General features: G+C 37.7%; 8 protein-coding genes across 22 annotated transcripts; 5 read left to right on the forward strand and 3 right to left on the reverse strand.

The window, feature by feature from the left end:
* Window positions 1–17,280: 17,280 nt before the first annotated feature.
* On the reverse strand, window positions 17,281–98,985 carry LOC134753688 (plectin-like). Of its 5 annotated transcripts, none has more exons than XM_063689642.1 (21): window positions 98,685–98,985; window positions 55,284–55,433; window positions 54,509–54,620; window positions 52,489–52,544; window positions 51,038–51,301; window positions 49,741–49,908; window positions 47,912–48,058; window positions 43,447–44,192; window positions 38,724–38,934; window positions 38,153–38,305; window positions 29,963–30,151; window positions 29,319–29,458; window positions 27,049–29,209; window positions 25,217–25,483; window positions 24,739–24,944; window positions 24,373–24,436; window positions 22,470–23,144; window positions 21,970–22,130; window positions 20,773–20,920; window positions 19,724–19,846; window positions 17,281–17,502 (listed from the first exon to the last, which is right to left on the reverse strand). In XM_063689642.1, exons 1-21 carry the CDS (start codon window positions 98,805–98,807, stop codon window positions 17,473–17,475), a joined length of 6,294 nt encoding a protein of 2,097 aa, XP_063545712.1. In that variant the 5' UTR covers window positions 98,808–98,985; the 3' UTR covers window positions 17,281–17,472. The 5 variants fall into 5 exon arrangements, with proteins under 5 accessions (XP_063545712.1, XP_063545719.1, XP_063545696.1 ...); XM_063689649.1 differs by having other exon boundaries at window positions 19,736–19,846; window positions 54,524–54,620; window positions 98,685–98,956; XM_063689626.1 differs by having other exon boundaries at window positions 29,328–29,458; window positions 98,685–98,956.
* On the forward strand, window positions 34,019–34,725 carry LOC134748967 (high mobility group protein D-like). Its single transcript, XM_063683836.1, has 2 exons — window positions 34,019–34,205; window positions 34,600–34,725. The coding sequence occupies exons 1-2, from the start codon at window positions 34,032–34,034 to the stop codon at window positions 34,723–34,725; spliced, it is 300 nt and encodes a 99-aa protein (XP_063539906.1). The 5' UTR covers window positions 34,019–34,031.
* An 8,186-nt stretch (window positions 98,986–107,171) lies between the features above and the next one.
* On the forward strand, window positions 107,172–108,569 carry LOC134755489 (small ribosomal subunit protein bS16m). Its single transcript, XM_063692044.1, has 3 exons — window positions 107,172–107,364; window positions 107,534–107,693; window positions 108,401–108,569. Exons 1-3 carry the CDS (start codon window positions 107,248–107,250, stop codon window positions 108,523–108,525), a joined length of 402 nt encoding a protein of 133 aa, XP_063548114.1. The 5' UTR covers window positions 107,172–107,247; the 3' UTR covers window positions 108,526–108,569.
* Window positions 108,570–109,359: 790 nt separating this feature from the next.
* On the reverse strand, window positions 109,360–122,298 carry LOC134754342 (receptor expression-enhancing protein 6). Of its 5 annotated transcripts, XR_010128884.1 has the most exons (6): window positions 122,086–122,298; window positions 121,784–122,016; window positions 117,177–117,300; window positions 116,345–116,432; window positions 113,156–113,197; window positions 109,360–110,510 (listed from the first exon to the last, which is right to left on the reverse strand). XR_010128884.1 is itself a non-coding variant. In XM_063690632.1 (5 exons), the coding sequence occupies exons 1-4, from the start codon at window positions 122,213–122,215 to the stop codon at window positions 116,353–116,355; spliced, it is 567 nt and encodes a 188-aa protein (XP_063546702.1). In that variant the 5' UTR covers window positions 122,216–122,298; the 3' UTR covers window positions 109,360–110,510; window positions 116,345–116,352. The 5 variants fall into 5 exon arrangements, 4 of the variants coding, with proteins under 4 accessions (XP_063546702.1, XP_063546724.1, XP_063546716.1 ...); XM_063690632.1 differs by lacking the exon at window positions 113,156–113,197; XM_063690654.1 differs by lacking the exon at window positions 116,345–116,432 and having other exon boundaries at window positions 122,086–122,296.
* Window positions 122,299–122,557: 259 nt separating this feature from the next.
* LOC134753679 (uncharacterized) lies at window positions 122,558–127,525 on the forward strand. The gene is made up of 2 exons (XM_063689621.1): window positions 122,558–122,790; window positions 124,165–127,525. Exons 1-2 carry the CDS (start codon window positions 122,652–122,654, stop codon window positions 124,740–124,742), a joined length of 717 nt encoding a protein of 238 aa, XP_063545691.1. The 5' UTR covers window positions 122,558–122,651; the 3' UTR covers window positions 124,743–127,525.
* A 680-nt stretch (window positions 127,526–128,205) lies between these two features.
* On the reverse strand, window positions 128,206–220,695 carry LOC134753752 (multiple C2 and transmembrane domain-containing protein). 7 transcript variants are annotated; one of them, XM_063689695.1, is made up of 20 exons: window positions 220,586–220,695; window positions 206,520–206,680; window positions 191,856–192,009; window positions 159,709–159,809; window positions 158,161–158,272; window positions 156,239–156,381; window positions 153,699–153,890; window positions 143,328–143,479; window positions 139,195–139,353; window positions 137,927–138,113; window positions 136,511–136,707; window positions 135,809–136,022; window positions 135,062–135,207; window positions 134,244–134,389; window positions 133,949–134,005; window positions 133,238–133,314; window positions 132,791–132,897; window positions 132,386–132,495; window positions 131,665–131,762; window positions 128,206–131,374 (listed from the first exon to the last, which is right to left on the reverse strand). In XM_063689695.1, exons 1-20 carry the CDS (start codon window positions 220,614–220,616, stop codon window positions 131,297–131,299), a joined length of 2,622 nt encoding a protein of 873 aa, XP_063545765.1. In that variant the 5' UTR covers window positions 220,617–220,695; the 3' UTR covers window positions 128,206–131,296. The 7 variants fall into 7 exon arrangements, with proteins under 7 accessions (XP_063545765.1, XP_063545762.1, XP_063545768.1 ...); XM_063689692.1 differs by having other exon boundaries at window positions 156,239–156,393; XM_063689698.1 differs by lacking the exon at window positions 133,949–134,005 and having other exon boundaries at window positions 156,239–156,393.
* On the forward strand, window positions 198,462–200,052 carry LOC134755490 (glucose 1-dehydrogenase 3-like). Its single transcript, XM_063692045.1, has 2 exons — window positions 198,462–198,887; window positions 199,809–200,052. Exons 1-2 carry the CDS (start codon window positions 198,488–198,490, stop codon window positions 200,012–200,014), a joined length of 606 nt encoding a protein of 201 aa, XP_063548115.1. The 5' UTR covers window positions 198,462–198,487; the 3' UTR covers window positions 200,015–200,052.
* On the forward strand, window positions 201,709–204,944 carry LOC134755491 (3-oxoacyl-[acyl-carrier-protein] reductase FabG-like). Its single transcript, XM_063692046.1, has 3 exons — window positions 201,709–202,141; window positions 204,072–204,266; window positions 204,771–204,944. Exons 1-3 carry the CDS (start codon window positions 201,742–201,744, stop codon window positions 204,926–204,928), a joined length of 753 nt encoding a protein of 250 aa, XP_063548116.1. The 5' UTR covers window positions 201,709–201,741; the 3' UTR covers window positions 204,929–204,944.
* Window positions 220,696–250,451: the final 29,756 nt, after the last annotated feature.

The raw sequence follows: 250,451 nt of genomic DNA on the forward strand, positions 1-250,451 counted from the left end.
TATCTGGTCAAATAGATAATACATATACCCAGTTTATACATACATATAATGAAACAGCTAAAAATCGGCAAACTACCATAGGAAAGTGGAAACTTAGAATTCCATGAAAAGACATCAAATTCTCAACATCTTAAGTGTTAACTAATAGGTAACCACAAGATTCTAAGAACAAATTAAATTACTTATGAAAATATTTTAATTTGTGTTTTTTTATAAGTAGAGTAGTCACACTACTATTTAAACTATAAACGAAATAAATATTATATACAAAGGAAAAAACTAAGAAATTTAAATTGTAGAACATCGTAGAATCTATAAGAAACAAATATCACAAATATGTAGGTACTTTTATTTTACGACCAAAATAGTAATGTCATTGATTTTCCTTACATTTGTTTGTTTTTCCTTGCCTTTGACGTTTAAAGCTGCTCCTAACGACATCTGATTTGTGACAATAAAAACGGACTGGCTTGACACTTGACGTCTTGACACCAAGAAAAAAAAAGATTTCTGTTAACATGTTAAACGCCACTTGCACCATCCCACGTACAATTTGACACTGGGTTAACGGTTTAACCGGTTAACCCCGGGTTAGTGGAATGGTGCAAGTGGCGCTTAGTAGGTAGTTTGAGTATTAGTATTAGGTACTCAGAGAGGTATTTCACCAGTCGAATTTCTTGGCCCAATGTGAATTTGCATCTCACATTTTGCTTAATGAGAGAGTGAGACGCAAAGCACAATTGACATCCTAACCTACCTAAATAAAGTCAAATAAAGACTTGTAAAAATATTAAAAATAACTTCTACCACTTATTGGTCTAAAGTTCTTGTTTTCTGCTGGTCATATTATTGATATATCTATAGCTATGGGTATATTTTATTTTATATTTCTCTATTTAGTTGAAACGTCTCTTTTATGCTTTTACCATCCACATTTCCCGGTACTGTCCCATCACTTTTACCTTTTTGACGCGAAATTTCACTTGCGTCTCTATTAACGGCATGCAATTCTTAGAAAAACCTTATGCCCGCGACATTGCGTCATTCAATTTTAAACTTTGTTTCTTATTGGTACAAGGTCGCTTTTTAGATTTATTAGACAGATTATTATTGAAGAAATACATACCTGTGTCGTAACAGTTGCTACCTTCTTCAACTTGATCGATGAATCGAATAAAAAACACAGTGAAGTTTTTGTAATATTTTCTTTCAAAAATAAACCCTATTTTATGGGACTTACGATATAAATTCAAATGAAATAACGTTCGTTCGAAAAAATGTGTATATGGTGAAGTACATCAAATACTACGTGAGCAGTATTTTTTTAATTCGCCGAATTTATTATAGGTACTTAACGTAAACTTTTGAATTCATCAAGAAGAAGTCATCAATATTTGACATCAATGAAGGTTTGAAGACTTTGAAGTTGTATTTTCTCAGTGAATCTTTGTATTGTAGTATGATTGACTGGATTGTTGTATGAATGAATAGTGTTGAATAGGTACTGTGCCCCTGGCAATCAATGCACAGTCGGAGCGGCCGAGGTGCTCAAAGATATCTGAACACGCACTCTGGCGCCCTGAGTCCCTGACAATAGAGGCGTGTTCAGATATTTGTGAGCACCTCGGCCGCTCCCATATATCTGATGGCGACTGTGCACTTTAATAATAAAAAAACCGAGTCGGACTCGCGCACGAAGGGTTCCGTACCATTACGGAAAAAAAACAGCAAAAAAATCACGTTTGTTGTATGGGAGCCCCATTTAAATATTTATATTATTCTGTTTTTAGTATTTGTTGTTATAGCGGCAACAGAAATACATCATCTGAAAATTTCAACTGTCTAGCTATCACGGTTCATGAGATACAGCCTGGTGACAGACGGACGGACAGACGGACAGCGGAGTCTTAGTAATAGGGTCCCGTTTTTACCCTTTGGGTACGGAACCCTAAACATGTAGTTTTACTGTTATACCCACACACACACACACATTAACACAGAGAGAAAAATAAAAATTGTCTTTTCTGTAGGTAAATATCTTTATTCTGAAATCTGTAATAAATTAATACTAAAGCCCAAAAACCTGAGGGCCTACTACCGAAGTTCGCAAATTGTGGGCATTTTTCTCTTTTACTCTAATTACGCCTTAATTGGAGTAAAAGCGAAAGGTGCCGCAATTTGCGAACTTCGGTGTTCGCGGTAGGCCCTCTCTCCCTCACTTTGTTCTGTTCAAATCGGTGCAAAGTTAGCTTAGACGCACTCTAGTTCCATCACCTACAAGTACCCGTACATACATATCGAAAGTTAATAAAATCTCGTAGGTATGTTTTTGACATGAATGCATAAAATTTAATTTTTAATTTAATTTAAAATTTGAAAGACATTTTTTTGATTTGTATCTATTAATTTATTAAATAATGTTATGTAAATATCTAGTCAATGACGATCATAATATAAATTCATGTAGATTAGTCTAGCATAATTTATAATGTAATTTCATTTTATGAGAATAAATATCTAATCTAATCTAATTTATGGGCAGACCTCCAATTTTAAAAGTCACAGGTAACAGCAACAGTCTTAACTGTCCATCGGTGGACCTTATGGTTTACGAACTGTCAGTTAACAGTAACAGTGTGCGATATGTACTACGTATGAACCACACGACTATAATAGTTATAAATTTACGATACAAGTGCGAAAAATAGGAAATTCGCAATGAGTGGCGAATATCGACACGAGTTGCAAATTACCTATTCGCACGTGTATCGTACAGTTTTAAAGTACATATGGCCCGAACATATATTTTCGACGTAGTTACGTAATGTGCTTATTATAGCACCGTGTCGTAATGTAGCACCAGATGTACTGTAAAGTTATGTATTAACCAAGCGATAGAAAGCGTCCATATAATACAGGCATGTAATTTACATGTCTATCAACCCTATGTGTTGTGTAGTATATGTTGTTAGTGTGTGTATGTACTTGTATATGAAGTATATGCGTGTCGCGCGTGCGTAGCGCTCCGAAGCCTCCCTTAATGAAACCGTTTTGATACTTGTATTTGAATTTATTAATATGTTAAGAAAAGTGGCGGTAGAAGCCGTTCTTCCGACGCCGGTTCTTTTTTATCCTATACAAAAAATACATATATTTCTATCCTATAGGTTCAGTTCAGTTAGGGGGTTCTAACAAACAATCGAAACTATTATCAAGAGAAGAGAACTTTGTCAACAATGTTCCCGATGTAATAAGCCATTCTTTTCTTCTTTTTTTTGTAGTAAATTGATTTAATTGAAACTTTATATAAGCCAATTTAATTTATTACAATTTGGCCAGTGAGGTCCTAACTACTAACTAAGCTTATTAAGGAACTATCCAAAAAGATAGCAGACGTCACCGGCGATCGCAGAGCTGGCACTGGCAGAATTAGGCAGTGTGTCACCGCTGCACCGCGCGGAACGGCGGAGGCGCTAGGCGCGGCGTGAAATTTTGTATGACCTGAAGGTTTACCTGGAGTACAATTTGACACTGGGTTAACGGTTTAACCGCTTAACCCCGGGTTAGTGCTCCTAGTGGCGCTTAGTGTCAGACCGAAACCGGACTTTTTGCCGACACCGAAGATTCGGTTTTGCTATGGCAATATACAGTCCCCGGTATATTAGTCAGTGCCCGGTGTAGGTCCGACCGGTACCTAGTCACCGTGATTGTAGGTAATCCGCCTACACCGCGGGCACTGACTATACCGAGGACTTAACCCAGTGTCAAATTGTACTGGAAACCATGGTAACTCCAGGTTTATCCGCCTAACCCCGAGTTAGTGCATCGCAATAGCCCAGGGTTAAGCGGTTAAACCGTTAACCCAGTGTCAAATTATACTGGTAACCATGGTAACTCCCGGTACCGGTTAACCCCGGGATAGTGAAATGGTGCAAGTCCTCGCACCATTTCACTTCATTTCATTGTAAGTGGGCCAAAAGTCATTACATTTGCAGCAAAAGTGCAACTAACTACATAATATCTTCAGAATCAGAATGTGTTTATTCTTGAACAACTTAGCTAGCTTATTAAGCTGATGACGAAGTACTTTTTAACAGCAAGTATCAAGATGACTATAGTGGGTCCCGGTCAACTCTTCACCATTTTACTAGCCTGCACACGTAGCTATAGCACATATTATATCTATATACATACAACGTTATATCAGATGCATTTGCGTACCTACTTACCCATATGAGTGATGCAATTCGCCGTAGAGGTGGGAGTTGGGTTTGTTCCCGAATGTTGCAGGATGACTCACTCACTCTAGAAACTCACGGTCCACACCAAAAAGTTTACTGCGAACATCGAAAATCTTAATTTTGTTAGGTATTTGCTGTTAGAATTTGAATATAGGTACCTGTGTAGGGTCGGCAACGCGCGTAAGGTCGGCAACGCGCGTAGGGTCGGCAACGCGCGTGTAATATCTCCGGTGTTGCAGGCGTCCATAGGCTACGGTAACTGCTTACCATCAGGCGGGCCGTATGCTTGATTGCCACCGACGAATTAAACGACAAATTGCACGGCAAGCACCTTACACGGCTGTCCCGAGACGAGTGATATTGGGACCATTCGTTCCTAGAAGTGTCCGATCGAAACTGGATTTTTTGACAAAACTGAAACCGAAAGTTCGATTTTGATCTAGTTTCGACCAAAACGTGATTTTTATCGCAAAACCTGCCGCAACCTAAACCGAAATTTCGGCCGGACACTACCGAAAATACAATTTTTTGGCCGAAACCAAACCTTCGAACCTTATGCCAAAACCTATCGGAAGTATCGGAACTGATAATCGCATTCGATTTGCTATACATTACGGCATTTGATCGATCGACTGAATTCGTTGCTCCTACTAAGCCGGCAATTGTCTTAAATCGCATGCCATTAGTTGTAAGGCTAGGATTACACTTGTAAGTTTTACTTACGTAAGTAGGGACAAAGCTATTTGCTAGAATGAGAACGATATTCATATCTCATTCTGTAGTATAGCTGTGTCCCTACTTATGTAAGTAAAACTTACAAGTGTAATCCTGGCCGAAGGTCTGTAGAAGCCTTGTAGGATGAATCTGGTTCGTGTGTTATTGGAAAAACCAGCGCGGCAATTTCCAAAGGGCTTGATTACTTTTCCAATTTACTTATACCTACTTGCTTACGCAAATGTGGAAATACTGACCGCGAGAAAAAGTCCTTCTGAGAAGAGTCTTTCTGAGAATTCCTAATCATAAATAACAGCATTCGCACTATATTCTTGATTTCATATTGATTTTGATATTAGGTTCTCGCCAGTGGCGTAGCTAGGAGTGGGCGAATGGGGCCTTCGCCCACGGCCTCGCACTTAGGGGGGCCTCGCAGCCAACCTTTTTATTAACTTGGGAAAACACATTGAAAATTGCCTCGCAGATGTGGTTTTCGCCCACGGCTAAATTGGTTCATGCTACGCGCACTGGTACCACTGGTGGCGGTATGTTTACTTGATAGTAAACATATAGGTATTACCGCGCAACTGATGTGCAAGCTTTCTGTGCAAAGACTTGCAGTGACACAGAGTGTGGTGGAACAAAGAATATCAGCGGAAGTTCTAACATACTTATGAATTAAAGTATGACGTTCAAGGCGACACTTCCCTTGGTCTCTGCAAAGCCAGTGCAGGAAGAGGAAAGGAAAACACACAATAGTATACATTACGATACAAAAGCGAAAAATAGGAAATTGATAATGTTTTAAATCGACACGAGTTGCGAATTACCTATTCGCACATGTAATCGTACAACGTTTTAAATACAATAGATTTTATATGGCCCTTTAAATTTTTGACATACATAGTTACGTATTGTGCTAATTATCGCACTAGTGCGGTAAGTTAGTAGTTTACGTAAACGTAATTTAATTTTCATCACACTCGCTCAGTAAATGTGGAATTGCACGCAGGCTTAGCGGGAACTATAGAATAAGCGGTTTCCCTAGGGAGTTATGTAGTTTCTAGTACTATAATTAACAGTTTTTGGTTTTTATACTTCATTTTTGTATCGCAAGTGTGATGAAAAACATTGTGTGTAACTCGGGGCGTAATAATATTGCAAACTCGAGTCTATAAATCGCTCCGGCAAGCCGTCGCGATTTAACTATATACTCTCGTTTGCAATATTTAACTAACGCACAATGAATGAAAAAATAAAATGTACTATTTGCACAATGTACTTACTATTAAACAACGCATTTTATTTAAAAGGAAAGAACAAAGATATCGGACACTACGGTCCAGTCTATGTACATAGTACCAGGCGCCCAGAATCGTAAAGGAGCGCGCACTGCCGGACCCACTGGACTCGTTGCCGTAATATAAGTATATTATCGTAGGTATAGTTTGATAGCAGTAGTGAGACGAAGTAGGGTGCGGAATGCTTCACCAAAGTATAGTAAAGCTACGAGTAATATCAGTGAGCCTAGCCAATATGACAATCGTTGATAGGAAACGCCAATCGAAATTTAAGTCGTGCGTGGTCAATGTCACGTGACTTTTCGGAACATTTATCATCGATACATTTTTAGGGTTCCGTACCCAAAGGGTTAAAAAACGGGACCCTATTACTAAGCCTCCATTGTCAGTTTATCCGTTTGTCTGTCACCAGCCAGCCATCATGAACCGTGATAGCTAGACAGTTGAAATTTTCACAGGTGTTGTATTTCTGTTGCCGCTATAACAACAAATACTAAAAAAGTACGGAACCCGCGATGGGCGAGTCCGACTCCCACTTGTCCGGTTTTTATTTCTGTTCGTTTGGTGTTTGTCGATGTACGATTGTTATCTTGGCTGCCTAGCAAGCCTTTGTGATCTTGGGCTAGTAGAGTGAAAAAAGTTCACCTGATTTTAGACCGACTACACTTCGCTTGACTAAAACGTTTATTGCAGTACCTACCAACATTTGAAGGGAGTGAAATTTTTCTACCAAGGGGAGGCTTGCTTTACAACAAAATCATTCTGAATTAAGTAACAATTAGTAAAAAAAAAGTTTATCAGTTATCCATGTTTTAACATAAGTATGTAAATATATTAGTAAAACACAGTACGAATGTTAAGCCTTTAAGGACCATATATCGCGTCCTCGTGTCGGTCCATCTACAGATTCTACATCGTCCCCGTACCTCACCCCGCCGATAAATTAACACAATGCATCTTGCTCCATACAAAATGTGGAATTTAGCGGCCATGATACTTACCTGTCGCTTCTACTCCCCCGCCCATCTACAGACTACATCGTCCCTCTGTACGTCACCCCGCCGATAAAATTAACACAATGCATCTTGCTCCATACAAAATGTGGAATTTAGCGGCCATGATACTTACCTGTTACTTCTACTCCTCCGCCCATCTACAGACTACATCGTCACTCTGTATGAAACGATGTCTCTGATGTGCTAAAACACATCAGAGACATCGTCAACAGCACTAGTGGCCAATGGAAAAATTGCTGCAGGCATGTTGTAGAGATTGAAAAGAAAATGAAACGAGATTATGGGCACCCCTCTGTCATAATGAATGTGACAGAAGATTCCGAAGATGAAGAAACTAGTTAAAAAAAAGTAGTCGTGATTTTTGTTATTTATTAATTGAATATATCTACATCTTTATTTATATTGTACCAATGCATGTTTATTTATATTTTTAGTTAGTAATTTATATTGTATGTATGTATAACTCATTACTGTTTGGCTGGTTGTTTATTATTTACATTGTATAAAAAAACGTTATTTTAGTTTATTAAAAATTTGTCTGTAATACCTATATATTGTAAAAAAGCCGATATTGTTTAAAAAGGGCATATATGTATTCATTTTGTTAAATATAGTTTTAGTTTTTAGTCTGTAACATTAGAGAGGAATATTTTAATAGTTGATTATTTGTAAAACGGATTATTATCTAATGTTATTATTTAACTGATTAGTAAAAAAATGTTATTATTGTTTGTTTTAAATATGTAAATACATACTTGTCATGAATCCATCAAAATGTTTTAATCGCAATCCGACCTGGTTACCTGGTTCGTGCATCGTGGCGAGCGCGGGCTAGTCCAACGCTAAAAAAACCAGTGTAAGTGCGCTCTCCGATAACGCGCCTTTGTTACGCATATCGATGACACATTTTAGACTGGTTCTTTAGCGTTCGACTTGCCGGCACTCAGTAACCGCAAAGACCACACAGCTAAGGAATATGTTTTCCCATTAGTTCATTTTAAACCTTATTGCAATCTCCATAGAGTGGTAATTGAATAACCGGTTAAAACGGCCATACCATTTTTTTATGCTAGTAAGTAGCACGTGCGGTTTCATTTAACAATAGACAAAGGATAAGCCGAAAGGGGACTGTTTGAAAACTACGAACTATACCTCACCACGCCGATAAAATTAACACAATGCATCTTGCTCCACACAAAATGTGGAATTTAGCGGCCATGATACTTACCTGTCGCCGCTTCTACTCCTCCGCCTATCTACAGACTACATCGTCCCTCTGTACGTCACCCCGCCGATAAAATTAACACAATGCATCTCGCTCGATATAATATGATTAAAATGCGCTATGTGGACGGTGACCTAAATTCATGGTAAAGTATTTTTTTATTCAAGCAAGTATGCACGTCTGCAAGTGATAGATACTACACATTCTTAAACTTGTGACCTTAAACTTAAAATTAAACCACCAATTTTTAAATGAAAGGAGAAATGGAAAAGTTAGGCCGGTGTTCCAAAAGGTCACAAGTTTAAAAATGTCTAGTATTTATCACTTGTAGACGTACATACCTGCTTGATTAAAAAAATAGTTTATCATGATTTCTGTCGATATGATTCATCAATGTCAGTCATAATGTAGAGTGCAGGGGTCTCTATTGTTTCCCATATAGTTCTAAGTTATAATGTATTGTTTGTCCACATTTTCGTTAGTCATAATTTGGTTTTTCTCAGAAACTCTTCAGGATTGCCATTAAACAAACCTAACCTAACCTATCTATAGGATAACCTGAGGAAAATCCTGAAAAGTTAACGGTTTCTGAATTATCACTAATGATAATATGACAATCATTACATTATGACTTTCAATAGTTATGTCAAATAAAGGGACCCCAGAGTGCAGTCGACAGAATAATAGATAATAGGTACTAGGTGCAGTATAAGCAATTACGAAATACTTCAAATTTCAAATTGTCGGGTAATTCCGAAAATGGATTTTAATATAATATAATTATAGTTGATTTTTTAGCTGCCCGATATTCTGAAGTAAGTATTCGAAATTAAGTACTCAATAAACCCAGGAAAGGTTCTTGTTCAGTAAAGTTGCTTTCCGCAATGGGTAGGGCTCTTAGGGCTTCACTAGGGCTGCATCAGTGAATTGTGCCGCTGCCTTAGGTAATGCAACTTTTTGGCGGCAGACGTGACAGCCAAAGAGTCTTGATCTATCAATGAGACCATCAGATATAGATCGTCCCAGATTGAGACGGCTATTCTAGCTTTGCGTAAAAGTTAACGAATAGGTATCATTTCCACCGCTTCACTGTAGCATACTGTAGGTAGGTGTAGGTAGTTAGCTAACTTAGGTGCAAGGCTTTTGACACCTGATTACAAATTATAGGTTTCATAAGTCTTTTGACACCAGCGGGCTTAGCACGGTAGCATTTTTATCGCCTGTCACCATGCCTGTCACGTTCTAACAAGTAGGTAAGTGCGAAAGTGACAGGCTGCTGATTATATACAAATTATAGGTTTCTCGTCAACCGTACCTATGCGCCCTCCAGATGTTATTACAGATCACACCGTCGCCGCATCCTTCCGTCAGTATGATAACCGCCTAAATCAGCTTTAATGAAAAGCTTGACTGGCGACCCTGCAGTTGGTACTGGTCGCTCGTCCGGTCCGACGCTGCGCTGGCGCAACGGAAGCGGAAGCAGGTGCGCGCATGCGCGAACGGTATACCATCGGCTCTCTTTGCTCTCCTATTTTAAACCTTGTCGCAATGACTTAAGGTCGGATATTGGCTATGTTAGCCTAAGTTCGAACGCCGCTGTACCAAATCCATCGACTCCTTTTATTTACCTATTTAAAACCTTATCCCCTTGATATAAGATCGAGTACCTGTGTTGTCAATCCTGCATTATCGAATAGTAAGTAACCTTATTCTTTATCTTACTGCTTTAAGGTAAGGTTGTATTTAGATCAAATTATAGGACATCTTTGATTTTCAAGAAACTGTCACGGTGACGAAAATTCACTTCTCGATCATCTATTAACCATGTAGTTGCATGTAAGTAAACTAAGTAACCATGATACCTTGATATAGACTATAGAGCACCAATGAGTTATGTGATATGTCCGTCCGACCGAAACCAGATTTTTTCGGCAATAATCTGGTTTCGGTCGGACAGACATATCACATAACTCAAACATGAGTTGTATGCCAAAACCTGAAATCTGTTGTGTTCTATTGAAAATAAACTTATTTCATCTTTGAACAAGTTTGGGTTGGGTCTATTACAGTTTTTTTTAATTCATTTTTATTAAAACAATGCCTAGTTACCTACCAATAGTATCAGTACCTATTGAAGAAATGTATTAAAGAAAAATTAAAATATTATTTGGTGTAAAACAGCACATTTGTATTAAGTGATTTAATATAATTAGCTATGTACTTAACAAAAACTGTAAAATTTGGCAGTGCTGCCATCTAGTATCGAGTAGACCACTGAATACAGAGCACAGCTGCTTTCTTAATTAATGCTATTGCATATTAATAGTTCCGCTACTACTCAATAGATGGCGCTTTTAACATAATATAGATAAATGTTCTTTGACGCATTTAAATCTAGATGGGTAGTCTAAGGAAAAAACGTGCCTCGAAAATCAAGAAAATTTGATTCTCGATCAGATGGCGCCACTACCTTTGGCCTACTTTCGGATAGATGGCGTTGACGGTTTCTTTTGTTATTTAACAATTTAACGCATATCAGTGAATGATCATGGGTCAAAATACTCTTAATCATATAAAAATAATTTATGCAAATAAAAAAAAAACATTTATCCATATATAAACACATTTTATCGTATTTTTACAAATCTTCATTTTTAGTTTTAAAGTGTGTCGATAGATGGCAGTGAATTTTCTTTGGTTACAAAATTTATTATTTATTTATTTCATGTTATCAATTTTTGTTTTGTACAATAAAGTGATTTACTACTACTACTACTACTAATTTACTATGACAACCGCTCTATCCTATTATATCCTCTTTGTTTCAATATCAATCAGCTAAATTTATGGTAGAAAATCGTCTAAAATCGGTAAGAATTTTTCAAACTTTTATATCTCCTGTACGAGTACAACGCGGCATCGCGAACACAATAGCATGGAGACTATATAAAGGAGCCAAATCTCTATGTATAAAAAGTGTCCATCAAAAAACAGTAATTAGGCGGCGCCACCATACACCGAAATACTACCAAAAACAACCTACGTAATTTGGTCGGGTTATTTGTTGGTTCATGTCCCAGAGCCTAACTAGCGCCACCGGAGAGATTAGGAACTATTATTTAAAGCTGAAAGCGGTCACTTTTGCAACAATTCTGCCATAAGAGGTTGGCATCCTTTCTATACCATCCATACACCATAGGCAGTCGATCTAAGTATCACGTGACAGTGTCCAGCGTTGCAGTAACTTTTTTACAGCTTTTTTAGTCGCCGATCATTTTGTCCGGGGTACGAAAAGAGGTTGTATGTAGAGGATTCTTTTATATTATTTTGTAAATAGAAGCGGCTTACAATATGTTTGCCATACGATTAAATAAATATAGTGTGGAATTAAACGCCATCTCCCATCTGCTTTATCTGTAAATGTCGTGAACGGGAAGGAAATAGAAAAAAAACAAACAGTACCGTTCCGTATATGAAGATATTATATTTTCAAAGAACATGTATTTAATATTTTTCCCAGCAAATGTTCGGTCAATACAACGTGTGAAACAATACCATTATTTATACCATTATAATCATGTAACAAGTAACTAATATAATTTAATTATTCTGACTCCTCAGAGTCCAAACTACACACTTGATTGATATAAAATATTAGATCACTCAAGCTGCAAAATTGCGTAGAATTTTTAAAATAGAATCTTAAAATAACAATAACATCTGTCTTAAAATCAACTTGCCAGAATTGCGACTAGTTTATATTAAGACACATCTTTGCGTATTGTCTTAAAACATTTGAATCCTTTCCAACGAAACTTTGCAGCCACTATACATCCCACCTACCATACGATACGCACTACTCAGCGACTGTGTATAAAAAGCCAATATGTTGCAACACTATAGATAATAGATCTGTGATTTTAAATTAACAATATAGTGTATACTCAGGTTTAGGGAAGAATACGACAGCCTAATCTTGAAACAATCTTGGACCCAGTAAATTAAAATGGTTACAATCGGAAAAATAGGTACTGCTCTTTTCTGTCATAAGGCATTTTAATACGAGCAATTTTATAATAAGATTAGTCGGCAAAAAAAATTAAAGTCAGATTATAATGGAAGTTAATTTTACATTCATGTAAACACAGGGTTCAACAATAATTGTTTGTCAAATTTACAAAAAGTTTATTGGGTGCGTGACCCCAGTAAACTTTTGCACTCTTAAAACATAATTATTATCATAAATGAGTTAAGTTTCACCCGATACCATACCTATTATCAGTAAAAACAATAATTTGGGAAAAGAGCTGCCATTTAAATTAGACCGTCAAAGTTTTAATATTTTGGGCGCATTAATATTTTACCGACTTTTTAAGAGATTTTTTCAATGACAATTTTTATTTCCAATTATGACGTTTCTATTAAAGTAACAAGGATATAAACATCACTTCTTTTATTTTATTTCAAGGCGCGTTGCGTGTGATGTAAATTGACAGTTAGGTATGTATGTATTATTTTAGGTAATTTTTAATTTAATGCTTAAAATTTCGATGTTTCAACTGGTTTCCGATATTCCAATGTATGAAGTCATAAAAACAATTGCTTAAAACAGCAATAAGCTCAATATAGCAACATTTTAGCTGCAAAGTTATATTTGCAGATAGTACAAAGTGAAACATCACCTGAACAACTTCTTTTTGGTTTTTGACCACCTGCAAAAACAACTTTGTCTCGCGACATCAATTGATATAAGATATAATAATTAAACATTAATAAAAACAATTCACAAATTTGTTATCGTGTTCTGGTTTTTATATCACAAATACAATACTGTAAAGATATTATAAAAGCTCATAATAATTAATATTATAGGTAATTTAGGGTCCTTGGTGCGGTTTTGATGAAGGGAGCAGAAAGTGCGTTTTTCCAAGTAGTTGAAGTGGTGAGAAAAGCTGACTTGTTCCCCTAACAATGTAATTTGCAGGATATTTTTTTTCAACAACATGTTTATAACTACGAGTACCTGCATAACTGCATATGGAATCGTCGTGTTAGGCCAAGTTTTAAACGCGTTATGCATAATTTTGCTGAACTACGCGTATTTATCTTGATCGGTAGAAACGGCATAGTCTCACAGACTTTGTGACCAGAGAACAAAGGACCATATTTCACCAAGTTGACTTATAATTAAACTGTATTTGGTTTATTAGCTGCCGTAAATATTTCCTGCGATTTTAGCCCGAGTGCTCTCAAATCTATGACGATCATTAAGCAATATCTGAAATTGTAAATCTTTATCAGGAATAAAGCCATACGATATAATAATAATAATATGAATGTTACTGTCTGTCACGCCTGCAATCATGATTCTTGACTTTCCAGGTTGGAGGCTACATCATGAAATGTTAAATTTCAGGCGTATTAATAAGTATATTAAATGGTTTAACACCTTGTTAAGCACCCTCAAATAATACATAGTTTTAATCTTTATCATAAAAAAGTAAATTATACGCGCTTCCTCGAGATATCGAACATTGTTGGCCGTTATCATGTGTTGGCCTAAACCTAAACGTTAATGCAATTAAACATTAACCAGTCCAAATTGAACCGTAAACTGTAACCGTCCGTTAAGGTTTACGGTTCAATTTGTACTGGTTAATGGTTAATTGCAAATAACGTTAAGCCAACACTGCCCGTTATTAGCTTTTTGTCATTTTCGACATCTGCTCCCAACTCTCCTTTTCTAGCAGCGTCGGTACAATTTATGTGGACGTTTGCTTCACATCACTATCGTGTATTTAAAGTTTTAAACACGACTGCCCAAAAAAGGAGTGTATTGTTTTCAGGGTTCATGTTTGTATGTGAGTTTCTTTATTCCACCATAACTTCCGAATGCCTTGACTGATTTAGATGTGTAACATACGGTTAGAATCCTAACGTTAATCCAAGTGACATGGGCTATGTGACGTCATAATAAAAACAACATGGCGGACTTTTAACACGATAATGCGCGACCTTTAGAATTAAAAACTTGCAAACCTATCGAGAGGGGTATCAAAATGAAGAGCTTTGAAAGACAATTAAAAATATATATGTTTTTAGCTTTTCAGTTCACATCCAACTGCAGTCGTGTTTTTTAATTTGTAATTGTGTACTAGTTGGAGTTTGGAGTCGACGTTATTATAGAAGGGGTTTTCATAATTTACCACCAATATTCAAAAATGTGTCCACGAAAGTGAAATGATCCAAACTGTTCAGTACACTGACCAAACTTGTATTTTAGGCGATTCATAGGCCAAACTTAGTATAGTATTAAGGACGCTAAGCACGAACAATTTCATACATTTACCTACCTGTTGCTATCTCTATCGCACGCGCATAATACAATCAAACAGATAAAGTAGAATTGAATAAACGAGAAACCTCAATTAGCGATAGTAATTATAAGGTCCCGCCATTTTTGTCATAGATTACCTCTATTAGCGAAAGATACAAACCTCTTTAAGAGAGAGTCGTTTCTCCCGTTCGAACCTCTGTATGTGCTCTGTATCAGAGAGTACCTCTCCGTTGGCCTCTATAAGCGAGAGTCCAGTGTGTAATTATTAACCGTTATTTTTGATACTAATTTTCGTGGAACTGACGCACATTTAACAAGTTTTTTTTATCGTTTATAAAAAAGCGTTTGTCTCATTGTTTTTTGTCCTTTTGAGAAAACCAAATGTGTATTTTCGATCAAACTCGCCAGTTCCTACGTATTGATTGTGTAGAATTGAACACATTATCTTCTTCCTCGGTCCCTCATTGCTGAGGATCGCGACCATGTATGCTCCGTCTCCATAGTGTGCGGTCATAAGCCACATGAGTCACGCACTGCATGTTGCCGCCAACCACCCTCTTCACACCATCAGACCATCTCGTGGGTGCTTTTCCTCGCCCGCGCTTGCCATCCATTTGACCCAAGATAATCTGCCTTTCTAGGTCATGCTTCTTAGACCGCATGATATAGGACACAGAACACATTATAGGAATGTCTAAACAAAAATTAAGTGTTATTATATTAAAAATGGCGAACCCTTTCGAGAACGGGAAATCACAATGCCAAAATTCACAGTGAATTTGGTTTCCATAAATATTAGCTAAATCGAATAATTAATTTTAGTAATGCCACTTATTTTTACTTTTTTTTTTATAAGCGTGAAATCTCCGACCCCTTACCTCTACTAGTGAGAACTAAGAACCTTGGATTAGAGAGAAACCTCTATGAGCGAGAAAAATGTTCGGCCCCTTGAGCTCTCGCTTATTCAGGTTTGACTGTATTGGCTGTCGCGCCGATGAAGCCAATGCCTCTATGCGAGCGAGACAGCGATATAATTATGCGCATGCGATAGAAATAGGAAATGGCGAGTCAGTGTGGAACATTATTCGTAGCGTCCTTACTACTGAAGGAAGAAACCTTAAATATCCATACCATACTTGCGTCTTGCTCGCTCTTCTGCGAATCAAATTGGCGTGAACAGGGCAGTGTCATTTATTGCTTGTCTCGCTTAACGAAAAACATTTCTATACTTAGAATAAGGCAGTGCTTTGATTGACTTATAAGCGTGTGGCGATAGCATGCTAGTCGTCTCCCTCGCGTTAATTACAAACGTATGTGGGTGAGAGAGATGGTCAGCTAGCGTGCTACCGTCTCTGGTTTCACAAAAATAGTTTCAACATTCTCCCTAAGAGATTACATAATAGTAAGAAGCTACGATCCTCTGTTAACGCAAATGTCAAAGATAACAATTATGGTTGTCAATAATGGTTGCCAGCCAATGATGCCACTAAAACATTCTTGATGTCTATACTATGCTAGGTATTTAGAATACCTAACTATTAAGCCCGAATATATTTTTCCCGAAGTAAAGTATCTTATGATAGACCATTGAGCAATTCAGTCCTCTTTCTTACGCTAGCAACATTACTAGGTCAGGTAGCATAGTGACGTCAGCGACGTCATAATGACGTATTTATGGCGTCATAATGACGTCGCTGGCGTCATAATGTAGTATAAATGCTGTTAGGGTATGAAGAAAGAGAATGGAGGTATGTTTTCATGTAGGTTCGCTGCTACTGGCACCGTTGGCTAGACACACAGAATTTCGAAAAAAAATTATACGTAAAATTCTTTGACATCTCCGAAAACTTTTTTGGATAGTCTAATTTTGTATATTTCCGTAATGATATGCAGACTGTCAGCATTTTGTCTTCAAATTGTGCATGATAATTGATATGTTATTTTATTTGTAAACCATATTATATTAAACCAAATCGTTGTTTAATTTTATTGCAATATTAATAACATAAATACTTCGGCAACATCGCACTGTCGTTAATAATTATACACAATTTCGCTATAATTAAATAAAACCAGTTATTAACTACCCTAAGTTTTGAAAGTCTTCGATTCGCCTACATTATGCATTTAAATAGGTAAATAATTTGAACTATTATATTTGGAAACAATCGTGTACTTAATAAATACTATGGAGACAGTAAAAACGGTAATATATTTTACTAATTAATAGGATAAAAATAGACACCGAGTGTGAAAATTTTACTAGAATAGGTACTGGTAAGATTTAAAATTATTGCTCTAAAGGTATACAATTCGTTAACAAGTGCATTAGGTAATTAATTATATAATTATAAAATGACTTGGTTCGATTTATTAAAAAAATATCGTATATTTACTTTGAGACGTTGTGAAAGAAATCACTTCAGACAATAAATAAAAAAAAACAAACATTAAAAACTTATTTATTTACACAAAAAAAAACAGTTGGTCGGTTCGAAATTTTAATTTCGTAACGCGTTCGGAGCAAGCGTTTTTGGGGCGTTTTTCAGGCTGAAGTGAAAAGCATGGTAAGGTAGCGGATGAGATGGGTGCGTGTGACTACGTTTGAAAACGTCTTTGAAAACTTAGCTTTGTGGCGTCACAGCACAGTCGCCGGGATGTCCTCCCCCTGAAACACACCGTGACAATTAATGGAATCAAACAGTTATTTATTGTGATAGAGAGAGGTGCCTTAGTTTGGCATTGGCAGTCGAAACTGACGGCACTAAATAGGGAATATTACGCATTGGATGCAAAACTCTGCGTAGAGGGCGTCACTAGAACAAACACAGGGCCTCTTCATGCTATCACTCTTGCATATTCGATCGATAGCGAGGCAGATAGAGTTAGACCAAGAAAAGTCTGGAGCGATTTTGATAGCATACGCAGTCCAAGTGTTATTTTAAACGTCAAACGTCTATGAAATTATAACGTATAAATAACACTCGCACTGCGTGTGTTATCAAAATCGCTGCAGGCTTTTCTTAGTCTTACTCTTACGAAATTTCGATTTTCGCGTTTCGCAGTAGGCCACCTCCCTAACAGCATTTATACGTCATTATAACGCCATAATTACGTCATTATGACGTCGCTGACGTCACTTTGCTACCTAGGCTGTAAACAAACCGCCTTGCTGCATCAATGTCATAGTGAAAACTTGTCAAAAAACTGTTTAAGGAAAAAAAGTATAAAAGTAGGGTAGGGGTAGTAGGTATAAAAGTTACTCTATGGTTTAGGATGTGCACTAGTGCTGCACTCTGGCGGCAGAACATTGCAGTAATACTCCCTATTGTGTTGTTTTTATATGGGAGTAATTTTTGTATGCCATATGGATGCTAAACCAAGTTTTAAAATACAACACACAGTAGGTCGTAATGACTAATGACTAGGTATTGCGGTAGAAGCGTGTTTAAATACTTTAAATACATTTTTAAACTTTTTTTGGCGTTTAGTATTATTATGATGATAATGAAAACCTAACGATGATAACTCATGTGCTGTTGGAAAGTTCACAAAACTACGACTACTCATCCATTTCGAAAATAAAAGTTTCTTTCATTTCCTGTGAAATTTTCCGAGCTTTTACCAACGTTTTGAAAACTTTCCTCAACTTGTACATCTGTAACTGCAACACACGCACAAACACACAAACTCATTAGTCAGAAAAAATCAAAAGTAACACTTCAACTTGTCGTTTTATTGTAGCACTTACCTTCGTAACGTCATTTATTAGGTAACGATGGACGGACAGACAAAAATATGTATAAATATAAATTACTGTCTGACGTTTTCCTGAGCTTTTCTGCCTGTCACTCCTAAACAAGTGCGAAAAATCACATAGCATTTCTTCTCAAATGGTTTGAATCCGTTCAATATTTTAAATACTGATGAAAAATGTAATGTTTCGAGCCTCAACCGTTCTGATCAAAATTCTAACTTTGGAAAGTGTCAAAACCTAATAGTAACTAGACATAATTGTTTGACGGAAGCTTGGTAAACTAGCAAAGGCTTGAAACAGATTGAACATGTATCCATATTCCACGGACGCAGTGGCGATGGGCATAAACCGTACAATTGAAAGAATACATGTCCATTGTAGCATTAAAGTTATGGTCACATATTCCGTGGTCAGTCCCTAACCCCTGCCCATGGCGGCGCTTAAGATGGACAGCATATGGGCCCCTAAAAGCCGATGGATGTTTCCGCACTATACGGCGATAGGGGAGGATGTTTGTGGGTTGGAATGAAGGTCTTTCTGCAGCAGTAAGGAAGGCTGATTCAAAACCACCAGGAAAGCTCAAATAGTTCTCTATGTCGTGGAGCTAGTACCCAAAGTATTACATTGTTCACGACAATAAGCTCGTAGGCTGCTAGGTCTGGGGCATTAAAGTCAAGATCAAGGATAGATAAACGCTTTGCATAGCGACTCCTAACAAGGTAGGCAGAAGGTGGAATTCCTTCCACCACATCTTCCGATTGTCTTTGTTTCCTAGTAGAAGGATTACGAGTAAATAGATTGTTGTGATAAATACAAACTAGTCTCACTCGGCAAGCCCAAACCGTTCTCTGTATCGTGGAGCTAGTACCCAAAGTATTACATTGTCCACGGCAATGAGCTCGTAGGCTGCTAGGTCTGGGGCATTAAAGTCAAGACCAAGGATAGAGAAACGCTGTTAATAGCGACTACTAACAAGGTAGGCAGACGGTGGAATTCCTTCCACCACATCTACCGATTGTCTTTGTTTCACAGTAGAAGGATTACGAGTAAATAGAAGCTTGCTGTGATAAATACAAGCTAGTGAAACCCACTCGGCAAGCCCAAACCGTTCTCTATATCGTGGAGCTAGTACCCAAAGTATTACATTGTCCACGGCGATGAGCTCGTCGGCGAGCGCGAGGTCCGGCAGCGCGCTCTCTTCGGCGGGTATGGACGCCTGGTACAACGAGCGCTGCACCTCCACTATATGTTCGTTCTGAAATTTGAAATAAGATTAGGGTACTTAGGGTACACTGTATTTTATAGTTATTTACGATACAAGTGCGGAAAAGAGGACGAGTGGCGATAAATTAAAACACGACCACAGGGAGTGTTTTAAATGGACACGAGTTACGAATTACCTATTCGCACGTGTATCGTACAACGTTTTACAGTACATATTATGGCCCTTTAAACTTTCAACATATGCACAAAAAGTGCACTTTACGCACTAGTGCGAGAAAGTAGCACCATATGTACTGTAAAATAAATTATTTCACACCATGCATGAAATAAAGCACCAGATAATTATTAGAAAAACATTGATAGCAGTTACTTTTAAACACAATTTCTGTTTAATCAATCGGATTGAACTGTTGAAGTATAAAAAGTAGGCGAGTTGACCGTGACGTCATTGTGTAATGTTATGTTTCATATTAATTCCATATCAGCAAATCGTTTTGACAGTTCTAAAAAAGAAACTGATTTGACTAGTAGGAGAATACCCTATTATGACGCCAATAAGATTCTAAATTTAAAAAAGTGGAATGCTAAGCGTTGCGAGGGTTTCATTAAAAGTCGATTCCACAGCCAACCTCATGTTAAACAACTAAAAATCTACGAGTTGGTGTGGTAAAAAATAAATGTGGTATTTTCTATAAAAAGGGACCTTATTGTCGATGGCGCTTACGCCATTATAAACGATGCTCCGATATAAATACAATGCCGCGCGACGCTGTGCGGCATAAGCGCCATCGACAATAAGGTCCCTTTTCATAGAAAATGCCCCAAATTATCTGTCCATTAGGAAGGATTAAGTTCTAAAATGAGACCGTAATTTCGATTGTATGGGAGCGGCTTTTTAGTGGAGTGGTCATGAGTTAGGAATAAACTAAAGAATTTACATTATATAAACGTCATTACCTCAATCTTCAGCCTTTCTAGCAGCCTGTCTCGCTCGCTCTTGAGTACGTGGCATCTCTCCGTCTCGACCTCGCTCAGCACCCCTTTCACCTCCAGCTCGGCAATTTGTGAGTCTTTCTCGCTTACTGTTCCTTTCAAGATGTCTTGGCTAAGAAGAAAAAACGTTCGTCAATGTGGAGAAGATCGTCTATAAGTGAAAACTTTCTACAAGCTTTTTCGTCGCTTTTAACTCTTGCATTTGTACACATACTCCACTCTCCACTTACAGAAGGTCGGTATAGAGCAGAGGGCCTACCGTGAGCCACGTTCGACGTGTTGCCTCCCTGTCACACTTAAGTACGAATTTACAAGTGCGACAGAGAGGCAACACGTCGAACGTGGTTCACGGTAGGCCCTCAGAAGTAAAGCTCTTCTCTCTGACTGTGCCTGAGCGACGAACGTATTAATAAAAAACCGGCCAAGTGCGAATCGGACTCGCGCCCCTTCGGGGCTCCGTACTTTTTTTGTATTTGTTGTTATAGCGGCAACAGAAATACATCATCTGTGAAAATTTCAACTGTCTAGCTATCACGGTTCATGAGATACAGCCTGGTGACAGACAGACGGACAGACGGACAGACGGACAGACGGACAGACGGCCAGACGGACAGACGGACAGCGGAGTCTTAGTAATAGGGTCCCGTTTTTACCCTTTGGGTACGGAACCCTAAAAACGAGAGTTATTGCCCTATGACGGTCTGCCCTAAAATATTTTTTATATGGTCATATATTCATATTCGTATATTCATAATAATTCATATTACATGTCGTTTTTTATAATTACATAAAAAAAAAACAAAAAAAAAATATATTAAAATTAGCATTATAAATACAATAATTACATTAAAAATAAATAAATAAAAACTCTCAATTAAATTACAATTAGCGTTATCAACATGTCAAATAAAAGTATACCTACAAAAACATTAATAGATATGATAATTACTTATTTAATAAAATCTGCAAAACTGTAGAAAGTGTTCGTTAAGCGTTTTAGCCTGTATTTAAAACTGTTTAGTGACGGCGCTTCCTGTGACGCTGTGACTTCTGTATGCTGGTCTTACGCACATTAACTTTATTACATTTAATTATAACTGTTGTTGTGTTTAATTATGATTATGAATATCCTATTAAAAGTTCAACAAATAGTTCACTTACATGATATGCGCTAATTCGCCGACCGCCGCGTCCCGCCTCCTCTCACAGTGTCCCAGGGAGTCCTCCGATTGTTTTAACCTCCTCAGTACAGAGGAGCAAGTGCCACAGTTCATGACTGACGCGTTCTGGAGAGAGAGGATACGCTGTTCCATCTTTCTCATCTGGAATGATAGAAATTTTGGGTCAGTTGAGGAATGGAAGTTTCCGTAAAATTTCGTAGTTACAGAGGTAAATGTCTATCTCTTTAGTAATTCAAGTTGTGTATTGTGTGCTAGGTTTCATGGCACGACCCCAGTACCATCAAACATCTGAGTAAAAAGAACCTAACACAAAATTATCCTCTAGCTATGTTTGAGCCTCCGGCTCCTTGTGGCAATGAATATACTGAAAAGAGAATCCTAATATTAAAACAATCACAATGATAAAATAATAAAACGCGAAAAGACTTTTTTCATCGTCATGGATATAAAAACTATAATAATAAATATTTCTATAATTACCTTGTGTAAAGTTGCTATTCTCCTTTGTTCTTCCTCGTAGAAAACCTTCTCTCTTTCCGCTGCTATTGTAAAAGATTCCTTCAAAGCGTCTTCTAACTCCAATATTCTCTTAGCTTTGAAATCAGCCGTCATTGTGCCCGACTTCTTATTTATAATCTGTTCTAGCTCAGTTATTCTTTCATCTTTGCTTCTCACTACGGCGAGTAGCTGTTCAAATTCAGCTATATTATTATTTTCACGGAGTGCTTCTTCTAGTATAGATATGCAACGTTGCTGTTCAATAATCTTCGAATTCTTTACCGCGATCTCTTTCGACAGGCTGCTGATCTTCCTGGCCAGCTTGGGCATACTCGGCTTCTCGCTCTTCTCATCGTGAAGTATGTTCAAATCATTAAAACTCCTACTAAATCTTCCCTTGTCTAGCCTATCCACTACCTTACCACTTTTCTGGAGCTCGAAAAAGCTTTTGCTCTTTTTTATTTGTGTTAGCTCCTGGCTATCTGATATTTTGAGTACCTCGGACAGAATAAGCGACGACTCGTTAAGCTCGATCTCTAGGTCGATTATTTTCATTTTGCCCTCTTCTAGCTTAGAGCGCAGTTCGTCGGTGTGAGCGAGCGCGTGCGCGAGTTCGCTCATGGCCGCCAACTCGCTCTGCTTCGACCGGCTCAGTTCCTACCGTGTTTGGGGAAACGACAGATGAAAAAAACAAAAAGAAATCAATAAACAGCCCGTTTTTACTTCAACAACAAAATTCAACAATATAAACTCAAAAATAACTCGAGAAAAGTCAACATAGTTTTTTTTATTTAAAGTTATTGATATTCCGCATAACAAGATTGAAAGCTGGGTAACATCGACTAGTGGACAACTTACTCGATCTATCTAAATACATGATTACTTAACAGTTTTACAATTGTTTTTTATCAATTACTTAAAAAATAATTCCCGCTGAACACGATTATTAGATTTTCTTTAAACATCACTTAAAAATTATCGCTAAACTAATAATTATCTTATTATTTGTGTGCTGTTACAAGCCGCGTCGAGGGTACGGACTCGACGTCGACCACGAGAGAGGAATATTATTATCTGAACACTTCATTATATTCTCAATACCGATATCGATAACATTACTTAACACGAAATTGCGAGTGTAAAGCTTACTTGTGTTACTCGTTACCGAAAGACGTGGGTCGCTAACGGAACCGTCGGCGTCAAACAAATGTAAACGAAAGAGCAAATAAATGAATGACAGTCTTGGTGCGAAGGACTAACTTAGAAAAAGCTTTTGAGGAAGCCAGCGGGTCCAGCCTGCATGAAACAAATTAGTCGGGTTAGTGGTTAGACTGGTTAGCACAACGTTTGAGGCTGAGGCGGCATTCGAACTTGATCTTGATATGATGCACTGCGAGTGATACGAGTAACTCGCAGTGGATCTCGCTTGTACCAACATATGAGTTTGAATTCAGCTCCTTGCATAGAGCCGTTTCACATTGATACCATAATTATTATTTGCAATATAGATAAAAAAAAACAGGTGGTATCGAACAATGCCATACTTTGTGGTATCGGATATAATAATGTGAAAGGGCTTTCTTTACAAGAGTTCCTAATAGTTAACGTTGGAAAAAATAAAATTTGAAATTTGTGTAAAGTTAGGACTGATTATATTACATTTTTAGTAAGTGTGTGTAATCAGGTATAATCAATATGAGGACATTTTTGTTAGCAAACAACAAGTTAGGTACTTCGTTTAACATCTCCTCTTCTAAAATGAAATTTATGAAAAGTAAAAAGTGTAAACAGTTAATATGTTGATTTGTAAATTAGTCAAGATTATATTAAGGAAATTGTACTCGTAGCAATTGGAAGTAAGAGTAAAAATTAAAAGAAAACCTACCTCTTCTCTTTGTGCTTGCGCTTGTTGCTGACTTTTCAGTTTGGCTTGGAGGTTCCTTATAGACCTGGAATTTGAAGATTAATAAATATTATTTTCACTTCACCACCCCAGCTGGTAAAGGTTCTCTTGATTGTTCAAGAACTAAATCTCGTTATCGAGTCTCGAATTTCGTTATCTACCAATATACCACATATGATATTTTAACCTCTAGTCGCCCAGAAGCCTAAAAAACCTGGCATTCTATTTTGAATAGATTTTCAGACAAGCCAAACCTTAATTTGTCTTGATAGGGGAATTGTTGTTTCATCTTCGTTATCTACTTCGCATTTTGCACTGACCGTATATTTCTGCATCTACAAGACTTACTGTTGCATCTCCATCATCTGCTTCTCCTTCTGCGCCTGCTCCTCCTGCGACATCTGCACGAGTTGCAACAGGCGCTCCGTCTCGGTGGAGAGACGGGCCGCCTCCTCCTTGCTCTGTTCGAGCTGCTGTTTCATCGTCTCCGCTTCCTTCTGCGTGTCTGTCAGCTTACGGTTTAAGTCTGTCACCGCTGCCGTGCTTCCGCCAGCCTGAAATATTGTTTTAAATTTTTTCAATTAAAGTCTATAATATATTTTTACAGAAACAGGTTAAAAGGAGGGTGGAAGATTTCAGTCTATAAAAGCAAATGAGTAAAAACCTGTCAGTGACAAACAAAAACAATATCAAAAGAGAGAAGTTCGAAAAATTGGCGCAGTTACAAGATGTTAACAATTTTGCCAGCCTTTTTTAAGTGACGTGCCTACCCGAAGTAAATATGCAAAAATGTTAGTAAATGTTTGTGTAATTATTTTTAGCTTACCTTCCTCAAAGATGCTTCCATTTGGTCCATTTGCTCTTTCCTCTTCTTTAACTGCCGATCCAGTTCCGCCAGCGACTTTTCTTTCTCTTCCACGTCTTTCCTCTTCGCTTCGACCGCTTTCCTGTGTTCTTCAAACTGCCTTCTCGCGTCTTCCAGCTTCTTGAATTCTTCTTGGAGCTGCCTTTTAGCTTGGGTTGTATCTTCCCCAGCTTTGGCGTTCTGTGCGCCAGCCGCCTGTAGCTTCTTGTTGGCTTCGTGGAGATCGAGCTGGAAATCGGAATTTTAGGTGATTTTATGATTAACATTAAGCGCAAACTAAACGAGTGTTTGAACACTTTTGAACGTTAACAGCTTTGAATGCGTAATAATTACATTAATAGCTGGGTAGGAAGTTGTTTATGTAAAAGTATACTCATTTAGTTTGTCTAATAAAATAATCAACATCACAACACGAATTGCTTTTACCACTGATACAATACATTTGATACTGCGTAGCAAATTTCGCCACTTACAAAAGCTTTAACAAATGTTTAAAAATACAATTGTAAATTTAAAGCCACACCTACAAGCAAAATGTTTTACACATAATTGCAAAATATAAATTGTTCGCAGCAACAAAGTCAATGATAAAAATTAATTTGTAAAAATATCTTTAATTTGCAATGATGAACAATGATCGCATTTACACAAGACAGTAGCGAATGCTGAAAAAGAGAAAGATAACAATTTAATTGTACACAAAGCTTTTGCGAATTGCTTGCACCCAACGTAACAGGATTTTGTAGTATTAACTCAAACTCAAACCATGGAACTCAAACTTAATGTTGCATATAATTGTTGAGTTGGGAGAATATTTACACAAGTTTGTCATGATGTATCATTCTAAATTTCTAATTGTAATGATGATCCTAAAACGCTCAAATAGATTCAGTTGAGTGTTTTGAACCATGAGAGTAGTGTTGAATGAATATTCTTTTTAATTACAAAGGTTTGTGCAAAAATACAAGACAAAATGTAAGGTGCAACAATTTGCCAAACATTCACGATGTATCACCAACACTGCATGATATATCTAATAAAACATAAGTATGAGGAACATATAATGAGGAATGTTGGAGGATCCCAGCGGGCTGGGGCATGCTACTATATATACACATGACCGGCGATGATGATTTTAAAACAAAAATATGAAATCTACTTAAACTCCGGTGCAATGAAGCGACAACGCGACGCGAAAAGGTTCAATCGAGTTTCTACCATTCTAAAGTACAGTAAATAAGTAAGTCCATGAAATGCTACAAGATATCCTTCAATTATGCTTAGATTAAACGTCCAAATATTCGTAGTATTTTTTCTTCTTTAAAAAAGGCATCAATAATTGAACACGGACAGAATTGACATAAATGGCTAAGCTGTTGATGTAACATAAAGTGTCCATGTGTTTGTTTGTAAATCGTTATCTTTGTCAAACCTTTAAGATGGTATATTAAGAGAAATAGAATGGAAATTAAGAAAACTTACGTGAAGAAAATACTCAAATTAGAAAAAAAATTACCAATTTTTCAATTTCATAAATCTCATCAATTCTGTTAAATACTGATATTGTAATGATCAATGTTTTTACAAAGTGGATAACTCTACGATAGGTATGTGTATATAATTATCTTTCTAAAATCTGACGATTGCTCGTATGTAAACAGTTCACGGACTATATATATATACCGTTATAACTAGACTATACAAGGTCAAATAAATTCTTCTGACACCTTGCAAAACTCGATTCAACCAGATGCCGTAACAGCCGCTCGTCGCCAGGCGATCCTCCAACTGACCTGTGTCTTCTCGAGCTCTTGGACCAGCATTTCAAGCTGCGCCTGACAGCGCTCGCGCTCCACGGCCACGGCGCGCGCTTCCGCCTGCGACGCCTCCAGCTGCGCGCGAACGTCTCCGCCGCCGGCGCGCTGCAGCTGCGCGAGTTGCTGCTGCTGCGTCTGGAACTGTTTTTCTATCGACTGTAAACGCTGTTGACATTCCGCTAAAGCCCTTTCCGCCGCGATAGCCTTGGTCTTCTCCTGCTCGACGGCAGCTCTCCACTTATCGACTTCTCCGGCCTTCTGAGCTTGCTTCTCGGCCCCTTCGGCTCGCTGTCTGATCGCATCCCTCTCTTTACTGACAGTCTGGACTTGCTGCTGTAGTTTAGCGATCTCACGCTCTCTGCCCTCTAGGACGGATTTGGTACCGCGCTCTTGGTCCTGCGCCATCTTCCTCTGCTCCTCCTTCAGTCTGCGGACTTCTTCGCGTTGCTTTTGTAGCTCCGCTTCCGAAGCGTTCAGCTCGCGTTGGAAGTTCACGAGCATGTCTTGAGACTTTTCTAATTGGGCTACTAGTTGGTCGCGCTCGATGGTCAACTGCTTCGTATCCGCTTCTAACTTGACTATCTGCTTTTCAATAGCATCCGCCTGTTTATCTCTCTGCTCTAATATAGAGGCCATCTTTTCTCTATCCCGGACAGATTGCGCCAATTCTTGCTGAAGTTTTACTAGGGTTTCTTGCGTTCGGTGATCCAGGGTTCGCTGTTGCTGTTCAATGTTTCGCCTCGTGTTCTGGATCTCGGCTCGCAGCGCATCCCTCTCTTGTTCAATCTGCCTCATCTCCAAGATCGTTCGTTCGAGGCGTTCATGCATGCGGCCTAACTCATTTGTCATCCTCTCGTATTCAACTCGCGTAGACTCATTCGTTTCCTGATATTTTGCGAGATGTATCTGCGACTTTTCTAGTTCCTTCGCTAGACGACCGGCCTCCATTTCTGTGGAATCTCTTGCCTGGATGGCTTTTTCAAGTTTGTCTCGGAGACGTTCAATCTCCAGTCGGTCCTCAGTCCTAGCCTTGTCTCCGGCTACGGCCTGGAGCTTCATCCTTTCGATCTGCTGCAGTTCACCTTTGAGTCGCTCGTTGTCTTTGTCGAGCTGATCCGATCGTAGCTTAAGCTTCTCACATCTATCCCGGAACTTTTCGCACTCAATATGAGCACGTTCAAGTTCTGCCCTTTGCTTCTCTAACGCTGCACTTAGCTTCGTCACTTCAGTCTTGGATAGCTCTAGTTGTATATTTGACTCGTGTAACTTAGTCTCTGCTTGCTCCTTTTCGGCTTGTATACGCTGGATTTCAACTTGCGCCGCGTCGAAGCGTTCGCGTTGCTTGTCCAACTCAGCTTGCACTCGCGTTAACTCGTTGGTCCACTTGTCCTGTTCGAATTGGTATTTACCTCGCATGCCTTCGGTGCGTTCGAGCTCCGAGCGCAGCCGGGTGACTTCCTCCTCGGCCTTGCGGGCGCGCTCCAGGTCTAGCGTGGTCTTCTCTAACCGCACGCGAAGCCGCTCCAGCTCCATCTTAGTTCTCTCATGTTCTTCCTTCGTGTCATGGTATTTCCCGTATCGTGCCGCGTACCGCTCGGCCTCTTCTTTCGCGCCCGATGCGTCCTGTTTGACTTTGTCTAGTTCAGCCTGTACTCTTCTAAGTTCCGCGGACACTTTGTCGTGCTTGTCGTACATCTTTTCGAGTTCTATTTGCACTCTTGCCATTTCTTCCTGTGTTTTTTCGTTGGAAGCCTGCGCCTTGCCGCACTGAGTCATAGCGCGGTCGTATTCGAATTGCAAACGTTCACTATCACCGACAAGCTTCTCCTTTTCCGCTTGGAGTCTTCGGAGCTCTATCTGCGATTTCTCGTACCGCTCTCGTACCATTTCTATATCGACACTCAGCCTGTCCATGTCTTCCTTTGCCTTTTCTTCCTGTTCTTTGGTCCTACCCAGTTGTAAAGACGCTCGGTCGTACATTTCCTGCAATCTTGACAGCTCGTCTTGCAGCTTTCTCTGATCATCCCTCGATTTGGTGGACATGTGTAAGTGTTTCTCCAGTTCGAGTTCCAATCGGTCTTTGTCCGCTTCGAGAATGTCTATTTTATTCTGGAGTCTGTAGATTTCATTCTGTGATCTGAAATAGAATGGATGACATTATAACCTGGTAGTTAATGTGTGTTTTGTTAGCACGGTCACAGGACAGACATCGCCACCAACACAAGACGACATTGAACAGATTGTACCTATCATACTTTTCTAGCATTTTCTCGTACTCCTTGTGGGCGGTCTCCTTCTCCTCGATGGTCTTCTGCGTGGAGTAGAGCGCCTTGTCGAGCTTCTCCTTGAGGATCTCGGTCTCCGTGAGGGCGTCGTCGCGCTCCATCTGGAACCGACCAAGTCCACATTTTAAACCAATCACAACACAAATGCGCGCACATGTTACAGCTAAATCATTGTGAAATTTTATGGAGAAGTATATCCAAATAAATCCATGATTTATCAAAAAAACTTTTAATGTTAGGATAAAAGAATGATTTCAGGATAAGCATTTCGGATTGCTGTTGCATTATTTTCTTCCATCTATAATCACGACGTGCCCTTAGGCAGTAAATATAACTTCTCTGTTTTGCGCACGTATAGACCCCATATTTTCTTCTACCTCTTTATTATATCCTGCGGTAGCATCATAGTTGCACTTTTATCGCTTGTCACTATGCTTGTCACTTTCGCACTTTACATACTTGTTAGATTAGAACGTGACAGGCATGGAGGCAGAAGATAGAAATGCGACCGTGCTGCGACCGCTGCACTTTTGCACTATGTAAACTATGTCGTGCCGTGCCTCCTAGCACCACGTATGTTGACCCATGTCAAAGTAATTCCTTACCGTAAGTTTTTGGTGCTGCTGATGCGCCTTCTCCCATCTCTCTCTAAGCACATCCAGCTCGGTGGCCGCGCTGTCTCTGTCTCGCGCGGCGCGATTGGCTGCGGCCGCGGCGGCCTCGGCGCGCTCTCGGCCGCTCGCCGCTTCCGCTAGCGCGGCGTCTCGCTCTTTCTGGATGCGGGCTACTAGGGCCTGAAAGAGATGAAGATGTGTTGAAAATTATGCGGCAAAAAATTGTGTAGTGTTCAAAGTAGATCTAAATACTCTAAATTATCGAACCTTAGTAAGTAATATATATGAAAAGTATGATAATACAGTGGAACCTCGATAGCATGAATCTCAAGGGAAACGCTAAAAAGTTCGTGATAAACGAGGTTACGTCTTATAGAGGGTATGAGGGTATGGATATGTATAAATATTTAAGTGGGCTCCCATACAACAGACGTGATTTTTTTGCCGTTATTTGCATAATGGTACGGAAATATTCGTGCGGGAGTCAGACTCGCACTTGGCCGATTTAAATATATACTTATACTTACAAGAATTGCTGGTTTAAAGTTGAAAGATACCAGTACTCGTACAGTACAACACCAGTTAAATTTCATTAAAGCTTATAATATGTACGAAGGCTGGCGTTTTGTGGCAATTAGCTCCATGCATGAATTTATTTTTATTTTTGGATTCATAATTTATATCGTTGGAACACCGGAAATGATAAAAATACTTTTGTAAACCTTAACATTATTTTATTAAAAAATATTTAAAATGTTGAAAATTTTTGAGCGGTTGAAACGCTCATAATTTTTGGCGCGAATTCGACAGAGCGTGATGAAGTCACACGTTGGGCGGCCCAACTGACGTTTGCTACTAATGACACTAATCTGTCGAACGCGTGACGTCACGTGGCGTTTCGAGCGTTTCGCTCACTAGCTTATCGCGGGCAAATTTTTGTACTTTTTATTTATAATTTTAAGTAATTAAATGGTAATTTAAAAACGGAAATGCATTTGTAACATGATATAACGGTAACAAACATCCGAATAAAACATATTTCGTTCAAATATAAACTTCATGCATAAGGCTTATTACCGAAAAATATAATATCGTCGTCGGGGTGTCGTAGGAAATTTAACCAAGGAAAACTAAAGCCACATCAAGGCGTTTGGCAGCCAGCCACGGTATTTGGGCGAAATCAATGAAATACTCGTATTTATTGTCCAATGCCCAAGTATTTGGTTGCCGGGGCATATTGCACTGTCTAACTTTAAACTCTAAATTAGAACTAGAACTTGTAGCTCTACAACCTTACTGGGGACCTAGAAGTCAAGCTAGAACTTTAAAAGTAGGACAATACATAGGGGACAACGCCGTCCTCGAAACGTCGGAGGTAAATTTAAAACTAGTTTACGCGATTAAGTCCCGTGGAGATAAATAATAATGAGTAAAAATCGTGAAAGTTTAAATCAGTGTAATACATAGGCTCCTTTTCATTGTACTTGGCAGAGAACTTGCTATACATTTACAATCGCTGGTACAGTCGCCATCAGATATATCGGAGATATATACACGCCTTTATTGTCAAGGCGCTAGATGCGTGTTCAGATATTTTTGAGCACCACGGCCGCTCCGATATATCTGATGGCGACTGTACTGGGCTATACCAAAACGAAAATTCCTTTATTCGGAGTTCATCTGTCTCCATTTCCTTGGCTGTTGTAATTAAGACCTCCCCGAAAAGCCGAATTTCACCTTCCCAATCTTCGCATACAAACAGAGTTTCGTTCTTAGAAACTTTGCACATACAATGATATGAGGTATATCTACGTCTGTATTCTATAATTAGTTTATATGGCTCTAGTATATAAAACAAACGAAATAGAGTAAAAACAAGTTTTGTATGAACAGCTTAAATTCGCTGTGTTTTTAACTATGGAATCTGAAGCTACATAGACTAATTACAGACCTAGATATATCTTATCTCATTGTAAGTACAAAGTTTCAGAGCAGTCGTTTTAAAATGAGAGAGTAACTACGTTTGTATGGAGAACCGAGCTTGCCGGGGACCGGGGGCTCTTAAGTAAAATAAACATTAAACTATGAAATAAAACTATGAAAACGGATTATATCGCGTATATTGAATTTATAATTTATAAATTCAATATACGCGATATAATCCGTTTTCATAGTTTTATTTCATGAGTAACTATCGCGGTAACCGAAGACAATAAAACATTAAACTAATTGTACGGTTTCACTCACTCACTCACGGTTACTGTGTCACTGTTAATCTGTTAGTGCTTGAAAATGGAGACTTAGGCTCTCCGAAACATGTCGCGTGAGTCAAAGTTTAATGTTAGTCTGACTCACAACACAACAGTTTAAATTCGAACTAAAATAAATTGTATTAGGTGTGATGTAGAGCATTATTTACCGCCGCTTAAAAGTCAATTTTGAGATATGTCAGTTTACATTGACTCTTCTTTCTGTATAGATTATATTATTCTTTTTGCAACGTAGTACATTTTATTAATTTGGCCTGTGATTATTTAATTACCATCATAGAGTAACTTATACTAGAGCGGTACTGTCATAGTAAATTTTGTAACCCCAGTAAATTCACTGCCATCTGTCGACACACTAAAACTAAAAATGAAGATTTATAAAAATACGATAGAATGTATTTAAATATAGATAAATGATTTTTTTTATTTGCATTAATGATTTTTATGATTTTGACCCATGTTCTTTCACTGATATGCGTTAAAATTGTTAAATAACAAACGAAACCGTCAACGCCATCTATACGAATGTAGGCCAAAACTAGTAGCGCCCTCTGAACGAGAATCAAATTTTCTTGATTTTCGAGGCACGTTTTTTCCTTAGACTGTATCCATCTATTACGGAGTTATATCTATCTTTGGTGTGATGTAGAGCATTATTTACCGCCGCTTAAAAGTCAATTTTGAGATATGTCAGTTTACATTGACTCTTCTCTTTGTCTTTCTGTATAGATTATGTATAGATTATTATTTTCTTTGCAACGTAGTACATTTTATTAATTTGGTTTGTGATTATTTAATTACCATATAATGCAAATGAAGGGAATATTACGCGAAACTCTGCGTAGGTGGCGCCAGGGCGCCACTACCACAATCCGAGGGTCTATCATGAAACAAGAAAATTTATCTATCTAACATCTCTGTCACTCTTGCATATTCGAGCGATAAAGAGTGGCAGATAGCGAATTGTCGGATTCGCGTTTCCCGGTAGGTCCTCTGTAAGCAAACCGCCTTGATGCATCAATGTCATATTTTATTATCTCGAGTATGGATGGTATAGAAAGGATCGCAATCTCTTATGGCAGAATTGTTGTAAAAGTGACCGCGTTAAGCTTTAAATAATAGTTCCTAATCTCTCCGGTGGCGCTAGTTAGGCTCTGGGACATGAGTATAACATGAACCATATAAGGCAACAAATAACCCGACCAAATTACGTAGGTTGTTTTTGGCAGTATTTCGGTGCATGGTGGCGCCGCCTAATTACTGTTTTTTGATGGACACTTTTCATACATAGAGATTTGGCTCCTTTATACAGTCTCCATGCCATCCATAATTTCGAGATTATCTCTGAAAAATTGTCAAAAACCAGTTAAAGGTATGTATAAGTTACTCTATGATTTACTAAAAAGGCTAGTCCTGCACTCTGGTGGCAGAACATTGCAGTAATATCCCCTATTATAATGGTACATTAAGTTTTACGATACTGTAGGTATTATAATATATTCTTTGGTTTTGTCTTACTAGAATTGCGTTCGTGTATACATTTTACACAGCAAATTGTCCATCCCATGCCTATACTACCATACTAAAACATACAAACTTTTTATAGTGACTGGTCACATACTAGAAGTTCACTTAAAAAAATAAAATACATTTAAAAGTAAGCTGTCACTTGCATGTTTATAGTTCTAAAAATTGGTTTGTATAATATTTTTGTGTAAAAAATAGATAAATTCTCTTCTAGTTGCTATCTATATCTATCAGTTTTTTTTTCAGCAAACTAAAGTGTGAAAATGTCAGAAAGACCAAAACGGCCTATGTCAGCGTATTTCCTTTGGCTGAACAGTGTCAGAGAGGAGATCAAAGCCGAGAACCCTGGCATCAAAGTCACGGAGATCGCCAAGTTGGCAGGGCAAATGTGGCAAAAGATGGACGACAAGAGTGTATGGCAAGAGCAAGCTGCAAAAGTTGGTATTTGCTGTACATACTTGTACAGATGTAGTGCATAATTATTTTCCATCGTATCTTGTTATTTCAATCAGTCTCGATACAAAAATTACTGACATTGACTGAACTAGCATGACAAATACGATCGTTTCTGAGAAAATACGATAGAAAACAATTTTATTATGCACTACATCTGTACTAAACTAACCTAAGTTTGCAGTTTACCATTTGTATTAAGCTTTTAATCACCTTGACCAGTCAGTCAGTAGATAAGTATCAAACTATTGAGTTATTGTCTTCGCCCATGACAAGCTACCAGACTGCCGACTTTGGTCGACATTGACACAACGACGGATAAGTAGACGGATACCATTCGTTTTGTACATTTAGTGTATTTTGATGTTTCTTTTATAGTTGAAGTTGAAGTACTTGAAAGATATAGAAGAATATAACTCAAAGAACGGCAGCGGCGAGGGCCAAGTTAAACGATCTTCGCGATTCTCGTCATCTTCGTCTGATGACGATGAGGACACCGAATGAGCAAGTAAGGGGTTATGCGTTACTCGCAAAATTGTCCGCCCGTTATGTTATGTTAATTTAATAGTAAAAATTAGTTTTAAAATGTATTTTGTTTAATTATTTTCGAGATTTGGCTAATATAGGGAGCTACGGAATATCTTAGGTGTTGTCAGCAATGTATAGAAAGAATATGAGAATGATAAGATATATTTTAGGTCAAGAAGGTAGGTCGTAGAAGGAAGGTAGGTAGGTAGGTAGGTCATATTTGTGTGAGAATGCGAGGCGCTTATCATAAATACCTAATATACTTATTGAGATTAAATATACCCAGGTAGCAAAATGACGTAAAATGACGTCAGCGACGTCATAATGACGGCATTATTACGTCATTACGACGTCGCTGACGTCATTTGACGTCATTTTGCTACCTGGGATATATTAGTGTAGCAGAAGCATTACAATAAGGTAAAAATTATGAAATATTATCGCGTTAGACTCGTTTAAATCACTAAATAAGAGGAGCATTAGCAGGACCGATGTTTTTTAAAGGAACCTATTATTAAAATAGAAATAAAAATAAAAATTTCAAAATATACACAGGCTTACAGATAATTAATAATCAAAACAAAAATATTACTTTGCTAATCTGCGTAATAACGTGCTAATCCATCAGGGCTCGTTATACTTACTTGCGTAGTTTTCGCATGCAATTAATGTTAGCACCCTCCCACAGTGAAATTATTTATTTATTTATTTTAAACTGTAATAGATGTCATATATTAAAGAAAAAGTTACGAAGCCCTCCAGTGGTGAAGGCCGGATTCGAACTAGCGTCTTTAGCTATCGCGGCTAACGCCATGAACCTCTAGGCCACCTCGCCACGGCGGTACCCGTCTCAATTTCTCGACTATATGCAATCTTAGTAAGACCAGTACCTAGACAGTAGACTGGAGGGCTTCGTCATTTTTTCTATGACATCTATTACAGTTTATAATTTATATATAGTAGAGTAAAAAAACACAAATCAAAATATAAAAAAAAATAATTTGATTTGTTTCCAAAACTTGTTTATTTATTTTAATTTAATTTATTTTTATATTTCTAAACATTTTGAACACTGGCTTACTACTGAGGCTTGGTAAAGGTAAAAGCTAAAATGAATCTCATTCGTATTAATAATCTAGCAGGGTGAAGGAAGGTTTCTGAACCAGAAACGTAACTACCTATCTGGCTACAAATCAAAAATAGCCGCAGCTATTCGGGCTCGTTTAATATTTACGTGGATCAATGACCTAGATCGGTCTAACTTCGGTCTAGACCGCGCTGCTCTGAATTTTACATCATCGTATTTGTAGTTACGAAATTATCCTTTTATCTTTGACTATCAGTCTGTCGGACGATATCGGCCTGTCAGTTGTTTGGAACTGTCAAATTTTTGTTCTAACTGATCCATGTTATACATTAGGTCTAGCAACAATTGCCAGCAGACAGCCAGGCGCCGCCGTCTCAATACTTAAACGGCCATTGTACTTTACAACGGTTGTGTAGTTACATACGGTCTTTTGGCTTTAGAGGCTGTGTTTATGACGTCCTAAATACAACGAAGTAGGTCTCAAGTCTCGAATTTGGCAGAAGGAATGACGTTGTTAATGTTCAAAAAGAGAATTTATCATGGAGTAGTTTCCGGCTATTTTGGATTAGTTTTTTTTTAACATAGATAAAATAGTTTTAGGATTCCTTTAAGTAGGTAACTAAAGGTACCTGGGAACTTAAGTTTCCCATTCCCATGTTACACACTGTAAATCTAATTTTTCGCCCTTATTTATTTAATAAAAATAAGAATAATGCCTTAAGGAAGCGGTTGCAACCTAGCAAAAAACCGGCCAAGTGCGAGTCGGACTCGCGCACGAAGGGTTTCGTACCATTACGCAAAAAACGGCAAAAAAAAACACGTTTGTTGTGCCCTACTTACATATTTATTTTATTTTGTTTTTAGTAGGTATTTGTTGTTATAGCGGCAACAGAAATACATCATCTGTGAAAATTTCAACTGTTATCAGCTATCACGGTTCATGAGACACGGACAGACGGAAAGACGGACAGTGGAGTCTTAGTAATAAGGGTCCCGTTTTTATTCTTTGGGTACGGAACCCTAAAAACCACGGAATCTTCAATTTGTTTTTCGCATCACCTATTCGAAAAGGGGCTTTTTCTTTCCCGCTAGGAGGGATCAATGTGGCACTTTTCTTCCCTGCTAGGGGGGATCAAAGTAGCACTTTTCTGTTCTAGGACATGTTTTTTTTTTCTTTTTTGCATACAATATTTTTAGGTTAAATAATATTTTGGAACATAACAATTTCCTCATAGTTGATGTGAAAAACAGTATGTGTCACATGGTAGCAAAATTATTTCCACCTTGGGCGTTAACACTTGTACGCGCTCGCCGTAAATAAGAATAAGAATAAGAATAAATTTATTGAGAATAATTAGAAAGTGGCATGCACAAAAGGGTGTCCGGTAAGCCCCAAACTAGGCTGTCAAATATGTCATTTTGCTCCCTTGTGACACAATCTACTATTAAACTAACAGATTTCTTAGTCGTAACTAGTGTGAGCGTGACACATTGCCGGCGCGTCCATTCTGGCTTTTTAAAGGCAGTCGCCTCTATGCTTTTAGTGCTTTTAGCGACGTGGTTATGACTGTGACACCGAAATTAATTTAAAGTGGGGCACGGGTTTAAAATGTTACCTAACTAGGTTCTACTTTAGTTAAAATAGGGAGGAAAATACTTAAGTAGGGAGATGGGAAAAGTTCGCAAATACAAATACATACCTACATCGTATCTAAAACTAAAACATATAACCAAAACTATTTATTTTGACGAAAAGAAGATAAATGCGGATTCCATTTAATGTAAATCACATCATTTACCTAATGTTGACCTTCACTGTGTACGCGTTCCTCCAACCAGTCCAACCATTTCCGCATATTCCGAAATGAATGCAAAAGTTATGCCTTGCGGTACCAAATTTAAAAGCCTTTGGTTAATTAAATACGATACAACCCGGGCAACAGCATACGCACGCTTCTACTGGCTGCTGGAGATCCATTGTCAGATTGTCAATAATATTAATCCGCATCACTCACGAGTACTACACACCCACACCGCGTCTCTCTCGCACTTCACTTTCGAAAATGATTTGAATTTGAAATCGGAAATCTGCCGTGCCGCTGGAGAACCTGTAGCTGTGAGATAGAGACAGAAGTACTTACTTGTGCCTTGTCGTTCTTGTTCCTGTAGCGGTCGCAGTCTAATAAGGTGTATCTTTCCTTCTGCAGCCGCGCGGCCTGGCCAAGAGCCTTGTTGAGCTGGTATTGTAGGGATTCGAAGTCGTACGATTGCTAGTCTCTCTACTTGAAGCTGTAAGATAGAGACAGAACTACTTACTTGTGCCTTGTCGTTCTTGTCCCTGAAGCGGTCGCAGTCTAGTTGTGCGGTGTCTCTTTCCTTCTGCATCCGCGCGGCCTGGCCCAGAGCCTTGTCGAGCTGGGATTGTAGGGATTCAAAGTCGTACGATTGCTTCTCTCTGTCCACTTGTAGCTGCAAGAGGAGGATGGATTTAGATCTTGGTACGTAAAGTTACTATCTGTAACTTAACCTTTGGTATGCTTTAAATTAGCACTGATCAGTGCATCCCTATACATTCAACTTAAGCATGTCAATATTAAGTTCACATTTTGAACATTACATTCGAGAGCCTCTACTAAAACTCAATTCATTCATTTATTATATAAGTTATCGACTTCTAACTTTGTTAGTTAGCAGCTGAATGTACCTACGTAGAATGTTATAATAAAGATCAATAAAAAAAAAACTTAAAAGCGTCCGAATGGTGCCTATCTTCCCCTAAATTACACAACAAGTAGCATTCTGGTTTGCAAACAGAATTTTTTGTAAGACTGAGGTCGTAAGAACTATTATATAATCATTGACTGAGGGACGATCTTTTTTTTTTTACCTTTCTGACTTCGGTAGCAGCCTTGTCCAGCTTCTCCTGCAGCTTGTCGATCTCCGAGTGCGCGTTGTCCAGCGAGGCCTGCAGCTTGTCCTGTTGCAGCTGCGCCTTGCCGAGTGTCGCCTGGGTCCGTTCCAGCTCTTCCCGGGCTTTGTCCAGCTCCGCGGTGGCCTTGTCTCTCTCGGAGTGGAGGCGGCTGATGCTGGATTGGACGCTGGATGAAACAAGACGGGTTACGAGACGAGTAGTATTTTTACCCTAAATTAGAATTCTATATTAACATTCTTTTTTATGTATGCCTATATTTTACGTCACTCTTGGCGATGATTTACGGACTTTTCTTGGGACAGCTCAAGTTAGCCGCGGATCTTTTTGTAGTAAACCTACAATCTTAACTTGACTATCAGTTGTCAGTTCTGACACTTCTGACGATTACCAAGAGTGATTTAAATGTTGTGCTTAGTAGAACCGCTGTGTTTTAAATGAAAAATTAACTACTTATAAAAAGGAAATAGTTTTATATCTATTACATTACATATTTACACACTGGTCAGCCAAACGCAGTAGAAAGGCAGAGAGCCCTTTAATTTTACCGATGTTAACAAAAATTTCTAAACACAGCACAGTCATTTGAAATAATATCCTTCACAACTCATTTATTGAGCTATGAGATCGTTTCATATTTTTTGCGCTTCGATGTTCGTTGTACAGTAAGATATTATTTTAGATGACATACTTCCAGTTTAAAATTAAACTCATATATTATCGTTAATTACTGCCATTTTAAGTGTTGCTAATTTTAGCTAACCAGACTATATCACTATCATACTGAATACCTACAGATGGTTTTACACTATTTTCGCATGATGACGTGTTAAAGCTGAATGACACTACACAATGTTGTGTATGAGAAGTGTTTATTTCTCTACCTACTATGTTGAAAGCAATAGGTATTAAATCAATTTCTCATAAGACTGGATAAAACAAACACTACCAAATACTACCAAATTGTTTGTGTCACGAACTATCTATTACGATACGACGACGAGTTGTCTTCGCGTCAATCGGTTTCTCAATATATTTATATACTTAGTAATTTATCTTTTCCATTTTTGTTGAATACCATAAAATTTAAGTTTATGACAAAAATTACATTTTTGGTACAAGCTTTTATCGCTCAACGAGACAATTCTAAAAACCCGAAACACGATTAAGTTGTGTTGTTTTATCACAGTGTTCCTATGGCGACCTCCTGTCTCCATCATCAGATCAGCTCAATGGTACCATAATATTTCATTATCATCCCATTTACATATGTAAGTTTGCAAATTTTCAGCTTCATTGTAAGTCGGGGAGTGAGTCAAATTAAACTTGCAAGACCAACCCGTACAAACATAGTTAAATAAAATACATACTTACATTGCAAGTTAAATAAAAGCTTGTAACAAATACTCTTTAAATATTGCACACTTCAATAAATATGTATCTGGTGTGAATTGGTCTTAATCAAGCAAGCCTTCTTTCTGTTTAACTTTTGGCTTTCTTGCCGCAAGAACGCCAAAAGTTGTCGCGAATAGCATATAATAGCGTAGCGTTGAAAGGGTTAAAACCTACTTACTGATAGCTGATAATATATGGATATATGTATACTGAACGCGTAGACATACTCGTAGTATTAATACTCGGGAATACTCATTTTAAATGTAAAGAATAACAGTTTCCGCTTTTGTATTCAAAGTTTCAAAAATCATTGATGAGCTACAGAGAGTTATATTCTGAGTCTCATCTAAGTAGGTGTGGGTATATACGTGTATACAGTACAATCTCACTAATCCGGCAGTAATGCTGACACAAGAGAGCCGGATTAATGGAAAATTCGGATTACTGGAAGATTAGTCGGATTAGGTTTTTAGTATGCCGTAGAAATACATTTTCCTAAAATTCAAAGAAAATCTTATTACTGTTATCTGGAACTTAATAGCCATTTATTTAGATTGAAGTGCGATAATGTAAGCGCACATGGTAAATTAGGACATATAATGATCATTTGTACCCCAATTGTAGTGCCGGATTACTAGGTACACCGGACCATCGAAGTGCCGGATTATTGAGATTTCACTGTAAAACACTTTGGTTACATAAACGGAACATCAACGATTTGGTATATGTAGGGATCGGACTTTTATACTTAAGAGGATAGTGTAATGTGGAGTCTCCATTATGATTCAAATGCAAATCCGTTTTAGCATACTCTGTTTTTTAAATGTTTTTTGTTCTAAATGTTGACGTCACACTGCACTAACGTCATAATATAATTTCTGATTTGGCTGTAAGGAATCAGTACGAGTACGACATTAAGTACTGCTACCTGATTGACGCGGATGTGGGATGCGGCCCGCTCTTGCACCTCCTCCGCGCCAATCCACAAGTTCGGATCGTAATGCTATGAAAAATCCGAACCCATGCATAAGCAAAAAATAATTAAGGCTTTGGCGGAGACTAGTATTCGCTGTCGAGTGCTGGCTTAAACGGAGTGGTCCCACTACGATCAAATGCATTGTTATAACATTGAGCATAACCCTCTAGGGATTTATGAACTCGAACCTCGGTGCTACGTATCTAGTTAACTCTTGGAACGCCAAGAATCCTATGATTACCAATACCCAATCCACCAAGAACGCTTATGAATATTATGGCCTACATTGTCAAGATAATCTTCATCATACTTTATATGATGGCGTGTAAGTGTGCGTGAAGTTTTTGGGTAGGGTGCATGGCGATCTAAGGGTAAACCTAAGTAGTTGAATTAGCATATCGCTGGCCCAATATTACATGGTTCTATGTAACATTTTCAAGATAGTTGAAATTCAACTTAATGTCACTATGATGTTCAAATTTCAGTTCGAGAAAAGTGAAACATATAACCCTGTAATATTGGGCCAGCGATATGTAACAAGTGTTTTCACATGTAATTGTAGGTATGTACCAAATATATCTTTAAAAATGGAAATCGCTAGTTTAACTACAACTTTGTAATTGTCTTATTGATTAGTAATGTGGTCAAATAACTTTCCCTAAACCTATAAAATTTGTACGCTAACAAAGGAAGAAATAGCAAAAAAAGGAGTTAATATTTGTATATTTTATCGAAAGATTAGGTCAAGCTTTTGTAGGTCTATTTAATTGACTACCTGCTACTCAGTATCGTTTACTACTAATTGTACTCTGAAAAGTCTTTAAAACGTTTAAAACGTCGTGAGTTCTCGTATACGCGTATTTTAAACGTTCGATAATAGGACTAATGGAATTAGCAGCAAAATTCCTATTCTGCATATTGCTAATACATAGGTAATGTATTGCTATTAGCGCCACTTGCACCATCACACTAACCCGGAGTTAACCGGTTAAACCTGGAGTTACCATGGTTTCCAGTACAATTTGACACTGGGTTAACGGTTTAACGGATTAACCCCGGGTTAGTGGGATGGTGCAAGTGGCCCTTACTAACATTATTATAGTTTAACCTAATTATTAATGAAAATCTAAATATGGGAAAAATGCACATATTTGTGAGCAAATCATTGACGTAGTTTAAAAAACGAATCATCTTCCTCGCGTTGTCCAGGCATTTTTGCCACGGCTCATGGGAGCCTGATGGGGTCCGCTTGGCGACTTATCTCAAGAATTGGCGTAGGTACTAGTTTTTACGAAAGCGACTGCCATCTGACCTTCCAACCCAGAGGGAAAACTATTAGGTCTTATCGGGATTAATCCGGTTTCCTCACGATGTTTTTCTTCACCGAAAAGCGACTGGTAAATAGGTATCAAATGATATTTCGTACATTAGTTCCGAAAAACTCATTGGTACGAGCCAGGGTTTGAACCCGCGACCTCCGGAATGAAACTATTGAAAGTCGCACCGTGCGACTCGCACGCCCTTACCGCTAGGCCAACAGCGCTTAGTTTTAAAAACAAATGTGAACCCGAAATGAAACAAAAGTTTCCAATAAAGGTAAAAGCTTGACGGGGCGCAGTTTGCACTCCATTACTCACTGGTGCTGTAGGCGACATGAATTCCGGTTTTCCCACCGGCTATTAGTCACGAAACCCTACACGATACGACGCTACTATTTGACGACTTATTTAGAAATATATAGTCAGGTTGTGTTTAGTTAAACAACATTTTCAACACTGCAAACTACGTTGCGTTTGATTGTGGCATAAGCTTTAAATAAAGTTTTAAAGTTCCATTATATCCATAGACTACTGTAAGAGTTTTGAATGATTCACGGTTAATTTCACTAGACATATTGACCGGGATATAGGGAGCTCACAAACAATACAAAAGGTAATCACGGTGTATATCCCGGTCAATATAAGCATAGACTACTCTGTGTTTAAAAAAGCGACTAACTAGTTTTTTCCGTTAGTTAAAAAAAACAATATTACATTTGACCGAACTTCTAACGTTTTATACACTCATGTTTTATCTTAAACTTCCATAATGTCGTAATTACTGCCCATCTATCTTAATAATATATGTTACTATTTTATATTTAGAAAATGAACACATTTGCTGAAATGAGCTCCCGCAAAACCGCCCATTTTCTCTACATATACGAGCTAAATATTTATGCCGATCTACGCATAAAATAAGATGTGAAACGTTTAACGTAATAGCCTATTATAAAACGGCACGCAAAATTAAAACACAAATATAACTTACCGGTCATATTCCTCTTTCAGGCTGTCCTGTTCCGTTTGTGCATTTTCCAGCTTGGCTTTAAGGCGGTACACCTCACCCTGACTCTTCTCGAGCTTGTCTTGCAGCCCAGAGGCTTCGGAATGCGCTCTCTCAGCATCTGCTTGAGTCACCCTCAGCTCTGCAAGAGTACGCCTCAATTCTGTGGCGTTTTTATCCGCTTTCTCTTGCACTCTGTCCAGCTCCTGGGACGTTGTCAAAGTGCTTCTGCCGAATGTGGTCTGCGAGCGTTCGAGTTCGTGTTTAAGTCGTTCGTTTTCAAGTTCAAGTCTAGCTAGACGTTGTTTTGCTGCTTCCCAGTCAGCCCCGGACCGTCCCACCTCACTGGCCGCTTTGTCAAGCTCCGCTTTAGACTTTCCTAGTTCTGACTGAGAGCTTTCTAATTTAGCTTCGAGTCTGTCCTTCTCGGCTTGGGCTCTCTCGAGTCTTGCTCCTAACTTTTCGACCTCACTTTCAAGAGCGTGGAGTTTCATCTTGTAATCTGCTATCTCTCTCTCGTGGAGCTCTCGCTCCTCGTTCTTCTCGTGTTCCGCCCTATCTCGCTGTTCGCGGAGCTGTTGAATTTGTTTCTCTTTGTCTCCTATGACTTCTTCGAGCGACGAGAGGGCGCCTTCAGAGGAGCAGTGATGAGCTTGCATGGCGTTGAGTCTAGCTCTAGCCATGTCTACTTGATTATCTTTTTCTTTCAGCAGGTCTTCAAGGTTTTCGATCTGAAAACATGTGGTATATGAAATTGGTGTCAATATTTGATGTTCAACGTAAATAGCCAATAAGTATAAGCACTTGTTCGGCCTTTGATGTGCCTGTTACTAAAAATATCTTAATCCTATATGAATAACGATGTATTGATTTCATTGGAAAACGGAAATACACAGAAAACAAAAATAAAATAAAATAACATACCTTTAAATAAAAGCAAGCACAGGACTTCACAGGATACAAAACTAAAAAGTCAACGTAAAAAGGAACTCTAGCGAAAAATAAAGATAAAAGTTTACTTAGTAACGGAAATATCTTGAGAGAGATAAGCTTTATGAGAAAACTTTAAAAAGCTAGTACTATCGTAATTTGTAGGATTAGAATTGGTAAAAGACTCCTCGAGGTTGGTATTGTTTTATCGAAATAAAAAAAAACCCTTTTTATAACGTAAAGTTTTTTGAATATTATAAAATAGTTATACTATTCCGGCGACGATGTTAAAATCACTATTTCGTTCAATATGTTTGCACAATATAGCTTTGGAAAGATATTAAGAATTTTTAATTTTTACTTACATATAAACGTGTTTTGGATTCTGTCCATTTGAGAACTTTTCTAAATATTATTTTTCTCTTCTTTACGTATCTTCATCTTCTATAATGTCTTTTACATTATGATATTGCGTTAATACGCTTGGAGTAAATTCGACAATACTACATATTTGGCTTTGAAAATTGATTCTAGATATTATGTTTTGTACTTATTGCTAATGAGGCAGTGTTACGGGGCCCACTGACTATCAGTCCGCCGGACGATATCGGCCTGTCAGTTAGAACAAAAATTTGACAGTTTCGAACAACTGACAGGCCGATATCGTCCGGCGAACTGATAGTCAGTGGGCCCCTTTATATCGCGCGGGTAAACACCGTGAAAGTTGGCGTGTAAGTCTCCAGGGTTCGTGATGTATCGATAACGCATTGCGGCACTGAGTGAGACGCTATATCATAGGGCTCTGTGGGCCTATTGTGGCTGTGTTTATCGGTTATCGCTGTGGATAAGATACTCGCGCATATTCAAAAGTTAGATGCAGCGTAAACCAGGCCATTTTTGTAGTTTACATGTATCTGGCTATGGGATATTCTTTATTACATTGGATCTTCTCAACTATGGGATATAGTTAAAGGTTTAAAATCGATAATGGTGCTAGCTAATTACCTAATATCGTAGGTATCCTTCTAAAACATGATAACTAACTGAAACATAGTTTCGAGAAAACCCGAATAAAATTTGAACAAAACTGTATATACAACTAATTTTTGACCATTTTGTCAGTATCATGATTAGGAAGTATACCGACGATATATAGAAAAAAACCAACATGATGTTTATTTGACCATTTTCTAAAAAGTTTCCTTAAAAACTATATAACCTTTTTAGGGCTCCGTACCCAAAGAGTATAAACGTGACCCTATTACTAAGACTTCTCTGTCCGTCAGTCTGTCTGTCCGTCCGTCTGTCTGTCTGTCACCAGGCTTGTATCTCATGAACCGTGATAGCTAGAGAGTTGAAATTTTCATAAATTATGTATTTCGTGGTTGCCGCTATAACAAAAAATACTAGAAACTAGAAAGTACGGAACCCTCCGCTCCGTGGGTGAGTACGACTCGCACTTGTACGGTTTTAGTTATGCCACGTTATGCTTATCTCCCAGGTAGCAAAATGACGTAAAATGACGTCAGCGACGTCATAATGACGGCATTATTACGTCATTACGACGTTGCTGACGTCATTTGACGTCATTTTGCTACCTGGGCTTATACGGTATGGGTTACTATAATATCTATTAAAGGATTTCAATTGAAATACAACTTGGTTTGTGAGCGCTCTCATCCCGTGGCCCTTTAGAGGGGGGAAACTGCCCTAATGAAACATATTAATCAAGGTCCGTTGACTGCGGCCGTACATTGCATTGCATAACCATAATGCATATATTATCGTTACTGCAACATCGTTTGATGTCACCCACCCGACACGGAGCATATGCATATGGCGTCAGACAGGCGGCGACTAGTGATTAGCGATAATAGTTTTTTTTTATCGCTGGTGAGTTTTCTAATGCTTGTGAATGGTCAAGTAATCAGCAATTTTACTAAATATATACATCTCTTTTATTCACATGGGGTCTAGATCTACACGTACGTTTTTTGCGTAATAGGTAGCTTTATGGTGTCTAGAATGTATCCATATGTTCAAATAATTCAATAGGCTTAATGACTGATGACAATTTTTTATTATTAATAGTATCAGTCGATCAGGTTTGTTTTTTAGGATCAAATGTCTATATGGGACCCATTGCATTAAAATTAAAGCGATACAAAAGTCAGAAATGATAGTCAAAGTCCGACAGTGGTACAGCTTCACTCATAAAATGTTCCTAACAAAACGATAAGTGATGATGACGTCAACGTCGAACAGAACCCATCTTAGTATGGAAAACAAGAAAATTGCGATTTTGTCGGTTAAATATTGCGTTTATGTATAGTTTATGTTTATGTAAACTTAGCATGCGGCGGATTCTTCTAAGGCGGATTCGGCACTCGTTGGTCGTTTTAGACGGTAGTCCTTTGGTTAATCCGTCATCCCCCCTGGTTCTCCCGGACCAGGTGGCATGCGTAAACGCATTTCCCTAACGTAAAAAAAAGTATGGAAAACAAGAAGATTGCGATTTTGTCGGTGAAATATTGCGCTTATGTATATTTTACAGTTGTCATACAATCTTATTTTTGATAAAATGTAAAGAATCGAATGGTATCATTACTTTTTAGCTTTTTGAAAGTTTAAAAAAACTAAAATTTTGACTTCCAAGTGTATTTGTTTATCATTTCCGTATATTATTTCAATATCTACATTATTGTGATACATCGCTCATTAAATTTGCATTATCTACTTTACTAGATTTTGTTACAAAATTCAACATGTTGCATCATCCCTGTTGTTTTATCTATTATTTAAAATTCTATTTTCTCTTTGGTTTTATCATCGTAGTTTATCGTGGTTTATTATGGTACCGGAATAACACTAATATAAAAGTAATGTAAAGTAATGTACTTAAAGTAATGTAATATAAAATAATGTTTATTCAATGTGTTCAAGCATTAATTAAGGAAAAAAAATATGTTTTTAAAACCTAAATATACGGTAAAAAATAACAAATAATTGTAAGAGGTGAGGGTATACAAAAATACATATGACATCTTTATTTCATTCCTGATATTCAACCTAACTAACACAAACCAAACACCAACTTCCATCCTTCCAAACACCAATCACTTCAGTTACAGTCATTGCTGGCTAGGTTTATATATTATGTAGGTACTTAGATTTAAATTTGGATGCGAATCCAAAATAAATACTTATGAGCTCAAAATGTTAACGACTGGCAGGCTCACATCGCATGAATAAATCTAGGACAAGATTGGCAATAAAATCCCCCAGTATTTACTTTGTGCGCAAAGATATATTGCCCGATATAATTAGCTCACTCTTATCAAAGTTCTTTCATTTTCACAAGTCTCAAAACATCCGCATTCCACAATTAGTCTTCACATTGATCACTTTTATTTACTTTACTTAATTTACTACTTAGAGATAATTGAGATCCTTCATCACATTACTTCACCACACCATCATCTTTTCCATTTGCACCCTTATTACCACAGCAGGAAAGTACCTTTCGCTGCAGCACGTTGATCTTCCTATCCTTGATCTCGGAGTGGTCTCGTAGTTCTGCCAACTCGTGCGCAGCGCCCAAAGCTGCTGCGGTCTTCTTTTCCACCAGGCGGCTCTTCTCGTCTAGGCGCGCCTTTAGCTCTTCCACCTGAGAACACATTAATGGTTAGAACATTAGAAAATAATGGTAGTAGATCCCCAGGCCAAAGGTATGGAAAAACTACTGAACATGAACGTATGGAATCCATCCTTTCATTATCTAGCTTTAGCCTTTTCGCCACCATGATTGCATATAAAGTCAGTACATTAAGCGCTCCACATGCCATGACTTCATATCAAGTCTAGGCTTTAGTCAGGTTTATTTACGTGGAATTTGTTGTTTGGCGTTGATGATATTACTACATTGACATGGCGGCGAAAAGGTTAAACGTTTGAGCTTATTCGCCGAGGCTAAATGATTTCTCTTATTTCGACAACAAAGTAAAAGTTTATTAGTGCAAAAAACAAGCATCCTTTCAAACCAGCAGTTTTAAAGGATGTTCGTTTTTTGCCATACTTTCGGCCTAGGTTGTTTATTGAGGACAGGACGGAACGCGTGGTGATCTGGCACTTTGCAAGTGTACTCGTAGCTTACGTGGTGCCAGACTATAAATATGGAGAGTTATGTTGATTGATCTAAATCTAATAGTTATCAAGGAACATTCGCGTATCTTTTTTATTTATTTATCAAAAAGCCTCTAGGCAAAGCAAATGCATACATGATAATTCTTTTAATCATGTTAGAAAATTTGATCTTTTTTGTCGATCGATCACCCATGTATGTAAAACTTGTGGCAGATAAGTGCACAAGCGGATGGACGGATTGCACAAGGAATTTTCAAGGCTATTGTGACCGATATCACATGAGTTCATTATGTTTACATGAACTACAAAGTCCGTCCAACATTATGTTAATACAGCAAACATCAAGGCTTGGCTAAATTACAAATTACATTCACATTTTATTACATTTCTCCAAATTTCTTACGCCTCCACTATTCTGCAAGGCGTGACCTAACCTAACTTGACCTAATCTTTATAAAACTAAATTCTTGTAGGGACTTCATTATATACTTAAACTACACAACTAATACTATTTGAGCGAAATACTTCATTCATGCAAATATCCTTCTTTTTAGGACAGATTACTTTAAAGTCTGAATAAATTTAATATATGTTCTTATCTATTGACACTGCAACACATCAGTTGCTTAGGAACAATTTGCGGTGCGGGTCGACTTTTGCCTTCTACCTACCACATTAAAACTCGGACGAAGCTTTGAAGGAAAAAGCTTGGAAAAAGAGATTCGGGCCCGTTTGAATAAAAGTTTCTCGCTCATGTCTTACGACTTGGCCGTGACACATTTGGTACACATTTGCAGTGCTTGTTACTTAACAAGGAGATGAACTAATAGAAAAACTGACTGTAAACTCGTTTCGACAGGTAACTTTTTCGCTTCATATTGTTTAAAACGGAAATGCTTAGTGTAGTAATAATTGTTTCGAAGCGTAGATCTTTGACGCCAGCCGGCCTAGCCAAGGTGACAATCGCTATCGCTTCGACAACGAAACGCTTTGTGTCTCTCTATATTACTCTTCCATATGAGTGCGACAGTGACAGTTGCGTTTCGATCGCTACGGAGCGTTAGCGATTGGCATGTTGGCTACGGAGCCAGTTGTGTTAGCCCTTCTGAATTAAATCAATTTTGAATAGTTGTTTCGTGTCTTTAATCCAAAAGTAAAGTGGCAGTAGTGTAGGCCTCGCCGTAAGCTAAAGTTCAACATTCTCACGTCAGTCTGCAACATGCTGTAGTGCTCCTCCTTGGCGCACAACGACTCCTTGAGGACGGCGATGTGGCGCTGGTAGTCCTGGTGCTGCTCCTCCAGCGCCTTCATCTTCGCCGCCATCGCCAGGATCTCCTGGTCTCGCCGCTGGATCTCCAGCCGGAACTCATCCAACTAGTTGATCATCCACCCCAAATTCGTCATAGAATCCGTCAACAACATTAGTACAAACGACAAAGAATAAAAAGTTCTATCTACTGAGGCAAAAGTGATGGCAGAAATGATACTGATGTTTAATCTACTAATACTGATTCAGAAACGGTTAGTGATGTTAGATCGATGGTAAGCGGCGCAAGCTTCACGCGCGCGTGGAAGACTCGGATTAATATTAAGTACCTCATACGCTCGTATCGACATGCATTACACTTTAACTCTAAGACTGTAAATTAAAAATCGCACCGGTCACTCGATTAGGAAGTAGGACGGCTGGAAAACTTTCTATTCTAAAGTACAAATGGAATCGCATGACGGTAGAAAGCTTTCCAGGTCCACAGGCACAGGCCTGGAGGTAGATGCTCGGGCGCCTACGTTGTGATACATTTATCTACCGTGAGACACGATGACATGATCTACATGAGATGTTAGGTCGTGAGAGGTTCTATGCTATGAGAGGTGGCTGGGACCAAGCGACGATGAGGCTCCAACACCGAAAGCACAACATGATCAAATGATAATCTCAGGGATCGCACAGAACATTTACTCGAAGGTCTCATTCGATGCATTCGACCACAACAGTCTTTATTAAGTATTAATAACAGTCTTTCACTAAATTGCCAAATTTGGTGTCAACGTAATCGATCTCACATTTCGCCTAACCATACATTACGTACATCTATAATATCAATATCGCATCTAAGGCCCTAGTCTTAACAAAAATAATTTTAATCGATTAGATTTTATTCAAGAATATAATTCGTCTTATTTTAATAAAAATAGCTTTAACAACGAACAAGTCTTTACATAAAAATATAATGGTTCAACACAGTCGTCGGCGGCGACTCGGCTAAGTTCGTTAAAGCGAGAAATTGACACGTTTCGATCGCAGTCACAGCGTAGTGGCGCTATAGTAGGGCGAACGGCGCGCGAACGCCGACGCCGAGGAGACGGCGCCACCGAGGCGCGCGCCCAGGCCGCCCAGCGCCGGCGTCGGCGCCAGGCGAAGGCGCGACGCCGGCACGGACGTGGGCGGCGCGCTCGTGCGCCCGTCCTTCATCACGCGCACGTCGTTCAGCAGAAAACTTACTTGGCGCTTGAACGGAGGCTCGACTTTATCGTACAGCGAGGCGTGCGAGGGCGCGAGCGAGGGCGGCGGCGGCGAGCCGAGCGCGGCCAGCTCGCTCTCGAGCAGCGCGACCTGCCGCTCGAGGGTGGCGATGCGCGCCTCTTTGGTCTCGAGCACGGCGGTGAGCGTGGCGCCGGCGCTGCCGCCGGGCAGCCCGGCCGCCGCCAGCGCGCGCTCCAGCTGCACCTGCAGCGCCCGCAGCGTGTCCGCCGTCGCCTTGAGCTCCTGCCGGCAGCCGTAGACGGTCAGCCGCCGCCGCCGCGCTGCAAGGCTCCGCGGCCCGGTGGGGCTGCGCCGACCCGCCCGCACGATCCTCGACGCAGCCCCAACGGTAGGCGGCTCGGACACATTTTATCGCTTCTAATAATGATTGCTCAAACTGAATGCCCAATCAAAATTACACGAGACGGTCCTCTAAGGTTCATGTGGCGGGAACAATGAGCTGCTAAACATGCAATGTCGTGGTTCAGTTGTGTTCGTGTCGCTTTCTTTTGTGTTATGGCCGAATTCATAGGTAATTTTTCAGATTTTGAAAACTGTTTTGTATCGTCGAGGTGTCTGGACGGGGTCGTGTGCACGGGGACAAGCTGGACAGTGTCACAGAAAGGCTTTGAAACGTGGAGAGTGAAGAGAAAGCAAAGATTGAATGAAGCCACGGAGTGGACGAACTGAAAGGCGTCGCGACACATTGGCGAGTCAAAATGAATGAAATGAAACTATCAAGAGCAATTCTAACAGAAACTGTGACGTTGATAAAGGTATCACAAAATAAAACGCCCATGTGATTCAAAAATACTAACGTACACAAATAAGAAAGCAGAGTGACGTGCATAATATACTTGGTAACTGACATACGGTATAGATTCTTAAAGTTAAAGAGCAAGCTTCCCAAGGTACTGAATAATATGGAAGAGGAACCAACTAAGGAACTGTATTCTCGGCATCCATCCAATGATTGAAAAAAAAAAATGTGATTTAGAATTGTGATTTATTTATAACTTATCACTAATTTGTTTTCTTTTTCGACCTTTGGAGCACGCATTCCTACCGCTCGGCCAGGACTTAACGCGAGAAGGCGGCAGCAACAGCGGTTACGCCTTACTTTCCCATCGACGCGACGCTGTTATAAAGCGTCACGCTCTACATATAGAAATGTTGCTATACATAGTGACGCTATACTCTTAGCACACAATGTTAGCGGAAGATTAATGACCGTGGTATTTTGTCATATGTGTAAGCGACTATTTTTACTGACCAACCCAGTCGTTAGCCACAACACCCTCGTTGAAGCGTCGTCACTGACGCCATCTTGCGAAGTCCATGCCGAACGTACTCCTAGCATGAGATTTCCCGGACATTGGCATTGGAAAGCTTACGAAGGCATGCTACATTCAGAATGCTCGGATAATTACCTGCTTCTGTGCCATGGCCTGCATCTGTTGGAACATCTGCCGCTCTTCCTCTTTACCTGAAAGTTGGAAGCGGGTTATATGCAGCTCTGGAAAACAGACTAAGGCGAAAAGCAAGAAACGCGATAGATAACTGCGTTCTTTTGAGCCATTTGGCTACCTAGTTAGTACTTTACATCAAAATTTAAGTAAGTGAAAGCTAAGTACGTTGGTATCATCAGCCACAAAAGTGCATGGCAACTGTATCAATGAGTTTATTCATAATTTTTCAATGCAATTTCGCAGCTCACTGTACATTATACATTATGTTTGTGCTTATTTAGTTACAGTATTGAAGGACATTCGAATCGGTTAAACATCTACTAAAGTGCTTTGTATGCGATTCCGGATTCCGTATGTAATATTTGCATCCCATAATATTCACCCCTGCCTCCTTAGCATTATAGGAACAAGTCCAACGGTTTTACCTCCCGTGCCAACAATTATATTATTATATTACTTATTTTCTTTTCTTGGGGTTGTTCATTCGGGGAATCTTTCATCATGACTTTGTTCGGGTCTGTATATAAAACGACTACATACTAGTGTTTGTAAATGCTACAACAAGCAAGTGTGTGTTCTGTGTATTATGTGCGTTGACCAATCCAGTGACATATCAAATAAAAACTGCTGGGGAACTAGCTCGTCAAACAATGAACTAGAACAACCCAAATTGGGTGTCGGGAAGAGATGGGAATAGTTTAATTCTCATCTGTCCCCGCTGGGAACAAATGGGAAGGATCCATGCCCATCTGTGACTGGAGGGGACAAATGGGAATGAATCCTTCCGATCTGTGACCGCCTTGGTTTCTTTCTGTCTTAGTTATTATACAAATGTCGATATTGATAGTTTCTATATTGAACAGTTAAAATTCCAATTCGTGAACGAAGTCCCCGACGGGAACAGATGGGAATACACTCTCAGATTGTCGTACTTTCTCTACAAGTGTACGAAGGTACGTGTATAATGTCAGGTTGGCCGTGTCGAAGATTTAAATATAGGGGATTCATCCTGGATTTTATTGTGACTTTCTCAAACAAAGTACAATAATGTAATATTTAGAACTGATGCATGTGAAATAAATATATATATTGATAATGGTGTGGTGTCACTCAAAATTATTATTTTACCCGTGTATACTGTTTGGGTTATTAGGATTATGTTTAAATTTAATTTTCAGAGACCATTGCTACTATACCAGTGTTTTGCTTCTTAAATTCATGATACATTTGTGTATAAACACCAAAAACTAAGTATAGCGTCTACACATAAATATCTAAGGCCCATAAATAATGCTTACAAATACTAGTTCAGAACTTTGTGCGTTTTGTAAGTGTTTAAATCTAGTCCAGATTTTCATGGGAGTTCTAATATCTTATAACAGAATTATGCGTTGCCATTAAGGCACGTGCAACACTTAAGCACAGACTGACAGAATGACAACTTCATACTAACAGTCAGATTCCCCTAATAAATGCGCGTGGCATTTGCATGGCGACCCTGCCACGTATTAGAGTCATTTTATTCAGTTGTACACGACACTATTCTCAAATTTGGGATTTATTTTATTTTATTTCTACTCAAAATCACAAGCTATTTCAATCCTAATACGAGAAAAAAAAGTGTGCTAAAATTACAATACAGTTTTCGTTACTTCTATTCCATTACCGACATACAAAGTCTAACAAAAATAGTAACGGTATGGAAATAAAAATCGACACAATTTTTGCCTCCCATATGGATCGAATGAGCTCGTGATTCTGACTAGAAAAAACATAAAAATTCCCATCTCAGAAAAAAGTAAAGTGTACAAATATAAACAAAATATCCCGTCTACAGGATATGGGTTAACATCGCACGTAACGTAGTTGTGAGATTCAGGACAGTTTTATGAAGCTGTCCTTCTCTATTCAGTCCCCGTGACACAAGGCTCTACAGCCCGTGCTATGTGCTACTCATTCTTTAGTAAAGAAGGGCGTGTACCGTGTAAGAACGTACCCATCCCCTTGTTCTGCAGCATTTCTAGAAGCTTCTTGATGCTTTCGTCTCGCGCTTGCAACGTCTGCTTCTGCGTTTCGATCCTTAGCTCGAGTTCCTGTTAAATAATACATTTAATAGTACATTGTGATACTAAGGGTCGGTTGCACCAAACTGTTTGTCAGCGTTAAAGAGTTCGCTAAATTGTATGGTATGGAAAGTTTCATAGTAAACCGCTGCGGCGCGCCGGGTGACGTTGATCAGCCTGTCAAGTCCGGATGATGCAATTGGCACTAAGTGTGCTACGTTGGTCATTACACACAAGGCGCTGGCGAGCGCGCAATAACAAACAGTATTCTAAACGTGCTGGAGCAGCGCTGGGATTCGCCTTTCTGCGCGCGCTGGGTTCAGCTGCACGCACCGCCGCAAGCCGCACCACGCCGCATTTAAATTAAGTAGCTTAATATGTTTGTTTTGTTTGTTTTTATTTTATTTTTATCACTAACATAGATTTATAAGTTTTGCTGTGCCTTGTACTAACAATAATATGGATTTTTTATTCGAAATAAAAATATTGAATTGAATTGAATTGAATAAGAAAGCCGATGTGTGTAATGACCAATGCACAAGCGTTTCATACGACGTTATTCAACACACTTGCGAGGAAAAAAAGGAAACATTCATATTAATCATAGTATACTGTTTTGCATCTGTCATACTGCCTGCCGCTGTTGTTGTAGTAGCGTAGTCGAAGCTGTAAAACACTAGTTGTCTCGCTCACCTTAATGGTATCCCTCAATATCGCAATCTCCCTCTGCAGGTGCTCGTTCTCAGCGAACAGCGCTTCCAGCTGTTGTTGTAGTTCAGGCGCGGGCTGACGCATGCGAAGTCGAAGTTCCTCTTCTAGTTGGCGGACTAGCATGGCTTGTTTCTGGAAAATAATACACAGTTTAATACATAGAACGACAAAGCAACAATAGGTATTAACTTATAACCCGTTGCTTAAGGGCATTTTCACAAGTGTACCATTTACTTTTTTTTGAAAATCCATCTTTCGGGTTATTTCTACTCAGAATCACGAGGACTATAGATTTAAAAAAATAAATAGTCCCCAAAAAAGTGACAGTTTTGTAACGCATTTTCACATACATTTTGTATGGACCGTTACAAAACTTACACCCAAAATTTGTATGAAACACTGGAGATACTTTTTTTCTTTGTCTCATTCAAAATGGTACTAGTGATTCCGTCTAAATAACCCAAAAGTTGATGGTTCGAAAAAAAGTTTAATGTTACCATTTTTTTCTGAAAACACCCTTAAGTCCGCTACCTAGCGCGGTTGCACGGAGCACGAAGGGGTTAGCGAAAAATAGAATGAGCGTTGCTAACTGGCGCGGACGCGTGCGACGGATTTCACCTACAATGGCACCCGAGTGCGTGCGCCCGCTCCGTGCACCCGCGCCAGCTAGCGGACCCCCTAAATCTTGGGACCAAGTTATTTCAATTTCATCTCAAAACAACAATTTCTATGCAGCGGTAAATACTAGAATATTGAATTGGTGGCCAAAACTAGATCTGGTGACGCTTTTCGGATAGGTATGCAAATTGAATATAACTGCCAATACCGATATTAACCGTTGAAACAGTTTTGATACGGTTTTATAGTGTTGTCTAGATTTTTCATAAATCATATCAATTTAAATTTTACATGTAGGTAACGCAAAAGTAAACACTAATATCAGAAAACAGTAATTCATATATATGAATATATAAATAACCATTTGGGTGAAACTAACTGTGCTAAAACTAAAACACACACGAAAACCTCTATTTTTGTAACCATAATTATCGTATACCAGTATTACTTATTGAAAAACTTACTTAAAAATTTTGAACCTCAAGTCAAATGTCTTCCAAGTCTGCATAAAATGCAATAACACCGATATGACTTTCTCTTTAAGAAACCTAATATTCTGAAACAACATCGATAGGGCAAAAGATTGATGTCCACCATTAGCCAGAAGCCGCATTCGAACTTTCTAAAATTGTAACGTGATTTGATATTGATTTTCACATTACTCTCAGCGCATCTCACTCGAAATTATGGAACTGAGTAATATCACACTAGATAATTCTAGAACTACGAACAGAATTTTCACTGTCTAGCAGAACCGTTCTAAGTATACGAATCATGTTGTCTAAAAACATGGCCCCGATGACGCGTACGCGTCCGTCTGTCCGTTTGTTTGTCCATCTGTCCGTCTGTTCATCTGTCTGTCTGTTACCAGGCTGTATCTCATGAACCGTGATAGGTAGACAGTTGAAATTTTCACAGATGATGTATTTCTGTTGCCGCTATAACAACAAATACTAAAAAGTACGGAACCCTCGGTAGGCGAGTCCGACTCGCACTTGTCCGGTTTTTTGAGACCGTTGCCCTGCCTGGTTGACTGCTCGGAGCAGTCATGAGCAATTGAAATACCACTAATAATATCAAATCAAGTTGCATCTTTTAAAGTTCTAATGCCCCTGGAGGGATAGTGCCATTTGTATCGCATTAGGCCCGGAGTCGGAGCAATACACCTATTGGAATAAGAATAAGAATAATTTTCATTTATTCATGGCAAACTACATTTCATACAAACGTATTACAAAAAAGTGGGGTCCCTTTGTTTGACATAATTATTGAAAATCATAATGTCATATTATTATTCGTTATTAGTCATAATTCTGAAACCGTTAACTTTTTAGGATTTTTCTCAGCCTATCCTATAGATAGGTTAGGTTAGGTTAGGTTAGGTTTGTTTTATGGCAATCCTGAAAAGTTACGCGTTTCTGAGAAAAACCAAATTATGACTAAAAAATGTGGCCAAACAATACATTATGACGTAAAACTATATGGGAAACAATAGAGACCCCAAAAAAGTATATGTATTTAAAACATAAAGTTATACCACGAAATGGTCCCGCCTCAGCATAATACTAACCCTAAAGTCAGCGCTGGTCCTCAAAGTATCAAGTATCAATCGGAGGTGATGACTAAAAAAAAATGCTTTTTTGTACATGTTCACGTGACCAGCTCACGAACTTTCCACCGCGATACAACCGGCTGACTATTTTTTAATTCATAATAGCACCTAAACTACAATGTGACGAAGTATCAACCGGTAGGCGGTGACTGACGAAATTTTCGCCTGATCTGCTGTCTATAGGCTTTTTCACGATCTAATTTATAAAAGAAAATAAATTTCATTATTTGCCCGTACTTTTCTATTTTTTCTCTGAAACCATCCAAACAACATTAAAAGATAATCGATTAATCCGAAACCAAGTCTATTGTTCCAACATAAAACCCAAAGCCCATTGCTCTCACCTTTTGTTCCAAGAATGCTTCAAAAATACAAAAAAGAGGGCAAATACAAAAGATTGCTCAACTCATATTCCTATACCCGTTTATAACAGGGAGAATATATATCCCATAATAACTTTAAACTCTATTTCTAAGTGATAGAGTTCAATTTTGCGTAATTGTGAGACTTTTATGCCGGTTAAAGGATACCTTAATTTTAAAAACCATCGCAAGTTGAACCCTGCAAGACATAATAACTATTGGTGATCAGAGTTCAGACTTGGAAGGGTAGTCTTTGGTAGTCGGAATAAGGGTGCCTACAGAACTTTTAAAGGTGGAGGTGACTTGAGATTGTACTTTGCGCAGACTGTTGAAAAAAAAAGTTTTTGAAAAATGGTTTTGATTTGATTGGCGGTTTTCTAGTAAAGAGAACTGTTTTAGTGGAGGAAAGCATAATGTAAAAAAACAGGTAGGTATATACTTATGTACTTACCTAAAGTACTTAAACAAAGACACTTTCCTTATACTGTGCCTAAACTTAATCATTGCGACGTTTTTAATAAAAAAAAACTCCATTATATCGCCAAAAAATAAGAACCTATTTTGCGAAGCTATTGACAATTGTCACAAGAAACACGACAATTGTCACGAAATTTCGACACGGAACTCATTTCCTGTCTAGAATTACCGAAAATTCTTTTAAATCTGTGACAATTGTCATCATCATCATCATAAACTTACCAGTTTTTTGCCGATATAATAAAGTTTTTTAAAATAATACAGTGTACAGATTTTTACATTGTCGGTTGTTGATAAGGTTGATTTCTAATTGAAGCTATATGGAAATAGCGCCTTACTGACAAGAGTGACAAGCGACAATAAGTACCCTTTTGGCTAAAAATGGCACCATTTTTTACATAGCACTGGTCAAAGTACATATATGTAGGTAAATATATGAATTCAACGAGTAATCCATCAAAATACACATTTGTAACCGTTAAACTTTAAACTGTTAGTTTGTTTTAATGAAAACCCACCACTCACTAAATTCGTAATTGGAATCTTTTATTTGTATCTCACTGGTTTCAATTTATATTATAAAATAATTGTTCTTTTTCACTAATTAGTCTTTTCATAATCTATTCCTAAATACGTAATGACTGTGCCTATAACCACTAACTATAGTAACCACTGTCATCTCGACTATAACAACTTCAAGATGATGACTGACCCGTTGACAAATAGCTTGTACCTAATACATTGTTTTATTTAGACAAAAGTAATACGATCTCTTAGACAGGCATTAAATGAGACCTTGAACTAAAAGAAAATAAATAGCTTGCATTCTGACATCACCGGGATAGTACAGACGAGCGAAAAAGTGGTAAATAAAAACTTTTATCGGGTTTGCGCTGCTTCACCTACACAAGAACAAAAAACTCGTCACTCGTAAAAATTTAATAGTTTCTACACCAAATTCTGGGCTTAAGTAGCCAAGCAAACCACGGCACGGGCTTTACGTGTATTTTATATTTATTTATTTAACCACATGCAAGTACACAGTGCTGAACCAAAACACTTACACTTTAATTACATTTAAAAATTAAATATCTAAATTATTTTTGGGTCAGGAAGTGGCATTATTACACGAAAAATAAAAAATAGCCTAAAAGCGGCAGGCAACAATGCATAATATAGTGATAACTACACGTGCATAAACGTTTTACTCTTAACTCTTTTCATCACTCTCTTCTTCGTTTCTTTTCTTTGCCTTTTATCTTTGTAATTTTAGTTTACTGTAGTTTGCAACTGTACAGCCACGCACCGCCACAATCTGCAGATGAGGTCATGCAAATAAACATCTCAATGCTGAGCTGTGTGACTTTTCTTAAACCTTATGCCAACTGAATAAAGTCTACAACAGTTTAAGTGTATTGTAACTAATACAAGTGTGATATATCAATTACGTTATCGCGTACAAGTGGTTGTTTATTGCCGATCCAGTTTCATTCTTAAAAAGAAGTGGGTTGAGGCACATTTTATTTTATTAGGTATGCAAAGTGTACGATTATATTCGAGCATTCCACGAAATTGTCTACCGTTTTCCCGCGAAACCGTTTAATGCGAATTTTCTTAAGATTCTCCCGCGGACGCTTCGGCTGTGGAACGAGCTCCCTGCTGAGGTTTTCCCAAGGGGCTACAGTATATAATACGGTTCTTCAAAAAAGGGATGTACAGATTTTTAAAGGGTCGGCAACGCGCATGTAATATATCTGGTGTTGCAGGCGTCCATAGGCTACGGTGACTGCTTACCATCAGGCTCAAAAGATATAAAACCTGCGCAGTGACTAGAATATTGACTGGACACTGTAAGTTGAACAAACACATGTTCCGAATTGGGAAGAAACAGGATGCGACATGCAGGTTCTGCCAGGAGTCAGAGGAGACTGCAATGCACATTCTCTGTTCCTGTGGACCACTAATGTCAAAAAGTATCCACTTAGGGCGGCACATACTGCAACCCTATGAGGTACAGAACATTACGGCCCAAAGAATCTGGAATTTTCTGGACTCAACGGGCATTAGTAACGAACTTTAAAGGGCCGTCACAATAGATCACTGCTTGGTCGACGTGACACTCACAGGCCCAACACCCCAACAATAATAATACCATCAGGCGGGCCGTATGTTTATTTGCCACCGACGTGGTATAAAACAATTTTGCAGGTATAGGAGTTTTCTCTCTGTCACAATGGATGTAATATACCTTAAAATGGCCAGTAAAATAATCATCGAGTTGAAGCGTTAAAAAATATAGGAACTTACAACAAACGCTCTAAGATAAGGTTTAAGTTTCGATAAATTCATTGTATTCGAATTTATAAATTTTAACTGAAACAATCCTATGTATACTTAAGGATGACTCACGTTAGACCGGGCCGTGTCCGGGCCGGAGCTTCAGGCGCTTCGTTTTCTATGGAAAGCACCACGTGATCACCTGTCATGTCAAAGAAAAGTACGTAGTCCTTAAAGGATGACTCACGTTAGACCGGGCCGTGTCCGGACCGGAGCTTCCGGCGCTTACTTTTCTATGACATGACAGGTGATCACGTGGTGCTTTCCATAGAAAACGAAGCGCCGGAAGCTCCGGCCCGGACACGGCCCGGTCTAACGTGAGTCATCCTTAAGTATAAATAGGATTGTTTCAGTTAAAATTTATAAATTCGAATACAATGAATTTATCGAAACTTAAACCTTATCTAAGAGCGTTTGTTGTAAGTTACTCGTATTATAATTTTAATTCAATTGTTTTCTGTTAGGTATGGTTTTCCCTCTTCAATATTATACTAAGACTTAGAAACACTCAACATTCTGAAAAACTCTATAATTATATCTAACAATAAGTATGTTAAATAGTAAACGCCGACAATCCGCAAGTTCCGCAACCCCATTGTGTTGGGCTAATGCTATAATCCCTCATGTCAGTCGCTTTGTTTATCGGGTACCCTTTTGGACGCTTTCGGTTTAGCGTGTCAGATGAATCCCAGTCATATTAAAGCTAAGTATGTATATGTTCGCGTACTTATATTATAGTCTGGCAAACAGAACTTATCAGATAGTAAAAGCCATGAAAATTATACTCATCCCTTTCTGTTGGGTAGTACTAGCGTAAGACAAAGAGATGATTCTCTCTGTCTATGCTTGAAATTAGACTGTCCTGATAGTAACTTTATACAAAAAGGTTTACCAAATATCACGCTAGATGGCGTTGAACTGGACGCGATCACGCTAACAAAATTCTTATCGGGGTTGTATACATATACATGGGTCGGGAATTTGTTTTAATGTAATGGCTATATTTGTGAATGTCAACGTTTGTTTCATTCCTTTTCATTTAAAGGACGCCCTTATAAAACGAATAGAAGAATATGATACTGATCTGTCAGTGTCAAAAGTCACATTTCGCCGCTATACTTACTCAACCTCGTATCTGCAACAGTCATTTGATGACAAAAACACCCGTATTCCGAATGAAAGAAAAGCGACATTTCCATTAAATGATTGTTGCAGATATGAGGTTGAGTAAGTATAGCGACGATTTTTTCAGTCAAAAACGTCAAAAGATCAGTATCATATCGGACACGCTGACAACACCGATTTTCGTATGTGTGGCGAAGAGGAAGAGACAGTAGAACACCTGATGTGTGAATGTCACGCCCTCGCCAGACAAAGAATAAAAGACTTTGGAACAGGGTATATGGAACCAAAGGAATTCAAAACGCTACCCATGAGCTCCATCATCCGGCATAATTATGGAGATGGTGGGAAAAGCTCTTGAGTAGCGGACGGGTAACTGCACAAAAGATCCCTATGGGTCGAAATGTATCCGCAAGGGCCCCCAAAACCATAAGATAAGATCATATCGGAAACAGATCGAAAAACTAAAATTCGAATACGCCTGTACACGTATTTACATCATGAAGTTATACCCTAAACAGGAGCGAGCTGTCACTTTTTTTGCCATACTAAATTGAACCTTATCACCGAGCCAGAAAGGTGTTCGTACCAGACTAGAGAAAACGGTCCACATGAGATAGCAAAAGTGGGTCGCGGTGTCCCACTCGCACATGTTGCCAATGATAAAAAAATACCATTTTGGTAGTATTTATATCAATAAATACTAAAATTAAATACCTTTTTATATTATTTAAGTGCTATATTCAGAGTGCGGTTCTGATATCTTTTACGTAATTTGTAAATAGTTATAATGTCAATATTATTAACTGATTTAACCAAGCATGTGCACAACAAAAAATACATTAATTTTAATATGGTAGACATTGTAGTAACTTTGAATATTAATTGGTATCCCCAACTTGATAAAGTAATTTTCAAAATACATGAATGGCGGCGCTCAAGATTTATTTGCGAAATAAAGTATAAAATGGGTAAAACATGTTGTGTGAAAGGTTGCAGAAGTGAAAGTTTTGTTGATTGTGGTATATCTTTTCACAGGTAAGCCTCAACTATTAAAGTTTACGATAAAAATACAAGAAAACATTGTCAAACTCATTAGGGTGACTATGATGTCGGCACGATGTGAATCGGCCTTACAGAGTTCTTATTACCTACGTACTTACTTAATGTAAAAATAAGTTTACCTAAATAAGTATATCTTTATTTCGGCATGTTTAATTATTTGGTTGATAGATAGATAGATAAATGATTTATTTGTGCACGTAATGAGAGCTATATAATTGCCAAAATTTAAATCCAAAATCCTTAAATATTACAGACACATTTATACATAATATTCTATATAGGTTGAACACACATTTCCGTCAGTACACAAAGGCGGCAAATAAAAAAAAAATGATGCAATTAAGTACGATGACGCTTAAAGAATAGCTGAAGTGTGCAAAAGAGAAGCCATTACGTATATAAACATACCATGAGTGCGAAAAGGCAGACTACAAATGAAAAAACGTGACCATTTTTAGGGTTCCGTACCCAAAGGGTAAAAACGGGACCCTCTAAGACTCCGCTGCCCGTCTGTCAGTCTGTCTGTCATCAGTAACAGCTTTTACCTATATAACGACTAAATTAAGTAAGGTTTTGTGAAGCGTTTTACAAGCGTTAAGGAGAAAAAAAACTATATCCATTCTCTCTGACTTCCTATGCATGAATGAAAAAAGATCTTGGCCAAACTATACATTCCAACTTATCCTAATATCCCACATACATATGACTTATGGTCACCCTAATTAGAAAGAGATGTAACCGCCCACTTTGACTTCTCATGTGGACACACTTTTTGGCCCGTGTACTCCATCCGGTTTATTAAAATCTAAATCCGTGATTTACATATGATGATCCTGAACTAAATATAGTTCAGTACCTACTAATTGTCTATGTACTAAATATAGCACGTCCTTCGCTCCGCGAAGCAGTAAGGTCGAGGACGTGAATTCCCGGCGGCGTGTAAACAGGCCGGAGGAATTCCTACAATGCGGAGCTCTCGCTTTATTACACGGCAAAGAATGAGACACACGTATTATTTTATGGGTTATTAATGTTATTATATTAGTATGACCAAAGATAGATATAACTCCGCAATAGATAGATACAGTCTAAGGAAAAAACGTGCCTCGAAAATCAAGAAAATTTGATTCTCGTTCAGAGGGCGCTACTAGTTTTGGCCTACAGTCGTATAGATGGCGTTGACGGTTTCGTTTGTTATTTAACAATTTTAACGCATATCAGTGAAAGAACGGGTCAAAATCATAAAAATAATTAATGCAAATAAAAAAAAACATTTATCTATATTTAAATACATTCTGTCTAGTCGTATTTTTATAAATCTTCATTTTTAGTTTTAAAGTGTGTCGACAGATGGCAGTGAATTTACTGGGGTTACAAAATTTACTATGACAGTACCGCTCTAGTATAAGTTACTCTATGGTATGACACTAATATCCCGCGTATTAGGTATAGTACTAATATCACTGAGGTATAGTGAGAATCAAAAGTAGCGTATGAAACAACGCGCCAAAAGTATCTGCCACTCTGGAATACTTATCCAAATAGAATGCTTGTGCCGCACCGCACCGCACAGCGCCGCACACTGGTAGAAAGTGGTAATAACAACATTAAATGAAATGGCTCGTATATTGCATGTCTATGACAATTGATAGATTATATCAAAACTAGCGTTAGCCTGTACCGTACCGACTATTTAGAATTATTACTGGTAATTGCCTGTGAACTAATTAACTAATTATAGTCGAGTAGGAAATGCAATCTCGCACCAAGATTGGTGATTCGAGATCTCGCACGATAAATATGAATCGAAATTGGGTGTTTCGAGATCTCGACCGTCAGACTTTCGAGGTCGAGATAAATCTCGACGAGGTCGAGATTCGACAAAGTAATTAAAAATGTGTTATTTTGATGAAAAATCTCTAATAATTCCGTATATACTTAATTAGGGTACGTCGTGTTATATTTTGAAAATGAAAACAACGAATTAAATCAACATTTAACTAAAAAAATACTTTAACAAAAAAAAAGGAAAATAGCTCAAATTTGCATGTCCCTAAGTAAGAAACGGTAGATAAGTGAGAAAAAGTGGTAATAATTATTTTTAATTGTGGCCATTGTTGGTACACTAAGTCGTACGATTCTTCTGCACAGAGCGCGCCACAGTGCTTTTATATTCCGCTCGGTCGCTTATAGTCGGCAACACAAAATATCACTGCCTGAACAACATGAATCTAAGGTCAAAAAGACTACTCAAAACAAAGTAATTCACGTTCAATCTCGTTCGAGATCTCGAAAATATTAATCGAGATCTTGACCGAGATTGCCAAAATAGAGATTTCCTGTCAACGAGATTGAATCTCGAAATTGCGAGATCGAGATTGCATTCCCTATTGAGTACTAATTGTTTATGTACTAGATATAGCACATCCTTTGCTTTGCGAATCAGAAAGTTCGTGGAGTGGACGGACGTGAATTCCCGGTAATAGTTACTTTATATTGTATGAGAATATTTTTTAATATTTTATGTACCGTTGCATAATTACAAATTCTTTGAAAACTTCCCCATAAATTATGGTGGGGTTATTATTAAAACAGTAAATTGCTACCTAATACTCCTCATAGGTGTTTAGCACACTGGATCCGATTCGCACGTCGGTCGGTCGCGCATAGCGTTGTCTCGCTCAAACATCGGAGCGACGTGCGAAACGGATCCGGTGTGCTAAGCGCCGTAGCAGGTGCTACGGCATGCCTACGGCGTAGCCGCGTAGCGCGTTATCGAACGTCGAGCCAAAACATTGCGTGTTTTTTGTCTCCTACGGTAATAAGATAGTTTTGTAGTTAGGTACCTACTAAATACACCTAAATGCAAAAAAGGGGACTTTAAATATATTGTTTATATACAAAATGACCCATTTTAATCGTGACCATGTGTAAACGTCCTTCACGAATAGCCAATTACCATTACCATGATGCCTAATTGCCTACATTATTTATAAATCACAGTCCAATTTTCTTTTACATCGACTCGCTAATGCCACATGCAATTTAATAATCGATGGGAGCGCGATCAAGCTGCGCGTTTACTGAATTTAATATGCATTACAAATTAGTCTGTGTAAGTTGAAGGATATGGAAATGGTGTAATGAGGACGCTACCCCGGCAAGCTCGATTCTCCATACAAACGTAGTTTGCTCTCATTTTAAAACGACTAACTAGATTACTCTGAAACTTTGTACTTACTATATAAAAAAGTACAGCGAATACAAAACAGCATTGTTTTTCATACAAACTTGTTTTTGCTCTATTTCGTTTGTTTTATAACTAGAGCTATATGAACTAATTACAGGACTAGATATACCTCATTGTCATTTTATGTGCAAAGTCTCATTACAATCCAACACGTAGTTTTAAAATGAGAACGAAACTCCGTTTGTATGGAAAGGTGTAAATCGGCCGTAACCTTATGAAAGTTCAGTTAGACTGTCTCCATAAGCTACTTTTTTATATAAACATTACACGTTTAATGAATTTAAAATACATCCCGACGTTTCGAACCCTTAATTTCCGCTCTATTAGCAATCGATATAGCAATTGAGATTTATTTCATGAATAACTATCGCGGTAATCTAATACAATATTTTTTTTTAAACAAGTAACTATTTATCGTCGAATAAACGCTCAACATGTTTAGATCCCTTTTTACGGTTCCGTACCGAAAATGTACAAAAGGAACCCTTATGGTGCAACTCTCCGTCCGTCCGTCTGTCTCTCTGTAATTACATCGCTAAATATCTCGAGAATTACTTAAGCTATCGGTTTGAAATTTGGAATAGTCATGAACAAGGGAAACCCAGACACACTGAAAGAATTTTTATTTCTTATTTGCTATGGAAAATGCCCAATATGAAGAGGGAGCAATATCTCATTATACTAAGTGGGGTATCATTTGAAAGAGCTCAAATTGCACATTTCAAAACATTTTTTTTCATAGTTTATGAAAGAAAATGTGAAAAACAATATACCATTTCATACGTTCTTGATAAAAACTTTAGTTACCTACTATAACAAGTTGATTACAGATATTCCAAACATGACATAAATGCTAATTTTTTTTGACTATATGTACTTATCATTATCACTGTAGGTACTTTAAACACACGCTGACAAGAGCTTAGTACAGTACAGCAGAGAAAAGTCAGACCCGTTAATGACATTAATTAAACAGAGAGAAGGTACCACCCCCGCATACAAAGTCACTAAAGTCAGACCCGTTAATGACATTAATTAAACAGAGAGAAGGTACCACCCCCGCATACAAAGTCACTAAAGTCAGACCCGTTAATGACATTAATTAAGAGGAGACCACCCCCGCATACAAAGTCACTAAAGTCAGACCCGTTAATGACATTAATTAAACAGAGAGAAGGTACCACCCCCGATTACAAAGTCACTAAAGTCAGACCCGTTAATGACATTAATTAAACAGAGAGAAGGTACCATCCCTGCATACAAACTTCTATGCATACAAACTTTCGAACGGATTTTTATATTCTTTCACAGTTGGAACTTTGCAATATCCAAGGACAAAATAGGTTATATGAAAAAGTTGAGGAAGATTTCCGCATTTTTTCACGTTCAAGTTTTTAGTAATTTTAGTACCGTAAAATGGGGTGATTAGCAGGTTTCTTCGAACTGTTCGTATAAGTTTAAGATTAATAAAGATTACTATCAATTTACCTATCATATGTACAACCAAAAATCTGGCATAAATAAATATATTTTTTTTTTGTATTATGTCTTAAAACGGAAATTTCAAAGTCGCCTCTTCGAAGCCATCCTGTTATACGGTACTACCTACTTAAATTATTTATTTTGTGTGAATGCCGTAATTTTTGTATTAAAAATATTTACTTTATTTAAATACGTACTTAAGTCTTTATACGTAAAGACCAGCGCAGCTGAGGTTCGTAATTCGCATTATAAATGCATATGCTATTTCAGTAGGCCGAGCACATGATTGACGCGACAGTATCTCGCCGCGAGATAGACTACCCGTCTTTTACTAACTGTATGAATTAAAGGGGGACGGGTAGTCTTTGTCGCGGCGAGATACTCTCGCGCCAATCATGTGCTAGCCCGGCTGTGTTCCGGGCGTTCTGGCCCATCCGAAACTCCCGGGCGGTTTAAGTTACCTACTAAAACGTTCAACTCTACAAAATTTAAATTCCAAACGTTATACGGCAAGTACACAGATTACTTAGGCTCCATTCTCACGGGAGCTTAAAAAGCGTTGCGTGTTTGACGTACCTATAAGTAAGAGCGAGAAAGAGATATCACTTTCTCGCTCTTACTTATGGGTGCGTCGCACACGCAACGCTTTTTAAGCTCTCGTGCTAATGGGACCTTACTGTGCCAACTAAACTATGCGCATGCATGAGCGGGGCGTGTAGCAGTGCGTGCTGCGTGCGGTGCGGCGTCCATGTTAAGAGTCACACGAACCTAGCCGCCGCCATACAATCAAAGCAACGCTAACGCTCTTATTTTAATTTGACATGAACATTCAATTAAAATATATCTTTGTCTGTTATATATTTCGTTGCTAGAAATAATAATACAAAGAAATTAGACCGAGAAGAAGTTTTACATACAAAAGATCTACTAGCTCTATTGTATTTGTATATCAATTTTTAGCAACGGAAACTAGTGCCAGACAGAGTAGGTATATTTATATGTGGTACGTAAATGTTCATGTCAAGTTACTTCGATCGTATGGGAGCGGCCTTTTGGCGGCGCGCGGCGGGTTCGTGTGACTCTTAAACAAACGCAAAGGTGTGCGAGCGGCCTCAGTGCACGCTTTACAAAACAATTGGATGCTTGAGGCGACGCTGCACACCACGCCGAACGCTCGTCCGCTCCCCTGAACGCTCTCCGCTCCGCTGCACGCTCCGCTCGCCACTGAGCCTGTTCATGTACCACAGGGCGGCATACATCAAAAATCACTTGCGTTTCTATGTGTGAACGGCACGTCTGTACACGCGTCATAGTGTGAATAAAGTTGCTTAAAAATAGTACTGATAGTACGCCAGAAGTCCGCCAGATTTCTGTCGCGGGGCGAGGTAATCCGAGTCGGGGCGGGGCGGTGCGTGGCCGTTCTGTATGATAATACTATTACTTATTCTGTGCCTGTACTCAGGGAGTAGTCTACGCGGTTCTGGACACTGGAGGCTTTGGGCATTTTTTTCCTTCCTATATGACGTTTATTCCTGTTTATAGTTTAAATAGTAGTGTGTCTACTTGAAAAAACACAAATTAAAATATGTTCATAGAAAGTAAAATAATTTGTTCTTAGAATAAGTAACTATTTGATCGTAAACAGCTGCCTTAGTATGAACAGCTGCACTAGATGCTACTATTGGATCAGTTATGCACCTAACTGTAACTCAATCTCTCAGATAGTGATTATTAATTTCAGATCATCCTTTTCCTTTATTCATTTACATGATGCCGACCCTTAATTTAAGCGGCGAAACCTAAAATCCGCCCCTAATTTCAACTGCTAATACCTGAATTGAAACCACATGCACTGTAATTAATTACTAAATACAAACTCTAACATAACGCAGCCTTATCTAACGTAACGTAATTGTAAGCACTAAACTGACAGCTGATTACCCCCACCCACCCTAGTAGCCGAGATAGTATCGATTTTACTAGCTCTCGTACAACTTAACCGACAAACGAAACTAAACCCTATCACCTCAAAAACAGAGTCTAAATTCAAAGTTCACATTACTCCGAGATAAAATTGTTAGACTGAGTAATGGAATTGATACCGTCGGTAAGTGGATTAAGGTTGATATTTGATTGAGGGTGGCTTAGGGTTTAAATTTAGTGGCCAGGTTAACTGATCTGTGATACTTTATTTTCACGGCGGCATAAATAAGGGAAATTGAGTTGGGTTAGGTTTAAGCGCGGATTCTTGGTTTTTTTCATACGGCTGGCGGTATCGAGTTTAAGCGTACCTACCTACAAAACAAGTGGCAATGACGATTTTATTTAAGTACAAGATCCATATCGTATCTAGACCTAATATTAAAGTTCGAATCGTGATAAATATCCATTTCGCGTGAGTGTCGTTCTATCATCAACCTGTAGTATTTTGACGTACACATACACAGAAATACGTTTTATCACTCGATTCATTCATGTCAATGTTGGCGAACTGACGCGAATAACTTTATTTATCATCCATTTGCTGAATTTGCTCGAATGCGGAAGAGTGATAGAGAGGCACATAGACGATTTTCGAGTCCCCTAGCTATGCTCAACACGCATTGCGTCGCCCCGTTAGTCGCTTAGTTAGGACAAGGACTAAGTAACCTCAATGTTTGACCCATTTTGTCGAGGCATCGTAGTTTTTTTTTTAAAGTTTGACTTCGAGCGATTTGGCCGGGTGCCGGGGCGAGAATAAACGGAGATTGTACAATTGAACTAACTAAAGTCTGTTGTTCTAGTGTAAATACTTACAATTAAGTTTTTGTGTTGACCTACTTTGTTGTTTGTTGCTAGATTAATGGTTTAATCTAACCGCATCCTATCTTCCCAAGGAAAAACCACGAGTCTCTTTGGTCCTTATCCGTCATTTTGACATTTATATTTGTTAGAAAGAGACAAAAATGGAGGTTTGTAAGAGATTGCAAGGTTTTATGAATAAGGGGGTATGTGGCGTGGCTAGGCTGTCTTAGTGTTACACCTTGTAAGCTCCCTCTACCTGTTAGCCTTTTAAAGGGATCTTTGATTTTGGATGTGCAGCGAGATGCAAAAGTGCATACCTACTTTAAGGATGAATTCCATTACTAACGTGGTTATGCATTTTGCAGCTGGATGTAGGTACAAATCACATGATGAATCAAGATTAAACTTCAATAGCAAGAATTAATCAACGGATGTAGGCACATGAGATGATGACTCATTGTAGGTAAAAATCTAATTTATGAATGTAAGCTAAAGTATATGGCAAAGCTCACTTTAGGGTTTTTTTTTTCATACAATGAATAACATTGAGAATTAATAAAAACTCCACCTAACGCCATTACTGAAAAAGATGCGTAGGTAGCTTATATTTGTGTACAATACAATACAAATCCTCTTTATTGCACAACCTCAGAATAAATGTAATGTGTATTTATAGGTTTTCTATAGAAAAGGAAATTTGTAAGGTTACTGCGTCTCTTTTATATTCAAATATTATTATCTCGCTCTTTCATATTTTACTGGTTTTTGAATCACTAAGGTAACTCGAAAACATGATGCTATTTTTATTATACATTTAGAAAAGTCCAAATAAGAAGGAAAATCATTTTTCGTAATTTTTTCCATACTTCCTATCTGTTTTTGTTAGAAAAAAGCAGGGAAAGTTAGATTTGGCGCAATAAGAATCTAAGAAGCTAGATTTAATCAGTGTCATTTATTACTCGTACGAATGCTATCACTTAATATTTTTTAGACCGTTAGGAACCTGAGTTATGTATTTGAAGCAAACCCTGTTATCAATGTTTCATTTCATTGAAAAAAAGGGAACGTGGTTTGATTTTAAGCCAAGCCACGTCAGACCAAAAGTTCTCTTTCCGGCATTTTAAGGAGCATCAATTCATAAGCAGTTGGTAAAATTCTCCGAAATAGATTACTTACAACCTCGCGCCGTTTTTTCTTTAGTACACCCGCGATCCAGACACGAGCAATGAACGGCATACATCACAACCCGATCCAAACACGAGCAATGAACGGCATACATCACAACCCGATCCAGACACGAGCAATGAACGGCATACATCACAAACCGATCCAGACACGAGCAATGAACGGCATACATCACAACCCGATCCAGACACGAGCAATGAACGGCATACATCACAACCCGCAAAAGGTCGACAGAACCGATGTGATCTATCCTAAACTAAAAAGCTATATCAAACTATACTTTCTACCAAGACCCTTTTGATGCCGGATGGTATTTCGACATTCCTACGCGAGTTATCTAATAAAATAGAGCGCGTTTTCCGAGAATTTGTTTTACACAACCTTATAGTTGTATTTGTAGTTCACGCACGCAAGTAAACACTTAGTATTCGCGTATTCGGATTAAAGCTGTGTTTAAAGTAAAGTTTTACGAACGGATTTTATATAAAAAAATAAAAATAAAAAGCTTTTATTTCAGGCTGTTACCCATATTGCAGTCAGTCAGGTTCATAAGTATACCTATATTTATGGGTCAATTGATAACTCAAGTTCAAATAGATGCTCTCCTATAAAACTTTTTATCTCAAGGAACAGCGGCTATTAAACTGGGCCCGCCAGTTTGAATCTTTGACAGTTTGATCCTATTTGAGTATTCGGGGCACATTAAAACTTTGAGAACGACTGCTCTGTTTGCAAAAGGATGATTATTAGAATTCTTATTCTTTACCACTTGAGCAAAATGGACAGGCAGACTTACTAAAGAAAAGATGAAATGTGCGAGAAATTTCGTACATTAACCCACCTATTCCTATCTCTATTGCACGCGCATTATTATATTGCTGTCGCGTTCGCAGTGTCATTGACCGCTGGCTTCATTGGCGGAACAGCAATATACTAATTACGCGCGTGCGATAGAGATATGAATAAACGAAATACCTACTGACCAGAGGGCCTACCGCGAACCTCGTTCGACGTGTTGCCTCCCTGTCACACTTACATACGAATTTACAAGTGCGACAGAGAGGCAACACGCCGAACGTGGTTCGCGGTAGGTCATCTGTATACGAAATTCCTCGCACTAAGCGTCCTTTATTTAAGAACAGCGCAATAATTTACGCTTTTTAAAATACTACCACAACAACCACCAAAACCATCCCTTCTCTTTGATTAGTTTGATCATATTTTTTATTGTTAAAACTCCTTATAACTTTAAGAGGGCCTAAAGCCAGGAAACTAGAAACAAGCCAGTGAGATTGCTTTCAACTCGTACTTTTTGTCGTTATCTCGCAAAATATTAAAATTACTGCCGTTTAAGGTATTGGACGATTTGCTCCCAAGCAAAGAGCCGCTGGAAGTCATTTCATTAAAAGTTCAAACATTACAATTCTGAGTGAATATTCTTCGGGTTAGCGTTTGCTCGTTTGCTCGCATTACTTTTTTCTATCATCTAATTATACTGTTTAAAAATACTATTAGGTACAAACTTTTCAAGTGATTCAACAAGTAAATACGAGTAAGTGTAACTACGGGGTAAATGTAACTGGTCTTTAGGGCATGTTTACTCATTGATTTGTTTATTGCGAGTTCATACATTTGCTACCTGCATTTTGTTTCATACCTACCTATGTACTAACTCCCACTAAACACTACCTATGGGTAGACACGCCCTAATGTGAAGGCCAGCCGCAATTATCCTGTAGCCACACTTATCGGTATTGACCTTACTCGAATAACGTTTTTTTTAATCCGTCCTCAAACGAATGCTCATATTAGTCGCTGAATCAGGACAAGGGTTGTTTGGTTCAGCTACCCGCCGCCGGATGGCGTTAGGGGTCCCTCATTGATCCGCTCCGCCGAAAATAACGTGAACGTAATTTACGTAATAACTGATGGTTACGCAACAAATCGACGTTTTTAACTTGACTGTTTTGGTTTTATAGTGACCGAGATGATTAAAATAATGAAAGGGGGTTAATTGATTGCCAACGCGTCGTTTTATGTATGTACTATCAAAGATAGATATAACTCCGTAATAGATGGATACAGTCTAAGGAAAAAACGTGCCTCGAAAATCAAGAAAATTTGACTCTCGATAAGAGGGTGCTACTAGCTTTGGCCTACTGTCGTATAGATGGCGTTGACGGTTTCGTTTGTTATTCAACAATTTTTACGCATATCAGTGAAAGAACATGGGTCAAAATCATAAAAATAATTAATGCAAATAAAAAAAATCATTTATCCATATTTAAATACATTTTATCGTATTTTTATAAATCTTCATTTTTAGTTTTAAAGTGTGTCGATAGATGGCAGTGAATTTACTGTGGTTACAAAATTTTCTATGACAGTACCGCTCTAGTATAAGTTACTCTATGGTAGTATTAATACATTAAATATTTGTCTCTGATGGAAAGGGGTGTAAGTTTCTTGCAGCGCATGTGAAAATGGGTACGTGCCATATAACTTGTCTGAAAATCAAAACATGAAAAGGGGGGTGTCTCATAATTTTCAGAAGTATTAGAAGAATTACATTTTGTAAGCGACATTCACGAAGTTTTGTATGTAACACTCATATTCGCTCTAATTTATTTGTATTACAATTTCTAGCAACGAAAACTAGTACATAGATTTATGTTATGTTACTTGAATGTTCGTGACGGTCAGAATGTCGGTTTAAAGTGTGAGTGTATTGTTACGGCTACGGCCAGACGATAATAACCTCATAATTCGCTTATTAGGCACGGTGCTTATTTTACCGCGCAAGGATTAAAGTCAAATGGCGTTCTAAAAGTTTTAATCCTGTGTCGAAAGATGGCAGTAAAACTGTGACTACAAAATCTTCTTTGACAATACGCCTCTATTCTAAATTCTCTATGATAATACTGTTTGCGTCACAATTTTTTTTACTGATGCGTAATAGTTATTTGTTATACAAGGGTGCAAAGTTGTATTTTACCCGCGAGTGTTTCAACACACGAGAAGTAAAATACATTTGCACCCGTGTGTAACACAAAACTTTTCACCTCACTATAGCGAGGAAAGTGCAACATCCACAGGCGTTAGATCATCTTCATCACTGAAATCACTCATTTTTTTACGATATTATAACAAAAAACTGGAAATTCTGTATTTTTACGTGAGAAGTTTTTAAGTAAAAATTTTGTTGACAATGTTGACATTTCTGACGTATGAAATGTCAATGATGCGTTTTGAAATTGCATTGACTCAACTTGTGCGTTCAGAATTATATTTAACATCATTATTAAAAAACAAACGTTTCTTATGGAACTTTAAAGTTTATGACATAAAATCATTAAATAAAGCTAAATTTGGTATTTTTTATTAGATGCTCAAACCATTTGTTTAATGATAATTAATATCAAACGAATCATTATTATGAGCGTTTTACGTTTTGTTATCTGTCAAGCTACCTAAACACGCTCCATCCAAGGTCAAATTACTTTCCCCACTAGTGGATAAAATGCGTTTTTCCCCGCTTGTTTTAAAGGATAAAAGACAACTTTCCGAGCTAGTGAGGGGAAAATTATTTTTTACCACACCAGCTCGGAAAGGCTCTCTTTGTACTTCAAAAACTGATAAGAAAGTTGCATTTTGTCTACATGTGAGACAAATTAATCTGATGCGTTTTGAGTTGTTTGCTCATGTTGGCTGATAGAATTGACTTTTAAATAATGGTTTTGAATGATAAATATTTAATAACTTCATTTGGATTTGATTTGGTTTCATTTTGTCTGATGTTTTACCGTTGGTATTTTCCCCGCGTTGGTGTGGTGAAATTTTTTGTCCACATGCCTTAAACCCTTGCAACGCTGAAGATTCCGCTTTTCGAACCACTTGCTACGCTCGTGGTTCAATTTTTGAATCTTTCGCTTGCTCGGGTATCAATATTATTACGAGCGGTTAAACAACTACTTTGTCCCCTTGTAAAACATAACTATTGTTCACAGGGATCGTAGACGAGTACCGGTATAAATAAAAATCTTAATGTTGTATTTCTCAAAATTTCTGTGATGTTTGGTATTTAGGTAAGGGCAGTGAACTACCTATCTGTTTAGTTAATTAAAATGTACATAATACGTATATTAACAATCGAACTTGACACTGAACTTGAATACCGATTAATTTCTATTGTATGAAAATAAGTACCGTAAAATCAGGTAACTATAGTCCTTAAGTCCAGCTATGGTCCAGTTTTTAACGCTGATTCTTAACAAGCCTATGATTTGTACTCGTTACATTTATTTTAGAGCTTAGATACACTATTGCTCTTTATATATTATATACTCAACATAATTTGAAAAATACTTATTATATGTATACAGTACGACTGGACAAAAAGAATTTTGAAAAAATGAATGAATCATATTGGAATGAGATCTAATAACTAAAACTAGAATTGGCCTGTCATTGTTCTACATACATACCTACATATTTTACTGGTTGTACCATAGTTGCAAGTTGTGGACTAAAGTTACCTGATTTTACGGTATTCGATTCCTAATTTCGAAAGCTAGAGCTGATATTATTATTATAAACGTGTTCTATTAAATAAACTAACAGCATTATTAACTTACCATTTTTAGGTCTTATATCGGTGCAATAAAGTTCACTAATGCTCAGGTATTTATGGAGCAAACTCGAGTCGCATAACCGATATGGGGCATTAAGTATACCTAATGGTTTTGTATCGATCGGAAGTAAAAAGTAATTGTTATCATTACGTAATCAATTTAACTGCGTTCGTGTCAGTTTGAATATCGTTAATGTTTCCTTTAATTGTTTAATTGGTAAGCTAATTCTATAAATACAGTGCGGACATAGACAAACGCAGTTGCAGTTTGTGATGAATAAAAAATAAAACTTATATGCCTCTATTGGCCGCCAATGTCTTTAAACGTTTAAAGCTAATATAAGTAATATGTTATGTCAATGTTTAAAACATTCATATAAGTGCTCGCTATAAGCAATACGCTCGCTTTTAGCCCCCTTCCCCTTTTTAGGGTTCCGTACCAAAAAGGTACAAAAGGAACCCTTATTTACCTTAGATTGTCCCAAACAGTACAACCACATTCCATACGGCCATGATTCGGTCGTTATGTTCTAATGTATGGGGTATGCCTTAGGAAAGTTTCCAAAATGTATGGGGATCGACATTTTCCAACTTATCAAATTGAAACTTCCCTTATTTCTGAAATAAGGAAATATTTGCATTAATTATTTATTTCTGAAATAAGGGAAGTTTCTATTTGAGAAGTTGGAAAATGTCGATCCCCATACATTTTGGAAACTTTCCTAAAGCACATCTAAACCTAGCCAGCCGGCCTAGCCAAAACGACCATCGTACGTAAACGACATCGACAAAAGCCAAACAAAAATGAAATATGTATTAGGATGACAGATGCTACGAAAAGTCACGTGTTGTGTTCCAATTTCGGACACTTCGTAGGTAACCTATTTAGGTATTTAAACTACACGTAAATAGACTATCCTTGCATATTTGACACATTTTTTCATAGACTGACGAAGATCACCGATCGTTGATTTTCCATTTCTTAAGTACTCGAATTCTCTATTTCCGTCGTTATATTATAACGCCTGCCGTTTTAAAGATAAATGCGGGCCATTTCTGGAAGCCGAAATTAATTTGAGCACGTCGCTTAGCGGGTGAAATATTTGAAATAGCTCGAATTTCTAACAGGTCGTGATACTTTATCCGTTCAAATCACGACAAGGTATTTATTTATATAAACTATTTGCAGCATTAACGTCTGAATTTCCGACAGTCTGAGATTGCTATTTACTGAATTGTATAGTCAAATAAAAAGACGTCAATCATCAAGAACATATCCCGATGACGAAGGATTTTTTATTTTATAAATTGTAGTATCAAAGATTTAATAAATGTAACCATGGTAAACATTGACCACCATGCTAAACTTTGCCTGGCTTAAAAAAACAAGTTTTTGTTTCGATGCAAATTAAAATTACTGAGGTCTGGACAAAAAGCTAACAGAATTTGATTAATGACAGGATGGAAAAAACGTGAAATTTATCCACCAAATGTTGATGATTAAGGTAATTTTCCAATTTTGATTGTTACCTATCGCAACCTCATGATCGCAACCTCGCTACATTTGTCATATTTTCATTTGACAGAACGCGTTTTTATTCATAAGCCGTCAGTTTTTCAGAGGAGTCACAAATCAGAATTTGTAGAAAATTAATGAAGACGCCACTTCCTACGTAACTGTCACATTTTTGACGTAAAATTTTAAATTTAGTAAGGATTTTTTTTAGTTCAATTTTATTTAATTTCTACTATAGTTTGTCATTTCAAACATAGACAGGAGAATCATACTATCTTTGTCTTACACAAGTACACGCGCCCAAAAGAAAAGGATAAGTATAGTTTTTTTGTTCTTATTTAGGTACTGCCAATTTGGTTTGACCAACTATACCTCTATGTCGCACATAATGGCTTCTATGTGTCTGTGAAATTGTTTTCTATTGTCAATAAAAATTGTTCTTATTCTTATTCTTATGTTTTTTTTTCTCAAGTGTCATTCAATTTCGGTAAAATAAAATTTGGCTAATGAAACACAAAGAAAAATACTTTCCGAGGTTGCGGTAGGATTCAGACTTTTTGCATGGTTTGTGTCCTAGTGTGTGCAAAATACCTAAACTTCTTTACACTACAATGTAAGTTACCAGTAAAATTCATTGCACCCGTGAACAGGCCATAAAACTTTGATAGTCCGTAAAACAATAAAACTTATACGATATCATAGACATAGTATATGTATACAAGTAGTTATAGATGCGCCACAGAGCGACCGGGGGTAAGAGAAAGAACATTCATATAAAATTTTGGCAGCATAGGATTTTTTCTCTTTCACTCTTATAAATTTCGGTATTTTGCCATCGCCTCCTACCTATGATGCCACCCGGTCGGTAATAAGGACAAAGCATGGCACTATTTTCTCTTTCCTCTTATAGGAATCGCAATCTATCTTTCTCTATCAAAGTGTCAGGCCCTTGTACGATATGAATCACATTATTCACTGCTTTAAAATCCACTTGGCCAACCAAACATTTGGATTAGGAGTTGTAGAGAGAACAACTTCGGTATATAGGTAAGTAAGCACCTAAAAATTCGACAATAATAATTTAAGAGTTCATAAATTATACGGTTTGCAATTTTTTGGTATTTTTAGTGTTCCGTGCAAAACTTTGTTTTGACAAACCGAAACACTTATGGGATCACTTCGGTCTTGCAAATCAGTTATTATTTGTAAAGCTTTTAAAGCAATTTTTAAGTAAACCACAATTAACTTACATTATTAAATATCTGATTTATCTGATTCTCAAAACTTCCTTCCTTCATATGACCAAAGAGGATATATATAATAGGATAGAGCGGTACTGTCATAGTTAATTTTGTAGCCACAGTAAATTCACTGCCATCTATCGACACACGATTAAAACTAAAAATACCAAAGAATGTATGGATAAATGTTTTTTTTTATTTGCAACATTTGCATTAATTATTTTTATATTATTTTGACGCATGTCCTTTCACCGATATGCGTTAAAATTGTTAAATAACAAACGAAACCGTCGACGCCATCTATCCGAGAGTAGGCCAAAGGTAGTGGCGCCATCTGATCGAGAATCAAATTTTCTTGATTTTCGAGGCACGTTTTTTTCCTTAGACTGTATCCATCTATTACGGAGTTATATCTTTCTTTGATATGACTTATTTTTGAGGCACTTTGAAGCTAACGTGTGCTCTCCTATTACTTAGTCCTTATCCCGTTTATTCAGTTGCACAATGGAATTGTGAAATTCTTTAGAAATATAAAACACGTGTTCTGTCAAAAAGTAAGTTTCGTAATTAAATACTTACTATAATTAGAACCCACAAGTCCGCATAATGTTTTCCGACTCAGTTGTGGGAATAAAGGGCTAAAGGGTAAATGGGTCACATACTATACAAAATAACCCGTTTGGCTACGTTTTTTAAATAGCAAATAAAACGAAAGCTTGTAAACGCTTAAAAAATTCATAAATAGCTACGCAGCTGCAACGACCATCATAACCCGCTTCCCATACCACTATATCTGTCACCGTTCTTTGTAGTTCTGCCATGCTCGTATGTCGTATATATGCGTCCAGGTTTCATCACAACAGGTGGCCGCATCCGCTACTTAAAACTACTATTACTACTACCTAAATATAAATATACAGCATGCATTTTTGATTCCGATTCCTTATATTATTTTTTGGTTGTTATAATAATCAAAAAAGTAATCGCTGAGTTCCCTCATTCAAGCATTAATATTGCAAATTTTTAGAATTTTATTTTAGCCGACTTATGTGTCCCAGTGCCGGGCAAAGGCCTCCCTTTCCAATCCTCCCTTTCAGTTCAGTTTAGTTTATTTATTGGTAAAAATAATTTTACAGGTCACACAGGTACTTTTGAAATACGACAGTTATATACAATTAAATATGATTGATAAAATACATTGGTCAAAGTTTTCAATTTCTTAAATAATCATCGTGCAATAGTTGTGAATACAATAATATTTTAAATAATCTCTTTCATAAAATCATCAATAGAGTAACATGCTTGGTCAAGCAGTAGACATTTAAGTTTTTTATTAAATATTGAATCGCTTTCTGTAAATTTAATGTCATTTGGAATTTTGTTGTATATTTTTGGCCCGATAACACTGAGAGACTTTCGGGCCTTCGCGAGTCGTTGAGTAGGAGCGATTAGCATGGGCATTCTGCGGCTGTCTGCGTCGCGGGTACAGGTTTTTTTATATGCATCTAGGTTTGCTCTAATGTATTTGCATGCTTCTAATATATAAACGGCTGGCAGTGTTAATATCTTATGGGTCTTGCTGAGCAAGATCCCGCCTATCCCGCTGAAACACATCCGAATCGTCCCGCCATCTTTTTCTCGGTCTGCCTCTGCCACGACTACTCTGGGGATGCAGGCTAGTGAGTGGTAGCAGTTTTTAGAAATATTTTAGTTTTTAGTTTTAGTACAAAATTATAATTTTTATAGTGCATTTTAGACCTATGTTCGTGATTTTTTTTATATCGAGCGAAAGTCAAAAACTCAGGATTCGAATCGCTGGTCCCTAGAGAAAGCCTTCAATTGCTAATCAAATTTTTGGCAGCTGTATTGTGATCTAAAAAAGCGCTATGACTTTTCAAAAACTCCGTTCTCTAAGCCTAGCATCTTATATGGCTCTAACCCGATAAATGAGTATGTGTGCGTGCGAAATTGGTTTGTCATGTCATATTTTTGTATAAGCAACCTACCTCTGCCTATCTATCAACTCTGTGGTTTAAATCATCTTTATTACTAAAATTTCGCAAAATCGCTTCGAGTGCGAGTCCAGCAGTTGTCGCTGCGCATCGCGGCTTCAATTAGGCAGAAGTGTCAGTCGGAGTGGACACTCCAACGCGAACATTTTAATTGTGACTTTTATTTTACAAGCCGAATGCCAGACGAGTGATAGATACTCAATAAGTCGCAAAATGCCGCACGTGTTTAATACATTGTTTTCGTAGAACATGATGTGCAGTTACGTCATTTCATTACATATTAATCAGAATCACATAACAGACATCACAGAAATTGTCTACGAGCCGAGCAAATCTCATTTCTAGATTCCATTGGCATTATAATCAAGCTTTAGGCGATTCACTCATTGACTACGCGATCAGCCGCAGTGAGCGAAGGGACAAATTTAGCGATTATGCTAATAATTAATACAATACATCAGTTTGTTAATAAATGTTAGTACATCTCAGTCTGTGAATCACCTTAGTTCTCATCAGCTATAACGTAGGTACCAAAGAAAAAAAGAAACATTCTTAATATTTTCCAAGCATTCTTATTTTTAAAGTTAATTAACTCAATGCAAATTACCTTTACTCATACTACATTAAATACTTCTAAATCGGACGGCTGTACCCCAAATGGAACATTGCAAAACAATGTTCGTAACATTCATAGTCTTCCGTAAAATAAAACTGAGTGAACTGAAAGAGCTTTTCGTAATATCTTATCTCCTAGATACCACTCCCGCTAATATTAGATCTCTATGAATATCTCGAACGTGCTGGTATAAAATGGGATTTGGCCCCGTTTAGAAATTTATTTTCCGTATGCGGCTTTCGGAACAGCGTTTGTTCCAAATTATCTGCATATTGCATTGTCGAAGTAAAAATAGATATAAGGTAAACAGTCTATGAGTATGATATGAATAATTATTATTGTCTTGGTTTGCTTGTGCATGTAATTATATTAAGCCATCTCATCTGCCGTGCAACTGTCATATTGATTACCTACCGCCTACCGCACTACCTACATTTAATTATTTTCTGACAAGTTTCTGACCCGGGTATGTCCTTAAATTACGTCCAAAAGAGAGGTATGGGCACTGTGAATGACATCTCGCTTTGTGTGGTAGGGCACAGGACAGCGGATGTCATTCCAGATCTAGAGCAGAGCCCAAGTGGGGAGGTACCTCCACCTTACAGAAAACCGCAGACAAATAACACTAGACCCTACTAATAGTGTTGTGTTCCTGCCGGTGAGTAAGGTTGCCAGAGCTCGAGGGAGAGGAGTGTTAAGGTCGGCAACGCGCATGTAACTCCTCTGGAGTTGCAGGCGTACATAGGCTACGGAGACTGCTTAACATCAGGCGGGCCGTATGCTTGTTTGCCACCGACGTAGTATAAAAAAAAAGTTTTGCCTAAAAATCGACCACACCACGGCGTTACAATTTGACTATAATGCACATTTCGCTTTGTAGTCAATGTGTTTTAAACTCCAAAGTACTCAATACCTAAGTACATTATCTAAAAGATGTAGGGTATAAGTACGGCCTCGATGGATGAGCGTCCAGCGGAGCGCTTAGCGGGTTGTGTAGAGTAGCGTCAAGCGTCCGAGGGATTCAGCAGCGTGCACAGAGGCCGCAGGCCGCCCACATACAGTCTGATAAGAAATTGTAGAAATTAATAAAACCGGCTAAGTGCGAGTCGGGCTCGCGCACGAAGGGTTCCGTGACATTACGCAAAATAACGGCAAAAAAATCACGTTTGTTGTATGGGAGCCCCACTTAAATATTTATTTTATTCTGTTTTTAGTATTTGTTGTTATAGCGGCAACAGAAATACATTATCTGTGAAAATTTCAACCGTCTAGCCATCACGGTTCGGCCTGGAGATAGACGGACAGACAGACAGACAGCGGAATCTTAGTAATAGGGTCCCGGTTTTACCCTTTGGGTACGGAACCCTAAAAGTAGCAATACTGTACAATAGTGTCGTCCCGTTTTGTTAGATTGATTTGAAAGGGATAACACTACGGTATTGCCACTTTTTAATTTCTACAATTTCTTGTCGGACTATATACGTTTACGTTTGTCTAAATGTGATATTGCACCTTTCCAATATTTGATCAAATGTGCATTGCGTCTCACTCTCTCATTAAGCAAAATGGTAGACGCAAATACAACTTTTGATCAAATATTGGAATACTACCCAAACATGGATGCCGCGCTGCACGCTCAGCCACGCTCCGCTCGAGCGTCCTCTCAGTTTGGCCGCTTGCGCATCTTATTTTTTCCATAGAGTAACTTATACTAGAGCGGTACTGTCATAGTAAATTTTGTAACCCCATTAAATTCACTGCCATCTGTCGACACACTTTAAAACTAAAAATGAAGATTTATAAAAATACGATAAAATGTATTTGAATATGGATAAATGATTTTTTTTATTTGCATTAATTATTTTTATGATTTTGACCCATGTTTTTTCACTGATATGCGTTAAAATTGTTAAATAACAAACGAAACCGTCAACGCCATCTATACGACAGTAGGCCAAAACTAGTAGCGCCCTCTGAACGAGAATCAAATTTTCTTGATTTTCGAGGCACGTTTAATCCTTAGACTGTATCCATCTATTACGGAGTTATATCTATCTTTGTTTTTTCTTAACCCATTCAGCGCTAATCACGACGCGTTTTCGTTTTTCCTCTACGAAGCATTTTCGCTACATACCGGGAAACCCACGACGTAGCGCTACGGCCGTAGCTCAGCGATGAATGTGTTAAAACAACTGTAATTTTACAACATAAACTCCAGAATGCGAACTAATCCGCTACCCGGATAAAAACTGGTCACGTTTTAATCTTGTGTTTCCCCGTAATTGCCTGTAGTGTCACCGGTTTCAATTTCAACAGGGGCCCATTTTATTGAATTACACGTACACTTTGTTGGCCGGGTCCGCCCGGGGGATCCCGACCTTTTCTAACGTCACATTTTTTCCGCAATGTTGGCAGTTGCTATCCTTGGGTGTTAGTCCAGTCAATTACATAGTTGAATGCTTGAAAAAACCAGCATAACATAGTTTTCAAAGTTTAGTGAAAGTTAAAGCTATAAACTATAGAGAATTAGTTATTTACCATAAGTTTGGAATTTTCTTTAACACAAACAAGCTTTGTCAAAAAGGACGCACTAAGCCAGGCCCAGAAACAAAAGTGGAGATGGGCTGGCCATGTTGCCAGATTCCAAGACAAGGACTTTTCACACAACGGCCTGGAAAGGTCCAGACGGAAAGAGGAAGAGAAGACGGCCATTGGCACGATGGTCGGACGACATAATTAAAACAGTGGGGGCCAACTGGATATGGGAGGCCCAAGACCGAAAAAATTGCAGAATCTGGAAGAGGCCTCTCTGGGGTCTGGAATAGAGCTTTTCTCATCCCGTTCTTTCGCTCCTTCACTCAAATTACAAGTACTATTTCTACGGGCAAATATGTTGTTATGAAAATATTTTAAATATTGATTTTCGTGTGCGTAGGCGGCGGGCTAAATTTAATATATTTTGGCGTAGAGACGCGCCCTAATTCTTGTCAAAACTAAGTAACCTAGAGTCAAACCAAGTTGCAATGACGAAATGTGGCATTGTTATCATTAATAAGGTGAGTAAGGTTGCCAGAGCTCGAGGGAGAGGAGTGTTAGGGTCGGCAACGCGCATGTAACTCCTCTGGAGTTGCAGGCGTACATAGGCTATGGAGACTGCTTAACATCAGGCGGGCCGTATGCTTGTTTGCCACCGACGTAGTATAAAATAAAAATAAGCTTAAATTTCTATGATAATATTATGAAGTATATAATGACACTCCCTCACTTTGTTCTGTTCATATCGGTGCAAGCTTAGTTTAGACGGAATGTAAACACTCTACTTTCTGCTCTTGGTAAGCAAAGAGAATATGGCCGGACGCCAATACAACTTCTTGCATTATAAACCTCGCTCCGGAACGTAGATAAGGGAACAAAATAATGGACACGCGTCGCATTTCCGAATCTGGTTTATGAGTATGACATGTTTTGGCTGTGTAGGTACACTCACCGGCAATAAAGGCCGCAAAAATATTTGACACGCTCTTATGGCTCTACAAATAAGATTGTGTCCGATATTTTTGCGGCCTTCGTTGTGTAACATATTATTGCAGGTGACTGTACTATACAGTGTGTTAATTCAATAAGGGCGAATATTTAAACGGTGGTTAGCATATTAGATTATTTTAAAACGGGTCACTCACGTATTATTAAGACGAATAGCTCGACATGTTTCGGTCTAATTTACGAGGACCGTCTTCACGGAGTAGCGTCGCAGCATGTCGAGCTATTCGACTTAATAATACGTGAGTGACCCGTTGTAAAATAATCTAATATGTTTGAGTCTCACGGGAGTTTTATAGGTGGTTAGCATAGGTTGCTCTTGATTGTAGAATACCGTTTAAGAGCAATCGAACTGAGAGCAAACTAAACGAGATCATTTAACTCAACCAATTCTCATCAATATCAATGAATTGAATGAATTAGATCTCAAGTACTTACAGCAACACATTTAACTGCCCATTGATATATCTTAGCCCGTTGCGCTATAGTTTACGAAAGGATAGTTGATGTCGATTACATTAGTGTTAGTTACCTATAATTATCTGCTCGTAAACACCATGTCGAAGATTAATATAAATAGGAAGATGATTAAGCGTACATTCCAGCACACAGATTACAACCTATTAGATGGAGCATGGAGTACATACAATAATACAAGCTTTAGCTTTGGTGCTTTCTCCCATGATATTGTGAGACCGCGGCCGCACTACTAATGGCTCCTCTACAAGATGGCCCAACGCAACACAAGAGAGTTTTAATGCCTATAATAATTATATATACACTGTTTTACCTGCACACATATTATGAGCTCTCTGTGATATATTATGTTCGCGGTAATAGCATTAAATACGTTCCCGCAACATCAGTTTACTCTATCTAATTATGGACACTATGATTCCAGCAGTTTATAAATAGCGTAGAATAAGTGGACGCATAATTAGGACGGGCGGAGACAAGACGGTAAATTATAGTCATGGCGTAATGTTTACAATTCGGACAGGTGGGACACGACTCACACGACAACGGACGTTTGGTGAAAAACTATAGTGATCTAGGATTTATTGTGGGGATTTTCGTTGAACTTCAAAACGAAAAAGTCGTCTCGAGATTTTTTGTTGTTTTTTGCCTTTGAGTATTTAGGCTAAGTAGGTACTCAAAGTTTTTTGCACATTAATGTTGTTTAAATTGTTAAAAGTGTGGATACCTAATATTGATAGCTTTTCTGTGAACTACCGTGGAAGAGTGCAGCTAATGGAGAATTAGTCTTTAAACGCGTTTATTTATTCTTAAGTCAGCACCCGGCAATCCATCGCCGTGGCTATTTTGTAAAGTACATCATCTATCACTTTACTAAAAGCAACTACCGAAGGACGTCTTGCTCTTACACTGGCAAAATCACCATATTTTTTTAAAAAGATGAGATTTTTATGAATACATTTATCCAATTTTGAGATCAATATACGCACGCAATTACACGCATGTGTATACCTCAAACATTTTAATATGCGGTCAAGAGTACAAATCTAACAAATCTCTTCGAACATTGTGTCCAATATTTTTTACTGTAGGTACGGAACCTTATTTATAAACGTGAGAACCTCTCACCTGCTCTAATTGAGTGGGAGTTGGCACGGGGAGCCCCGCCGGAACCATTATGGGCCGGCGCTCAATTGTGCTCAATTAAAACCAAGATGTTGGCCCGGGCTTTATTTAAAATACGATAGTGTTGCACTATGTCAAGTTTGCCCGGGCGTTATTTAAAATATGATCGTTGCACTAAGATTTTGGAGCTTGCATTGTGAACACTACGCATTTAATACTTTTGGAAATATTCTACCACGCCGTAGTGTCAGAAAATCTCGGTTTCCTAGCACACTCAGAAAAATCATAAGTAGCATCTAAGTATAATATTCCAGCACTCGCTTATGAACACTACAACTGAGATCTTTCTGAATCAGAAATTCAGATACTAACAATGTCAACAGTGTTAATAATGTATGTGAAGCCATTGAATAATTACTACCTACCATCAGACCAATAAAACAGCATTTCTGTATGGTGAGAACCTGTAATTGGCTTTTTGTATTATATTTATAAAACCTACAGACATGTTAACAGCTGTTGGATCTCCGAATAATAATAAATAATAATAAATAAATAAATAAATAGTAGCGGCTTGCGTGCGAGCGAGGTGTGCTGCGAGTAATAACATATAGTTTGGCCCAGGACTGTCTTTTTTCAAACATAGACAAAGAGAATCACACTGTCTTTGTCTTACGCTCGAATTAGCACCCAAAAGAAAGTTACGTGTATGAGTATAATTTTCCTAGTTCTTACCCCCTGACAAGTTATGTTTGCCAGAGTATAGATATCAGGCATTCCATGACACGAAAATGCCTCTTACGAAATGCCTTTTCCTTGTACTTATGGCAGCTACCTCAATCAAATGCGTAAAGCTCGACTATATACTGCCAATTAATTAATCAAGCCATGAAAATATTACTATACCAAATATCACTTTGTCGGCATTTTCTCGTGGAATGCCCCAATAACAAAATTGTATAGTTAGCTTCACCGATCGCTGTTTTATTTCACCTGCCAAAACCAAACGCCAAATGCCAACGCCACTGCCTGCCATAGAGTGATCACCTTATGGTCGCGTTCTCGCGTTAGAGATTGGCAGCCGTGGCCGCGGCTGTCAGATTTGGCGCCAAGCCAGTGACAGGAACCTGTTGATAGCTGCACTTTGGTATGCTATGCTTTTGCATGCATTGATTAGAGGCGTTTAACCCCTGAGTGCTAAGTCAAGGTTTTGTGGCCTTGAAGGTGAAGGTTAATTTGAATAATGTTACTTGCGAGTTCAAGGTGATATTCAAGGCTGAGGAATAAGTACTCGAGACAGGCCAAGGCAAGGCATACGCCAGAGAGGCCTGCCAGCCGTAAATTTTTCCTCGTAATTACTTGGGTACGAATAATCTACCGAGAGTTGCCTGCTGACTGGAAACCAGGAATAGGCAAATAAACACAACGCTATCCCGTACAGATGGAGATATGTCAGAAGCAAAAGTTCTGCAGGAAATAAGGAAACATTTAACAAAACATTTGAAAACTTTTGAAATGCTCCATACTTCTCAAGATCCAGCACAGGCGACTCGAATCTCCCAAGTGGCAATCGGCAGATTACCGAGGAAAAATGCTCTAAGCGTTATTTTTTATCACGTCATCCATGTGACCTAGTTCATATTATCTTCATGCGTGCACGTAATAAATATTCATGAGGTTTGAAAGCCAAGAAATGCTTTACTTACTTGCACGACTTTTACGTCGCACTTCTGATCGTGTGCCAACGTTGTTTGGCGGCGATTAAGCTATGATTAATATTAATGTAAGCTTGTTTACGCTAATCCATGGCGCCAACGTTGGCAAAGAGGACATCGCCTCGGGCTAAGTAGGATTGCAACTGGGGAAAACGATAAGATTTATTTAAACCCATATTTATTATTGGCCTGTTTAAACGATCAGCAAAAAAATACTAACCTCACCTAATCTAAAAGCTAAGTTCACATCAAAATAGCATTCTGCTGTGCAAATCAGAATTTTTAGAGGACGTATTTTTTTTAAGGGACAATTAGAAACATCTCATTATGATTATCCATTTTATATGTAAGATATCCGCAACGCAGGTTTGGTCAAGTGGCTACAAATAAGCAACATGCTTCGTCTCATTTCATTTAAAGTGATTTTAGTGGGTCTCTATTGTTTGAAATAATTATTGAAAGTCATAATGTAATGATTGTTGTAATGAGTGTTGTAATGAATGATTGATCTTTAGACATAATTCTGAAACCGTTAACTTTTCAGGATTTTCGTAAGGTTATCCTATAGATAGGTTAGGTTAGGTTAGGTTTATGACAATTCTGAAAAGTTACGCGTTTCTGAGAAAAACGAAACTATGACTAACGAAAATGTGGACAAACAACATTATGACAAAACTTTATGGGAAACAATAGAGACCCGGTGTGTGGTTGTTAAAAATCACCAAACTTCGGTTGTGCTGCATAGAGCAGAAAATATTATTGTTCTTGAAAAAAAAGTGCTAAGATTACTAAAAATACGGTCAGGACCCTTATCATACACATACAAGAGGTTAAACCTAAAAAACAACTTCACTACTGATTATCTATTACTATTCAATTGCAATAAAATAAATATTCAGTTATGTTGTGTAATCATTAAAACAACCGTCACTTTTTAACATTTCAAAGCTTTCTACAGTCACGCATGGTCGGATCAATAAATTGCTCATTTGTTTTGTTCAACCATTTCTAAAGGAACTATAGGCATATGTGTATCAAACATACATACATACAAATGCGAAAATATCATCTGTTTCCTATGCACTAGTGACGTTTTTCGCCTACGTGGGTAAAGAACGATCGGGCCACACACACAAACGCCCTTTGACCCAGTTTAAAACAATTATTGGCTCCTTATTGGTGTATGTTTTGGGAAGGGGAACGTGGAATAAGTAACCAGTAGTTGTGATTGAAATAAATGATACCTGTGTGAATACCTACTGTCAGATCAGAGGACCTAGCCAAGGTGACAATCGCTATCGCTTCGCCATCGAATCGCTTTGTGTCTCTCTATCACTCTTCCATATAGTGTGACAGTGACAGTTGCGTTTCGTTCGCTACGTAGCGTTAGCGATTGGCATGTTGTTTACGGGGCCTGAGGACCTAGCCAAGATGCCAATCGTTTACGCTACGACAACGAAACGTTTTGTATCTCTCTATGATTCTTCCATATTAGTGCGATAGAGCGTTTCGTATCGTTTCTCTACGAACGATTGTCATCTGGCCTAAGCCCCCTAAGAGAAAGAATCAAAAATTAATATACCTGCGCAGAACGCGGTTAATCTCGTTAGAGTGTACGTTATTCAATGTACCTCGTACTGCCTAATATTCTCAATAAAATAACTATAATGGTATGTGGTCCCTGGTCAGGAATTACAAAATCGTAATAAAGGTGTCCTTAATAGATATCATAGGGCAGAATTCTAAAGTTCCTTAAAATTGCTTGGAAAGGACGAGGCTCATTCATCAAATTTCTTAAAATAAGAACGTTTCTTAAAATTAAACATTATTATGATTACTACCTACTTGTTTAACTTTTTAACAAAAATCGTAGAAGAAAGATTTCTGCATAAATTGGGCGTAGGAAATGTGTTACTTGTTATAAGACAAACTTTTCCTAAATCTCGGCAGCCTTCAGGCCGGCATTCATGAACCATTTTATATAAAGTATAGAAATAGGTACACGGCTTCTGAACAAACAAAAAGCAAGACAGGATCACGGGACTGAATACAACTTAATCTCGCTCTAGTTTATCTATTTCTAGTTCAATCTTTAGCAATAAATAACCCTAACATTCATCCTACTCTTTAACTACATAGTATAGTACATGTTTTTCAGCGTTCAGGCATAGTAAAATGAATACATAGGTTCTACTTTAACCTCGTAAGGCCCAATGTGCATTACTATGTACACTTTGTTTCAATCTAATTTGAACCTTACCAAAACTACATAAAGTAGTATTTCTTTTGTTTCATTGTTTTGTAAAGCAAACGAAAGTCACCCTAATTTATTATACAACAAGGTTCAAATTATAAATAGGGAAACTGTGTATGGTGGGCCTTACGAGGATAAACAACTAACTCCACTATTAAACTAACCTCGAAATCGTGGAAATAAATTGACTGAAATGTACCTGTGAAAAATTACGGTTTCAGAGTTGGTCTCATAAACAAGATTTTTTTAGTTAAGACCTATAACTACGTAATATGAGTACTTAAACGTTGCATAAACATTTAGAAAGATTCTTCAAGCGTATCAAAATCACTAGTGTTATAAGGTTTCTAAGTTGTTATTAGATAAGCATAAGTAAAAGATATTTAGCAATATCAAAATCCGTTGTTCTAAGAAGTTGCCTGAAGATGACGCATTCAACAGACGTGCGAGTGACGCGTGGCAAATGGGATTAAGGATGACTCACTTATACTTTCACATATGACGAGTTCAAATTAAAATGGAAAAATATATTGTGTAATAATGCAAGTTTTTATAACAATGTCTTCGGTTACCGCGATAGTTACTCATGAAATAAAACTATGAAAACGGATTATATCGCGTATATTGAATTTATAATACATCCCGACGTTTCGAACCCTTTACAGCGTTCGTGGTCAACGGGTGACAAAAATACCCACATACAAAAAATAATGAACCATCATAAACTATAAGGCTGGTTGTACATGCAAAATCGGTTCATAAGGCTAGTTAAAATACAACTATTTTCAAGTAATATATAAACGCGATATACAAAGCAATTCAAATTTGCTGCTTGCGGACGCCAGTGGCGCCACTTATATTCCTCTTAAACCGCACAGTACGCGACCATTTAGGTGCTAGGGTGTGAGGATGAACACCCTGCCGATGGCGAGCGGTGCGGTGATAGAAAGCGGCCGTTGGCATCATGTCAATCAGTTCTTCAGAGCACAGCCCATTGTACAAGCGGTAGAACACGCATAAGGAGGCGAAGTCTCTCCTTAGACTTAAAGGTTCAATACCGCTTGTGAGCTGGTGGTAGAGAAAAGCCATCTTCCCTATTAAAGTTTGGATATTTCGTAATCTCAATGACCTCGCGCAGCATTCTGGGTATGTATCGCTTCTCCTTGGCAAGAACCAGAGAGATCTGATTTTAAGTAATTGTATTGTAATAATAGTATGTCTCCCAAAATTCCCGAGTAGCAAAAGGAATCTCACCATTCTTCTGTTAAAGAATAATTTCCCGAAGCATAATACGTGGTAAAGTTACAGTGATGTTTCATTGGGGAATTTCGGTCCCTCCGAGAGACGTTAACAAACTTTTAGTAGGTATTAGATCTGGTTAGAAGGGAGGTTCGACCCTTCAAACCTCTATTTCTGTAGAAAGTCGTGGTTTTGCAGGTAAAACGAGGATTTACGTCTTTTTGTGCACGAAGTGTGTACATGCCTCCTTTTATGGACAATCCCAATGGTAAATGAACCTTACTGTTAAGATTAATCGGGCCATTTTACATAGCTACTGCCTACTTGCAGATTAAGGATGTATTAAAACCGGACAAATGCGAGTCGGACTCGCCCACCGAGGGTTCCGTGCTTTTTAGTATTTGTTGTTATAGCGGCAACAGAAATACATCATCTATTAACCTTCAACTTTTTCTTGTAGTTGTCCAGCGTCTTCAGAAAGTAGGATAAGATCATCTGCAAAGCGTAGATGGTTTAGTAGTACTCCATTAACTCTGATACCATATTTACTCCATTCGAGGTGTCTGAATACATGCTCGAGGACATAACAACTTGTTTGTGAAAGCGAAAAAGTCGGATTATCAATGAATATAGAAAAAACAAAAGTAATGACTAACTGCACCAAAATTCCAATTAATCACTGCAATAGTTTTATAGAATATGTGGAGGAGTATACTTATCTTGGACAAATAATATCCCCACATGATCTAACATCAAAAGAAATTAACAATAGAATAAATATCGCTTGGAAGAGATACTGGTCCTATAAAGAAGTAATGAAAAACCCTGACATACCATTGAATGCTAAAAGGAAAGTATTTGATACTTGCATTCTACCGAGTATGACTTATGGCTGCCAGACATGGAATCCCACTGAACAAAATACCAAAGCTCTACAGACATGCCAACACAGCATAGAAAGGAGTATTTTAAATATTAAACTACGAGATAGGATAACACTTACAGCAATAAGACAGCGCACAAAAATTACTGATATAAAACACTACATCAAAAAATTGAAATGGAACTGGGCAGGCCATATTATAAGAACAAACAAAGACAAATGGGCCAAAGATGTGATGGATTGGTGTCCTAAGTACAATAAGAGGAAACAAGGAGCTCAATACTGTAGATGGGAGGACGACATAAAGAAAACAGCAGGAACAACATGGATGAGAATAGCAAGAGACCGATTAGCATGGAGAAATCTTGGGGAGGCCTATGCTGCAAAGCAAGACAATCTGCAGAAACGACATAACCAGTGCCAAAAGAAAAAAATAGAATAAAAAGAAGAAATATTATAAAATAAATAAATAAATATGTAAGTAAACATAAGTTTAGGTACTAGAAATATGTATGTAAGTTAGATTGTTAATAAAGGCTTTTATTATTATTATTATTATTAACCTTCAACTGTCTAGCTATCACGGTTCATGAGATATAGCCTGGTGACAGACAGACGGAAAGACGGACAGCGGAGTCTTAGTAATAGGGTCCCGTTTTTTCCTTTGGGTAAGGAACGCTAAAAATTGTCCCTTCTACTCTTCGACGATGTCTGTGGTAATATTAAATTCAGTCCATTGATCAATGGTTATTATTTTCGTGAGACAAAATAATAAATTTTAAAATGATTTGCTATTTATTGATTTAAATTAATAGATCTAATTTAATTAGCTATCAATTTTGTAATTTTTCCCTGGAATTTCATCTACGAGAAAAGCACAATTCCTAGCTAATCAATTGCTACTAAGCTAACTTTAGGTATAAATAAGTGCTTAGTAGCAATTGATACCAATTAAAATTAATTAAGTAGGTACTTAAATCAAAACTCCTTATTGAGTGATACATTTATCGTTCTTAGGGTTTAACCGTAAATACAATTTTTGTTTTCTAAAATCTGACAAAATAAATCAGTTTTTTCGACAATGTTTGTTGTTAGGCTAGGAAAAAGTTACGTTAACCTTTACGTGCCAGTAAAAAAAAAGAATTTAGGTAGGTAATAACTGATTGCTTCAGTATTTTGCCAACTTCTGTGCGTATTAAAAGTAGTAACATACATAGTTTTGCGTTATAAAAACGCGAACGGACGCGAATTTATTTTCCTTCCATTTTGGTTAGACAGGAAGCGTGGCGTGAAAGAGGTCCCATCTAGGGGTTAAGGGGTTGGAGGGTGCTCGTCCCGTCTCGGAGGGTTGCAAAGATGGAGAAATGGATAGTGTTACTATCAACATGCCCAGTTACAATGTTATGAAAGCTTAAATGTGTTTTAGGAAGAAAAACAGAGGGGTTTTTACAAGGAAATCGGATTGTCGTTTTGTGGATCTTCAGAGATCTCTTTATTCTCTTTATGTGCGTGGTGGTCAAAACTCGTGGGTTCAATCCTCGGTTGTGTATAGAGCAAATAAAAAATCTGACTTAAAATTCAGTCAGAATCCTTATCATACACAGACAAGAGGTTAAATTAGGAATAGGACTACGCCCTTGAGCAATGAAACGGGTTAGTTTTTTCGAAATTTTCTATACAAAGTGATCCGTATTCATCGATTTTCAATGTGTATTAACTTGTCCTGTTCAAATACCTACCTACAATACCACGATTTACCATATGGTAAAACCACTATGCCATCTTTCTGTTATACCTAAGTATCTCAAATTACATACTTGTAGAATGTAGAGTTGAGTGTGATATGGTATACTTAATATTTTTTGTCAGAAAATAGGACATTATAAACGGCCTAATACAAAAATTCCCGAAGGATTACCCCTGAACCGATGTCAAGCGTAGCATGCAAATGAGTCGCTTACTGGGGCGTTCCGCAAGGATGAATGCTCGGTCGCTTACTTTTCCTTCGCCGTTCAAAGTCCTTGGAATTCATCCTTTAGTTATTATTAGGTGGAATACTTATTTTTCAATGGCTAACTTCATTTAATATGTGCTGTATTTAATGGAATAAGATTTTAAAAGAGTTTTGGCGATAAGTGTTGCTAGCCAATTTGGTTATGTACAATTGTTTTATGTACAATTTGGCCAAGGATGAATGCTCGGTCGCTTACTTTTCCTTCGCCGTTCAAAGTCCTTGGAATTCATCCTTTAGTTATTATTAGGTGGAATACTTATTTTTCAATGGCTAACTTCATTTAATATGTGCTTTATTTAATGGAATAAGATTTTAAAAGAGTTTTGGCGATAAGTGTTGCTAGCCAATTTGGTTGTATGTACCTATTTGTAAATCTTAAATATGTTTTTTGGCAAAATTTAATTTTTGGTACAAGCTTATCGCTGACTGTACTTTTCTTTCCACAGGCAACTGTTTTTTGGCAAAATTTAATTTTTGGTACAAGCTTATCGCTGACTGTACTTTTCTTTCCACAGGCAACTAATACTCGTCAAGACAATTCTAACAACCCCCAACACAATTAATTTGCGTTTGTTTTAGCACAGAGTTCCCATGGCGCCCTCCTGTCTCCATCATCAGATCAGCTCCATGTCATCATAATATTGCATTGTCATCCGATTTGCATACGTATGCCAAATTTCAGCTCGATCGGAAATCAGGAAGTAGGTCAAATTTCCAAGATTTGACCCACACTTACATATATACATACTAACAGCAGGGCAAGTTAAATAAAAGCTTGTTATTCAAAATAGAGGAGTTAGGATTGGGATATTGGTGGTGAGTGGTAAAAAAATGTGCTTTTGATACAACCTGCAACCCTTAGTTCAACATGAGAAATGGATGAATCGGTCATAATTATTAAAATCCTAATAATTTCATTGTACTTCGTAGACAGATTAAGTAGGCTGAAGAACTGGTTAATGATTAACCATAAAATATATAAGTAATCTATTTTTATTGCTCTGTTTCTAATAAATTTGTTGATAAAGTAGACGCTCTTAGATGAAGTAACAATATTTTTATAGATGATAAGCGTCTTAAAGGTGTCCTAATTAACGAAAAAGTGATCAAGTTGTCAAGTAGGCGCCAAGAAGAATTACTTAACGTCATGAACGTAATAAATTAAGATATCTCGACACCAGCGCTTAATTAATAGACGCTGACACACCGAGCGCCGTAAGAGCGTTTTCACATCGTCCGATCCGATGTCGGATGTCGGAAGGAAGTAAAATGTAAGATATATGTGTCTTTCTATATTTATTTATGGGTTTAATTACTCATTATTACTAAAAAACGATAAATAACGCAAAGAAGGCGGACTTAATGCCAATGGCACTCTCCTGCAGCTATTTTTGTCATAGGCGCCTTCCGACATCCGATATCGGAAAGGCGCTTACGATAAATTCAGCCATGTCGGAGCCCCTCGTCAGCTGTCGGACCGATGTAATGTTTATTGCTGTGTGCGTGACCGCTAAAGACGGCGCCCGGGCGCGCCCCCGCGGCCTGACTACGCGGATGTATAGGATCCTACATCCGATATATCGGATCGGACAATGTGAAAACGCTCTAAGACACGTCATTGCGTGTACGCTGCGTCGTTCCGATCTATGTAGTCTACCTAGCAATGTGCATGTTGCAGAACATTCTCAAACATTTCCAATATTTCTGGAAACTTTCATGGAAAAATTCTCATGCAAGTTTCCACTTAGAAAATTGCCGTTCAGATTGAGAAATCAAAAATCATCGCATTTATTCGTGATAAAACTATAACATACAAAAGTATAAAAGTATTAGGGATTATTACTCAATATTCTTAACTGTTGGCGACTGATTTAACATTTACGCAGCATTTCAAGTGTCGTAGAAATCGGAACTAACTGTAAGGTTTGGCAATAAACGTGTAAAAATAAATTCCGAGAATATTTCATGGAATTATGCATTTTTTGAAAATCCTCTTTGGCACATTGCTAATAGGTCTACCGTTTAACTGAAACGGTTGGTAAGAAATTATATTGTGGTCAGTACGGACTGGTAAAACTACCAGACCTATATCTACATATGCAGGTATACCTTACGTAAATGTTAATGCCTAGTTTCATGCATTGTAGAGAACGTAACTTCGAATGTATGGAAGCGGCTTTTTGGTTTTCGGTTCGTGTGTCCCATAAGTAAATCTCTATTTATATTGCAAACGATGAATTACTGGACCCCTGTCGAAAATTGAGTTGTGTTATAAATGACCCTTCTCCCCTTTACCTGATCCTCGCCAAAAATGCTCTTACTTTTATTTATCTTTCAGTGTACGTTACGCATAATAATTCCTTCCGAGTAGAGAACTGGCAATAAAATGCGAATAAAAGTATCTCGTGTGTAAAGTGTTATTATATGGCTACCTACTACCCAAGCAACCAGATATAATGAATAGATAGTAAAAGTTTCTAAGCGAAGCTAGTTAGGATAAGGATCTGTCGATGTATGTAACTAATGAAATTTGGTTTCTGATAATTGACATTTGTCGCCGATTTCATTTATCAAAAATATCATCAGCAGTATGTATGTAGGTAAATAAGCTTACTCTACGTAGCTTAGTTACCTACAAAGCGGGCTAAATGCCACGGGCCCCTAGCCCGAGAAGAGCTCCAATTTGATCGAGAGGTCGTGAACACAGAGCCCCATTGCCTCCATTCAATGAATTTGCCACTGGCCATATTGTTATAGGTAGTGAGATACGCCACGCCACTAATCATCAAAGTTAGGCTACTAGGGTGACGATGCACAGAGTACCCCAGAAAATTAAATAGTATGTTGCAAGAAGCGAATGCGGACTCCAGACAGCTTCAGATCTTGGCCACACGATTACTCAAATCAAAGATAGATATAACTCCGTAATAGATGGATACAGTCTAAGGATAAAACGTGCCTCGAAAATCACGAAAATTTGATTCTCGATCAGATGGCGCCACTAGTTTTGGCCTACACTCGTATAGAGGGCGTTGACTGTTTCGTTTGTTATTTATAATTTTAACGCATACCATTGAAAGAACATGGGTCAAAATCATATAAAAATAATTAATGCAAATAAAAAAATCATTTATCCATATTTAAATACATTTTATCGTATTTTTATAAATATTTATTTTTAGTTTTAAAGTGTGTCGACAGATGGCAGTGAATTTACTGGGGTTACAAAATTTACTATGACAGTACCGCTCTATAGTGGCCGACCTGGATTGTAAAACTACATAGCGGTGCGTCTAAGACATCAGTTGGGCAAACTGGTGCTTACTTGGCTTGCCTTGTCTCCGAGATTAGTAGGTAGAATATGGTGATGTTGCTGACTAGTCCCGAGTGTCCCGACATGGGAATGCCGATGGGAATGCCAAAGGAAATAGGACGTGCCGCTGCCGCCACTGACACATACCTAACAATGTCCGCTTCGGTGAGAAACTATGTAATTACACTTAGTTCATTAGCTTATAATTTACCAATTTTGACTTACTTCAAGCGAAAAGTGAGTAGTTCTAGTTTTGGCCACAGGGTTAGTTAAAAATGTCGCTATTCTTGAATACGTGACTAACATACCAAGTTTTGATGTTTCTTAGGTACCTATCTGTAGGTACAAGGAAGGCAACACTGTCAATGCGTTAGGATATTTCTTTACTAAATACATTATATCTGCTGTCCTATTGTCCCGAGAAGGCAGTTGTTTAATATAAACTGATTTATAACTGAAACGTTGTACTGCCTTCCAGAGGTACTAGGGTTACAGAAGTTTAAAAGGGACTGACCTGGTTTTCTTGATTGAGCAGTTTCAGTTGGTCGTTGATAAGGCTGTACTTCGCGCTCTCCTCCTTGCGCAGCGCCCGCTCCTTCTTCAGCTCGGGACTCCAGAAGGTTTTTATGCTGTGCATGCTGGACCCGAGCTTCTGATTGGTCAATTCCAGCTCCTTCTTGAGGTTTCCCAGCTCCCGTTGGAGATCGGAATTCTGAGATTGCAGCTCTCCAAGGAAGAGGGGGGGAGGTTCGCGCCGATAGTAGTCATCCTCGGGGGGCGGCGGCGGCGCGTAGGAGCGGTCGTAGTCGCGCTCCAGGGACTGGTAGCGGAGCGGGCGCGGGCGCGCGCGGTGGTGGGCGCCGGCGGAGGCGGAGCGCCCGCGCTCGTCCGGCGCTGGCGAGGGCTCATCGTCCCTGGCGAGGTAGGGGCTGCGCCGCGAGGGGGAGCGGTCTACTTGCGGCAGGCGGCCGCGCGCGCCGCCGGTCCACTCCGACCGGCGCCACTCCTCCCGGCACGGCGGCCGCTCGTCCTCGGCGTATTCCCGAAGATACAGCTTGCCTTTTCACTGGGTCATCTGGACTGCGCGGCGGCGGCGCGGCCACTGACGCCCGGCCGCTGCGCCGGCCCATCGATCGGCGCAGCGCGCGTGCGCGGTGCTCCCACAACTCAGCGACTAGCGATTGATTCACAAGCGGTCTTATCTCGGGTAGGAAGCGATACGTTAATTACTTATGATACAATACGCAGGCCGTGCGTAATAGCGGTTGCGGTTACGAGGTGTAAGAAAAGTATCGTGCATACTGGCGACCTTTCGATTCTTTCGTTCGTAACCCGCAATTATTGACTTGACCTGTTTAAAATGATGCTTAAGTAAATGGGTATGTAATAGTAGATTGTGTCACAAGGGAGCAAAATGACATATTTACGGCGAGGGCGTACAATTGAACCCTAAACGAAGCGAAGGATATAATAGAACGCCCAGGATGGAAATAATTTTGCTACCATGTGACATATTGCTTTTCACATCACCTATGACGTAATACTAATGTTTAAAAATATTATTTAAAATAAAATGAAAAATGCGCAAAAAAATGTTGAAATAGTGTCACAGATAGAACAAAATAGTGTTACTTTGATCCCTCCTAGCAGGCAAGAAAAGTGCCACTTTGATCCTTCTTAGCAGGGAAGAAAAACCCCTTTTTCGAATTGGTGATGTGAAAATTAAATCGCAGCTCCCCAAGGAAAGAATACCGCTGACTAATTTTTAGATGAGGATCCAGTTCCAACATTTGTTCAGTGTCTATCAAGATTGTATATTAGATTGGGGTCTGTGTATCTCTAATTGTCTATGCAATCTGTCTGTGTCTAATAACATATAAGCGCCTTGGTTATAGACTGTATTTCTCGGAGCCCGACATTCAGCGCGCCCCGCGCGCTCTTTCATACCGGGCGCCTGCGGACTTGCGGAGCCCTTCACACTAAAGGGTCGGGCGAAGCCCGACATTCAGCGCGCTCCGCGCGCTCTTACATACAAATGGCTAACAGTAGGCTATTCGATACGTTATGCAATAAGTAGGATTATCAATATCATGATACCAGGAGGCCAGGTAACTTCTGTAAGCAGAGGCGTATTTAAAAATTTGGCGCCCCGGGCCATTGGGTCCCTGCCGCCCCCCATGACCCATGAAGCACCCATGAAGTAAACACAAAAGCAGAATTTTTTCTTAGTGCCTTTCTGCAGAGCTTGGAATCGAACCTATAGCCAATTGGAAAGCCTAATGCATAAGGGTGGAGGCCTGGAGCGTCCGATTGCGGTGTGCTGCCCTGTGAGGCTGAAGGCCGAACTGCAGAAGAACAGAGCTTAAAGCACTGGTCATGTCTAAGGGAGGCTGAAGGCTACGAATATGATTAAAGTTTTCTGCGGGCCCAAGAGACTTAAAGGGCGAGCTTCAGTGGAGCTGAGCTGGGACAAAAACCTATGTCCAAGTAGACGAGCTCTGCATAGTGCTAAAGTCCCGGTCTCCCGGATCGTCCAATTGCGGCGCTCTTCCGTGCAAAGCCAAAGGTCGATGTAGGAAAAGATCAATGTTGGGATTGGAACAATGACCAAGTTAAAGTGACACGTGACACCAAAGGCCGAGCTATGCAAAGCCGAAGACCGAGCTGGAGGAGGGGAGAGTTTGGAATTGGCTTGGAGCTTGGAACTAATGTGATCTCGGCTCTCCTGCTACTCGACCTTTGGCGTTCGCTCAAATTAAAGCGAAGGCGCGACTTGCTGGAAATGCTGGAATGCTTTAGGTCTTTTGGAAGGCGCGACTTAAGCTATTCAGGGCTCGCAAACTGACCTTTTAGTCCGCCATTCTTATTATGACCGAAGCGTCAGCGAAGGTCTCCTTTTTAACTCGGGAATTTTGCTTTCGTATGTCCAGGTGTTTTCCTCTACAGGTCGCAAATCTTAACCGATTCTCGTGAAATTTTGTGACCAGATTCTATACCAGATAAAATAGATTTTTTTGTCGATCCAGTTTTAGGAAATTTTTCAAAAATTGGCATAAAGGACTTAGGGTCTCCCCAGGTATATCGTCGCGCATTGAGCAAAAGCCGATAGGAAAAAGCTTTATGTCCGCGCAATAGGAGCGAAAAAGCAGGCGCCGGCCGATGCGATCCGAGCCGAATGACGACTTTTTCGCTCTTATTGCGAAGACAAAGCTTTTTTATATCGGATTTTGCCGATTCCGCGTCGACATACGTGGGGAACCCTTAAGCGCCAAAAGCGTGTATATGGCGCTTAAGACCATTGTGAGTTCACTGTGATATACGACTCAACGAACTAAGTATTTTTCAATTTTACATTTTCTAAGCTTTTTAGCTTTAACAAAATCTGGACGCTGTGAGCCACAGAGGTACGGACGTCTTACACGATATAGCGGCTGCTGACGCAATGGCCGGCGCCTTGACGTCGCTCACGGCGTTTATGCCGACGTCAAGCATGCAGCGCTACAAAGTATTAACTGGTGCCCGCGGCCTTAAGGCGATGTGAAGAGCGACGTCACAGGGCGACATCATGAGAACTCGACGACAATCCGACGTGGGTAAAGAAGGTAGAAGGCAAAGGGGCGCAAACGCACTGTAAAAATTGTAATGTCTACAACGAATAAGTAGTTAGGTACTTACTTTAAATTAAATTATGTCTAGTACCAATAACACCACAAAAAAAATTGGGGCGCCACTGAGGCACCCAAAACTGAAAGCAACTGAAAGGCAGCAGCAGCGGCCTGCGCCGCCCCCCGCAGCCTGCCGCCCCGGGCTATGGCCCCCTTGGCCCTAGGGTAAATACGCCCCTGTCTGTAAGTCATCTCAAGAGACGTCGACGGAACAACTGTGTTTTGACTCACTACCCGCTGCCGTCTGCCTATCACACTAGATGGCAACCTTGCCAGTCGCCATTTAGAATTTCATTATTTTTGATACGATCTCGATGAAAATCGATATTTTAATACGAATCTGCTGTAAGTACATTACCCTGTCAGAAATGTACGTCAGCTAATCAGCGCGAAATGTGCACATGCTAACGAGCTCCCACTCACAGAAAGAGAAAGAGACAAGCTCATGTTTAACAATGAGTATGACAAAGATAATATGAGTAGAATGCGAAAATTAATCAAAATAACAGATTTCTTCGTAGGCATAGAAATAAATGAAAGTATTTGTAACATTTTCAAGCAAGATACCACATTGTCGCTTACTATAAGGACGAAATTTGAAAACGACACATTTTTTGTGCTCCTTATGTATGAGCTATCTATAGTTATAAGTACCTATAATATTGTTCCAAGATTTATAACGATTTCGATATTCATGGATAAAGTCCTTATTTTAACTTCGTCAAATAAACATTTATGTTACTTATTTTGGTATGCGGTAATATAAGGTATAATAAGTAAGTGGAAGTATGTACAATTAACTTGAATTACATAGAGATACTCGTATTAACCAAAAATTAGTTATTCAATAGCGACTTTTCTATTTGAAGCAGGCTATTAGCGAAAATCAACGCTACGCCGACTTATAAAATTGTTTCAAATATGAGAGACTTTTATGATTTAAAAATACCTATTACTTTATTTTCAGGCATATTCTGGCAAAAAGCACATTCATATCCGCTATTAATGTCTTTAATCATCTGCCTAATGAAATAAAAAGCCTCGAAGGAAATACTTTTAAAAGATGCTTAAAAACTTTTTAATAGACAGTCTTCTATAACCTAAAATAATTTTATAACTCTGTAAACCTAAATGTATATACACGGTGTTTCCTGTAACAGGAGCAATAAATTAATCTGGAGGCTGTACGCCTCAAACTGACCAACATTTGTTCAGCAACTTTTTAAAATTATGAAATTTTTAGATTGTACCTTTTTCATACTAATTAAATATTATTTTCAATGTACGCTGCCATCTGTGTGTTTGACGTTGCTTGTCACCCTTTAAACACAACAAATTTTGCAATACATTGCGTCTAAGAATAAACTTTAAAGTGTAATGAAAATCAAAACACAAGTTATTTTTAAAAGTTGCTGAACAAATGTTGGTCAGTTTGAGGAGTACAGCCTACAGTTTAATTTATTGCTCCTGTTACAGGAAACACCCGGTATATTAAAATTTAGTTTAAGATTACTTAGTTTAAGATAAAATAAATTGTATGCCCGAAAAGGGTAAAACTGTTGATACTCATAAAAAATATATCTAGTTATACTTCTTGTACCTACACAGTTTACACAATAAATATTTTTGATTCTGATTCTGATTGTCGTAAGGCCCAATGTGCATTACACAATGTGCATTACACACAATGTTACATTACACTCCGTTTCAATCTAATTATACCTAACCTTTCAAAAACTACTCAAGTAGAATTTTCCTTTGTTTAATTGCTTTATCAAACAAATGAAATTCATCCGAATTCGAATTCGGTTCGAATAAAAAATACGAAAATGTTGCATGGTGGCTTACGATGTCGTTACCTATTACCATCGAAAAAACGTCCACTTCAAGACATAGGCATCTCCAATCTCTAAGAATATCCACAACGGCCGGTTGTGCTGCCGTCATGCCCCTCATCCAACGGCCCCCTAGTCCCTACAATATTGTCCGCATTCACGGTCCACCTTTTTGGGGGCCTTTCTCTGTGGAAGGCCCACAAAAAGGTGTCTCTGGGCGTTTACCACGGGTTGCGATGGCCACAAGAACCTTTCGGCCCCAGCAGCCTTTGGACATAATGGACAGACATATTTCGGACAAATCTAACTCTGCATAGACTTTTCAAAGACAAAGTGTAGCAATTTCATCATTAATGTCGAATTCAATAAAATTATGACGTACTTATATAATGACACTTTCACTTTGTTCTGTTCAAATCGGTGCAAAGGTAGCTTAGACGGACTTTAGGTTTGGATTAGTAACGACGAGGTCTAAAATATATATAAACGTTTATAGGACCAAAAATATCTGTACAGTCCATTTCGCATATCTTTAGCTCTCTCTGTGTCAATAGATATTTTATTAAAAGGCCAGTCCAGACGGGAAAAAATTGGCGTCAATCTCATTTAGCTATTACAATTAGAATAAGCCTGGAATTACAGACCTTAAATACTTCCTCATACCTTACCTCTATTATTAGCCATTCCCATTTAATATTAACGTCTTTTCCCGATAATCCCGATAACAATTCAATGCAGTTCAATTTCCCGTAAAGCCTTCTGAAATCCTTTTTCAGGATTTCATAGTTCGCACTCATTCACCTATATCTATTTATAGCCTTTGCTTTAACACTTTCAGCGCTTCAGCGCTTTTCGGCAGACTAAGACGGTAGACCCGTGACCCAATTCGGATTCCGTCCTTGTCTCGCGGCGGGGTTAGGGTATGTGCGTCCCTGTCTGTAGTAAGGTCGACGTATGTCGGTCAGCTTGTAGCGATTGGGAGTTTTAGGGATGTGGTTAAGTGTGTCGATAAGATTTGGGAAGAGAGAATGTTTATCGGCGCGATTCGGGAAATGAATTAGAGATTCACTAGATATGAAATAGTTAGGATATGTGACGTTCCACGGCAAAAGGTACCTTATAACGGCTGGCGCTTACGTTGCGGAATTTCACTGGAACTAATTTTTTCATACTATACTGAACTGTCACCCTGTACATGAGAATAACAGCGCCCTCTTGACAATGATCATATATTTCTGGTCAGGTTTTACCTAAATAAGTATACCTAAGCAAAAACCAGAAAAAAATTAAAACAACCTGATAAATTGCAGATGCTATAAAAACTATATTGCCAGCCTATATTGTCTATGGCTGAGAAAAATTGAAATGTCACAACCTGCGCGGTCTATCCATGAGATGAATAGACAAAATAATGTCAATGGAACGAAGGAATAATTGCAAATGAAGCGCCACCAAATCTGCACGGATCACCGACAAGCTTCTCGCGTTTATCGATAATTTGTGTCCCATCCCTATTCATCCTGCGGGTCCAATGAATGAAAGGCTGAAAGCACTGCCCACGACACTACGCCGCGGGCGCCACTGCCGCGCGTAACAATTGACAGTGAAACGCCACAAAACTGCGCGATTGATCCATGGTCGAGAGATGTAGAGTTTATCGATAATATGAGCAACCGAGCATGCTTAGAACGGGACCGATGTAAAAATATTTTCAGGTCATACAAAGATTTAGGTTCACAGATTAATGATACAAAACTATGTCGGGACAGTTTTAGGCGATGTAAGGTCAACCGGAATAAATGTCTCTTGTGGAAAATGCGTCTTTTGTTTTGAAGATATCTTCGAAACGCAACATAGGTAATAATATTGTAGCCGTCTGCATTAAAAGTTCAGTGACCACACTTCCAACAGAGAGCTTAGGATTGCAATTTGCAATAGTTCCAAAATGATCTGTTTAGAAGAAATCTTTAAAAAAAACGCATTTCCCCCGGTTGACCTTGTAGTTAAGTCCACAATTAGAAATCAAACTATCCAGTTTAGGGAACAGACGAGACAACTTTTGTGTCTGACATGCACATACCTATATAGTAGAAGTGACAAAATCCAGCAACAGCGGCCCCTTTTTAGGGTTCCGTACCCAAAGGGTAAAATCAAAAACGGGACCCTATTACTTTTATTTATTTAATCGAATGGCATAAAAAGTCACAAATAAATCGAAAATATAACAGGTATGTCACAGGTTTATATCCAAGGTTCTCAGCCATTGGGCTGCGTCAGGGGTAAGTGAGAACAGGTCATCGGGGCTTCCGGGGTAGGCTCTGAGGGGGCACTCCTGGACTATGTGTTGGACAGTCTGCGACTCGGCGCCACAGTCGCATCTGGGCGAGTCGATCCATCCACAAAGATGTTTAAAATGTGCGGTACGGCCGAACCCTGTCCGCATTCTATTCAGCTTGCACCATTCATGTCGCGGGAGACTGAACCCCTTCACTTTCACACCGGGTGAGATAAGGCTACTAATAGATCGGTCTGTCTTTGACTGCCAGTCAGAAGACCACTTTTCTTTAAGGCTGAGTCTGGATTCTGTATACCCTATTACTAAGACTCCGCTATCCGTCTGTCTGTCACCAAGCTGTATCTCATGAACAACATCATCTATAGCTAAACAGTTGAAATTTTCACAGATGATGTATTTCTGTCATTTTCTGTTGCCGCTATAACAACAAATACTAAAAAGTACAGAACCCTCGGTGGGCGAGTCCGACTCCCACTTGGCCGGTTTTTTTTTAAAATTTTGTTTGTCAAAGGACTGTCTCATTTCAAACATAGACAGAGAGAATCATACTATCTTTGTCTTACACTAGTACTAGCGCCCAAAAGAAAGGGATGAGTATAATTTTCCTGGTTGTTACTGACTGACAAATTGGTTTGACCAACTATATCTATCGTTGAATTTATAGTTTGTCAAAGGGCTGTCTCATTTTAAACATAGACAGAGAGAATCAGACTATCTTTGTCTGACACAAGTACACGCACCCAAAAGAAAAGGATGAGTATAGTTTTATTTGTTCTTATTTACTGCCAATTTGGTTTGACCAACTATAAATAATCACAATGAGGGCTAACGCGTATGAATTTGCCGCTAGGGGCGCTAGTGTAGATGGTGGTCTTTTCCATAGTTTGAAATGTCAAATGTCACTTGTCACTTCAATGACTGACAGCTGTTCTTTAGTCTTTTGGACCACCATCAACAGAGGCGCCAACTGGTGAGCAAAAAAACGATAGCCCTCATTATTTATTAGTGGCGCTAGTGACGGCTAGTGAGCACGTTGAAGGGCTCTTAAGTGATTTTGGCTAATAACCGTTTCCCAAATCTGTGCTCTATACAAACCACATAAGCTGCTTATTTCAATGATAATTTTGAAATTAGGTTTATGATATGATCAAATTCGTATCTACTGGAACACATTCGTGTCTACTCGCTCGCTGTCATTGTCAAAATTTGAGGTTATAAATTGCTTTACGTAAAAGTATATTTAAAATTTGAATATTGTATTCAATTGTATTTGTATATAAAATGTCGCTGTCACCAGCCAGTGGAACTGGTCGGTACTTTGCCAAAGCAGCCAAATCCATACGTTTGGTCCGACATGGCTGTACTAACAGGCCATTCTTTCATATTTCCGTAACTCATGTAAGTATACATTATGTGTCTGAATATCACTTGGAATTTACGTGTATTGGAAAGGATTCCTATCCCTACCTTATAAATTTGTATAGTTATTTTAGGGATTTTTACGAAGAAACCCTAAAATAACTATAAATCGACAAAGCAGTAACTTATATTAATTGTTTTGTTTTAGCGTAAAAGAACGACTACACAACCAGTTATTGAACAATTAGGATCTTTTGACCCAATGCCAAATGTGTCCAATGAGAAATTAGTAGCTCTGAATCTGGAAAGACTGAAGTACTGGCTTGGTAAGGGGGCTCATGTTACACCACCAGTAGCAGAGTTATTGGGTAAGTTTTATTTACTTGTTTTAAACTACATATGTAGATAAACCAAAATCATGCAAAAACAGTAGTTCAACATTTTGTTTAATAGCTACAGATTTTTTCTGTCAATCAATCAATCAATAATTTATTCCAAGAACATAGTTGTATTACATAAGGTAAGGTGAGGTGAGGTCTATCTTCTAATTATAAGAAACTAAGCACCACTTTGGACGAACTGCATATTGGACGTACAGCTAAAAAAACATCCCACGATTAACCCGAGGTTAACCGGTTAAACCATTAGTCTAGTCTCAAATTTGTACTGGTAACTCCAGGTTCAACCGGTCAACCCCGGATTAGTGAATGGTGCAAGTGGCCCTAACTGTCATAAGTAGTTAAATGGGGCATTTTCTATGAAAAGGGACCTTATTGTCGATGGCGCTTACGCCGCACAGCGTCGCGCGGCATTGTATTTGTATCAGAGCATCGTTTATAATGGCGTAAGCGCCATCGACAATAAGGTCCCTTTTTATAGAAAATACCACAAATGATTATAATTTTATACTCACTACATACATTTACTGTAAGGAATAGTATCATATTTACCACCTGTATTATGGATTTGGTAACGATCTTTACAAAGAGGAAATCCCATAGAAATGGCTCACACAAAAATAACTAGTTGATTTTGTTCTACCTCATTAGCAAAGCCTACTTATGCTTCATTACAGGTTTATCCGGCTTCTTCCCAATCCACCCGCGCTCCTACATGACTGCATGGCGGAACCGGCAGGCGGAGGAGCTGGCTCAACAACAGGAGGCTGAAAAGGCAGCCAGTGCTCCTGATACCTCTTAGATTATTTTATTTAGATTGTTAAATTAATAAATAGTGTAAATATATATATTTGTTTTTGATTTTATACTCACCAAATTGAATCTGCGTTTTGCAAGCAGATTCATTCACAACTGGTAAAACTCAAGTGCCAATGTGGCATAAGCAATACTGCTCAATTTTGATCATCAAAAGTTTCTGTAGTCTTTACAAACTCGGTTTCCGGAAAGCTTGGTTCTCCATACAAAATACAGACATAGTTATGCCCTCATTTAAAAACGACTAGCTAGATTGCTCTGGAACTTTGTACTTACAATAGGATAAGATATATATATACCAGTAATTCGTTTTTATAGCTTCAGATACAATAGTAAAAAAAACAGCGAATTTAAATTTTTCATACAAAACATGTATTTACACTATTTCGTTCGTTTTATAAGCTGAAGCTATATAAACAAATTACAGGCATCGATATACCTCTTGCCATAGTATGTGCAAAGTTTCATTACAATCCAACACGTAGTTTTAAAATGAGAGCGGAACTACGTTTGTATGAAAAGGTGCAATTCGGCCGAGCTTGCCGGGGACTCTTCTATCTATTGGATCATTTGGATCTATGTATTGTGTAGCAGTAGCTAGGAATCATCTTTGAAGGTTTCAAGCATGAAGGTTATAACACTTAGCCTCGGCCACGATAAAAAGCTCTGGCGTCAAAGAAACTGGTGTTGCAACACTGTTATGACACACATATATAGCAGTAAATTCATAGGCTCTCGGGGCAGTGTTATACTCGCGACAACACACAGCACCTAGCCACTTCTTGACGTTCAAAGGATGAAGAAAAAATAAAACGTCAAATTGTAAATGAACTCGTTTTATTACGTGAAAAATGACAGGACTAAAAAACTCCCTCCAAGTGCATACAATAAAATTACATTTTAACAGCCAAATCATCAAAGGCACACTACCATATATTATTTCATCACAAGCAAATGTGAAAAACTGTTTTGTGTCAAATTTTTTATAACATTGATGGCAAAATATAACTCCTAAGTTATAACTTCGAACTAGTATAACAATATAATGTAAATGCTTGCTATAAATTTTTATACAAAATGTAGAAAAATTGTTTTGTATAGTTTGCCTGTCAAATGTGGAAATTTGCGTAACCTAAAAACACATTTTTTGTAACGAGAGAAATTTGTCCTCTACTAACATTCCTTGAGCAAAAATTTAATGCGTATACAACAGGGAAAACTTAAATCAATTCCGCTATGAGATCTAGAAACGAAAAAAAAATATGCCTTCGATTAACATTAACGTTTCTATCAAGATGTAAGATCTTGATAGAAAAAGAGGCAAAAAGAAAAGATTCAACTAAAAATTTAATTAGGTTAGGTACTAAATAAATGTTACAAATAGAAGAAAGTTACGATCGTAAAAAAAATCCTTAACTACTTTACATTACACGGTTTCCTTAACAAAATGGAAAATAAACCAATTCCATTGTGTAGTCAAATCGGATAACATTTCTCGAACGGTATTAGACTAATATTATTAGTCCACGAACTGGCAAGTCGTAAGGGTTACCATGGCAACATACTATTACTATTAGACTACCTTTCGAGAAATGGGCCCCAGATGTTACAATACTTTTAGGTCAAAACTAAAGTGTTTTCCTTTTTTTTTTCGAAGCCGTGATCGTCAACTATCTGATGAAATTGATCCTTATTAGGCAGCGGCAACTTTTTGCCGAGTTAATCAAAAAGCACCTATACAGAAATATATATCAACAATATTCTTGCACAGCTGACACGGCGTCTGTCAATAAGTAACAATTAATTTGACAGTTAAGACTGTGCTACACATATTTTCATATATTAAATGGCGTGATTGTGTTGCAAGCTCGGCATGAAGCGGGTGCATGATATTTGTACTTTTTGCTCCCGAAATTGTTTTTGTCATCGGTTAGTTAGCCTTCCCGATGGTATCCTTGACGACGCGGCTGGCTGTAAATATAAATATATCATTCATGTGATTGTTTTGAAATAAAATAACCCTCTTAGCCTATCAGCCGTTTATTGGCTGGTTGAGATGATGATATAATGATTAAAGTAAATCAGACATACACTGCATATTTAATAAATATATAGTTTCTATGTTGCGCGAAAGTTTCATTCACATACACTGGAACCTTCATGTCGGCTGTGAATTTTATGGTGATACAACCCCCAATATGGTGTTATGTCGCTATCACGTGGGTTGGGGACAGATGTGAACTTATTCCCATGTGTCTCCAGGCATATATGGGGAGGAACTTTTATGTATGACCTAAAAGGCAACAATTGCTATCGCCACATATACATAAACAGAGCACTGTAAAACCAGTCTCGAAATGTATCTTTAAGGTTGACTGACCATTGGTTCACAAATATAAAAATTGCAGAAAATTATGCAACCTTAAGGGGCTACCTGAGGTTTTCATCGATTTTTGACAAGTATTGAATCGTATCTCCTACTTTTGCACTACATATAGAATTATAAGACAAGCGGCTATCGGCTCTTCAATCTTTTATCTCCATTTTTGTCTACCGGATTGTGAAAAAAATGAATACTTATTTATTTATGATTGTTTTAAACATTGTCTAAAAAAACACTTTTTTCGTATCTCGATTGCTGTGAAAGATCTTACTTATACGAAATCTACATATTTGGGTTCGTCTTAGACATCTCTAAAAATTTGTCTAAGGTTTTAAATTTAAACTAATTAACACAAAAGTTATGGCCAGAAAACCAGTTTTTTGGCCTAAAATTGTTCAACTTTGATGCCAAATATTTCGAAAACAATGAACTTTGAAGTAAATATGGGATACTATATTGCTAAAATCCGTTGCTGTTAATATGATAAGCTACAAAAAACATTAGAAAACTAAGGGATTCAAATCGAAGGTCATTGGGGCATGGGATCCCCCATGGGAAACTACCTATTAAATAATTAATAGGTAGTTTTTAATAAAATGCCAATGTAAATGTTAGTCAATGTATTATACTGGCCTATTTTTATTTCGTTGTAGTTTCCGTTTTCGTCAGATTTCGATAAAATTTGGTGATAGATAGAGTTCCCTATTCTGTACAATGATAAGCGGAATTTCACCGTATTGTCCTAAAAGCACTTCCTCTGAGTTACTAAACATATTATGATATTTTCGTACATCAAAGAAAAATTACATACAATTTCAAACCATCCAAATTCTGTTCAAATCTAACGAAAAAAATATATTTGACAACAATATCAAAATCGCCCGTAAGTACCAAAAACTTTCTTTTAGTGCGATTGCCAAATGTGTAATGATATCGTTTGTGTCCTAACGGCTATGCGATGTGTCGGTATCGGTAGTGGCCTCAATGAGGTGAATATACGAGTATGAACAGATTTTCATAGGTCCTATTTAAAATCTGTCAACTACAAAATAAGTAATATGCTCCCATAGCCGCCAGGCAAGCGACACTATTGCGCGCACGGCTAATAATAAGATTTAATACTCCGATCTATTAGAACAAAAAAAGAATTTATGATTGGTTAGTACACTATAAATAATAGTAGGTACATATAAAATAAGTGTTTTTCTCTTTAGCTTTGATATCTACAGCTAAACTTCTGGCAGAAAATAATCACCTCTCCGAGACTATGGGGACAATGCCGTCCTCGAAACGTCGGAGGTAATTTTAAAACTTAAGTATACGCGATATAGTCCCATTTTCGTAGATAATAATGAGAAAATAATGATTTCAGGCGTCAGTCCGAGAGTTAGTGCAAGACATAAGCAACGCAGTAAATATTATTATTATTATATTCTACAAAATAATTGATGAGATTAGAGTCTAAAGTACCTACAGATGTTATAAATGTTATGATACAATAAGTATGATGAATTATACGGGTCAATCAACTATTTCTTGTTGTTATTTCGTCCCATGCATCAGCCAGGAGACAATAATAGCATAGTTTGTTACAAGAACTGCTGTACCATGTTCTACAAACATGCTTATTGCTTAGTAGATGTCCCATTATGGAAAGGTCTTATACAAGATGTAACAAAAATAGTGGGGATCCGTATAAGGGCATATTCGGTATCGAGTTCTGATTAGCAAAACGTAGAAGAAAAGCATTCATCACGTGCAATTTTTTTTCTATGGGGCTTGTCCAAGTCGGCCAACACTCCATACGACCAAAAATTATTCGCGTCAAAAAAAAAATTCTTTTACTTTTTCCTAATCAGAACACGATACCAAATATGCCCTTAAACGCAACCCACACGGAACCCCACTAGGAAGCATGCAAGTTCGGTTCATTTAAATACAAAAAAACTGAGTGACCCAGGAGACCGTAACCATGACAACGAGTGGCAAGAAAAAGTACATTATGACTATGTGATAAAGCTTTAGAATGCTACGTATTCTACGTAACTTAGAATGTTATATTGTACATATAGGTATACTTTTTTAAGTTTTTAGTGCAAAATTTGGATAATGTAGTGTTATCAATGTTTTCTAGTATTTTTTAAGTCATGGACGTTGTTAGGTATTATTATTTCCGACCAGATAGTTTTTAAGCAAATCTAAAAAGCAACTTTATTCCAATCTATTCACTTACCATTGAATTTTGTATGAACTTTACTGCTTTAATCCATTTTACCTAAAAACCAGTTATCAGGTTAATATGGGACATTGGTCACGTTCAAGTTTATAGGGATTTTGCAAAATAAGTATGAGTAAACAAACAAATTATCTAATAATTCTAATAGAACAATTCATCTCTAATATAAAATGGTGAAAAAATATAACTGGCTATGTACTATAACAGATAATCGAATTCATAGAAGTGCATGATCAGGCAAGACTTCGTTTTTGGCAATAATTCTTAGGTATTTGTACCCTAAAACAATGCATTTTGTTTTTTTTTTTTTAATAAATGACAGTTGTCTGAAAAGGACTTAAAGTCTCTACAAGAGACTCGGATCTGTAACAAGTTGAAAGGTACTCGAATTTTGACTTAATTACTTATAACAGTGAAAAACCAGTCGAGTCTTAAAGCAGAGGACTCAACGAACTCAAGCCTTAACCAACAATAGTCGAAAAAGGTGTGGCGGTAGTCTTTTTTGTTTTAATTAGTATATATCAAGTCATGCTCCCAAAACGAAATCTTGCTCAACTTTAGCAAATCTATTAATAAACCCACTACAATATTAATATGAACTGGGAGTCGTCTATGGTACAATCTACACCTACGGCGATCAAACAAAACAAAAAGAAACATACACGTAACGGCAAACTAAGTCTGGGGGGTTACATAAGTTTTCTCTTCAGGTGATCCAATTTGATTTCAGTGTCATGCACCAACTTTTGGACCTCAGTTTCATAATCGTCCGTTTTCGATACGGATACTTTATTCGCTACTTTCATTTTCGGTGCGTCTGGTTTGAAAGCGGCTAGTGGTTTCGCTTTTTTAAACATATCTGTACGATTGATGCAAATATATTTCTTACAAAGTATAACATATATGTGACAAGTGGGCATGAGGTTAAATGGTGTAAATACTGTAAAGAGGTGACTGCCTATTATATACATATGTAAATCTTTTGATGGATATGGTGTAAATATTGCATCTTATTTTTTGTATTTAATAGGTACTTAAGAGTGCAGTGGGGATAGGGTTTGTGGTGTCACATACTGTTTTAGTTGTAACTGTTATAAGACCCGTTGTACACCCACAAAAGCAATAAATAAACGAATTATAAATTATTATGAATGCGTTCAGGCATTTCTTATTTTAATAAGGGTATAAATTATTGCGTTTACAAACACAAACAAAACAATGTATAAAAAGTAACCTACTGTTTACATCACCGGCTTATAATTTGCGATTAATTGATTATGTAGGTACTCGTTAGGAAGTGAGAGTTGCAAGTTTATATAATATATATATATATACCTATATAACCTTGTTGTAGGACACCTACGTTTGTTTTAAATATAAGAACCTTTTTCAGTAATATCTCATTTGTCACGTGGGATGATAAGATTTTTGTGTGTAGCAACTAGCAACTATGACGAAGCCTGCGCTGTGGATTGATACTGTATTTAATTTGGATTATTTGTATTTTCAATCGATTGATTAAAATATTTAGTCATTAAAAGTAGGTAAATTTTCAAGAAACAAATAATAAGTAGATAATTTGCATTAGTTGCGCTATGCTTGGTTTTTAATAATTTTTCGTCATTAACTTATCTCTTTATCGCCTAAAATTAAATGATGAGAGTATGTTTTTGTAAGGTTTGACTTAACCTACATACATGTAAAATTTGGCTGTTTGCAAGATAAGACATAGGAGTCCATAGACAAAACCCTTGTTGGAAGCAGAACCGAAAAAGTGCTGTACCTTCTAGTGATGTTTACTCGGAATGTAGATTTTGCAATTTTTTGTGGAACTCGCCGAGAGTTTTGTCCATGTGTTTGTTTAAGTTCCTTACAATGTCCTCAAGTTCTGAATAAACAGTTTTGTATTTATTACGAATTTGTTTTTACGGTAAAAACTTTCGATAGGTAGGTAGGTACAGGCTATGAAAGTGACGAATACTTTCAAATATGTTTTTACCTACAGGCCTTGTAAAATTAATTTATACTTATCAGTTTAGTAGTATCAGTCTGTATAGTCAGTTATAGTATCAGTCTAAACAGTTATATAATGTAATTCTTTTGATGATATCTGCCCTAGCATAATAGATGCTTAGAAATTCTAATGTTAGCGCTTCAGATCAAACAAGACAAGACAAGTCTTCAGACAAGTCTTACATTGTGCTTAAATATGTCTGATTCTTTAGTTTTCTATTATTTCTATAAAGAGCAATGTTGTGTTTTTTATTTAAATGTGCGTGTTGTATTAAGAGGCCGGTGTCGATTTTAGTCGCAAAAATGTAAAATTGAGATTTAGTCGATGAAATTGTACACCTTTTGTTACCTAATTGAAATAACAAGTACTGGTTTCTATTAGCACGTCTTCTTATCTTGCCTTTTATCAGATCAATTTTTTGAAAACAGCCTCACTAAATGAGTAATTATTTTTTTCTTATGGACGTTTAGGTAAACGCGCGTATATAAAGCACTGATTTTGTCGCTCTTATTTGTAAATTTCGTAAAGTTTGGTCTGCTAAAAATGGTAAATTTGTATTACACATATTCTGTACTTGACCTTTATCAGATTACATTTTTGTTATATCTCTCTGAAAATCGACTTAATTTCAACGTAATTTTGATACTTAAACAATCTACAACATTTGCTGAAACTATTCTTATACATCAATTTGTATAATTTACCACCATAATTTGTTGATGAATTTTTAAAAACTGCCCCTTCTCTTCATATATTACCGATGACGCACGCTCGCGACCTCATTATTAAAAGGCAAGTTGAGAAGACCTGCTAATAGAAACCAATACTTGTTATTTAGATATTACGTAACAAAACGTGTATAATTTCAACGACTAAATCTATCAATTTTACATTTTTGCTCCAAAATCGACACCGGCCTCTTAAACCAACTTTACTTACTAAGATATAATTATTAGCATTTACGTAAAAATTATGTACTGCATGTCTTCACTATATGTCTGTGTGGGTTGTGAGGGCGAGGTGACCCATGAAATTTTCGACGGAATGAACAAAAACACTGAATGTGAACAAAATACACCAGAAACCATTACAGAAAGGACTATGCATATTCCCATGTTTTAATAATGTATGAGACAGGACCGTCACAAGAACCACCACCGTGCACCAAGTACCTTTGACATTAGTCATTATGCAGTTCATCAATTTTTTTTGTAATGGCCGCAAAGGCTTTATCTACTTTCTTATTTACTGCGTTCGCAACTGAAAATGAAATGTACCATTTAGCATTTGTTGTGACAAAAATTTAAATGCATTTAATTTACTAAACAACTCCGTTAGATGCTGTCAATATTTTTGTCACTGCGGGCAATGAGGAACACACTGCTACAAATTCTCATTTTGTATTGCGGAGTTTCATACAAACTTTATATATTGGGTAATTTATAAATGTAATCATTATCTTCATGTTATATTTTAACTTCTAATATGTGCCATTCTCAATCAAAAGGGTACTTATTGTCGGTTGTCAATAAGGCGCTATTTCCATATAGCTTCAATTTGTAATCAACCTTATTGACAAGCGACAATGTGGTACCTTTTGGTTGAAAATGTCACATATGTTCTCGCTGTTGAGTTGAAAAAGTGGTATGTGCAAGTCGAGACCAAAGTTACTTGAAGACTGGCTAGGTAAGGACGTGATTCGCACTGCGGAACGACGCTGAACTTGTGGTTGAACATGAACATTTATATTTTTCGGCGATAACTATTTATTGGTAAAACAAAAATTTATGAAATTTAGTAAGGATCTTGGGAATTTGTTCAGGAAAATCTCTCCGAATAAAAGTAGTCATCGAAAAACGGAAAAACCTCATGTTCAACCACAAGTATGGCATCATTCCACAGAGCATCGATCTATTCAGCCACCAAAAGCGGTCGGATGTTACACCATACGTCTGCTATAGAGGAAATAGCCAATGGTGGTTAATGTAAGATAGTTATGTTTACCTGCGCTGGCGGCGGCGTCGATCTGTGAGTGGTGCTTCTGGTAGTAGGGGCGGATGATGCGGTGGTAGAGGACGAGCGAGCCGTTCAGTTCTCCGGGCAGGTAGCACCATATGATGAAGATGCACTGTGGATTAAATACAAGGGTTGTAAGGCTTCAGTCAATTTTTTAAAATATGTTTTTCATTGGAGTCACCGATCTTTTTGGGAAGCAATTAAGTAGTGACTTTGTGAATATTGGCAACGTCCTACCGAGGAATCAAGCAAACGAGTATCTACTATCTAGTGTACAGTCAAGGTATTAAGTACCAACACGGACAAAGTGCCAGAAATATATATGCACGACCTCGTTGCCTATACATTAAGGCAGTGTACCTATACATATTTTTGTCACTTTGTCCGTGGCGATATTTAATACCTTGACTGTACCTACGATGCTACGTGCACCGTGCATACTTAACTAGTTACCAACGATTTGCGAATAACGTGTTAGCGGCTCATTCGCCAGTTCTGGGTGCACCTTTAGATGCCATTGTAAATGCATATATTTTCGTCACTTCACTGCCCGTTGCAGCAGCAGTAATATATTAGGTAAACGTAAGAAGTAAGAAGGTAAGATGAAATATGGTTAGCAGTGTCTATCGCAGTGAATACCTACAAGAATGTAGCACCAAAGTGCAGATTATTTATCTAGCCAATAAAATAAAGTGGCTCCGATTTAAGTGACCTTGGCAGCATCCGATACATTATAACAGTAAATTGACCACGCAAAAGCCTTGTCTAATGCAAATTTTGACTAACCCTTTGACCGCCAAAGACATCAACAACGCGCGCGGAGACAGCCCAATATTTGCACGACATAGCAGTAAAATTATATAGTATGAAATAGCTAATGATGTGGCCGAGGGATTTGACTATCAAAATTTTAAACAGAAGTATACTTTCAGAGATATTGAGGTAAAACGTTATAACCCACGCCCACGCGATCGCCAGAAGGCCTACCGCGAACCACGTTCGACGTGACCTCTCTGTCACACTTACATACGAGTTTACAAGTGCGACAGAGGGAACACGTCGAACGTGGTTCGCGGTAGGCCCTAAGATCTTCCGTCGCATGTGTCGCGTGGAGCGCCTTCTTTTGTTCCTTTCTAATTTCCTGGCTTTACGCCCCCTCCCCTCTTAAGTTTAGATGATATTCTCAATCCATGTGGTGGGTTGGTCAACTATTTCTTGTTGTTATTATATCTTACGAGACAACACACATCAGGAGACAACACTTAGTACCTATAGTTACAAAACCGGCCAGTCGGACTCTCGCACGAAGGGTTCCGTACCATTACGCAAAAACGGCAAAAAAAATCACGTTTGTTGTATGGGAGACCCACTTAAATATTTATTTTATTCTGTTTTTTAGTCTTTGTTGTTATAGCGGCAACAGAAATACATCTTCTTCTCCTTGTCCTTTTCCCATTATTTGGGGTCGGCTCTCCTAGTTATATTTCGCCAGGCTCACAACAGAAATACATCATCTGTGAAAATTTCAGCTGTCTGGCTATCACGGTTCATGAGATACAGCCTGGTGACAGACGGACGGACAGCGGAGTTTAAGTATTAATAGGGTCCCGTTTTTACCCTTTGGGTACGGAACCCTAAAGTTGTAACATATACTATAGATTACGTTTCTATAAAAACATGATGATGTAATGGCAGCGAATTTGTTTATAAAAAAGGTGACTGACGCATAATATATATATTGCAGGTTGTAGGTAGGTAAGTAAAGAAGAGACCCGGACAAAGACTGCCTCTTCAAGCAGAATAGTATACTCAAATATTTTTTGACTGCTAAGTAATTTAATTCCTTAATTTCAGTATAAGATTTTTTATTATTTTTTATACCTTAAAAAAGTACCTATAACGGCCGGTTTTTTGATCGTATACTTATTGAGGCAGATCCGTCGTTTTCAATCAAAAGAGTGAATTCATAATGAACAGACGGCCTCGCGCTGGATACGTCAGACACGTGCGAACAAAGACTCGCGGCGGCGTGTGAAGTGGTAGGTACTTATATGCAAGGCTGAAGGCCTTTTTTTTTTCGCAGGGGTAAATACATTTACGTATCTCACCCCCGAGCTGCGAAGGCCCGTTGGAGATGGGGTGGTATGTGGGACTCGCTCCTCCGGTACTTCCTCTGTTACTCAGAGGGAGGGGAGGAGAATAACCACTAACTTCCCCTGCATCACTACCTGAAGGCCTACTTGTTCGCGGCAGGCCCTCTGGCGTTACCTCATCAACAACAACAAGTGCGAGTTGCATATAAGTACACTGGAGGTATATTAAATGTTAGCCCACTTTAAATAATTTAAACTTTATTTTAAGGCAACCGTGGTTACTTTCCTACAACAATAGGGTGGGCAATATTGGATAGTTAACTCTATTTTAAGTAAAATTAACGTTAATTACGAAAAAAACGTGAAAACGGCCAAATTATAGAGGAAGGCCCCGAGGCCCGAGGCCAAACCAGATGATTGATTTATTAAGCTATCTAAAAGCTAAGTTCACTAATGTTCATTCATTTATAGGTAAATGGCTTCAAAAAACCCACAAACATTGGTACCTACTTAAAAAATGTAAATAATACTATTTTATTTCAGTGAATAGGTGTATAAGCCGCAAGTATGTACATACACATGTCGAAGTTATCTGAATTCGACAAAAACCGATATCTATAAATATATTGATTTAATACTTATCAGACTATATAATACGGTCTACTCATAATCATAATAACTATTGTTTCAAATGCAAAATGGTTATTTAATTTACTAATGGCCAAACTAACAAACGTAATGTACTTACTTGTTAGGATAATTAAATAATTTATGTCTTCAATGTAAACTATAAACTAGATAAAATTCTGAGAACTTATATCATATCATATTTCAGTGACTAAAATGAATTCTTTATCTTAAGTGAGTAATGCAGATAACATTATGTCAGGAAATGATAAGGGTAGGCCAAGCATCTAGAATAGTATAGAGGATCAAATTTGGTTGCAAACAAGCGTACGGCCCGTACGGTTGTCAATACGCGGACATCGTAAACTAGGGGCGCATGAAAATAGAAGTGTTGCCAATCCGTGAATCAGAGGATTCTCTGTAATTATAAACAAAGTTACATGCAATAACTATTATTGCTAATCTTGAACTTGTTCTGAAAACTTGTTCTTTAGTTCTTATTAAAGCCAATTAATTGCATTCCTATTCAATAATTATTAAAAGTAGGTATAAAAAATGGTAGGCATCTATCAAAGTATTAATGTATGCCATAATGATCTTGATGGATAATTGACCTTTGGTCTTGAAGTCAACATAATGATGTTATTTCCAGGTGGAAAATGATAATGATGAGGTATGTGTATTTGTGAAAATAACAATATTAAATATGTACTACAAATTATACAAAAAGCAATATCTACTAATCATCATTTCAGCCTATTATCACCTAGTGACAGTATAGTATAGGATTATCTTCCGAGAGATTATAATATTACCTTGTGCAAAATCTTTTATATATGTGTAAGGTGCAATGACTTATTTGGAAATCTCAATTTTGTGACCTATCATATGAGAACAAGGTAAATTAAATGTTATTTTAAAATGAGTAATTGTACTTATGCTTAGTATCAGATTTGCACAAGCAAATATGTTTAGTTTTTGAATAGCTGGGTCCACACAGAGCAAGCATACACGCGAGGCAATTTCCTCGCGCATAAAACGGCCAGTGTAGACGTGCCTTGCGCATATGCTCGCTCTGTGTGGACCCGGCTAATTAGGAAACTATCCTTTGTACAAAATATTTTTTTTACTATCTAGGTGATCAACTTTTTCTAGTCACTCATTGCCATGGTTATGTTACCCTGGGACACCTTTAAAACCTGTTTTGTTGTATTTCAATTTCCTAAACATGCATTTTCGTGGTAGTAATAAACCCTTTTCACAATGTAAATTGTGATACAAAATTTCTACTAACAAACTGGACATTGGAACAGAATAATAACAACTAACAGTTGATCCACCCATACATACTGTACACAGTCTACAAGGATAAAATTACTATTACTCTCCCTCACTTTTTTCTATTCAAGTTGGTGCAAAGTTTAGGTATAGTATTCAGCCATGTTTTAAAATCAAGTTCGTGATCTATAAAGGTTATTGAATTTCATAGGTCTACATTATCCTCCAAAGGCCCAGCCATACAAATGAAAAAAAAAAACAAAATTTAAACCTAAAATGTAGGAAATAGAGTTGATTTTGCATTGTTCGAAAATTAAACGAAAAGCAACTGTTCCAATTGAATACGATTTAAATTTCATAGAACTAAAGAAGTACTATAGGTAGGACCTTGGGCCTTAGGAGGTTATTGTACTACCAACAATAAGTTCTTTTGACTGTACAGGAATGTACTGATTAAATGAAGAACAGGGTAAACTGGGCATGATGCTATTGACATTTTGTAGACATGTTCAATAGGTATTGTTAAATATATTGCACAATCTTTGCATAATCTCAGTGATGAGTAATGTAATTAGTGACATATGGAAATGTACTGACCTTTATTAACCAATAGAGCGGGAACCATCCCACGATGAAGTCGGAAAAGTATTCCACTACCGAGAAGCACGCGTACACCACCCAGTATGTCAGCCACTTCGTGTCGTCATCCTTCGAAGGGGACTCCAGAGCCCTCATGGACATGTAGGCAGGGTAAACGAAACCAATCGAGTTGCATATCAGCTCAGCGCCGAATCCAAACACTAAATATAAACCGGTGAACGCCACCAGACCTGCCAACACAAAAGAACGTCAAAACCCGCTAAGGATATAAATAAACGCTAAAGAAAAAAAAGGCTCACCGACGAAAAGGTACAGTCTGTTCACGCCGGTTTTCGATTCCAATTGCTCGAAAGTCTTGGTCCATGGCTTGCTTTTGTCGCCCAGCTGGCGTTCTATGGCTTCCCTGTACTCTAACAATTTGGCACTCATGGTTGGAATATGGTGTGGCGTTGATAAGGTAAAACCGGCAGACAGCCCACGGCCACGACTCGTTGACAAGTAATGGCTGACGCTAACTTTTTTTATAATGTTGCCATGGGATAATAATATCGTGGCTTGGTAGTTTAATTTAGTGACAAAAAATATGTTTATTATAGTACAATATTATAGCTGAACACTTAATTAAATAAAAATGTATTGCTACAACAGAGATATTATTATAAAAAAATAAGTCGACTTGGATGAGAGTTTTAGCCCATTATTTCTTTGGCAACATTACGCTTAACTGTCGTTTTTTGACAGCTGATGTGGTAGAAAATTAGAAAATGAAAATCGCCATTATCGCATCGCCCGAACGCGTCGCGATTAGCGATAGTTACATGTAAAACTTAACGTACTGCAGAATTATCGCGCTAGTTTTACTAAAATGGGAGATAAAATACTAGTAGAACAAATAATCGAAACAATAAAGCAGCATCCAGTTCTTTACGACCATAAGGTTCCATGCAGAAAAGATCTAAGTGAGGCGTTATGGGAAGAAATAGCTGATACATTCGACCTCGATGGTGAGTTTTTTATTAGTGGTTTGCTGATTTGTTCACTTCCTTGTTAAAGAATATGAATCCCAATGGCGTTACCTTTGCAATTTATTGTTTCATTGTTGTTTGTCTTAACTGAACATCGGTAGACCTTATGTTCTCGCAATAAGGTTTACGAATTATCAGTTAATAATATTGCGGGCATCTTTAAAAAATTAAAAAGAGAAAGATGCTTTTACTCTAGTTACTAGGCGTAATTTTAATTAATAATTCATGTAAGTAGTTTTTAAAATTGGTATAGTTGTACCTTGTGCTGGTGTCCAGATGAACATACTAAAAGTCCTTTTTTCAGATTTTTGCTCGTATCTCGAATATCTGTATAAATAAATAAAAATAAATATATATAAATAAAAGCATATAATTATTGTGTATAAATTTATAGGCATATACTTAGGCTGAAATGCAATAGTATACCTATACCTATTGCATTTCAGCTTAAGTATTGATCGTAGAGTAAAAATAAGTGTAACTTAATTTGTAGAAAATTTTATGTAGAAACTTTTGTTCGAATTAATTATAATGCTATTCGTACAGATATTCGAGATACGAGCAAAAATCTGAAAAAATATACCTTCAACCCCCCTCCCCCCTACACTCTCAGAACAACCCCCACCCCCAAGTACTTTTAGTATGTTCATCTGGACACCACAAGGTACAACTATACCAATTTTAAAAACTACTTACATGAATTAATTAAAATTACGCCTAGTAACTAGAGTAAAAGCATCTTTCTCTTTTTAATTTTTTAAAGATGCCCGCAATATTATTAACTCAGCCTTGCTCATATCATATCATATTTAATATATGTAGTTATCCGTAACGGTTAACAAAGTAATCCCGTTTCTCCTTTCGACGGAAACCCTGATAGCTACCCTACTTATTGATATCCTGTTTCAAAGAGCTTCTAGCTAGTTTCTAGGTCTGATGGTGGCAAAATTAATTTGCGGACATTTATCAGGCAGAATGTAAGTATACGTATGCTTCTTTTGCCACCGACGACGTGGTATAAAAAAGACTGCTGTAATGTTACCCAACTTCTAGGCCTTCAAACTATTAAACATAGACGGTGACATCCCTGAAGCTGATCTAATGGCGACCGTACAGTTAGTCGCCATCAGTTCAGATATATCGATGTGCTCAAAAACACGCTCTAACGCCTTGACTATAGAGGCGTGTACAGATATTTGTGAGCACCTTGGCCGTACCGATATATCTGATGGCGATTGTACCTGTCAAGCGAAGTTATACTCATACTTTAACCACTCCCACTCATTTCTCACTTTACATTAAGTACATGAAGTACTTAATCAAAAGTAAGTTTTACTTATCATTTTGTTGCAGTACAAATCCTGAAGGTAAAGTGGAAAAACCTTAGAGATTGTTACAAGAAACACATAAGGGCGCAGACCGATGACTCGAAAGCAGTTTCATCATACAAACATTGGCAATGGTCTAAGTACTTGGAATTCTTACGGCCGCACATACGTTCAAATACAAATACAGAAGTCGTTTACCATACAGAAGATACGAAAGAATATTCTGAAAATATACTTAATATTAAGCTGGAAGAAATGGATCACACGAATTTTGGGTCAGACTTTGAAGCTACTGAATGTATTAGCAAACAACCTACAAAAAACAAAGAAAAACATTCAAAACACAATTTTGGGTCAGACTCAGATAATTTAGAATGTGTGATAGAACAACCTGATTCGAAGAAGAGACGTATACATTCCGATCTAAATGTAGATCACGTGAAAACTCAAAATAACCGAGATGTGCATGAATTCGATGACATAGAACTGATATTTTTAGGGTATGCGAAGACTGTTAAGAAAATGCCTTTAAAGAGGCAGATCAGCGTAAAAATGAAGATTGCAAAGATAATGATGGAAGAAGAACTAAAATGTTTAGAATGACAAGAAAAACTCTTTCCAAATCGATTAAATAATAAATATAAATACTAAAACTATGATAGAATGTCACAGGGAATATATTTTTAGTATAAATTGGTATCTACACTATTATATATTATAAATAAAATAGTACCTGTAAGTGCTATAAACCAAACTAATAACTTAGACATCAATATAATTCAAATATGTTATTTGTGGTATTATACCTACTATTTAATGAAAGACTGGAACCTTAGTTTGTATATTACGAGGACTATGTTTGTATGTTGTTAGCTATCGATGACGTTGATTGGCATATTGGGCATAACCACCTAAATAGGTACACTTACTTACCAATATTGCAAATTGCTTAACAGGTCCCCATAAGTAGGCTTTAATATATTTGCAATGAGGCTTACGAATAGCCAGTTAACCGTTTCTACGATAGTATTTTATGACATAGTTTTGGTTCATTACCTTACCGAGGCTAAGCGGTCAAACTAGATAACTCGAGATAACTTTCAGTTCCGTACGTCAGTTCTAATTAAAAAACCCATTTGCTTGACTTATCATGTTTGACCGCTCACCTCTCGATACATTCTAAGATTTCTAAGGATAGTGAGAGGATATTTTATAACACAAATGAAACGCGTTATTTTGAACACAAATCATATTCTGTTCGATTTAAAAAACTTATACATTACATATCACATCGTTTTTTATGCAGCTGTTTTACACAGTAAATAATGTAACGCTGAAACAGTGCTTTTAAGTGCTAACTTAGTACATTATATAAAATAGTGCGCTAGCCGTGCTCTCACAAAAATAATGTTCTTATCATACACAGTAGCAGGAACTTATTTTTTAAGCAATTGACTAGAACAGATAGAAAGCTATAAAAGCTATTCGAAAATGGAATACGAAAAAAAATACAAGAAAATAAAATAAGATCAAAAAAGCAAATTAGGGGTCATCCATTAATTACATCACACGTTTACGGGTAGGGACGGGGTCAAGAAAATGTGACATGTTGTGACAAGGGGCCCCCTCCCCCTCACAAATTTTGTGACGTCACTTTAACTTCATCAGTAACCGAAAATTATTTTATTTTATTTTATTCGCTGTACAATTAAATAACGAGTTTTTGGAACGATAATGGTTTTTATTCGTTTGATTTTCTTTCCTAATCGGTTTTGTGTTATAAAATTAGTTGGTAATATTTTGATAAAATATTAGTAATACCTAATTTAATTTGTTGATTTCGTTGAAAACAAAATTGCCAAAAATGTGACGTCACACCAGGGGGAGGGGTTTGCCAAACGTGACCAAGTGTGACAAGGGAGGGAGGGGTCAAAAAACCTATAAATTCGTGTGACGTAATTAATGGATGACCCCTTATTAATACAAAATGGTAATATTTTGTCTCTTGTCCATTTCAGAGGGCCTACCGTGGAAACCGAAAATCGAGATTACGTTATCTGCCTCTATCACAGCTATCACTTGCGTATTTGAGCGATAGAGATTAGAGAGGCAGGTAACGCAATTTTGATTTTGCGGTACCCTCTGACATCTTCGATTAGTAGTGCTAGTTTTAATCGGAGGGTGCAAGATAATAATATTTTTAAATAATAATAATGAAGTGCATCGTTAACTAATTATAAATCGAAATATATTTTAGAGATAATTAGCTCAAGATTATGAGATTCGCATATAAATACTATATTTGAAGAAAGAGAGGAGATAGCAGGTACCAAATTGTACTATAATAAGACATTCAGCTAGTATAGATAGAAAATTACAAAATTGTCTCTAGATAGATTTCAAAGATATGACAATATTAACCATCTGTGCTAATGTAGAAGTTAAAATTTCACGTAGCGTCTACAGTTTTAAGCAAAATATAATGTAAAAGAATGTAGTTGATGAAAGATTAGTAGAATGTTATTTATTTTACCCCGGTTCTTCATTAGAAGCATTAGCGTAACAGTCATTCATTTGTTCTTCTTTCTTTTCTTTTAATACGTTAAAGCCTTAAATAATATAGTTTTGGAGTTCAGTCTTCGTAGACAAACATGCTTATGAAAAACCGGGGTTAGATGAAGTATGTACTTAGATGCTTATGTTTGTTCGTTGCACAGCCCTAAGCATTCGGAAGTATCAACGTCAAAGTAACCACAATAGGTATATAGTGACATAACAGGCCATAAAATATTGTTTTAAGTAAATATTGTTAATATTTTTTACATTTATACAAGCTTAAGTCTAGCCCATCGTTGCTGTTACCAAAAACTGGAGGCAAATAAAAAAAAGGTGGGGAAGTCAGATTGATCACCCATACAATTGTTAAATTAGTAGTACACAGATATAAATTCTTAATTTCACACCTTTTTAAATGATAACAATGGTTAGCCGGACTGTACTCAGTTTGAAGCCCAAACACAGTACTTAATTTGTTATAGTGATGTTGGTTTAATTACTTCCAAATTATTTTTTCTGAAACGTGTATGGTGCCCTGCCTCAATTTACTAAATCTTTAAATACTTGATTAATTTAAATTCTCGCAAAAAAACTGAATAAGATTATGTATGTGAACAAAAAACAATTCGACAAACAAATATAAAATTTACGAGTGTCAGTGAAAAAAATATCAATCCATGTTTCTGAAAAAGCATCAAGTACTTTGATGAGATGGGATATCACTATCAGTCATCCTCATGACTGATTCTGACATAACACGTAATATTTATTTTTATTGTAGTTAATAATTACTATCTCTAGCAAACATTGAGACGGGGTCAAAAAGATGATTAGGCAAAAATGTTTTTAGGTAGGTACCTATGTGATAACTTAATTTGCGCATTTGACAGTAAAGCCCTCAGCACACGGCGTCGTAACGGAAGAGACGCGTACGACGCCGTGTGCTGAGGGCCTAAGTATTTTCGCTTCGAAGTAACCTACCTACTTATTTTGTTAGCTACTGATTCCATATTGATTTAATAGTTTGATGCTTTGATAACGTTTCCTCAAAATCTGTATAGGCATTTTAAACAAATCTAGGTTCTCTTAATCATTTAAGTATATATACATACAATACATCTATAAATTATTTGTTACTTACTTTTGGGTTGACAACTATTTGTTTAAATTTTCAACAGTAACTTAACAAAATGTATAGGATATAACATTTGATACAAAATTTGTGATATTTTTATTAAAATCCCTATCTATATATTTAATCTTATTTTATCGCTTATATACATTTTTGTTTAAATGCAATCTCACTAAATTATTACGATAGCGTATAAGAAAATGTTATAACGAACGATACTTAAAATAGGTACAAAAATCAATCTTAAAATTAATTTCGTATCTAAATGGAAAACTTTGGAAGAAACGGACTTCCACTGGCAATGTGCGATGGTTTAAAGCGCGCGGTTGTATTATGCGATAAACGCAGCGTTGAACGCATGCGTTAACGGAATGTATGAAAAACGACAGCGCTTATCGACAGCGCTTATCGCTGCGTCTATCGAATAAAACAACCGCGCGCTTAAAGCCCCCCATTCACACTCCTACAATGCAGTCCGCCTCGCAGGACTGCTGCGGAGTAGGATATAGCTCACACACTTCCTACATTGCAGTCCTACCTACCAGAGGACCTACCACGAAAGACGAAAATCGAAACATTGCTATCTGCCTCCCTATCGCTCTTGCGATAAACTAGAATACCTACCTAGTGATAGAGAGGCAGATAAAGAAATTACGCTTTTCGTTTTTCGCGGTACACCCTCGTGTCGGTGCTCTTGCAATACCGTTATGTGCTATTTCTAAAAAAAAATATAGTTATTTTGGTGATTTTTGATCACATACACAGCGAACTTCTTTATATACCTATTTCAATAAAACCTGCTAAGCCCGTGTTTTTCATTGTAAAGAAAATGGCGGACTGCAGTCCTGCATTAACATTCACGCTCCAATTCGCTACATGACAGTCCTGCCACGCAGGACGTCATACCACAGACAATCCTGCGCGACGAACTGCAAGCGGTGGGCGGGGCTTGTAGGACTTGTAGGACCCAAGAGGCATCCTACCTGGGTTTTGTAGGACGCCATGTAGTCTGCGACCACATTCACAATCCTACATAATGAGGCGGACTGCGAGGCGGGCTACCATGTAGGAGTGTGAATAGACGATTTTGCTCAATCAGTGTCTAGGTCCAGACGGGACAATTTTTCGCAAAAGCTATTTAAATTGACAATTTAACAATGCCGTGGTTTTCTACTAATCTTCAATTTATTTTACTGCCGGTGTAGCCATGGATATACCGTGCCATTACCGTGTTTATATAAATCTACCATTGGTAGTAAATTAATAATCTTGAGGTCCCTCCAGACTATGTGCGCGAATCGCGGCGCGACTTCGCGGAGAGAACATGTCGCGACGTTGACGTATGACTCCACACTCCAAACTTCACGGCTATTTCGCAGTTTGGCTCGCGTCAAGATGGCGGAAAAGCATCAGCTGATCGATTTTAACTGCTAGTTATCTATGGCATCATACGTGATTTAGCTATTTTTCCATTTTGTTTTGTTGTAAAACCGTAAAATATAGCCGCTTTATATAATATAATTATTATTTGTCTTGCCACAATATGAGTCAAAATAGTGTGTAATAGTGTGTGTGTCTTGCCAGTTCGCGCTTCGCGCCTCCTTTGACGCGGGCTAATAAACCGACAAAAAACGGGGAACTAGGCGCGAAGGCGTGAACAATCTGCGAAATCGACGCCACACTTACGTTCGCGGCTTCGCGCCGTGATTCGCGCATGAGTGTGGAGGGCCCTTTGGTCGGGCTAGCTGTGCTGTGCTACAGTTTGTCAAAGGACTGTCTCATTCGTCTCATTTCAAACATAGACAGAGATAATCATACGTTACTATCTTTGTCTTACACTAGTACTAGCACCCAAAAGAAAAGGATGAGTATAGTTTTTTTGTTCTTATTTACTGAAAATTTGGTTTGACCAACTATAATTTGGCAAGCCATTTTCGTCAGTAGAAAAAGACGTCGCGCCTATATTTAAAAAATATAGGCGCGACGGGTTGACTTCCCATTGAACATTGAATATTTAAATTTCGCGCCTATTTCTATTGATAAACTCTGGATAGGTATCACAAAAAAGAAACATCAGAAAAAGGCGGGAAATTTAAGAAATATAGTCTGGCAAGCCATTTTCGTCAGTAGAAAAAGAAAATGGCAGAAAATTTAAAAATGTAGGTGCGAAGAGTTGTCCTCCGAGAGAAAATTTAATATTGCGCCTCTTTTTCTACTGACTAAGTTTAATTTCTCGCTATCATAATCATTCGATTGTAACTCAATAGGTAACAAAAACATTCTACCTACTATTTAATACCTTTCTGACCACCGCAGAAAATTTTAAGTTTATAAATATGCGTTCCATGGTGCCTAAACAGTTAAAAATATAGCTTGGCAAGCTCTTCAGGATAACACAATAATAAAGACGCCATCGATTCGGCCGGTAGGTAATGCAGCATAGCCAGATTGGTAGGCTATATTGAATCTTATATTCTTTTTATAAAGTTCAATTTAGCATTTTACACATGAACGGCGCGGCGTCGCGTAAAAAAAGTTTTGATGCGTTTAAAAAATTATACATTCTTATGCGATTAAGCTGATAATATGAAAAGAGATGATTTGAATTACCTATCTACGTGGACGACTTTCGGGTAAATTTATACAAATTTATGCACCTATTTAATTAAGTAAATACAAATTGGTTTACAAATCACATACAAATATTTATATTGCGTGGAATATATTCGAGGTCATGAGATTCTTGGAAATATTTAACATTTTTTTTAGGTACAAGTCTAGGAGCTATGAATGGATTTTGTGCTAGTTAAAACTACCCCATTGCTTTACACACGGATATTTGTTGACTGAGGCAAAAAAACTTATGTGAAATGTCACAGACCTAGAATATGTGGCATCAGAGTTAGTTTTTTCGCTAGACATGAATTCTTATTCGAGTTCATATGTCTATGGTAGTTAAAAATTATTGTACTGTGAAAAACACTTAAAAGGGATATTGAACACATTATTCATACCATATTTATGGGGTACATAGTTTGGCGAGGTAATTCTTCAAGGTGTGTTACTCTCTGTTAACCTTTTGAACGCCAAATACGCCGTATCACGTTAACGGAAATTGCTCCATACGCCACAACGCCGCTGGAAGTATAAGTATTATAAAAAAAAACTACGAATCGTCAGTTAACAACTTAGAAGACAGTATTGCACGAAGGCCTTAGGGAAACAGGATTTCCGTTTGACGCTTGATGCTCAAAGAGTTAGCTTAGACAAAGTAGTGCAGGCAGTGCAGCCTTACGTTCTTAGTTTGTCAAATTTTGGAACTTGACAATCTTTTTGCATTATTTTTTCACCGCTTTGTTAGTCGTAAGTAATATTCCTCAATACATTTTCAAAAGCCTTGGCAAGTAACCTAGAGCCTAACCCTCATCTTGGCGACATAGTCCGCGAGCCGACGACGCAAGTTGCCGCGTTATGACGCCTTGTGCTTCTTGCGCGCGTCGCGGCGATGCTCGGTAGAAGAGTGGGGTTTCAGCTCGCGGCAGTCCAACTGGAAGGAAAAAGTGGGTAAGTGTACGTTTTAAGTGGCGAACGTTCAGAGGCGCATTCGTGGCATCGAGCTTTCAAGGGATTTTTGCACACTTTTATGCCTCGGCCACGAAACGCATGTTCGAGTATCCAACTCACTGACCGATTTAAATAAGCAATGTTTGGCGGTCGGCATAGTGTTTCCCTTGAAAAGGGTTATGTAAGTGTTAGGTAGGTACAATTTACACGGGTTGAGTGTAAATAAGTTATAGGTATAAAGGGGATACTTTGAAGTAATATTGGTAAACTTACCAAAATCTCATCGTCCGGAACCCTCGATAGCAGATCTAAAACCTCGTTGTTTGGTATCGTGTGTGGCCGGAGAATTTTGCGCGTGAATTTATTTATGCCTGTCGAAAGTGAAATATTTGTGATTACAGCTCGCTAAACCGACACACACTCATCCGGAATCAGGATTAATTCGTTATCTTAACAACAATATATATACAAAGTTATTATCGAAAAAAAAACACGTCATTCCACAGTGTGGGCACAGATTATATAATAGTTCTTACGTCTGGGGTTTGGGATAAGGCAGGCGGAACGGAAGGCAGGTACCTACTTCGTAGCCCGCACTACAGCGCATACCTATTAGAATTTAGCGAACACCTGGATAATACGCCAAACATTTGTTTTATGCCTGTCCAGAGCATAGGCAAACAAGGCCTACTGCATAGACTGTAGATATGTGGTATTTTCTATAAAAAAAGACCTCATTGTCGATGGCGCTTACGCCGCACAGCGTCGCGCGGCATTGTATATATCGGAGCATCGTTTATAATGGCGAAAGCGCCATCAACAATAAGGTCCCTTTTTATAGAAAATACCACATATTTACAATAAGATTAATCCTTTGAATGCCACACCTTTTATATGTAGACAACGCGCCGCAAACCTTATCGGGATCTCTCGGCGTCTGTAGCCGTCTTTGGCGTTGAAACGCTACGAAATCGAATAAAACAAATAAACTTACCCCACGCCATGAGTAAGTATCGCAGCGGTATCACATACAGAACCACCATCGCTCCAAACAGCATGATGATGGCAATGTAACTAAGATATGGCACCGTGAAGTTCGCTAAACTGAAAAAAATATTGAAAGGTACAGTTATAAGTATACTTACCTTCATGCATTAAGATAAAATTTACAATTACTCAATTAGTAAGTGAGCTGGGGCATTCCACGAGAATGTCGCTTATGTAACGCTATTTTCCCAATACTTCTGAAAATGCTGGGAAAGCGATATTGGGTCTGGTAATATTTCATGACTTGTTTAACAAATTAGCAGTATATTCTCGAGCTTTACGGATTTGATAGAGGTAGCTGCCATACAAGACAAAATCGTTACGTAAGCGACACCCTCGTGTAATAGCTTACTTTTTAACAGCTTCTCCTAATGAAGCGACGTAGCCGATCGCATTTTGCACCGTTTGCGTCACCTCCTGTATTGCTTGCAGTCTCTCTTTTAGAGATTTCTTCTCCTCCTGCAGAAAACATCAAAATATTAAACCCTTGTCTTGACCTCATGCATACACTAAAACAAGTAGGTTAAAGTTATAAAGTAGAGTAGGAACTAAGGATATCAGGAGACGATTCGCCATCGGAATTATGCTCATATATACTTATTTGTTTGATTTGCACTAGAAAAAGGGTCGCATAAATAGTTACAGGTGCAACAAAAAGAGCAGTGTTTTGCTGCGAGTGCTGATTTTTAGTCCTGAGCAAACGAGACACACTTTGGAATCTTGAGCGTAGCGAGGGACTCGAAAGGACGAGTTGAAAAAACAGTTTTACTGGCAAATGTATAAGTAATGGGAAGAATACCTTATCCACTTCTTCCTCGTCATCTTCCTCGGCTAGCAGGTCTTCATCGTCCACTGGTTGTAACAGTGGATTGCCCCCTGGTTTAGAAAAAAAGGTTCAGTTGACTATCATTTTCTTTGGCAACATTTAAAAAACAAAAGCTTTGTTAGCAAAAGTTTATTTTGTTAAAGCACCCTTGTTTATTTTGTTAAATTAAATTAGTCTTATTAATTTTATTTTGGCAGCCTATACAAATTTTACCCCGTTGAAAAAAAAAGTATTGTAACTGCAAAGTTAGTAGATATATAGGATTAGGAAAGCACCGAAAATACACCCGCAAAGCCCTAGACGGTTGTCACATTGCTCCGCACTTACTTTTGGTTTAGTACTACAGAATCTATATTTGTATACAAAAACCGCATGGTTATAACACAGTGGCTCCGCGTACCGTCTCCGTCACTCCGTGCGAAGGTGCGAGTCGCACGACGATTCGTGGTTTTCGGCGCTCGGGTTTCGGCGCCGCAGGGTATCTATGTCACACCGAGCTCCATAGTACCGTACGGATTTTTGTTCATAAACGCGGTTCGTCGCGTGCACCGCAGCTCCGGACAAAGATACGGAGAAAATACGTACGGTGGTGCGTCATCACAAAAGGCCAAAGGTCGACATTTAAAACAGATAATTCAAAAATGCCGCGTCAGGTAACTTTATAAACCTTTATACAGGACTTACTTATTCTTGGCAAATGCGGCTTAAATGCTTGAAATATTCGGGTGTCTTCGTATTCAACTAAAAATAACAATAAAAAAACTAAAACATTTCGAAAAAAAAATGCACACAAATAACAAAATAGTCTAACTGAATTATGGAACTTCTCGTGCACCTAAAAAATAACCCGAGATAAATTAAGAGTCTTGACAGACAGACAGTCGGACGGACGGACGGAGGACGGACAGCAAAATGATCTTATATGGTTTCCGTTTTTTCCTTTTGAGGTACGGAACCCTAAAAATGGCAAGAAACTTACCAGTGAGCCTGTAAATAAGCCAGTTCCTAGTCAAGAAGACCAGAATGAGGAAGGGCAGCATCCACATCTCGTAGTAGTAGCAGAATGCCAGCCACACCAGCAGCCCCAAGAACGAGCGCACGCGGGACTCCCATTCAAAACAATCTCTGGAATAGACAAGAAGAAAAAATTTAAAATACGGGCACATTACATAATAAAACCTTTTCACACCACTGCACGGAAATGTGGCAATGATCTAAATCTTGACTAGATAGTAGCGCGCAGTTTTACACCTGAACCAACTCTCTAACAATGTAACAATGTTTTAGTTCTACTGCACTTTTACTTTCCACTCACTGATTGGTTGACAGTCAACCAATATCAGCACCAAGTTCATTAGAAATGGTAGGTGGTAACAATATGAAATGGTTGTCTCCCGTAAAACCATTACAAAATTATATGTATAAGTAATTAATAAATTTCCTCGAAAGTAGACGTGAAAAGAACATTGTAACGACTCTGCCTAAAGTACCTCTTTTGACGGATCGGCCCTCAAACAAACTCGTCCCTTTCTCAAACTCTATTGGTCACTTAATTTTATCCTCTTCAACAATGAACTATTAACAAAGAAAAAAACAGCGTGGCATTTACAAACACATACAAGGTCTTCATCAGCACATCAACAGTTCCATACTATATATACTCATATCTCGAAGCAGGAGGTTCCTTCGGGATCTTGAAGTTGGTTAAAAATGATTACAAACGATGACACGCAGAACTGACAAAAAGAAGACCCTAATATCTGGTAATAAGGTTTAAAACTGGTGACAGGTACTTACTGTAAAATCTTTCCAATCTCTATAAACCACATGATGATGGCCTTCAGTCTCATGACGTTGCGGATGAACAGATGCCGCTTGAACTTGGCCTCTTGATGCATATACTTCGGCTCCTTCGGGTTTATCACTCTGATCGCAGCTTTCAGCTAAAATTAATAACAGGTTATATTAGGAGTCTGAAATTTGTAGGCTACTTTTGACAGTATTTACCACCACTGCTTTTTATAGAATCTATAAACACGTCAACATTGAAATAAACGTGTGACTGTTAAATAAAACCTAAATAAATTAGGTATCTTACTTGCATAAAATACTGATTCAAACGTTCGAACCCTTTTCAGCGTCTGATATAAAATATTTACCTCAACTACGCTTTTAACAATTTTTTATTAGGCTTAGAAAAACCATTAAGTATAAAGTTATCCTGCCGGGCTAGCACATGATTGTTGCGACAGTATCTCGCGAAGAGATAGACTTCCCGTCCCTCTTTAACTAAGAAAAGTAAGAGATACTGTCGCGCCAATCATGTTCTAGGTATACTGGGATAAACTATCAAAAATAAAAGATTCCAAATGTATACAGATGTGCCTCTAGATGACGCACATGCCCTAAGTTGCAAGGAAGACATTATTGCTTCGCTCGGATCTGCTACTAGTAGGTATACCTTTCAGATTCAGATTCAGATTTTTATTTATAAACATACATTGGTAAAGTTCTTTCTCATTGTACTTCTAATCTTGTTCTCACCTGGTTCCATATCACAGTCATCTCCAGCAATATTTGCGGATAGTTCCCCTTCGCTCTCGTCCTCATCTTCTTATCCTTCAGTGCGTACCACCGTTTCTCCCCGTTCCTGATGCTGAGCAGCGGTACAGCTAACTTTCCCAGGAACTCGACTTTGTGGTCGTGGTCTTCGTCGTATACTGTTAGTTCGAGGATTGAGCTTATGTCCTTTACTGTGCTGGAAATGAATTGCAAGCTTAGTTTTTAGGCTTCTTAGAAGATTGGTTTGGTTGAATTTGAAGTTGGAGTAAATCTCGTTCAGGTATTTTTTTTGCAAAATATTTTGTTGTAAACCTGACGAAAAAGTCAATTGTATTCCGTGTGGATCGGTAGCTGATGGGAGCACCACCATGACAAAGAAGGGGGTTGGATTATCCCCGGCAGCCACAAGATTCCACTGCAGCGAAGAGAAGAAAGAGTAATCATTATCATAATTCTTTATATTAAATTGGGTAGCTTATTATACAATTTGGGTGCCATGCCATAAACACTTTTTGCACGCAAGACTGTTTTTGATTGCTGAAATGAGATTTTGTGTCCCTGCCGCGCACTATTATAGGCTGGAAATTGATTAATATATAAATATGGCACAGTTAAAATTATACAAATTAATAAATTATGGCTTGCATAAGTCAGGTATGTAAGTCTTAATAACAAACAACTCACAAAGTAAAGATCTTCATCCAGTTAGGCGCGAGTGTCTTGTACTCCGTATGAGTCTGTAGCCGGGAGTTACCCAGCTCCAACACGCAGAAGGGGTCGGACTTGCCCCCCAAGTCCGCCGCAGCCAGTCCCTTCGCACCGTACACCTTCACGCAGAGCCAGCCAACGCCGCTCGACTGCTCGTTCAGGTAGTACCATGTCTGAAAATGAGGTTTATTCTAAGAAAACTAGGTACAGTAAGGTACATGCGTATTATGGTCGCGTTTTGCGTGCTTATTACTAGTTTGTTTCTGTGTAGGCTCAAGCCAAGTGGGCTGCATACATCCCGATACGAAATGTTTTAATTTCCTCCTAAGTGAAAGCAAATTACTTCAATCACACGCCCATGCTGCATCATGCATGCTGCTAACTGTTTGAAGACTAGAATTCAAAAGAAAGGCCGATTAATAATATCAAAAATATCTATCTACTAGGTTTGTTTAGGCGTGTCTGTCGTATCTAAGTGACCACTATGTGGGGCACGGACTTGTAAAGATAGTTCGTCGTGGCCCATATATATGGGGCACTGGACTGTTAACGTGTTAAATCCAAATTGTAAGTCTTGTAACTACGAGTATGTTGCCCTGCATTATTGTAGGCACATTATCTGAAAACGCAAGGCCCATATTTCTTTTCTATTGTGAATCAACCTAGACATTGACAAGGTAATGTTGACACCGATACAAAAATAGCCGCATTGGCATCATCTAATAAAAAGAGAACGTGATGAATAGCTGTTTATTTCGCCATCAATGAAAATAAAACATAGATCATTTTAATGGTTTTGTCAAACCTTTTAACAGTTGATTGATAGTGATTGTATTTTAAAGAAACTGATAAATAGTTATAGACACCCCTACTTCACCTACTACGTAGGTAGTGTTATAAGATAGTCAAACTACGAACCCCAATAGCTCATTATGTTAGTTTGTCTATGTACCTAGTATATAAATATATCCGTCTGTTTACACTGTTTACAGGTACGAGCAGTAAACACACCTACAGCAAAATAAACTTTTAAGTAATTGAGGTTTGGTATGTGAAACTAAATAACACAGTGCTAGACACAGACAATTTTCAGATTAATACCTAATTTTCAGATTAATAGGTATTCGGACCGTGAACCAGGGTCAGGGACAATAGGGACATTCTAGTTATTGAAATTGATGTTGATTTTTAATACGAGCATGTAACACAAATAACGCTATATCGGATAAAGAACTCGATAACCATTTATTTCTAAACTGAACACAAATTAAAATATTTTCTGAAAATAATTTAATTCGTTCTGATACTTCTAATAGCAGTTAGGTTAGAGACTTACATACTGATAACAAAATGGCTTAGTCCTCTGAAAAAATAAGGGATAATAAGACTTACATATCTTCTATCAATAATCTCTATGTCTCTCGGGTTCTCCTTGTAGCTGGTGAGGTCCGTGATGGTCTCGCTCTGCGTAGTCCCACTGATTGTAAGCAGTAAGAAGATCTGTCCATTCCCGTCTTCAAGGTCTTGCCAAATGCTGTGGGTCTTCTCGCGTTCTAGGCGGGACAGGTCTATTGCACATCTGAGAGGAAATATAAAGATTCTAAAGAAATGTATCGTATCGAAGTAATGTTTAGTAGCCTAAAACTCTTCTCAAATAAATGACGTCGAAAATAATAAACTACAATAAAACTTTTGTTTCAAAGATGCGCGGAAACATTTACGTTAGTTCCTTATTATAAGATTCTAAGACACCAATTAGCACGCCGTGTAGAGCTGTCTGTATTGGAATTTTGTAAAACATTACAGTAGGAGGTAGGAGGCCTGTAAAGTGGGCTTGAGCTTGAACCACGTTAAAGACAAAAGAGTTATTTTTATGGCGAGAATTCATCCTTGTCTTCGCATGACAATAAGTACGGTATTAAAGAAAACTGCAGATCATTGGTTTATCCTTCTTTCAGCCTGCGCGGAACGACGTATTATTTACCAAATGAAGGGGTAAAATAAAATATATCTCACAGTTACGTTGTTTGTTTATTGTATTACGCACAACGTATGCCGCCCGAGGGAATAGCCAAACAATGCACTATTGTTGTTCTGATCTGCATGATTTGCAGAATTAATCAACAATGACCTATTTTATCACACGTGGAAAGGCTCTCGTTACCGTATTTTCATCGTCATAACTGAAATTGGGATTATATTAACAAAAAAAACTTACTTGAGACATAGACATATTAAATATATTAAAACGTAGACTGAACCGGTCCGCCTACACGTGCTCGCTTTGAAGCTCCTCGTTATGGAGCGAAACATGACGAGCAATCTTCGATTTAAAATACGTGAGTAATACGTTTTAATATATTTAATACCTATAAAATTGGGATTACTTCGTTTTCCTTACAATATTTGTTTCATCAAAAAGCAACTGATAAATAGATAACCAGTGGCAAGATCCAACCACCAGTTTGACACTAGTAGAACCACGAGTTTGAAACAGATAGGAGCATCGCTACAGTATCTCTCCCGCGAGATAGACTACCCATCTTTTTCTGCAACTAGAAAGGGACGGGTAGCTTATCTACGGGCGAGATACTGTGGCGGCACTCCTTAGCTAAGCCGGCTGATGGACGCTTTGGGTTGATAAGAGGATGATAACCTACCTTCCCAGGAAGTCGTCCTTTGTCTGTTTGTCCTTGTCCCACACAGTGACTTCTAGTATCTGCTCCTGATCATCGTAGAGATGCAGGTCGAACTGCTCCAACCACGACGGATGTAACGACTTCCATACAACCTTGCTTTTGTATTTCTCGTTGCCTAACCTGGAACCATAAAGATAAATGGCTGAAAATATTGTCTCAGTAGCATAACTTCTTTCAAATATGTAACATAAATTATGATAGAGTTCAAAATGTTGATGAAGTATACGACAATCCAGCAGGCGTATTATGAATTACTTTATCTGCGTGATAAAATAAGTTACTTCTTAACACCACGCGATTAAAAGGGATGGGATGGGTACTGTAATGAGGGCTATAGTTTTTTTGCTCACCAGTTGGCGCCTCTGTTGATGGTGGTCCAAAATACTAAAGAACAGCTGTCAGTCATTGAAGTGACAAGTGACATTTGACATTTCGAACTATGGAAACGACCACCATCTACACTAGCGCCCCTAGCGGCGAATTCATACGCGTTAGCCCTCATTATCACGCTGTCACGTCGCCAAATACGACCATCATATCCGTACAGATGTTTGAGAGATATAGCCAATTTGTAACGTGCTGACGTGACTACAGATGCCGATGTTACAGACTCTCCATATGGCCATAGAGTAACTTATACTAGAGCGGTACTGTCATAGTAAATTTTGTAACCACAGTAAATTCACTGCCATCTATCGACACACTTTAAAACTAAAAATGAAGATTTATAAAAATACGATAAAATGTATTTAAATATGGATAAATGATATTTAACGAGGGGAGGCCTTTGCCCAGCAGTGGGACACTAAATTAGGCTAGTAAAAAAAAAAAAATATCTTTATTTGCATTAATTATTTTTATGATTTTGACCCATGTTCTTTCACTGATACGCGTTAAAATTGTTAAATAACAAACGAAACCGTCAACGCCATCTATACGACTGTAGGCCAAAGCTAGTAGCGCCCTCTGAGCGAGAATCAAATTATCTTGATTTTCGAGGCACGTTTTTTCCTTAGACTGTATCCATCTATTACGGAGTTATATCTATCTTTGATATGGCTGAAGACCACAACAAGTGGAGAAGCCTATTGCAACACTTGCGTCGCAGCCCAATCCTCAACCGTGAGGGACTGATTGAAGAAGGAGGGCGTAATTGATTAATGCTTACCTAAATTTAAGTAAGAACAGTAAGAGCAAGAATGTTTATTTATTTATTTATTGTTTAAACTTTACAAGTTTAAACTAAATGATCTTCCCGAAAAAAAAATCTACACTCTAAAAAGGAATTTTAAACCTAATAACATTGCGAAATTTAAGGCAGCATTAGAAACAATAGAATGGGATAATATACTGATTTATAATGATGTAAACGCCAACTACAACATTTTCCACTATCATTTACATACACTACTTGACAAATTTATGCCCTTAAAACATTCTAGGATTAAAAAAAAAAAAAAAAAAAAAATTTAAAGCAAACTTTGGATAACAAAAGGTCTTAAAAAATCATGCTACCACAAAAGACAGCTAAAAATGTTAACAAATCAAACAAATAACAAAGTATTAAAAGACCATTACAAAATCTATTCTAAAAACCTACACAAATGCATAAATAAATCCAAGAAAATAAACTACATAGAAAATATGAATAATTCTACCAACAAAACAAAAACAATGTGGCAAGTTGTCAAACAAACTACCGGGAAAAACACAAACATACAGCACAAAAACATAGAGCTAGAATATAAAGATACTAAAACAAAGTGCCCCCAGATAGTAGCTAACATCTTCAATGACTACTTTACGTCCATAGGCCAGCAACAACAAGATAGTAATGCGACAGGTACCCCACGTGGCCGCCCGAGTCCCGAACCCACCGTTAACTCTATGTTCCTACAACCTGTCACCGAACCAGAAGTACTTAAAACCATCCAAAATCTACCAAATAAAATTACCTGCGGATTCGATGGAATACCACCAATTCTAATAAAAGACTGTAAACACGAACTGACAAGACCCATCACTCAATTAATCAACCAGTCTTTTGAGAAATGTTACTTTCCTGACAAGTTAAAAATCGCCGTTGTCAAGCCTATTCGCAAGAAAGGAGGTAAACAACACGACCCAACGGACTATAGACCAATAGCTCTCCTACCGACAATATCAAAAATATACGAAAAACTCATAGCCGACCAAATATATAAATTTCTAGAAAAATACAATCTACTTCACGAGAATCAATTCGGATTCCGCCACAAACGCTCAACCACCTTGGCCGTGTACAATTACGTCCAAGGTGTCCTCGAATGTCTAAAAAGCAAAAAGTACGCTATATATAGGGCTGCTATTGGACATGTCCAAAGCCTACGATAGGGTTTCACATTCTATTCTACTACATAAATTACATGATATTGGGATCCGCGGATATGCTCACACTTGGCTACAATCATACCTGGAAAATAGACAACAATACGTGCAAATTGAACATCATCACACAGACTCTGGACAAATACAAAACTACCAATCCCAATGGAAAACAATTAACAATTCAATCCCCCAAGGTAGCGTACTAGGATGTGTTCTGTTTCTAATATATATTAATGATCTCCCGAAAATATCCAATCACAAGTGTATCTTGTTCGCCGACGATATCTCATGCCTTTTCAACCATGACAATAATTCCAGCAATTACGATCATATAAAGAAAAATTTTAATGATATCTCCGAATATCTCCGAAAGATAATCCAATTTAGACCTTACCAAAAACGACCTACAGACTTGACAACCCTTTTACTAGACTTGAACATAGAAGAAGTGACAGAATTCGAGCTATTAGGACTGGTATTAGACTCACATCTCAACTGGAAAATACACGTAGCTAAAATTAGCTCTAAATTATCTTCTTTCCTTTTCGCCTTGAGCATACTAAAATCCAACACAAACATGGCATGCGCTTTATCTGTCTATCACGCGTACGCTGAGGCCTGGCTTCGCTATGGTTTATTGTTATGGGGAAATAGTACAGACTCGAACGATTTATTCCTCCTCCAAAAGAAATGCATCAGAATATTAGTAAACATCCCACAGACAGACACCTGCAAACCGCACTTTTTGAACCTAAACATATTGACTCTACCTTCTTTGTACATTCTGGAAATTGCTACCTTCGTCAGAAACAATATCGAAATGTTCGAATTCTGCAAAAGTGCACGCAGAAAAGATAACATTGTCCCACCGGAACCAGTCCTAGACATATACAAAAAAGGTCCATATTACCAAGCTATACAAATTTACAACAAATTACCCTCAGATATGAAAAACATTGAGAGCAAAAACCTATTCATAACTAAGCTCAAGACACATTTGATAAACAAAACCTATTACACTGTTAAAGAATTTATGGAAGACACAATTCATTAAAGTTTTGAATGATTCACGGTTAGTTTCACTAGACTTATATTGACCGGGATATAGACCGTGATTACCTTTTGTGTTATTTGTGAGCTCCCGAAATTTCGACGCAGTTACATGCATCATGTTCACGGGTGACTGAAGATAGCGGGTGGGTGTCAATTCATTATTTTTTTATAATGTAGCCTATATATATCTTGATCCACAAATTATAAATGTATAATAGACCTAGCGTTTTCATTATGAAAGTAATTAAGTTTAGTTTTGTATAATTATGTTTAAGCTAGTTATAAGAAAAATTGCTACACCCCACCGGGGTCCATGTGAAACTTTACATAATTTGTAACATCTATGTACATACCATGGTTTGCAATAAAGATTTACTTACTTACTTACTTACTTACTTACTAAATGTTTATTGTTAAAAAGATAACTTTAATCCAAAAAAGAACTTGATGCCATAGGGCACTCTCTGGCAGCTGGTTTTCTCCAACGATCATCCGACATCCAATGCCGGATCGCACAATGTGAAAACGCTTTAAAGGTCGCTTGACTTCGGGTCTATGTCCATGACCCGAAAGTTTTTGGCTTCCAACAGCACGGTGACCACCTATCTCCAGATTTGAGCCATAATTAAGCCTTCTGTTCACATCGTTCTCGTTTCTTTTATAGTAATGCTTACCTAAATTTACAGTAAGGGTCGCTAGACCGCGTGTCCATGTCCATGGCTGGAAGGTTCTTGGCTTCCACCAGCACGATGGTGACCACCGAGCTCCAGATCTGAGCCTTAAGCCTTTTGTTCACGTCGCTCAGTCGCGTGTTCTTTAATAGATACTGAAAACAAAAAATAGACAAATAGTAAACCTAAATCGGATGTAAAATAGACTGAATTGAGGTGAGCTGAAACGCAGAAGTACTTCCCAAAATGTAGGATATTCTTTGTTAAATTCCGAAATACATCAAATACATTTTAAATTAAAAGCCAACATGGGGTTGTTTGACATAATTATTGAAAGTCATAATGTAATGATTGTCAGATTATCATTAGTCATAATTCTGAAACCGTTAACTTTTCAGGATTTTCCTAAAGTTATATCTATAGGGATAACCTATAGATGGGTTAGGTTAGGTTAGGTTTGTTTTATGGCAATTCTGAAAAGTTACGCGTTTCTGAGAAAAACCAAATTGTGACTAACGAAAATGTGGACAAACAAATGTGACTTAAAATTTTATGGGAAACAATAGAGACCCATATTCGCATGCATGCAAATAGGGTCTTTATTTGTTAGTTTCAGTCAAAAAATAAGCAGTTTTCATTGCTTTTATGAATCCAGTGTATCTTTAACACTGAACTAAACATTAATTAGTAATAGTTCATTATCGTTCCCTAAGTCCTTCCAGGAAGTTACGTAATGTCGGGTTAGTGAAACCATGAAATCTGTTTTTTTTTTAAATAAGTCAACATTTAAAAAACTAAAAGTTACATAAGTAAGTTATTGCTAATAGCCAATATTTATTTACATACATGTACAATTGTACTAAAAAGTAACTTACACTTTTACCTCGTTAGTATAACACTCATACATGCGCCTAAATACATTCAGTAACTTCTGGTCGTTCGTTCGACCTTATACTTTTATGTTGTCGTTGTCCCACCCTGTCATTTTTATTACTGCCTAAGTACTTAAAGCAATAACACATGCCATAAAACAGTGGGGAGAGATTTATAGGTGAGACAAAATTAACTTTAGCGAGAAATACTGTATAAGTATTTAAGGTAAAACTGATGTATCTCGTAATTTTCTCGTCTCGTAGAATTTCAATTATTTCTACCTGTCAGGGCCAACAACGGTCATTTTAACGACGACGATTTTTTTCTTGTTTTTACTATTGTTAATGGAATAATCTCTCAATCTTCCCCTTCTCTGATTTAATTTAAAAACCCCAACGGAATAGTTAGGCCGGGTACACGCAACAGCTCCATGCATGTTAGTACCATTGAACACAACTAGTTGCACTGTTACCCAAAGTAAAATTAAAAAAAAACTTGTATAAATACTGACGTTTCCTGAGAGCTAAAGGTATTTCCGTAGCCCCAGGTTGACTTCCAGGTCCTCTGATCCGACAACAATAACCAGAGGAGCCCCGGACAGTGCGTGGTCTTCAGGCGCAAAAAAATTATGTACAACACATCTATGTATGCATGTTAATCTACACCCACAATCTGCAGTGCCCTATGCAGCCTGTCACCATTCTCCTTAAGGCAGGGAACCGGTTGCCGAGTGTCTCGATGACTTCCGTGCAGGTGTTGAAGGCTGTTGGAAGTTCAGGTGGTTCTGAAACTCTAGGGGAACGTCAAGCAGACTCTCAGGTCCTCTGGTCCGAAAATTTAACTAAAGGAGCCCAGAACAGTTCCAGCTCTTCAGACGCGGAAGGATTACCCACAACACACCATGCATGTTAATACCACCCACTCCCACAATCCGCAGTACCCTATGCAGCCTGTCGCCCTTTTCCTTCAGCCGAGGGAACCGGTTGCCGAGCCTCTCGATCAGCTCCGTGCAGGTGCTGAAGGTAGGTGGAAGTTCGAGGTGGTTCTGCAGCTCTAGAGGTGCGCCGGGCAGGCTCCCGGAGCGGGGGCGGGGTCCTCGTCTGAGAATAAGTTTCATTATTCAACATTAATGTGTAAATAGGACACAGACTATTGACTTTGTGCAACAAAATTACAAGATTAACTTCGTCTACAAATGCTGAGGAAGCAAAATGATGCCCCGTTTGCCTCAAATGATCTCGCGTCAGCTGTCAGGCCACAGAGCCTGCTCTCCAGCTTCCTCTGCCCCCAAATCCACTGTTTTTGTGCGTGAGCTGCACCAACAAGTGCATTATGTTTACTCTATGATTACCAGAAAACAAAATATAATGTGTTCTGTTAGAGTTCTACACTTTCATAAAATACTTACTTGCTAATAGGTAGCAGTTTTAATTGTTTTAGAACATAAAAACATAAAGCCTGGCCAGGAATATATGATCACGCGCCGTTGCGGAATTTCATTGGAGCTAAATTTTTCATACTAAACTGAACTGTCACCACATACATGAGAAACAGCGCCCTCTTGATAATCATCATATATTTCTGGTCGGGCTTTAATATGCATTTACAATATTTATTATTATTATTATTATGTTCGTCCTTTACATAATCTCGGGACCATGGGGTCCCGGAAATTTGGAAGGCGTGCGTGGGGCCGAAGCCAACACGCAGAGGCCCCTTGTAAAAAGACAATTTACTCTAAAAGGTGATGTGACACCAACCGACGATTATCCCTGTATGCACTATAGTAGTGCACCCAAGGACAAGCCCCGGTTAGTGCAGTACTATTGCAATGATAAGAAACAAAATAAACTAGGCTATTGTGTTGAGATGTTAGTGTACTGGTTACCGGATCTATGGAAATACTATGGCACCTGCCCCAATCTATGTTTAAAAACACGAAAAAAATGGACAGGTGGTGACTCGCCAACTCACAATATGGGTCCCCGAAAACGGCCGCTCGCACGGGGCGACAAGGGGACAACATCGCGTGAGTGGCTCAGGGTGTGGAGAGGTGTGCAGTGCACCGCTTTCTACCCAGTGGCTGTAAACACTCACAGCCACTGTGCCAACTTGCGTCTTATGCATATTTCACTTCCACCCTGCGAGCATATAGCTCTGACACCCCACTCTGGACGGCCGGTAAAGGCAAGCCAGAGGTGAGAGTTTATTATTATTATTATTATTTAAAAACATATGATTTAGTGTCAATGCCATCTTTAAACAAACTTATAAATATGACACATGCTTGTTAACCGGCGCAGGCCCACCAAATAAAGCAAACGAGTTTTTTAACGATGCATTGCATGCCATAAACAAATTTATGCGTACATCCATACCACTCAATACAAACAGAGAATACAAAGGTGACTCACGTCACACCAGAGGGCCTACCGAGAACACCGAAGTTCGCAAATTTCGGGCATCTTTCTCTTTTACTCCATTGAAGTAATTAGTGACATATAGTTGCTCGAAATTTACAAGCTTCGATGAAACTGGTTATAGCCCAGGCAAATAATAACTTATTAAAATAAAATGAAGTGAACTCAAGTTTTGTCATTGTACCGTTTAAGTTATTTTGGCGAACGGAAGTCTCAATTTTCTATTTTTTTCAGTACGTACTCGGAAATGCCGGCAATAACGTAAATATAGCGTGAAGCAGACGTTATAGACCGCGGGCCAGGAGCATTATACTTATAGTCAGTAATCGCCTTCCGGGTGATACTTCGTCAGATGATAGTTTAGATGCAAAGTATCAAACGGGAGGCGATGATAAAAAAAAATACTTGTTTCGGTGGCTGCCATTCTTCAAACCACCAACGGAGCGGCAGCTGATGCCCACGAGGGTTCATCATACATAGCCGTTAATCGCCCGGGAGGAGATTGATCATGAACATCTGTTCCTGGCTCGCGGTCTAATATCTCTCAAGCATGAAATTTTGTCACCCAAGGGCTACATATAACGCAAATAAGTAAAATATAAATCGAAATTCTCACCTGGCATCTTCAAAAGGATCGCTGGAAACACAAGAGTCACTAGATCGTTCACATTCATCACTGTCAAACGCCAAATTAGTCGCCGATATGCTTCTCCTCGTAAACAGAACATTATTCTTTTCCATCTTTATAAAACCCTCACACGCGTTATTTGGCTCCATTTCTGTTGCCTTAACACATTCATCAGCTTGATCAAATACGAAATGTGGTATCGATTTTTCCCTCTCGTTGGAACTTATCGATAATTTATCGATGGAATTAGCATCATCTTCTCTTGAACTTCGGTCTCCATTAAGTGAGTTCTTTTCACTCGATATATGGGAAACGAATCGTGATAGTTTCGACTGGTCTATTTTATTCTGTACTCGATCCTGGATATCTTCTACTTTGTCTTGTATTTTCTCTTGGATTTTGATGAGGCGATTTCTCAGGCGATCCATTTGGTTTTCTTTCTCCATTTTTAATAAATTTCAGGCACCGTTTTTGAAGATTTAATGAATTAGGTAGAATATTCAGCTGGGTGCACAGCATGCATTGTTTATTTTAATTATTTTTCATTGTAAATGTTTATATTCTCTCCATTGTTTTAATCCTGGTAGGTCATTATCTGGTCGGCATTGAATGCTATGTAAATAAGCAGTTATAATTATATATAATTGAAGACCAACAAGCGTAGAATAAATAACAAAATGCGTTGATATTTCCTAATTAGTCACTACCTACATATTTACAGATTTACAGTTTATTTAAGCTAAATGATGATCATTCATGTCATTATACAATACGTACGTTGAGTGCTAAATGTAATAATTAATAAATAGGTTTTAACTGTTTTAAAATTCGAATTCCTAATTTTAGAATATCACCATAAATGTTCCATTTGAGGAGTGCCTAAGGCCATAACGTTTAAATCCATTCGTCTAAATGAAATTAATGAACAATATTCCCCCTAGCGTTAAATGTTATTAATTTATAATTAACATTGAATATAAATAGGTAGGTGCTTAGGTACGATATAATTAATGTACTAACTCTGCAGGAAAATTTGCGTACGTAGGTCAAATGCGGCTCTGACTCAGTTATATAGATTTCGTTTTTAATTAGCAAGGACCTATGTATATCTTATGTTCTTTCACAAAACAGTTTTTTTGTTTAATTAAGTTATATGATAGCATATAAAAAAATCATATCCGAGAATTTAGAACAGTCGAATCGAATCGTCAAAGATTGAAAACGCCGCCCAAAAATACCTACCATTTTAGGGAGTGGATTTCTTTGAAATTACTGAAGCTGGTGTTTTTCTCATGAACAACTGCAATGACTCTCTTCCATAAAGATGGCTAGGTGAGCGTATCACATGGTTGTTTACTGCGAGTACCAACGCGTATTTCTGGAATGTTTAGAGAACTATAACAATTCATCAGGTAGATTCGGAATTCCACGTAAATTTTCAAACACCTGAATTCTTCAATTGTGAACCGTACTGTTAGAGAATAAGGTATGTAGTTCAGCGAGATTTAAAATGTACTTATTGTATTTAAGCTAAGTGCTACAGTATCAATCCTTGGGAATAACTGGTATCACTTCTTTTTTACGATTTTCGCGAAAAAAAGAAACAATCTGTAAATTTTACGATTTCGCGAAACTAGCCTGCGAACTACAGCTGTAAATATTATTATTAGCATCTATTATTTTATTCTTCTTTGTTTATATTAGCATCAGAAACATCACTGAAACATTTAACACTAACTTTATTCTTCCATGGGTTTTATAGATGCCTGAAAATAGGTAGTTCAATATTTCAATTGATTTCATTCAAACATCGTCATTGCGTCTGTAAATTCCATAGACATAGTATATACAAGTAGTTATAGACGCGCCACCGAGCGACCGGGGGTAAGAGAAATTATTCATATAAAATTTAGGTAGCAAATAAGACTATGTTTCTCTATCAAAGAGTGTGAGGCCCTTGGTAAATTCCGTCATGTGATCTGTCAAAATTTAAGGTAAAAAAAAACCTTGTGTCATTTTGAGGGTTTCATTTCAGTTATCAAACATCGAGCTCAATTTACAAGCCAGCGACGATATTAGTCTCTTTCTAACATGTTCCTTTGTGACATTTCGTGAGCAGATGCTACAGCAGAGATCCTTCCGCGAGCAACAAAATCGAAATTTCTTAATCTGCCTCTATCGCTCGTGCATATTCGAGCGAGGCACTTTATCTGCCACTATCGCTCGAATATGCAAGAGAGATAGAGAGGGAGTAACGCTGTTGCATTCGCTAGCCGAATGTAAACATTAAGGGACCACCATCAAGGGGCTACCTACAGTACCTACACTTGTCCATTTGTAAATTGACACGCCTCGCCTGTAGTTGAGTTGAAAAATAAAACAATCGACACATTTATCGGCAGATCATTTTTTGTTTCAAGTTGACAAAGCCTATTGTGATAATTTTTTAATTAATAACTATGTAATAATGGTAATATTTTTTGTTTAACTGTCACTCTGTAGCTTAAGTTTTAGATGCGAGGAGTAGATTAAATTTTACCCCTATGTTTAGCCTCGAAATCGGTTCTCAACGTACACTACGTAGGGAACTGATTAAGACAATCTTTATCAATAATTTTCACAGATCAATTTTACAAACTATGACATCTTTTGTTAATACCGGGTAACATCATGACGTTACGTCCGTGATCTTACGTCAGCTGAAACCATTATCTAAAACTGAGTTAGTCCGGTTTCATATATGTGTAATCTCCTAGATATGCCTCATGTCATTATTGTCATTATATATGCAAAGTTTCATTACAATCCAACACGTAGTTTTAAAATGAGAGCGGAACTACGTTTGTATGGGAAGGTGCAATTTGGCCGAGCTTGAAACAGAACTCTTACATTTTGTTGGTAATTTTCTTTAACGATCTCGCTGCATCAAACTAGAATGTCTCTTCTAGTGTTTTGTCTAATTATAGTTTAATTTAAATGGTAAATTAAACTTTAACTAGGTTTTCAACTACGGAGCAACGTTACAAGCAACGGAAACCTCCAAGCTTATTCGAAGTACTACCAAAGTTTTATTAGGTCTCCGGCAGATTTACATCTAGGAACTTTCTAGATAAAATGGGTTTTACAGTCGCCATCAAATATATCGGAGCGTCCGAGGTGCTCAGAAATAACTGAACACGCAGCGTACTAAAGTGTAAAGCGCCTTGACAATAAGGGCGTGTTCAGATATTTGTGAGCACCTTGGCCGCTCCGATATATCTGATGGCGACTGTACACAGAAATTAAGTTCATGTATCGGCTGTGACCCAACAAACCACTCAAAGTTGGATGCTGTTTAGCAAAAATGTGTCAACCCACATTAATTTTTCAATAAAATGTCAACTTTAAGCGTAATTTTTAGGTTCGGTACCCAAAGGGTAAAAATGGGACCCTATTACTAAGACTCCGCTGTCCGTCTGTCCGTCTGTCTGTCACCAGGCTGTATCTCATCAACCGTGATAGCTAGACAGTTGAAATTTTCACAGATGATGTATTTCTGTTGCCGCTATAACAACAAATACTAAAATGTACGGCGCGCGAGTCAGACTCGCACTTGGCCGGTTTTTTTGAGTTGACATTGCAAAATGGATGTGGGTTGACACGTTATTGCGTATCTGCATCTAGTTAAGAGTTATATATTTGTATGCAGGGGTGCTAAGTTAGCTGACTATACACATTTAACTATAACATCGACATATTTAACTAGCTACTTAAATAAATATTGCAATGCATTTATTTAATTGAATGAAGAGTTTTGTTAAATATGCAATTAATGCAATACATTTGATACATCGAATGACGTAAATAATTAAGAGAATTTGTCTTTACCTGATTTCCTATTTTCCTAAATACCTGCAATGGCTCACATGTTGGTAATAGTAATAGGTATGTAGGTATTATGAGCGTGACCTAGGTACGCTAATTGCTTAGGACATTACACTCAGTCACGCGTTGCTGAAAGAAATGCGTTTTCACGTTACTTTATTGTACTTATACATTGTTTTTCCATAAGTCATAATTATGGTAAATTAGGTACTTTAATTACAAAAAAACATATTAATTACCTACTCATAAATACATGTTATTAGAAACAAACAGTGTATCAGCCACTGTTCGTGTACCAATTTGATTAGCGACTCATTTCTTGATCGCTAATGGTAGGTAAATTACCATAACGTGTATTTAGTTAGGCAGTTTGGTTTGTCGTGAGTGACAAATTCTTAGCCGTTTGAGAAAAAAAAACAGGTTATTATTTTATTTGTACTGTATTGCCTCATCTCATCTCAACCTACATCTACATTTACATCCTTTATCACATAAAATGAACTATTTTCCACAAATCATAGCTTTATTACTTACTAGAACTAAATCAATGTTGATTATACAAATATGACCCCCAAGGTAGGAAGGGGATAACAGACTCAATTCTGAGCAGGTGGAGCCGCGGGAAGATTTTTTTTTCTGCGACAATAAATGACTTTTTAGGGTTCCGTACCTCAAAAGGAAAAAACGGAACCCTTATAGGTTCACTCGTGCGTCTGTCTGTCTGTCCGTCTGTCACAGCCTATTTTCTCCGAAACTACTGGACCAATTAAGTTGAAATTTGGTATACATAATTACGTACGTAAAGACGGACATGTAACGTAAACAAATGAATTTTAAACATGGGGGCCACTTTTGGGGGTAAATGAGAAAATTAAAAAATAAAGTTTTTCAAACTATATCGTGTTACATATCAAATAAAAGAGGTCATTGTGAGAATCTCAAGTATATATTTTTTTACAATTTTAGGATAAACAGTTTAGAAGTTATTCAAGAAAATAGGCAAATAGGCAAACTAAATAGGCAAAACCGAAACTACTGGGTCGAAAATTTTTGAAAAAAATACACAAAATAGATCTTTACCCATAGATCACAGGAAAACCTACTAGAAATGTGCAGTCAAGCGTGAGTCGGACTTAATTACTTAGTTTTTGATCCGACCCCTACGGGGTTTTAAAGACATTTCACTCACGTTTCACATTAAAAATACATTTTTTAAATTGTGTAATGTACGGAACCCTTGGAACGCGAGTCCGACTCGCACTTGGCCGGTTTTTTTTATTTATATTTCTATGCAAAGGAAGACATACCTAAGTCAAACTATAAAATAGCCCCAGTGCGTATGTCGCAACCTACCACATTAAGTAATTGAGATTTTATCTCAACCGTTGCACAAGCTCGAGAATAGATAACTATAGGTAGTTACTAAATGCACTATCTGATACGCTTGTTGGTCTCCCTAATTACAACTGCAGCATATTTCATATCATATACCTATAGCACAAAATACCCATCCTATACCGACGCACTACAAAGTCACAAAAACTCCACAAAACACCACCACCAAACTTTTTATCAATAACCTTATTTCCTGTCTTATGGAAATAATAATATATCAAAGTATATAAAAAAAAAACGCACTGGCACGTAAGAAAACCGTTAACGCAAATGTTCCAAATCCAAACACGTTTTTTATCACTCGCGTTGTTTATTTACTTTTCGAACAAGGTTATCTTTAACTTTTTAATTCCACAGACCACAGACGCGTGCGCCGGTCTTGGCGCGCGTTAAAGACTGGCATCGTAATCGTATACAGGCAAATAAACCAAGCCAATTACATGACTAACTGATATAGTCTGTGGTAGCGATGCACGCAATTGGCACATAACAAAAGTTTATTACACAAGTGAAGGTCGTATTGTCAGTTTTTATGGTTTAACCGTAAATAGACCTACAGATAACAGAAAAGCCGGATAAGTCGGCCCTCAGAAGTGAGTTCGACTTTGTAGATTATACCTACAAAGTTTGATTTCTCAGCTCAGAGCTGAATCAGCGGCATCAGCCTAAATCTATGTTACAGTTGGTCAATCATTCAGGTCGTTGTTTAACAGGATGGTAGTGTAGTAATTCGCAATCAAAATCAATTTTATGAGCATACCCACATCCTCTCCAGATTTCAGCTCGCTGCTCGCCGCTGAAATTCAAGTACTATATAATACCAGGGGTATCTATATAACTATTATGCTACCTTTGAGCACCAGGTACGTCCGTGTGACGCAGGTCTTACCAGGGGGGCTAGCCAAGATGACAATCGGACATCGACAAACGCCGAACGAAAAGTAAAAATGTATCGAGGTGACAGATGATATGCAAATTCACATGCAGATATCCATAAATTAAGTTTCAATTGCGTTTTCTATCAACGACTGTCATCTTGGCTAGGCCCCCTGATCCTTGTCCTGGCTCTTTAGCCTAAGCGTGAAGTTGAGCACAATTTCCGCCATATCGCGTGACTTGTTGGGGTCCCACATGGGACCCACAGACAGAGCACCAAGTTGAGTCTGTGAGTTACACATGGCAATGGAACCTTACCTGGTCTTTGTCCTCTTGACTCTTCGGCCAGAGAGTGACGTTGAGCACGATCTCCCCCATGTCATGCTGGGGCTTGTTGGGGTCCCGCAGACACAGCACCAGGTCCTGGGTCCGGCCGAGCTCCAGGGCAGTGAGGTCCAGGTGGCAGGATCCCATGAAGTCGTCCTGTAGGCCCCAATCGTAGTCGAACACCTGGGGATATGCGTTTGTATTAAGCGGCTGGAGACTAGTTACTTCGTTTTTCATACAATGAATCCCAGCAGGGTAAGCTTATGGTCAGCTTAGGGTAAGGGTCAGCTTATGATCTACGTTAGTATACCCATACATCTTGAGAAATGTATATTCAAATTTATCACAATATGTAAAATTAGCATGATTGGATGTGTAGATGACTATGTTATAGTATTGTATAATTGTGCGATGATATTGGCCACTCAGAAGGACTAGTACTCTCAAGTTACTTTGTATTGAAATCTCTACCACAGATTATACAATAGTTCTTGTGGAGGGTTGAGGGTGGTATGGAGGGCTAAACAAAGCACAGAAAAGAGTTAAGACAGTTTAAGTTTAGAATCGACGTTAAACCTCTGAATATGCTGACGGTCGGAACTGTTTACGCTACAAAAAATGGGTCCCTCTAATAATTCACTTTTCATGAAGGTTACGTTTCTTTAAAAATACTTTTTAAAATGCGCCTTTCCCTATTAGGTTTGGAGATAATCTAAGCCAAAGCTGCATTTTACTCACATATAGATGTTTGTTGCTACTTTCTGATAGGATAAATACGCTAGCTAAGCATCAGTTTTGGGTATTGCATTGAACTTCTAAGCGTTCAATATCTTAGGTGCCTTCTCATATCGTAATGGTATTTTAAGATTAAAGTATCACTATAAAACTACACTTAGGTACTCTCCCGACGGCCATTGCTTGAGTGGTACAAGTAAAACGAGACCTATAAAGTTGATTGGCTTCAATAAACGATCGTTCGGGCGGAGGAGAACTCATAGAAAAGTAATAGCGCGAGGTCTGCCTGTTATTTGTCTTCTTTTATTTATAAGTTGGTATTGGTTACTTTTCCTACTTTTGATTAAGTTAACGGCTTAATTAGAAGATGGAATTCGCATGCGTGTTGCCGACTTTTATAAATTCTGTTGTCTTTTGTTTTCTTGTTTAATTAAAACCTTCATAAGGGCCAATTAGATCCACGCGTTGCAACGGGCCCGACGTAGCGCATCATGTCGCGCCCGAGCTAGTCTTTTTCCGATTCACGAAATACCAGAACATTTTTAACAATATTTGACATGTAAAAAAATACCTTGTCCCTAATTGACAAAAATGTTAAATGTTTCATATTATTGCACTTGAACTACTTTTTCACATTTCAAATATTGAATAACGATGTGCTGTGCTGATATTTCCTGAAACGGAAAAATACTCTTGCTAGGGCCTGACATCAGGCTTGATATCAGGCCTGTTCGCAAGTGTGGATTTCATAGGCCCAATAGTTAAGTCTTTAGGCAATTGTCTGCAACAATAACGAGCGTTTTCAGACGAATTTAGAAGCCGGCATTTGCAATGATCAATAATGTCAAATTCCGTTTTTAATGACTCTCCTACACTTTGTCCTGTTCAAGTTAAAGTTAGCTTACTGGTCTCTACGTGTTTTCGTTACACACACGAATTGGTTAATGTTTTTAGGGTTCCGTACCTCAAAAAGAAAAAACGGAACCCTTATAGGATCACTCGTGCGGCTGTCTGTCTGTCTGTCCGTCTGTCACAGCCAATTTTTTTGTTTAAATCCACCTAAAGTTTACCTTTAATATAAGTACTTATAATAAAATAAATAAAATAAAATTCATTTATTTCAGACAATTCGGAATCCATATATCACAATTTACATATCAAATATAAAATATTAAAATTAAAATTAAAATACAATTAACTTTAAAAAAATTAGAATTAAAATTATAGCATTTAACATTTTCGAGTTTAGGTACCTATAGGTATAATGACCACTGAACACTTTAACGCCTCTACTCGTGATTTTCGGATTTGACTTAGGGAGGTAGGTACTGTCCTGTTGTACCATTATTTACACTGTTACTTGACATTTTTAAACTTATAGCAACCCCATAACTTTCACTGTTGAATAGTGACCGGCGGCAAACAAACCAATTCTGACTTCCGACCTATACAAATATGGTTTCAATCGAATTTAAACTATCGTGAGACATATTAACTTAACTAACATAGCGGTTTCACTCACGTGTTTTTAGTCACTCGCGCGACATGTTTCGGAGAGCCTAGGTCTCCATTTTCAAGCACTAACAGTGCCTGAGTGAGTAGAGGTCACAACGGATGGGCGTCACGTACTTAACTACTGCACTGTACCGTGTACTGTACTGTGTGTGCTGTACTGGGCGCGAGTGACTAAAAACACGTGAGTGAAACCGCTATGTTAGTTAAGTTAATATGGTTTCAATTGATGGACTTTGTGGCTGCCAAGGACCATAAACATTTACGAATCAAATCATACTCACTTTAATCTGCACCGGCTGAAAGGGATCCTCAATAGGCACCGTGAAGCACTCGTCCCACACGGGATTCAGGTCCCGATATACGATCTTGGACTTGTGCAGCATCCGTCCGCCCACCTTGAACTTGACGTACGGGTCGCTGGTGCCTGCCAACAAGCCTGGGGTTGGGCGTAGCCAAGAGTTAGAAGAAGCGAAATCAAAGAATAAGGCCGCTAACGTCTACGGGTTCTAGCTAAAATTTGAAAAGATCCAATTCTGTTCTTTTTTTAAATAAAGGGTCTATGGACTATGACATTAGTTCTGGCAGTTAGTAAAAATTGTTTTTTTAACTTTGCCAAGACTACTTTGGTATGCATAGTGATTGTATTATTATTTATAATAATAACGAATTGATGGTTTAAGGGTGGAATTAAATAAGGAATATTTAAATTGTAATGTGGATACGTATGTCCGATATCAGTGTAAACATTGGATAATTACCTATAATAATATAATATTTAACGATTATTATTATATTTTATTTTATTTGGATATAGAAGCTACTCAGTTCAATTGTGGACATTTAAATCATTAAGAAGTACTTTATTTACTTGTCAATTAATCCGAATTATTTATACAATATGAATATTAAAATATACTTAAATCTCGCCGGTTCTCGTTTTGGATATTGAAAAGCAAGAGTATTCATTTCATACATCATCAATGCAATGCACGTATTTAGATTTTTTCGATTTAAATTTCCACAAATAACTATATATTAAAAACTATAGGAATGAAATTTACTAAGAGTAGGTATCTATAGCTAAGCTATAATTATTGCAATAAAAAATTAAAACATGCAAATGATAAAAAAATTAAAATGATACTTAAAAAATAGAATGTGAAGTGTAAACGATAAATTGATGAAAATATTATGTATTCTTATTTGCGGCTAAAATAACTATGTACCTATTGTGATTAAAGTATTAGTAATATAAAATATTCTTACATTTCATATTTCTCTCTGGTTCGGTTGCAGTGCTCAAATTTTTATAATATATGGTTATAAAATGCATGATGGATTGACTTTTGGCCTACTTTAGATATATTATAAATAAGAAAGTACAATAATAAAAATGTATTAAACCTTAGAATAAAATAATATATAGTATTCAAATGTATTCACATACACTTGAATACTATGTGAGATAAATTATGTATAGATAAAAAAATACTTATTTTGTATTGTATTTTCGAAAGTCGTGCTTGAATGGGCGAAAAGGCGCGAGTGTTTGTAGCAGATTTGTGTGATTGCATTTAATAAGCTAGTAGGCGTTTATAAATTTTCCAATTATTCATTTAAGTAAGATCTCTTCCAAAAAATAAGTTATGGTATTTCAGTTATAATTATAATTTGTTTACTTAATATTATATTTTACATAATATGTAATTTTCGTACGAAATTTCTACTTATAGTGGTTTATATTAATTAGAATTTTTCTAGGGAGGTGGGTGCCGATTAAAAGTTTTAATATTTTGTTTCTTTAGGAACATTGACACCAGTTTTCTATAGCTGACGATGACAAAGATTTATCGACTCGTTATTAGCTTTTTCTGTTTTCGACTTGGTTAAATGCCTGGCCATCCCGGATACGTAAGCAGCACGACACAGACTCCTGATTTAAGTAATACAGGTCAGGTAAAAAGTATCTGAACTTGCACGGTAATACAGACTTTGTTTAGATAATAGTGAAAATCTTGGCCGCTCCGATACAATAGTTGATGGCGACTGTACATTGCATCTTTACGAGTGCGAAGGAAGCCGAAGCCGTGCCACATTACGTATGATGTGTGCAGCGGCCTTTATATTATAAAGTTAGTGAGACTGCGTGCCGTATTCAGTGATCTAGTGAGCAGTGTGTAGTGTACTTAGAGAAGACACCCACCGTTCTTGTCCATGGCCACGAGGTTCTGCCCTCGCTTCAGGTGTACCCTGAGCTGGAAGAACGAGTATTGCCGTAGCTGCTGCTCTCTGTGTCTTTGGGGTTCATCGGGTTCCTGGAAAAAAAATAGAAAAATAGGTGATTTATGAGGAAAACGTAGTGACAGCAACTAATCGAGCAACGAAAGGTTTTGACAGAACATAGGCACCCAATCAATTTTAAACTGTCCTTTGTTTATGTAAACGCTCCAGTGCTTGACATGCTAATGCCCAGTAATAAATGACACCCTGCTGTCACCTCTATTGCTAGTGACGTAAGTTTACGACACATGTACTTAGGGACAGTGACGAGTACTCAAACAATGGTATTTTCTTCTTTATTTTGATTTTAATTCTAAGACAAATTATGTAAATGCTCCTAGCCGAAAACGACGGCAAAAATACCTTTTAGACTACATCGCTATGTCAAGTAGGCGAAAATAGTATTCATTTCACAGTAAACAATTAAGCAACGGTGTAAAAAAACTAACTCTCAGTAGGTAGTTGCTCCTCATTAGGAAATATAACGGGTTGGTATAAAGTAGTGAGAATTTTTATTTTCGAAAACACAAAAATAAAGACAATAGCTATTGGTTCCAGGATTTTATAATGACAAACAAAATATTTGATATTAAAAGAAAACATAATAATATAAAATAAAGTCCTCCATCTTCGATTTCTCGTAACTGTTTGTTAACCGTCCGCATCATGCTTTGGACAACATTTAAGTAAATTTTCATAACTGTTTTATTATCATTATTTATTTCGGAGTATTCGTTTCTTATCCATAAAATGCCATCGTTCAACTGATTGAAAATTGCCTAAAAATCTGCAATTGATCGAGCCTTAGAGACGATCGGAAAATTGCATGTTTTGTAAAAATTTATGCAATGGCGTTTTTTACTAATTTTAGGCACTCGTGGCAGAACTACTAAAAGATGCCAACCCTCTTATATCTCTAAGGCTCGATCAATCGAAGGTTTGTGGCCAATTTTATAAACATGGGTATATATGTTACGATGGGTCAGAAGAATATTCGAAGATAAAATCAATTTAACAATGAAAATCCAAAAGAAATTAAAGTCCAAAGTGTAATGCGAACGGTCAGAAGCATGTAACAAAAAGTTAATAAAAGAAGATTTTGTCGCGTACAGTCTTTATTTTCTCCAAAAGAGGTGGTTAGTATATTTTAACGAAATGTTTATTATGTAGGTATATACCTACGTACAGTCGAAGGCAAAAATATCGATCCAGACAAATGACTCAAAAATATGTGAACACGACTTTATTGTCTAAGGTGTAAGAGCGTACACATATTTTTGAAACTGGGAATGTATGTATATTTATGCCCTTGACTGTACAATCAAAATATTGTGAAGTCTTTTATTATAACTGGTCAAACCCACGTCAAATTTGATAATCAAAGAAAACATAGTATTTAGTGTACTTAAATACTGACTATATTCAGAACTGCTAGGTAATGAGTTTAGTACCTACGTAAGATAAAAGTTACCAATTGCAACAGTTCCGCTGGCGGTTGTCTCGGATAGTGCGCGGGAGTTCCCGATGTGGACGGCGCCGGATCCGTCGAGGCCTGCCGGTTCATCGATATATCTGTCGACAAATAAATGCAAATTCAGCACGTATTAGATGTGTGTTGCAGATAGTTTTCAACACCGAATGAGAACCGACCATCCATTGGGAGATGAAAGCGTAAAACTGCCTCTTTACAGTTGTATAGCTGTCTTTTATTGAGTAGATATAGGTATGTTTGTTCTAAAATAATTCATAATATCTGGGAGAACGAGTTTTGCTCGGAAAACATATAAAATTTTTAAAAATGCGCTTTTTCCCAGAGATAAGGCCTACATAGCTAGATCGATTTTTCGCCCCGGAAAACCCCCATATAGCAAATTTCATCGAAATCGTTAAAGCCGTTTCCGAGATCCCCGAAATATATATATATATATATATATACTAGAATTGCTCGTTTAAATGTATAAGATTAAAGAAATACCGTGCCTTAATTCATAAGAAATTACATGGAATGATTTAGCATCCCCTTTGTCGACATGTTATTTCTTCATCCAAGATGATTGAAATACCTCATTTTATATCATATTTGATTGAAGAACCCGATCGGCAAAAATGGAATACAATCCAAACATAATCTTGTACAACGTGATTTTTTTACAGAAATATCATTCGTGGAGGAAAGTAATTGAAAAACCTGCCCGAGCGGACGGAGAGTAAAATAAATTTAAAAAACCTCCGACGTAGTAAAAAGGCGTTAGTATTCTTCTTGCATATTAATTAAGTAATAAATTAAAATTCTTCAAGAGGGACTTGCTTATGGAAATATAATTATAGGTTAATAATTATACTTTAAATTTGACGGAGAAAAATGTCTCCAGTTCCACTTAACGCTAAACATTTAAGTGGTTTGAAAATATTTTATAATTAATAAACTTTCAGATATAGGAGAAGCTGCGCAGATTTGTGAAAAAAGTATTTCCTTACTGTAATTTTTATTACTTGCCTTTTTTTAAAGATTATGTAACGTATGTACGGTTACGAAATAATATTATATTATTATTTCATATTTTTATGTGGAATAAAATTACTTACAAACTTAATATACCTATAAATAAAACAGAATTAAATAACGAACCTATAAAACTTTAAAACTAAATCTAAAAATAAATAACACATTTAAAATAAATAACTAAAAACTATTCCCCTGCGGCATGCCGCATGGTGCCGTAGTTGCTGGCAGCAATTTTCTCGCTGTATCGCAATACTTATTCTTTGTGCGAGGTGCGAGGAAGCTGCCAGCTCTACCCACCGGTGACACCACCGCGTCTGCTATTCTTTTAGGCAATTCCTTAAATAGTGTAGACGCGTTCGGACCCCACGGGCCAAGAGTCTCGACGCCAAAAGGTACGAAATCGTATTCAGGGGCCGAGAAAATATTTTGACATTGTATTTAGTATGATTATTAAATTATTATTCTCTGACATTTTATTTTACTGTATTTGACTAACTTTTAATTTTCTGTTATGATTATTTGATTGTTTTTTTTTTTTACTTAATATTTAATTATTTTTAATGAATTATTATTACTTATCTTACAATCTGGCGATCTTTTTGTGAGTTCATGTTATTTAGAAACTTTGTGACATTGTTAAAATTAATGTAATTTTCAATAAGAAATAAATTTATCAATCTATTCCATTAAAAAAATTACCTGGTTATATTCTCTAATCGCGATAAATACCCCATACAACCAGTTATGTAACTAACTAGAAATAAGTCGAGCCAGAGGTTCATTCTGTTTCAATTAATATTTTTAACTGTTGTTCCGAATGGTCCGGAATCCAGATTTTGCCTTTGGTGACCAAATTGAGTGTGCCGTGCATGAGCCGTAGGGCTAGTTTATTGATAATTTATGTTTGGGAGCTTTTGTGGAGGGTTTGTGTTGGAGCGTGAATTGTTAGGGGCAGCACCTGCTTATAGGCGTTGGGTGTTAAAGTTTTCGATTTACGTCCAAAGGTAGACCCTCCAATGCGTACGTTCCTTGTCTCACCCTCCTTCTTCCAGAAGAGGCGCTTCCTCCTGACGGCGAGCTTAAGTCTATTTATTCATCAGCACACAGTCGAGCAGCGCGCTGACAAGCCTTCGCCGCCATACTGGGCACATCTACTGTCTCTCATCCATACTCACCCTCCTTCTTCCGGAAGAGGCACATCCTCCGCCACCTGACGGCGAGCTTAAGTCTCTTCATCAGCACACAGTCGAGCAGCGCGCTGACGACCCTCCGCCGCCATACTGGGCACATCTTCTGTCTCTCATCTCTACTCACCCTCCTTCTTCCGGAAGAGGCGCATCCTCCGCCACCTGACGGCGAGCTTAAGTCTCTTCATCAGCACACAGTCGAGCAGCGCGCTGACGACCCTCCGCCGCCATACTGGGCACATCTTCTGTCTCTCATCTCTACTCACCCTCCTTCTTCCGGAAGAGGCGCATCCTCCGCCACCTCCTGACGGCGAGCTTAAGTCTCTTCATCAGCACACAGTCGAGCAGCGCGCTGACGACCCTCCGCCGCCATACTGGGCACATCTTCTGTCTCTCATCTCTACTCACCCTCCTTCTTCCGGAAGAGGCGCATCCTCCTCCACCTCCTGACGGCGAGCTTAAGTCTCTTCATCAGCACACAGTCGAGCAGCGCGCTGACGACCCTCCGCCGCCATACTGTGCACATCTACTGTCTCTCATCCACTATACATGTCAACATTACCAGTTTGAGACGCAAAGTAATGTACTCGAATCGCTTTCATTAAGATGATAGTAAAGCGCTACAGCCATAGATATATCTTTATAAATTAATGAGGATTCAAAACATAGACAAACTATATTTTCTTCGGCGCACAATTAATTGTTATTGAAATAAATCTTCGGCAGCGGTTTGGTGCAGTCGCCATCAGATATATTATTTCGGAGCGGCCAAGGTGTTCACAAATATCTAAACAAAGGCTTTATTATCGAGACGTTAAAGTGCATGTTTTGATATTTTTTAGCATTTGTACTTATTAAGTAGCCATAATGACATAAACAGAACTAAAAATTGCTGAACGCGCAATCTTTTTATAAATTTTACATTCACTGCTAACGTTTTCGTAGAGCTACGCTTGTAGCCGATCCCAGCGTTTTCCCACTTTGTAGAGGAAAGCGACTAGGTATTAATAGAAAAGCCCGCCGAGCCGGTTCCCGGCACTCAATGTGACTAGGTTAATTGACAAACTCGAGACGCCCATCTTTATAATACGAGCAAAGGCAAAATGTTGTGGCGAAACGTGTTAAATGTTTATAAAATAGTTACGTAGTTTCACTATTTTGCTCGTTTCTTCAATGTTTTTCTTTAAACTCTTCAAGAAACTCGGCAAAGTTCCGCTTTAACTTCAACATAAGCTTATACTTTGTAAACCCCGCGCGTGTGTATTGGTTTCTAATCTTACATATTATCTAATTAGATAAAATATATTTGAATGTACTCTATTTTTTATGTTGGTATTATGTAGAGAAGTTTATTATATTATGTAGGCACCTAGAAATAGTTTATCATAATTTTAAAACTACATGTAAGTACCTAATGTTCATTTTTTAAAACGGTACAAAAGTAAGCTGTCTACGATTTAAGCAAGTACTTAGTCAGGTCATAAGTTGTCATGTGCCGTCGTGAAGTTTCCAAAATTGCAAAATTTCTACTTGAAATTTTTTTGTAAACATTTTTCTATAGGAATTAAAATTTTCCATTTCCAAAACGAAGATTTCCTTTGTTTCCTGTGAAATTTCCGGGAGCTTTTCCCTATATTTGGAAAATTTCCGTAACTTGCGTGGCTGTAGGTCCCTCTATGCATGGTTCTCAAATAATAGAACTAACTTCTAATACGTACAAACCACCATAATAACAGTTACTAATAACGTTATTAAGCGAAACGATGCAAACACAAACTGCTCGAACAAACATTGACAAGGCGCTACAATAGCAATTTGTATTACCTATTTGTAGCTTGTAGCTATTACAGAAAGCCTAATATGTGAAACGGTGGGCAAACATCATTAAGTCACGAACCTAGCCGCTGCTACAATCGAAATTACTATTTAATTTAAAAACGACATTCTGAAATAATATATCTAAGTAATATGTCTGGTACAGTTTTCATTGCTAGAAATTGTATTACAAAGAAATGGGAGCGTAACTTCGATTGTATGGGATCGACTTTTTAGAGTCGGGTTCGTGTGACTCTTAACGTTGAATGATGAGGTAAAATTTTTTTTAAGTCAATTATAAATTGATTAGAAAAAATTACCTTACACCATATAACGAATTTAATACCGTAAACCGGGGTGAATAGGGATGGCTGGGGTGAATAGGGACAAAACATAAAATGTGATTTACCTGACAATTTCATCAAAAATACCCACACAAATAGTATCATACAAAATTTACTATTATTTTTAATCGAATGATACAATTTGTGTGGGTATTTTTAAAGAAATTGTTTTGTAAAACACATTTTAAGTTTTGTCCCTATTCACTCCAGCCATCCCTATTCACCTCACTTGACGGTACCTATAAACAACTATTAAAACAATTAATATTAACGTTATTGCGCGAAACGGTGTAAACACAACCCACTCGACAAACATGGCATTAAAGCTATTTGCATTACAGAAAGCCTCTGCCAACGGTGTGCAAACACCATTAACTTTGCATGAATATAAAATGACACGCGGTATTGTTGTGGTCAGTACGTTGATCGTATAAAACACATAGAAAACAAATAAAGTAACGGTTTATTTTAACGAAACGGTATGGGAGAAGTGCTCCTATTTGCCACATTTAAAAACAAAACAACTAAATTAATGAAAGTTATGTCAGACGATGCAAATCTTTATAATTAATTTGTGAAAAATGACAAAAAAATTAAACATTACTTAATACGTTTTACGTAGGTAGGTGTATCATTGGAATCTTAGGTGCGATGTATGCTCAGCTCCTGTGTGTTCGTTAAGTTTGATAGCCTCTAGCCGCCCACGGATTAAAACTTCAAGACAAATTCAATTTTGATTAGTCAAAATAAAGATCAAAACATAGGTAACAATTTCACCCTGTATACGTCCTACTGCTGGACACAGGCCTCCTCTCAAGCACGAGATGTATTAGGCTATAGTTCCCACGTTGGCCTGAAGCGGGTTGGGAACTTCAACACACCTTATTGTATTTCTTCGCCGATGTATGCAGGCCGCGTAGCCAACGTGCCAATCGCTTTTACGCTCCGACACGGTCGCACTAATATGGAAGAGTGATAGAGAGACACAAAGCGTTTCGTTATCATAGCGCAAGCGATTGTATTAAGAGGCCGTAGTCGATTTTGGAGCAAAAATGTAAAATTGATAGATTTAGTCGTTGAAATTATACACGTTTTGTTACGTAATATCTAAATAATGCTCTAAGAACAAATTAAATTATTTTCTATGAAAATATTTTAATAATTAAATAATTTATCGAAAATAATTTACCGGACAGGTGCCTGAACCGCTCGGCTATCCGGCCACCTCCATTCCATTTTTTTCCATCGTATATGATATTTATTTCAGTTTTCATCTAAATAATGGTTTATATTAGCACGATTTCTCATCTTGCCTATTAATAATGAGGTCGCGAGCGTGCGTCACCAGTAATGCATGAAGAGATGGGGCAGTTTTTAAAAAAATATCAAAAAATCATGGTGGTAAACTATACAAATTGATGTATAAGAATAGTTTCAGCCATTGATACATCCAACTACAGGCCAATTTCTGTTTTACCTGCTATCTCTAAAATATTAGAAAAACTACTCAATAACCGCATTCTTAATTACCTCACAAACTTCAAAATACTATCAGACAATCAATATGGCTTTAGAAAAGGACTATCTACTGAAGATGCAGTAACAGCTCTCACATCTCTGATCGTAGACAAAATAGATAAAAAAAAAAAATGTTTAACAGTATTTTTAGATTTAAAAAAAGCATTCGATACTGTTTCCATTCCTACCTTAGTCTCAGTTTTAGAAAATATAGGTATAAGAGACGTCCCACTACAACTTTTTAAAGACTATCTGCAAAACCGTACGCAAAAAGTAAAAATAGGAACCTACATAAGCGAAGAATCAGAAATATCTTTTGGTGTGCCACAGGGGAGCGTCCTTGGCCCAACCCTATTTTTAATATATATAAACCAGCTTTGTAATATGCACATAAATAGAGGACACATTTTTACCTATGCCGATGATACTGCCATTGTCTTTACTGGAGACACTTGGGAAGACGTGAAACACTCTGCAGAACTAGGTTTATCAGAAGTTGCTTGCTGGCTCCACTCTCGTCTCCTTACATTAAACGCAACAAAAACAAACTACATTTGCTTCACAAACTACAATAGTTCACAACCTGGCTCCATTTATAACATAAAAATTCATACATGTAATAACAATATACAAAACTGTGCATGCTCTGTTATAAATAAAGTTGAAAGCGTTAAGTATTTAGGGATATTAGTCGACCAACGCCTAACATGGCACTTGCAAATAGAGCTGCTCATGAGCCGTGTCAGGAAGCTTATATGGGTCTTTAAAACTTTAAGACATATCGCTACTTCACAACTTCTTAAACAAATATATTTAACCTTAGTTCAATCAATAATTAGTTACTGTATACCGGTATGGGGAGGCGCTACTAAAACCAAATTTTTAGAGCTCGAAAGAGCCCAGAGATCATTATTAAAAGTTATGCATTTTAAACCATTTAGATTTCCAACTGTAGACCTATTTAAGCTTTCTGATGTACTAACTGTAAGAAAACTCTACATATTATTTGCAACCTTAAAAATACACAAATCTAAACCATATACACCTACCACACGAAATCCAAGGAGAAACGGTAACATAATTCCAACCACTTCAATAAATACCACATACGCTAGTAGACAATTTGTCTATAAATCCGGCAAATTATACAATGTCATACATAAGCACTTAAATATATATCACTTACCATTCTATGAATGTAAAAAAATTATAACAGACTGGCTTAAATGTAAGAGTTATTATGATACAGAAAACTTAATTCACAATGTTTTAGGAACCTGAACACACACACACACACACACACACACACACACACACACACACACACACACACACACACACACACACACACACACACGCACACTCATATGGACTTGCAAGTCCATCTTCTCATTAGGTTAAATTAAGCTAAAAGTAATTACTTTTGTTATTCTCTGATATTGTGTTCATTTTTATTTCTTTAAATTTATATTTTAAAACCGTTTATTACCAATTTTAAGGAAGAGCGGTGCCTCTTAACACAGGTATTTTCTTACTTAAAAAGAGGCACCAACACTTACCTGTATAAGTAATTCTTAAACGAAATAAACAATTTTTCATTTTCATTTTCATTTTCATGTTGTAGATTGTTTAAGTATCAAAATTACGTTAAAATTAAGTCGATTTTCAGAGAAATTGTCACTTGTTTTGAAGTAATTTCTGGAGAAAATTGATTTCGTCTAACTTACATTTACACTACTTCAAAGTCATAATAATAAAAATGTAGTCTGATAAACGTCAAGTACAGGATATGTGTAATACAAAATTACCATGTTAAGCAGTCCAAACTTTACGAAATTTACAAATAAGAGCAACAAAATCAGTGCTTTACGCGCGTTTACCTAAACGTCCATCAGAAAAGCAAACATTACTAATTTAGTGAGTCTGTTTTCAAAAAACTGATCTGATAAAAGGTAAGATAAGAAGACGTGCTAATAGAAACTAGTACTTGTTATTTCAATTAGGTAACAAAAGGTGTAAAATTTCACGGACAAAATCTATCAATTTTACATTTTTGCGACTAAAATCGACACCGGCCTCTTAACATTTTTAACTTGTTGCTGATCGTATGCACAATTTTAATGAGAACATTGCATGTACTCGTATAATATACGGTACGTTATCTATTATTCTGCCTACTGGCTACGTTATCTTCGGATAGTATCGATGTAAAGCTTGAATTGGGTCATGCTAGGCAGATTTAAATGTCGGATTTAAAGGTCAGGCAATACTTCAGTTAAGAGCTTGGCATGGGTTGTCATTGACAATGGAAATCTGAGCCAGTGTGACAATACAAGTGTAATCTTAAGTATTGTGCTACTATTTGTCAACTTGACATAGTTTCATTTTGACATTATAAATCGTTTATTCTGAAACATTTTAAGGTAACATTCTATGAATTCCTAGTTTATTTAAAGGCGATGGCCTGGGGCGCCTTTGTAATAGGGAGCAGTTGCATTTTGCAAATTTAAATGCAAAGCGGTTGGTAACAGAGATTCAACGATAATAGTCGGTCGTACCTTTCATAAACGTTTTAACCGGTTTAAAAACAAACTTGGACGTAGTCGCTTGATATAACATTAATAATATAATGCATATTTCCCTGACCTTTAAGGTAAGGAGTTCTAAACATGGCCTATTTACGTATCTTATTTTTTCTTAAATAGTTATTATAGGTAATTTTTAAGAATAAAATTTTGTTGAAGCTACTGTCGGGATGGCGGAATGTAAAACACCAATTCCGAAATATATTTACAAGTAAAGTTGAAAAAGAAGGAAGTAAGCATCAAGGGAAAAAATACTTCAGATGTTGATTTACACCCCATATAACCCGCTTTTCATATCTGACAACTTAAGCTTCCAATGTAAGTTGGTCAGTTTGTTGATGGCTCGCAAGAAACATCTCATGAGAGTGGTCGCCGACAAATGTAATCCAAAATCAACTAAGTGTTTAGACTCCAACCACATTAGGTCTGCACCGACTTAGCAGTGTCATCATCTTCCTTTGTGTTGCCTATCTTTTTATCAAGGCTCATGGGAGTTCAATCCCAAGACTTTGAAAACGCATTAGTTTTTACGAAAGCGAATGCCATCTCATCATCCAATCCAATAGTGGAACCACTTAGGCCTTAGATATTAGGATTCGACTATTTTCCTTCACCGAAAAGCGATTGCGATATCTCATACATAAGTTGCGAGAACTCATCGAACCAAGCCGGTGTTTAGGTAAATCTGTGACCTCCGGATTGAAAGTCACACGCCATACTAAGTAGTAAGCCTTAGTAGGTACTGTCCGCGCGCCAATTCCGTGCATTCGGAGGTCGAGGAAGTGGGGGGTGTGCGCCGCGCCCGTACGTACAAAATGACACCACTCTGTCATGACGCCCAACATTCCTAACATTCCTCAGCCGTGCACGGAATTCGCGCGCGGACAGTAGCATGTGACGTAGCACTTGGCATGAACAGTTTTAGCGCGGTCGAACTTTATGATGTTTAAAGTTTTGAGACTTTTGAGCTGTATTGTCTAAAGTTTTCTTTTATGTTTGTGTTAAAACGGTTCCGGGATATAAATGGTAGGACCTTTGTTAAGCTGTCCACATGTCCTGAATGCTCGGTTGGAATTTGAACCCCTGCCAAAGTTGCCAAGGCCGGGCCACGCGAGCGTTTTATTACAATTGATAGTTTATGCACCACCATTCGTGTTTCCCATGCATTTAGACTGTATGTATGGAACTTTATATTGCGTAAAAAATGTATGCTCTTATTTCATTTATTTATTTTAGGGCTCCGAGGAATTGTTCAGATTAATCCCTGTCGCTTTCAATCATCGCTCTACGCGACAACATTTACGTCTGTGGTGTCTAGTCCTTATCTGTTTTAACATTCTCAACATAACACATAAGTCTTACAAATTATGTCGGTTCTCAAGATTGTTAGCAATTAAGCCAGATACCGCCGCCTATAAACTTTCATTTGCTGTTCCTTTTTCGTAGGCTGAAGGGGCTAGAATTTCCCAGTTGGGTGAAATCATCTCAGTGAAGGCTAAAAGGCGGGCTGAAGACGCAATAATGCAGATCGTTGAGATACGAAAGCTTCTGTAGCTATGTTAAGCGCTCCTACATTAAAAAACAATATGAGTGTTATAACTTACTTAGCTTATAATTTATAAGCTTCAAATTAAATGACGTTTGTCTATAAGAATTTTTGCAATTATGACTACATGTTTGAGCACTTGCACATATTAGGTACACGATATTTATAGCTATGTTCTGTATAATATGAAACAATAATCGACACTATAACTACTATTAATAACGGGGTATTTAACACGTGTATTTGTTTATATGAACATTTTAAATTAGGAAGTATTTTCGGATTTAATGCCTCTTAATCCATACTAATATTATAAACGCGAAAGTATGTCTGTCCGTCTGTGTGTTTAATGCCTCTTAAACCATACTATAATATTATAAACGCGAAAGTCTTTCTGTCTGTCTGTGTGTTACCTCTTCACGCTTAAACTGCTAAACCGATTTAGTTGAAATTTGGCAAAGAGATAGTTTGAGTTCCGGGGAAGGACATAGGATAGTTTTTATGTCGGAAATCATCCCTACAGAGAGCGAAAAGGGGGGTGAAATTGAGAAATTTAATGAGTTACCTGATAATTGATGTTAAGCAATTAAGCTTATAATTAGGCTTATTTATTAGCACTAGGACATTTGTTTTCACACTAGAAAGGCAAAAAAATATCCTAGTGCCACGTCCCATATTACATATTTTGTATATTTTATATTTGGTCTCTATAAATTAAACGGGCAAGCTTTCATAATTATCTACCTATCTTTATTGAAGGGAGTAAAAACGTGTCCAGAACTCCAGATTAATTCAAACACGTTCCGCGCTTAGCAACTTATGTTTTTGACTGTACATACTATAAAATATTTGGCTCGTTACAAGGGGACGTACAGAATGTTGTTATCTGTATCATCCCGCCCACGCATAATGATATTATCTTGCGTTGTACTGAATTATGTTCAGCAATTTATTAAATATACAATTTATTATATATATTTCAGCCTATACACGTCCCACTGCTGGGCACAGGCCTCCTCTCATGCACGAGAGGGATTGGGCTATAGTCCCAAATGCGGGTTGGGGACTTCACATACACCTTTGAATTTCTTCGTGGATACATGCAGATTGCCTCACGATGTTTTCCTTCACCGAAAAGCTAGTGGTGAATATCAAATAATATTCCGTAAGTACATAAGTTCAAAGAGGAGATCGAAGGAGACGAGCCCCCTCCAATACGAGTAACGGTTTTATAAAATAAACTAATCATAGATATAGATTTGTTTAAATAATCGTTAGGTTTCTTTAGATGTCCGAAGGACAAACTACGCAGAAATAGGAGCCCCGCATGAGCGGGGCTCCGTCGAATTAAGTGTTTGGACGGAGATTAGGGAAAAGGTTTTTTTCTACGCCTTAAACCATTATGGTTGTAAATTATTATGCTACAAAACGTTATACGTAAAAACATAAGTATCGATAAATATGAATTTAGCTGGTATGACATTTGATTCATTATAATTAAACACAAAATATAAAAAACACAAAATATATAAATGCACAAAAAATATATGACAACTGCTGAGTATGTCATCAAATATTATGGCTAAAAATGTATGACACAATATAATATGACTTTTCACTTGTATGCGCAATGATGATTATGATACAAGTTGTTATGCGTATCAAAGATATGACTTAAAATTGTATGCAACCCAATATGGACCCCATAAAACCACACTTGTGTTTTAAAGCCTCTAATTATGTATCATCAGTTGCAATTATCCGTGTAATCATTGATTAAGAAGTTTTTTTAAGTTACACTTAATTATGACCCCGTAATTAATTTTTGAAAAATTACCGAGCAGCAATGTACTGCAAACGAGCTTTTTATAGTAACTGCCAACAAGCGTTTAGTTACCTTAAAAAGCTCGTATCTCGTAACTTGTGTGTTGCTTTACATTGCGGGCCCGAATTATTTTATATTGTTAATCTCTCTCTGTGGTCGCTCCCTCATGACTGAGGATCGTGGTCATCAGTGGATGTGGATGCTCCACACCTGGTTCTTGTAATCTGCCTCTATCGGTGCCTGTCCATCGCGTCTCTGACGACCGAGCAAAAGCTGGTTGAGGATGGGGCCCCTTTTACTTGATCGCTCCATCTAGTTGGAGACCGTCCCCGGCCTCGTTTGCCCTCCGTGTTTCCAACAATGATCAGCTTTTCAAGGCTTTCATCTCCCCTCCTCATTATGTGGCCGAAGTAGAACAATATGCGCTGCTGACAGACTGTGGATAGGCGAGTTTGGACACGAAGCTGTGAAAGGATCGATACATTGGTGCGCATGGCGGTCCAGGGTATCCTCAACATACGCCTCCAGCACCACATTTCGAATGCATCGATCCTTTGCCTTTCTCGGGCTCGTATCGTCCATGTTTCCACGCCATACAGAAATATGGGGAATACTAGAGCGCGTACTAGCCGGGTCTTGGTGGCGCTGGTTATACCTCTCTTCTTCCAGATGACATTCAGTCGGGTCATAGCTTCCTTAGCCATACCAATACGCCTTTTTATCTCCGGTACGCAGTCGCCATAATCGTAGATAAGTGCTATATATTGTTAATATTTTGATTATATTTCTATGCAAAATTCTTAGGTCCTACGCTAACCACCATTTAAATATTCGCCCGTATTGAATTTACTACAAACTGTATTTTAACTAGTAACTTCCAATAACAAATAAAGAACTACCTACCTAAATAGATAGGCAGTCGATCGTTGGCCCTGTCCTTGGCATAAAACTGACAAATATGGAAGACGCCGACAATGACCTTGTGGATACCGTAGCCATCTACGCGTAACGCGTAGGAACGACCTCATTGTTGCTTCACGTTATTTCAGGCTTATGTAGTAAAAACGCTTGTACGCTTACTTGTTTAAATATGTGTAGCTTCATAGCTTGGCTATCATTTTCTCGAGATAAAAAAAATCTCGAGTTCATAGCTCGATTGCGCCTGACAGAGCAAAAAAATGGTATTAGAAATGAATACAAAAAGAGAGCGTTAAATTATGTAGGTATCTTGTAAGATACATTGACAAGAACATCAAGAATAATCAAGATACTATTACTTATCCTAGTGTAGGTATGCGCTACAATTTAGAAGTTCAATATTTTCATAGAAAAATAAAAAATAAAAATAAAATGTTTTATTGCCACAACTACCAGAAAAAAAATATTGCACAAGATAAATTTGCATAGGAGTATATTGACTCTACATTTTAAACTGCAACTAGAGCACGACATTGCATTTTAAACTGCAACTAGAGCATGCTTGTGCTTGCCTAAATGTTTACTTAGCGCGCAAACTTAACATACACACATACACAAGTCTCACTAAACTATCAGGCCAATTCGAACGTACCGGACACTCAAATCATATTTAAATAATGTTATTTAGTTATCGTACGTCTCGCCTGTGCAAATACATTTCCGACAAGTACGAGCGAAATGCACGATAACTAAATAACATAATTCAAATAGGTATCATTCTGATGTCAGTGTTGTTGAATTGGCCTGTAACTTTATCGTGGGAGCGAGACGCAGGATCACTAAATAACAGGACTCAAATATTATTCTGATGTCAGTGTACGTTCGAATTGGCCCGTATATCTTGATTCTGGCTTTAGATGGGATTGTAAGCTATAGCTGCGTTATTCCATTCGGAAGCTTAGTTGGATTCACGAACTGAGCCAATTGTATTATGCCTGAACCAACTTCGGATGAAACTTCAACCAAGGCGTAGGTATTTGACGGATGGACAGTTTAAATATTGAGACAATTTGTAATTTTATCACAAAACGTTATGATAATTTTGTAGTAAATAAGCAGAAACGCCTGCAAGCGAGATTATACATAAATTAAAGGAAAAATGTTTGATACTTATTACCAGTTTTCTGAAAGGGGTAGAAAGTTTTTTTTTTTGTGTAAACACCGAGCAAACTACCTAACCTGACCTAACCTAACCTAGTGACACTTGTAAAAATAAATTTGAAAAAGCTTGTAGAAATTCGTCTGCAGTTGTCGAAGTACGGAAATACGAGCGCCCTTTGTTGACCTTGTTTTGCCAGACGAGCATATTGGATACTAATGAAAGGTCGATAACTACATAGTATAATACAAATTTTTGTTTGAATTCAAGCGTTAATTGATGTCGGTCTTTGTACAACGCCTATTATAAATGTGAAAGTTTGTGTTTGGATGTTTGTTCCTCCACTACGAAAAAAGGCTAAACGGATTTTACATGACAAAAAGTCTTTATAACCTGGAAATCCTAGAATTCATTCAATTAAATATAGAAACTACAATTTTGCGTTAGTCCCCTCTTAGTACAGATACTGACAGCCGAGCGCTTAATAGGCGAATTCGAACTCAGGTAATAGCTAGTCCGATTTGTCCGCCGGACACGTCTCGGATCTGGTCCGCGACTTCGGCACAGACGACGACGAACATCAGTTGTAATCTGGATTTTGGTAGTAACGGTTGTCCACAGTAATATATGTCTGTCTAAACAAAAACTGGCTATGAAATATTTAATTTCTATGTACACCCAGCCGCAAGATGCATTGCTTCATGAATGGATTCATCCATAATGTGTCCAATGCAATTTTCCAGCTCACTTTACCTACGCTGCTCTCATTTGTGGATTTCCATGTGATCTTTATGCTTCATGTGTGTGTGTTTCTATCAAAAAGATGGAAAGCCACATTTGACGGCTTTCGGCGATCTTGCCACATCGCCCGTCCACTTTGTCAGGGTTTTCTCTTTGTATCATAGACAATATGTTTATCGGTTTAATAGAATCTTTTACTGATAAAATACAAAGGCGGATTATTCGCCTGAAAAAGACAATGAGGAAAAGTCTTTATTTTTCGTCAAACCCTTCTGCGGTTGACTGTTGACGATCCAATTTGGGCAGGCAAATGCTAAATCTTGTTAGAAAAAGGTTTAAAGATTGATTGCTACTTTTTTGATCAAATAACGTATTACGCTTATCCTTTTCCTTATTTTGCCCTCTATTATGAAAATAAATTGAATGGCATTACCCTCGTCACAGTTGAAGGTAGGACCATGAAATTAGAGACAGATCTTTTAATACACCTAAACTCTCTTGCCTTTAACCTTTAATAGTATTGGCAAAGATAGATTAGATGGATACAGTCTAAGGAAAAAACGTGCCTTGAAAATCAAGAAAATTTGATTCTCGTTCAGAGGGCGCTACTAGTTTTGGCCTACAGTCGTATAGATGGCGTTGACGGTTTCGTTTGATATTTAACAATTTTAACGCATATCAGTGAAAGAACATGGGTCAAAATCATAAAAATAATTAATGCAAATAAAAAAAAATCATTTATCTATATTTAAATACATTCTATCGTATTTTTATAAATCTTCATTTTTAGTTTTAAAGTGTGTCGACAGATGGCAGTGAATTTACTGGGGTTACAAAATTTACTATGACAGTACCGCTCTAGTATAAGTTACTCTATGGTATTGGTTATACTATCCTTCGTGTTGTCTATCTTGTACTATCTACTGCGAATCTGTGAGTTAGTACTTAATAGCATTTACTTGCTGAATCGGGCGAGCTTAATTCACTCTAATGATACCAAATGGAAGGTTACATGCTGAGCTAATACAATCAGTCAGGAAAGACGCTATACCTACTTAGGTACCTACCTATTTTATAACATGTCTGTGAAATTTTCGATTACAAATTATGAACTAATCTTTCTCGCGTTAATAATTATGTACGTACTAGCTATTGCCCGCGACTTCTCTGCGTGGAGATAGTAATTTGGGTAACTTATCCAATTTGCTTATTATCGATTTCCCATACAAACTTCCACCCCCCTTTTCACCCCCTTAAAGGATGATTGGGACAAAAACTACCCTATGTCCTTCCCCGGTGCTCAAACTATCTCTGTACCAAATTTCAACTAAATCGGTTCAGCGGTTTCAGCGTGAAGAGGTAACAGACAGACAGACACACTTTCGCATTTATAATATTACTATGGATTTTTTTTTCTTTACAATCTTTACATTAAGGATTTTCTCTTCATTCACCTACATCTGTCTCGTACATAACATTTGACCTTTTCCAACTAAATTAATTTACCTCGTGAGAAAGGACGAAGTTAACATTAAAACTTTAAAGTGACGAAAACAAAAGCACATTTTGGTTTGAAGCACTTTAACCTTTTGTCTTTTTAAACTGCTAAGCGGGAGTTTCATGAAGAATAGCAATTGTGTTGAGTTTTCTAGACAACATTTATTTATTTGGCGCAAAAATATGAAACCTATGAAAGTAGGTACAATTTTAAAGAAACGGTAAAAAACAACTTAAGTGAGATATAAGTTTATGATGTTAATAAATACTTACACTAAATAGGTCCGACTAAAGAGTTTGAAAAATGAAAAAAGACAGGCAAAAGGGTATATAACATTGACGGCTGTCGATAAAATGGATTTCTGATTTAATTTTATGGCATGGCGAACATACTCCACACTACAAGCGTCTTCAGGTGACATTCGGATTTCTACTGCAGCTGCATTACTGTTGCGACATTACTGCAGCGGCATTGATGCCGCCACTATATATGAAATTTCCTGAATAAAATTCGCCGCCGCATTACTGGCGCAGTTATAAAGTTCAATCCGTCAATCATTTTACCAAGGAAATTGACAGATACAGCGGCAGCATAATATCACAACGATAATGCAGCTGCAGTTCACATCCGAATGTCACCTTTGTGGACAGTGTTGGCCGAACGTTAATTGCAATTAACCAATACAAATTAAACCGTAAACTGTAACCGTCCGTTACGGCTTACGGGTTAATGGTTAATTGCATTAACGTTTCGGCCAACCGTTTCGTTATATGACAGCGGAATGCCGCTGCGTGTGAAGGGGAACACATCAAGTCCGCAATCAGACCGGCACTCACCCACGGCGCTGAATGTTGGCCTTTGAAGAAGGTCCATACCACACAACCGAAATGAAGATGTTGAGGTGGGCAGGAGGTATCACTCTACTCGACAGGGTGAGAAATGAGCACATCCGCTGCAGCTTTAAGATCCGGCCAATAGAAGCTCTCCGAATCGCGTTTAAAGTGGTATGGCCATGTCATGAGGAGGCCGGAAGATCACATGGCTAATAGACAAGTCCTTAACATCAACATCGGCTCCAAAAGATCGGGCAGAGGTAGACCCCTTACGACCTGGATGTCCGTCATTAACAAAGACCTTAAGAAAGCCCAAGTAGATGTCTCGACGACCCAGAACAGATACGCCTGGCGAAGAATGACGAGGAGAGCCGACCCCAAATGATATGGGAAAAGGCTAGGCGAAGAAGAAGAACGTTTCGACCAACACTGTTTGTGGATAACCGATATTTATTTATATCCCTACCTTAAGAACGACACATAATAAGAAAGTAAACACTTTATTGTACGAGAAAAAGGAAATATTGATTACATCAGATATGATATAATTGTGTAGTACAAAGGCGAACTTATCCCTATTAATATTTACTCGTATATGTTATGCCACATTGACATGGAACGGTCAAAAGTTGAACACACTTAATCAAATAAACATCCTATAATGTACGTATTTGACCTTTCAGTTATTCCGAATAACCTAATAAGTAGGTTTACCAAACTTTATCAAAGCTAATTTTAACTTCACGCGTAAGAGCGTTTTCACATTGTCCGATCCGATATCGGATGTCGGAAGGAAGTAAAATGATTTTTTTTTCTCAGCGTATCGCCCTAGCGGTACAGAGCGCCCTAGGGGTCCATGCCGCAGGCCGACCTGTTGGACGGGGCATTTTTTTATGATTGGGTTATTTATAGGTTAGCTTAATTTTTATACTCTATGTTTAGGTAGTTATTTATTTAATTTTAAATTGTATTTTAATTTTAATAAATGAAAGATATATTTGTTTCTCTGTATTTATTTATGCATTTAATAAATCATTATTACTAATAAACGATAACTAACGCAAAATAGGCGGACGATCCCAATGGCACTCTCCTGCAGCTGTTTTTTAACCGACTTCAAGATTTCATAAGGAGGAGGTTATCAATTCGGTTGTTTTTTTTTTTTTTATGTTTGTTACTTCATAACCCCGTCATTTCTGGACCGATTTTGAAAATTCTTTTTTTTATTGTAAGTATATACATACAGATTGGTCCCGTTTTTGTCAAAACGCAGTTCTGATGATGGGATCCATGAGGAATCGAGGGAACTCCTCATATGTTAAAGGCTTACATATAGTGATTTTAGTATTTTCATCAACAAATCAAGCACTTACATTTAAAAAAGTGACATAATTCATAATTCTTTATTGCAACCATGGTACAGTATAGATGTAAATTATAATATACAATGTCTCACATGGACCCTGTAAGGGCACAGCATATCAATAGCTTACTCATAACATTTTATTATTATATTTTTTATTGTATTGTATGTAGCAAATTATTAATTTATCTAAAAAAATATCAGGTCATAAAACAATTATTCTAATTACACATGAGATCATTATTAAATGTATTATAATAAATAAATTATTGTACAATATTCATATTATAAAATGGTTTTGTTATAAATTTAGGTATGTATGTCATAGTAATTTAAGTAAGTATGTCATTGTTTTAATAAATTACTTATAAGGTGTCTGTAACATTATCATTAAAAAAGTCCTTTAAGTCGTAGTAGCATTTATTTATTAGACGCATTTGATGAAGTGGAACTGCTGATGATGATCAGAACGGAACTCTTCAATGACGCATAGGTCACGTTTGGCGATTTGTCCTCTTCGTTATGTTTGTTAAGCAAGTTAGGTTTTCAAGAAACATTTTTGTCAAGCTCGAGTTCTGATGATGGGATCCATGAGGAATCGAGGGAACTCCTCAAATGTGAAAGGCATACATATAGTGATTTTTGTATTTTTATCAACAAATCCAGCATTTCCATTTTAAAAAGTGACATTTGATGAAGTGGAACTGCTGATGATGATCAGAATGGAACTCTTTAATGACGCATAGTTTACGTTTGGCGATTTGTCCTCTTCTTTATGTTTGTTAAGCAACTTAAGTTTTTAAGGCATATTTTTGTCAAGCTCGAGTTCTGATGATGAGACCCACGAGGAACCGAGGGAACTCCTCAAATGTGAAATGCATACATATTGTGATTTTTGTATTTTCATCAATAAATCCAGCATTTACATTTTAAAAAGTGACATTTGATTAAGTGGAACTGCTGATAATGATTAGAATGGAACTCTTCAATGACACATAGTTCACGTTTGGCGATTTGTTCTCTTCCTTATGGACCCAGACCCAAACTTGGACCCGGACTCGGACCCGGATCCGGGTCTGGACATGGACCCCAACTCGGATCCGGACCCGGACCGAACTCTGACCCAAACTTGGACCCGGACAGCCGGACACGGACCCGGACTCGGACTCGGATCCGGACCCAGACCCGGACCCGGAAATGCTACTAGAAAAGTGGGTTAGGTTAGGTTAGAACTGTGACCCTTACAGAAACGAAATGCTATCAGAAAAGTAGGTTAGGTTAGGTTAGAACTGCGACCCTTACAAAAACGAAATGCTACTAGAAAAGTGGGTGGTTTTACCTCCTTTTCTACATTATTAGGCAATATTATAATAATTAGGCAATTAGGCAAAATTAGTCAAAAAATGGATTAGGATAATTACGCAAAATATGCTGTCTATTTCATTTCATTGTCTGGAATCTAAGAGTGCACCATCAACAATAAGTAAACTTTCAGCGGCATCCCCCATTGAAGTCGGTTTTTTTTTTCTTAAAAATTATGTCATAGGCGCCTTCCGACACCCGATATCGGAAAGGCGCTTGCAAAGGCCATGTCGGAGCCCCCCGTCAGCAGCTGTCAGACCGATAATATTTGTTTGTGTGCGTATGTGTAGACATAATGATTGTTGTAGTGTGCGTGACTGCAAGAGACGGCGCTCGGGCGCGCCCCCGCGGCCTGACTATACGCGGATGTAGGATCCTACATATTGGATAGGACAATGTAAAAACACTCAAAGCTTAATTAAAGATGAAAATAGAACCTTTTCACCCAGATACTCGGTCTAAACTACATATATTACGAAACGTATATACATATAATAGCACTATATAACAACACTTTCATGCATCATGTAAATTTGTATGTAGCTTGTAATTTGTATTTTAAATAATTCTTCCTATTTATGAAGTAATTTAAGTTGACATTTCCGATTTTCAAAATTATCCCGTTGTCGAAGTTATCCCAATGCACCTTAGCCTTGTTTTATATTATGGGTATTTCAATTCAATATGGCCACCTCACAACATTTGCAATGTCAAAACCTGTTAAATAATAAAGTCGAATAGCGTTCCTGGTAACCCGTAATAATAGTAACCCGATGAAATGTTGCATTATTCAACGATAATAACGAGAAACAGACAAATGAGATGTGTATTTTCGTGCCTTCTGTATACCAATGCGTATAATAAAAACAATATTATTTAAAATGTTAGTCTGCAGCTATTGTTTATTTAAAGATTCTCATCATTATCATTACTTAGCATAATATGTACCATAACATTCGGGCAACTTAGCTTTCCTCAGGAAAACCGAGATCTGAAATCATCGAGAATCAACGAATTTTTCCGCGAAAAAATCACAGCAACAGATTGGTTTTTCACTATCGTAAGTCATCATAATATATTAATTGTAAAATTCTAGATTTAACTAAATAATATCATGCATTAATACCTACTGTCTACCTGTATCAAATATTTATTTAAGTATGTAACAGAAAATATACCTCATACAATTTAAAAAAAAAAAGAAACAGATTACAGTCTGGCAAAAAGGTGTAGAAATTAAAAAGTGGCAACACTGTAGTGTCCCTTTCAAATCAATCTAAGAAAAACGGGACGAAACTACAGTGTTGCCACTTTTTAATTTCTACTCTTTTTTGCCAGATTGTACAGGAAGATAATCAAAAATTATGTTTCCGCAAAACCCTACTAAATCACCCATAAATTAAAATATATGTAGCATGTAGCACTTTATTATCACGTCACGTTCAAAATTGCTGAAACCAGCACAAACTTCCACGCACTGCATCCAACATTTTTAATTTGCACTTAAACTTGACACACAACAGTGCACTTCAATAAAAGGACCACAACGGGAACAACTTGATAATCTGTGCCGACCCGTTCACAGCACTTAAAAATAAAACGGGAGAGGTTATAGGCGGGAAAATAATTCAAATGTCAAACGATTTGAAAATGGCACGCGACCTTTTCCCGCGGAGGCGTCGGGCGGACTGCCGGCGCCGAGTGTTGCCAGACCAGACGAAGCTTTCATTAAAAAAAACTTTAAAGCACGTTGTTGAACTTTCAAAAGTATTGAATTCTTTATATGGGTGTTTTATTATGGATCAGTAAGGAACAAAACGAAATACTAACAGTAACATAACTATGAATTGCAAGAAATACTTAAACGAGAACCGAATACGCTGAACGTCTTAAAATTTGTAAATAAATTTTGCACGGAAACTGCGTTTGCGCTGGTCGAAATAATTTATTAAGTATCGCTTTTTATCCTGTATATCTCCTTATATCTTCTAGTTTTAGGCACTAATTATAAGTCTCTGGAGGCTGATTCTGTTTTGACAATTTGATATGGTTTTCATCTCATTTCGATACGACCTTGAGTCATGTTATCAGGCATCTGACGCACAACGCGCACCAATACGTGCGAGCGATCGAAACCCCTTAAGAGACGACTCCTGATTACATTTCGTCTACACCAATCAGCGTGAGCCGCTAACGCTGATCGGTGCTTACGATCAAGGTCGTATTAAAATAAGATATAAAAAAATGCGGTTTATTTCGGAATGAACAACAGTCTTAAGGCTTGGCCAGACACACGGCCGTACGCAGCACCGCGTCCGCGCCGCGTGGACGCAAGGGGCCGGCGGGACGCAGTCTGTTTGACGTCGCGAACCTGTTAGCATGGGCGGCGGTCGCGCCGCGCGACCGCGTCGCTGCGTCGCGCCTGGTGTTTGGCTACCCTTTATAAGTCTTTCAGGTAAGTACCACGGGACTAAATTTATAGTTTGACATTACCTCGGAGTTAGGTTTTCACCTGTGAGGGCTACAATTCTATTTCACCGGAGATATTGGGATAAAATACGGCCTTATAAAATCGGCAAGTTTAGTACTCTGTCATGGTCTTCGTCTGAATTTATGTTGAGTGTCAACTCAATATACACCTCTGCCATAACCAAATTGACCTCTATAAATTCTTTGACATTCAGAAATCAGAAATCAGAAATTGCCCCTAAAAGCTGAAAGAACGATAACCACAGGAAACTTGAACAAATAATTATGCGTGCAGATGTAGTGCAATAAGAAATTATTTTCCATCGTATTTTCACGGAAAATTACGAACGTGTCATGCTATTTCAGTCAGTCTTGGTAAAAAATGTACTGACATGGACTGAACTAGCATGACAAATACGAACGATTCCGAGAAAATACGATGGAAAACAATTATGCACTACATCTGTAATGCGTTATATGCGTAATAGCGTTATGGCTGTTATGAGCCTTAAAGTAATTCATACCGAGAGTAAACTGGCCTCTAGAGAGTAGTCCATTATATTACCCAACGAATCGAGGGTAAATGTGAGAAAACCTTCAACAAGTATAATACCTCCTGAATGACGTATTCCGATGTTTTATGGTCTACGTATTTTTGCCTGAAATTATGAGTGAACCTGAACATTTGGGATTTTGTAATTTTTCCTTTAATGTCATGGTTCGTTAGGTAGTCGTGGATATTAAGTAGAATAAAAATATTCAGGTAGCATCCATATGTAGGCGTCCGTACGCAAATAAAATAAATAAGTATTTTTTTCGCGCCCCGAATTGAAAGTGGCCCTCAGTAAAACTTCTGAAAATACATTAAGATGCTAAATAACGACGGTTCGCATCCTCGGTTACTTCTTCTTTAGTATTTGGCATTTTTTAAATGAAAATGTGATGTTTATTGTGACTAGTAGTCAAATACCCTATTACGGACCGTTGTAAGTATAATTTGACCGGAGCTAGCTATAAATTGGACCTGACCCACATATTGACCTAACGACCGTGAACGGTATACTCCCGCCAATTAAGGGGTCAGAAAAACGTTCAACTATTACAGTGATAATAATCTAGGTAATTCGTTTTCAAAAGAAGTTCCTATTTCACGGGCGTCCCGATGCATTTTTACGTCGTGTATTATGTACAATATTTCAGAAATTTAATGTAAGCATGCCGTTTTAAAAATGAGAGCGCAACTTCGATTGTATGGGGGCAGCTTTTTGGAGACGGCTCCGTGTGACTCTTAAGGCCATAATTTCACAATTCTGAATGATGTTTAAAATATAACTAAGAATTCTTAACAAGTTGACACTGAGAACTCAAAAGCAGTAGTTTAACGAACGACAAAAAGACAAATGTGGAATTTAAGGAATTATCTTGCCTTCAAAAAGAATGAACATTTTACAAATAGGAGCTATATGTAAGTACCTACCATATTTTCAGGGAGACGTCAATATGTGTGACCTAGATTTTGAAGTCAGCGCAAAATCTACGCGGAGGCTCTCACTTTGACTCGGTCCTCGTTTCGGTGTTGTTAACATCTCTCATGGTCCTCGTGATTGATTGGAACTACATATACACATACCTTAAGGTGCCGTTCCAATTCAAACGGGCGCTCGGGGTACGAGCTTACCCCGTGGCCACAAAATACGTGGTTACCAACAACAGTACTATATGGTTGCGTTGCGTAGTGTACGTGTTATTCTGCGGAGTGCATCTGATCCCGCATAGTAATTCCGCATATCGAAGTCGCCTTCCCCCCCCCCCCCCCCTTTTAACCCGTGGCCACGAAACACGCGGATGGTGAGGATCCGATGTGTGAACGGGAGACGGTGCGTGTATGGCGATATCACGCTCGCGAATCCGCATCCAATGTGAGAACCAAATCAATTTTATAAAATAAATGTCATCAACGTCCAAATATTCTTTATAAATTGCTGTTCTGTTTTAATTTAATTTATTTAATTTTAATTATGATTTTTTACATAGTGATGTGTGGACCACCTATGTTGTCTTTTAAATGAACGGATTTATTTATTATTTATTACTGTTGCAAATCATTGAAAATCACGATTGACAACGTATCTAGGGAACCCTAATTTCGCCGTTGGTGCCCAACATCGGCAAATAAAATATTAAAAGAATAATTTTGATGTCATTACGGTGACTATCTATAATTGTGTCGAAATCGAAGTTGCTGTACAACTTTGCAGAAAAGATCTTCTAGAACATAACGTGTTCTGAATGAAGTACTTATATATACCAAGTGCGTGATGATTGCTTTCAGTCCCTTTTCGCGCATACATAATGAATAAAACGATCGACGCCGCCTTCGCTGGCTAGCGTCTTCAAATTTGCTGGAACTGCTTTTTTCGTGGCTTTCTGGATAGAATAGAAGGCGCATTCTGAAGGAATAATTTGCTCTCGTCCTTGTTGCTTGTGTCTTTGTCGAAATTAAAATAAACTACCTACAGTCACAGACATCTATTACAGTTTATAAAGTAGGTACCTAGTAAACTATAAACTAAATAGCCCATAGATTCTGTGGCGCCAGATAACATAATCAATCCGCTAAGTGACAGTACTGTAGACAGACCGAAAGTAGGGCAGCTTAATGCATCAGACTATTTTCTATTCCGAACTCGGCAGCTTTATCTTATTCCCCAATTGGTATTCGTGACATCTCCAAATCTAACTTATTCTTTGCTTTTACTTTTCCGTGCAAATATAAAATTTTGAACATTTTGGAAGTTTATCTTTTGTCTGCTTATCAAATCCGATCTTTAAATTCAAAATGATACGTAAAACATAATACGCCAAATGGTTTTTCGGTAAAATAAGGGAATAGCAATACATGATTAGCAAGTTAATAATAATCGCTTTTACTCACTTACACACTTTTTTATAAATAAATCTTGAAATAATGATAGAAACGCTACATTATAATAAAAAACCGGCCAAGTGCGAGTCGGGCTCGCGCACCGAGGGTTCGGTGCTTTTTAGTATTTGTTGTTATAGCGGCAACAGAAATACATCATCTGTGAAAATTTCAACTCTCTAGCTATCACGGTTAATGAGATACAGCCTCGCACTTAAACTATCGTGAGACATATTTCAAAATATTTATCAGTAAGTGAGTTCGGCTAAGTTTCGGACGATTTTAGGTGGGTTGAGATGATGTTGGTTTTTTTTTTTTTCTCAGCTTTTGGATAGGGTACGGACATGATTTAAGTACAGAATTGATAATAATGAAATGCTCTATATAATTGAATTTTAATATCTTTCTAAACGTCATAGTGAGCGTGTAATGAGTGTTTAAATATAGGAAACAAAATAAATTGACAGCATTCTTTTTTTACCTGGTGGTGTAAGAACGGACGGGCCTATAAGTTCGGCCCTATTGCCGGTACCATAAAGTTTACCATTGCAAAATAACCGGTTTTACTCACCGATTCATATATAGAAGAATTGGCCTAGCAGTAACTCGGGCTATCATATCCGACCCTTTTTTTTTTTGCATTTTTTCCGTCCGATCTTACACCATGCGCTCAATTTTCAAGAAATTATGATTGTCAAACTTTTAGGTGTGGGGTCAATGAACCCATGTGGGTCAATGAACCACGTAGGTTCATTGACACCTTAAGCGCGGTAGGTTGAAAGAGGGTGATAAAATAGGACATAAGGGTAAAATAATATGAAAGTGGAGGAATTAATACGACCAAAACTTAATCAATTGCAGTAATATCAGTCTATAGGTACTTAATAAACTTTCCAACGCCATCTCACATAACTACGAGTATGATTTCGTGTGAGAAAACATCTCTCGATCTTACAAACAGGCCAATTCGCTTTGATAAGCACACATTTTAAACCAAGTAAGAATTGATTAATCAACACAACAATAATATTTCAAGAAACCATTATATTTCTTTAACATTATTAAAATAATAATAATAATCAACAAAAAAATAAACCTACATCTTCATAATTACAGCAGATAGGTAAATAAAAATATTTATAATTATTTATTCATAAAGAGATCAGTTACCTACTTAAGTGTGCAATATTAGACGCTTAGATTCTAATTTGCGGTTATGTAAAAAAAACACCACTATATACGTCTGTTAGAGAAATTTAATCAAGCATCGTGGTGACAGGTATAAAGTTTGAGCATTCCTGAGAATTTAAGATCGGATGATTTGCATCCGATCTTTTACCACTTCGGGTAAGACCGGATCTTGGCCTACATGCATCGTATCAGAATTCCAAATATACAGATTTGTCACAAATTTAATAAAAATAACATGCAATCTGTAAAAGAAACAAATAACGCTTAAACTTACCAGTTATTCCAAAAAAACTGGCGGAGGGTATATCCGGATGGAAAATAAAAACACATTTTTTGAACTTTTCTACTTAACGGCACAAAACACGCGTCTAGTCTGTCAGAGCAACAAGTGCGGACTAAAGAGGGGTGCGGAACAAAATGGCGCATCGCATCACCTTGCCAGCATTAAGAAAATACCCCACAATAGGCGGAAATTTGAATCATACGATCTTACCCGATGTCCGTAACTTTGCCGAACTCACCTTACATGACGTACAACCGCCGCGGACACTCGTGCCTGAGGATGGATTCCCAAAGAATCCGAAACATGTCGCCAAAAGCGACTAAAAATAATAGTGAGTAAAAACCGTACTGATAAATATTTTGAGATACAGCCTGGTGACAGACAGACAGACGGACAGCGGAGTCTTAGTAATAGGGTCCCGTTTTTACCCTTTGGGTACGAAACCCTAAAAAGCTGGACTAGCTTCATGTTTTCGGTCGACCGTGTCTCGTGTTCTGTTAACTCTAGTGCCTAAACGTGCCCGCGCATGCTAATACACACACGCCAAATAACCTCTTAGTATAATTACCTGTTCAAAATATTTAGATCAGTAGGTACGGTTTTTACTCACTATTATTTTTAGTCGCTTTTGGCGACATGTTTGGTGAATATTTTGAATTATGTCTCACGATAGTTTAAGTTCGATAATTACCTGTTATTTCATTCATGGCGACTTTTAAAAAATCCATCGCATATTCTTGCTAACTAAGTGTTCTTGGCACGAAATGTCACAACCACATACTACAATCACAACTAAAATTAAATATACACTATTAAAATAATAACCAAAACACTTGTGTAATTATCGTCAATCGAAAACATCGTCAACCATGGTGAAGAGGGATGGCGGGATAAATAGGGATAAATAAAAACAGGTAATAATATTTAGGTGATAATTTATAAAAAACTACCCACACAAATTGTATCATGATATCGTGAAACACGACTATTATTTTCAATCGCATGATGCAATTTGTGCGGGAAGTGTATTAAAAAAATATCATTAAATCATTTTACGGTTTAGACTCACTTGTTTTAGTCACTCGCGCGACATATTTCGGAGAGCCTACGTCTCCTTTCTCAAGCACTAATAGTGCGAGCAGCACACGGTCGTCGTGAACGCTGCTCGCACTATTAGTGCTTGAGAAAGGAGACCTAGGCTCTCCGAAACATGTCGCGCGAGTGACTAAAACAAGTGAGTCTAAACCGTAAAATGATTTAATGTTAGTATGTCTCACAACAGTTTAAATTCGAAAAAAATATCAGGTAGAGTCAGGGCGGGTAATCTAACTCATCGTGTTGGATAACACAGAATGTGGAAGTGTTATCGTAAACGTCAAACTTCTATGAAATTATGACGTTTAAAATAACACTTGCACATTCTGTGCTATCAAACACAGTTCAGAGTTAGCTTAGTCTCTGAATGTCATTCCTGGTTGCTATCCACATTAACCCTCTATCCCTATTCATCCCGTTATTATTCTATTGTTAAATACAAACAATAGACCACTTCCTATATGTACAGGTATTCTGTATAGGTACACACCGAATTATCTACAATTAGAATTTAATGTCTATCAAAGGTCTACAAGAAGTCATTGAACTTATTTCACGTAAGTATATCCTCAAAACCTGATAGTCTCCGAACCTTTAAAAAAAATACAAATCTTCTAAAGTAAAATAGGCACCGCGTGCGTTTCGCACACGCGAGACAAGATCACTGAAATGAGCTCACGTCAGGCTCGTAATTACCACTATGCGAATCGTGTTAAGGTGACAAAGTTACACAATTTAACGTAGTTTTATGCTGAACACACTTTGCTCTATGTACATCGTGAGGTAACCGGACTTATCCCAATAAGGCCTAGTTTCCCATTTGGGTTGGAAGGAATAACAGTCGCTTTTGTAAAAATAAGTGCCTACGCCAATTCTTGGGATTAATTGCCAAGTGGACCGCACGAGCCGTGGCAATAAGCTCGGACAACGTTAGGAAGAAGATACACTGCTCTATTTGCCGTAATGTTTGTGCGGTCGTAATTAATTGATACTGCGCGAATCAACTTTACACCCTTATTCATAAAAGTATACAAGCCTCAATTAATTAATTGATGTTTTATCCCTTAACTATAGTGACCTGCCCCGGATTCGCACGGGTGCAATGCTGATGTATTATACATATAAACCTTCCTCTTGAATCACACTATTTATTTCAAAAAACCGCATCAAAATCCGTTGCGTAGTTTTAAAGATCTAAGCATACAAAGGGACAGACAGACAGCAGGAAGCGACTTTGTTTTATACTATGGAGTGATTACAAATACCATAGCAAATATATTGGTCAAAAGGACAAATCAAGACAATCGATTAATGGCTAATTCAGACTTGTAATGCGTTTATGAATAACGCAATTAGTGTTACTCCGGTTACTCGTCAGTATGTTGTGTCGAACAAACGAACGCACTGAATTTGCCGCAATGATCGTGTTGCATCTCTTGCAAACGGAAGTAGTGTTGGTAGGTACTCGCGTCTTTTGAGTCTGAATTTGAAGAACGACTCGTTTTTACGCGACTCCGAGTCTTTAGTCCTGAGTCGAGTCCTTTATTGAGTCTTGAGCAACCTAAGAGGATGAGTCTTCGGATAAAGACTTCGTCAAAAAATGGTGTATGTTTACATCTAAATGGACGCTAAAGAAGAAGAACGTTTTAAAACAAAGATGTATGGCACGCAGCGTTGTATGGAGGTTACTGCTCTTTATTCTTTATTAACTGAGTCCTCTGAATAAACCAAAAAGCGACTTACTTACCGAAAACGGAAAAACCAGGAACTACCGAAGCATTTCTTAAATAACCGTTCTGCGTAGTTCTAAGTGTAATACCTAGATGGCGCTACTAACAACAAATGATACTAAGTGGAAGTAAGTAGAGCCTTTCAGAGTTACAGTCAGCTGAAACCAAATGTGTAGGACATAGCTCACATAGCCTACAACGAGATGGCACCACTGTGTGTGTCTTCACAAGTATGTACAGTCAAGGGCATAAATATATATACATTCCCAAAGTTTCTAAAATATGCGTACGCTCTTACGCCTTAGACAATAAAGTCGTGTTCCAAATTTTTTAAGCCATTTGTCTGGATTGATATTTTTGCCTTCGACTGTACATCGATAGTCCAACTGTCGATGATTACTTGATTAGTTAGGAACGAGTGTCGCCTAGTATTCCCAAAAAGAATAGTTTTTGGGACGGTTTTTCCTTAGAAAAGTAAAGCACTAGTTTTTAACCCTTTTCCATGCATTAGTACGACTTATAGACCACATACGAGTATGCGCCAATAAAATTTTAACTTCAGCATTACGATTTAAGGTTCAAATTAGATTGCACTTTCGTCAAATGTAAACTTGTTTACAATGAATCATCAAAGCTGGATTTATTGGAACATATATGGTTTTTTCGAGAAAAATTAGTGCGGCCTGGAAAAAGGTGAATAGCAAAAAAATGTGAACATAAACATGAAAATGATTTCCTCATATGTGATGTGAAAAAAGTGTAAGTTTTCCGTCACGAGTTTCTGTCACAACCATTTCTTGACTTCGTTCCAACCGAGTGTTCCACGACACATATGTATGTATTTTTTGTGATTTTTTTATGTTCACCGGTAATATTACAATACCTCAATCCTCAATCCTCTCAATCTTTAGATTAGTATTTAATTTAAATCCAGTAACTGTAATGCCATACGATAAATAAATATTACAATAGAATTAGTAGATATGACGTTTTGAATAAAATGTATGTATTCATCCTGCGTCCGAAACGTGTTGCATCGTCAATGGCCCTGCATCCCTGACGGATGATTGTTGCGACGCTGCGTTGATGTGCGAAAATATTTTCATGACTGATGGTAACAAAATCGACATACACGCATTTAATGTTGTTATTTAAATACTGTTTTGTAATAAGTGGACTGAACAGTAAATTAATTCCTCTTTTATTTATCTTAAATGTATTAAGATAAATAAAAGAGGAATTTATCAGATAATGTTCAAAAGAATCTGATCGGAGCTTAAATGTTTTGTGAGCTTTCTGTCTCGGCAACAAAGTCATTTAGGCCGATTTATTTGTTTACAAGGATTCTTCTTCCAATACCTCGAGGCTACGAAAGTTAATAAAATGAGAAGTTAATTGTGTTTTATTGAATCGATTTTTTGATTCACATATATCCTTTGTTTAATAATCCTGCCCGCGCAGCATGGTTTCCCCTATCACTAAGTCCGTCACTTTCGCACTCACATATATATACTTGTTAGAACGTGACAGGCATGGTGATAAGCGTACCGTGCTAAGACTCCTGTACGAAGCAGGAGGTCCCGGATTTGAATCCTGGTAAGGGCATTTATTTCTATATTATGTATACACGGTGGCTAAAAAATAAGTGCATTCCCGTTGCCAGGGAGGTTTTGGGATTATACTGAGCAACTTTTACTTGCGCCGCTTCGCTTCGCGTTCGCGAGTTGTTCGCTTACGTATGACGCAGCGTGAGGGCCACCGGCGTTAAGTGTTAGAGTGAGCAAGCTTTACTGCTACCTCATTCCACTGCATAGCTGCGTCTCTTGCCCTACGTTGTCCCAATATGTGTACTCGGCACTAGTCAGGATTCAAACACACGACCTCCAGGTTGAAAATCTCACGTCTGTACCATTTGGTTTAAAACTTTCATCAATGACACGGACTTATTGGACCGGAATTTACCCCAGTTTTCATTTTCCACGTCACTTCCTCTAGACACGATTAAAAGTAAAAGTACACTTTGACGTATAAACTTTTTAATACGGTCTAAAAGGCAGATGATCAAAACGGCAGATGACATCTCCGTTATCTCGCACGGCGTTCCTATTTCTGTATAAGGAACTTTCTCAATATTTCACTGTAAGTAGGAATTTAGGGAAATAACTTGTGAGGTTGTAATAAATGTATTCAAGCCAATTAAGGCTGGTGATTTCCGTGGAAAACAACTTTTCTCGGAAACTGCTTATGATCGTATGTAGATGTAGATATATGAAGTTATTCCGTATAGGGATTTCATAAAGTAATTACATAATAAATTGTAACTAAAAGATGTGTATGTTTTCCAATGGGTAATAGTACTAATAGTTCATTATTTTGCTGTTTAGGAATGGCCTGTTATAATTAGACACCGTAAACGACTACGCCATCTAGTTTTAAAATATAACAGCGATAAACATCGATCGCCAGCATACTCGGTGCCGCTATACTGCCCGGGCCGCGCGCCAGCGAGAACACCGTGCCGGCCGGACACTGCTCTCTCCTACTGTCCCACTCTAACCAGTCTTGCGTCTTGCCTCTCCTTGGCGAGATGGCCGGCGTGCTGTGTTCCGAACTGCCGTCGCTAGCGTACTCGGTGCCGCTGCTGTCCGGGCCGGGCGCCAGGGAGAACGCCATGCTGGCCAGACACCGCTCTCTGCTTCCTGCTGTCTCACTCTAACCTACACTGACCAGTCTTGCCTCTCCTGGGGGAGTTGGCCGGCGTGCTGTGTTCCGAACTGCCATCGCCAGCGTACTCGGTGCCACTACTGTCCGGGCCGGGCGCCAGTGAGAACGCCGTGCCGGCCGGACACCGCTCTCTGCTTCTGCTGCGCTGCCATCGGCTCTGGAATTAAAAGAATCTTTCAGACAAAGGACCTTCGTGCCCGTGTGTCTAAAGGTGACAATCGGATTTTTAACTTTCAAATAGGAAAAAAATAATGGTACCATTTGATTCCTTACATTATATTTGTTTTTTCCTTAGACTGTATCCATCTATTACGGAGTTACATCTATCTTTGTTTATATTTACTACTTTCGACTTTTATTTCGTCGAGATTTATCCCAGATCCCGGATCTTATAGAATATCCTTCCAGCAGTTCCAGCATTTCAATCAGAGTTTGCTAGTTTTCCATTTCTATTTTCTAGTTTGTTCGCGGGTTGGGCTGGGACACTACGTGCCTAGACTTTGATCTTGTTCTAATGACGGTGTTCAGAGTTAGTGCTGGAAAAACTCGAATCTTGTACGTTTTTAGCTGTAAGACTTTACTCATTTTTTCGATAAGATTTCAAAGAGATTAAAAGACACCTCTATAAATTCTATAATATAAATACGTGTTACTTTCAGCTCTTTAGATACCTACTTACATGCCTGCTAGTTTAGATATACAAATCTTTAGGTACGGTCTAAAAATTTAATTTCTGTAACACAGTAACAGTAACATGAGATCCCTAGCAGCTTTCATGTCACTGTGACAAGGTACATACTAAATGGTACGGAAATCAGAAGTTGCTAAGCGGGCGAGGTGTTCAAAATGATCTTGACGCGACTTTATTGTTAAGAGAATAAGAGCGTGTCAAGGTAATTTTGAACACCTCGCCCGCTTAGCAACTTCTGCTGTGACTGCACATACTTAGATAAAAAAAATAAAGAAATTAAACTGTCATTATCTCGCCTAAGGAAAGATTCGCACTACTCGCTTTTGATAATAAAGTAAGAAAAGATCTCACTTTCGAAATACTTGAAGTGCCAAGTTTTCAAATTCTTAAAATTCAAGCTCGGCACCAAAGTCTCGAGTTCTTTCCGACTCTACATAGTACTATTATTTATTCTGTGCTCCAGATCAGCTTGCGGAGCTTGCCTCGACGACGCTATCTCTGTATTAATCTCTTTATCGAGACTATAATGTTAAACCGATAGCTTTTACGTATTACAATTACATTTACGTTCGCGCCTATTATAAACTGAAATTTAAGCCTCTTTCATGTGTTAACTACACGCGGCGCGTTCTTTGCGGCATTTCATTGAAATACTGACTTTATTGACCGAGCGTAAAGATGGTCTCCGTTTCAGCTTGGACAAAAATTCTTTCGTCGACTCTCGTAAAATTTGGTGAGCAAGTTTTTTTTGTCGGTTCAGGTTTTGAAATTTCTTCTATCCACAGTTTAGATGGGGGATCGGGAGGTCTACAGTTCACAAAGCCACTAGTTTTATTTGTGTTAAAATAGAAAATCATTTGAATCAAAAACATCAGTTTAGCTCAAAATTAAAAATACCCGTAAGTACTAAGGCTGTATTTTTATACAGCCTTAGTACTTACGGGTATTTTTAATTTTGAGCTAAACTGATGTTTTTACGCGCACCTATAATATTTAGGTTACGTGAATAAATACGAGTATATACATCGCCAAACTTTTAAATTTAAACAGCTCATCGCCAGGCTTTACACGTGACGTCATTTTGAAATTGTCTTAAATAAATGTGAAATGCGGCGAATCCTCTGAGGATCTGAGGAAGCTTTGATCCAACCCGCTTCAAATTATAAAGGTGGAGTGGGGTGAGCGATCTTGGACCTTTTACTTTTGACCTCACCTGTTCTTTAAATAGGTTGTTTTAACATCAATATTAAATTAAAATTAATGGTTTAGGATTCAGAGAACATTCTTCTTCATGTCAATTCCAAAATATTAGAACTATATACACTAAATCCTAATGATTGATGCAATTTTAGACAATTGTATTTTATACTATGGATGGTATAGAAAGGATGCCAATCTCTTATGGCAGAATTGTTGCAAAAGTGACCGCTTTCAGCTTTAAATAATAGTTCCTAATCTCTCCGGTGGCGCTAGTCGGGCTCTGGGACATGAGTATAACATGAACCATATAAGGCAACAAATAACCCGACCAAATTACGTAGGTTGTTTTTGGTAGTATTTCGGTGTATGGTGGCGCCGCCTAATTACTGTTTTTTGATGGACACTTTTCGTACATAGAGATTTGGCTCCTTTATATAGTCTTTATGTTTTATACAATAAACAGTGCCTAAATAAAATAATACACTACGCAATTGAATATTGACACTATCCAGTGCGTTCATAGTAGTCTAGTTAGTCGGATAATATTAGGGTGCGGGCCAAGGTTATCTTCTCATTCAAAACATAAAACTGGATGGCTCTTCTCTTCCTATAATAAACTGAAGTAAATTATGGCAAATAGCCACTTTGCAGTAATTGTCTGAGCAGAATATCCTAGCATTTCGCGCGAGCTTACTTAATAGCTTCACTCTACAACGGCTAAGTAACGTTTGATCCTTAGGTGGAGTTTTGATTTTGTTCAGTGGATAATAATATCACTCCGGCCTTTTCGTAACAAAACGAGTATAATTTCAACGACTTTCAATTTTACATTTTTGCTCCAAAATCGACACCGGCCTCTTAACTCAACATAAGAACATAACCTTATTGATAATCTAGAGAGAGTTAAGTTAATGCAAACTTGTTTAGCATTTTTTATGTCTTGAGCAAAGATAGATATAACTCCGTAATAGATGTTTACAGTCTAAGGAAAAAACGTGCCTCGAAAATCAACAAAATTTGATTCTCGTTCAGAGGGCGCTACTAGCTTTGGCTTACTGTCGTATAGATGGCGTTGACGGTTTCGTTTGTTATTTAACAATTTTAACGCATATCAGTAAAAGAACATGGGTCAAAATCATAAAAATAATTAATGCAAATAAAAAAAATCATTTATCCATATTTAAATACATTTTATCGTATTTTTATAAATATTTATTTTTAGTTTTAAAGTGTGTCGACAGATGGCAGTGAATTTACTGGGGTTACAAAATTTACTATGACAGTACCGCTCTAGTATAAGTTACTCTATGGTCTTGAGTAAGGTAAACATCTGAGTTATCTGGAGAGCCATTTTCTGCCCTGCATGTGCATTACTTGCATGAAAAACATCGTTTAAATAAAGAACTTATTCAGAGAGAACAAGATAAACAATTGCATGACATTTCTACTGCGATTACTGCATATGTTGTTATCATGGCAGTTTTACATATTTAGCATGCTTGCTATAAAAGAAATTGCAAAGATATAAAAAAGATCAGAAATTTCTAGTTTCTATTGTAACTTTGTAATTTCATTATTTTAATGTACGTATACCTACGTTTTTCTTGTTTCGGCGTTTTATACAAACTACAAGTGAATTAAGTAGCAAATACATAGTAGATTGTTAACCAAGGGTGGAAAGTGAACCATATATATCACCCGAAATATTAATTATTAGTTAGATATATAGAAATTTGTGTAAATTTACTTTCCACCCAACTGTAAAATGCAATTTTCCACCCGGCTATCAGCCTATAAAATGTGAACTTTCCGAATAAGAGAGTTGAAAAATGATTTGCATACGCTCTTAATCCCTTAACGTGACGATAAAGGGTTGTTGATATTTTGAAAACCTCTCGGTCCACTTAGTAACTTCTGCTACAAATCAAAATATTTAATCAATTAATTTTGTTTGTTGCCGATTATGAAAAACAGGTAATAATACGCCTTGACCCTAGAAATTCCGGTGCTTAAATTCTAATGATTTCAGCTCGTGTGGGGGTGTGACATATATTGGTTTGCCTGATCGTACAACTTGCCTGCACTGCCATCGTAATGAATGATACAACGGTACAATAGTGTGGTAGCACACAATCTCATTTGAATGTAAACTGTGAGCTACAAGTGTACGAGCTGCATTTGCACGTAGGTAACAACATTATTTCAGTGAATTCGCAATGAATTTGCTGCTAGAATTTATTTCGAAAAGTTATAGAATACGCATATAAAATATGAGTTTACGTACGGTACTAAATACTGCGCATTAAAATTGAGTTGTTAGCAGTTTCTTTTACCAAGTAAAGATAATAAAAAACCGGCCAAGTGCGAGTCGGACTCGCGCACGAAGGGTTCCGTATCATTACGGAAAAAAACAGCAAAAAAATGACGTTTGTTGTATGGGAGCCCCATTTAAATATTTATATTATTCTATTTTTAGTATTTGTTGTTATAGCGGCAACAGAAATACATCATCTGTGAAAATTTCAACTGTCTAGCTATCACGGTACATGAGATACAGCCTGGTGACAGACGGACAGACGGACAGCGGAGTCTTAGTAATAGGGTCCCGTTTTTACCCTTTGGGTACGGAACCCTAAAAAGGAGGTACTTATAACATAAGATTTTCTGATAATTACCGTGTGCAGAGCCAACGTTTTTACCACTTTTTGTGTGTGTATTTTTCATGAGTATTACTTGACGTTAAATAACGTCATTACTATATTATTATAAAAATCCTGTCATTGTTATACTAGGTATAATTACTTACAAGGTCAAACAAATATAAATTTAACTATCTCATAATAACAATGTTATCAACAACAGTTTGCTTATTATTTTGGTAAGTAATAAGTAATATAAAAAAATAACGTTTTTGTGGATTTCTGAATAACTTAATACTTCTTATTATTTATCTCCACGGGACTTAATCGCGTAAAATAGTTTTAAAATGTAAGGTTTTAAGATCTCATCCACATGGAACCCAGTCATTAGTAAGTGTAAGCGAAACCAAATATCGAAAGTTGAAAAATCGAATATTGTGAGTGTTGTGTGTCGACCCGGTAGCATCCCTAGTGCGCAAAACGTTCAAGTTAATAAACAAGACCAAGTGCGGGTAGTTCGAAAAACTCGCGCGCCTAGAAGATGTTGATGTCAACTTTAGCCAGTCTTTTCCGAGACCACGGGGACAACGCCGTCCTCGAAACGTCGGAGGTACATTTTAAAACTATTTTACGCGATTAAGTCCCGTGGAGATAAATAATAATGAGTAAAAATCGTGAAAGTTTAAAACTTAATACTTCGTTTTATCACTATCACTATCAATATATATACCTTATAAAAAAGCCCCCCGCCGCATCTGTCTGTCTGTACCTATGTTCGCGATAAACTCATTTTCATGCGGTTTCAGTTTCACCTATCAATGAAATTATTCTTGAGGAAGTTTTAGGTGTATAATTTGTTAAGGTTTTACCCGTGCGAAGCCGGGGCGGGTCGCTAGTTATATGTAATAAGTAATTTTATTTCAAGTTATTCTATAGTGCCTTTACATATGTGTATTAGTGGGGAGATTATTGTTTAACCGCATTTTACACTGTGTATTAAAATAAAATAAAACGGTATTTTTAGGTCAAACACATTTAAGAAAAAAAGTTCTTCTGTAAACATAAAAATAAAAGTTAACGACCCGAGTACATAAATATCATTTTTCTTATTTAAGTCTCAAAGTACTGAAAATATTATGCCGCCTAAAAGGGTGCACTTAAAAATTTGCTTTTGATTTTCTTAACTTAACGATGTCTACAGGAAAGAAGTGAACGAGTTAAGCATACAATAAAATGTGTATGTCCTTTATTCCACCTCATTGTTAGGGCGACGTGTTTCCAACCAAATTTTTGCAAATTGCAGTAATTGCAGTAGTAAATTCTTTAAATGTACGACTTCCCTGATAGTACAGTCAGGATCAATAGTAGCGGATGAAACAGCGCGTCAAAAATATCTGCCACGTTGGTATTCTTCCAAATAGAGATATACAGTAGCGGAAAATAATCTATCATATTTTTTTTAGATACATTTGCATATTTTTTGGTAATTTCTCAAAAACGGCTCTAGCGATTTCGATGAAATTTACAATATAGGGACGTATGAAAAGGGCAATTCGATCAACCTAGGGTACATTTTTAAAATAATAAGTTTGCCCGAGTTTTCGCGGTAGCCCGGTGGGTATTAAATTGTAAAGTAATCACTCGATTTGATTTTCAAACCAGAGGCTAACGAGGGTGACACTGGGTTAACGGTTTAACGGGTTAACCCCGGGTTAGTGGGATGGTGCAAGTTGCCCTAAATGCCCTAAATCGCTTGTCTGTGTGTGAAGGATCCTGATCGAATTTTTAGTCATCATTTCGTAGGCTATGAAATATGAATGTTATAGTTGGCGAAATAATTTGTGATTCGCCATACAAATTGTTTGAGAGATGTGCGCAAATTATATAAATTTGTCAATTATAAATCAGGCCTCCGGCTCCGGTCATGCACACATGTCGTTCTATTGTTATAATATTATCCCAATTAGTATTACTAGCGAACAATATCCATGAAGATGACTTACAATTACTACATAACGACAGACATTACCTTCAGAATTGCTGTAGTTATAAAGCTAATAGTCCTATAAGTAGCTTCACTTAAAATACAATCATCAGTGACAAGCATGGCGTTCAGAGACAAGGTCGTTCTAGTGACCGGCGGGAGCTCAGGCATTGGCAAAGCCATAGCCATACATTTCTCTAAAGAAAAAGCTAAAGTAGTCATCATTGGTCGTACTAAAGCGACTATAGATGCAGTGAAGGATATTTGTACGGCGAACAGCGGGAATGAAGCTCTGGGGATACAAGCGGACGTCAGCAAGGATGCTGATGTTGAAATGATTGTCAATAAAGTCTCTGGAACATATGGAAGACTGGATGTATTGGTGAACAATGCTGGGGTGTTCATATCTGATGACATCTTTACGGCTACTATGGAAAACTTCGACGCGCATATAAATACGAATCTGAGAGGGACTTTTAACCTGACGAGGCTGTTTGTTCCACTTCTTATCAAGTCACAGGGTAAGTCTGACACATTTACGTAAGAAAGTTGACATAACAGTGGGTCTAAAAGCATCTGCTGTAGCAACATGCAAGCTCAGTGCTATAGTCTGTCTTTCCGCACAGAAGAAGAGTCATAGAATGTATTGGTTCCCTTATATTCTACGACTCTTCTCTTTTCGCACAGACTCTTCTAATACGACTGCTTGTTTAGTATAATCTGTATTTCTGTATTTCAAGTGCGAGTCGGACTCGCGCACCGAGGGTTACGTACTTTTTAGTATTTGTTGTTATAGCGGCAACAGAAATACACCATTTGTGAAATTTTCAACTGTCCAGCTATCACGGTTCATGAGATGTAGCCTGGTGACAGACAGACGGACAGACGGACAGACGGCCAGACGTACTGACGGACAGACGGACAGCGGAGTCTTAGTAATAGGGTCCCGTTTTTACCCTTTGGGTACGGAACCCTAAAAACAAATAATGGTTGATATAAGTGTTAAAGGAACATCTTGTCAGTTAAATGCACATGATGATTATTTTAAGATATTTTCACATAATGATTATTATGTTCGGTAAATGAAAACAAAAAAACTGATATGAAAAGTTTTCTTAATTTTCTATTTAAAGTTGTTTTAATGTAAAGTGCCACCCCTTAATATATCGGTAGCTAATTTGTTAGCACGCTCCATAGATACATACTTATGGTTTCTTACGCAGTATACAAACCTGCATTCTACCTGCGTTAAGAAAACACGAATGTTATTTCAATTATATCTGATTACTGATGAGTCATACTCGAACATATTTGGCTTTGCTATAGGTACTATCTTATTAGTCAATTCAACTATTGACAAGGTAATAGTTTGATAGATACAATAACTGTATTTTTCCAGACTAGTCATTAGATCATTATAATAATTGTACGTTTGCGTGCAGGTAATGTCATCAACATATCCGGCGTGGAAGCGGTCAAGTACTGGGAAGGGCTACTGACTGACAGCCTGTCAAAGGTGGCTATACAGCATTTGACAAAGTATGTCGCTTACGAACTGGGGCCGAAGAAAGTTCGCTCTAACTCTGTAGCTCTAGGCTATGTCACGGGCACGAAGATTATAGAGAGAGCGAATATAGGCAAGACTTAATATTTATTACCTATTATTACTGATTAAAATGCAATCTGACTCATTTTTATGAGGTTAAAGCATGCTATGTTCATCACAGAAAGCTTCTAACTACTGACGGTCGAGGTGTTGTGAGTTCTATTGCCCTCGTAGAAAAAAACTACCTACTAAACTGTTTATTATTTACTATGATTGTCCTAAATTTCGCTTAACACTATCTCTATCGCTTGAATGTTGCAACAGCGATGGAGATGGAAATATTTGAAATAATCATTACAGATGTTGGAAACTAAAAGACTGCCAAACATCTTCTTTATGGAATTAACACAATGTGCCAGCTGTACTTTCTAAGCCATTTCTTATTGCTTTTCTATTTAATTTACAAGATCTTTTGATGAACATTTTTGTCATTAATTTCACAGATCCCGAGGAGTTCGGTCGAGGGTTTCTCCCAAGCGTACCACTTGGCGAGTTCATCAAACCAGAGGACGTGGCCAAGACCGTGGCCTTCATAGCCAGCGATACTGCCCGACATATTACTGGACAGAACATAGTTATGGACGGAGGGTACAGTTGCTATTAGTGCGAAGTACTCCATGTAACATTTAGCAATACGCAAAGATACACAACAAAAAGGTTTTACGCATAGTAGGAGAGAAGAGAAGTCGAGAACCATAGAAAACAGAAGAGGAAAGATACTTGGACACCTGCTACGACACGACGAATATATGAAAAACATCTGTGAAGGGAGAGTTGAAGTAAATAGAAAGAAGGGGAGAACAGGAGAGCGTACATGGATCAAGTAAAGGTAAAACTCAACGTCGTGTCATATCGACCGACATACATGGAAATCGCTACACCGACAAGAGTCTAACTCTTAAATATATGATGATGATGATCACTTTCAAATACCTGGATACGACTCTATTGCCTGAAAGGATATGGCGACGACGACGACGAAGGAAAAAATATGGTGTTATGGTTTTGGATTTATGGTAGGGCAATATTTGGTTAAAGACGTATGGCGGTTATAAAATATATTTTTTACACAACTGTTTGAATTATCCTTGTTTCATTTATTAGTTATTACGGTATTACTGAAGTACGAGTAAAAAGACAACTAATAGTAGTTACATAGTGATGCGGAGGAGATTCGATTTGATTCGAGCTCTGTTTCGCATTGTCCGACAAAGAAGACGAATCCATGAATTGCTATTTCTGCCGAGGTATACCTATATTGTGCTTTTCTCCAAACCTGCGAGGAAATAAGATAAAATAATTATTTACGCATCAAGCATCACTAGAATCGAACCTTTGATAAAAACGTCAAAAACCGGAAGAACTAGTCGATGCCTTCAAAAACGCCATTTCGGAGACTACTATACATGTACTTTGGAATGGAAAACTGTTTCTATAATTGTTTCGAACGTATGGAAAAATGAAAGAATAAAATATGGTAGGATAATACTTTGAAAAACAGTAAAAGTCGATACGTTTGTCAATTTGTTCATTTCCCGAAATTTTCAGTGTGTGTGATAAAAAATCATGAACCTTGAAGGAAATTAGTTAGATTAGATTAGATACCATCTTTTTCCATATAAAATGCTAGTCATGCTCAACACAAATCAGTTATCTTATTACTTATCATAACCTAAACAAATCCGCAGATCATTATCCAAATTTGCTCTGATAATATAAATAAAAGGCCTTAAATAGCATCGCTGCTGATACAAGATACATTCGTTATTATGGCGTTCAGAGATAAAGTCGTTTTAGTCACCGGAGGCAATTCGGGTATCGGCAAAGCCATAGCCATACATTTCTCTAAAGAAAAAGCTAAAGTAGTCATCATTGGTCGTACTAAAGCGACTATAGATGCAGTGAAGGATATTTGTACGGCGAACAGTGGGAATGAAGCTATGGGGATACAAGCGGACATCAGCAAAGATGCTGATGTTGAAATGATTGTTAATAAAGTCACTGAAACGTATGGAAGGCTTGATGTGCTAGTGAACAATGCTGGGGTATTTATCACTGATAACATCTTTACGGCTACTATGGAAAATTTCGACGCGCATATAAATACGAATCTGAGAGGGAATTTTAACCTGACGAGGCTGTTTGTGCCACTTCTTATCAAGGCACAGGGTAAGTCTCTCCTACATTTTAGTAAATAAGTCTTTGTAAGTAATTTAAAAACTTAAAATTAATAGACTCGAACATTTATTTAGCAAAGATAAATCAGTAAATCACCAAAAACTATAACATACAATTACAATAAGAGTTTTGAATGATTCACAGCTAGCTTCACTAGCCCGCGGCTATTAACTCTATAACCCGATCAATATAAGTATACAATTACAAATCATACAACAACAAACAACATACAATTACAATTACAAATTCATGGAATAATAGATAATTACTTAGATATATACAGTCTCTAAATGTCGAATTACACAAAAATATACAAACGAACAGACAAATACTGAAAAATCTAAAATTCTTTAGAGATGCAAAATAAAAAAAACTTCTGTGAAATTATGACGTATGAAAAACACTTACACTGCGTGTGCTATCTGCTATCAAAATCGTTGCAGACTTGTCTTGGTCTGACTCTACCTACTTCTGGCTGGGACCACATAGTGCGGTTATACTGGTCGGCATGAGCATTGGGTGGTTGTTATTTTTACTTTGTCCCCTTTGCTTATAGTGCGGCTTCTTAGACTCAACTATGGTCCCACCCGGCAGAAAACACGAAACTTGGCATGCATATAGCTTTTGGGTTTATAAGAATAAATAGAAGTAAAAACACGCCGAGATTTTATTTCGGTTGAATATGATATGTTGATTGTAATTTTAACCTGTTTTTTTTACCTTCTGACCTACCCGATCGTCTCGACAGCGCGACGAGATTGCGAAGTATACTGATGAGTTATGCTCGTACATATTTGGCTTTACCTTATTCGTTAAATGTTCATTAAACAATTGACAAGGTCATATGATAACAGTATCAACACATTTATATTGATTGTAAGATCTCTAGAATATGTCGCAATGCTGATTATACGACTGACGTAAAATGAGATTAATGACGATTACTTTATGGATAATACACTTAAAAACATATTACGTACACATTTTTTACACACACAACTAAATTATTCTAAACTAAACTACGAATTAGATATAAAAAACCTCACCAAAATCTCCTGCCCCCGGAATGGTGCCAAGGATGCTGGCGGCGTTGCCCCTTTGCACCGCCAGACACGCTGGGCAAAGAAAGAGCCTGCTCTGTGGTCGCCCGAGGCACCTATTAGTCGGACCGACACTTCTTTTATGTTTTTTTTCGTGTCAGTCGACCATGGGCCCAGTGTTTCTATTGCAAGCGCCGCAAACTCGTACTCGTTTATTAGGAAAGCGTATTTGTGGCGCTTGAGAGTCTGGGTCTGGTCCGCGGCGGTCCGGGGCCTCCGAGCCGACCCTTCTACGTGGGACGGGGCCAGCGTATCGACGCAGGTAGCGTCCCACGCCAAGGCTTCAAGGAACCAGATTGCAGCCGTCCGGTCTCTTGCCGTCGATGGCAGAGAGGCCTGACAGCTCTAAAGTCGTGGGTAAGGAAGCGGTGTTAAGAGCGCGGCGGATCAGGTAATTTAGAGTGGCATGTCGGTAAAATCGCCCTGCACTCATTTGGCAGTACAGACCGTGCCGTCCTAGCGCATCCACCGGCTGGGTGCATTGACTACACGCGTGTGGCTCGCATACATTTAAACCCAGGCGGGGGCAAAGCGATTCGCAGGGCTGATGGCTCTAAGGTAGAGCCAAGGTTTCGCGTCGGAAGCACGTGCAGCCAATACCCAAAGTCTTTTTCTGAAACGGCCAGCAACCTCGCCCGGTCATGGTCGTTGTCGCATGGTGTCCCAAGCTGCTTGGCTGGATTTCTCCTCTGGTACCCGTTCGATGGGATGGTCTGCTCGCCAAACCGATTCAGACGGTGATAACAGTTAATAGATTCAATATCTATCTTTGTCCATAGTCATTCATTAGATTATAATAATAATTCTACGTTTGCGTGCAGGTAATGTCATCAACATATCCGGCGCGGAAGCGGTCAAGTACGTGGAAGGGCTGCTGACTGAGAGCCTGTCAAAGGCGGCGGCACAGCTTTTGACAAAGTATGTCGCTTACGAACTGGGGCCAAAGAAAGTTCGCTGTAACTCTGTAGCTCTAGGCTATGTCACGGGCACGAAGATTTTAGAGAGAGCGAATATGGGTAAGGACTATAATTTATTAGTGATTGTAATGCAATCTGATGACTCATTATTAGTGAGGTAAAACCCGCAATGTTCAACGCAGAGGACTTCCAGTGACAGCCGACGTGTTGTGAGTTCTATTGCCCTCATAGAGAAAAGAAAACTACCTACTACTTAACTATTTTTAACTCCCAACGCAAAAAGAGGAGTGTTAACTATACATTTGAAACTTAGAATAAAAAATAGGTATTAAGCTCCAAACGGGCTTAGAAATGTTCAAATAGTTTCTTTTTTTACAGTTTTACCTATTTTTTGGCTAGTGTAAATATTCCCGCACCCAAAAATCCGGGGTATGGACTATGGACTATTAGTAGGTAGTAGTAGTACTGACTCAATGAGTATTAGTTGCCTGTGGAAAAAAAAGTACAGTCAGCGATAAAAACTTGTACCAGAAATGAAATTATTGCCAAAAACTTATTATTTAAAGGTCTTGTGAAGAACATTTTTTGGTTTTAATTTCACAGATCCCAAGGAGTTCGGTAGAGAGTTTCTTCCGCTCGTGCCTCTAGGAGAGGTCATCGAACCAGAGGACGTGGCGAACACAGTAGCTTTCATTGCTAGCGATGCTGCCCGACATATCACTGGACAGAACATAATTGTGGATGGAGGCTTTTGCTGTTGATAATTTCGTCTCGTCTGATAAACTTAACAGTGTCGTATATTCTTGCGTGCTTCATTTAGCAAGATATTATTGTTTGTGACTGTATGAAAATGTGTAGCAGCGGTTATACTTTTCATAACATTGAGATTTTTATTTATTGTTAAAGAAAAAAGGGAAAAAATATTTAATGGTTTGATTTGTGGTCGGGCAAAATGTGGTTTGGGAAAAGTATTGACGGATTAAAGTATGATTTACATATGTAAGTAACTGTTTGATATATCCTAGTTCTTTACGGTGTAAGTGGTGTAACTGACGTAAAAGGACGAATAAAGAAATCAGTTTCCTTCCAATGGATTGGAAATGGAATAAATGAAATCAGTGACAATTTGTCACTGAAGTTTCGCAAAGAAACTCGTTACAAATATTATACCTATACGACTTTTCCTATAAATCTTTCAATATTTTAGCAACAAGTTGAAGAGGTTTTGTGTTAGTTTTGTTGATCAAGGAAAGTGTTATTGAACAAAGTTTATTCAGGAAATTTCCTTGTTTATTTATTTAATCTTTATTGCACAAAAGAAAACCTTACAGTACAAAAGGCGGACTTAATGCCATAAGGCATTCTCTACCAGACAACCTTAAGGCTAAGCAGATAAATTGTGGGCGGTGCTACAAATACAACAGCAAAAATAAAATAAAAATAACATATATACAAATATAATTTACATATATACTATATATAATATATATATAAATAACGACGAGTCTCATTATGAAACTAATAAAAATACACTAACAAATTTTCTTTCCGCTAGCATAGAAAGCACGTAAGGATTTTTTGAACGCGAACTTATTTGGCGCATTTTTTATGTTAAAAGGAAGTCCGTTCCAAAGGCGCGCCACCTGCACAGTGAACGAATACGACATGAACCCGGTTCGGTGAAGAAGGATAGACAGAGACATATTGCCAGAAGAGCGAAGTTGGCGGTCGCGAGAAATGCCGTAGTATTGAAATAAGGATTTGAGGTACTCAGGAGAGTGTGGATCGTTAAGCACAGAAGAGAGTGGAAAGCAAGCGAATATTGCGACGTTGTTTGTCCTAGAAAGCCGCTAAATAGCAAACGTTTGTTGTAGTTTACCTTTTATCGTGAAATTGTTCAACTTTAGCTTTACAAAACTGAAACTTACCTTATTTCAGAAATGATTTACAACAATTTTCAATGATATCCATGATGATTAAATGAATTTCTTCTTATTTCTCTTTGCTCCAACCCACTATATAGTGTAGGTAGAAAAAAAAGGTAAAAAAAGGTAAAGGTAAAAGGTATGGTCGGCTCTTATAATTTTCGGCGTCAAGCTGCCTGTCTTGGGTGGTCGGGTCGGCTAAATTTATTTTTTTCGTAAGGTGGTGTGTCGCATTCACTGCCAACGTTTTTCGTACACGCGTAGCCGATACTAGCGTTTTCCCGCTTTATAGAGGAAAGCGACTACGAACAGAGCGTCCGCAGATCGGGTTCCCGGCACTCAATGTGTTAGTATTCTACGTCGACACAGTGTTTTAGCGCGATATAGGATGCAAACTGACACCGCACAACGCCATCTAGCGACTCACCTTCAGGCTAGTAAAGAAGTGCTGCGTGCGGTGCACGACCGACAGCGGCGCGTGGTGGTGCGCGGAGCGCGCGCGCGGCGGTGGCGTCCGCGGCACGGGCGACGCGCACGAGAGCTCGGACGCCGACTTCGACAGCCGCCCGCTTAGCGCCTCGGACCGCTCTGTTGACAAAATTAACATTTTTAAGAAATAAGAATCTTCTACCTACTGAGGATCTAAACTAAATTAGCTAAAAGATACCGTTTCGAATCCGGCCTTCACCACTGAGGGCTTCCTCACTTTTTCTCTAATAGACATCTATTTCAGTTTCATCATCATCATCATGTCAGCCGATAGACGTCCACTGCTGGACATAGGCCTCCCCCAAGGCTCGCCACTCCGACCGATCCTGTGCCGCTCGCATCCATCGAATTCCCGCGACCTTCACCTGTTTCAGTTTATAATGCTCTAATATTTAAGTATATTTGTTGCTAACTAGTTTTACGCCGTAAGGGCTGTCAATAATGTAATGTCCCTATTCCTATAACTTTTCTAAGTAAATCTGGTGTAAAGTAAAGTATGTCGCTGTTTCTACTCTATTATACAGATATTATGGTTCATATTCGAACGGAGGGTTTTAGTAATTTGTATCCAGGGATTCGTGTCGTAAACGTCAGCCTGTCTCATCGCAACTCTTACTCAGGCTTATTACTGTAATAATATATCTGAACCCTAATGTAGGCGCCCATAATTTTGTATGGGATTCTGAACAGCGCGCCAAGCGGGACGTTTTGGAAACTCAAAATTGTTGGTTTTTTAATCACGTTGGGTTTTTCATAAGGAGCACAAAAATATTTTTGTATTTATTTTACGTACGAATGAATCTATTTAGGTGATTAATTTTCGCATAACTACTTACGATTTATTTTTGTTACACTCTTTGTTTGAACATAAGCTTTTTTTCTTCAGCACGTGCACATTAATTATCGGTTGCCTAGGCGCGACTAGAGACTAGAGAGCAACTGACAATTTGTATGAAAACTTGTAGAGATATTTTTAAAACAAAATAGAGAAACGCTCTTGAAATTTCGTGTTAATACAAAATACGTTTAGGCCCACTTGCACCATTCTACTAACCCGGGGTTAACCGGTTAAACCTGGAGTTACCATAGTTACCAGTACAATTAGACATTTTTTTAACCGCTTAACCCCGGGTTAGTGGGATGGTGCAAGTTGGGCTTAGGCGTTTACTGTCTATTGGTATAGTTTCTATTAATTGATAGGCCTGACCTAATTATCACCGAAAATCAATTAGCTTTAACTATTAATAAGAGGAATCTAGTATAATTTGGCGCCGAGGCTACAATTTTGCCTTGAATAGATAGATAGATAGATAAACCATTTATTCGTTTGCCACAATACACACATATTAAAACAGAAGAAACACAAGAGATACAAAAAAGCAACATTAAGATAAAAAACAAAACTTAAAAAAATAAACCGTAGAATTGCTGTGTGCGTTGCAGCAAAACAAAAGGGTTCTGGCTCAGTTATACACTCCGCTCTTTCGAGCGAAGCACTGGTAATTCTGCTAGAACCCAGGTCACTAACAGACTATCAATGTAGAAATTATAATGTTATAATAGTAATGAATAATTGGCCTATTTCTAATAAAATTGCCATTATAATGTCTGAATAGAATAGATGTGTCGTAGGGATGTATAGGTGTGGTGAGTGTTGGTGCGTATGTGTAGTATTAACAAATACAGCTGTAGTGAACGTCCTACAGACTACAGAATAGATAATTAAATTAGTTGTTAGTAATATTTGAATGGCGTTAATAAAAGAGTAAACAAAGTTTTAAAACCGTCGTATTATGGTAAAATCTTATAAATATGCTACCATTGCTACCTAATGAAGCGAATGATGCCCCATACATAAGTAGGTTATTCACATAGTATATTTTTTCACCCATCTGGTTAAAAAAGATCTATTTGAGAAAAAAATACATTCTAGGGAATAATTAAAGTACCTAAAAGGTCAATTTAATGTTATTATATGTATTACTTTTATGTATTAATACACAAATACTGATTTATAGCACTGATTACAATTATTAATATAAAAAAACGAGGAAGAATTACACATAGAACTTGAAAAGTAGAGTTTCCCCAAATTAGGTAAAATTAAAGATCCTGCATCGAATAGTAGCTATTTTTTATAATTTAAATAAAACATGCTAAATTAATTTTTATTTCAGCCTAAAACATAAAACTACTTAATTACAGGCACACGAGGGAAGCCTGTATAATTTACGTCAAACGTAATCCCTGTAGACGGTTTACGGTGATTAAGCCGCTTAGCATACTAATAAATACGTACTACCTGTACATGTACTCGTTCCCTTACCTGTATGTCTACCGCTTAACTTAGACTAGAGAACCGAGAATTAAGGTTAACTAAGAAATTATTAGCTACGCGCTACGAGCGTAGCCGATATCACGGGATGTAGCGAAAAGCGCCTACGAACAGAGGGCCCGCTTAGCAGGTCGCTAGCAGTGTGACATTAAGAGAGTTTACAGTACATATGGTGCTACTTTACCGCACTAGTGCGATACTTAGCACATTACGTAACTATGTCAAAAATTTAAAGGGCCATATATCCAAATCTCTTGCGACGGGACGGAATAAGTGCCTTAATACATAAACACGGTAAGTTACCGCTTAGCATGCAGATCGCTTGTCTTTACGGACGTTAATGTCACGCTTTTGAGACGACGGGTATGAAGATTTCTTAGAATTGTTGAATTTAAAGGCCACCCCACACTAGTAGATCGCGGGCCAGGAACAGATCTCCATGACCAATCGCCTCCCGGGCGAAAACTCGTAGTGATTAACGGCTATGTATGATGAACCCTCGTGAATGTCAGCTGCAGCTCCGTTGGTGTTGCAGCTGACGTGAACTGCTCAGCGACGCCATTTTCCATAGCTCTGACTATTAGACACTGACGCTCAAAAAACGCTAGTGTGGGGTGCCCTAAGTGCCAGTTGCACCATCCGCACTGTCTTGACAGACCGATCACGGTCACCCGGTGCGCCGTGGCGGTTTACTATGAAACTTTCCATACAATAAAATTTAGCGAACTCTTTAACTATGCCACAGATTATACCTATATAATACTATACTATACTAGACTATGCTGACAAACAGTTTGGTGCAACTGACCAAGGGCCACTTGTACCATTCACTAACCCGGGGTTAACCGGTTACACCTGGAGTTACCATGGTTACCAGTACAGTTTGACACTGGGTTAACGATTTAACCGGTTAACCCCGGGTTAGTGGAATGGTGCAAGTAGCGCTAAGTATCACACATAGCCACCGCCTTGCAATCGAAGGTATGCTCTCATTTTAAAACGACATTCTGAAATGAAATGAAAGTTGACATGAATCTCTTTATCCTAAATATACTTTAAGTAAGTATACAGCGTGAGTCATGTATACAGTGTATAGTATACCAGAGGGCTGGTGAAAGCCATACGCTACGTATCCGCAAACGAAATGTTTACGATTATTTCCTCCTAAGTCCTGCGGTACCAAATTTTGTACATAATAAAATTCACCCGTCAGTCCCAGCATTAAGTAAGTTAGTATATAGTAATAAACACCGATAGTACATATTTCGGTACAAAATTTTAGATGCCCCCGCTTTCAAATTTGAATGCTCGCGCGGAGTATTCTGACAGTCCATAGGGTTGTAAATAGTCCGTTCAGGACTGACAGCAAATAATGCAAAAAAATGAACAAGAGGCCTCTAGGACTATGACGTTTAAAAAAGCTTGGACTTAGGAGGCTAAAGGTGTGAATTCTTTTATGAGGGCGCCCACAATTGCTCTGTGTTATTTGGGCAGGTGGGAGCGGAATTTAAAGAGTCGTTCTCCTAAAAACAGCTTCGAAAAACGAATGAACGAATCCTGGGAAGGAAAATCGTTTATAGTAAAAGGGCTATGTGTGTCATGCAATGCCGTGAAATGAAATAAATCAATAATAGATAGGTGAATTTTGAATTTGACGAATGGTGATTAGACTAAGAGTTAACCTCAGAATTAGATACGTAAGTACGTATATAATTTTCAGAGCAATAATACTTATCATATTACTTTGCTATTAGCATCCGGTTTATTAGAGCCAGGCGCCTGGCAGCTATTCATCAAGTTAATATTAATTGTATGCGCTGCCTTTTGCTTTTACAAAAATAATCTTAAAAGGTTTTTTTATAAGTAAAATAGTCGAAGCGATTAACTTTGAAGCTTGACGATTGAATAATGCATGAGCCATTATAAGGGCTCTTGTCTTCATAAATTGATTTATATTTTGCCATTTTCTTCTTACTGTCGAATAATTTTCTGTTTCCAGGGCAGATTATATTCAAGTTATCAAAACTGTTTATAAATATAATTTATTAGATTGTTCTCTTTAATTGAAACCGAGAGCGGAGTCAGATTTTAAAACGTGTTATGGTTTATATAAAGTTCGCATAAAACAGATTGATGAACAGAATGACACATACCTATTCTAAAATATTTATCAGTACGGTTTTCACTCACTATTATTTTTAGTCGCTTTTAAATAATAGTGAGTAAAAACCGTACTGATAAATATTTTGAAATATGTCTCACGATAGTTTAAGTGCGAATACCTATTCTATTTAGTTGAAGTGTTTAGTTTAGCATAATATTGTATGTGATTGATACCATGAAAAATACCTAATCAACAGGTGAGTTCAAGGTAGGTACAGTCGCTATCAGACATATCGGAGCGGCCAAGGTGCTCACAAATATCTGAACATGCCTCTATTGTCAAGGCGCTAGAGTGCTTATATATTTTTGAGCACCTCAGCCGCTCCGATATATCTAATAGCGACTGTACAAACTGCAACAGTCTTAACTGTCTATCGGTGGACCTTATGCATTGTGTATAATATAATAGTGATATAATCAAGCTTTTCAATATCGTACCTCAGTTAGGCAACTCAGCAAGCTTCGTTGCCTAAACACGGTACTCGACTGAACAGCTCTCTTATATCACGATTGTATAAAATACTATTGTATTGTACTGTATTATTATGGGTATCGACTGAGCGTTCGACTAGCTTTGACTCGCTAAGCAATGACAAAACGCGGCCCGGAAACTGTCGACTATGCAAGCAGACACTTAGGACACCGCCTGAATACCCTGGAATCTAGAGCATCTAAAATCTAGATTCTACCGGAGAGGCTTTATGCAGATCGTAATGGATTCTATTTGGCTCACGCCAAGTCTATTAACTGTGACTTTGCTCTCCGAGTGCTTGCTCTAACGTTATTAATCAGGAACCCCTTGTGCAAAGATATATGTAACTCCGTATAAGATAAATAAAGTCTAAGGAAAAAACGCGCTTTTCAAATCAAGAAAAAGTCATTCTCGAATAGATGGCGCCTTTGGCCTAAACTCGGCTATATGGCGTTGAATTTTAACACATATCCGTGTAAGAACATGAGACATTTGGCGTTCATATAAATTTTTTGATATTTTTATACATTTTCATTTTTAGTTTTATTCGTGTGTCGATAGATGGCAGTAAATTTACTGTGACTACAAAATTTACTATGACATATGAGGCTCTATACTATCTATTTTTTTAAATTTTATTCGATAGCGTGACGTGACCTCGTTTGCGTTAAGTCTCATTTTGTATGGGATTTTGAACAGCGCGTCAAGCAGGAAGTTTTGGAAACTCAAGATCCCATACAAAATAAGACAACGCAAACGCGTACCTACTTCACGTCACGCTATCGAATGAAGTACCCGTTACCTGACTCACTTAGTCACTGGCAGTATCAAAACTGACATATCGTCAGGTGACAACCTGACAACCAAAACTCACTAATTACTAAAGAATAATTAAACAAAAAACCAAGTGCGAGTCGGACGAGGGTTCCGTACTTTTTAGTATTTGTTGTTATAGCGGCAACAGAAATACAATATCTGTGAAACTTTCAACTTTCTAGCTATCACGGTTCATGAGTAGCCTGGTGACAGACAGACGGACAGCGGAGTCTTATTTTTTAGGAACTGCGGGTCAAAAAAAATTTTTTTTTTACCTCTAGTATACGTGTGCCAAACGGCTAAACTGTACATCGATTTGCAGTTTTTTTTGCGTACACCTTACACTAACAGGGCCTATTTAAACATTGATTAGTGTTAAGTGCGAGTTCATACAATTGCTACTTGCGTTTAGTTTAATGGCAAATGTGTGTGGCGAACGAAGTCGCGTACACAGCTAGTACTCAATAAAAGCAATGTAATTTTTAGGGTTCCGTACCTCAAAAGGAAAAAACGGAACCCTTATAGGATTACTCGTGCGTCTGTCTATCTGTCTATCTGTCTGTCTGTCTGTCTGTCTGTTTGTCTGTCCGTCTGTCACAGCCTATTTTCTCCGAAACTACTGGACCAATCAAGTTGAAATTTGATATACATATGTAAGTTTGTGACCCAAAGACGGACATGTAACGTAAAGAAATGAATTTTAAACATGGGAGCCACTTTTGGGGTAAATTATAAAATAAAATGAAATAAGTTTTTCAAACTACATCGTAATATATCATATGAAAGAGCTCATTGTGAGGATCTCAAATATATTTTTTTTATAATTTTAGGATAAATAATTTAGAAGTTATTCAAGAAAATAGGCAAAAAATTACCATTCCCCCTCCCCCTTTATCTCCGAAACTACTGGGTCTAAAACTTTGAAAAAAAAACACAAAATAGATCTTTACCTATAGATTACAGGAAAACCTATTAGAAATTGCAGTCAAGCGTGAGTCGGACTTAATTACTTAGTTTTTGATCCGACCCCTACTGGTTTTTTAAAGACATTTCACTCACGTTTCACATAAAAAATACATTGTTTAAATTGTGTAAATGTACGGAACCGTTGGAACGCGAGTCCGACTCGCACGTGGCCGGTTTTTTTTTAACAGAGCCACGTTATGTAAATCAAGGGAAAATAGCACACTAGTTGTCATAACGACATACCATTTCCTTAGTAGTTTATTTTATTTGACTTGCTATATTTCAGACGGAGCACGGGATACCTACCTATTTGAAGTTTTAAAATCTTGTATTGATTTAATGTTGAGATTTTACATTTCGCAGTTTATCTCGCTTACACCTCCTGAGTCGGAACACGCTAAGTTTTCATACCAAGTGGTACGTCAAATATAACGCTCTTATTGGGATATCGCTGCCCCAATATTACAGGGTTCTATGTTACATTTTCAAGATAGTTGAAATTCGACGTAATGTCACTATGATAAAGTTCAAATTTCAGTTCGATAAAAGGGAAACATAGAACCCTGTAATATTTTGGTTTTATAAATAAATTATTATGATTATTGGGGCAGCGATATGATAAAGTCAACGGGCATAAATGCAACTTTGGGATTATTGCGTCTATTTCGTTATTCTCTAATACGATTGGTCGGAACGCCCTCTATGTTAAGTTGTTTTCTCCAAGTAGCTCAGGCATTTGTCAGTAGATGGCAGGAGCTCTTGTTATTTCACGTTATTTAAATAACAAGTGCGAGTCGGACTTACGCACGAAGGGTTCCGTACCATTACACAAAAAACGGAAAAAATCACGTTAATTGTATGGGATGGGAGGCCCACTTAACTATTTATTTTATTCTGTTTTTAGTATTTGTTGTTATAGCGGCAACAATCATCTGTGAAAATTTCAACTGTCTAGCTATCACAGTCATGAGATACAGCCTGGTGGCAGACAGACGGACAGACAGACAAACGGACAGTGGAGTTTTAGTAATAGGGTCCAGTTTTTACTCTTTAGGTACGGAACCCTAAAAAGAACTCATAGTAACAATAACCCCATATAGTTGCATATTTTACCACATCGACATAATGCATTGTCACTGCCAAGTCAGTGCAAATTAAACGTAGTCGGAGTTCACAAGCACGATCCACTGTGATTAATATCTCAATATCAAACCAAGATAGAATGATTAGAGTTTGAATAGGCCCCCGGCTCGTGAATACATTGGCTTGGAACAAAATCCAGCCACTTTTCATTCCAGAAGCTAACGGCAGCGCCTAAACAATCGCGCGGGAAAATGCCTCTCCTGACTTCCCGCGCAGTAAACAGAATTCACTTAGCACACTAATATTACTATTGTAGTTTTTCCTCAGTCACCCGTTGACCAGGTTAAAGGGTTCGAAACGTCGGGATGTATTTAAACTCATTACCTAACGGGAAATAATCCGTTTAAACAGTTTTATAGCAGACTATTGTTAATATTTTTGGCACATCCAAGCAATATTATAGCTCTGCATCAGAAGATTCAGGAGTATTCTGTACTCGACTTGCGTTTCGAGTAATCGAATAGTCCGCTGATGATTGGTCGGTCAAGGAAAATAATGAGTACCATTTTGTAACTAGTCACAGTGACAATATTGTGAGGTCCCTAAGTAGCGACTTTCATATTGGTTGTCACTGTGACAAGGTACGATTTCTTTTACTGTACAAACCATAGCAATACGTGCCACCATAAATAATACTTACAATGTCAATCGTTTAACAGATTATCTATATGGCAGTATGTGACATAATATACAATTGAACGTGCCATCGAAATTAAAGTTGAACTTTGAAGTCGAAAAGTCTTCAAAGAAAAAGTAAGACAAATAAAAATAACAATGCAAAATAAGTTATTAGGTTTTTATTGAAGTAAGAAATAAAAATAACAATGAAAAAAGTAAGTAGGTTTTTTATGGTTATGTTTCATTCGTGCTTGTGACGAAAAAAGGAATCGATTCCCATCAATCACCAAAATTGGCTCAGTAGTTTTGATTCTACGGTACAAAACATGGCATTTATTGGTAAATAAAAAATTTAAGTCGAAGTCGGAAAACAATCCTAAAACTTTTAGGACCGTAAATTTATTGTTTATTGTTGTAAAACTGTACAATGCGGCCTGAAGGTGCGAAAACGGATACAAAGTGCTCCTGAATGATCGCATCACCGTTCGGGGACCCTATTTGCCAGATTTCTGTCCTTCACTCTTTTACTTGTACTTTTTTTCTTTTTAGAATTCCGTACCTCAAATAGAAAAACCGGAACCCTTATAGGATCACTCGTGCGCCTGTCTGTCTGCCTGTCCGTCTGTCACATCCTATTTTCTGCGAAACTACTGGACCAATTATGTTGAAATCTGGTACACATATGTAAGTTTGTGACCCAAAAACAGACATATGACGTAAACAAATGAATTTTAAACATGGGGGCTACTTCTGGGGCAAAATAAAAAAACATAGTGTTTCAATCATCATCATATATCGTATCGTTTTACATATCAAATGAAAGAGCTTATTGTGTACATAAATCTCAAATATATTTTATTTATAATTTTAGGGTAAACAATTTAGAAGTTATTCAAGAAAATAGGCAAAACATTACAATTTCCCCCCTTTGTCTCCGAAACTACTGGGTATAAAATTTTGAAAAAAATACACCAAAAATAGTTCTTTACCTGTAGATGACAAGAAAACCTATTAGAAAAGTGCAGCCAAGCGTGAGTCGGACTTAATTACGGGTTTTTTTAAGACATTTTACTCACGTTTTACATAAAAAAATACATTGTTAAAAATTGTGTAATGTACCCTTGGAACGCGAGTCCGACTCGCACTTGGCCGGTGTTTTATTTGTAGTGGTTCAGATAAGCGTCTTTCTTTTATCACAAGTTTTTCGTTGAAAAAAATTGTCAGTGTCAAACTCGTGGTAGGTAATAAAGTAATAAGTAACTAGGTAAAGAATTAAAGGCGTATGTGAACTTTGTCCAACCCGCATTGAAACGTGTTTTAGACTACGCTATATCGCGGGCCTTATTTCTCGGATCTTCATCTCTGTCGTATTGCTCTTGACAGAGCCGTCATTGGTCACGTTGAGGCGCCCGCATCGGTAGTAGAGGCAGACACAGCTCTTCGCATGATCTCCCGCCATCTCTCCCTGTTGGCAGACTGTCTGGCACACTCAGATACGCGGTTTCCCATATGCGGATTTTTATTTCAGTCAGGCGCATAGGGGTTTCTCGCGCAATCTGGTTCCCTCCACTCTTCCTTGTATACGAGAGTTATACAAGCAGTTGCTCAATGGAGTCGTTATCTCGCTCTCGTGTTCTCGGATAAAGCCGGTGTAAATACACTCACAGGCCAATTCCAACGTAATAGATACACTGATATCAGAATGACATCTAACTGATGTCATTCATTTATCGTGCATTTAGCTCGTACTACCTACATGTTTGTACGTGTAAATTATTGGCGCGGGAGAGAAGACTATCAGCTCTTTCCTAAAATTATGTACCTAAGGCATACTTGGCCATACTTATAGCGTAGGTGGGTTTTATAATTTAATGGTTATATGTATTTATTACACTTCAGCAATTTGTTAAAAAAATACTACAAAGTACTTACCTGTATTTTCCATAATTATCGCGTACCAGTGGCAAGAACATAATTACCGCTACCAACCTAACAACGGGAAATATCCTGTAAGTTGGTACTACCGACAGGACCTACATTACTTTTATGTAGCTCCAACACGAGACTTGGCGTGTTGGAAATAATTAAGTCTTACATTGGCGAGGGCTAGCATAGAGACTGTTTTATTTATGGAATGGTATACAGATTTTAAACTTCGATTTTTGACACCCGTTCTGTCGCCATGCATGATTTATGTATCCATGTCAAATTGCAGCTTTCTAGCACTAACGATCACGAAGCAAAGCCGCGGACAGACAGACAGACGGACATGGCGAAACTATAAGGGTTCCTAGTGAGGCTGACAGACAGTTTATGGTGCATCAGGCCCTAGGTGTTTATAGAATTCTCCGTGCAATGCTTTATTCAAACATGCCTCAAACGTACATAAATTAATCCAGGCCCCTATTTCCCGGACCTACCCAATTACCCATATGTGTAAAGTTCCAGTGCCCCATTGCGGATGTCACCCAACATATTAACACAAATTACACGCCGTATTGTCTACAACTGCCGCGTACTTAATTGTATACGTTTCCTGGCAGCCCTGTAAACTGAAAGGGCTTATGAACTTAAGGGAAACAGGTAATGAGGATATATTTGTCTATCTATACTAAGACTTTTTGGTTTTGTCCCTTGCTGTATTTGATAGGAGATCTTTACAAAAGCGAAAATGAGATGCCAAGCACTCTAGAATTCAAAGTGAGTTGGCAACCACAAAAACTTTACGAGAAACAACATTGAGAAGAAATGATTTTTGCTGAAAGTATAAGAAATAATAATATATTCACTGAAAACGAGTTTATGTAAACATTAAATATTTATTAAAATAAACATTTTCAACTGAACAAGTACTTAATTGCAAAAGCCGTTCCAAAGTGTGTTGTGTTCGAACTGTATATTAATAAAATTGTATTTTAATTTTAAATGTAATTTAATGCTAATTTTAATTGTAATTTATTTTAATTGTGTTCGAACTGTATATTAATAAAATTGTATTTTAATTTTAAATGTAATTTAATGCTAATTTTAATTGTAATTTATTTATTTTATAAGATAACATTTTGCGCATTTCAATATTAATTAGATTCTCGCTCTCTTTGACATTTGTATGCCAACCGGCAAAACATAGTGCTCAATGTATACCTACACCTAAGACCCATGTATACCTATGTTTTACAAATAAAGCATTCTGATTCTGATAGTTAAAATCTACGGCTGAAACGAATGAAGTATTTTAATTAGACCTTATTTATAGTAGTTTAGTCAAGTTCTTGTATACGTTTCCTGGCAGTCCTGTAAACTGAAAGGGCTTATGAACTTAAGGGAAACAGGTAATGAGGATATATTTGTCTATCTATACTAAGACTTTTTGGTTTTGTCCCTTGCTGTTCTTTATTCCCTTGCAATACAGAGAGGTAACGCCGCCAGTGTCATGGGGTCCATGCCGCAGTCCGACTTATTAGAAGGGGTATTTTCTTTGTAATTGCGTTCGTTTTTTGTAGGTAAGTATATTTTATAGCTTGTCAAGTTCTTCCATTCCAAACGTTTAATATTAACCATAAATACTTCCTCAACATTGCTTACCATTCCTTACATTTCATGGCTTGAAATAACACAGATTTCTACCGAATAAAAAGTCTGTATCTAATTCCTAATATTAATGGGTAAATGGCAGTCAGTTTAAGGTTAAACATTGACCTAGCTTTTTAGCAAAGTTTACATTATCTATTTATAACCGAGCCTTATTAACATTTAAGTAAATAAATATTATTCTTAGCTACGCTGCCACCAATATCTATGCTACAAGCCCTTTCGTAAACTTACCTACTATACAAGAGCATACTTAGCAGTCAGCGTTCGTTGACCAAGCTTCTTATTACCCTTTCGTTCGATTTAAGCTGTTTACATTATATGATTAGTTTATTGATGGCAATACCATTGGAGCATTGTTCGGTGCCACACGTGTAAATATACTATATCTAGTTGTTGTTGTATCTAGTGGTTGTTTAATGGGAAATCTAGACCTGGTACGATTTAACAACGTGGTACAGTCGTCATCAGATATATCGGAGCGGCCGAGGTGCTCAAACATATCTAAACACGCACTCTAACGCCCTGACAATAGAGGCATATTCAGATATTTGTGAGCGCCTTGGCCGCTCCCATATATCTGATGGCGACTGTACAATATCGACGACTCTCAATGTGTTAGATATAGACCATTATTTAGTAGAAAATCATTGTTATTGCAAACAAGGCAAAGTTTGGCATGGTATTTAGGCAAAGTTAACACGTTCCCTGTCCGGGTGCTCCTAATGTGGGGTCATGATGCTGTTTTTCAGGAGTCCGTGGTTCTACTATGGGTTCACAACTTCAAAGTCGAAGCACATTTGGACGTGTGACTTTGTCATACCATATTGTATGGGGACAGTGAACATGTTCGGAAAGTTTACCATTCTATAAACCAGTATAACTAGTGTCGTATCGAACCCAAGAGGTTCTATTTTTGTAAACTAAATAATTCATGAAGGCCCTGGCTTATACGTCAGGTTTCTAGACACTGTTTTCGCCAATGGGAATACGATGTTCGATTGATTGGTATTATTAATGAATCTAGCAGCCTACAATAATTAGATTCGATTTGATTGGATTTGAATGACTGGAAACGATAAATATTTAAACAGATTTATAGGATTAGATAGGATTAGTCGGAAGGAATAGTAATTGGCAAAAATTTCATTTTAAGTACAATCATTTATCGCTGACTTTACTTTTTTTACCACAGGCAACTAATACTCATCGAGACAATTATAAAAACCCCAAACACAATTAGGTCGCATTGTTTCATCACAGAGTTCCTAGTATGCAAATTTTTAGCTCAATCGGAAATCAGGAAGTGGGTAAAATTTAGTTGCCAAGATTTGACCCACACTAACTAAGAGGGCTAGATAAAAGCTTGTAAAAATTGTTGTTTAAAGAGCAATTTCCTAGATGTCATTCAATGACATAAGATAAGGGACAATGTGCACTAACTGGAGAATCATTCCACCGTTGAACTGATGTGGATGCCGAAACTGACAGTTGTGCATCTCGAATAGGGGCCATGGTTTAACTAAATGTGAAATGATGGTTCTAATTCCATGGACCGTATTTTGAACCGACGCGTCTATCCAGTAAGCTCAACGTAAAAACGATGGATCCTGGAGCTTTTCGGTCACATTGCCCGGAAAGACGGACATAACCTCGACGACTTAATCTGGGACGGTCAATGGGAAGAGACCGAGAGATCGCAGTCCAACCAGATGGTCCGACCAAATTCACTCAACTCTCGACACCAATTTACATGATGCTCTCCATGACGCCAAGGAAAGATACAGATGAAGTGAGAAGTTGATCTAACATCGGGGTAATCATGACCATAATCATCAAGCATTAAGGAATATGGCGCGAGGAGGAGGAATGTGAAATAAAAAGAACACTAGGCACTAACTGGTTTGCGGTGAGTGCTTCTTGGTGGACATGACCTCGCGCAGCTCCTGTCAGCTGTCGCAGCGCACGCACGCGATCATGGCGCGCACGCGCACTCACTCTAGCGCCCGTCTGAAAAAGGAGAAATTCATTTGAAAAACTAGTTGGATTTTTCTCACAAATTGATATATTTAATATTCCGTTAGGTAAGTTTAAGTATGAGGTACTCTGTGCTTTGAATAATGTTGAATATTTTAACTTATAAAGTTTTTAATTTTTTATTATTATTCTCTTTTACCTACCTATTTTTATATTTATTCATGATGCCGACAAATATTTGTTTTTTAGATATAGTTGTTATTTCGTCCTGTTTTTTTTATATGGGTTAGTAAATAGTGGCATCTTCAATAAATACTACTATTTTTTAGAATTATTATACCGTTTGTGCCCAAATAAACATTAAAAGTTTTTTTTAAATAAGCATGTTGCCTTATTTTTCGATGAAGCGTGGACGAATTTGAAGTTTTTTTTATTTGAGTTGGTTGATTTCATTAATTTCATGGAATCACAGGTCAGGGAATTCAGGTCATGGGATTCTGGAGAAACCGAACTTACTTTAAAATTGGATTTTTGTAGGTAAGTATAGTGTCATATTTTTATATTCTCCTTGTTTTTTCGTTAATTTGTTTTTTGATTGCTAGGTACATATAATTTTTATTTCTAAGTTTAGTTATAATTTTATAGTTTGTCAGAGTTAATAATATGTATACATATATTCATACACATCTAACATGATTTAGATATTTATATTGTAGAGTTTATACCAGGTGTTAACGAGGAAACCGAAAGATTTTAACCACGCCTTTCTGAGGCATAAAGAAAAAAAAATGTAATAAGGTCAAATTCGCAAAAAAAAATTTTTTTTTTTACATTTTTTAAATGTATTTGTACATAAAAAGTAAATGTTATTGGTAAACTTGTCACTTAAAATGGACTTTTCCTTTTTTTTTTCGTAAAACCTAGTTTTTACAGTGTTACGACTTGTCACTTTTTGACGGTAGGGCACACGACAGCGGTTGTCATTCCAGATCTAGAGCAGAGCCCAACTGGGGAAGTACCTCCACCTTACAGAATACCGCAGCCAAACAACACTAGACCCTACTCATAGTGTTGTGTTCCTGCCGGTGAGTAAGGTTGCCAGAGCTCAACGAGGGAGAGGAGTGTTAGGGTCGGCAACGCGCATGTAACTCCTTTGGAGTTGCAGGCGTACATAGGCTACGGAGACTGCTTAACATCAGGCGAGCCGTATGCTTGTTTGCCACCGACGTAGTATAAAAAAAACTTTTTGACATCTATCAATAAGGATACTTAGACTACGTCCCATAGTGGCAACATCGCCATCAAAAATGCGTTTTGAACTATGTAACAATAATAACATGTGTTTTTTTTAAATTGGTATTAACTCTGAAACTAGGAGAATTACAGAAAAGTTTATAGGACAATTTAGTGTTTAAATATGATCAGGAATATGCTGTTAAAATTATTCGCTTTCCTCATGTTACACCGTGTATAAGTAGGTATGCATTTTTATAAATAGTACCGTATGATTTGTCTCCAGAAACTTATAAAATTAGGTAAAGGCAGCTTAATACAATTCTGTACTACAGAAACCCGCCTGGTTGGTCTGTATCCTAAACATCCTATGCATCCTATGCATCGTTCCTGATTTCTAAAGAAAAACACCTTCAAAATAATTACTATTCATCACAACAACCACCACCACCAGCAGTTGTTTCAATTCAAAAGGCTCTTGTTAGTTCCCTTTGCTTTTAGTCGAAAGCCTTTACAAAGTTTTGTAAAAGCCTACAAAAGAGCCGGGGATAATGCACTCAAGAGAGTCAAGAGTCCACAAACATTGTTAATGCATGGGGAGGCCTGGAGGCCGACTCTGCTTTAACAATTTGATATGACTTTGATCTTATTTTGATACGACCTTGGTCGTCAGCACCGATCAGCGTTAGCGGCGCTCTCATCAGGCATCTCGCTCGCACTTTTTGTTGCGCGTGAGATGCTTGGTGACACGACTCAAGGTCGTACCTATCAAATTCTTACATCAGAATCAGTCAGGTATTGTTAATGCCGGTTAGGCAGTGGGAATTGATTTTATAATAAAGATTCAAAATGAAATTGAATGGCAGGCCTTATTATTAGAGATGCCCCGAATTTTCGGTATTCGATCAAGTACAAGTAATTTGGCAATGTTCCAAATATTCGTCGCTTCGGCCAAGAGCGTTGCCGAGTATTCGGTTTTCGGTCAAAAGAACTGTACGTGTCATTTTTTACTATTTAAGAGCGTAGACGCTGCTAGTAGAGAAAAAATCGATTCCGAAAAAAATGCAGGTACAGAGTAGATAATGAATGTTTAAATCTAACTATGCAGACAATAAAGAGGTATGTTTTATTTATTTATTTTATTAGTTTTAATTTATTTAGTTAATGGTTAATTTTAATATATTTTCTATAATTTACCAATGATAAACATAAAGAGGTTACATTACATACAATACAACGTAAAGGTTAAAGCGTATGGCTTTATAATAATAATTAATTCATTATAGTCATGCAGACATTTTCCTTTTTTAGGGTTCCGGACCAAAAAGTTTAAAAGGAACCCTTTATAGTTGCGACTCTGTCTGTCCGTTTAATAGGTACAGACTGAGATTTCCTCGAAAAACAAGATAACTTTTAATTCAAATAGAATGATTGTATCTTACAATTCTTTTCATAAAAATTCTCTTTGTATACTTCTCCATTTGAGTTGGAACGGGCCTTCTTATTTTTGTAGAAAACCAATTGTATTATTACTACATTACATTGATTGTCTAAAAAAACAATAAACTACGCTTATCACCACGTTTTTTAACTACTATCTATGTTATTTGTCACTGAATTTAATACTCTGTTCCCCAAACGTCCAAGTAAGTGTGTAATTACTCGTCTGAATACCAACGGCGCTTATTACTCGTTTAGCCTTTTAACCGGATTAGCTCGCACCACAGATCATTTACCTGCAAATAGGTTATAACCTGCCGCCCAAACACCTATGAAAAGGTCTCCGACTGAGTAGTAGGTAGTACCAGCCCAAGCATATGCCACTTTTAACTTATAGACGCCATATATCATTTTAAAAGGTCTCCAAGTTCAACCTGTCAGAGAATTTCAATTTACCGGGTATCAAAGAGGATATAATAGAATAGAGCGGTACTGTCATACTAAATTTTGTAGCCACAGTAAATTCACTGCCATCTATCGACACACGATTGAAACTAAAAATGAAGAAAATGAAGGTATATATATATGGATAAATTATTTATTTTATTTGCGTTAATTATTTTTATATTATTTTGTTCCCATGTTCTGTCACTGATATGCGTTAAAATTGTTAAATAACAAACGAAACCATCAACGCCATCTATTGTAGCCAAGGGTAGTGGCGCCATCTGCTCAAGGGTCAAATTTTCTTGATTTTCGAGGCACATTTTTTCCTTAGACTATCCATCTATTACGGAGTTATATCTATCTTTGCGGGTATTGAATTCAGATGGTTTCTGTACAAATACGTCAGGTCTGACGTTGTCACTAGATGTCAATTTCTGGAACATTGTCTGTTGGTTTTGACGTAACCACCGAAACAATGGCAAGGTGGCAAGGAAAATAAAGGATGACTCACGTTAAGACCGGGCCGGGGCCAGGCTGGAGCTTCCGGCGCTTCGTTTTCTATGGAACGCACCACGTGGTCACCGATCAGCCGTCATAGAAAATGACATGTCGGACGCCTCGGCCCGGGCCCGATCCGGTCTCGCGTGAGTCATCCTTAAATCTGTAATTGTAATGCCTGATAATTATGTTTATCTTTGTTTAATCGTATATATTTTATATATTTACTCAATAATTATTGTAAATACTCGATTTTCGAGTCTAAAATCGGGTGATCTATAAGAAGGTATGCGGGTGGCAACTGGCAAGGCATATTTGAATTTTAATAAGTCTGCGGGCCTTAACCACTATGTTATTTTGGTACAAAAGAAACAATACTTATTTAAAAAGGAAACACATTTTATTTGAGAGAGAGGGCCTGAGCCGAAAAACTCATCTCATAATATTCATACTTTACCAATATAATTATTAATGCAAGCGGAATATACTGCTCGTAATGTCAATATAAATGAGATCTATATTGCAGGTAAATTACAAATAGACCTCCAGTAAATTTATTATGTGAGGTGACTGGATAGTGCTAATTAATTAATGACATAATGAATACCAAAGTTCATTATAATTTTACAATACGTAGTCTATTCGGGATAGTATACGACCCGCGCTAACAATTTAACTCGTAATTCTTGGCCACGTGCCAGGCTTACTACAAAACCACTTTTAACCCCATTCTATCCCTGTCACTGTCACTCAATTTACATTAACCCTGAGTTTGAAGAGATCAGGGGCCCTATTCGAGATGCACAACTGTCAGTTTCGGCTTCAACATCAGTTCATCAGTGGAATGAATCATTTGTTCATCAACCGTGGAAAGTATCATTTGGTACAACCAAAACTCATTCATTGAAGAAATTATTCAACAAAAATCAACTTTGTTTTCTTACTACTATACGGTTTAAAATGGCTCTGAACTCGTCGTGGTTCGGTTTGGTTTCGTTGTCACCTAACTGTGGATTGCTAATGTCAAATTTACCTATTCGACAACACACGATTTCTTCCATTCAACTGAAGTTCAACACGTAACGTCACTTAACGCATGTCGAATACCGCTCCAGAATGATTACATTTCCATTAATACATTTTGAAGGGCTTTTAGTATTCTGTGTTGAAATTAATTAACGGAATATCTATCATGATGTCTGTCGGGAACCTGGTTCTTCTTTTAATATTTTTATGTTATAAGTTAGGTGAGGCATATAACAGGCGGGTAACAAGGCCCAGCATTCAAAAATAGCAGTTGCACTTGTATGATTTGTTCAACACATCGCGCACACATAGAAGTAGCAGATATAACGAGCTGGCAACAACGATTGACATCGCACCCGCCGTAGTTTAATGTATATGGGTACTGGTACAAACAGAAGTTATCTAACTGTATGAGGAACGGAAAAATTATAATTGTATGTATATTTTTATTTTAAATATCCTTTGTTCGTTCCATCTATGGCTAAGGCCCAATTTAATTTTCGGCCACGAAGTCGTCACCTATTAGCTGTGCCTAAAACACGCACTATGTCCCAGTGGACATAGTGCGTGTTTTACGCATGTTTGACGCGTTAATATATTGTAGAGCGCGGACAAGTGGTGATTTTACAATATTACATATTAACGCTCTCCTCACATCAGAATGTGATGTATTTGCAAGTAGTTGGATGGGTCTGTGTAAAGAATGTATGAAGTTCTGTAAGGCGATGGATAAGCGTGAATCTTTCTTGTATTAGTTTTTCTTTCTCACATTTGTTCTGTTTGTCCTTCCTAGACCGTATCATGTACCTAGTTTGTATTAATACTGTCTATAGTGTCTATTATAAATTTCACAGTGTTTAGTTCGCTGTAATGCTGTGTAATTTTTTTGAATCAATAACAAAAATGTTTGCAAATGTGTACGTCTCCTAATACAATTTAATTTCGGCCTTTTCCCAGATATAAATTATATTAGATGAGCAGTCCACATTTTTCCTTTCAGAGGAATACATTTGCTTTCTGTGCATTGTCACAACTGCCAAGGCGAGTCTTTGTTACGTTGCTATTAGTGTAAGGCCTGAGTGGACGCTCGAGTTGGACGTGCAGCGGGGCGGGGCGTGCGGCGTGCATGTTAAACAAATGCAAACGTATAGGAGCGGCCTTAGTGCACGCTGCTCAAATCACTTGTGAGCCCGACGCCACGCTCCACGCGCCGCCGAACGCTCCGCTTCGAGCGTCCACTCAGGCCTTACACTTATCCTTATTCGGTCACTAACAGAACATTTGAAAACAAAAAATGTTACGAAAAGTGTGTTGGCGCGACTTTTTGACTGACCTAAATTCATCGTACAGTAGGTACCATCGCCCACACTGTCACAGAATAACTAATAGTACTACCACACGGTTGACTGTCCATCGATTGGACCTTATGCCTTTTGTAATAAGGTCCACCGATGGACAGTTAAGAGTGTTGCTGTTTGTACAACCCATTGCAAATTGAGAGCCCTATTCAAATATAAATTTGGATATGGGTATCTTTACCATCATTTGTCTGAAAAACCGGCCAAGTACGAGTCGGGCTCGCGTTCCAAGGGTTCCGTACATTACACAAATTAAACAATGTATTTTTTATGTGAAACGTGCGTAAAATGTCTTTAATAAACCCTTAGGGGTTGGATCACAAACTAAATAATTAAGTCCGACTCACGCTTGACTGCACATTTCTTATAGGTTTTCCTGTGATCTATAGGTAAAGATCTATTTTGTGTATTTTTTTCAAAATTTGGACCCAGTAGTTTCGGAGATAAAGGGGGGGAATGCTCATTTTTCGCCTATTTTCGTGAATAACTTCTAAACTGTTTATCCTAAAAATATAAAAAAATATATATTTGAGATTCTCACAATGAGCTCTTACATTCGATATGTAACACGATATAGTTTGATAAACTTTTTTTTTAATTTTCTCATTTACCCCCTAAAAGTGGCCCCCATGTTTAAAATTAATTTGTTTACGTTACATGTCCGTCTTTGGGTCACAAACTTACATATAAATACCAAATTTCAACTTAATCGGTCCAGTAGTTTCCGAGAAAATAGGCTGTGACAGACGGACAGACAGACAGACAGACGCACAAGTGTGACCTTATAAGGGTTCCGTTTTTCCTTTTGAGGTACGGAACTCTAAAAATCACCTAGCGCCTGTAAAGAAGAGCACAAAAAGATGGCATTGGAACTGTTTTGTTAACTGCTTCTGTGTTAGTACGAAGGCCAAGCTCTAGGTATAGTCAGTAATACTATTAACTTAGCACCTTTGCATACAAATTTCTATGCAGAAGAGAGATTCCTTTCCGTCGTATAGAAAGCCCTAAGCCTCAGAGCACGCGGCGCTCCCAGATAGATACGTGCTGCCAAAGGCCAAGCTACGCGGAGACCGATATCAGACACGGCTTTTAGTTTAATGCACACAAGATATTTCACGTTTTTCACTGCGGCTGCATCCCTGACACAGTCTACCTTTTTAAATTCATTTTAACTTTACTCATGTTATTTATAAAAGCAGGTCAACCGAAATGCCACTCGACGTGAACATTGATTAATAAATCACGGCGATACTTTCGTTCGCTCGTCAACAGTGGAACTCCATAGTCCATTATTACTTGCCGTGTATTTATTGCAAACGGGAGAACCAAATTCTCGAATTAACCAGTGTAACGTGACCTAAGGGCATCCGTTAGCTGGCGCGGTTGCACGGAGCGGATTGGCCAGTTAACCAAAAATAGTATGAGCGTTGCTAACTGGCGCGGACTCGTGCGACGGATTTTACCTACAATGGCACTCTCAGTGCGTGCGCCCCGCCCGCTCTGTGCACCTGCGCCAGCTAGCGGACTCCCTAAGTTCCGTCTTGTGCGGTATCTGTGATATTCGTCCTTCTCGTATCATCATCGCTCGTCTCATGCGGTTGTCGTTTGTTTCTTATTTCGTATTATTCGTAACTCGTTCTTTATTCGTCTTGTTCGGTTTTTGTCATTATCATCTTTGGTCAAACGCTGTAACTTGTCTCTCTCTTAATATGCAAACAATGAATGAGATAAAGAAAAGCCGTTACTAAAAACGAATAAGGCTTATTAAGAGGGGCAAGTTACAGACTTTGACCAAAGAAGGTAATAGCAAAAACAAACAAGACGTTTAAAGAATAATAAAGACGAATAATGAATGAAACGAGCGACGCTGATACCGCCCTTGGGCTGGAGTTAAGATAACTATCTTATATCGATGAACGCTATAGTTAATCCTAAAGTAAAAATGATGAGGATGACAGGTGCGAATGAAATTAACGTTTTTTGTAAACGATTGACACCTGGCTGGGCCCTTTATCTTCGATTCCTATCGACCGGGGTGGGTGAAACCGGGCTGAAGCGCTTCTACTACATATATGGTATATGTCAAAGGAACTTGGACCCCGTACGATTGGTAACACGCGGTCGGTTACAAAGCGGTCGCGCACTTCTGCATTCTGTCACGCACGCAGCCCGGTCAAACACATTCGACGTGTTGCCTCCTGTCACACTTACGTACGAATTTACAAGTGCGACAGAGAGACAATACATCGAACGTGGTTCGCGGTAGGCCCTCAGAAGTTAACGCTTAGACTGCGAAAGACGTCACCCCCGGCTACAGCAAAATGTCGATCTTTGTGCATTCCAATTCCAACAAGGTTCACGAACTTCACGATCACGCGCCGCACATGATAGGCGTGGGTTTCATAGGGTTATAAACAATTCGTAAAGTTTATTGCAAGGGTATAATAACCACCTATGGTTAGTTAAGAGGTAGACCACGCAGTGGTACCATACAATTAAACGTACTCGACTGTTTCGTCCAGGTGGTTTTTGGGTGTTTTGCTTTTTTGAAATTTTGTTTTTTTAAGCGCAGATTACTTCAAAAGCAAAAACGGCCTAATTGACTAGGCCACAAAAAAAAACATGGTATTCAAAACTGATATCTACTTATTAGTCCAAAAAACAAAACAGTCCGATACAGATAATTTTCTCATTCCCATTTAGATTTCAAAATTTCGTATCAATTACGTTAAGTTTTGGAGAAGGAAACAGTCGAGTATACGAAATCAATTTTTTTGTGATTTTACGACTAAGCTGCACTTTTTAACGCACTAATTTTAGGAGCCGCCCCCGTCAGCGCGGCGGAGATATTCACCTAAAATTCTCAAATCTAAGAAGGAGCTCAGCTGGCCTTTCCTCTTAACCTTTTGACCGCCAAAGACGGTAAATCACGTCGTCGACATTTTGTGCCACTCACGCCGCCGACGTCATTTGCCGTCCAAACTTAATTTATCAAAGACTCTTTAATAAATAACTATATTTCTTTTTTTGTATTTGCATTATTTTATTTTGCCCTTCTACTTTATTGTATAACTTTATTACAATTCAACTATGAATAGAAGGTTAAAAAAAAACAACATTATGTTATAATACGACTTACCCAGTAAATAGCATAGCTAGCCACGCCAAAAACGGCACTTGACGTCGCCTAGTGATGTGACCGAGTCATGGAGGAATAATATTATTATATGAAAGTAACAATCTCCTAATAGAAATCGTTTCGCGCAGTTCCGACAAACACGCTAGCTCCATCAATAATAGATATGGCTTAATCCCATACATTTTGTAATAGGAGTTGTTTTTGCTAAAATAACTCTGCTATTTGTGCTGTTACGGTACTTGTTTTCGTGCTTAATTTAAACAACTTGGTTTGAAAGACGGTACTGACCTTTTGTGACAATGTAACCCCTTATGCATTTATTTTATTGTAATGATACTGCAGTTTGCTAATTAGTAGGTAATAATAATCGACAACGGGTTTGCACATCTCTGAGTAACGCGCGCTTATCAGTGTTCCGTGCGCCCATGACGGCACTTCACGTCCGATGCCTGACGTCACCACCAAGTAGTGATGTGGCATTATCGAGAGATTTGAGTGGAAGTTACAAGTACATTTTGATATTTAAATACGTTATTTAAAGGTTTTTAGTAGAGCTAAAAGCCAGAATTATCTAATATTATATTGTAAAACACCTGTGTAGTGGTTTTTCTAATCTAAGTATGTCAAAAACGAAATCAGTGAAAATATCGATATCCTGTTTTGTAATCACTATTGTTCTCTAAGGTTTTATTTTGATTCATTGCGGTGTCACGTCGAGTTACGTCAATGCTTGGCGTTCAAAAGGTTAAACAGGGTTCCTGCTCGTATACCTATTATACTGGTACCCCTGAGACTTCAACTCGCCCGTACTCGGTAGATTGGAATGAGTTCCCTGCAATGAATGGCTCGAATTGATACGTTAATCTTTTAATTGGAGCCTCGTAATGCCGAGTCAGAGCATTGTATTCGAAATTAATTAAAATGATACCTTTTCGTTTTTACCGGCTGTGGCCTGGCCGTCATCTCACTTTTTGTCTCATTAGAGAGCTTTTTATACAGAAACGGCGGTACGAGCTTATAGTACTGAGATACCTACATTTTGTCCTTTAACCTCTCTTCTTCTTAGAATTTATCAAAAAAGCAATAGCTAAACTAAAAATTAAATGGATAAATTAATCATTGTAGAAACTAGAGTTTAGGTAATATGTACAGTCGAAGGCAAAAATATCGATCCAGACAAATGGCTCAAAAATATGTGAACACGACTTTAGTGTCTAAGGTGTAAGAGCTTGGTTTGCACTTGAGTGTATAGTATAAATATGAATGAACAAAAGATATATTGTCTTATATTATTCGTAATTATGTAGGTATACTTAATAGGCTGACGTCAAAATCTAAGTTTCATAATCATTCATCTTGATAAAAAATTATTGTGGGATTTAGTGTTGCCTCCACAGAGCTTTACCGGCTCTATTTTAAATATGTGTGGTGTTTTCTATAAAAAGGGACCTTATTGTCGATAGCGCTTACGCCATTATTAACGATGCTCCGATATAAATACAATGCCGCGCGATGCTGTGCGGCATTAGCGCCATCGACAATAAGGTCCCTTTTCATAGAAAATGCCCCATTTTTGTGTTTCTCCGCAACTTTGTTAACCAGATGTTGCAGATTTTGCCGACGATCTATTTGATTGCAAACAAGTATACCTACGTCTAGAATACAAGCAACTACAGTCCGCATCAAAAGTAACGGGTCAGATTATGCGTCAAAACTATCTATGTATTATCTAATAGCTTAACAAAAAGATACAAGATATACTTTAGAACGCGACTTATAGAGGCATATCTCTACATATCTGGAAAAGTAGTTATATATTATTATTATTATATTCATTTATTTTAATTATTACAATCAAATGATAAAAATTACAATTTAAAAAAGCTCCACAAAACTGTAAGTAATTAGTTTGACTGTCAAGTCAAGTATCAATCTCTTTTTACACTAAATTCTATATTTTAGGTATATTAAGTAGGTTACACATAACACAATTTGGAATAGTTACATGAAAATATAGTTTAAGTAAGTAGGTATATCCAGGATGCTCTATAAGGAAGACAAGGAGAAAATATTCTAACAAGTAGTTTTAGAAAACGGATTTGTAGTGATTCTAACTTGTCTATATTAGTTTTAAACGTGAGGCCATAGCAGTCAAGACCATAGCTAATTATTGAATCTACTAAAGAATAAAATTGTAAATACATATGGTGGCAGATACTTTTGATTCGTTGTTTCATTTGTTAGTATTGATGTTGACAGTACGTGATTGTTGCAGATTGTCCCAGCTTCCCGTTTTATTCCACGCTTGTGTACGTCTAGGAAGAAAGCAAAAACGTGATTGAAACTTAAATTGCAGGTTTTCCCGGCTTCACGCAGCAGCTGCATTTCTCCCATTATAAGATATTTAATAAGAACACATAGTAGTGTAAAGTCCATGTTGAGGAAGCTTAAGAAGAGAAGAAGAAGAAGGAAAGTTAGGTGTATCTAATCGGCCAAGTTGGATATTCTGCCTTTTCGCCGAAGTTTTATTGTCCGAATTTCACTTGCCAACCAACTTTTCGCAGATGATTTACTCTGGCAACCAACATTCGGCAAACTTTCATTATGACAACGTTTTACTTGGTAGAATGATTGCTATGAAATACAGCATTTGGAATATATTTCTCTCGCCAAATCATTGGCTAAATATTTTTAATACGATAACGTCTAGTCATTTGACAGAGTCAAGAACAGAGTCAAGATAGGTGCGACGACGAGCGAAGCGAGCAGGAGGGTGTTAGGCGAACTGCGACCAAAACCAACTTCTTTTGCGTCGAACGATGTTAAATTACAAAAATAAACTTTTTATGTTTCATATTTAGACTTCTGCTACCTAAAAATTGCGTTTTGTAAAGTGTCTTTTTAAGTTTTAGTCCAAAGATACCGTGCTACCCGTTAGGTTGGGAAATAATACGATTTATTATGTTGAGTTGCTACTTGGTCATTCGGCGAAATGAAATTATGCGAAAAATTGGTTGGGAAATGACATTCGGCAAAAAATGTTTCGGCAATGATTTAGAGAACCGCCAAGTTGTTCACAAGTATTTGAACAAAACCTAAGACGGTTAAGTGCCTGTTCATCCTTAGTATATTTTTTACTACACATGACTGAAAGTTGTTGCAGATATACCCAGCGTCCCGTTTTATTGCACGCGAGTGTACGTCTCGTCTGGAATACAAGTAAGTGCGTGATTGGATTGCCATGTTGTGACGTCAACACCAGCAGCGGGTGTTCTATCAATGTCGGGGGATAAAAAGCATGTTTATTACTTAGCTTCGAAGAATAGCTACATTATACGACTTGTATTGTACTACACTTTATATAAATTATATATGAACTTAGATGTTTTATAACTAATGAATGTTCGTAATGGAAAACGTGTTGGTCGGTACTCTGTACCCAAACGATAAAAACGGGACGCTATTACTAAGACTCCACTGTCCGTCTGTCCGTCTGTCTGTCACGAGGCTGTATCTCATGAACTGTGATAGCTGGACAGTTGAAATTTTCACAGATGATGTATTTCTGTTGCCGTTGCCGCTATAACAAAAAATACTAAAAACAGAATAAAATAAATATTTAAGTGTGGCTTCCATACAACAAACGTGATTTTTTTGCCGTTTTTTACGTAATGGTACGGAACCCTTCGTGCGCGAGTCCGACTCGCACTTGTCCGGTTTTTTATGATATAGGAGTCAAACGAGCACACGAATCGCCTGAAGGGAAGCAATTCCCGTCGCCAATGGACGCCTGCAACACCAGAGAGGTTGTAACTACGTTGCTGGCCTTTAAAATGGGAGTACGCTCTTTTCTTGAAGGCTTGAAGGTCGTATCGGCCCGAAAATACCGCGGGTGACAGTTCATTCTACAGTTACACGTACAGTCACCTGCAATAATATGTTACACAACGAAGGCCGCAAAAATATCTGACACCATCTTATTTGTAGAGCCATAAAGCGTGTCACATATTTGTGCGGCCTTCGAAGAGTAACATACTATTGCAGATTGCAGGTAGGGTTGCCATATGGAAGAATTAAATGTCCTGATAAAAATCCTGACATCTCCCTAAAAATCCTGACATTTCTTGTAACAGAGATTTGACGTAGCTTGAACGACGCCCCGGCGGCGCGCTGCGCTCTTTTTATGAGGTTATTCCTAAAAATCCTGACACTTGCCAAGTCCGGCCGCAATCCGGACAAAGGGTCAACAATCCTGACATATCCGGACAAATCCTGACGTATGGCAACCCTAATTGCAGGTGACTGTAGACCTCTAGGTAAATGGCATATTATCCCAATCGAATGTCCTAAGGACAGACCTCCGCACGTGTTGTAGGTATCATGAATCAGCAAATCCGGCACAGACCGATAAAAAAAACCTATTTTATAACTTTTCTTTCGGCGTCTGCATCTGCTCACCCGACCCAATACCAGGGGATAAAAACTGCTCCCAAACTGTCACACTGCGATACACTGGTATCATCGTTTAAGTACGTAGGGCGCACTACAAAAAAGATTAGGAAACCCTTATATAACAGTAGTTTGTTAACCAAGGGATGAAAGGCACTTACTTCTGCCGAGGTAGTTTGGCGCTCGAACGCAGTGAGAGCGTCAATAGTCCGAGGATGAAATGATGCTTTCACCCGAGTTTTTCGAATACGAGGAAAGTAAAATGCATGTGTTTTTTTTTAAAACATGATTCAGTATAATTTTTTATAGTATTTCTTGAGTCAGGATTCAAATATCAAAACGGAAATTATATAACAAATATATTTAAACCCAAATTTCAATTGCTTATCGTTAAAAAATTAAAATTATCGTACTTGGAACGTAAAATGCTCTTCGCAGCTCTAGTGCAGAAACGTATCATTTTCTACACACCTTTTAGAACAACAATGACCCTCTTTCAGAGCATGAGAAATGAAAAAGATTATCATACTTACATTAACGGCCTGATTCGAACTTTAAGACATATCAAAAATTTGCTAAAAGTGACGTTCAAACAAAAACGTCACTTTTGACACTGACATATCCGATCCATATCGTATCTTTAGCAAATTTTTGACGTACCTATCTTAAAGTTCGAATCAGACCGCTAATTTGTTTAATATAGCTTTACAAAGACAAATGGAATTCGGATAACATCGGGAAAAGTTGGCAAGCAATCAAAGTTTCAGACTCCGCGCCGCTAGGGAGACATTTTGAGTAGGTACAATGTGTACAGTGGCATCCTTTGGGGCTATTAGGGACAATGAAAATCGTAAAATCTTTGAGTTGGAGTAATTTTTGCTATCGTGAACCCATGCTTGGTGCACTTTAATGTAACTACAAGTAAACTAGTGTAAACTAGGTCTACCCAACACTTGGTGGGTAATGCCAGAAGTGATGATGCAACGCCTAACATTACCCAGCCAGTGTTGGGTACACCTAGATGTGTACTCCTACGGGTAAAAGCCGAATACAGATTAGTGCTGTTTAATTTTTCGGACTTTTGTATTGTATTGTTTTTGTAATGTTATGTCAAATAACATTGCAATAAATATTAAACACCTATTAAACACAGAAGGCCTATTAGTGCAATAAATAAATGTTCCTCACATTTGACAAGTTACTAGAAAACGAATGCAATCCTTCAGAACCATCTACTTCAGCTATACAATTTGCAGCAGTAATATTTTGTACAGTGGCCATCAGATATATCGGAACTGCCGAGGTGCTCAAAAATATCTAAACACGCACTCTGACGCCTTGACAATAGAGGCGTGTTCAGATATTTGTGAGCACCTCGGCCGCTCCCATATATCTGATGGCGACAATACAACTTAGGCTTTCTGTAACTATCTATAGATACCTATGTACCCATTCGTCCTTAGTTGCCAGTAACCCATAATAATTATTATAGTATAATTATAATGACTTTAAAGTAATTGAATTATTTCAAGTACCATTTAACTTTGTGAAGAATCTTAGGATCCATTAAATGACAATAAATTTAATGTATTGTAAATGTCATCGGAAGTGTGTGTGGGCACTGTGAATGACATCTCGCTTTGTGTGCGTAGGGCACAGGACAGCGGATGTCATTCCAGATCTAGAGCAGAGCCCAACTGGGGAGGTACCTCCACCTTACAGAAAACCGCAGCCAAATAACACTAGACCCTACTAATAGTATTGTGTTCCTGCCGGTGAGTAAGGTTGCCAGAGCTCGAGGGAGAGGAGTGTTAGGGTCGGCAACGCGCATGTAACTCCTCTGGAGTTGCAGGCGTACATAGGCTACGGAGACTGCTTAACATCAGGCGGGCCGTATGCTTGTTTGCCACCGACGTAGTATATAAAACAAAAAAAAGTATATTTGGATTATTAAATTTAGAAATAAATCAAATTTATGTTATGTTAAGTTTTGTAAAGTATTTTTAAGTATTTAGTTATTAAGATTCTCTTGCTATACCCTATTCAGGGTCCATGCTGTTACAATTAAAATGGTTATAACACCTATATGTACCATGGATTGCAGTCAATAAATGAAATGAAATGAAATAATTTGTCATTTTGCTCAATATTCTTAAACCAACGTGTGTTACGTGTGTATCTTGGCTAGACCCTCTGATCAGAGAGCCTGGTACTTGACATGCAACCATTACCCACGTATTCCCCCAAAGTTAGAATCAAAATGAACCGACTACTGGCCGCCCATAAATAACCGTAATTACGCGGCTCCCCCCACCTGGCGTTAATTCGCAACTTTCTGGATTTTTCTCTTGTATCGCATTATTCTGTGTCTGCCTCCCGCGTTTCTTTTTTTCCTTATTGTATTAGCTATGTAGGAAACATTTCAGACGTCGTGGTGTAAACATTACTTTTATTTTTACATTTCTTTCTAAGTTCTATTTACTGTTTTTTTTATTGTGACGTTATAATGTTAAGTTTCATTTGTAAAATTATAATAAATTGTATCCGAGAGTTTTCGGTTAAGTTTCTAAGTTATATAATATTAATACAATCAAATGGAACTGCCCATAAATAACAGCCATTATGTCATAATCGTTTTTTGATAACTTTTGCATGTTTAACATAAATAATGTAGTCCAGACACGATTAGAAAGAATAATATTTTAGCTTCATTTAAATTTTCATTACCAAACCCCGTAATCAATGATGCAATTCATTAAAAAAAAGATTGGCGAAACTATCTACCGTAAGGAACCCTAACTTCACCGTTCGTGCCCAACTTTGCCAAAATGAAATATTAAAAATGATAATTTTACCAAGAAAAAATTTTTTTTTAATAACCTGTAGTATCCCACTGCTGGGCAAAGGCCACTCCCTTAGATTTCCATGACTCCCGTTGTTGAGCTGTTTCCGGCCAGTTATTAGTGAAGGTGTCTAAGTCGTCCCGCCATCTCCGCCTGGGCCTGCCACGTCCGCGCTTCTTTTGCGGCATCCACTTGGTGGCTATACTAGCCGACCTATCCGGATGCAGACGTGACCTGCCCAGTCCCACTTCAGCCTAGCGGTCTTCTCCCCTACGTCAGCTATGCCTGTTCTGGAGCGCAGTGTAGTGTAGTGTTTCGGATGCGAACCAAGAAAAATATATCCCTTAAATTCACAATACAATAGACCTGCGTAGAAATAGTTAAAATAACCTAACTTCGCCACCCGTCCTTAATTTCGCCGATTTTTGTGTCATGAAAATTATACAAAAACTTTTTCCAAACAATTTTTATTATTTGGAGTAAGTTTTAGCTATTGATTAAATGCTAGTTAAGGCAAAGTTATAAACGAAAAGGGCATTTAGGGTAAGTACAAATCTTTGCCATAGAGTTAGACCAAGAAAAGTGCAACTATTTTGATACCACACGCAGTGCAAGTGTTATTTATACGTCATAATGTCATAGAAGTATGACGTTTAAAATAACACTTGCATTGCGTGTGCTATCACAATTGTTGCAGACTTGTCTCGGTTTAACACTATACGGATTCTACGAAAAACATATCACCTAAGAAACTACAATGTTTACCTAAAATATCGACTTGTCCCGCATGCGTTACAGTTCGTTGACCTAGATTCTGATTAGTTTGGCAACACCCGACCAATATCTCTGGCAAGGCAAGGACTTGTCTAGACATTAAGGGTTCTGTTCAGTCACACGCGAGATTCAAGAGCTGGGGCCCGTTTATCAAAAGCTTGTAGCTTGTAATTAGGGATGAAAATTCCGGAAAACATCAATTGTTTTTTCGGGAATTTTACAAAATTTCGTTCTTTTCAGTTTTTTTCCAGTTCTACTCAAATACGTCACACAAAATGCCACTGATGAGTGATGACAGTGTCAATGCCATAAACAAACACATTAGACATGCCACCTTAACCTACCTGTTTAAATTCCTAATTAAGTATATTGAAAAATACAGAAGTATTTATCAGTACGGTTTTTAATATTATTTTTAGTCGCTTTTGGCGACATGTTTCGGATTCTTTGGGAATCCATCCCCAGGCACGAGTGTCCGCGGCGGTTGTACGTCGTACTGATAAATATTTTGAAATATGTCTCACGATAGTTTAAGTGCGATTAAATACAGAAGTTTTGAAAAAATTTGGTTTTTTTCAGCTTTTTTTTCGGAAGTATTGTAACTGAAATTTGCATTGTTTTTTTTGAAAGAAACTTGAAAAACACGAGCCGTTTTAAAATTTTCCCGTAATTATCCCGGTTTTTTCAACGCTACTTGTAATACAAGTGGAAGTCCCTTTCTAACAAAAGCTGTCAAAAAGGGACTTCCACTTGTGTTACAAGCTACAAGCTTTTGATAAACGGGCCCCTGGCGTGGGTTTATGTAATAATTTTGACAGATCAGGACAAATCTTGCGTTAGCTCTTATGATTCAATATATATTATATAGTAGTCAGGGCAAATCAATTCTTTAAATGCATTGATCTCAATAGTTTATAATCTAACACTAAATTGTACGAAAATATTTGTATTAGGGTATACTCCCGGGAAATCCCGGTTTTCAAATTCCCGGGAACTCCTGGGAATATAATAATAATATAGAAAGTACCGATACTTCCGGTTTTTCCCTAAACGAAGTTTTTATGTATTTGTATTTTTATTAATTATTGGAAATTTGAAATGTGTTGATTATTTTTATATTGTATTATTTTACTTTAATTTAATTAATGATTATTTGAATGAACTGAATATATTATGTAAATCCAATTATGACGTGTAATATAAAATATTATTATAAATAAATGAGTATGAATATGAGTATGAGTATGAGTATGATTATGAGTATGATTATGATTTTATTGAATGGCTAGTAAAAGCTTGTGCCAATTAATTCATCACTGGCCATATATTATAACATGTGGCCGTCAAAATAATGTAGGCTGAAATTAAAGACTAAGTAGGTACCTAGTCCTTAACATTTACTAATAATATCTGGGAGACCGAGTTTTGCTCGGAAAACATATAAAAACTCAAATATGCGCGTTTTTCCAGAGATAAGACATAGCTAGATCGATTTTTCGCCCCCGAAAACCCCCATAAAGCAAATTTGATCGAAATCGTTAGAGCCGTTTCCGAGATCCCCGAAATATATATATATATACAAGAATTGCTCGTTTAAAGGTATAAGATACCTAAGGTTAAATCATAAGACACGGCGCGAGATTTTTATGAACTGAAAACATTCTCGTACAAAATTCGCGCCAGGTTTCGAGAATCAACCTACAATCAAATCAAATTATAGGTTACCTACTATTGCTGAGTTTTAAATGTCAAAACTACATTGAACTATTAGCCAAAATTATAAAGCAATTTTTGCTTAAAGATAACCTAACAATACACGCATGACATTAAAGAAAGACCAGTGAGATGCAAAAATTTTCGTTTAAAAACAAAGTAAAGTAACGTACTTAAATCCCAGATTCCAAGTTATTCCAATAATGATATCAGACACAGGCACTAGTTTAAAAAAAAACCCTATTTCTATGAGATTAAGGTTCGATTTAGATGCTAAGTTAATCGACGGATAGATCCTATCGCATTTTTATACATAACTTAATCTATCGCAATTGTGGACCTCGCGAAATCGATGAGAAGAAAAAAGTTTGCTATAAACAGTGTACAGCAGTCGGCATCAAATAAAAGTGACAGCCAAAATGGTTAAATATATTGAAACACATACTTATATACATGTTAATAAAGATGTGTTACGATATAATTGGTCACTTTGGCCGTCACTATATATTTATTGCTGACTGTACTTTACATTCGACTTTTAATCTGCCATTGTTGTAAACAAACTCAACAAAAAAAAACCGGCCAAGTGCGAGTCGGACTCGCGCACCGAAGGTTCCGTACTTTTTAGTATTTGCACGTATTTGGTTGTTATAACGGCAACAGAAATACATCTGTGAAAATTTCAACTGTCTAGCTATCACGGTTCATGAGATACAGCCTGTTGACAGACAGACGGACAGACGGTCAGACGGACAGACGGACAGCGGAGTCTTAGTAATAGGCTCCCGTTTTGCCATTGTTGTAAACAAACCCAACAGAAAAAAGTAATACTGTGAAAAATTAATTAATTAATCGGTCCTAATAATCTAATTGCTTATCGTGCTTGCCCTGTTCCAAACAATGCTCTAAATGTCGGGCTAGCATGACAACAATTTTAACAACGTTTAATTTACATATAACGTTCTGAAATTACCATAATTAGAGAAAATGCTGAAGAATGAACTCCAACTGAAAATTGCACAACATTCAAATATTATCAGAATACTTAAATAGGTTAATTACTTACTTTTCATTAACACATATCGAAATCCAAAAAACGCACTTTTCACACACACATTCAAAAAATGCAATACACGCGAACGATTAGCTCGATCTCATCAAGTCGCACATATAAAAACAAACACGCACAATTTAAACGAAACCACAACGTTTTTTTTTATAAGAATAACACTCGTTATTAATCACACCGGGTTGGGTTTTTATTATTAATGAAAATTGGTTTGCAAAAACAAAAGACGCGCGGGGGTAGAGCGTAGCGGGTGGCTCGCGCGGGGTGCCTTTACGTACTGACGTAGATTTTTGGGGGGAAATCGGTTTGCGCACGTAGCCACCCCCGGCAGCGCTGTAAGCGCTGTGTAAGCCTACATCGTCTAGCCGTAGAGGGTTAGTAGGCCGGTGGGGTAGTCAAGGTGCATCTCGAGAGAGCTCCTGGTAGTGTGACTCATGTGGGATACATTAGTATGCGCATAGAGTAACTTATACTAGAGCGGTACTGTCATAGTAAAATTTGTAACCCCAGTAAATTCATTGCCATCTGTCGACACACTTTAAAACTAAAATTGAAGATTTGTAAAAATACGATAAAATGTATTTAAATATAGATAAATGTTTTTTTTTTATTTGCATTAATTATTTTGATGATTTTGACCCATGTTCTTTCACTGATATGCGTTAAAATTGTTAAATAACAAACGAAACCGTCAACGCCATCTATACGACTGTAGGCCAAAACCAGTAGCGCCCTCTAAACGAGAATCAAATTTTCTTGATTTTCGAGGCACGTTTTTTCCTTAGACTGTATCCATCTATTACGGAGTTATGTCTATTTTTGGTATGCGTGGAATAAAATAATAATACATTATGTATAATAATATTGTCTTCGGTTACCGCGATAGTTACTCATGAAATAAAACTATGAAAACGGATTATATCGCGTATATTGAATTTATAATACATCCCGACGATCTACGATTGTTCATTATTTTAGTATGTGGGTATTTTTGCACTTTGTAATTTTTCCTCAGTCACCCGTTGACCACGAACGCTGTAAAGAGTTCGAAACGTCGGGATGTATTATAAATTCAATATACGCGATATAATCCGTTTTCATAGTTTTATTTCAATACATTATGTAATTAAGTCTTTATAGGTCCCACTGCTGGGCACAGGCCTCCTCTCGTGCACGAGAAAGGTTGCACAACACAACACACACATGCAACATTGCACTTAAACTCGTAGCACCACGTATCGCCTCTACGCCGTAGACCATAATGTTAATGTAGTCAATAATAAGTGATTATAAAAAAATTATAGATAGATGCCGTCGTTTGTGTACTTATTAGAAATGCCACGAATATTCGGCAACTATTCGGTATTCGGCCTATTCGGCCACTTTGCCGTACATTACCGACAATATTCTCTAAATAGAAAATATTATAGGCAATTTCCCAATCTCTAGTACTTATGAGATATTTTTTATTTGTTTTAATTTCTTCATTGAACAGTCGCCATCAGATATATCGGAGCGCCCGAGGTGCTCACAAATATCTGAACACGCCTCTATTGTCAAGGCGTTAGAGTGCGTGTTCAGACATTTTAAGCACCTCGGGCGCTCCGATATATCTGATGACGACTGAACATTCATTAACTTTTTGTATTTATTCATTTTCATAGCACTAAAAAACACCTGTTCTTTATTTCTGAAAAAAAGGATAAATCAAACACACCTGCACAAAGCAAAATTTTACACAACTTAAATTAAAAATGAGTATAATCTCAATCGATTTGGCCTTTAATTTCTATGTCGGGCATGCCGTATGCCGTGTGCTTGTTTACCACCGGCGTGGTATAAAAAATGTAGAAAAAGCACTAGAAGAATTCATAGTTGGTTCATAAGTTTCATAAATTAACTATATATGACTATGACTAGACTTATATTGACCGGGATATAGACCGTGATTACTTTTTGTATTATTTATGAGGTAATCACGGTCTATATCCCGGTCAATATAAGGGCCAGTTGCATCAACCACAATTAACAGACTGATCAACGTCAAGCAGCAGAGAACTAAGAAACTTCCCATACAATACAATTTATCGAACGCTAAAATGGTGACAGACGGTTTGGTGCAACCCGACCTAAGTCTAGTGAAACTAACTATGACTATGACCATGCTTAGATTTGCTAGCTCACACATTTCTACTTGAAAAATACAAAAATGATCAAACAAACTATAGTTTTTTGGTACAGATTATTCCTTACTGTTATTAGGCAAGACCAGGCTTACGACGGGCAGTGCTGGACAAATGCCTCTCCGCGGGATCCCTGTGCTTTGAAGTTATAAGTTACAGCACTAAGTATTCTAGATTCTAGATAATAATATATTTGCTGTAGAAAGAACTTTTTATCATGTAACTCACTTGTAGAGATTTCCAATGAGGAATTTTCCTTCTCACTTCATTTTAATTACAAACACGAAAACTTTCACTTTCTGTAACAGTACTTAACACAAGAAATAATAAACACGGAACTTAATATCAGTTTGCACCTATGTTATGTACAAATCGACTTAGATTTCACTTCGTTATAATAAATTTACTAGATGCTAATGTTATCACAATCCTTAAAAATATTTATAGAACTTTAATCACATTTTTTCCTTTCCTCCTCCGTCTTGTTGACGTTCGGATGCTAGTTATGGTCAGAGTAAAGAAAGTTAATAGGATTACAAATTGACAGTAAATAAGAACAAAAAACTATACTCATCCTTTTCTTTTGGGTGCTAGTACTAGTGTAAGACAAAGATAGTATGATTTTCTCTGTCTATGTCTGAAATGAGACAGTCCCTTGACAAACTTTATATGTTACCCGGAGAATAACTACTTTGTACAAAGACTTGTTGCAAAAAGTACATGAAATGAAAACCACACCACTACGAGTCGCGCAGTATGCTGTCCCGCACCACCCGCTGGCACCACAGAAATCCATTTATTTTTGAAAATGGAACAATTTACTGAAAATTAGAAGAATTTTTTAGAACAATCTGACACATTCGTACTTGAATAACCGTCTGGGCAACTGTTTAATATTATCTTTTTATATAAAATACATAAAATATATAAAAAATACAATATCAATCACTGTAAAAATAGTTATTTATCTACGTAGGCACAAAGCAACTAAACTGCATCATGCTTAGGTGAGTATTTTCTTTTTGTTACTTCATATTTCCATCATCATCTGTTTATCAGTAGGTATGAAGTTCATACCCGGTGAACAATAATTATACCTACCTACATTGCTTTTAATTTCCTCATTCATTCGTACTTAGGTTACTATTATTCGTAATTACGTTTGTGTCTCATATTCTTGTTTATTTTTTTGGAAGTCTTCCAACAGAAGCATTCGTCATAAAATTCCATGGAACAAAACTAGAAACACAAGAAACCTATGCTGGCGCCATTTATAAAAGCCTATGTCTTTTTGTTAACCACCTTAAATGATTCATTCATAATTTACAGGTGTCCTCCAGTATGGCCTGCTAACGACCCCTGTTGGCCCAGCGCGGGCGTTAAGTCCGGCCCGCGGGACGGCCGCTGCATCGACGGCAAGCAGGACTACCCGTACCCGAGGCTCCCCATCTCCTACTGGTAGATACGACAATAGGATGTCTACTGGTTGTCACTGTCTAATGTCACGTGTATACTGGTAGACACGAGACTAGGGCCGTCATCGTATAATGTCAAGATGTCAAGTGAAATAGTTCTTTTGTAATAAATTTATTAAAATGAACATGTTTGTGTTTAATTAGTTCTTATAGACGGAGAGATATCCGCTGAAAAGGGTACATGATACACCATGATGATGGATGATTGATGAACAACAGCTATCAGAAAGATAGTTTTATAGCAGACTTGCTCTCAATATCATAAATTATAGTGTACCGTTTATCGGGGCCACCTGTTAAGTCTATTAGGGGTTGGGTCGACTTGTTTAAGATTGTCCTATAATTGAATTAATTCACCGTAGCTCGAACAGACTAGCTTCGCTGCTTAAAAACTGTGAGATAAGATAAAAAACGTACATTATACAATTTAAACAACGTATTTTTTTAAATGTGAAATGTCTTTAAAAAACCCGCAGGGGTCGGATCAAAAACTAAGTAATTAAGTCCGACTCGCTTGACTGCACATTTCTAATAGGTTTTATTGTGATAAGATCTATTTTGTGTATTTTTTTCAAAATTTTTGACCCAGTAGTTTCGGAGATAAAGGGTAGTTATTTTTTGCCTATTTTCTTGAATAACTTCTAAACTGTTTATCTTAAATTATAAAAAAAAATTAAGATTCTCACAATGAGCTCTTTCGTTTGATGTGTATATATATTTATTCGTCGAATAATTTATTTAAATAAGAATAATCATCCGACAATTTTATTCGTCATTGGCGAATAATTTTGTTATTCTTATTCGTTATTCATCATTCGAATAAATTTTGCCCATCTCTGGCTGGTAGTCGTCGCACCTATCATGACTCTATCAAATGACTAGACGTTGTTGTATTAATAAATATAAAAAAAAACCGATACTGAAATTCCGAAAGTTCGGATTTCCGGTTTTCGAAAACCTGAAAGGTGGAGATAAACCTTCTTGCAGTAATAACCTAAACCTCAAAACAGAAAAGAAGCAAAAGTCAGCATTATAAAACTGACATTTTTATATAAATGTCGTCAAAATTATTCTCAATTACAAATTAAAATAAAATTAGTGTTGTGAATTTACTTGGTTCTGCTTTAGCTCGTATATTACATATTGAATTATGTAAGTATTATCGAATCATCTTTGTATTATCATTGTTTCTTAGGTCAAACTTTTTAATCCGATCTAGCTCCTAGCCACGCAAGTGGGTAGTCTCCACTGAGTTCTTAGTATTTCACGAAGTAATTATAATAATAGCTCATCACTGACAGGACTATTGTAGCCAATAAGCCTGACTTTGTGATAACAGATCGGTCACAACGTCGGGCCGTGCTCGTCGACATCACCATCCCCCATGATGAGAATCTCGTGAAAGCCGAGAAGGACAAGTCCAGTAAGTACCTAATAGACTTGGCTCACGAGATAACCGCCATGTGGGATGTTGATTCGACGATCATTGTCCCTATAGTCGTTTCAGCGAACGGTCTCATAGCGAAGAGTCTCTACCAACACCTTGAGAGACTCTCTTGATGGTTGGATCAAGGGTCAGATGCAGAAGGCGGTGATCGTGGACACGGCGCCGATAGTCCGAGGGTTCCTCTCTCTGCGGCCCTGTCCACCGGCAGTTTGGGCCCTGCCCCGCTGCTGGCGGCGCTCTAAAAAAAAACCTAACCTTAACCTTTATTAATTAAAACAACCTTTATTAGGTTAGGTTTTTTATAATGTGTTTATATGTTTTCTTTGCATTGTTTTTGTACGTGTTTTTTGTATTTTACTTTTATATTCATGTTATAAAATCCTAGCCTAAGAAAAATGACAAAATAAAGAAACAATAGTTCAATGCTAGTCTCCCACAAAGAAGAAGAAGACAATCCCTATTCTATCCCTTAATGTTGTGAATGCGAAAGTAACTGTATGTCTGTTGCCACTTCACGCTAAAACCGCTTGATCAATTTAGATGAAATTTGGTATGGAGATATTTAGCTTGAGGCCCAGAAAAGGACAAAGGATAGGATAGTTTTTATCAATTATCATCATCGTTCCACACAAGCGAAGTGGCAGGCAGGAGCTAGTAGATTTATATAGTCCATTTTGCATTACACCCCTACCCCCCTGCCTAACTGTAACAACCAGGTTATTTCTCTTTTACCTATTGGTAACCGTTAGGTAACTAAATAGCTAATATTTAGTGTATAATTAAGGGATATGCCTTTCCAATATTCAACCAAATCTTTGCAGGGGCTGCCACGTTGGATGCTGGCCGGGCGCCGGTATCAAATCAGGCTACGCGCGCGACGGCGGAAGCCCTAACTACCCATACCTTAGCTATTCATGCTACTCATACTCACCGTGCATACCCCGCTGTTATAACTTCTAGTCATCGTGCCCCTATCTGTCAAAGCTACGTGCGCCACGGCGGAAGCCCTAACTACCCATACATGTGCTACTCATGCTAATGATACTCACCGTGCATACCCCGCTGCTATAACTTCTAGTCATCGTGCCCCTATCTGTTGCCCTATCTGTCAAAGCTACGCGCGCGACGGCGGAAGCCCTATCTACCCATACCTGTACTACTCATGCTCACCGTGCTGGCCCCGCTGTTATAACTTTTAGTCATCGTGCCTCAATAAGTGCCCCTGTCTGTCAAATCAGATTAACCAGATCAGAGTATGTTGTAAGAGCGTGACGGCGGGACCCTTAATTATTCATGCTATTCGTATAGTTATAATATAACTTTTAGTATTCATGCCACTATCAGTGCAATCCGTAATGTTACTTGGTCTCATGACCAACTGAAATGTAAACTAAAGGAAAGAAACCCAACTCTGTCTACGTAGTTTACAAGCGTGGCAAAGAAATGCTATTTGCAGTACTAATTTTGTAATAAAGTGATTTGAATATGAACGTTAGTTTTTCATTGTTTGAAAACCATTATTCCTCCTCCCCATGCGAAATCCTTAGGCGCCATTCATTTATTACGTAAGGCAATTTGGGGGAGGGGGGTCGATTGTTGTCGATTGATCGAAGAAACAATTTTAAGAACTTTTATTTTGTACCTGTAAAAGTACGAAAAAAGTATTTTAGAAATAATCAACTTTGGCTTATTTTATAGTTTTTCTTTGTCGTCAGTCACACGAATGCACGCGCTTTTTCTATCACGGATGCACTTCTTTAGACTTTTCTAGATTTCACTAGACTTCTCTAGACTTCTCTAGACTTCACTAGACTTCTCTAGACTTCTCTAGACTTCTCTAGACTTCTCTAGACTTCTCTAGACTTTTCTAGACTTCTCTAGACTTCTCTAGACTTCCCTAGACTTTTCTAGAATTTTCTAGATTTCTCTAGACTTCTATAGACTTCTCTTGACTTCTCTAACTTCTGTTGACTTCTAGCGAAGTTAGAGAATGTCAAGAGAAGAGAGAAGAAGTCAAGAGATCTAGAAGATATATTAAATACCTAGCTAATAGCTCGTGGAGTAACCTGATCCCTTTCGATCGTTTCAAGGAATCTGTGTTAATATCTCTCAATATTACAATGTCCCCGCTGTCCTGACTAATATCGTTCAATAGTAGTTTCAACTGATCAATAAATATATAAGTCACCCTCCGTATTGGAACGGTATACACACATTAAAGTTTACAAGTTGCACTGCAGCTCTGCTGCTGCTATCTCAATGTGCATTTCAATTGAGTATTTTATTTGTCATCTAATTATGGCTAACGAAAATGCTGACAAACAATACATTATGACTTAAAACTTTATGGGAAACAATAAAGGCCCTGGTTACGATTAGTTGTCCAGGAGACAAAAGACTTAAAATCCTAATTTTATGCTATTTAAATGTATCAAACGTGCATTTTTGTGGTAGTTATAACCAATTTACATAATGGCACAGAATATATATAATTTGTCATTTACTAAGCATGGTAATAGAACGGCATATAGAAGATAAACAAATTGATTCATTATGACATGATTTTATAGTGGCCTAAGAATCAAATTGGTTGACTGTACATATGCACGGTGATACATGTAATTTGAGTTGAGGGTACTTGATTTGTAAGCAAACTAATGTACACTTAGTTTAAGGTTTTAATTATACCGAGAAGCGTCAAGTCATATTAGTATTACCAAATACCTATGTAAATAGGTAAGAAGGTTCACCGATGGACAGTTAATATTGTGGGCGATGCATGGTACAATACTTACAATACATTACTGTTTATTGCACACCTCACATAGTTACTCTTTGGAGTAAAGTACATAAGTATATAAAGAACATTCAGAATTGACAACTTGACGAGTTTAAAAAAAACAAATGCATTAGAAAAAGAACCATTTTGATATAAATGCCACTAAAAATATTTCAAGTTGCTTTTTAAATTAAAATTAATTTTGTAAACTGTGCTACATTACTGTGTACCAGTGATACTGATAATCATGCCTCTGTACACCTCACAGTAAGTATATTTTTTTTTCGTCTGAGAGGTGCTAACTTGCAGTATGTATGACCGCACGCTTTCACAATAGGCTTATTCAGTCGACTGAGAGCTTTCAAACGACTCTCTAATGACACTGACTATGAGTCAGTGAATGTACAGCGAGCTGCAAAATTAAATGGCCACATTATGAATGGAATTCATTAATATATAGTGGCCATGCATTTTTGTAGCTGTTTGGTATTATTCAAAAATGTCTTTCGATTGTACACCGGTGGTACAGATCTGATGGTTTTCACGAGCTCACGCCATTCCTCTCTGTTCTCAGTAGCGCGTCTAGCGTCACTATCTGAAATTCTGAAAGGCTTTCAGAACGCCACCATGTGCAATGCACGGAACGAACTGTTATAACTTTTACTGCCTGGTGGCTGCCAATGGAGTGCATGAGATATTTTGTTACCTTGGTGCATAGTGTCTCCCCTATCAAATCCTATTTTAGCTTTGTTTACAAATGAGTCCCATTACAATTACAGGCCTATGTACGTATGCGCGGGTTACTGGCGCAGCGCAGGAACAAAGTCCGGCTACGCGCTGCGCCCTGCCACAGGAAAGGACTTCACTTACCCAACAGGCGTGGGTTGGTAGCTCCACCTATCCCCATACCACGGGGTAAGTCAGACAAGCTACTACGGTTGTAACTTACCCTACACCGCAAGTCACATCTTGTCCGCGTGCCCCGCAAGCGAACACAGGGACAAAACGGCAAGTACCTAATATATAGACTGGATGGGTGTTGTCTAACGGTCTAACGTGTTTTATACGTCGTGTTTGCAATATTAATTGTAATGTAATAAAGTAATTGAAATGCAGTTTATTTGATTTTTAGGTTACACGTCTAGTTTTAACCTCCGAAACAAAAAGGGGCGTTATAAGTTTTAAATCATTCTGTCTGTGGTATCGTAACGCCACAGCATAGAGACCGTTTAGATATATTTTTATCCCTTAAAATTATTAAAAATCAGTTCATCAATTAGAAGAAATTAATTAAGAATGAAGAAAAAAATTAATATTGTATTTGGAGACAGTCTTACCAGACAGATCAACCTAATAGCCCCCAACTAGGCAAAGTCCGAGGAATCATCTATTTTAGATTCCATCAGTCTAGTAATTTTGCATTCTCGCGGAAGCCAAAACATAATCAGTTCTACGAATCAAATAACAGGTAAACGGGCCAGTTAGTCTGTAATTCGTAGGATAAATAAAACGGCTCGTTGAAGGGAACATCCTAGGGAACGTCACCAATCGATTCGGGATGTAAAATAAATAATCTAAACATTCGAGCGAAAAGGTATGCAATAAATCGCCCGCTTCAGGTCTGATGTGAAGGGTAGACACAAATCACACGTTACTGAACATGTAAGTATTACAAAAACTTGGCATGAAAACTTTCACATGAATTAGTTTTTTTATTAAATTTTTCAAAAGTAGCGCCTTAAAATATTGTGACAGATTTCAAGAATATCATATTTTAACATTTGTCAAAATTGCACCTTGCCATACAAGCGTAGTTCCGCTCTCATTTTAAAACTACGTTTTCGATTGTAATGAAACTTTGCATATACAATGACATGACATTTTGTATGAGGTATATCTAGGTCTAAAATTTGTTT

This window comes from Cydia strobilella, chromosome 2 (assembly GCF_947568885.1).
Source record: "Cydia strobilella chromosome 2, ilCydStro3.1, whole genome shotgun sequence".
NCBI classification, from domain to species: domain Eukaryota; kingdom Metazoa; phylum Arthropoda; class Insecta; order Lepidoptera; family Tortricidae; genus Cydia; species Cydia strobilella.

Bases quoted from the DNA above. Each gene is read 5' to 3' on its own strand.
- LOC134753752 (XM_063689692.1), bottom strand. From the start codon at position 220,616: ATGTCCACCAAGAAGCACTCACCGCAAACCA. The intron at 136,023-136,510 runs GTGAGTTGTTTG...ATTCATTTCCAG, and splicing joins TGGATGAAGATCTTTACTTT to CACAGTAAAGGACATAAGCT. The intron at 131,375-131,664 runs GTAAGTTTACCA...TTTTCCTTCCAG, and splicing joins TTCCGGACGATGAGATTTTG to TTGGACTGCCGCGAGCTGAA.
- LOC134755489 (XM_063692044.1), top strand. From the start codon at position 107,248: ATGTCGCTGTCACCAGCCAGTGGAACTGGTCGGTACTTTGCCAAAGCA. The intron at 107,365-107,533 runs GTAAGTATACAT...GTTTTGTTTTAG, and splicing joins TTCATATTTCCGTAACTCAT to CGTAAAAGAACGACTACACA. The intron at 107,694-108,400 runs GTAAGTTTTATT...GCTTCATTACAG, and splicing joins ACCAGTAGCAGAGTTATTGG to GTTTATCCGGCTTCTTCCCA.
- LOC134754342 (XM_063690625.1), bottom strand. From the start codon at position 122,215: ATGAGTGCCAAATTGTTAGAGTACAGGGAAGCCATAGAACGCCAGCTG. The intron at 122,017-122,085 runs GTGAGCCTTTTT...TTGTGTTGGCAG, and splicing joins CAGACTGTACCTTTTCGTCG to GTCTGGTGGCGTTCACCGGT. The intron at 115,047-117,176 runs GTAAACATAACT...CTGTTTATTCAG, and splicing joins CGACGCCGCCGCCAGCGCAG to AACTTGAGGACATTGTAAGG.
- LOC134748967 (XM_063683836.1), top strand. From the start codon at position 34,032: ATGTCAGAAAGACCAAAACGGCCTATGTCAGCGTATTTCCTTTGGCTG. The intron at 34,206-34,599 runs GTTGGTATTTGC...TTTCTTTTATAG, and splicing joins GGCAAGAGCAAGCTGCAAAA to TTGAAGTTGAAGTACTTGAA.
- LOC134755490 (XM_063692045.1), top strand. From the start codon at position 198,488: ATGGCGTTCAGAGACAAGGTCGTTCTAGTGACCGGCGGGAGCTCAGGC. The intron at 198,888-199,808 runs GTAAGTCTGACA...GTTTGCGTGCAG, and splicing joins ACTTCTTATCAAGTCACAGG to GTAATGTCATCAACATATCC.
- LOC134753679 (XM_063689621.1), top strand. From the start codon at position 122,652: ATGGGAGATAAAATACTAGTAGAACAAATAATCGAAACAATAAAGCAG. The intron at 122,791-124,164 runs GTGAGTTTTTTA...ATTTTGTTGCAG, and splicing joins TGATACATTCGACCTCGATG to TACAAATCCTGAAGGTAAAG.
- LOC134755491 (XM_063692046.1), top strand. From the start codon at position 201,742: ATGGCGTTCAGAGATAAAGTCGTTTTAGTCACCGGAGGCAATTCGGGT. The intron at 202,142-204,071 runs GTAAGTCTCTCC...GTTTGCGTGCAG, and splicing joins ACTTCTTATCAAGGCACAGG to GTAATGTCATCAACATATCC. The intron at 204,267-204,770 runs GTAAGGACTATA...TTAATTTCACAG, and splicing joins TTTAGAGAGAGCGAATATGG to ATCCCAAGGAGTTCGGTAGA.
- LOC134753688 (XM_063689642.1), bottom strand. From the start codon at position 98,807: ATGCACAGCATAAAAACCTTCTGGAGTCCCGAGCTGAAGAAGGAGCGG. The intron at 55,434-98,684 runs GTCAGTCCCTTT...ATTATTTTCCAG, and splicing joins TGCTCAATCAAGAAAACCAG to AAACAAGCCATGCTAGTCCG. The intron at 22,131-22,469 runs GTAATTATAGAA...CTATCATTCCAG, and splicing joins GAATAGCAACTTTACACAAG to ATGAGAAAGATGGAACAGCG.